Source organism: Meriones unguiculatus, chromosome 14 (genome assembly GCF_030254825.1).
Source record: "Meriones unguiculatus strain TT.TT164.6M chromosome 14, Bangor_MerUng_6.1, whole genome shotgun sequence".
Taxonomy (NCBI): domain Eukaryota; kingdom Metazoa; phylum Chordata; class Mammalia; order Rodentia; family Muridae; genus Meriones; species Meriones unguiculatus.
Window position 1 is genome coordinate 49,048,243 of NC_083361.1, and position 224,729 is coordinate 49,272,971.

General features: G+C 41.0%; 60 non-coding genes across 60 annotated transcripts; all 60 read right to left on the reverse strand.

Moving 5' to 3' along the window:
• Positions 1-1,157: 1,157 nt before the first annotated feature.
• LOC132647903 (small nucleolar RNA SNORD109A) lies at positions 1,158-1,222 on the reverse strand. Its single transcript, XR_009586244.1, has one exon. It is a non-coding gene; the product is annotated as a small nucleolar RNA SNORD109A (small nucleolar RNA).
• Positions 1,223-4,743: 3,521 nt separating this feature from the next.
• LOC132647904 (small nucleolar RNA SNORD109A) lies at positions 4,744-4,808 on the reverse strand. The gene has a single exon (XR_009586245.1). It is a non-coding gene; the product is annotated as a small nucleolar RNA SNORD109A (small nucleolar RNA).
• Positions 4,809-8,327: 3,519 nt separating this feature from the next.
• LOC132647905 (small nucleolar RNA SNORD109A) lies at positions 8,328-8,392 on the reverse strand. The gene has a single exon (XR_009586246.1). It is a non-coding gene; the product is annotated as a small nucleolar RNA SNORD109A (small nucleolar RNA).
• A 3,490-nt stretch (positions 8,393-11,882) lies between these two features.
• LOC132647757 (small nucleolar RNA SNORD109A) lies at positions 11,883-11,947 on the reverse strand. Its single transcript, XR_009586100.1, has one exon. It is a non-coding gene; the product is annotated as a small nucleolar RNA SNORD109A (small nucleolar RNA).
• Positions 11,948-15,466: 3,519 nt separating this feature from the next.
• On the reverse strand, positions 15,467-15,531 carry LOC132647906 (small nucleolar RNA SNORD109A). Its single transcript, XR_009586247.1, has one exon. It is a non-coding gene; the product is annotated as a small nucleolar RNA SNORD109A (small nucleolar RNA).
• Positions 15,532-20,825: 5,294 nt separating this feature from the next.
• Positions 20,826-20,890, reverse strand: LOC132647332 (small nucleolar RNA SNORD109A). The gene has a single exon (XR_009585700.1). It is a non-coding gene; the product is annotated as a small nucleolar RNA SNORD109A (small nucleolar RNA).
• Positions 20,891-24,416: 3,526 nt separating this feature from the next.
• On the reverse strand, positions 24,417-24,481 carry LOC132647591 (small nucleolar RNA SNORD109A). Its single transcript, XR_009585938.1, has one exon. It is a non-coding gene; the product is annotated as a small nucleolar RNA SNORD109A (small nucleolar RNA).
• Positions 24,482-28,011: 3,530 nt separating this feature from the next.
• Positions 28,012-28,076, reverse strand: LOC132647649 (small nucleolar RNA SNORD109A). The gene has a single exon (XR_009585995.1). It is a non-coding gene; the product is annotated as a small nucleolar RNA SNORD109A (small nucleolar RNA).
• Positions 28,077-31,621: 3,545 nt separating this feature from the next.
• On the reverse strand, positions 31,622-31,686 carry LOC132647650 (small nucleolar RNA SNORD109A). The gene has a single exon (XR_009585996.1). It is a non-coding gene; the product is annotated as a small nucleolar RNA SNORD109A (small nucleolar RNA).
• A 3,525-nt stretch (positions 31,687-35,211) lies between these two features.
• Positions 35,212-35,276, reverse strand: LOC132647344 (small nucleolar RNA SNORD109A). Its single transcript, XR_009585712.1, has one exon. It is a non-coding gene; the product is annotated as a small nucleolar RNA SNORD109A (small nucleolar RNA).
• Positions 35,277-38,805: 3,529 nt separating this feature from the next.
• LOC132647404 (small nucleolar RNA SNORD109A) lies at positions 38,806-38,870 on the reverse strand. Its single transcript, XR_009585772.1, has one exon. It is a non-coding gene; the product is annotated as a small nucleolar RNA SNORD109A (small nucleolar RNA).
• Positions 38,871-42,392: 3,522 nt separating this feature from the next.
• On the reverse strand, positions 42,393-42,457 carry LOC132647391 (small nucleolar RNA SNORD109A). Its single transcript, XR_009585759.1, has one exon. It is a non-coding gene; the product is annotated as a small nucleolar RNA SNORD109A (small nucleolar RNA).
• Positions 42,458-45,977: 3,520 nt separating this feature from the next.
• LOC132647907 (small nucleolar RNA SNORD109A) lies at positions 45,978-46,042 on the reverse strand. The gene has a single exon (XR_009586248.1). It is a non-coding gene; the product is annotated as a small nucleolar RNA SNORD109A (small nucleolar RNA).
• A 3,529-nt stretch (positions 46,043-49,571) lies between these two features.
• LOC132647908 (small nucleolar RNA SNORD109A) lies at positions 49,572-49,636 on the reverse strand. The gene has a single exon (XR_009586249.1). It is a non-coding gene; the product is annotated as a small nucleolar RNA SNORD109A (small nucleolar RNA).
• A 5,308-nt stretch (positions 49,637-54,944) lies between these two features.
• On the reverse strand, positions 54,945-55,009 carry LOC132647333 (small nucleolar RNA SNORD109A). The gene has a single exon (XR_009585701.1). It is a non-coding gene; the product is annotated as a small nucleolar RNA SNORD109A (small nucleolar RNA).
• Positions 55,010-58,547: 3,538 nt separating this feature from the next.
• Positions 58,548-58,612, reverse strand: LOC132647651 (small nucleolar RNA SNORD109A). The gene has a single exon (XR_009585997.1). It is a non-coding gene; the product is annotated as a small nucleolar RNA SNORD109A (small nucleolar RNA).
• Positions 58,613-62,148: 3,536 nt separating this feature from the next.
• LOC132647652 (small nucleolar RNA SNORD109A) lies at positions 62,149-62,213 on the reverse strand. The gene has a single exon (XR_009585998.1). It is a non-coding gene; the product is annotated as a small nucleolar RNA SNORD109A (small nucleolar RNA).
• Positions 62,214-65,757: 3,544 nt separating this feature from the next.
• LOC132647592 (small nucleolar RNA SNORD109A) lies at positions 65,758-65,822 on the reverse strand. Its single transcript, XR_009585939.1, has one exon. It is a non-coding gene; the product is annotated as a small nucleolar RNA SNORD109A (small nucleolar RNA).
• A 3,534-nt stretch (positions 65,823-69,356) lies between these two features.
• Positions 69,357-69,421, reverse strand: LOC132647593 (small nucleolar RNA SNORD109A). Its single transcript, XR_009585940.1, has one exon. It is a non-coding gene; the product is annotated as a small nucleolar RNA SNORD109A (small nucleolar RNA).
• A 3,522-nt stretch (positions 69,422-72,943) lies between these two features.
• Positions 72,944-73,008, reverse strand: LOC132647909 (small nucleolar RNA SNORD109A). Its single transcript, XR_009586250.1, has one exon. It is a non-coding gene; the product is annotated as a small nucleolar RNA SNORD109A (small nucleolar RNA).
• Positions 73,009-76,517: 3,509 nt separating this feature from the next.
• On the reverse strand, positions 76,518-76,582 carry LOC132647910 (small nucleolar RNA SNORD109A). Its single transcript, XR_009586251.1, has one exon. It is a non-coding gene; the product is annotated as a small nucleolar RNA SNORD109A (small nucleolar RNA).
• Positions 76,583-80,104: 3,522 nt separating this feature from the next.
• LOC132647911 (small nucleolar RNA SNORD109A) lies at positions 80,105-80,169 on the reverse strand. Its single transcript, XR_009586252.1, has one exon. It is a non-coding gene; the product is annotated as a small nucleolar RNA SNORD109A (small nucleolar RNA).
• Positions 80,170-83,691: 3,522 nt separating this feature from the next.
• Positions 83,692-83,756, reverse strand: LOC132647913 (small nucleolar RNA SNORD109A). Its single transcript, XR_009586254.1, has one exon. It is a non-coding gene; the product is annotated as a small nucleolar RNA SNORD109A (small nucleolar RNA).
• Positions 83,757-87,278: 3,522 nt separating this feature from the next.
• LOC132647914 (small nucleolar RNA SNORD109A) lies at positions 87,279-87,343 on the reverse strand. Its single transcript, XR_009586255.1, has one exon. It is a non-coding gene; the product is annotated as a small nucleolar RNA SNORD109A (small nucleolar RNA).
• Positions 87,344-90,868: 3,525 nt separating this feature from the next.
• LOC132647915 (small nucleolar RNA SNORD109A) lies at positions 90,869-90,933 on the reverse strand. Its single transcript, XR_009586256.1, has one exon. It is a non-coding gene; the product is annotated as a small nucleolar RNA SNORD109A (small nucleolar RNA).
• A 3,515-nt stretch (positions 90,934-94,448) lies between these two features.
• LOC132647916 (small nucleolar RNA SNORD109A) lies at positions 94,449-94,513 on the reverse strand. The gene has a single exon (XR_009586257.1). It is a non-coding gene; the product is annotated as a small nucleolar RNA SNORD109A (small nucleolar RNA).
• Positions 94,514-98,029: 3,516 nt separating this feature from the next.
• Positions 98,030-98,094, reverse strand: LOC132647917 (small nucleolar RNA SNORD109A). The gene has a single exon (XR_009586258.1). It is a non-coding gene; the product is annotated as a small nucleolar RNA SNORD109A (small nucleolar RNA).
• Positions 98,095-101,629: 3,535 nt separating this feature from the next.
• LOC132647399 (small nucleolar RNA SNORD109A) lies at positions 101,630-101,694 on the reverse strand. Its single transcript, XR_009585767.1, has one exon. It is a non-coding gene; the product is annotated as a small nucleolar RNA SNORD109A (small nucleolar RNA).
• A 5,299-nt stretch (positions 101,695-106,993) lies between these two features.
• LOC132647335 (small nucleolar RNA SNORD109A) lies at positions 106,994-107,058 on the reverse strand. Its single transcript, XR_009585703.1, has one exon. It is a non-coding gene; the product is annotated as a small nucleolar RNA SNORD109A (small nucleolar RNA).
• A 3,537-nt stretch (positions 107,059-110,595) lies between these two features.
• On the reverse strand, positions 110,596-110,660 carry LOC132647654 (small nucleolar RNA SNORD109A). Its single transcript, XR_009586000.1, has one exon. It is a non-coding gene; the product is annotated as a small nucleolar RNA SNORD109A (small nucleolar RNA).
• Positions 110,661-114,185: 3,525 nt separating this feature from the next.
• LOC132647717 (small nucleolar RNA SNORD109A) lies at positions 114,186-114,250 on the reverse strand. Its single transcript, XR_009586061.1, has one exon. It is a non-coding gene; the product is annotated as a small nucleolar RNA SNORD109A (small nucleolar RNA).
• A 3,548-nt stretch (positions 114,251-117,798) lies between these two features.
• LOC132647397 (small nucleolar RNA SNORD109A) lies at positions 117,799-117,863 on the reverse strand. Its single transcript, XR_009585765.1, has one exon. It is a non-coding gene; the product is annotated as a small nucleolar RNA SNORD109A (small nucleolar RNA).
• Positions 117,864-121,364: 3,501 nt separating this feature from the next.
• Positions 121,365-121,429, reverse strand: LOC132647918 (small nucleolar RNA SNORD109A). Its single transcript, XR_009586259.1, has one exon. It is a non-coding gene; the product is annotated as a small nucleolar RNA SNORD109A (small nucleolar RNA).
• Positions 121,430-124,950: 3,521 nt separating this feature from the next.
• Positions 124,951-125,015, reverse strand: LOC132647435 (small nucleolar RNA SNORD109A). Its single transcript, XR_009585803.1, has one exon. It is a non-coding gene; the product is annotated as a small nucleolar RNA SNORD109A (small nucleolar RNA).
• A 3,520-nt stretch (positions 125,016-128,535) lies between these two features.
• LOC132647919 (small nucleolar RNA SNORD109A) lies at positions 128,536-128,600 on the reverse strand. The gene has a single exon (XR_009586260.1). It is a non-coding gene; the product is annotated as a small nucleolar RNA SNORD109A (small nucleolar RNA).
• Positions 128,601-132,125: 3,525 nt separating this feature from the next.
• On the reverse strand, positions 132,126-132,190 carry LOC132647920 (small nucleolar RNA SNORD109A). Its single transcript, XR_009586261.1, has one exon. It is a non-coding gene; the product is annotated as a small nucleolar RNA SNORD109A (small nucleolar RNA).
• Positions 132,191-137,492: 5,302 nt separating this feature from the next.
• On the reverse strand, positions 137,493-137,557 carry LOC132647336 (small nucleolar RNA SNORD109A). The gene has a single exon (XR_009585704.1). It is a non-coding gene; the product is annotated as a small nucleolar RNA SNORD109A (small nucleolar RNA).
• A 3,527-nt stretch (positions 137,558-141,084) lies between these two features.
• On the reverse strand, positions 141,085-141,149 carry LOC132647655 (small nucleolar RNA SNORD109A). The gene has a single exon (XR_009586001.1). It is a non-coding gene; the product is annotated as a small nucleolar RNA SNORD109A (small nucleolar RNA).
• Positions 141,150-144,674: 3,525 nt separating this feature from the next.
• Positions 144,675-144,739, reverse strand: LOC132647718 (small nucleolar RNA SNORD109A). Its single transcript, XR_009586062.1, has one exon. It is a non-coding gene; the product is annotated as a small nucleolar RNA SNORD109A (small nucleolar RNA).
• A 3,538-nt stretch (positions 144,740-148,277) lies between these two features.
• LOC132647398 (small nucleolar RNA SNORD109A) lies at positions 148,278-148,342 on the reverse strand. Its single transcript, XR_009585766.1, has one exon. It is a non-coding gene; the product is annotated as a small nucleolar RNA SNORD109A (small nucleolar RNA).
• A 3,512-nt stretch (positions 148,343-151,854) lies between these two features.
• Positions 151,855-151,919, reverse strand: LOC132647409 (small nucleolar RNA SNORD109A). The gene has a single exon (XR_009585777.1). It is a non-coding gene; the product is annotated as a small nucleolar RNA SNORD109A (small nucleolar RNA).
• A 3,519-nt stretch (positions 151,920-155,438) lies between these two features.
• On the reverse strand, positions 155,439-155,503 carry LOC132647921 (small nucleolar RNA SNORD109A). The gene has a single exon (XR_009586262.1). It is a non-coding gene; the product is annotated as a small nucleolar RNA SNORD109A (small nucleolar RNA).
• Positions 155,504-159,043: 3,540 nt separating this feature from the next.
• LOC132647719 (small nucleolar RNA SNORD109A) lies at positions 159,044-159,108 on the reverse strand. Its single transcript, XR_009586063.1, has one exon. It is a non-coding gene; the product is annotated as a small nucleolar RNA SNORD109A (small nucleolar RNA).
• Positions 159,109-162,711: 3,603 nt separating this feature from the next.
• On the reverse strand, positions 162,712-162,776 carry LOC132647394 (small nucleolar RNA SNORD109A). The gene has a single exon (XR_009585762.1). It is a non-coding gene; the product is annotated as a small nucleolar RNA SNORD109A (small nucleolar RNA).
• Positions 162,777-166,284: 3,508 nt separating this feature from the next.
• LOC132647922 (small nucleolar RNA SNORD109A) lies at positions 166,285-166,349 on the reverse strand. Its single transcript, XR_009586263.1, has one exon. It is a non-coding gene; the product is annotated as a small nucleolar RNA SNORD109A (small nucleolar RNA).
• A 3,490-nt stretch (positions 166,350-169,839) lies between these two features.
• On the reverse strand, positions 169,840-169,904 carry LOC132647924 (small nucleolar RNA SNORD109A). The gene has a single exon (XR_009586265.1). It is a non-coding gene; the product is annotated as a small nucleolar RNA SNORD109A (small nucleolar RNA).
• A 3,494-nt stretch (positions 169,905-173,398) lies between these two features.
• LOC132647925 (small nucleolar RNA SNORD109A) lies at positions 173,399-173,463 on the reverse strand. Its single transcript, XR_009586266.1, has one exon. It is a non-coding gene; the product is annotated as a small nucleolar RNA SNORD109A (small nucleolar RNA).
• A 3,491-nt stretch (positions 173,464-176,954) lies between these two features.
• Positions 176,955-177,019, reverse strand: LOC132647926 (small nucleolar RNA SNORD109A). The gene has a single exon (XR_009586267.1). It is a non-coding gene; the product is annotated as a small nucleolar RNA SNORD109A (small nucleolar RNA).
• A 3,516-nt stretch (positions 177,020-180,535) lies between these two features.
• LOC132647927 (small nucleolar RNA SNORD109A) lies at positions 180,536-180,600 on the reverse strand. Its single transcript, XR_009586268.1, has one exon. It is a non-coding gene; the product is annotated as a small nucleolar RNA SNORD109A (small nucleolar RNA).
• Positions 180,601-184,117: 3,517 nt separating this feature from the next.
• On the reverse strand, positions 184,118-184,182 carry LOC132647929 (small nucleolar RNA SNORD109A). The gene has a single exon (XR_009586269.1). It is a non-coding gene; the product is annotated as a small nucleolar RNA SNORD109A (small nucleolar RNA).
• Positions 184,183-187,698: 3,516 nt separating this feature from the next.
• On the reverse strand, positions 187,699-187,763 carry LOC132647930 (small nucleolar RNA SNORD109A). Its single transcript, XR_009586270.1, has one exon. It is a non-coding gene; the product is annotated as a small nucleolar RNA SNORD109A (small nucleolar RNA).
• A 3,526-nt stretch (positions 187,764-191,289) lies between these two features.
• LOC132647931 (small nucleolar RNA SNORD109A) lies at positions 191,290-191,354 on the reverse strand. Its single transcript, XR_009586271.1, has one exon. It is a non-coding gene; the product is annotated as a small nucleolar RNA SNORD109A (small nucleolar RNA).
• Positions 191,355-194,841: 3,487 nt separating this feature from the next.
• On the reverse strand, positions 194,842-194,906 carry LOC132647783 (small nucleolar RNA SNORD109A). Its single transcript, XR_009586126.1, has one exon. It is a non-coding gene; the product is annotated as a small nucleolar RNA SNORD109A (small nucleolar RNA).
• Positions 194,907-200,229: 5,323 nt separating this feature from the next.
• LOC132647656 (small nucleolar RNA SNORD109A) lies at positions 200,230-200,294 on the reverse strand. Its single transcript, XR_009586002.1, has one exon. It is a non-coding gene; the product is annotated as a small nucleolar RNA SNORD109A (small nucleolar RNA).
• A 3,528-nt stretch (positions 200,295-203,822) lies between these two features.
• LOC132647729 (small nucleolar RNA SNORD109A) lies at positions 203,823-203,887 on the reverse strand. The gene has a single exon (XR_009586072.1). It is a non-coding gene; the product is annotated as a small nucleolar RNA SNORD109A (small nucleolar RNA).
• Positions 203,888-207,430: 3,543 nt separating this feature from the next.
• On the reverse strand, positions 207,431-207,495 carry LOC132647657 (small nucleolar RNA SNORD109A). Its single transcript, XR_009586003.1, has one exon. It is a non-coding gene; the product is annotated as a small nucleolar RNA SNORD109A (small nucleolar RNA).
• A 3,543-nt stretch (positions 207,496-211,038) lies between these two features.
• LOC132647345 (small nucleolar RNA SNORD109A) lies at positions 211,039-211,103 on the reverse strand. Its single transcript, XR_009585713.1, has one exon. It is a non-coding gene; the product is annotated as a small nucleolar RNA SNORD109A (small nucleolar RNA).
• Positions 211,104-214,631: 3,528 nt separating this feature from the next.
• On the reverse strand, positions 214,632-214,696 carry LOC132647689 (small nucleolar RNA SNORD109A). Its single transcript, XR_009586035.1, has one exon. It is a non-coding gene; the product is annotated as a small nucleolar RNA SNORD109A (small nucleolar RNA).
• Positions 214,697-218,182: 3,486 nt separating this feature from the next.
• On the reverse strand, positions 218,183-218,247 carry LOC132647932 (small nucleolar RNA SNORD109A). Its single transcript, XR_009586272.1, has one exon. It is a non-coding gene; the product is annotated as a small nucleolar RNA SNORD109A (small nucleolar RNA).
• A 5,289-nt stretch (positions 218,248-223,536) lies between these two features.
• Positions 223,537-223,601, reverse strand: LOC132647337 (small nucleolar RNA SNORD109A). The gene has a single exon (XR_009585705.1). It is a non-coding gene; the product is annotated as a small nucleolar RNA SNORD109A (small nucleolar RNA).
• Positions 223,602-224,729: the final 1,128 nt, after the last annotated feature.

Here is a 224,729-nt window from a genome sequence, read left to right on the forward strand (position 1 = left end):
CTTTAGAAATTGTGTATCCAGCAAGTGTTACCAAGAGTCCTATGCTACAGCTTCGTAAAAGTCTGTTAGTAGTAAGATATATATATATATATATATATATATATATATATATATATATACACATATATGTGTGTGTCAGTTCTGAATTAATTGTGTTCATCATGAGGATGTTAAGAAGATTCAGTGTGTGGTTCTTTCTTGTTTCATTGAAGAGTTAGCGCATCTGATCCATTATCAGGATTGTGGGTCTACCAGCTAGCAACATGTTCTTTAGAAATATTTTCCTTGTTTCATAAAGGAATAGTTGTTTTCATAGATCTTGGGTAACACGCAAATTTTGTTAGAATAGATGATTTGCATCTGTGTGAGAGCGGCAATAAGAGGATGAATGTACCCAGGAGGAAAAGAAAAACAACAACAACAAGTAACAGAAAGCAAAGCCCAATTGTCATTTCTCATGATGGATCAACTGAGATGGTTTCCATGCGAGAAAGAGATAGGTAAACACAACATGCTCTGGAAGATTTTGGCAGCTAAGACATAAATGATGAACACCAATAAAACTAGGGAATGTCTCAAACAGGTGCCCTGGTTTCTCACCTAGCCATTATTATCTAGAATTTACCCAGCCTCCAACAGGAAAGACCATTTCAATTTTCCCTCTATATAAATTGAATGATCCTTTAATTATTAGTTATACGTCAGCCTTTACACAACTTTGGGAAAAGTGCGAGGGCAGTCCTTGTCCTCCAATATTCTTGGGACTACTGGCATGAGCCCTAACCTCCCAGCCTGACACTTTACCACATATGTGCAAGGGTACATCGCCGGAGACTAGGAATGAGCAGCACGTTCTAATTCATCAGTTCTTACATATTTTTTGAGTACGTCATTTGCACCTACAGTCATCTCTACCTGATATATGTGCCTACTCCTATAGTAAAGGTTGTCTCCCTATCACTTGGAATCATTTCTATCTCTTTGAAAATAGAAAGCAATGAAGATTGTATCAAACCAAGTATGGGTATTGTTATGAGGCTTTTTTCGAAAAATCTCAGAATCTGATGCCATACTGCACAGTTCTCATCCTCTCTGAAGAGGGAAGAGTGCAAGGCAGGCTCTGAACTCCTCATGGGTCTCACGAGGACCTCATATCTGGACCTCAGATCGCATCTGTTCAAGTCAGTCAACGTCCTCAGAGACCTGTTGTCATCATAGATCCAGAAAGGCCTTCGCTCAACACATGAGTTTTCACCTACCAAGTGAAATCCCAGAGAGTTAGACTCCTGGGCCTTGACAAGGAAGTTCAAAACTGTGCAGGAGGCATGTAGCTCATTCTGTCAAAGGTTTTGGGGAAACACAGAGGACAGGATTAAAGAGCCTTTCCCCTTTGACACCATATGAGAAAAATAGAGGTCAACACATTGCCTTTGGTGGGTGTCACTGGCCCCAAATCGGGTACCTGTGAATGTTCCTTGAATTTATGTATTTAATCTTTACAACAAAGATTTGGTAAGAATAGAGAAAACATTCAAGAAAGCAAAATGACTTTTTTCCTATCTAGATAAGATTTTTCAACATCCTAATTTGCGGTTTTGATTCAATGCTCGTCATGTTAGTTGCCTTTACACTTCCTCCTCAGGTTCCCTGTCTTCCATGTATGTTCCTCTCCATCTTACAGTGCACAGTATTGAGCCTTCCAGTTGTCCTGCAATTGTCAATGCTCTGGAGGATTTTGTGATGTATGTCCCATGACCACCAGCTCCTTCCATATTTCCTTGGACAACAAAAAGCAACACACAGGCCAAGCTATATTTTGGTCCATATACATCACCAGGTATCCCACAGGACATTGACAGGGACAGGAGTTGGGTTCTGTGTGCCTGATTCCTGAACCTTCTCTTCTTATCACCTCTCATGTCATGTTTCTTCAAATGAACTCAACACCACCCAGGTTCTAAGATGAAGGAAGGCATTGCATTTAATACCAAAAATATTCTTAGTTTTGTTTTTTTTTGTTCCGACAATGGACAACTAGATTTCTGGCTCAACATAATCCATAATCATTTATAAAAAGAATAAATATGGTTCATTGTCAGCTCTGTTTGGGTTTTTGAAAACTTTATGGCAATTCACCTGAATTTTAGAGGGCAAGATTGCATGTTTCCATGCTACTTACAAGGAAGTGAAAACGCATGGGTTGCTCTCTTAGTATCCACGCCAGAGGATCAAGGATAGATGAAATTTGTGAGGGTTATTGTTCTGTGCTCTAGGGGTCTAGACTCCTAACACCCTATCATCTTCCTTTGGGTTCCACACCTGTCAGGGCAGAAATAAAAGTTTAATTCTTTGAGCATGAATGTCGATAAGGGAAGGAGCTGGGAGAAGGCTTTTCTTAGTACTTCTGGATATATTATTTAGAATTGGAAGCTTCAATGGTAGCTTCAAAAGAAAGTCAAATATGCCAATAACTTCACCCAACTGTTGGTTTTCCAAATGCACCTCAAAATACTAATGGTATTAGTTAGTATCCTTGTCACTTGCTTGGGTTTGGTCTACCTAGCTAAGTCCCCTACAATGCCAGGGCCATAGCAAGTGTTCCACCATCAATAGGCAAGATGAAGCCTAGGTTGTTTAGCCATGAGAGGGATGTTAAATAAATCTCATCTCTTGTGGTACACACTAGGTAAATATTTCGTCAGGCGAGAATGCAGCCTGTCTACAAACAAAAGACACAATGGGAAGCAGCGTCACTTACCTGTCCTGCCAGAAGGGAAGCACCTCTCCAAGTTTTAGCCTGCAACATAATAAGTATGAAGGTTATCAGAAAATGAAATGCGTCTAGGCAACCTTGACGTTCTAAAGTGTCCCGACCTTCAAGTCTGCCAGCACTTCAGTCTTTCCCAGAACCAACTATTGAATTCATTTCCTCCCTTCCAATCCCCTCAGATTTTAGCCACTGTGGCAAGGATTTCTCTTCTTCTGATGACTTCCTCAGAAGCTGTCTGTGAGAGCATCTTTGCCAGTTCCAGCAGGCACAGTGTGGACGCCTCTCAGTGGGCAGCGAGGAAGTTGGACAAAGCAAAGAAGAAGCAGTGAGTATAGCATTGCAGTATGGTCATTCTTAACTCCTCCTTTCTCAAAGTCAAAACGACCAAGTTGCACAGAGGTGAAAGTCAGTAAGGCCAATGGTATCTTTGAGATTTCAGGGTGTGATTGAAATTTGTCCTCTGTGCATGGAATTCTCTCCTTGTTTATCCAACAGAGTGTTCCATAATTGACTTTAGATTTCTTCCCTGCCATGCAACCTCATCTTGGAAGAGAGGGGAATCCAAAGGTACCTTTTTGTCTACATGTATGTTACCATGTCTCGATTCATAAAAACTCAAGTCTTCCACTTGGAAGAGCGTTGGAATCATCTACCATGCTTCAGGTTAAATCTGATGAAAAGAAGATGTTTTCTACGCACTAACTGACTAGCCCGTGGTCAAATACACATGGGTTGCTTTTTATCGAGTATGTTGTACTACACATCTGAGATTACATGATGTCCTTGATTGGATATTCAAGCTTCAAACATGGCTTTAGAAATTGTGTATCCAGCAAGTGTTACCAAGAGTCCTATGCTACAGCTTCGTAAAAGTCTGTTAGTAGTAAGATATATATATATATATATATATATATATATATATATATATATATATACACATATATGTGTGTGTCAGTTCTGAATTAATTGTGTTCATCATGAGGATGTTAAGAAGATTCAGTGTGTGGTTCTTTCTTGTTTCATTGAAGAGTTAGCGCATCTGATCCATTATCAGGATTGTGGGTCTACCAGCTAGCAACATGTTCTTTAGAAATATTTTCCTTGTTTCATAAAGGAATAGTTGTTTTCATAGATCTTGGGTAACACGCAAATTTTGTTAGAATAGATGATTTGCATCTGTGTGAGAGCGGCAATAAGAGGATGAATGTACCCAGGAGGAAAAGAAAAACAACAACAACAAGTAACAGAAAGCAAAGCCCAATTGTCATTTCTCATGATGGATCAACTGAGATGGTTTCCATGCGAGAAAGAGATAGGTAAACACAACATGCTCTGGAAGATTTTGGCAGCTAAGACATAAATGATGAACACCAATAAAACTAGGGAATGTCTCAAACAGGTGCCCTGGTTTCTCACCTAGCCATTATTATCTAGAATTTACCCAGCCTCCAACAGGAAAGACCATTTCAATTTTCCCTCTATATAAATTGAATGATCCTTTAATTATTAGTTATACGTCAGCCTTTACACAACTTTGGGAAAAGTGCGAGGGCAGTCCTTGTCCTCCAATATTCTTGGGACTACTGGCATGAGCCCTAACCTCCCAGCCTGACACTTTACCACATATGTGCAAGGGTACATCGCCAGAGACTAGGAATGAGCAGCACGTTCTAATTCATCAGTTCTTACATATTTTTTGAGTACGTCATTTGCACCTACAGTCATCTCTACCTGATATATGGGCCTACTCCTATAGTAAAGGTTGTCTCCCTATCACTTGGAATCATTTCTATCTCTTTGAAAATAGAAAGCAATGAAGATTGTATCAAACCAAGTATGGGTATTGTTATGAGGCTTTTTTCGAAAAATCTCAGAATCTGATGCCATACTGCACAGTTCTCATCCTCTCTGAAGAGGGAAGAGTGCAAGGCAGGCTCTGAACTCCTCATGGGTCTCACGAGGACCTCATATCTGGACCTCAGATCGCATCTGTTCAAGTCAGTCAACGTCCTCAGAGACCTGTTGTCATCATAGATCCAGAAAGGCCTTCGCTCAACACATGAGTTTTCACCTACCAAGTGAAATCCCAGAGAGTTAGACTCCTGGGCCTTGACAAGGAAGTTCAAAACTGTGCAGGAGGCATGTAGCTCATTCTGTCAAAGGTTTTGGGGAAACACAGAGGACAGGATTAAAGAGCCTTTCCCCTTTGACACCATATGAGAAAAATAGAGGTCAACACATTGCCTTTGGTGGGTGTCACTGGCCCCAAATCGGGTACCTGTGAATGTTCCTTGAATTTATGTATTTAATCTTTACAACAAAGATTTGGTAAGAATAGAGAAAACATTCAAGAAAGCAAAATGACTTTTTTCCTATCTAGATAAGATTTTTCAACATCCTAATTTGCGGTTTTGATTCAATGCTCGTCATGTTAGTTGCCTTTACACTTCCTCCTCAGGTTCCCTGTCTTCCATGTATGTTCCTCTCCATCTTACAGTGCACAGTATTGAGCCTTCCAGTTGTCCTGCAATTGTCAATGCTCTGGAGGATTTTGTGATGTATGTCCCATGACCACCAGCTCCTTCCATATTTCCTTGGACAACAAAAAGCAACACACAGGCCAAGCTATATTTTGGTCCATATACATCACCAGGTATCCCACAGGACATTGACAGGGACAGGAGTTGGGTTCTGTGTGCCTGATTCCTGAACCTTCTCTTCTTATCACCTCTCATGTCATGTTTCTTCAAATGAACTCAACACCACCCAGGTTCTAAGATGAAGGAAGGCATTGCATTTAATACCAAAAATATTCTTAGTTTTGTTTTTTTTTGTTCCGACAATGGACAACTAGATTTCTGGCTCAACATAATCCATAATCATTTATAAAAAGAATAAATATGGTTCATTGTCAGCTCTGTTTGGGTTTTTGAAAACTTTATGGCAATTCACCTGAATTTTAGAGGGCAAGATTGCATGTTTCCATGCTACTTACAAGGAAGTGAAAACGCATGGGTTGCTCTCTTAGTATCCACGCCAGAGGATCAATGATAGATGAAATTTGTGAGGGTTATTGTTCTGTGCTCTAGGGGTCTAGACTCCTAACACCCTATCATCTTCCTTTGGGTTCCACACCTGTCAGGGCAGAAATAAAAGTTTAATTCTTTGAGCTTGAATGTCGATAAGGGAAGGAGCTGGGAGAAGGCTTTTCTTAGTACTTCTGGATATATTATTTAGAATTGGAAGCTTCAATGGTAGCTTCAAAAGAAAGTCAAATATGCCAATAACTTCACCCAACTGTTGGTTTTCCAAATGCACCTCAAAATACTAATGGTATTAGTTAGTATCCTTGTCACTTGCTTGGGTTTGGTCTACCTAGCTAAGTCCCCTACAATGCCAGGGCCATAGCAAGTGTTCCACCATCAATAGGCAAGATGAAGCCTAGGTTGTTTAGCCATGAGAGGGACGTTAAATAAATCTCATCTCTTGTGGTACACAGTAGGTAAATATTTCGTCAGGCGAGAATGCAGCCTGTCTACAAACAAAAGACACAATGGGAAGCAGCGTCACTTACCTGTCCTGCCAGAAGGGAAGCACCTCTCTAAGTTTTAGCCTGCAACATAATAAGTATGAAGGTTATCAGAAAATGAAATGCGTCTAGGCAACCTTGACTTTCTAAAGTGTCCCGACCCTCAAGTCTGCCAGCAGTTCAGTCTTTCCCAGAACCAACTATTGAATTAATTTCCTCCCTTCAAATCCCCTCAGATTTTAGCCACTGTGGCAAGGATTTCTCTTCTTCTGATGACTTCCTCAGAAGCTGTCTGTGAGAGCATCTTTGCCAGTGCCAGCAGGCACAGTATGGACGCCTCTCAGTGGGCAGCGAGGAAGTTGGACAAAGCAAAGAAGAAGCAGTGAGTATAGCATTGCAGTATGGTCATTCTTAACTCCTCCTTTCTCAAAGTCAAAACGACCAAGTTGCACAGAGGTGAAAGTCAGTAAGCCCAATGGTATCTTTGAGATTTCAGGGTGTCATTGAAATTTGTCCTCTGTGCATGGAATTCTCTCCTTGTTTATCCAACAGAGTGTTCCATAATTGACTTTAGATTTCTTCCCTGCCATGCAACCTCATCTTGGAAGAGAGGGGAATCCAAAGGTACCTTTTTGTCTACATGTATGTTACCATGTCTTGATTCATAAAAACTCAAGTCTTCCACTTGGAAGAGCGTTGGAATCATCTACCATGCTTCAGGTTAAATCTGATTAAAAGAAGATGTTTTCTACGCACTAACTGACTAGCCCGTGGTCAAATACACATGGGTTGCTTTTTATCGAGTATGTTGTACTACACATCTGAGATTACATGATGTCCTTGATTGGATATTCAAGCTTCAAACATGGCTTTAGATATTGTGTATCCAGCAAGTTTTACCAAGAGTCCTATGCTACAGCTTCCTAAAAGTCTGTTAGTAGTAAGATATATATATATATATATATATATATATATATATATATATATATATACATATATGTGTGTGTCAGTTCTGAATTAATTGTGTTCATCATGAGGAAGTTAAGAAGATTCAGTGTGTGGTTCTTTCTTGTTTCATTGAAGAGTTAGCGCATCTGATCCATTATCAGGATTGTGGGTCTACCAGCTAGCAACATGTTCTTTAGAAATATTTTCCTTGTTTCATAAAGGAATAGTTGTTTTCATAGATCTTGGGTAACACGCAAATTTTGTTAGAATAGATGATTTGCATCTGTGTGAGAGCGGCAATAAGAGGATGAATGTACCCAGGAGGAAAAGAAAAACAACAACAACAAGTAACAGAAAGCAAAGCCCAATTGTCATTTCTCATGATGGATCAACTGAGATGGTTTCCATGCGAGAAAGAGATAGGTAAACACAACATGCTCTGGAAGATTTTGGCAGCTAAGACATAAATGATGAACACCAATAAAACTAGGGAATGTCTCAAACAGGTGCCCTGGTTTCTCACCTAGCCATTATTATCTAGAATTTACCCAGCCTCCAACAGGAAAGACCATTTCAATTTTCCCTCTATATAAATTGAATGATCCTTTAATTATTAGTTATACGTCAGCCTTTACACAACTTTGGGAAAAGTGCGAGGGCAGTCATTGTCCTCCAATATTCTTGGGACTACTGGCATGAGCCCTAACCTCCCAGCCTGACACTTTACCACATATGTGCAAGGGTACATCGCCGGAGACTAGGAATGAGCAGCACGTTCTAATTCATCAGTTCTTACATATTTTTTGAGTACGTCATTTGCACCTACAGTCATCTCTACCTGATATATGTGCCTACTCCTATAGTAAAGGTTGTCTTCCTATCACTTGGAATCATTTCTATCTCTTTGAAAATAGAAAGCAATGAAGATTGTATCAAACCAAGTATGGGTATTGTTATGAGGCCTTTTTCGAAAAATCTCAGAATCTGATGCCATACTGCACAGTTCTCATCTTCTCTGAAGAGGGAAGAGTGCAAGGCAGGCTCTGAACTCCTCATGGGTCTCTCGAGGACCTCATATCTGGACCTCAGATCGCATCTGTTCAAGTCAGTCAACGTCCTCAGAGACCTGTTGTCATCATAGATCCAGAAAGGCCTTCGCTCAACACATGAGTTTTCACCTACCAAGTGAAATCCCAGAGAGCTAGACTCCTGGGCCTTGACAAGGAAGTTCAAAACTGTGCAGGAGGCATGTAGCTCATTCTGTCAAAGGTTCTGGGGAAACACAGAGGACAGGATTAAAGAGCCTTTCCCCTTTGACACCATATGAGAAAAATAGAGGTCAACACATTGCCTTTGGTGGGTGTCACTGGCCCCAAATCGGGTACCTGTGAATGTTCCTTGAATTTATGTATTTAATCTTTACAACAAAGATTTGGTAAGAATAGAGAAAACATTCAAGAAAGCAAAATGACTTTTTTTCCTATCTAGATAAGATTTTTCAACATCCTAATTTGCGGTTTTGATTCTATGCTCGTCATGTTAACCCGCCTTTACACTTCCTCCTCAGGTTCCCTGTCTTCCATGTATGTTCCTCTCCATCTTACAGTGCACAGTATTGAGCCTTCCAGTTGTCCTGCAATTGTCAATGCTCTGGAGGATTTTGTGATGTATGTCCCATGACCACCAGCTCCTTCCATATTTCCTTGGACAACAAAAAGCAACACACAGGCCAAGCTATATTTTGGTCCATATACATCACCAGGTATCCAACAGGACATTGACAGGGACAGGAGTTGGGTTCTGTGTGCCTGATTCCTGAACCTTCTCTTCTTATCACCTCTGATGTCATGTTTCTTCAAATGAACTCAACACCACCCAGGTTCCAAGATGAAGGAAGGCATTGCATTTAATACCAAAAATATTCTTAGTTTTGTTTTGTTTTGTTCTGACAATGGACAACTAGATTTCTGGCTCAACATAATCCATAATCATTTATAAAAAGAATAAATATGGTTCATTGTCAGCTCTGTTTGGGTTTTTGAAAACTTTATGGCAATTCACCTGAATTTTAGAGGGCAAGATTGCATGTTTCCATGCTACTTACAAGGAAGTGAAAACGCATGGGTTGCTCTCTTAGTATCCACGCCAGAGGATCAATGATAGATGAAATTTGTGAGGGTTATTGTTCTGTGCTCTAGGGGTCTAGACTCCTAACACCCTATCATCTTCCTTTGGGTTCCACACCTGTCAGGGCAGAAATAAAAGTTTAATTCTTTGAGCTTGAACGTCGATAAGGGAAGGAGCTGGGAGAAGGCTTTTCTTAGTACTTCTGGATATATTATTTAGAATTGGAAGCTTCAATGGTAGCTTCAAAAGGAAGTCAAATATGCCAATAACTTCACCCAACTGTTGGTTTTCCAAATGCACCTCAAAATACTAATGGTATTAGTTAGTATCCTTGTCACTTGCTTGGGTTTGGTCTACCTAGCTAAGTCCCCTACAATGCCAGGGCCATAGCAAGTGTTCCACCATCAATAGGCAAGATGAAGCCTAGGTTGTTTAGCCATGAGAGGGATGTTAAATAAATCTCATCTCTTGTGGTACACAGTAGGTAAATATTTAGTCAGGCGAGAATGCAGCCTGTCTACAAACAAAAGACACAATGGGAAGCAGCGTCACTTACCTGTCCTGCCAGAAGGGAAGCACCTCTCCAAGTTTTAGCCTGCAACATAATAAGTATGAAGGTTATCAGAAAATGAAATGCGTCTAGGCAACCTTGACTTTCTAAAGTGACCCGACCTTCAAGTCTGCCAGAACTTCAGTGTTTCCCAGAACCAACTATTGAATTCATTTCCTCCCTTCCAATCCCCTCAGATTTTAGCCACTGTGGCAAGGATTTCTCTTCTTCTGATGACTTCCTCAGAAGCTGTCTGTGAGAGCATCTTTGCCAGTGCCAGCAGGCACAGTGTGGACGCCTCTCAGTGGGCAGCGAGGAAGTTGGACAAAGCAAAGAAGAAGCAGTGAGTATAGCATTGCAGTATGGTCATTCTTAACTCCTCCTTTCTCAAAGTCAAAACGACCAAGTTGCACAGAGGTGAAAGTCAGTAAGCCCAATGGTATCTTCGAGATTTCAGGGTGTCATTGAAATTTGTCCTCTGTGCATGGAATTCTCTCCTTGTTTATTCAACAGAGTGTTCCATAATTGACTTTAGATTTCTTCCCTGCCATGCAACCTCATCTTGGAAGAGAGGGGAATCCAAAGGTACCTTTTTGTCTACATGTATGTTACCATGTCTCTATTCATAGAACTCAAGTCTTCCACTTGGAAGAGCGTTGGAATCATCTACCATGCTTCATGTTAAATCTGATGAAAAGAAGATGTTTTCTACGCACTAACTGACTCGCCCGTGGTTAAATACACTGGGTTGCTTTTTATCGAGTATGTTGTACTACACATCTGAGATTACATGATGTCCTTGATTGGATATTCAAGCTTCAACCATGGCTTTAGAAATTGTGTATCCAGCAAGTGTTACCAAGAGTCCTATGCTACAGCTTCGTAAAAGTCTGTTAGTAGTAAGATATATATATATATATACATATATGTGTGTGTCAGTTCTGAATTAATTGTGTTCATCATGAGGATGTTAAGAAGATTCAGTGTGTGGTTCTTTCTTGTTTCATTGAAGAGTTAGCGCATCTGATTCATTATCAGGATTGTAGGTCTACCAGCTAGCAACATGTTCTTTAGAAATATCTTTCCTTGTTTCATAAAGGAATAGTTGTTTTCATAGATCTTGGGTAACACGCAAATTTTGTTAGAATAGATGATTTGCATCTGTGTGAGAACGGCAATAAGAGGATGAATGTACCCAGCAGGAAAACAGAAACAACAACAACAAATAACAGAATGCAAAGCCCAATTGTCATTTCTCATGATGGATCAACTGAGATGGTTTCCATGCGAGAGAGAGAAAGGTAAACACAACATGCTCTGGAAGATTTTGGGAGCTAAGACATAAATGATGAACACCAATAAAACTAGGGAATGTCTCCAACAGGTGCCCTGGCTTCTCACCTAGCCATTATTATCTAGAATTTACCCAGCCTCCAACAGGAAAGACCATTTCAATTTTCACTCTATATAAATTGAATGATCCTTTAATTATTAGTTATACGTCAGCCTTTACACAACTTTGGGTAAAGTGCGATGGCAGTCCTTGTCCTCCAATATTCTTGGGACTACTGGCATGAGCCCTAACCTCCCCTCCTGACACTTTACCAAATATGTGCAAGGGTACATCGCCGGAGACTAGGAATGAGCAGCACGTTCGAATTCATCTGTTCTTACATATTTTTTGAGTACGTCATTTGCACCAACAGTCATCTCTACCTGATATATGTGCCTACTCCTATAGTAAAGGTTGTCTCCCTATCACTTGGAATCATTTCTATCTCTTTGAAAATAGAAAGCAAGTAAGATTGTATCAAACAAAGTATGGGTACTGTTATGAGGCCTTTTTCGAAAAATCTCACAATGTGATGCCATACTGCACAGTTCTCATCCTCTCTGAAGAGGGAAGAGTGCAAGGCAGGCTCTGAAATCCTCATGGGTCTCACGAGGACCTCATATCTGGACCTCAGATCGCATCTGTTCAAGTCAGTCAACGTCCTCAGATACCTGTTGTCATCATAGATCCAGAAAGGCCTTCGCTCAACACATGAGTTTTCACCTACCAAGTGAAACCCCAGAGAGCTAGACTTCTGGGCCTTGACAAGGAAGTTCAAAACTGTGCAGGAGGCATGTCGCTAATTCTGTCAAACGTTCTGTGGAAACACAGAGGACAGGATTAAAGAGCCTTTCCCCTTTGACACCATATGAGAAAAATAGAGGTCAACACATTGCCTTTGGTGGGTGTCACTGGCCCCAAATCGGGTACCTGTGAATGTTCCCTGAACTTATGTATTTAATCTTTACAACAAAGATTTGGTAAGAATAGAGAAAACATTCAAGAAAGCAAAATGACTTTTTTTCCTATCTAGATAAGATTTTTCAACATCCTAATTTGCGGTTTTGATTCTATGCTCTTCATGTTAACCCGCCTTTACACTTCCTCCTCCTGTTCCCTGTCTTCCATGTATGTTCCTCTCCATCTTACAGTGCCCAGTACTGAGCCTTCCAGTTGTCCTGGAATTGTCAATGCTCTGGAGGATTTTGTGATATATGTCGCATGACCACCAGCTCCTTCCATATTTCCTTGGACAACAAAAAGCAACACACAGGCCAAGCTACATTTTGGTCCATATACATCTCCAGGTATCCCACAGGACATTGACAGGGACAGGAGTTGGGTTCTGTGTGCCTGATTCCTGAATCTCCTCTTCGTATCACCTCTCATGTCATGTTTCTTCAAATGAACTCAACACCACCCAGTTTCCAAGATGAAGGAATGCATTGCATTTAATACCAGAAATATTCTTAGTTTTGTTTAGTTTTGTTCTGACAATGGACAACTAGATTTCTGGCTCAACATAATCCATAATCATTTATAAAAAGAATAAATACGGTTCATTGTCAGCTCTGTTTGGGTTTTCGAAAACTTTATGGCAATTCACCTGAATTTTAGAGGGCAAGATTGCATGTTTCCATGCTACTTACAAGGAAGTGAAAACGCATGGGTGGCTCTCTTAGTATCCACGCCAGAGCATCAAGGATAGATGAAATTTGTGAGGGTTATTGTTCTGTGCTCTACGGGTCTAGACTCCTAAAACCCAATCATCTTCCTTTGGGTTCCACACATGTCAAGGCAGAAAGAAGAGTTTAATTCTTTGAGCTTGAATGTCCATAAGGGAAGGAGCTGGGAGAAGGCTTTTCTTAGTACTTCTGGATATATTATTTAGAATTGGAAGCTTCAATGGTAGCTTCAAATGATAGTCAAATATGCCAATAACTTCACCCAACTGTTGGTTTTCCAAATGCACCTCAAAATACTAATGGTATTAGTTAGTATCCTTGTCACTTGCTTGGGTTGGGACTACCTAGCTAAGTCCCCTACAATGCCAGGGCCATAGCAAGTGTTCCACCATCAAGAGGAAAGACGAAGCCTAGGTTGTTTAGTCATGAGAGGGACGTTAAATAAATCTCATCTCTTGTGGTACACAGTAGGTAAATATTTAGTCAGGCGAGAATGCAGCCTGTCTACAAACAAAAGACACAATGGGAAGCAGCGTCACTTACCTGTCCTGCCAGAAGGGAAGCACCTCTCCAAGTTTTAGCCTGCAACATAATAAGTATGAAGGTTATCAGAAAAGGAAATGCGTCTAGGCAACCTTGACTTTCTAAAGTGTCCCGACCTTCAAGTCTGCCAGCAGTTGAGTCTTTCCCAGAACCCACTATTGAATTCATTTCCTCCCTTCCAATCCCCTCAGATTTTAGCCACTGTGGCAAGGATTTCTCTTCTTCTGATGACTTCCTCAGAAGCTGTCTGTGAGAGCATCTTTGCCAGTGCCTGCAGGCACAGTGTGGACGCCTCTCAGTGGGCAGCGAGGAAGTTGGACAAAGCAAAGAAGAAGCAGTGAGTATAGCATTGCAGTATGGTCATTCTTAACTCCTCCTTTCTCAAAGTCAAAACGACCAAGTTGCACAGAGGTGAAAGTCAGTAAGCCCAATTGTATCTTTGAGATTTCAGGGTGTGATTGAAATTTGTCCTCTGAGCATGGAATTCTCTCCTTGTTTATTCAACAGAGTGTTCCATAATTGACTTTAGATTTCTTCCCTGCCATGCAACCTCATCTTGGAAGAGGGGGGAAACCAAAGGTACCTTTTTGTCTACCTGTATGTTACCATGTCTCGATTCATGGAACTCAAGTCTTCCACTTGGAAGAGCGTTGGAATCATCTACCATGCTTCATGTTAAATCTGATGAAAAGAAGATGTTTTCTACGCACTAACTGACTAGCCCGTGGTCAAATACAATGGGTTGCTTTTTATCGAGTATGTTGTACTACACATCTGAGATTACATGATGTCCTTCATTGGATATTCAAGCTTCAACCATGGCTTTAGAAATTGTGTATCCAGCAAGTGTTACCAAGAGTCCTATACTCCAGCTTCGTAAAAGTCTCTTAGTAGCAAGATATATATATATATATATATATATATATATATATATATACATATATGTGTGTGTCAGTTCTGAATTAATTGTGTTCATCATGAGGATGTTAAGAATATTCAGGGTGTGGTTCTTTCTTGTTTCATTGGAGAGTTAGCACGTCTGATCCATTATCAGGATTGTGGGTCTACCAGCTAGCAACATGTTCTTTAGAAATATCTTTCCTTATTTCATAAAGGATTAGTTGTTTTCATAGATCTTGGGTAACACGCAAATTTTGTTAGAATAGATGATTTGCATCTGTGTGAGAGTGGCAATAAGAGGATGAATGTACCCAGGAGGAAAACAGAAACAACAACAACAAATAACAGAAAGCAAAGCCCAATTTTCATTTCTCATGATGGATCAACTGAGATGGTTTCCATGCGAGAGAGAGATAGGTAAACACAACATGCTCTGGAAGATTTTGGCAGCTAAGACATAAATGATGAACACCAATAAAACTAGGGAATGTCTCCAACAGGTGCCCTGGCTTCTCACCTAGCCATTATTATCTAGAATTTACCCAGCCTCCAACAGGAAAGACCATTTCAATTTTCCCTCTATATAAATTGAATGATCCTTTAATTATTAGTTATACGTCAGCCTTTACACAACTTTGGGTAAAGTTCGAGGGCAGTCATTGTCCTCCAATATTCTTGGGACTACTGGCATGAGCCCTAACCTCCCCTCCTGACATTTTACCACATATGTGCAAGGGTACATCGCCGGAGACTAGGAATGAGCAGCACGTTCTTACATATAATTCATCAGTTCTTACATATTTTTTGAGTACGTCATTTGCACCTACAGTCATCTCTACCTGATATATGTGCCTACTCCTATAGTAAAGGTTTTCTCCCTATCACTTGGAATCATTGCTATGTCTTTGAAAATAGAAAGCAATGAAGATTGTATCAAACCAAGTATGGGTACTGTTATGAGGCCTTTTTCGAAAAATCTCAGAATCTGATGCCATACTGCACAGTTCTCATCCTCTCTGAAGAGGGAAGAGTGCAAGGCAGGCTCTGAAATCCTCATGGGTATCACGAGGACCTCATATCTGGACCTCAGATCGCATCTGTTCAAGTCAGTCAACGTCCTCAGAGACCTGTTGTCATCATAGATCCAGAAAGGCCTTCGCTCAACACATGAGTTTTCACCTACCAAGTGAAACCCCAGAGAGCTAGACTCCCGGGCCTTGACAAGGGAGTTCAAAACTGTACAGGAGGCATGTAGCTCATTCTGTCAAAGGTTCTGGGGAAACACAGAGGACAGGATTAAAGAGCCTTTCCCCTTTGACACCATATGAGAAAAATAGAGGTCAACACATTGCCTTTGGTGGGTGTCACTGGCCCCAAATCGGGTACCTGTGAATGTTCCCTGAACTTATGTATTTAATCTTTACAACAAAGATTTGGTAAGAATAGAGAAAACATTCAAGAAAGCAAAATGACTTTTTTTCCTATCTAGATAAGATTTTTTCAACATCCTTATTTGCGATTTTGATTCTATGCTCTTCATGTTAACCCGCTTTTACACTTCCTACTCCTGTTCCCTGTCTTCCATGTATGTTCCTCTCCATCTTACAGTGCCCAGTATTGAGCCTTCCAGTTGTCCTGCAATTGTCAATGCTCTGGAGGATTTTGTGATGTATGTCGCATGACCACCAGCTCCTTCCATATTTCCTTGGACAACAAAAAGCAACACACAGGCCAAGCTACATTTTGGTCCATATACATCACCAGGTATCCCACAGGACATTGACAGGGACAGGAGTTGGGTTCTGTGTGCCTGATTCCTGAACCTTCTCTTCGTATCACCTCTCATGTCATGTTTCTTCAAATGAACTCAACCCCACCCAGTTTCCAAGATGAAGGAAGGCATTGCATTTAATACCAAAAATATTCTTAGTTTTGTTTTGTTTTGTTCTGACAATGGACAGAACTAGATTTCTGGCTCAACATAATCCATAATCATTTATAAAAAGAATAAATATGGTTCATTGTCAGCTCTGTTTGGGTTTTCGAAAACTTTATGGCAATTCACCTGAATTTTAGAGGGCAAGATTGCATGTTTCCATGCTACTTAAAAGGAAGTGAAAACGCATGGGTGGCTCTCTTAGTATCCACGCCAGAGGATCAAGGATAGATGAAATTTGTGAGGGTTATTGTTCTGTGCTCTAGGGGTCTAGACTCCTAACACCCTATCATCTTCCTTTGGGTTCCACACCTGTCAGGGCAGAAATAAGAGTTTAATTCTTTGAGCTTGAATGTCGATAAGGGAAGGAGCTGGGAGAAAGCTTTTCTTAGTCCTTCTGGATATATTTTTTAGAATTGGAAGCTTCAATGGTAGCTTCAAAAGAAAGTCAAATATGCCAATAACTTTACCCAACTGTTGGTTTTCCAAATGCACCTCAAAATACTAATGGTATTAGGTAATATCCTTGTCACTTGCTTGGGGTGGGACTACCTAGCTAAGTCCCCTACAATGCCAGGGCCATAGCAAGTGTTCCACCATCAAGAGGCAAGACGAAGCCTAGGTTGTTTAGCCATGAGAGGGACGTTAAATAATTCTCATCTCTTGTGGTACACAGTAGGTAAATATTTCGTCAGGCGAGAATGCAGCCTGCCTACAAACAAAAGACACAATGGGAAGCAGCGTCACTTACCTGTCCTGCCAGAAGGGAAGCACCTCTCCAAGTTTTAGCCTGCAACATAATAAGTATGAAGGTTATCAGAAAAGGAAATGCGTCTAGGCAACCTTGACTTTCTAAAGTGTCCCGACCTTCAAGTCTGCCAGCACTTCAGTCTTTCCCAGAACCAACTATTGAATTCATTTCCTCCCTTCCAATCCCCTCAGATTTTAGCCACTGTGGCAAAAATTTTCTTCTTCTGATGGCTTCCTCAAAAGCTGTCTGTGAGAGCATCTTTGCCAGTGCCAGCAGACACAGTGTGGACGCCTCTCAGTGGGCAGCAGGGAAGTTGGACAAAGCATAGAAGAGGCACTGCCTATAGCATTGCAGTATGGTCATTCTTTTTTTTTTTTTTTCAATGCTGTTTATTCAGGAACATTGAAGAATCCTCGGGCCCTGGGGAAAGTCAGCCCACAGCTTAAATAGCCTCTGGGTAGCCAACCCAGGCGTGCCACGGGGGCAATGCAGATAGGTCCACATACATGGAAGCAAGCCAGATCCTCGGCCTTAGCCAAATGTGGAGTTGTTCGTGACAGAGAGCACTCACCATCAGGAAGGTGAAAGGCGGAAACCAGCTCCATCTTTAAGGCATAGCATTCCGCAGCTCTCTACAGTTCCCCCTTTTTGTTTTAGACGCATCAGGCAAGAGTAGAGGTCTGATCTCTGATATTAGAAATAAATTGGGACTTTGTACAGATGTTCATTTAGGTGTCATCCACCCAAAGAGCATCAGACCCGTCCGATACCTTTTTCTCAGAGGCGGGACCTGGGGCATCAACCTGCATCCAATCAGACATGGTCTTCTCTGGGTCCAAAGCGGCTGACCCTGAGTGCAGTGCTTAGCCTCGCATCCTGAGCTTATCATTTTAGCTTTTTCTGGTATCCAACCATGCTTGGGGGAATGTCCTGCTTCATGGCTGTAAAGACCTGAATGATCATGGCTGCATCACACTGTTGTGATTCTCTAATCTTGCATATATACCACAGGCAAACCAAGGAGACCAACACCAGAAGGCCTGCTAACACTCCCATGCCCGCCCATTCCTTCAGATGGTTCATTGCTGCAGCAATCCATGTTGATAATCCTGTGGCTAGTCCTGCGTCCACTCTGGTAGAATTTACTGTGACAATGGCCACTCTCAGCTGCTCCATCGTAGTATCGAATTCTCCAGTCCAATTATCTAAAATATAGCTCGACAATTGTTTAGACAGATTTGCAGCACAGGAAAAATTCTCATGTTGTATGCTAGTGACACAAAGTCCAGCATACTTTCATTGACAGCCAGGTTGAGCGATTTGCCATAGGGTATCTATTTGCTCCTACAAGAGGTCAATCCTCTGATTGAACACCATCAAGCTTCCTTTTAGTTGAGCATTAATTCCTTTATGTACAACAAAGGCATGAGCTACATTGGCTTAATGATTATTCAGGGTCTGAACTGACAGACTACAATAAGAAAGGAGAGGAGATCCTCCCCTATTAGTGGACTTGGGGAGTGGCATGCAAGCAGAGGGAGGAGGGAGGGTGGGATTGGGAGGAGAGGAGGGAGGGGCTAATGGGGGGATGCAGAATGAATAAAGTGTAATTGATGAAAAATTTAAGAAAAAAGGAAAAAAAATAATTTAATAACCTTAAATGAATTTCAAAATTGGAGGAAAACATGGAGTTAGTCAATTGGCATGGAGCACGTCTCGCCCCTGGGGGCAATGGTCTCCTGAACTTACTCAGACCTCGGACACCACCACTGCTAGTTCTAGAACTGACGCAGGATGTTCCAACGAGGGGTTAAGGCTTCTCATAATATTTCCTATAAGCCCACACCTGTTTGTCTATATCCCTTATTTTTATTCATTATTAGCCAGATAGAGTCAAGTAATTGTGGTAATGATACTTGCTTTTTTGCCCAATGCTGGAATGCTAGTAAATTTAGGTATGCCCTGGTTACTCGCATGCCTCGCTGGGTGCCTGTGCCCATTGATGCCCCTCACGCTATGACTCTCTTCAGACAGAAAAGGGATCTTGGAACTACAGCCACCATTGTTACTACCATCTCATTGACAGCTGTTGGAGCTACCACCAGGGCATTAGCCATGAGTCATACTGTACAGTATGGTCATTCTTATCTCCTGGTTTCTCAAAGTCAAAATGAACAAGTTGCACAGAGGTGAAAGTCAGTAAGCCCTATGGTATCTTTGAGATTTCAGGGTGTCATTGAAATTTGTCCTCTGTGCATGGAATTCTCTCATGTTTATCCAACAGAGTGTTCCATAATTGACTTTAGATTTCTTCCCTGCCATGCAACCTCATTTTGGAAGAGAGGGGATTCCAAAGGTGCCTTTTTGTCTATATGTATGTTACCATGTATCGATTCATGGAACTCAAGTATTCCACTTGGAAGAGAGTTGGAATCATCTACCATGCTTCAGGTTAAATCTGATGAAAAGAAGATGTTTTCTACTCACTAACTGACTAGCCCGTGGTCAAATACTCATGGGTTGCTTTTTATCGAGTATGTTGTACTACAAATCTGAGATTACATGATGTCCTTGATTGGATATTCAAGCGTCAACCATGGCTTTAGAAATTGTGTATCCAGCAAGTGTTACCAAAAGTCCTATGCTCCTGCTTCCTAAAAGTCTGTTAGTAGTAAGATATATATATGTATATATATATATATTTATATATATGTGTGTGTGTGTGTGTGTCAGTTCTGAATTAATTGTGTTCATCATGAGGATATTAAGAAGATTCAGTGTGTGGTTCTTTCTTGTTTCATTGGAGAGTTAGTGTGTCTGCTCCATTATCAGGACTGTGGGTCTACCAGCTAGCAACATGTTCTATAGACGTATCTTTCCTTTGTTTTTTAAAGGAATAGTTGTTTTCATAGATATTGGGTAACACGCAAATTTTGTTAAAAGAGATGATTTGCATCTGTGTGAGTGCAGCAATAAGAGGATGAATGTACCAAGGAGGAAAATAGAAACAAAAACAACGAATAACAGAAAGCAAAGCCCAATTGTCATTTCTCATGATGGATCAACTGAGAGGGTTTCCATGCGAGAGAGAGATAGGTAAACACAACATGCTCTGGAATATTTTGGCAGCTAAGACATACTTGATGAACACCAATAAAACTAGGGAATGTCTCAAACAGGTGCCCTGGCTTATCACCTAGCCATTATTATCTAGAATTTACCCAGGCTCCAACAGGAAAGATCATTTCAAATTTCCCTCTATATAAATTGAATGGTCCTGGAATTATTTGTTATACGTCAGCCTTTACACAACTTTGGGTAAATGGCGAGGGCAGTTATTGTCCTCCAATATTCTTGGGACTACTGGCATGATCCATAACATCCCCTCCTGACACTTTACTACATATGTGCAAGGGTACATCGACCGAGACTAGGAATGAGCAGCACGTTCGAATTCATCAGTTCCTAGATAGTTTTTGAGTACGTCATTTGCACCTACAGTCATCTCTACCTGATATTTGTGCCTATTCCTATAGTAAAGGCTCTCTCCCTATCACTTGAAATCATTTCAATCTCTTGGAAAATAGAACGCAATGAAGAATGTATCAAACCATGTATGGGTACTGTTATGAGGCCTTTTTCGAAAAATCTCAGAATCTGATGCCAAACTGCACAGTTCTCATCCTCTCTGAAGAGGGAAGAGTGCCAGGCAGACTCTGAAATCCTCATGGGTCTCACACGGACCTCATATCTGGACCTCATATCGCATCTGTTCTAGTCAGTCAACGTCCTCAGATACCTGTTGTCATCATAGATCCAGAAAGGCCTTTGATAAACACATGAGTTTTCACCTACCAAATGAAACCCCAGAGAGCTAGACTCCTGGGCCTTGACAAGGAAGTTCAAAACTGAGCAGGAGGCATGTAGCTCATTCTATCAAAGGTGGTGGGGAAACACAGAGGACAGGATTAAAGAGCCTTTCCCCTTTGACCCCATATGAGAAAAATAGAGGTCAAAACATTGCATTCGGTGGGTGTCACTGCCCCCAAATCGGGTGCCTCTCAATGTTCCCTGAACTTCTGTACTTAACCTTTACAACAGAGATTTTGGCAAGAATAGAGAAAACATTCAAGTAAGCAAAATGACTTTGTTCCTATCTAGATAAGATTTTTTCAACATCCTAATTTGCGGTTTTGATTCTATGCTCTTCCTCTTTACCCTCCTTTAGGATTCTTCCTCCTGTTCCCTGTCTTCCATGTATGTTCCTCTCTATCTTTCAGTGCCCAGTATTGAGCCTTCCAGTTGTCCTGCAATTGTCAATGCTCTGGAGGATTTTGTGATGTATGTCACATGACCACCAGCTCGTTCCATATTTCCTTGGACACAAACTGGAACAGAGAAACCAAGCTACATTTTGATCCATATATATCACCAGGTATCCCAAAGGACATTGACAGGGACAGGAGTTGGATTCTGTGTGCCTGATTCCTGAACCTGCTCTTCTTATCACCTCTCATGTCATGTTTCTTCAAATGAACTCAAAACCACCCAGTTTCCAAGATGAAGGGAGGCATTGCATTTAATACCAAAAATATTCTTAGTTTTGTTTTGTTTTGTTTTTTCTGACAATGGAAAACTAGATTTCTGGCTCAACATAATCCATAATCATTTATAAAAAGAATAATTATGGTTCATTATCAGCTCTGTTTGGGGCTACGAAAACTTTACGGCAATTCACCTGAATTTTGGAGGGCAGATTGCAAGTTTCCATGCTACTTACAAGGACTTGAAAATACATTGGTCGCTCTCTTAGTATCCACGCCAGAGGAACAAGGATAGATGAAATTTGTGAGGGTTATTGTTCTGTGCTCTAGGGGTCTAGACTCCTAACACCCTATCATCTTCCTTTGAGTTCCAACCTGCCAGGGCAGAAATAAGAGTTTAATTCTTTGAGCTTGAATGTCGATAAGGGAAGGAGCTGGGAAAAGACTTTTCTTAGTATTTCTGGATATATTATTTAGAATTGGAAGCTTCAATGGTAGCTTCAAAAGAAAGTCAAATATGCCAATAACTTCACCCAACTGTTGGTTTTCCAAATGCACCTCAACATGCTAATGGTAATAGGTAGTATCCTTGCTTGGGTTGGGACTACCTAGCTAAGTCCCCTACAATGCAAAGGCCATAACAAGTGTTCCACCAGCAAGAGGCAAGATGAAGCCTAGGTTGTTTAGCCATAAGAGGGAAGTCAAATGATTCTCATCTCTAGAGGTACACAGTAGGTAAATATTTAGTCAGCCGAGACTGCAGCCTGCCTACAAACAAAAGACACCATGGGAAGCAGCGTCACTGCTTACCTGTCCTGCCAAAAGGGAAGCACCTCTCCAAGTTTTAACCTGCAACATAATAAGTATGAAGGTTATCAGAAAAGAAAATGCGTCTAGGCAACCTTGACTTTCTAAAGTTTCCCGACCTTCAAGTCTGCCAGCCGTTCAGTATTTCCCAGAACCAACTATTGAATTCATTTCCTCCCTTCCAATCCCCTCAGATTTTAGCCACTGTGGCAAAAATTTCTCTTCTTCTGATGGCTTCCTCAAAAGCTGTCTGTGAGAGCATCTTTGCGAGTGCCAGCAGACACAGTATGGATGCCTCTCAGTGGGCAGCAAGGAAGTTCAACAAAGCAAAGAAGAGGCACTGCCTATAGCATTGCAGTATGGTCATTCTTAACTCCTCCTCGTTTCTCAAAGTCAAAACGAACAAGTTGCACAGAGGTGAAAGTCAGTAAGCCCTATGGTATCTTTGAGATTTCAGGGTGTCATTGAAATTTATCCTCTGTGCATGGAATTCTTTCATTGTTTATCCAACAGAGTATTCCATAATTAACTTTAGATTTCTTCCATGCCATGCAACCTCATCTTGGATGAGAGGGGAATCCAAAGGTGCCTTTTTGTCTACATGTATGTTACCATGTCTCGATTCACGGAACTCAAGTCTTCCACTTGGAAGAGCGTTGGAATCATCTACCATGCTTCAGGTTAAATCTGATGAAAAGAAGATGTTTTGTATGCACTAACTGACTAGCCTGTGGTCAAATACTCATGGGTTGCTTTTTAATAAAATATGTTGTACTACACATCTGAGATTACATGATGTCCTTGATTGGATATTCAAGTTTCAACCATGGTTGTAGAAATTGTGTATCCAGCAAGAGTTACCGAGAGTCCTATCCTCCTGCTTCCTAAAAGTCTGTTAGTAGTAAGATATATATATATATATATATATATATATATATATATATATATATATATATCTGTGTGTGTGTGTCAGTTCTGAATTAATTATGTTCATCATGAGGATATTAAGAAGATTCAGTGTGTAGTTCGTTCTTGTTTCATTGGAGAGTTAGCGTGTCTGCTCCATTATCAGGACTGTGGGTCTACCAGCTAGCAACATGTTCTTTAGAAATATCTTTCCTTGTTTTTTAAAGGAATAGTTGTTTTCATAGATCTTGGGTAACACGCAAATTTTGTTAGAAGAGATGATGTGCATCTGTGTGAGAGCTGCAATAAGAGGAAGAATGTACACAGGTGGAAAACAGAAACAACAACAAGAAATAACAGAAAGCAAAGCCGAATTGTCATTTCCATGATGGATCAACTGAGATGGTTTCCATGCGAGAGAGAGAGATAGGTAAACACAACATGCTCTGGAAGATTTTGGCAGCTAAGACAGAATTGAAGAACAACAATAAAACTATTGAATGTCTCAAACAGGTGCCCTGGCTTATCACCTAGCCATTATTATCTAGAATTTACCCAGCCTCCAACAGGAAAGACCATTTCAATTTTCCCTCTATCTAAATTGAATGATCCTGGAATTATTTGTTATACGTCAGCCTTTACACAACTTTGGGTAAAGGGCGAGGGCAGTCATTGTCCTCCAATATTCTTGGGACTACTGGCATGAGCCATAAAATCCGCTCCTGACACTTTACCACATATGTGCAAGGGTACATCGACCGAGACTAGGAATGAGCAGCACGTTCGAATTCATCAGTTCTTAGATATTTTTTGAGTATATCATTTGCACCTACAGTCATCTCTACCTGATATATGTGCCTACTCCTATAGTAAAGGCTGTCTCCCTATCACTTGGAATCATTTCAATCTCTTTGAAAATAGAAAGCAATGAAGAAAGTATCAAACCAAGTATGGGTACTGTTATGAGGCCTTTTTCGAAAAATCTCAGAATCTGATGCCAAACTGCACAGTTCTCATCCTCTCTGAAGAGGGAAGAGTGCCAGGCAGGCTCTGAAATCCTCATGGGTCTCACGAGGTCCTCATATCTGGACCTCAGATTACATCTGCTCAAGTCAGTCAACATCCTCAGATACCTGTTGTCATCATAGATCCAGAAAGGCCTTCGCTCAACACATGAGTTTTCACCTACCAAGTGAAACCCCAGAGAGCTAGACTCCTGGGCCTTGACAAGAAAGTTCAAAACTGTGCAGGAGGCATGTAGCTCATTCTGTCAAAGGTGGTGGGGAAACACAGTGACAGGATTGAAGAGCCTTTCCCCTCTGACACCTTATGAGAAAAATAGAGGTCAAAACATTGCATTTGGTCGGTGTCACTGGCCCCAAGTCGGGTAGCTGTGAATGTTCCCTGAAATTATGTACTTAATCTTTACAACAGAGATTTTGGTAAGAATAGAGAAAACATTCAAGTAAGCAAAATGACTTTGTTCCTATCTAGATAAGATTTTGTCAACATCCTAATTTGCGGTTTTGATTCTATGCTCTTCCTCTTAACCCTACTTTAGGATTCCTCCTCCTGTTCCTTTCTTCCATGTATGTTCCTCTCCATCTTACAGTGCCCAGTATTGAGCCTTCCAGTTGTCCTGCAATTGTCAATGCTCTGGAGGATTTTGTGATGTATGTCACATGACCACAAGCTCGTTCCATATTTCCTTGGACAACAAATTGGAACACACAAGCCAAGCTACATTTTGGTCCATATACATTTCCAGGTATCCCACAGGACATTGACAGGGACAGGAGTTGGGTTCTGTGTTCCTGATTCCTGAACCTTCTCTTCTTATCACCTCTCATGTCATGTTTCTTCAAATGAACTCAACACCACCCAGGTTCCAAGATGAAGGAAGGCATTGCATTTAATACCAAAAATATTCTTAGTTTTGTTTTGTTTTGTTCTGACAATGGACAACTAGATTTCTGGCTCAACATAATCCATAATCATTTATAAAAAGAATAAATATGGTTCATTGTCAGCTCTGTTTGGGTTTTTGAAAACTTTATGGCAATTCACCTGAATTTTAGAGGGCAAGATTGCATGTTTCCATGCTACTTACAAGGAAGTGAAAACGCATGGGTTGCTCTCTTAGTATCCACGCCAGAGGATCAATGATAGATGAAATTTGTGAGGGTTATTGTTCTGTGCTCTAGGGGTCTAGACTCCTAACACCCTATCATCTTCCTTTGGGTTCCACACCTGTCAGGGCAGAAAGAAGAGTTTAATTCTTTGAGCTTGAATGTCCATAAGGGAAGGAGCTGGGAGAAGGCTTTTCTTAGTACTTCTGGATATATTATTTAGAATTGGAAGCTTCAAGGGTAGCTACAAAAGAAAGTCACATAGTCCAATAACTTCACCCAACTAATGGTTTTCCAAATGCACCTCAACATACTTATGGTATTAGGTAGTATCCTTGTCACTTGCTTGGGTTGGGACTACCTAGCTAAGTCCCCTACAATGCCAGGGCCATAACAAGTGTTCCACCAGCAAGAGGCAAGATGAAGCCTAGGTTGTTTAGCCATAAGAGGGACGTCAAATGATTCTCATCTCTAGAGGTACACAGTAGGTAAATATTTAGTCAGCCGAGACTGCAGCCTGCCTACAAACAAAAGACACCATGGGAAGCAGCGTCACTGCTTACCTGTCCTGCCAGAAGGGAAGCACCTCTCCAAGTTTTAGCCTGCAACATAATAAGTATGAAGGTTATCAGAAAAGGAAATGCGTCTAGGCAACCTTGACTTTCTAAAGTGTCCCGACCTTCAAGTCTGCCAGCTGTTCAGTATTTCCCAGAACCAACTATTGAATTCATTTCCTCCCTTCCAATCCCCTCAGATTTTAGCCACTGGGGCAAAAATTTTCTTCTTCTGATGGCTTCCTCAAAAGCTGTCTGTGAGAGCATCTTTGCCAGTGCCAGCAGACACAGTGTGGACGCCTCTCAGTGGGCAGCAAGGAAGTTCAACAAAGCAAAGAAGAGGCACTGCCTATAGCATTGCAGTATGGTCATTCTTAACTCCTCCTCGTTTCTCAAAGTAAAAACGAACAAGTAGCACAGAGGTGAAAGTCAGTAAGCCCTATGGTATCTTTGAGATTTCAGGGTGTCATTGAAATTTATGCTCTGTGCATGGAATTCTTTCCTTGTTTATCCAACAGAGTATTCCATAATTAACTTTAGATTTCTTCCATGCCATGCAACCTCATCTTGGAAGAGAGGGGAATCCAAAGGTGCCTTTTTGTCTACATGTATGTTACCATGTCTCGATTCTTGGAACTCAAGTCTTCCACTTGGAAGAGCGTTGGAATCATCTACCATGCTTCAGGTTAAATCTGATGAAAAGAAGATGTTTTGTACGCACTAACTGACTAGCCTGTTGTCAAATACTCATGGGTTGCTTTTTAATAGAGTATGTTGTACTACACATCTGAGATTACATGATGTCCTTGATTGGATATTCAAGTTTCAACCATGGTTGTAGAAATTGTGTATCCAGCAAGAGTTACCAAGAGTCCTATCCTCCTGCTTCCTAAATGTCTGTTAGTAGTAAGATATATATATATATATATATATATATATATATATATATATATATATCTGTGTGTGTATGTGTGTGTCAGTTCTGAATTAATTATGTTCATCATGAGGATATTAAGAAGATTCAGTGTGTGGTTCGTTCTTGTTTCATTGGAGAGTTAGCGTGTCTGCTCCATTATCAGGACTGTGGGTCTACCAGCTAGCAACATGTTCTTTAGAAATATCTTTCCTTGTTTTTTAAAGGAATAGTTGTTTTCATACATCTTGGGTAACACGCAAATTTTGTTAGAAGAGATGATGTGCATCTGTGTGAGAGCTGCACTAAGAGGAAGAATGTACGCAGGTGGAAAACAGAAACAACAACAAGAAATAACAGAAAGCAAAGCCCAATTGTCATTTCCATGATGGATCACCTGAGATGGTTTCCATGCGAGAGAGAGAGATAGGTAAACACAACATGCTCTGGAAGATTTTGGCAGCTAAGACAGAATTGAAGAACACCAATAAAACTAGGGAATGTCTCAAACAGGTGCCCTGGCTTATCACCTAGCCATTATTATCTAGAATTTACCCAGCCTCCAACAGGAAAGACCATTTCAATTTTCCCTCTATCTAAATTGAATGATCCTGGAATTATTTGTTATACGTCAGCCTTTACACAACTTTGGGTAAAGGGCGAGGGCAGTCATTGTCCTCCAATATTCTTGGGACTACTGGCATGAGCCATAAAATCCGCTCCTGACACTTTACCACATATGTGCAAGGGTACATCGACCGAGACTAGGAATGAGCACCACGTTCGAATTCATCAGTTCTTAGATATTTTTTGAGTATATCATTTGCACCTACAGTCATCTCTACCTGATATATGTGCCTACTCCTATAGTAAAGGCTGTCTCCCTATCACTTGGAATCATTTCAATCTCTTTGAAAATAGAAAGCAATGAAGAAAGTATCAAACCAAGTATGGGTACTGTTATGAGGCCTTTTTCGAAAAATCTCAGAATCTGATGCCAAACTGCACAGTTCTCATCCTCTTTGAAGAGGAAGAGTGCCAGGCAGGCTCTGAAATCCTCATGGGTCTCACGAGGTCCTCATATCTGGACCTCAGATTACATCTGCTCAAGTCAGTCAACGTCCTCAGATACCTGTTGTCATCATAGATCCAGAAAGGCCTTCGCTCAACACATGAGTTTTCACCTACCAAGTGAAACCCCAGAGAGCTAGACTCCTGGGCCTTGACAAGGAAGTTCAAAACTGTGCAGGAGGCATGTAGCTCATTCTGTCAAAGGTGGTGGGGAAACACAGTGACAGGATTGAAGAGCCTTTCCCCTCTGACACCATATGAGAAAAATAGAGGTCAAAACATTGCATTTGGTCGGTGTCACTGGCCCCAAGTCAGGTAGCTGTGAATGTTCCCTGAAATTATGTACTTAATCTTTACAACAGAGATTTTGGTAAGAATAGAGAAAACATTCAAGTAAGCAAAATGACTTTGTTCCTATCTAGATAAGATTTTTTCAACATCCTAATTTGCGGTTTTGATTCTATGCTCTTCCTCTTAACCCTACTTTAGGATTCCTCCTCCTGTTCCTTTCTTCCATGTATGTTCCTCTCCATCTTACAGTGCCCAGTATTGAGCCTTCCAGTTGTCCTGCAATTGTCAATGCTCTGGAGGATTTTGTGATGTATGTCACATGACCACCAGCTCGTTCCATATTTCCTTGGACAACAAATTGGAACACACAAGCCAAGCTACATTTTGGTCCATATACATTTCCAGGTATCCCACAGGACATTGACAGGGACAGGAGTTGGGTTCTGTGTTCCTGGTTCCTGAACCTTCTCTTCTTATCACCTCTCATGTCATGTTTCTTCAAATGAACTCAAATCCACCCAGTTTCCAAGATGAAGGAAGGCATTGCATTTAATACCAAAAATGTTCTTCGTTTTGTTTTGTTTTGTTTTGATTTGATTTTTTTCCGACAATGGACAACTAGATTTCTGGCTCAACATAATCCATAATCATTTATAAAAAGAATAATTATGGTTCATTGTCAGCTCTGTTTGGGGCTGCGAAAACTTTATGGCAATTCACCTGAATTTTAGAGGGCAAGATTGCAAGTTTCCATGCTACTTACAAGGACGTGAAAACGCATGGGTTGCTCTCTTAGTATCCACGCCAGAGGATCAAGGATAGATGAAATTTGTGAGGATTATTGTTCTGTGCTCTAGGGGTCTAGACTCCTAACACCCTATCATCTTCCTTTGGGTTCCACACCTGTCAGGGCAGAAAGAAGAGTTTAATTCTTTGAGCTTGAATGTCCATAAGGGAAGGAGCTGGGAGAAGGCTTTTCTTAATACTTCTGGATATATTATTTAGAATTGGAAGCTTCAAGGGTAGCTACAAAAGAAAGTCACATAGTCCAATAACTTCACCCAACTAATGGTTTTCCAAATGCACATCAACATACTAATGGTATTAGGTAGTATCCTTGTCACTTGCTTGGGTTGGGACTACCTAGCTAAGTCCCCTACAATGCCAGGGCCATAACAAGTGTTCCACCAGCAAGAGGCAAGATGAAGCCTAGGTTGTTTAGCCATAAGAGGGACGTCAAATGATTCTCATCTCTAGAGGTACACAGTAGGTAAATATTTAGTCAGCCGAGACTGCAGCCTGCCTACAAACAAAAGACACCATGGGAAGCAGCGTCACTGCTTACCTGTCCTGCCAGAAGGGAAGCACCTCTCCAAGTTTTAGCCTGCAACATAATAAGTATGAAGGTTATCAGAAAAGGAAATGCGTCTAGGCAACCTTGACTTTCTAAAGTGTCCCGACCTTCAAGTCTACCAGCCGTTCAGTATTTCCCAGAACCAACTATTGAATTCATTTCCTCCCTTCCAATCCCCTCAGATTTTAGCCACTGTGGCAAAAATTTTCTTCTTCTGATGGCTTCCTCAAAAGCTGTCTGTGAGAGCATCTTTGCCAGTGCCAGCAGACACAGTGTGGACGCCTCTCAGTGGGCAGCAAGGAAGTTCAACAAAGCAAAGAAGAGGCACTGCCTATAGCATTGCAGTATGGTCATTCTTAACTCCTCTTCGTTTCTCAAAGTAAAAACGAACAAGTAGCAAAGAGGTGAAAGTCAGTAAGCCCTATGGTATCTTTGAGATTTCAGGGTGTCATTGAAATTTATGCTCTGTGCATGGAATTCTTTCCTTGTTTATCCAAAAGAGTATTCCATAATTGACTTTAGATTTCTTCCATGCCATGCAACCTCATCTTGGAAGAGAGGGGAATCCAAAGGTGCCTTTTTGTCTACATGTATGTTACCATGTCTCGATTCATGGAACTCAAGTCTTCCACTTGGAAGAGCATTGGAATCATCTACCATGCTTCAGGTTAAATCTCATGAAAAGAAGATGTTTTGTACGCACTAACTGACTAGCCTGTTGTCAAATACTCATGGGTTGCTTTTTAATAGAGTATGTTGTACTACACATCTGAGATTACATGATGTCCTTGATTGGATATTCAAGTTTCAACCATGGTTGTAGAAATTGTGTATCCAGCAAGAGTTACCAAGAGTCCTATCCTCCTGCTTCCTAAATGTCTGTTAGTAGTAAGATATATATATATATGTGTGTGTGTGTGTGTGTGTGTGTGTGTGTGTGTGTGTGTGTGTGTGTGTCAGTTCTGAATTAGTTATGTTCATCATGAGGATATTAAGAAGATTCAGTGTGTGGTTCGTTCTTGTTTCATTGGAGAGTTAGCGTGTCTGCTCCATTATCAGGACTGTGGGTCTACCAGCTAGCAACATGTTCTTTAGAAATATCTTTCCTTGTTTTTTAAAGGAATAGTTGTTTTCATAGATCTTGGGTAACACGAAAATTTTGTTAGAAGAGATGATGTGCATCTGTGTGAGAGCTGCAATAAGAGGAAGAATGTACGCAGGTGGAAAACAGAAACAACAGCAAGAAATAACAGAAAGCAAAGCCCAATTGTCATTTCCATGATGGATCAACTGAGATGGTTTCCATGCGAGAGAGAGAGATAGGTAAACACAACATGCTCTGGAAGATTTTGGCAGCTATGGCATAATTGAAGAACACCAATAAACCTAGGGAATGTCTCAAACAGGTGCCCTGGCTTATCACCTAGCCATTATTATCTAGAATTTACCCAGCCTCCAACAGGAAAGACCATTTCAATTTTCCCTCTATATAAATTGAATGATCCTGGAATTATTTGTTTTACGTCAGCCTTTACACAACATTGGGTAAAGGGCGAGGGCAGTCATTGTCCTCCAATATTCTTGGTACTCCTGGCATGAGCCATAAAATCCGCTCCTGACACTTTACCACATATGTGCAAGGGTACATCGACCGAGACTAGGAATGAGCACCACGTTCGAATTCATCAGTTCTTAGATATTTTTTGAGTATATCATTTGCACCTTCAGTCATCTCTACCTGATATATGTGCCTACTCCTATAGTAAAGGCTGTCTCCCTATCACTTGGAATCATTTCAATCTCTTTGAAAATAGAAAGCAATGAAGAATGTATCAAACCAAGTATGGGTACTGCTATGAGGCCTTTTTCGAAAAATCTCAGAATCTGATGCCAAACTGCACAGTTCTCATCCTCTCTGAAGAGGGAAGAGTGCCAGGCAGGCTCTGAACTCCTCATGGGTCTCATAAGGACCTCATATCTGGACCTCAGATTACATCTGCTCAAGTCAGTCAACGTCCTCAGATACCTGTTGTCATCATAGATCCAGAAAGGCCTTCGCTCAACACATGAGTTTTCACCTACCAAGTGAAACCCCAGAGAGCTAGACTCCTGGGCCTTGACAAGAAAGTTCAAAACTGTGCAGGAGGCATGTAGCACATTCTGTCAAAGGTGGTGGGGAAACACAGTGACAGGATTGAAGAGCCTTTCCCCTCTGACACCATATGAGAAAAATAGAGGTCAAAACATTGCATTTGGTGGGTATCACTGGCCCCAAATCGGGTAGCTGTGAATGTTCCCTGAACTTATGTACTTAATCTTTACAACAGAGATTTTGGTAAGAATAGAGAAAACATTCAAGTAAGCAAAATGACTTTGTTCCTATCTAGATAAGATTTTTTCAACATCCTAATTTGCGGTTTTGATTCTATGCTCTTCCTCTTAACCCTACTTTAGGATTCCTCCTCCTGTTCCTTTCTTCCATGTATGTTCCTCTCCATCTTACAGTGGCCAGTATTGAGCCTTCCAGTTGTCCTGCAATTGTCAATGCTCTGGAGGATTTTGTGATGTATGTCACATGACCACCAGCTCGTTTCATATTTCCTTGGACAACAAATTGGAACACACAAGCCAAGCTACATTTTGGTCCATATACATTTCCAGGTATCCCACAGGACATTGACAGGGACAGGAGTTGGGTTCTGTGTTCCTGATTCCTGAACCTTCTCTTCTTATCACCTCTCATGTCATGTTTCTTCAAATGAACTCAAATCCACCCAGTTTCCAAGATGAAAGAAGGCATTGCATTTAATACCAAAAATATTCTTCGTTTTGTTTTGTTTTGTTTTGATTTTTCCAACAATGGACAACTAGATTTCTGGCTCAACATAATCCATAATCATTTATAAAAAGAATAATTATGGTTCATTGTCAGCTCTGTTTGGGGCTGCGAAAACTTTATGGCAATTCACCTGAATTTTAGAGGGCAAGATTGCAAGTTTCCATGCTACTTACAAGGACGTGAAAACGCATGGGTTGCTCTCTTAGTATCCACGCCAGAGGATCAAGGATAGATGAAATTTGTGAGGGTTATTGTTCTGTGCTCTAGGGGTCTAGACTCCTAACACCCTATCATCTTCCTTTGGGTTCCACACCTGTCAGGGCAGAAAGAAGAGTTTAATTCTTTGAGCTTGAATGTCCATAAGGGAAGGACCTGGGAGAAGGCTTTTCTTAGTACTTCTGGATATATTATTTAGAATTGGAAGCTTCAAGGGTAGCTACAAAAGAAAGTCACATAGTCCAATAACTTCACCCAACTGTTGGTTTTCCAAATGCACCTCAACATACTAATGGTATTAGGTAGTATCCTTGTCACTTGCTTGGGTTGGGACTACCTAGCTAAGTCCCCTACAATGCCAGGGCCATAACAAGTGTTCCACCAGCAAGAGGCAAGATGAAGCCTAGGTTGTGTAGCCATCAGAGGGACGTCAAATGATTCTCATCTGTAGAGGTACACAGTAGGTAAATATTTAGTCAGCCGAGACTGCAGCCTGCCTACAAACAAAAGACACCATGGGAAGCAGCGTCACTGCTTACCTGTCCTGCCAGAAGGGAAGCACCTCTCCAAGTTTTAGCCTGCAACATAATAAGTATGAAGGTTATCAGAAAAGGAAATGCGTCTAGGCAACCTTGACTTTCTAAAGTGTCCCGACCTTCAAGTCTGCCAGCCGTTCAATATTTCCCAGAACCAACTATTGAATTCTTTTCCTCCCTTCCAATCCCCTCAGATTTTAGCCACTGTGGGAAAAATTTCTCTTCTTCTGATGGCTTCCTCAAAAGCTGTCTGTGAGAGCATCTTTGCCAGTGCCAGCAGACACAGTGTGGACGCCTCTCAGTGGGCAGCAAGGAAGTTCAACAAAGCAAAGAAGAGGCACTGCCTATAGCATTGCAGTATGGTCATTCTTAACTCCTCCTCGTTTCTCAAAGTCAAAACGAACAAGTTGCACAGAGGTGAAAGTCAGTAAGCCCTATGGTATCTTTGAGATTTCAGGGTGTCATTGAAATTTATCTTCTGTGCATGGAATTCTTTCCTTGTTTATCCAACAGAGTATTCCATAATTGACTTTAGATTTCTTCCATGCCATGCAACCTGATCTTGGAAGAAAGGGGAATCCAAAGGTGCCTTTTTGTCTACATGTATGTTACCATGTCTCGATTCATGGAACTCAAGTCTTCCACTTGGAAGAGCGTTGGAATCATCTACCATGCTTTAGGTTAAATCTGATGAAAAGAAGATGTTTTATACGCACTAACTGACTAGCCTGTGGGCAAATACTCATGGGTTGCTTTTTAATAGAGTATGTTGTACTACATATCTGAGATTACAAGATGTCCTTGATTGGATATTCAAGTTTCAACCATGGTTGTAGAAATTGTGTATCCAGCAAGAGTTACCAAGAGTCCTATCCTCCTGCTTCCTAAAAGTCTGTTAGTAGTAAGATATATATATATATATATATATATATATATATATATATCTGTGTGTGTGTGTGTGTAAGTTCTGAATTAATTATGTTCATCATGAGGATATTAAGAAGATTCAGTGTGTGGTTCGTTCTTGTTTCATTGGAGAGTTAGCGTGTCTGCTCCATTATCAGGACTGTGGGTCTACCAGCTAGCAACATGTTCTTTAGAAATATCTTTCCTTGTTTTTTAAAGGAATAGTTGTTTTCATAGATCTTGGGTAACACGCAAATTTTGTTAGAAGAGATGATGTGCATCTGTATGAGAGCGGCAATAAGAGGATGAATGTACCCAGGAGGAAAAGAAAAACAACAACAACAAGTAACAGAAAGCAAAGCCCAATTGTCATTTCTCATGATGGATCAACTGGTTTCCATGCGAGAAAGAGATAGGTAAACACAACATGCTCTGGAAGATTTTGGCAGCTAAGACATATTTGAAGAACACCAATAAAACTAGGGAATGTCTCAAACAGGTGCCCTGGCTTATCACCTAGCCATTGTTATCTAGAATTTACCCAGCCTCCAACAGGAAAGACCATTTCAATTTTCCCTCTATATAAATTGAATGATCCTGGAATTATTTGTTATACGTCAGCCTTTACACAACTTTGGGTAAAGGGCGAGGGCAGTCATTGTCCTCCAATATTCTTGGGACTACTGGCATGAGCCATAAAATCCGCTCCTGACACTTTACCACATATGTGCAAGGGTACATCGACCGAGACTAGGATTGAGTACCACGTTCGAATTCATCAGTTCTTAGATATTTTTTGAGTATATCATTTGCACCTACAGTTATCTCTACCTGATATATGTGCCTACTCCTATAGTAAAGGCTGTCTCCCTATCACTTGGAATCATTTCAATCTCTTTGAAAATAGAAAGCAATGAAGAATGTATCAAACCAAGTATGGGTACTGTTATGAGTCCTTTTTCAAAAAATCTCACAATCTGATGCCAAACTGCACAGTTCTCATCCTCTCTGAAGAGGGAAGAGTGCCAGGCAGGCTCTGAAATCCTCATGGGTCTCACAAGGACCTCATATCTGGACCTCAGATCACATCTGCTCAAGTCAGTCAATGTCCTCAGATACCTGTTGTCATCATAGATCCAGAAAGGCCTTCGCTCAACACATGAGTTTTCACCTACCAAGTGAAACCCCAGAGAGCTAGACTCCTGGGACTTGACAAGGAAGTTCAAAACTGTGCAGCAGGAATGTAGCTCATTCTGTCAAAGGTTGTGGGGGAACACAGAGGACAGGATTTAAGAGCCTTTCCCCTTTGACACCATATGAGAAAACTAGAGGTCAAAACATTGCATTTGGTGGGTGTCACTGGCCCCAAATCGGGTAGCTGTGAATGTTCCCTGAACTTATGTACTTAATCTTTACAACAGAGATTTTGGTAAGAATAGAGAAAACATTCAAGTAAGCAAAATGACTTTGTTCCTATCTAGATAAGATTTTTTCAACATCCTAATTTGCGGTTTTGATTCTATGCTCTTCCTCTTAACCCTTCTTTAGGATTCCTCCTCCTGTTCCTTTCTTCCATGTATGTTCCTCTCCATCTTACAGTGCCCAGTATTGAGCCTTCCAGTTGCCCTGCAATTGTCAATGCTCTGGAGGATTTTGTGATGTATGTCACATGACCACCAGCTCGTTCCATATTTCCTTGGACAACAAATTGGAACACACAAGCCAAGCTAAATTTTGGTCCATATACATTTCCAGGTATCCCACAGGACATTGACAGGGACAGGAGCTGGGTTCTGTGTTCCTGATTCCTGAACCTGCTCTTCTTATCACCTCTCATGTCATGTTTCTTCAAATGAACTCAAATCCACCCAGTTTCCAAGATGAAAGAAGGCATTGCATTTAATACCAAAAATATTCTTCGTTTTGTTTTGTTTTGTTTTGATTTTTCCGACAATGGACAACTAGATTTCTGGCTCAACATAATCCATAATCATTTATAAAAAGAATAATTATGGTTCATTGTCAGCTCTGTTTTGGGCTGCGAAAACTTTATGGCCATTCACCTGAATTTTAGAGGGCAAGATTGCAAGTTTCCATGCTACTTACAAGGACGTGAAAACGCATGGGTGGCTCTCTTAGTATCCACGCCAGAGGATCAAGGATAGATGAAATTTGTGAGGGTTATTGTTCTGTGCTCTAGGGGTCTAGTCTCCTAACACCCTATCATATTCCTTTGGGTTCCACACCTGTTAGGGCAGAAAGAAGAGTTTAATTCTTTGAGCTTGAATGTCCATAAGGGAAGGAGCTGGGAGAAGGCTTTTCTTAGTACTTCTGGATATATTATTTAGAATTGGAAGCTTCAAGGGTAGCTACAAAAGAAAGTCACATAGTCCAATAACTTCACCCAACTAATGGTTTTCCAAATGCACATCAACATACTAATGGTATTAGGTAGTATCCTTGTCACTTGCTTGGGTTGGGACTACCTAGCTAAGTCCCCTACAATGCCAGGGCCATAACAAGTGTTCCACCAGCAAGAGGCTAGATGAAGCCTAGGTTGTTTAGCCATAAGAGGGACGTCAAATGATTCTCATCTCTAGAGGTACACAGTAGGTAAATATTTAGTCAGCGGAGACTGCAGCCTGCCTACAAACAAAAGACACCATGGGAAGCAGCGTCACTGCTTACCTGTCCTGCCAGAAGGGAAGCACCTCTCCAAGTTTTAGCCTGCAACATAATAAGTATGAAGGTTATCAGAAAAGGAAATGCGTCTAGGCAACCTTGACTTTCTAAAGTGTCCCGACCTTCAAGTCTGCCAGCAGTTCAGTCTTTCCCAGAACCAACTATTGAATTCATTTCCTCCCTTCCAATCCCCTCAGATTTTAGCCACTGTGGCAAGGATTTCTCTTCTTCTGATGACTTCCTCAGAAGCTGTCTGTGAGAGCATCTTTGCCAGTGCCAGCAGGCACAGTGTGGACGCCTCTCAGTGGGCAGCGAGGAAGTTGGACAAAGCAAAGAAGAAGCAGTGAGTATAGCATTGCAGTATGGTTATTCTTAACTCCTCCTTTCTCAAAGTCAAAACGACCAAGTTGCACAGAGGTGAAAGTCAGTAAGCCCAATGGTATCTTTGAGATTTCAGGGTGTCATTGAAATTTGTCCTCTGTGCATGGAATTCTCTCCTTGTTTATCCAACAGAGCGTTCCATAATTGACTTTAGATTTCGTCCCTGCCATGCAACCTCATCCTGGAAGAGAGGGGAATCCAAAGGTACCTTTTTGTCTACATGTATGTTACCATGTCTCGATTCATAAAAACTCAAGTCTTCCACTTGGAAGAGCGTTGGAATAATCTGCCATGCTTCAGGTTAAATCTGATGAAAAGAAGATGTTTTCTACGCACTAACTGACTAGCCCGTGGTCAAATACACATGGGTTGCTTTTTATCGAGTATGTTGTACTACACATCTGAGATTACATGATGTCCTTGATTGGATATTCAAGCTTCAAACATGGCTTTAGGAATTGTGTATCCAGCAAGTGTTACCAAGTGTCCTATGCTACAGCTTCGTAAAAGTCTGTTAGTAGTAAGATATATATATATATATATATATGTATATATATATATATACACACATATATGTGTGTGTCAGTTCTGAATTAATTGTGTTCATCATGAGGAAGTTAAGAAGATTCAGTGTGTGGTTCTTTCTTGTTTCATTGAAGAGTTAGCGCATCTGATCCATTATCAGGATTGTGGGTCTACCAGCTAGCAACATGTTCTTTAGAAATATTTTCCTTGTTTCATAAAGGAATAGTTGTTTTCATAGATCTTGGGTAACACGCAAATTTTGTTAGAATAGATGATTTGCATCTGTGTGAGAGCGGCAATAAGAGGATGAATGTACCCAGGAGGAAAAGAAAAACAACAACAACAAGTAACAGAAAGCAAAGCCCAATTGTCATTTCTCATGATGAATCAACTGAGATGGTTTCCATGCGAGAAAGAGATAGGTAAACACAACATGCTCTGGAAGATTTTGGCAGCTAAGACATAAATGATGAACACCAATAAAACTAGGGAATGTCTCAAACAGGTGCCCTGGTTTCTCACCTAGCCATTATTATCTAGAATTTACCCAGCCTCCAACAGGAAAGACCATTTCAATTTTCCCTCTATATAAATTGAATGATCCTTTAATTATTAGTTATACGTCAGCCTTTACACAACTTTGGGAAAAGTGCGAGGGCAGTCCTTGTCCTCCAATATTCTTGGGACTACTGGCATGAGCCCTAACCTCCCAGCCTGACACTTTACCACATATGTGCAAGGGTACATCGCCGGAGACTAGGAATGAGCAGCACGTTCTAATTCATCAGTTCTTACATATTTTTTGAGTACGTCATTTGCACCTACAGTCATCTCTACCTGATATATGTGCCTACTCCTATAGTAAAGGTTGTCTCCCTATCACTTGGAATCATTTCTATCTCTTTGAAAATAGAAAGCAATGAAGATTGTATCAAACCAAGTATGGGTATTGTTATGAGGCTTTTTTAGAAAAATCTCAGAATCTGATGCCATACTGCACAGTTCTCATCCTCTCTGAAGAGGGAAGAGTGCAAGGCAGGCTCTGAACTCCTCATGGGTCTCACGAGGACCTCATATCTGGACCTCAGACAGCATCTGTTCCAGTCAGTCAACGTCCTCAGAGACCTGTTGTCATCATAGATCCAGAAAGGCCTTCGCTCAACACATGAGTTTTCACCTACCAAGTGAAATCCCAGAGAGTTAGACTCCTGGGCCTTGACAAGGAAGTTCAAAACTGTGCAGGAGGCATGTAGCTCATTCTGTCAAAGGTTTTGGGGAAACACAGAGGACAGGATTAAAGAGCCTTTCCCCTTTGACACCATATGAGAAAAATAGAGGTCAACACATTGCCTTTGGTGGGTGTCACTGGCCCCAAATCGGGTACCTGTGAATGTTCCTTGAATTTATGTATTTAATCTTTACAACAAAGATTTGGTAAGAATAGAGAAAACATTCAAGAAAGCAAAATGACTTTTTTCCTATCTAGATAAGATTTTTCAACATCCTAATTTGCGGTTTTGATTCAATGCTCGTCTTGTTAGTTGCCTTTACACTTCCTCCTCAGGTTCCCTGTCTTCCATGTATGTTCCTCTCCATCTTACAGTGCACAGTATTGAGCCTTCCAGTTGTCCTGCAATTGTCAATGCTCTGGAGGATTTTGTGATGTATGTCCCATGACCACCAGCTCCTTCCATATTTCCTTGGACAACAAAAAGCAACACACAGGCCAAGCTATATTTTGGTCCATATACATCACCAGGTATCCCACAGGACATTGACAGGGACAGGAGTTGGGTTCTGTGTGCCTGATTCCTGAACCTTCTCTTCTTATCACCTCTCATGTCATGTTTCTTCAAATGAACTCAACACCACCCAGGTTCCAAGATGAAGGAAGGCATTGCATTTAATACCAAAAATATTCTTAGTTTTGTTTTGTTTTGTTCTGACAATGGACAACTAGATTTCTGGCTCAACATAATCCATAATCATTTATAAAAAGAATAAATATGGTTCATTGTCAGCTCTGTTTGGGTTTTTGAAAACTTTATGGCAATTCACCTGAATTTTAGAGGGCAAGATTGCATGTTTCCATGCTACTTACAAGGAAGTGAAAACGCATGGGTTGCTCTCTTAGTATCCACGCCAGAGGATCAATGATAGATGAAATTTGTGAGGGTTATTGTTCTGTGCTCTAGGGGTCTAGACTCCTAACACCCTATCATCTTCCTTTGGGTTCCACACCTGTCAGGGCAGAAATAAAAGTTTAATTCTTTGAGCTTGAATGTCGATAAGGGAAGGAGCTGGGAGAAGGCTTTTCTTAATACTTCTGGATATATTATTTAGAATTGGAAGCTTCAATGGTAGCTTCAAAAGAAAGTCAAATATGCCAATAACTTCACCCAACTGTTGGTTTTCCAAATGCACCTCAAAATACTAATGGTATTAGTTAGTATCCTTGTCACTTGCTTGGGTTTGGTCTACCTAGCTAAGTCCCCTACAATGCCAGGGCCATAGCAAGTGTTCCACCATCAATAGGCAAGATGAAGCCTAGGTTGTTTAGCCATGAGAGGGACGTTAAATAAATCTCATCTCTTGTGGTACGCAGTAGGTAAATATTTAGTCAGGCGAGAATGCAGCCTGTCTACAAACAAAAGACACAATGGGAAGCAGCGTCACTTACCTGTCCTGCCAGAAGGGAAGCTCCTCTCCAAGTTTTAGCCTGCAACATAATAAGTATGAAGGTTATCAGAAAAGGAAATGCGTCTAGGCAACCTTGACTTTCTAAAGTGTCCCGACCTTCAAGTCTGCCAGCAGTTCAGTCTTTCCCAGAACCAACTATTGAATTCATTTCCTCCCTTCCAATCCCCTCAGATTTTAGCCACTGTGGCAAGGATTTCTCTTCTTCTGATGACTTCCTCAGAAGCTGTCTGTGAGAGCATCTTTGCCAGTGCCAGCAGGCACAGTATGGACGCCTCTCAGTGGGCAGCGAGGAAGTTGGACAAAGCAAAGAAGAAGCAGTGAGTATAGGATTGCAGTATGGTCATTCTTAACTCCTCCTTTCTCAAAGTCAAAACGACCAAGTTGCACAGAGGTGAAAGTCAGTAAGCCCAATGGTATCTTTGAGATTTCAGGGTGTCATTGAAATTTGTCCTCTGTGCATGGAATTCTCTCCTTGTTTATCCAACAGAGTGTTCCATAATTGACTTTAGATTTCTTCCCTGCCATGCAACCTCATCTTGGAAGAGAGGGGAATCCAAAGGTACCTTTTTGTCTACATGTATGTTACCATGTCTCGATTCATAAAAACTCAAGTCTTTCACTTGGAAGAGCGTTGGAATCATCTACCATGCTTCAGGTTAAATCTGATGAAAAGAAGATGTTTTCTACGCACTAACTGACTAGCCCGTGGTCAAATACTCATGGGTTGCTTTTTATCGAGTATGTTGTACTACACATCTGAGATTACATGATGTCCTTGATTGGATATTCAAGCTTCAAACATGGCTTTAGATATTGTGTATCCAGCAAGTGTTACCAAGAGTCCTATGCTACAGCTTCCTAAAAGTCTGTTAGTAGTAAGATATATATATATATATATATATATATATATATATATATATATATATATACATATATGTGTGTGTCAGTTCTGAATTAATTGTGTTCATCATGAGGAAGTTAAGAAGATTCAGTGTGTGGTTCTTTCTTGTTTCATTGAAGAGTTAGCGCATCTGATCCATTATCAGGATTGTGGGTCTACCAGCTAGCAACATGTTCTTTAGAAATATCTTTCCTTGTTTCATAAAGGAATAGTTGTTTTCATAGATCTTGGGTAACACCCAAATTTTGTTAGAATAGATGATTTGCATCTGTGTGAGAGCGGCAATAAGAGGATGAATGTACCCAGGAGGAAAAGAAAAACAACAACAACAAGTAACAGAAAGCAAAGCCCAATTGTCATTTCTCATGATGGATCAACTGAGATGGTTTCCATGCGAGAAAGAGATAGGTAAACACAACATGCTCTGGAAGATTTTGGCAGCTAAGACATAAATGATGAACACCAATAAAACTAGGGAATGTCTCAAACAGGTGCCCTGGTTTCTCACCTAGCCATTATTATCTAGAATTTACCCAGCCTCCAACAGGAAAGACCATTTCAATTTTCCCTCTATATAAATTGAATGATCCTTTAATTATTAGTTATACGTCAGCCTTTACACAATTTTGGGAAAAGTGCGAGGGCAGTCCTTGTCCTCCAATATTCTTGGGACTACTGGCATGAGCCCTAACCTCCCAGCCTGACACTTTACCACATATGTGCAAGGGTACATCGCCGGAGACTAGGAATGAGCAGCACGTTCTAATTCATCAGTTCTTACATATTTTTTGAGTACGTCATTTGCACCTACAGTCATCTCTACCTGATATATGTGCCTACTCCTATAGTAAAGGTTGTCTCCCTATCACTTGGAATCATTTCTATCTCTTTGAAAATAGAAAGCAATGAAGATTGTATCAAACCAAGTATGGGTATTGTTATGAGGCTTTTTTCGAAAAATCTCAGAATCTGATGCCATACTGCACAGTTCTCATCCTCTCTGAAGAGGGAAGAGTGCAAGGCAGGCTCTGAACTCCTCATGGGTCTCACGAGGACCTCATATCTGGACCTCAGACAGCATCTGTTCAAGTCAGTCAACGTCCTCAGAGACCTGTTGTCATCATAGATCCAGAAAGGCCTTCGCTCAACACATGAGTTTTCACCTACCAAGTGAAATCCCAGAGAGTTAGACTCCTGGGCCTTGACAAGGAAGTTCAAAACTGTGCAGGAGGCATGTAGCTCATTCTGTCAAAGGTTTTGGGGAAACACAGAGGACAGGATTAAAGAGCCTTTCCCCTTTGACACCATATGAGAAAAATAGAGGTCAACACATTGCCTTTGGTGGGTGTCACTGGCCCCAAATCGGGTACCTGTGAATGTTCCTTGAATTTATGTATTTAATCTTTACAACAAAGATTTGGTAAGAATAGAGAAAACATTCAAGAAAGCAAAATGACTTTTTTCCTATCTAGATAAGATTTTTCAACATCCTAATTTGCGGTTTTGATTCAATGCTCGTCTTGTTAGTTGCCTTTACACTTCCTCCTCAGGTTCCCTGTCTTCCATGTATGTTCCTCTCCATCTTACAGTGCACAGTATTGAGCCTTCCAGTTGTCCTGCAATTGTCAATGCTCTGGAGGATTTTGTGATGTATGTCCCATGACCACCAGCTCCTTCCATATTTCCTTGGACAACAAAAAGCAACACACAGGCCAAGCTATATTTTGGTCCATATACATCACCAGGTATCCCACAGGACATTGACAGGGACAGGAGTTGGGTTCTGTGTGCCTGATTCCTGAACCTTCTCTTCTTATCACCTCTCATGTCATGTTTCTTCAAATGAACTCAACACCACCCAGGTTCCAAGATGAAGGAAGGCATTGCATTTAATACCAAAAATATTCTTAGTTTTGTTTTGTTTTGTTCTGACAATGGACAACTAGATTTCTGGCTCAACATAATCCATAATCATTTATAAAAAGAATAAATATGGTTCATTGTCAGCTCTGTTTGAGTTTTCGAAAAATTTATGGCAATTCACTTGAATTTTAGAGGGCAAGATTGCATGTTTCCATGCTACTTACAAGGAAGTGAAAACGCATGGGTGGCTCTCTTAGTATCCACGCCAGAGGATCAAGGATAGATGAAATTTTTGAGGGTTATTGTTCTGTGCTCTAGGGGTCTAGACTCCTAACACCCTATCATCTTCCTTTGGGTTCCACACCTGTCAGGGCAGAAATAAAAGTTTAATTCTTTGAGCTTGAATGTCGATAAGGGAAGGAGCTGGGAGAAGGCTTTTCTTAATACTTCTGGATATATTATTTAGAATTGGAAGCTTCAATGGTAGCTTCAAAAGAAAGTCAAATATGCCAATAACTTCACCCAACTGTTGGTTTTCCAAATGCACCTCAAAATACTAATGGTATTAGTTAGTATCCTTGTCACTTGCTTGGGTTTGGTCTACCTAGCTAAGTCCCCTACAATGCCAGGGCCATAGCAAGTGTTCCAACATCAATAGGCAAGATGAAGCCTAGGTTGTTTAGCCATGAGAGGGACGTTAAATAAATCTCATCTCTTGTGGTACACAGTAGGTAAATATTTCGTCAGGCGAGAATGCAGCCTGTCTACAAACAAAAGACACAATGGGAAGCAGCGTCACTTACCTGTCCTGCCAGAAGGGAAGCACCTCTCTAAGTTTTAGCCTGCAACATAATAAGTATGAAGGTTATCAGAAAATGAAATGCGTCTAGGCAACCTTGACTTTCTAAAGTGTCCCGACCCTCAAGTCTGCCAGCAGTTCAGTCTTTCCCAGAACCAACTATTGAATTAATTTCCTCCCTTCAAATCCCCTCAGATTTTAGCCACTGTGGCAAGGATTTCTCTTCTTCTGATGACTTCCTCAGAAGCTGTCTGTGAGAGCATCTTTGCCAGTGCCAGCAGGCACAGTATGGACGCCTCTCAGTGGGCAGCGAGGAAGTTGGACAAAGCAAAGAAGAAGCAGTGAGTATAGCATTGCAGTATGGTCATTCTTAACTCCTCCTTTCTCAAAGTCAAAACGACCAAGTTGCACAGAGGTGAAAGTCAGTAAGCCCAATGGTATCTTTGAGATTTCAGGGTGTCATTGAAATTTGTCCTCTGTGCATGGAATTCTCTCCTTGTTTATCCAACAGAATGTTCCATAATTGACTTTAGATTTCTTCCCTGCCATGCAACCTCATCTTGGAAGAGAGGGGAATCCAAAGGTACCTTTTTGTCTACATGTATGTTACCATGTCTCGATTCATAAAAACTCAAGTCTTTCACTTGGAAGAGCGTTGGAATCATCTACCATGCTTCAGGTTAAATCTGATGAAAAGAAGATGTTTTCTACGCACTAACTGACTAGCCCGTGGTCAAATACTCATGGGTTGCTTTTTATCGAGTATGTTGTACTACACATCTGAGATTACATGATGTCCTTGATTGGATATTCAAGCTTCAAACATGGCTTTAGATATTGTGTATCCAGCAAGTGTTACCAAGAGTCCTATGCTACAGCTTCCTAAAAGTCTGTTAGTAGTAAGATATATATATATATATATATATATATATATATATATATATATATATACATATATGTGTGTGTCAGTTCTGAATTAATTGTGTTCATCATGAGGAAGTTAAGAAGATTCAGTGTGTGGTTCTTTCTTGTTTCATTGAAGAGTTAGCGCATCTGATCCATTATCAGGATTGTGGGTCTACCAGCTAGCAACATGTTCTTTAGAAATATCTTTCCTTGTTTCATAAAGGAATAGTTGTTTTCATAGATCTTGGGTAACACCCAAATTTTGTTAGAATAGATGATTTGCATCTGTGTGAGAGCGGCAATAAGAGGATGAATGTACCCAGGAGGAAAAGAAAAACAACAACAACAAGTAACAGAAAGCAAAGCCCAATTGTCATTTCTCATGATGGATCAACTGAGATGGTTTCCATGCGAGAAAGAGATAGGTAAACACAACATGCTCTGGAAGATTTTGGCAGCTAAGACATAAATGATGAACACCAATAAAACTAGGGAATGTCTCAAACAGGTGCCCTGGTTTCTCACCTAGCCATTATTATCTAGAATTTACCCAGCCTCCAACAGGAAAGACCATTTCAATTTTCCCTCTATATAAATTGAATGATCCTTTAATTATTAGTTATACGTCAGCCTTTACACAACTTTGGGAAAAGTGCGAGGGCAGTCATTGTCCTCCAATATTCTTGGGACTACTGGCATGAGCCCTAACCTCCCAGCCTGACACTTTACCACATATGTGCAAGGGTACATCGCCGGAGACTAGGAATGAGCAGCACGTTCTAATTCATCAGTTCTTACATATTTTTTGAGTACGTCATTTGCACCTACAGTCATCTCTACCTGATATATGTGCCTACTCCTATAGTAAAGGTTGTCTCCCTATCACTTGGAATCATTTCTATCTCTTTGAAAATAGAAAGCAATGAAGATTGTATCAAACCAAGTATGGGTATTGTTATGAGGCCTTTTTCGAAAAATCTCAGAATCTGATGCCATACTGCACAGTTCTCATCCTCTCTGAAGAGGGAAGAGTGCAAGGCAGGCTCTGAACTCCTCATGGGTCTCACGAGGACCTCATATCTGGACCTCAGATCGCATCTGTTCAAGTCAGTCAACGTCCTCAGAGACCTGTTGTCATCATAGATCCAGAAAGGCCTTCGCTCAACACATGAGTTTTCACCTACCAAGTGAAATCCCAGAGAGCTAGACTCCTGGGCCTTGACAAGGAAGTTCAAAACTGTGCAGGAGGCATGTAGCTCATTCTGTCAAAGGTTCTGGGGAAACACAGAGGACAGGATTAAAGAGCCTTTCCCCTTTGACACCATATGAGAAAAATAGAGGTCAACACATTGCCTTTGGTGGGTGTCACTGGCCCCAAATCGGGTACCTGTGAATGTTCCTTGAATTTATGTATTTAATCTTTACAACAAAGATTTGGTAAGAATAGAGAAAACATTCAAGAAAGCAAAATGACTTTTTTTCCTATCTAGATAAGATTTTTCAACATCCTAATTTGCGGTTTTGATTCTATGCTCGTCATGTTAACCCGCCTTTACACTTCCTCCTCAGGTTCCCTGTCTTCCATGTATGTTCCTCTCCATCTTACAGTGCACAGTATTGAGCCTTCCAGTTGTCCTGCAATTGTCAATGCTCTGGAGGATTTTGTGATGTATGTCCCATGACCACCAGCTCCTTCCATATTTCCTTGGACAACAAAAAGCAACACACAGGCCAAGCTATATTTTGGTCCATATACATCACCAGGTATCCCACAGGACATTGACAGGGACAGGAGTTGGGTTCTGTGTGCCTGATTCCTGAACCTTCTCTTCTTATCACCTCTCATGTCATGTTTCTTCAAATGAACTCAACACCACCCAGGTTCCAAGATGAAGGAAGGCATTGCATTTAATACCAAAAATATTCTTAGTTTTGTTTTGTTTTGTTCTGACAATGGACAACTAGATTTCTGGCTCAACATAATCCATAATCATTTATAAAAAGAATAATTATGGTTCATTGTCAGCTCTGTTTGGGTTTTTGAAAACTTTATGGCAATTCACCTGAATTTTAGAGGGCAAGATTGCATGTTTCCATGCTACTTACAAGGAAGTGAAAACGCATGGGTTGCTCTCTTAGTATCCACGCCAGAGGATCAATGATAGATGAAATTTGTGAGGGTTATTGTTCTGTGCTCTAGGGGTCTAGACTCCTAACACCCTATCATCTTCCTTTGGGTTCCACACCTGTCAGGGCAGAAATAAAAGTTTAATTCTTTGAGCTTGAACGTCGATAAGGGAAGGAGCTGGGAGAAGGCTTTTCTTAGTACTTCTGGATATATTATTTAGAATTGGAAGCTTCAATGGTAGCTTCAAAAGAAAGTCAAATATGCCAATAACTTCACCCAACTGTTGGTTTTCCAAATGCACCTCAAAATACTAATGGTATTAGTTTGTATCCTTGTCACTTGCTTGGGTTGGGACTACCTAGCTAAGTCCCCTACAATGCCAGGGCCATAGCAAGTGTTCCACCATCAAGAGGCAAGACGAAGCCTAGGTTGTTTAGCCATGAGAGGGACGTTAAATAAATCTCATCTCTTGTGGTACACAGTAGGTAAATATTTAGTCAGGCGAGAATGCAGCCTGTCTACAAACAAAAGACACAATGGGAAGCAGCGTCACTTACCTGTCCTGCCAGAAGGGAAGCACCTCTCCAAGTTTTAGCCTGCAACATAATAAGTATGAAGGTTATCAGAAAAGGAAATGCGTCTAGGCAACCTTGACTTTCTAAAGTGTCCCGACCTTCAAGTCTGCCAGCAGTTGAGTCTTTCCCAGAACCCACTATTGAATTCATTTCCTCCCTTCCAATCCCCTCAGATTTTAGCCACTGTGGCAAGGATTTCTCTTCTTCTGATGACTTCCTCAGAAGCTGTCTGTGAGAGCATCTTTGCCAGTGCCAGCAGGCACAGTGTGGACGCCTCTCAGTGGGCAGCGAGGAAGTTGGACAAAGCAAAGAAGAAGCAGTGAGTATAGCATTGCAGTATGGTCATTCTTAACTCCTCCTTTCTCAAAGTCAAAACGACCAAGTTGCACAGAGGTGAAAGTCAGTAAGCCCAATGGTATCTTTGAGATTTCAGGGTGTGATTGAAATTTGTCCTCTGTGCATGGAATTCTCTCCTTGTTTATTCAACAGAGTGTTCCATAATTGACTTTAGATTTCTTCCCTGCCATGCAACCTCATCTTGGAAGAGAGGGGAAACCAAAGGTACCTTTTTGTCTACCTGTATGTTACCATGTCTCGATTCATGGAACTCAAGTCTTCCACTTGGAAGAGCGTTGGAATCATCTACCATGCTTCATGTTAAATCTGATGAAAAGAAGATGTTTTCTACGCACTAACTGACTAGCCCGTGGTCAAATACAATGGGTTGCTTTTTATCGAGTATGTTGTACTACACATCTGAGATTACATGATGTCCTTCATTGGATATTCAAGCTTCAACCATGGCTTTAGAAATTGTGTATCCAGCAATTGTTACCAAGTGTCCTATACTCCAGCTTCGTAAAAGTCTCTTAGTAGCAAGATATATATATATATATATATATATATATATATATATATATATATATATACATATATGTGTGTGTCAGTTCTGAATTAATTGTGTTCATCATGAGGATGTTAAGAATATTCAGGGTGTGGTTCTTTCTTGTTTCATTGGAGAGTTAGCGCGTCTGATCCATTATCAGGATTGTGGGTCTACCAGCTAGCAACATGTTCTTTAGAAATATCTTTCCTTATTTCATAAAGGATTAGTTGTTTTCATAGATCTTGGGTAACACGCAAATTTTGTTAGAATAGATGATTTGCATCTGTGTGAGAGTGGCAATAAGAGGATGAATGTACCCAGGAGGAAACCAGAAACAACAACAACAAATAACAGAAAGCAAAGCCCAATTTTCATTTCTCATGATGGATCAACTGAGATGGTTTCCATGCGAGAGAGAGATAGGTAAACACAACATGCTCTGGAAGATTTTGGCAGCTAAGACATAAATGATGAACACCAATAAAACTAGGGAATGTCTCCAACAGGTGCCCTGGCTTCTCACCTAGCCATTATTATCTAGAATTTACCCAGCCTCCAACAGGAAAGACCATTTCAATTTTCCCTCTATATAAATTGAATGATCCTTTAATTATTAGTTATACGTCAGCCTTTACACAACTTTGGGTAAAGTTCGAGGGCAGTCATTGTCCTCCAATATTCTTGGGACTACTGGCATGAGCCCTAACCTCCCCTCCTGACACTTTACCACATATGTGCAAGGGTACATCGCCGGAGACTAGGAATGAGCAGCACGTTCTTACATATAATTCATCAGTTCTTACATATTTTTTGAGTACGTCATTTGCACCTACAGTCATCTCTACCTGATATATGTGCCTACTCCTATAGTAAAGGTTGTCTCCCTATCACTTGGAATCATTTCTATCTCTTTGAAAATAGAAAGCAATGAAGATTGTATCAAACCAAGTATGGGTACTGTTATGAGGCCTTTTTCGAAAAATCTCAGAATCTGATGCCATACTGCACAGTTCTCATCCTCTCTGAAGAGGGAAGAGTGCAAGGCAGGCTCTGAAATCCTCATGGGTATCACGAGGACCTCATATCTGGACCTCAGATCGCATCTGTTCAAGTCAGTCAACGTCCTCAGAGACCTGTTGTCATCATAGATCCAGAAAGTCCTTCGCTCAACACATGAGTTTTCACCTACCAAGTGAAACCCCAGAGAGCTAGACTCCCGGGCCTTGACAAGGAAGTTCAAAACTGTACAGGAGGCATGTAGCTCATTCTGTCAAAGGTTCTGGGGAAACACAGAGGACAGGATTAAAGAGCCTTTCCCCTTTGACACCATATGAGAAAAATAGAGGTCAACACATTGCCTTTGGTGGGTGTCACTGGCCCCAAATCAGGTACCTGTGAATGTTCCCTGAACTTATGTATTTAATCTTTACAACAAAGATTTGGTAAGAATAGAGAAAACATTCAAGAAAGCAAAATGACTTTTTTTCCTATCTAGATAAGATTTTTTCAACATCCTTATTTGCGGTTTTGATTCTATGCTCTTCATGTTAACCCGCCTTTACACTTCCTACTCCTGTTCCCTGTCTTCCATGTATGTTCCTCTCCATCTTACAGTGCCCAGTATTGAGCCTTCCAGTTGTCCTGCAATTGTCAATGCTTGGAGGATTTTGTGATGTATGTCGCATGACCACCAGCTCCTTCCATATTTCCTTGGACAACAAAAAGCAACACACAGGCCAAGCTACATTTTGGTCCATATACATCACCAGGTATCCCACAGGACATTGACAGGGACAGGAGTTGGGTTCTGTGTGCCTGATTCCTTAACCTTCTCTTCGTATCACCTCTCATGTCATGTTTCTTCAAATGAACTCAACCCCACCCAGTTTCCAAGATGAAGGAAGGCATTGCATTTAATACCAAAAATATTCTTAGTTTTGTTTTGTTTTGTTCTGACAATGGACAGAACTAGATTTCTGGCTCAACATAATCCATAATCATTTATAAAAAGAATAAATATGGTTCATTGTCAGCTCTGTTTGGGTTTTCGAAAACTTTATGGCAATTCACCTGAATTTTAGAGGGCAAGATTGCAAGTTTCCATGCTACTTAAAAGGAAGTGAAAACGCATGGGTGGCTCTCTTAGTATCCACGCCAGAGGATCAAGGATAGATGAAATTTGTGAGGGTTATTGTTCTGTGCTCTAGGGGTCTAGACTCCTAACACCCTATCATCTTCCTTTGGGTTCCACACCTGTCAGGGCAGAAATAAGAGTTTAATTCTTTGAGCTTGAATGTCGATAAGGGAAGGAGCTGGGAGAAAGCTTTTCTTAGTCCTTCTGGATATATTTTTTAGAATTGGAAGCTTCAATGGTAGCTTCAAAAGAAAGTCAAATATGCCAATAACTTTACCCAACTGTTGGTTTTCCAAATGCACCTCAAAATACTAATGGTATTAGGTAATATCCTTGTCACTTGCTTGGGTTGGGACTACCTAGCTAAGTCCCCTACAATGCCAGGGCCATAGCAAGTGTTCCACCATCAAGAGGCAAGACGAAGCCTAGGTTGTTTAGCCATGAGAGGGACGTTAAATAATTCTCATCTCTTGTGGTACACAGTAGGTAAATATTTCGTCAGGCGAGAATGCAGCCTGCCTACAAACAAAAGACACAATGGGAAGCAGCGTCACTTACCTGTCCTGCCAGAAGGGAAGCACCTCTCCAAGTTTTAGCCTGCAACATAATAAGTATGAAGGTTATCAGAAAAGGAAATGCGTCTAGGCAACCTTGACTTTCTAAAGTGTCCCGACCTTCAAGTCTGCCAGCAGTTCAGTCTTTCCCTGAACCAACTATTGAATTCATTTCCTCCCTTCCAATCCCCTCAGATTTTAGCCACTGTGGCAAGGATTTCTCTTCTTCTGATGACTTCCTCAGAAGCTGTCTGTGAGAGCATCTTTGCCAGTGCCAGCAGACACAGTGTGGACGCCTCTCAGTGGGCAGCAGGGAAGTTGGACAAAGCAAAGAAGAGGCACTGCCTATAGCATTGCAGTATGGTCATTCTTTTTTTTTTTTTTTTTTTTCAATGCTGTTTATTCAGGAACATTGAAGAATCCTCGGGCCCTGGGGAAAGTCAGCCCACAGCTTAAATAGCCTCTGGGTAGCCAACCCAGGCGTGCCACGGGGGCAATGCAGATAGGTCCACATACATGGAAGCAAGCCAGATCCTCGGCCTTAGCCAAATGTGGAGTTGTTCGTGACAGAGAGCACTCACCATCAGGAAGGTGAAAGGCGGAAACCAGCTCCATCTTTAAGGCATAGCATTCCGCAGCTCTCTACAGTTCCCCGTTTTTGTTTTAGACGCATCAGGCAAGAGTAGAGGTCTGATCTCTGATATTAGAAATAAATTGGGACTTTGTACAGATGTTCATTTAGGTGTCATCCACCCAAAGAGCATCAGACCCGTCCGATACATTTTTCTCAGAGGCGGGACCTGGGGCATCAACCTGCATCCAATCAGACATGGTCTTCTCTGGGTCCAAAGCGGCTGACCCTGAGTGCAGTGCTTAGCCTCGCATCCTGAGCTTATCATTTTAGCTTTTTCTGGTATCCAACCATGCTTGGGGGAATGTCCTGCTTCATGGCTGTAAAGGCCTGAATGATCATGGCTGCATCACACTGTTGTGAGACTCTAATCTTGCATATATACCACAGGCAAACCAAGGAGACCAAAACCAGAAGGCCTGCTAACACTCCCATGCCCGCCCATTCCTTCAGATGGTTCATTGCTGCAGCAATCCATGTTGATAATCCTGTGGCTAGTCCTGCGTCCACTCTGGTAGAATTTACTGTGACAATGGCCACTCTCAGCTGCTCCATCGTAGTATCGAATTCTCCAGTCCAATTATCTAAAATATAGCTCGACAATTGTTTAGACAGATTTGCAGCACAGGAAAAATTCTCATGTTGTATGCTAGTGACACAAAGTCCAGCATACTTTCATTGACAGCCAGGTTGAGCGATTTGCCATAGGGTATCTATTTGCTCCTACAAGAGGTCAATCCTCTGATTGAACACCATCAAGCTTCCTTTTAGTTGAGCATTAATTCCTTTATGTACAACAAAGGCATGAGCTACATTGGCTTAATGATTATTCAGGGTCTGAACTGACAGACTACAATAAGAAAGGAGAGGAGATCCTCCCCTATTAGTGGACTTGGGGAGTGGCATGCAAGCAGAGGGAGGAGGGAGGGTGGGATTGGGAGGAGAGGAGGGAGGGGCTAATGGGGGGATGCAGAATGAATAAAGTGTAATTGATGATAAATTTAAGAAAAAAGGAAAAAAATAATTTAATAACCTTAAATGAATTTCAAAATTGGAGGAAAACGTGCTCAATTGGCATGGAGCACGTCTCGCCCCTGGGGGCAATGGTCTCCTGAACTTACTCAGACCTCGGACACCACCACTGCTAGTTCTAGAACTGACGCAGGATGTTCCAACGAGGGGTTAAGGCTTCTCATAATATTTCCTATAAGCCCACACCTGTTTGTCTATATCCCCCATTTTTATTCATTATTAGCCAGATAGAGTCAAGTAATTGTGGTAATGATACTTGCTTTTTTGCCCAATGCTGGAATGCTAGTAAATTTAGGTATGCCCTGGTTACTCGCATGCCTCGCTGGGTACCTGTGCCCATTGATGCCCCTCACGCTATGACTCTCTTCAGACAGAAAAGGGATCTTGGAACTACAGCCACCATTGTTACTACCATCTCATTGACAGCTGTTGGAGCTACCACCAGGGCATTAGCCATGAGTCATACTGTACAGTATGGTCATTCTTAACTCCTGGTTTCTCAAAGTCAAAATGAACAAGTTGCACAGAGGTGAAAGTCAGTAAGCCCTATGGTATCTTTGAGATTTCAGGGTGTCATTGAAATTTGTCCTCTGTGCATGGAATTCTCTCATGTTTATCCAACAGAGTGTTCCATAATTGACTTTAGATTTCTTCCCTGCCATGCAACCTCATCTTGGAAGAGAGGGGATTCCAAAGGTGCCTTTTTGTCTATATGTAAGTTACCATGTATCGATTCATGGAACTCAAGTATTCCACTTGGAAGAGAGTTGGAATCATCTACCATGCTTCAGGTTAAATCTGATGAAAAGAAGATGTTTTCTACTCACTAACTGACTAGCCCGTGGTCAAATACTCATGGGTTGCTTTTTATCGAGTATGTTGTACTACAAATCTGAGATTACATGATGTCCTTGATTGGATATTCAAGCGTCAACCATGGCTTTAGAAATTGTGTATCCAGCAAGTGTTACCAAAAGTCCTATGCTCCTGCTTCCTAAAAGTCTGTTAGTAGTAAGATATATATATGTATATATATATATATATATATATATATATTTATATATATATGTGTGTGTGTGTGTGTGTCAGTTCTGAATTAATTGTGTTCATCATGAGGATATTAAGAAGATTCAGTGTGTGGTTCCTTCTTGTTTCATTGGAGAGTTAGTGTGTCTGCTCCATTATCAGGACTGTGGGTCTACCAGCTAGCAACATGTTCTATAGACGTATCTTTCCTTTGTTTTTTAAAGGAATAGTTGTTTTCATAGATATTGGGTAACACGCAAATTTTGTTAAAAGAGATGATTTGCATCTGTGTGAGTGCAGCAATAAGAGGATGAATGTACCAAGGAGGAAAATAGAAACAAAAACAACGAATAACAGAAAGCAAAGCCCAATTGTCATTTCTCATGATGGATCAACTGAGAGGGTTTCCATGCGAGAGAGAGATAGGTAAACACAACATGCTCTGGAATATTTTGGCAGCTAAGACATACTTGATGAACACCAATAAAACTAGGGAATGTCTCAAACAGGTGCCCTGGCTTATCACCTAGCCATTATTATCTAGAATTTACCCAGGCTCCAACAGGAAAGATCATTTCAAATTTCCCTCTATATAAATTGAATGGTCCTGGAATTATTTGTTATACGTCAGCCTTTACACAACTTTGGGTAAATGGCGAGGGCAGTTATTGTCCTCCAATATTCTTGGGACTACTGGCATGATCCATAACATCCCCTCCTGACACTTTACTACATATGTGCAAGGGTACATCGACCGAGACTAGGAATGAGCAGCACGTTCGAATTCATCAGTTCCTAGATAGTTTTTGAGTACGTAATTTGCACCTACAGTCATCTCTACCTGATATATGTGCCTACTCCTATAGTAAAGGCTCTCTCCCTATCACTTGAAATCATTTCAATCTCTTGGAAAATAGAACGCAATGAAGAATGTATCAAACCATGTATGGGTACTGTTATGAGGCCTTTTTCGAAAAATCTCAGAATCTGATGCCAAACTGCACAGTTCTCATCCTCTCTGAAGAGGGAAGAGTGCCAGGCAGACTCTGAAATCCTCATGGGTCTCACACGGACCTCATATCTGGACCTCATATCGCATCTGTTCTAGTCAGTCAACGTCCTCAGATACCTGTTGTCATCATAGATCCAGAAAGGCCTTTGATAAACACATGAGTTTTCACCTACCAAATGAAACCCCAGAGAGCTAGACTCCTGGGCCTTGACAAGGAAGTTTAAAACTGAGCAGGAGGCATGTAGCTCATTCTATCAAAGGTGGTGGGGAAACACAGAGGACAGGATTAAAGAGCCTTTCCCCTTTGACCCCATATGAGAAAAATAGAGGTCAAAACATTGCATTCGGTGGGTGTCACTGCCCCCAAATCGGGTGCCTCTCAATGTTCCCTGAACTTCTGTACTTAACCTTTACAACAGAGATTTTGGCAAGAATAGAGAAAACATTCAAGTAAGCAAAATGACTTTGTTCCTATCTAGATAAGATTTTTTCAACATCCTAATTTGTGGTTTTGATTCTATGCTCTTCCTCTTTACCCTCCTTTAGGATTCTTCCTCCTGTTCCCTGTCTTCCATGTATGTTCCTCTCTATCTTTCAGTGCCCAGTATTGAGCCTTCCAGTTGTCCTGCAATTGTCAATGCTCTGGAGGATTTTGTGATGTATGTCACATGACCACCAGCTCGTTCCATATTTCCTTGGACACAAACTGGAACAGAGAAACCAAGCTACATTTTGATCCATATATATCACCAGGTATCCCAAAGGACATTGACAGGGACAGGAGTTGGATTCTGTGTGCCTGATTCCTGAACCTGCTCTTCTTATCACCTCTCATGTCATGTTTCTTCAAATGAACTCAAAACCACCCAGTTTCCAAGATGAAGGAAGGCATTGCATTTAATACCAAAAATATTCTTAGTTTTGTTTTGTTTTGTTTTTTCTGACAATGGAAAACTAGATTTCTGGCTCAACATAATCCATAATCATTTATAAAAAGAATAATTATGGTTCATTATCAGCTCTGTTTGGGGCTACGAAAACTTTACGGCAATTCACCTGAATTTTGGAGGGCAGATTGCAAGTTTCCATGCTACTTACAAGGACTTGAAAATACATTGGTCGCTCTCTTAGTATCCACGCCAGAGGAACAAGGATAGATGAAATTTGTGAGGGTTATTGTTCTGTGCTCTAGGGTTCTAGACTCCTAACACCCTATCATCTTCCTTTGAGTTCCAACCTGCCAGGGCAGAAATAAGAGTTTAATTCTTTGAGCTTGAATGTCGATAAGGGAAGGAGCTGGGAAAAGACTTTTCTTAGTATTTCTGGATATATTATTTAGAATTGGAAGCTTCAATGGTAGCTTCAAAAGAAAGTCAAATATGCCAATAACTTCACCCAACTGTTGGTTTTCCAAATGCACCTCAACATGCTAATGGTAATAGGTAGTATCCTTGCTTGGGTTGGGACTACCTAGCTAAGTCCCCTACAATGCAAAGGCCATAACAAGTGTTCCACCAGCAAGAGGCAAGATGAAGCCTAGGTTGTTTAGCCATAAGAGGGAAGTCAAATGATTCTCATCTCTAGAGGTACACAGTAGGTAAATATTTAGTCAGCCGAGACTGCAGCCTGCCTACAAACAAAAGACACCATGGGAAGCAGCGTCACTGCTTACCTGTCCTGCCAGAAGGGAAGCACCTCTCCAAGTTTTAACCTGCAACATAATAAGTATGAAGGTTATCAGAAAAGGAAATGCGTCTAGGCAACCTTGACTTTCTAAAGTTTCCCGACCTTCAAGTCTGCCAGCCGTTCAGTATTTCCCAGAACCAACTATTGAATTCATTTCCTCCCTTCCAATCCCCTCAGATTTTAGCCACTGTGGCAAAAATTTCTCTTCTTCTGATGGCTTCCTCAAAAGCTGTCTGTGAGAGCATCTTTGCGAGTGCCAGCAGACACAGTATGGATGCCTCTCAGTGGGCAGCAAGGAAGTTCAACAAAGCAAAGAAGAGGCACTGCCTATAGCATTGCAGTATGGTCATTCTTAACTCCTCCTCGTTTCTCAAAGTCAAAACGAACAAGTTGCACAGAGGTGAAAGTCAGTAAGCCCTATGGTATCTTTGAGATTTCAGGGTGTCATTGAAATTTATCCTCTGTGCATGGAATTCTTTCATTGTTTATCCAACAGAGTATTCCATAATTTACTATAGATTTCTTCCATGCCATGCAACCTCATCTTGGATGAGAGGGGAATCCAAAGGTGCCTTTTTGTCTACATGTATGTTACCATGTCTCGATTCACGGAACTCAAGTCTTCCACTTGGAAGAGCGTTGGAATCATCTACCATGCTTCAGGTTAAATCTGATGAAAAGAAGATGTTTTGTATGCACTAACTGACTAGCCTGTGGTCAAATACTCATGGGTTGCTTTTTAATAGAATATGTTGTACTACACATCTGAGATTACATGATTTCCTTGATTGGATATTCAAGTTTCAACCATGGTTGTAGAAATTGTGTATCCAGCAAGAGTTACCAAGAGTCCTATCCTCCTGCTTCCTAAAAGTCTGTTAGTAGTAATATATATATATATATATATATATATATATATATATATATATATATATATATATATATATCTGTGTGTGTGTGTGTGTCAGTTCTGAATTAATTATGTTCATCATGAGGATATTAAGAAGATTCAGTGTGTAGTTCGTTCTTGTTTCATTGGAGAGTTAGCGTGTCTGCTCCATTATCAGGACTGTGGGTCTACCAGCTAGCAACATGTTCTTTAGAAATATCTTTCCTTGTTTTTTAAAGGAATAGTTGTTTTCATAGATCTTGGGTAACACGCAAATTTTGTTAGAAGAGATGATGTGCATCTGTGTGAGAGCTGCAATAAGAGGAAGAATGTACACAGGTGGAAAACAGAAACAACAACAAGAAATAACAGAAAGCAAAGCCCAATTGTCATTTCCATGATGGATCAACTGAGATGGTTTCCATGCGAGAGAGAGAGATAGGTAAACACAACATGCTCTGGAAGATTTTGGCAGCTAAGACAGAATTGAAGAACAACAATAAAACTATTGAATGTCTCAAACAGGTGCCCTGGCTTATCACCTAGCCATTATTATCTAGAATTTACCCAGCCTCCAACAGGAAAGACCATTTCAATTTTCCCTCTATCTAAATTGAATGATCCTGGAATTATTTGTAATACGTCAGCCTTTACACAACTTTGGGTAAAGGGCGAGGGCAGTCATTGTCCTCCAATATTCTTGGGACTACTGGCATGAGCCATAAAATCCGCTCCTGACACTTTACCACATATGTGCAAGGGTACATCGACCGAGACTAGGAATGAGCACCACGTTCGAATTCATCAGTTCTTAGATATTTTTTGAGTATATCATTTGCACCTACAGTCATCTCTACCTGATATATGTGCCTACTCCTATAGTAAAGGCTGTCTCCCTATCACTTGGAATCATTTCAATCTCTTTGAAAATAGAAAGCAATGAAGAAAGTATCAAACCAAGTATGGGTACTGTTATGAGGCCTTTTTCGAAAAATCTCAGAATCTGATGCCAAACTGCACAGTTCTCATCCTCTCTGAAGAGGGAAGAGTGCCAGGCAGGCTCTGAAATCCTCATGGGTCTCACGAGGTCCTCATATCTGGACCTCAGATTACATCTGCTCAAGTCAGTCAACGTCCTCAGATACCTGTTGTCATCATAGATCCAGAAAGGCCTTCGCTCAACACATGAGTTTTCACCTACCAAGTGAAACCCCAGAGAGCTAGACTCCTGGGCCTTGACAAGAAAGTTCAAAACTGTGCAGGAGGCATGTAGGTCATTCTGTCAAAGGTGGTGGGGAAACACAGTGACAGGATTGAAGAGCCTTTCCCCTCTGACACCTTATGAGAAAAATAGAGGTCAAAACATTGCATTTGGTCGGTGTCACTGGCCCCAAGTCGGGTAGCTGTGAATGTTCCCTGAAATTATGTACTTAATCTTTACAACAGAGATTTTGGTAAGAATAGAGAAAACATTCAAGTAAGCAAAATGACTTTGTTCCTATCTAGATAAGATTTTGTCAACATCCTAATTTGCGGTTTTGATTCTATGCTCTTCCTCTTAACCCTACTTTAGGATTCCTCCTCCTGTTCCTTTCTTCCATGTATGTTCCTCTCCATCTTACAGTGCCCAGTATTGAGCCTTCCAGTTGTCCTGCAATTGTCAATGCTCTGGAGGATTTTGTGATGTATGTCACATGACCACCAGCTCGTTCCATATTTCCTTGGACAACAAATTGGAACACACAAGCCAAGCTACATTTTGGTCCATATACATTTCCAGGTATCCCACAGGACATTGACAGGGACAGGAGTTGGTTTCTGTGTTCCTGATTCCTGAACCTTCTCTTCTTATCACCTCTCATGTCATGTTTCTTCAAATGAACTCAAATCCACCCAGTTTCCAAGATGAAGGAAGGCATTGCATTTAATACCAAAAATATTCTTCGTTTTGTTTTGTTTTGTTTTGATTTTTCCAACAATGGACAACTAGATTTCTGGCTCAACATAATCCATAATCATTTATAAAAAGAATAATTATGGTTCATTGTCAGCTCTGTTTGGGGCTGCGAAAACTTTATGGCAATTCACCTGAATTTTAGAAGGCAAGATTGCAAGTTTCCATGCTACTTACAAGGACGTGAAAACGCATGGGTTGCTCTCTTAGTATCCACGCCAGAGGATCAAGGATAGATGAAATTTGTGAGGATTATTGTTCTGTGCTCTAGGGGTCTAGACTCCTAACACCCTATCATCTTCCTTTGGGTTCCACACCTGTCAGGGCAGAAAGAAGAGTTTAATTCTTTGAGCTTGAATGTCCATAAGGGAAGGAGCTGGGAGAAGGCTTTTCTTAGTACTTCTGGATATATTATTTAGAATTGGAAGCTTCAAGGGTAGCTACAAAAGAAAGTCACATAGTCCAATAACTTCACCCAACTAATGGTTTTCCAAATGCACATCAACATACTAATGGTATTAGGTAGTATCCTTGTCACTTGCTTGGGTTGGGACTACCTAGCTAAGTCCCCTACAATGCCAGGGCCATAACAAGTGTTCCACCAGCAAGAGGCAAGATGAAGCCTAGGTTGTTTAGCCATAAGAGGGACGTCAAATGATTCTCATCTCTAGAGGTACACAGTAGGTAAATATTTAGTCAGCCGAGACTGCAGCCTGCCTACAAACAAAAGACACCATGGGAAGCAGCGTCACTGCTTACCTGTCCTGCCAGAAGGGAAGCACCTCTCCAAGTTTTAGCCTGCAACATAATAAGTATGAAGGTTATCAGAAAAGGAAATGCGTCTAGGCAACCTTGACTTTCTAAAGTGTCCCGACCTTCAAGTCTGCCAGCCGTTCAGTATTTCCCAGAACCAACTATTGAATTCATTTCCTCCCTTCCAATCCCCTCAGATTTTAGCCACTGTGGCAAAAATTTTCTTCTTCTGATGGCTTCCTCAAAAGCTGTCTGTGAGAGCATCTTTGCCAGTGCCAGCAGACACAGTGTGGACGCCTCTCAGTGGGCAGCAAGGAAGTTCAACAAAGCAAAGAAGAGGCACTGCCTATAGCATTGCAGTATGGTCATTCTTAACTCCTCCTCGTTTCTCAAAGTAAAAACGAACAAGTAGCACAGAGGTGAAAGTCAATAAGCCCTATGGTATCTTTGAGATTTCAGGGTGTCATTGAAATTTATACTCTGTGCATGGAATTCTTTCCTTGTTTATCCAACAGAGTATTCCATAATTAACTTTAGATTTCTTCCATGCCATGCAACCTCATCTTGGAAGAGAGGGGAATCCAAAGGTGCCTTTTTGTCTACATGTATGTTACCATGTCTCGATTCTTGGAACTCAAGTCTTCCACTTGGAAGAGCGTTGGAATCATCTACCATGCTTCAGGTTAAATCTGATGAAAAGAAGATGTTTTGTACGCACTAACTGACTAGCCTGTTGTCAAATACTCATGGGTTGCTTTTTAATAGAGTATGTTGTACAACACATCTGAGATTACATGATGTCCTTGATTGGATATTCAAGTTTCAACCATGGTTGTAGAAATTGTGTATCCAGCAAGAGTTACCAAGAGTCCTATCCTCCTGCTTCCTAAATGTCTGTTAGTAGTAAGATATATATATATATATATATATATATATATATATATATATATCTGTGTGTGTATGTGTGTGTAAGTTCTGAATTAATTATGTTCATCATGAGGATATTAAGAAGATTCAGTGTGTGGTTCGTTCTTGTTTCATTGGAGAGTTAGCGTGTCTGCTCCATTATCAGGACTGTGGGTCTACCAGCTAGCAACATGTTCTTTAGAAATATCTTTCCTTGTTTTTTAAAGGAATAGTTGTTTTCATAGATCTTGGGTAACACGCAAATTTTGTTAGAAGAGATGATGTGCATCTGTGTGAGAGCTGCACTAAGAGGAAGAATGTACGCAGGTGGAAAACAGAAACAACAACAAGAAATAACAGAAAGCAAAGCCCAATTGTCATTTCCATGATGGATCAACTGAGATGGTTTCCATGCGAGAGAGAGAGATAGGTAAACACAACATGCTCTGGAAGATTTTGGCAGCTAAGACATAATTGAAGAACACCAATAAAACTAGGGAATGTCTCAAACAGGTGCCCTGGCTTATCACCTAGGCATTATTATCTAGAATTTACCCAGCCTCCAACAGGAAAGACCATTTCAATTTTCCCTCTATCTAAATTGAATGATCCTGGAATTATTTGTTATACGTCAGCCTTTACACAACGTTGGGTAAAGGGCGAGGGCAGTCATTGTCCTCCAATATTCTTGGGACTACTGGCATGAGCCATAAAATCCGCTCCTGACACTTTACCACATATGTGCAAGGGTACATCGACCGAGACTAGGAATGAGCACCACGTTCGAATTCATCAGTTCTTAGATATTTTTTGAGTATATCATTTGCACCTACAGTCATCTCTACCTGATATATGTGCCTACTCCTATAGTAAAGGCTGTCTCCCTATCACTTGGAATCATTTCAATCTCTTTGAAAATAGAAAGCAATGAAGAAAGTATCAAACCAAGTATGGGTACTGTTATGAGGCCTTTTTCGAAAAATCTCAGAATCTGATGCCAAACTGCACAGTTCTCATCCTCTCTGAAGAGGGAAGAGTGCCAGGCAGGCTCTGAAATCCTCATGGGTCTCACGAGGTCCTCATATCTGGACCTCAGATTACATCTGCTCAAGTCAGTCAACGTCCTCAGATACCTGTTGTCATCATAGATCCAGAAAGGCCTTCGCTCAACACATGAGTTTTCACCTACCAAGTGAAACCCCAGAGAGCTAGACTCCTGGGCCTTGACAAGAAAGTTCAAAACTGTGCAGGAGGCATGTAGGTCATTCTGTCAAAGGTGGTGGGGAAACACAGTGACAGGATTGAAGAGCCTTTCCCCTCTGACACCTTATGAGAAAAATAGAGGTCAAAACATTGCATTTGGTCGGTGTCACTGGCCCCAAGTCGGGTAGCTGTGAATGTTCCCTGAAATTATGTACTTAATCTTTACAACAGAGATTTTGGTAAGAATAGAGAAAACATTCAAGTAAGCAAAATGACTTTGTTCCTATCTAGATAAGATTTTGTCAACATCCTAATTTGCGGTTTTGATTCTATGCTCTTCCTCTTAACCCTACTTTAGGATTCCTCCTCCTGTTCCTTTCTTCCATGTATGTTCCTCTCCATCTTACAGTGCCCAGTATTGAGCCTTCCAGTTGTCCTGCAATTGTCAATGCTCTGGAGGATTTTGTGATGTATGTCACATGACCACCAGCTCGTTCCATATTTCCTTGGACAACAAATTGGAACACACAAGCCAAGCTACATTTTGGTCCATATACATTTCCAGGTATCCCACAGGACATTGACAGGGACAGGAGTTGGTTTCTGTGTTCCTGATTCCTGAACCTTCTCTTCTTATCACCTCTCATGTCATGTTTCTTCAAATGAACTCAAATCCACCCAGTTTCCAAGATGAAGGAAGGCATTGCATTTAATACCAAAAATATTCTTCGTTTTGTTTTGTTTTGTTTTGATTTTTCCAACAATGGACAACTAGATTTCTGGCTCAACATAATCCATAATCATTTATAAAAAGAATAATTATGGTTCATTGTCAGCTCTGTTTGGGGCTGCGAAAACTTTATGGCAATTCACCTGAATTTTAGAAGGCAAGATTGCAAGTTTCCATGCTACTTACAAGGACGTGAAAACGCATGGGTTGCTCTCTTAGTATCCACGCCAGAGGATCAAGGATAGATGAAATTTGTGAGGATTATTGTTCTGTGCTCTAGGGGTCTAGACTCCTAACACCCTATCATCTTCCTTTGGGTTCCACACCTGTCAGGGCAGAAAGAAGAGTTTAATTCTTTGAGCTTGAATGTCCATAAGGGAAGGAGCTGGGAGAAGGCTTTTCTTAGTACTTCTGGATATATTATTTAGAATTGGAAGCTTCAAGGGTAGCTACAAAAGAAAGTCACATAGTCCAATAACTTCACCCAACTAATGGTTTTCCAAATGCACATCAACATACTAATGGTATTAGGTAGTATCCTTGTCACTTGCTTGGGTTGGGACTACCTAGCTAAGTCCCCTACAATGCCAGGGCCATAACAAGTGTTCCACCAGCAAGAGGCAAGATGAAGCCTAGGTTGTTTAGCCATAAGAGGGACGTCAAATGATTCTCATCTCTAGAGGTACACAGTAGGTAAATATTTAGTCAGCCGAGACTGCAGCCTGCCTACAAACAAAAGACACCATGGGAAGCAGCGTCACTGCTTACCTGTCCTGCCAGAAGGGAAGCACCTCTCCAAGTTTTAGCCTGCAACATAATAAGTATGAAGGTTATCAGAAAAGGAAATGCGTCTAGGCAACCTTGACTTTCTAAAGTGTCCCGACCTTCAAGTCTGCCAGCCGTTCAGTATTTCCCAGAACCAACTATTGAATTCATTTCCTCCCTTCCAATCCCCTCAGATTTTAGCCACTGTGGCAAAAATTTTCTTCTTCTGATGGCTTCCTAAAAAGCTGTCTGTGAGAGCATCTTTGCCAGTGCCAGCAGACAGAGTGTGGACGCCTCTCAGTGGGCAGCAAGGAAGTTCAACAAAGCAAAGAAGAGGCACTGCCTATAGCATTGCAGTATGGTCATTCTTAACTCCTCCTCGTTTCTCAAAGTAAAAACGAACAAGTAGCACAGAGGTGAAAGTCAATAAGCCCTATGGTATCTTTGAGATTTCAGGGTGTCATTGAAATTTATACTCTGTGCATGGAATTCTTTCCTTGTTTATCCAACAGAGTATTCCATAATTAACTTTAGATTTCTTCCATGCCATGCAACCTCATCTTGGAAGAGAGGGGAATCCAAAGGTGCCTTTTTGTCTACATGTATGTTACCATGTCTCGATTCTTGGAACTCAAGTCTTCCACTTGGAAGAGCGTTGGAATCATCTACCATGCTTCAGGTTAAATCTGATGAAAAGAAGATGTTTTGTACGCACTAACTGACTAGCCTGTTGTCAAATACTCATGGGTTGCTTTTTAATAGAGTATGTTGTACTACACATCTGAGATTACATGATGTCCTTGATTGGATATTCAAGTTTCAACCATGGTTGTAGAAATTGTGTATCCAGCAAGAGTTACCAAGAGTCCTATCCTCCTGCTTCCTAAATGTCTGTTAGTAGTAAGATATATATATATATATATATATATATATATATATATATATATATATATATCTGTGTGTGTATGTGTGTGTAAGTTCTGAATTAATTATGTTCATCATGAGGATATTAAGAAGATTCAGTGTGTGGTTCGTTCTTGTTTCATTGGAGAGTTAGCATGTCTGCTCCATTATCAGGACTGTGGGTCTACCAGCTAGCAACATGTTCTTTAGAAATATCTTTCCTCTTTTTTTAAAGGAATAGTTGTTTTCATAGATCTTGGGTAACACGCAAATTTTGTTAGAAGAGATGATGTGCATCTGTGTGAGAGCTGCAATAAGAGGAAGAATGTACGCAGGTGGAAAACAGAAACAACAACAAGAAATAACAGAAAGCAAAGCCCAATTGTCATTTCCATGATGGATCAACTGAGATGGTTTCCATGCGAGAGAGAGAGATAGGTAAACACAACATGCTCTGGAAGATTTTGGCAGCTAAGACATAATTGAAGAACACCAATAAGACTAGGGAATGTCTCAAACAGGTGCCCTGGCTTATCACCTAGCCATTATTATCTAGAATTTACCCAGCCTCCAACAGGAAAGACCTTTTCAATTTTCCCTCTATCTAAATTGAATGATCCTGGATTTATTTGTTATACGTCAGCCTTTACACAACTTTGGGTAAAGGGCGAGGGCAGTCATTGTCCTCCAATATTCTTGGGACTACTGGCATGAGCCATAAAATCCGCTCCTGACACTTTACCACATATGTGCAAGGGTACATCGACCGAGACTAGGAATGAGCACCACGTTCGAATTCATCAGTTCTTAGATATTTTTTGAGTATATCATTTGCACCTACAGTCATCTCTACCTGATATATGTGCCTACTCCTATAGTAAAGGCTGTCTCCCTATCACTTGGAATCATTTCAATCTCTTTGAAAATAGAAAGCAATGAAGAATGCATCAAACCAAGTATGGGTACTTTTATGAGGCCTTTTTCGAAAAATCTCAGAATCTGATGCCAAACTGCACAGTTCTCATCCTCTCTGAAGAGGGAAGAGTGCCAGGCAGGCTCTGAAATCCTCATGGGTCTCACAAGGTCCTCATATCTGGACCTCAGATTACATCTGCTCAAGTCAGTCAACGTCCTCAGATACCTATTGTCATCATAGATCCAGAAAGACCTTCGCTCAACACATGAGTTTTCACCTACCAAGTGAAACCCCAGAGAGCTAGACTCCTGGGCCTTGACAAGGAAGTTCACAACTGTGCAGGAGGCATGTAGCTCATTCTGTCAAAGGTGGTGGGGAAACACAGTGACAGGATTGAAGAGCCTTTCCCCTCTGACACCATATGAGAAAAATAGAGGTCAAAACATTGCATTTGGTGGGTGTCACTGGCCCCAAGTCGGGTAGCTGTGAATGTTCCCTGAAATTATGTACTTAATCTTTACAACAGAGATTTTGGTAAGAATAGAGAAAACATTCAAGTAAGCAAAATGACTTTGTTCCTATCTAGATAAGATTTTGTCAACATCCTAATTTGCGGTTTTGATTCTATGCTCTTCCTCTTAACCCTACTTTAGGATTCCTCCTCCTGTTCCTTTCTTCCATGTATGTTCCTCTCCATCTTACAGTGCCCAGTATTGAGCCTTCCAGTTGTCCTGCAATTGTCAATGCTCTGGAGGATTTTGTGATGTATGTCACATGACCACAAGCTCGTTCCATATTTCCTTGGACAACAAATTGGAACACACAAGCCAAGCTACATTTTGGTCCATATACATTTCCAGGTATCCCACAGGACATTGACAGGGACAGGAGTTGGGTTCTGTGTTCCTGATTCCTGAACCTTCTCTTCTTATCACCTCTCATGTCATGTTTCTTCAAATGAACTCAAATCCACCCAGTTTCCAAGATGAAGGAAGGCATTGCATTTAATACCAAAAATATTCTTCGTTTTGTTTTGTTTTGTTTTGATTTTTCCGACAATGGACAACTAGATTTCTGGCTCAACATAATCCATAATCATTTATAAAAAGAATAATTATGGTTCATTGTCAGCTCTGTTTGGGGCTGCGAAAACTTTATGGCAATTCACCTGAATTTTAGAGGGCAAGATTGCAAGTTTCCATGCTACTTACAAGGAAGTGAAAACGCATGGGTTGCTCTCTTAGTATCCACGCCAGAGGATCAAGGATAGATGAAATTTGTGAGGATTATTGTTCTGTGCTCTAGGGGTCTAGACTCCTAACACCCTATCATCTTCCTTTGGGTTCCACACCTGTCAGGGCAGAAAGAAGAGTTTAATTCTTTGAGCTTGAATGTCCATAAGGGAAGGAGCTGGGAGAAGGCTTTTCTTAGTACTTCTGGATATATTATTTAGAATTGGAAGCTTCAAGGGTAGCTACAAAAGAAAGTCACATAGTCCAATAACTTCACCCAACTAATGGTTTTCCAAATGCACATCAACATACTAATGGTATTAGGTAGTATCCTTGTCACTTGCTTGGGTTGGGACTACCTAGCTAAGTCCCCTACAATGCCAGGGCCATAACAAGTGTTCCACCAGCAAGAGGCTAGATGAAGCCTAGGTTGTTTAGCCATAAGAGGGACGTCAAATGATTCTCATCTCTAGAGGTACACAGTAGGTAAATATTTAGTCAGCCGAGACTGCAGCCTGCCTACAAACAAAAGACACCATGGGAAGCAGCGTCACTGCTTACCTGTCCTGCCAGAAGGGAAGCACCTCTCCAAGTTTTAGCCTGCAACATAATAAGTATGAAGGTTATCAGAAAAGGAAATGCGTCTAGGCAACCTTGACTTTCTAAAGTGTCCCGACCTTCAAGTCTGCCAGCCGTTCAGTATTTCCCAGAACCAACTATTGAATTCATTTCCTCCCTTCCAATCCCCTCAGATTTTAGCCACTGGGGCAAAAATTTCTCTTCTTCTGATGGCTTCCTCAAAAGCTGTCTGTGAGAGCATCTTTGCCAGTGCCAGCAGACACAGTGTGGACGCCTCTCAGTGGGCAGCAAGGAAGTTCAACAAAGCAAAGAAGAGGCACTGCCTATAGCATTGCAGTATGGTCATTCTTAACTCCTCCTCGTTTCTCAAAGTCAAACGAACAAGTTGCACAGAGGTGAAAGTCAGTAAGCCCTATGGTATCTTTGAGATTTCAGGGTGTCATTGAAATTTATCTTCTGTGCATGGAATTCTTTCCTTGTTTATCCAACAGAGTATTCCATAATTGACTTTAGATTTCTTCCATGCCATGCAACCTGATCTTGGAAGAAAGGGGAATCCAAAGGTGCCTTTTTGTCTACATGTATGTTACCATGTCTCGATTCATGGAACTCAAGTCTTCCACTTGGAAGAGCGTTGGAATCATCTACCATGCTTTAGGTTAAATCTGATGAAAAGAAGATGTTTTATACGCACTAACTGACTAGCCTGTGGGCAAATACTCATGGGTTGCTTTTTAATAGAGTATGTTGTACTACATATCTGAGATTACAAGATGTCCTTGATTGGATATTCAAGTTTCAACCATGGTTGTAGAAATTGTGTATCCAGCAAGAGTTACCAAGAGTCCTATCCTCCTGCTTCCTAAAAGTCTGTTAGTAGTAAGATATATATATATATATATATATATATATATATATATATATATATCTGTGTGTGTGTGTGTCAGTTCTGAATTAATTATGTTCATCATGAGGATATTAAGAAGATTCAGTGTGTGGTTCGTTCTTGTTTCATTGGAGAGTTAGCGTGTCTGCTCCATTTTCAGGACTGTGGGTCTACCAGCTAGCAACATGTTCTTTAGAAATAACTTTCCTTGTTTTTTAAAGGAATAGTTGTTTTCATAGATCTTGGGTAACACGCAAATTTTGTTAGAAGAGATGATGTGCATCTGTGTGAGAGCTGCAATAAGAGGAAGAATGTACGCAGGTGGAAAACAGAAACAACAACAAGAAATAACAGAAAGCAAAGCCCAATTGTCATTTCCATGATGGATCAACTGAGATGGTTTCCATGCGAGAGAGAGAGATAGGTAAACACAACATGCTCTGGAAGATTTTGGCAGCTAAGACATAATTGAAGAACACCAATAAGACTAGGGAATGTCTCAAACAGGTGCCCTGGCTTATCACCTAGCCATTATTATCTAGAATTTACCCAGCCTCCAACAGGAAAGACCTTTTCAATTTTCCCTCTATCTAAATTGAATGATCCTGGATTTATTTGTTATACGTCAGCCTTTACACAACTTTGGGTAAAGGGCGAGGGCAGTCATTGTCCTCCAATATTCTTGGGACTACTGGCATGAGCCATAAAATCCGCTCCTGACACTTTACCACATATGTGCAAGGGTACATCGACCGAGACTAGGAATGAGCACCACGTTCGAATTCATCAGTTCTTAGATATTTTTTGAGTATATCATTTGCACCTACAGTCATCTCTACCTGATATATGTGCCTACTCCTATAGTAAAGGCTGTCTCCCTATCACTTGGAATCATTTCAATCTCTTTGAAAATAGAAAGCAATGAAGAATGCATCAAACCAAGTATGGGTACTTTTATGAGGCCTTTTTCGAAAAATCTCAGAATCTGATGCCAAACTGCACAGTTCTCATCCTCTCTGAAGAGGGAAGAGTGCCAGGCAGGCTCTGAAATCCTCATGGGTCTCACAAGGTCCTCATATCTGGACCTCAGATTACATCTGCTCAAGTCAGTCAACGTCCTCAGATACCTATTGTCATCATAGATCCAGAAAGACCTTCGCTCAACACATGAGTTTTCACCTACCAAGTGAAACCCCAGAGAGCTAGACTCCTGGGCCTTGACAAGGAAGTTCACAACTGTGCAGGAGGCATGTAGCTCATTCTGTCAAAGGTGGTGGGGAAACACAGTGACAGGATTGAAGAGCCTTTCCCCTCTGACACCATATGAGAAAAATAGAGGTCAAAACATTGCATTTGGTGGGTGTCACTGGCCCCAAATCGGGTAGCTGTGAATGTTCCCTGAAATTATGTACTTAATCTTTACAACAGAGATTTTGGTAAGAATAGAGAAAACATTCAAGTAAGCAAAATGACTTTATTCCTATCTAGATAAGATTTTTTCAACATCCTAATTTGCGGTTTTGATTCTATGCTCTTCCTCTTAACCCTACTTTAGGATTCCTCCTCCTGTTCCTTTCTTCCATGTATGTTCCTCTCCATCTTACAGTGCCCAGTATTGAGCCTTCCAGTTGTCCTGCAATTGTCAATGCTCTGGAGGATTTTGTGATGTATGTCACATGACCACCAGCTCGTTCCATATTTCCTTGGACAACAAATTGGAACACACAAGCCAAGCTACATTTAGGTCCATATACATTTCCAGGTATCCCACAGGACATTGACAGGGACAGGAGTCGGGTTCTGTGTTCCTGATTCCTGAACCTTCTCTTCTTATCACCTCTCATGTCATGTTTCTTCAAATGAACTCAAATCCACCCAGTTTCCAAGATGAAGGAAGGCATTGCATTTAATACCAAAAATATTCTTCGTTTTGTTTTGTTTTGTTTTGATTTTTCCGACAATGGACAACTAGATTTCTGGCTCAACATAATCCATAATCATTTATAAAAAGAATAATTATGGTTCATTGTCAGCTCTGTTTGGGGCTGCGAAAACTTTATGGAAATTCACCTGAATTTTAGAGGGCAAGATTGCAAGTTTCCATGCTACTTACAAGGAAGTGAAAACGCATGGGTTGCTCTCTTAGGATCCACGCCAGAGGATCAAGGATAGATGAAATTTGTGAGGGTTATTGTTCTGTGCTCTAGGGGTCTAGACTCCTAACACCCTATCATCTTCCTTTGGGTTCCACACCTGTCAGGGCAGAAAGAAGAGTTTAATTCTTTGAGCTTGAATGTCCATAAGGGAAGGACCTGGGAGAAGGCTTTTCTTAGTACTTCTGGATATATTATTTAGAATTGGAAGCTTCAAGGGTAGCTACAAAAGAAAGTCACATAGTCCAATAACTTCACCCAACTAATGGTTTTCCAAATGCACATCAACATACTAATGGTATTAGGTAGTATCCTTGTCACTTGCTTGGGTTGGGACTACCTAGCTAAGTCCCCTACAATGCCAGGGCCATAACAAGTGTTCCACCAGCAAGAGGCAAGATGAAGCCTAGGTTGTTTAGCCATGAGAGGGACGTTAAATAAATCTCATCTCTTGTGGTACACAGTAGGTAAATATTTAGTCAGGCGAGAATGCGGCCTGTCTACAAACAAAAGACACAATGGGAAGCAGCGTCACTTACCTGTCCTGCCAGAAGGGAAGCACCTCTCCAAGTTTTAGCCTGCAACATAATAAGTATGAAGGTTATCAGAAAATGAAATGCGTCTAGGCAACCTTGACTTTCTAAAGTGTCCCGACCTTCAAGTCTGCCAGCACTTCAGTCTTTCCCAGAACCAACTATTGAATTCATTTCCTCCCTTCCAATCCCCTCAGATTTTAGCCACTGTGGCAAGGATTTCTCTTCTTCTGATGACTTCCTCAGAAGCTGTCTGTGAGAGCATCTTTGCCAGTGCCAGCAGGCACAGTGTGGACGCCTCTCCGTGGGCAGCGAGGAAGTTGGACAAAGCAAAGAAGAAGCAGTGAGTATAGCATTGCAGTATGGTCATTCTTAACTCCTCCTTTCTCAAAGTCAAAACGACCAAGTTGCACAGAGGTGAAAGTCAGTAAGCCCAATGGTATCTTTGAGATTTCAGGGTTTCATTGAAATTTGTCCTCTGTGCATGGAATTCTCTCCTTGTTTATCCAACAGAGTGTTCCATAATTGACTTTAGATTTCTTCCCTGCCATGCAACCTCATCTTGGAAGAGAGGGGAATCCAAAGGTACCTTTTTGTCTACATGTATGTTACCATGTCTCGATTCATAAAAACTCAAGTCTTCCACTTGGAAGAGCGTTGGAATCATCTACCATGCTTCAGGTTAAATCTGATGAAAAGAAGATGTTTTCTACGCACTAACTGACTAGCCCGTGGTCAAATACACATGGGTTCCTTTTTATCGAGTATGCTGTACTACACATCTGAGATTACATGATGTCCTTGATTGGATATTCAAGCTTCAAACATGGCTTTAGAAATTGTGTATCCAGCAAGTGTTACCAAGAGTCCTATGCTACAGCTTCGTAAAAGTCTGTTAGTAGTAAGATATATATATATATATATATATATATATATATATATATACATATATGTGTGTGTCAGTCCTGAATTAATTGTGTTCATCATGAGGATGTTAAGAAGATTCAGTGTGTGGTTCTTTCTTGTTTCATTGAAGAGTTAGCGCATCTGATCCATTATCAGGATTGTGGGTCTACCAGCAAGCAACATGTTCTTTAGAAATATCTTTCCTTGTTTCATAAAGGAATAGTTGTTTTCATAGATCTTGGGTAACACGCAAATTTTGTTAGAATAGATGATTTGCATCTGTGTGAGAGCGGCAATGAGAGGATGAATGTACCCAGGAGGAAAAGAAAAACAACAACAACAAGTAACAGAAAGCAAAGCCCAATTGTCATTTCTCATGATGGATCAACTGAGATGGTTTCCATGCGAGAAAGAGATAGGTAAACACAACATGCTCTGGAAGATTTTGGCAGCTAAGACATAAATGATGAACACCAATAAAACTAGGGAATGTCTCAAACAGGTGCCCTGGCTTCTCACCTAGCCATTATTATCTAGAATTTACCCAGCCTCCAACAGGAAAGACCATTTCAATTTTCCCTCTATATAAATTGAATGATCCTTTAATTATTAGTTATACGTCAGCCTTTACACAACTTTGGGAAAAGTGTGAGGGCAGTCATTGTCCTCCAATATTCTTGGGACTACTGGCATGAGCCCTAACCTCCCAGCCTGACACTTTACCACATATGTGCAAGGGTACATCGCCGGAGACTAGGAATGAGCAGCACGTTCTAATTCATCAGTTCTTACATATTTTTTGAGTACGTCATTTGCACCTACAGTCATCTCTACCTGATATATGTGCCTACTCCTATAGTAAAGGTTGTCTCCCTATCACTTGGAATCATTTCTATCTCTTTGAAAATAGAAAGCAATGAAGATTGTATCAAACCAAGTATGGGTATTGTTATGAGGCCTTTTTCGAAAATTCTCAGAATCTGATGCCATACTGCACAGTTCTCATCCTCTCTGAAGAGGGAAGAGTGCAAGGCAGGCTCTGAACTCCTCATGGGTCTCACGAGGACCTCATATCTGGACCTCAGATCGCATCTGTTCAAGTCAGTCAACGTCCTCAGAGACCTGTTGTCATCATAGATCCAGAAAGGCCTTCGCTCAACACATGAGTTTTCACCTACCAAGTGAAATCCCAGAGAGCTAGACTCCTGGGCCTTGACAAGGAAGTTCAAAACTGTGCAGGAGGCATGTACCTCATTCTGTCAAAGGTTCTGGGGAAACACAGAGGACAGGATTAAAGAGCCTTTCCCCTTTGACACCATATGAGAAAAATAGAGGTCAACACATTGCCTTTGGTGGGTGTCACTGGCCCCAAATCGGGTACCTGTGAATGTTCCTTGAATTTATGTATTTAATCTTTACAACAAAGATTTGGTAAGAATAGAGAAAACATTCAAGAAAGCAAAATGACTTTTTTCCTATCTAGATAAGATTTTTTCAACATCCTAATTTGCGGTTTTGATTCTATGCTCATCATGTTAACCCGCCTTTACACTTCCTCCTCAGGTTCCCTGTCTTCCATGTATGTTCCTCTCCATCTTACAGTGCACAGTATTGAGCCTTCCAGTTGTCCTGCAATTGTCAATGCTCTGGAGGATTTTGTGATGTATGTCGCATGACCACCAGCTCCTTCCATATTTCCTTGGACAACAAAAAGCAACACACAGGCCAAGCTATATTTTGGTCCATATACATCACCAGGTATCCCACAGGACATTGACAGGGACAGGAGTTGGGTTCTGTGTGCCTGATTCCTGAATCTTCTCTTCTTATCACCTCTCATGTCATGTTTCTTCAAATGAACTCAACACCACCCAGGTTCCAAGATGAAGGAAGGCATTGCATTTAATACCAAAAATATTCTTAGTTTTGTTTTGTTTTGTTCTGACAATGGACAACTAGATTTCTGGCTCAACATAATCCATAATCATTTATAAAAAGAATAAATATGGTTCATTGTCAGCTCTCTTTGGGTTTTTGAAAACTTTATGGCAATTCACCTGAATTTTAGAGGGCAAGATTGCATGTTTCCATGCTACTTACAAGGAAGTGAAAACGCATGGGTTGCTCTCTTAGTATCCACGCCAGAGGATCAATGATAGATGAAATTTGTGAGGGTTATTGTTCTGTGCTCTAGGGGTCTAGACTCCTAACACCCTATCATCTTCCTTTGGGTTCCACACCTGTCAGGGCAGAAATAAAAGTTTAATTCTTTGAGCTTGAATGTCGATAAGGGAAGGAGCTGGGAGAAGGCTTTTCTTAGTACTTCTGGATATATTATTTAGAATTGGAAGCTTCAATGGTAGCTTCAAAAGAAAGTCAAATATGCGAATAACTTCACCCAACTGTTGGTTTTCCAAATGCACCTCAAAATACTAATGGTATTAGTTAGTATCCTTGTCACTTGCTTGGGTTTGGTCTACCTAGCTAAGTCCCCTACAATGCCAGGGCCATAGCAAGTGTTCCACCATCAATAGGCAAGATGAAGCCTAGGTTGTTTAGCCATGAGAGGGATGTTAAATAAATCTCATCTCTTGTGGTACACAGTAGGTAAATATTTCGTCAGGCGAGAATGCAGCCTGTCTACAAACAAAAGACACAATGGGAAGCAGCGTCACTTACCTGTCCTGCCAGAAGGGAAGCACCTCTCCAAGTTTTAGCCTGCAACATAATAAGTATGAAGGTTATCAGAAAAGGAAATGCGTCTAGGCAACCTTGACATTCTAAAGTGTCCCGACCTTCAAGTCTGCCAGCAGTTCAGTCTCTCCCAGAACCAACTATTGAATTCATTTCCTCCCTTCCAATCCCCTCAGATTTTAGCCACTGTGGCAAGGATTTCTCTTCTTCTGATGACTTCCTCAGAAGCTGTCTGTGAGAGCATCTTTGCCAGTGCCAGCAGGCACAGTGTGGACGCCTCTCCGTGGGCAGCGAGGAAGTTGGACAAAGCAAAGAAGAAGCAGTGAGTATAGCATTGCAGTATGGTCATTCTTAACTCCTCCCTTCTCAAAGTCAAAACGACCAAGTTGCACAGAGGTGAAAGTCAGTAAGCCCAATGGTATCTTTGAGATTTCAGGGTGTCATTGAAATTTAACCTCTGTGCATGGAATTCTCTCCTTGTTTATCCAACAGAGTGTTCCATAATTGACTTTAGATTTCTTCCCTGCCATGCAACCTCATCTTGGAAGAGAGGGGAATCGAAAGGTACCTTTTTGTCTACATGTATGTTACCATGTCTCGATTCATAAAAACTCAAGTCTTCCACTTGGAAGAGCGTTGGAATCATCTACCATGCTTCAGGTTAAATCTGATGAAAAGAAGATGTTTTCTACGCACTAACTGACTAGCCCGTGGTCAAATACACATGGGTTGCTTTTTATCGAGTATGTTGTACTACACATCTGAGATTACATGATGTCCTTGATTGGATATTCAAGCTTCAAACATGGCTTTAGAAATTGTGTATCCAGCAAGTGTTACCAAGAGTCCTATGCTACAGCTTCCTAAAAGTCTGTTAGTAGTAAGATATATATATATATATATATATATATATATATATATACATATATGTGTTTGTCAGTTCTGAATTAATTGTGTTCATCATGAGGATGTTAAGAAGATTCAGTGTGTGGCTCTTTCTTGTTTCATTGAAGAGTTAGCGCATCTGATCCATTATCAGGATTGTGGGTCTACCAGCTAGCAACATGTTCTTTAGAAATATCTTTCCTTGTTTCATAAAGGAATAGTTGTTTTCATAGATCTTGGGTAACACGCAAATTTTGTTAGAATAGATGATTTGCATCTGTGTGAGAGCGGCAATAAGAGGATGAATGTACCCAGGAGGAAAAGAAAAACAACAACAAGTAACAGAAAGCAAAGCCCAATTGTCATTTCTCATGATGGATCAACTGAGATGGTTTCCATGCGAGAAAGAGATAGGTAAACACAACATGCTCTGGAAGATTTTGGCAGCTAAGACATAAATGATGAACACCAATAAAACTAGGGAATGTCTCAAACAGGTGCCCTGGTTTCTCACCTAGCCATTATTATCTAGAATTTACCCAGCCTCCAACAGGAAAGACCATTTCAATTTTCCCTCTATATAAATTGAATGATCCTTTAATTATTAGTTATACGTCAGCCTTTACACAACTTTGGGAAAAGTGCGAGGGCAGTCATTGTCCTCCAATATTCTTGGGACTACTGGCATGAGCCCTAACCTCCCAGCCTGACACTTTACCACATATGTGCAAGGGTACATCGCCGGAGACTAGGAATGAGCAGCACGTTCTAATTCATCAGTTCTTACATATTTTTTGAGTACGTCATTTGCACCTACAGTCATCTCTACCTGATATATGTGCCTACTCCTATAGTAAAGGTTGTCTCCCTATCACTTGGAATCATTTCTATCTCTGTGAAAATAGAAAGCAATGAAGATTGTATCAAACCAAGTATGGGTATTGTTATGAGGCCTTTTTCGAAAAATCTCAGAATCTGATGCCATAATGCACAGTTCTCATCCTCTCTGAAGAGGGAAGAATGCAAGCCAGGCTCTGAAATCCACATGGGTCTCACGAGGACCTCATATCTGGACCTCAGATCGCATCTGTTCAAGTCAGTCAACGTCCTCAGAGACCTGTTGTCATCATAGATCCAGAAAGGCCTTCGCTCAACACATGAGTTTTCACCTACCAAGTGAAATCCCAGAGAGCTAGACTCCTGGGCCTTGACAAGGAAGTTCAAAACTGTGCAGGAGGCATGTAGCTCATTCTGTCAAAGGTTCTGGGGAAACACAGAGGACAGGATTAAAGAGCCTTTCCCCTTTGACACCATATGAGAAAAATAGAGGTCAACACATTGCCTTTGGTGGGTGTCACTGGCCCCAAATCGGGTACCTGTGAATGTTCCTTGAATTTATGTATTTAATCTTTACAACAAAGATTTGGTAAGAATAGAGAAAACATTCAAGAAAGCAAAATGACTTTTTTTCCTATCTAGATAAGATTTTTCAACATCCTAATTTGCGGTTTTGATTCTATGCTCGTCATGTTAACCCGCCTTTACACTTCCTCCTCAGGTTCCCTGTCTTCCATATATGTTCCTCTCCATCTTACAGTGCACAGTATTGAGCCTTCCAGTTGTCCTGCAATTGTCAATGCTCTGGAGGATTTTGTGATGTATGTCCTATGACCACCAGCTCCTTCCATATTTCCTTGGACAACAAAAAGCAACACACAGGCCAAGCTATATTTTGGTCCATATACATCACCAGGTATCCCACAGGACATTGACAGGGACAGGAGTTGGGTTCTGTGTGCCTGATTCCTGAACCTTCTCTTCTTATCACCTCTGATGTCATGTTTCTTCAAATGAACTCAACACCACCCAAGTTCCAAGATGAAGGAAGGCATTGCATTTAATACCAAAAATATTCTTAGTTTTGTTTTGTTTTGTTCTGACAATGGACAACTAGATTTCTGGCTCAACATAATCCATAATCATTTATAAAAAGAATAAATATGGTTCATTGTCAGCTCTGTTTGGGTTTTTGAAAACTTTATGGCAATTCACCTGAATTTTAGAGGGCAAGATTGCATGTTTCCATGCTACTTACAAGGAAGTGAAAACGCATGGGTTGCTCTCTTAGTATCCACGCCAGAGGATCAATGATAGATGAAATTTGTGAGGGTTATTGTTCTGTGCTCTAGGGGTCTAGACTCCTAACACCCTATCATCTTCCTTTGGGTTCCACACCTGTCAGGGCAGAAATAAAAGTTTAATTCTTTGAGCTTGAATGTCGATAAGGGAAGGAGCTGGGAGAAGGCTTTTCTTAGTACTTCTGGATATATTATTTAGAATTGGAAGCTTCAATGGTAGCTTCAAAAGAAAGTCAAATATGCCAATAACTTCACCCAACTGTTGGTTTTCCAAATGCACCTCAAAATACTAATGGTATTAGTTAGTATCCTTGTCACTTGCTTGGGTTTGGTCTACCTAGCTAAGTCCCCTACAATGCCAGGGCCATAGCAAGTGTTCCACCATCAATAGGCAAGATGAAGCCTAGGTTGTTTAGCCATGAGAGGGACGTTAAATAAATCTCATCTCTTGTGGTACACAGTAGGTAAATATTTCGTCAGGCGAGAATGCAGCCTGTCTACAAACAAAAGACACAATGGGAAGCAGCGTCACTTACCTGTCCTGCCAGAAGGGAAGCACCTCTCTAAGTTTTAGCCTGCAACATAATAAGTATGAAGGTTATCAGAAAATGAAATGCGTCTAGGCAACCTTGACTTTCTAAAGTGTCCCGACCCTCAAGTCTGCCAGCAGTTCAGTCTTTCCCAGAACCAACTATTGAATTAATTTCCTCCCTTCAAATCCCCTCAGATTTTAGCCACTGTGGCAAGGATTTCTCTTCTTCTGATGACTTCCTCAGAAGCTGTCTGTGAGAGCATCTTTGCCAGTGCCAGCAGGCACAGTGTGGACGCCTCTCAGTGGGCAGCGAGGAAGTTGGACAAAGCAAAGAAGAAGCAGTGAGTATAGCATTGCAGTATGGTCATTCTTAACTCCTCCTTTCTCAAAGTCAAAACGACCAAGTTGCACAGAGGTGAAAGTCAGTAAGCCCAATGGTATCTTTGAGATTTCAGGGTGTCATTGAAATTTGTCCTCTGTGCATGGAATTCTCTCCTTGTTTATCCAACAGAGTGTTCCATAATTGACTTTAGATTTCTTCCCTGCCATGCAACCTCATCTTGGAAGAGAGGGGAATCCAAAGGTACCTTTTGGTCTACATGTATGTTACCATGTCTCGATTCATAAAAACTCAAGTCTTCCACTTGGAAGAGCGTTGGAATCATCTACCATGCTTCAGGTTAAATCTGATGAAAAGAAGATGTTTTCTACGCACTAACTGACTAGCCCGTGGTCAAATACACATGGGTTGCTTTTTATTGAGTATGTTGTACTACACATCTGAGATTACATGATGTCCTTGATTGGATATTCAAGCTTCAAACATGGATTTAGATATTGTGTATCCAGCAAGTGTTACCAAGAGTCCTATGCTACAGCTTCCTAAAAGTCTGTTAGTAGTAAGATATATATATATATATATATATATATATATATATATATATATATATACATATATGTGTGTGTCAGTTCTGAATTAATTGTGTTCATCAAGAGGAAGTTAAGAAGATTCAGTGTGTGGTTCTTTCTTGTTTCATTGAAGAGTTAGCGCATCTGATCCATTATCAGGATTGTGGGTCTACCAGCTAGCAACATGTTCTTTAGAAATATCTTTCCTTGTTTCATAAAGGAATAGTTGTTTTCATAGATCTTGGGTAACACGCAAATTTTGTTAGAATAGATGATTTGCATCTGTGTGAGAGTGGCAATAAGAGGATGAATGTACCCAGGAGGAAAAGAAAAACAACAACAACAAGTAACAGAAAGCAAAGCCCAATTGTCATTTCTCATGATGGATCAACTGAGATGGTTTCCATGCGAGAAAGAGATAGGTAAACACAACATGCTCTGGAAGATTTTGGCAGCTAAGACATAAATGATGAACACCAATAAAACTAGGGAATGTCTCAAACAGGTGCCCTGGTTTCTCACCTAGCCATTATTATCTAGAATTTACCCAGCCTCCAACAGGAAAGACCATTTCAATTTTCCCTCTATATAAATTGAATGATCCTTTAATTATTAGTTATACGTCAGCCTTTTCACAACTTTGGGAAAAGTGCGAGGGCAGTCATTGTCCTCCAATATTCTTGGGACTACTGGCATGAGCCCTAACCTCCCAGCCTGACACTTTACCACATATGTGCAAGGGTACATCGCCGGAGACTAGGAATGAGCAGCACGTTCTAATTCATCAGTTCTTACATATTTTTTGAGTACGTCATTTGCACCTACAGTCATCTCTACCTGATATATGTGCCTACTCCTATAGTAAAGGTTGTCTCCCTATCACTTGGAATCATTTCTATCTCTTTGAAAATAGAAAGCAATGAAGATTGTATCAAACCAAGTATGGGTATTGTTATGAGGCCTTTTTCGAAAAATCTCAGAATCTGATGCCATACTGCACAGTTCTCATCCTCTCTGAAGAGGGAAGAGTGCAAGGCAGGCTCTGAACTCCTCATGGGTCTCACGAGGACCTCATATCTGGACCTCAGATCGCATCTGTTCAAGTCAGTCAACGTCCTCAGAGACCTGTTGTCATCATAGATCCAGAAAGGCCTTCGCTCAACACATGAGTTTTCACCTACCAAGTGAAATCCCAGAGAGTTAGACTCCTGGGCCTTGACAAGGAAGTTCAAAACTGTGCAGGAGGCATGTAGCTCATTCTGTCAAAGGTGGTGGGGAAACACAGTGACAGGATTGAAGAGCCTTTCCCCTCTGACACCATATGAGAAAAATAGAGGTCAACACATTGCATTTGGTCGGTGTCACTGGCCCCAAGTCGGGTAGCTGTGAATGTTCCCTGAAATTATGTATTTAATCTTTACAACAAAGATTTGGTAAGAATAGAGAAAACATTCAAGAAAGCAAAATGACTTTTTTCCTATCTAGATAAGATTTTTCAACATCCTAATTTGCGGTTTTGATTCAATGCTCGTCATGTTAACCTGCCTTTACACATCCTCCTCAGGTTCCCTGTCTTCCATGTATGTTCCTCTCCATCTTACAGTGCACAGTATTGAGCCTTCCAGTTGTCCTGCAATTGTCAATGCTCTGGAGGATTTTGTGATGTATGTCCCATGACCACCAGCTCCTTCCATATTTCCTTGGACAACAAAAAGCAACACACAGGCCAAGCTATATTTTGGTCCATATACATCACCAGGTATCCCACAGGACATTGACAGGGACAGGAGTTGGGTTCTGTGTGCCTGATTCCTGAACCTTCTCTTCTTATCACCTCTCATGTCATGTTTCTTCAAATGAACTCAATACCACCCAAGTTCCAAGATGAAGGGAGGCATTGCATTTAATACCACAAATATTCTTAGTTTTGTTTTGTTTTGTTCTGACAATGGACAACTAGATTTCTGGCTCAACATAATCCATAATCATTTATAAAAAGAATAAATATGGTTCATTGTCAGCTCTGTTTGGGTTTTTGAAAACTTTATGGCAATTCACCTGAATTTTAGAGGGCAAGATTGCATGTTTCCATGCTACTTACAAGGAAGTGAAAACGCATGGGTTGCTCTCTTAGTATCCACGCCAGAGGATCAATGATAGATGAAATTTGTGAGGGTTATTGTTCTGTGCTCTAGGGGTCTAGACTCCTAACACCCTATCATCTTCCTTTGGGTTCCACACCTGTCAGGGCAGAAATAAAAGTTTAATTCTTTGAGCTTGAATGTCGATAAGGGAAGGAGCTGGGAGAAGGCTTTTCTTACTACTTCTGGATATATTATTTAGAATTGGAAGCTTCAATGGTAGCTTCAAAAGAAAGTCAAATATGCCAATAACTTCACCCAACTGTTGGTTTTCCAAATGCACCTCAAAATACTAATGGTATTAGTTAGTATCCTTGTCACTTGCTTGGGTTTGGTCTACCTAGCTAAGTCCCCTACAATGCCAGGGCCATAGCAAGTGTTCCACCATCAATAGGCAAGATGAAGCCTAGGTTGTTTAGCCATGAGAGGGACGTTAAATAAATCTCATCTCTTGTGGTACACAGTAGGTAAATATTTCGTCAGGCGAGAATGCAGCCTGTCTACAAACAAAAGACACAATGGGAAGCAGCGTCACTTACCTGTCCTGCCAGAAGGGAAGCACCTCTCTAAGTTTTAGCCTGCAACATAATAAGTATGAAGGTTATCAGAAAATGAAATGCGTCTAGGCAACCTTGACATTCTAAAGTGTCCCGACCCTCAAGTCTGCCAGCAGTTCAGTCTTTCCCAGAACCAACTATTGAATTAATTTCCTCCCTTCAAATCCCCTCAGATTTTAGCCACTGTGGCAAGGATTTCTCTTCTTCTGATGACTTCCTCAGAAGCTGTCTGTTAGAGCATCTTTGCCAGTGCCAGCAGGCACAGTGTGGACGCCTCTCAGTGGGCAGCGAGGAAGTTGGACAAAGCAAAGAAGAAGCAGTGAGTATAGCATTGCAGTATGGTCATTCTTAACTCCTCCTTTCTCAAAGTCAAAACGACCAAGTTGCACAGAGGTGAAAGTCAGTAAGCCCAATGGTATCTTTGAGATTTCAGGGTGTCATTGAAATTTGTCCTCTGTGCATGGAATTCTCTCCTTGTTTATCCAACAGAGTGTTCCATAATTGACTTTAGATTTCTTCCCTGCCATGCAACCTCATCTTGGAAGAGAGGGGAATCCAAAGGTACCTTTTTGTCTACATGTATGTTACCATGTCTCGATTCATAAAAACTCAAGTCTTCCACTTGGAAGAGCGTGGGAATCATCTACCATGCTTCAGGTTAAATCTGATGAAAAGAAGATGTTTTCTACGCACTAACTGACTAGCCCGTGGTCAAATACACATGGGTTGCTTTTTATCGAGAATGTTGTACTACACATCTGAGATTACATGATGTCCTTGATTGGATATTCAAGCTTCAAACATGGCTTTAGAAATTGTGTATCCAGCAAGTGTTACCAAGAGTCCTATGCTACAGCTTCGTAAAAGTCTGTTAGTAGTAAGATATATATATATATATATATATATATATATATATATATATATATATATACATATATGTGTTTGTCAGTTCTGAATTAATTGTGTTCATCATGAGGATGTTAAGAAGATTCAGTGTGTGGCTCTTTCTTGTTTCATTGAAGAGTTAGCGTATCTGATCCATTATCAGGATTGTGGGTCTACCAGCTAGCAACATGTTCTTTAGAAATATCTTTCCTTGTTTCATAAAGGAATAGTTGTTTTCATAGATCTTGGGTAACACGCAAATTTTGTTAGAATAGATGATTTGCATCTGTGTGAGAGCGACAATAAGAGGATGAATGTACCCAGGAGGAAAAGAAAAACAACAACAACAAGTAACATAAAGCAAAGCCCAATTGTCATTTCTCATGATGGATCAACTGAGATGGTTTCCATGCGAGAAAGAGATAGGTAAACACAACATGCTCTGGAAGATTTTGGCAGCTAAGACATAAATGATGAACACCAATAAAACTAGGGAATGTCTCAAACAGGTGCCCTGGTTTCTCACCTAGCCATTATTATCTAGAATTTACCCAGCCTCCAACAGGAAAGACCATTTCAATTTTCCCTCTATATAAATTGAATGATCCTTTAATTATTAGTTATACGTCAGCCTTTACACAACTTTGGGAAAAGTGCGAGGGCAGTCATTGTCCTCCAATATTCTTGGGACTACTGGCATGAGCCCTAACCTCCCAGCCTGACACTTTACCACATATGTGCAAGGGTACATCGCCGGAGACTAGGAATGAGCAGCACGTTCTAATTCATCAGTTCTTACATATTTTTTGAGTACGTCATTTGCACCTACAGTCATCTCTACCTGATATATGTGCCTACTCCTATAGTAAAGGTTGTCTCCCTATCACTTGGAATCATTTCTATCTCTGTGAAAATAGAAAGCAATGAAGATTGTATCAAACCAAGTATGGGTATTGTTATGAGGCCTTTTTCGAAAAATCTCAGAATCTGATGCCATAATGCACAGTTCTCATCCTCTCTGAAGAGGGAAGAATGCAAGCCAGGCTCTGAAATCCACATGGGTCTCACGAGGACCTCATATCTGGACCTCAGATCGCATCTGTTCAAGTCAGTCAACGTCCTCAGAGACCTGTTGTCATCATAGATCCAGAAAGGCCTTCGCTCAACACATGAGTTTTCACCTACCAAGTGAAATCCCAGAGAGCTAGACTCCTGGGCCTTGACAAGGAAGTTCAAAACTGTGCAGGAGGCATGTAGCTCATTCTGTCAAAGGTTCTGGGGAAACACAGAGGACAGGATTAAAGAGCCTTTCCCCTTTGACACCATATGAGAAAAATAGAGGTCAACACATTGCCTTTGGTGGGTGTCACTGGCCCCAAATCGGGTACCTGTGAATGTTCCTTGAATTTATGTATTTAATCTTTACAACAAAGATTTGGTAAGAATAGAGAAAACATTCAAGAAAGCAAAATGACTTTTTTTCCTATCTAGATAAGATTTTTCAACATCCTAATTTGCGGTTTTGATTCTATGCTCGTCATGTTAACCCGCCTTTACACTTCCTCCTCAGGTTCCCTGTCTTCCATATATGTTCCTCTCCATCTTACAGTGCACAGTATTGAGCCTTCCAGTTGTCCTGCAATTGTCAATGCTCTGGAGGATTTTGTGATGTATGTCCTATGACCACCAGCTCCTTCCATATTTCCTTGGACAACAAAAAGCAACACACAGGCCAAGCTATATTTTGGTCCATATACATCACCAGGTATCCCACAGGACATTGACAGGGACAGGAGTTGGGTTCTGTGTGCCTGATTCCTGAACCTTCTCTTCTTATCACCTCTGATGTCATGTTTCTTCAAATGAACTCAACACCACCCAAGTTCCAAGATGAAGGAAGGCATTGCATTTAATACCAAAAATATTCTTAGTTTTGTTTTGTTTTGTTCTGACAATGGACAACTAGATTTCTGGCTCAACATAATCCATAATCATTTATAAAAAGAATAAATATGGTTCATTGTCAGCTCTGTTTGGGTTTTTGAAAACTTTATGGCAATTCACCTGAATTTTAGAGGGCAAGATTGCATGTTTCCATGCTACTTACAAGGAAGTGAAAACGCATGGGTTGCTCTCTTAGTATCCACGCCAGAGGATCAATGATAGATGAAATTTGTGAGGGTTATTGTTCTGTGCTCTAGGGGTCTAGACTCCTAACACCCTATCATCTTCCTTTGGGTTCCACACCTGTCAGGGCAGAAATAAAAGTTTAATTCTTTGAGCTTGAATGTCGATAAGGGAAGGAGCTGGGAGAAGGCTTTTCTTAGTACTTCTGGATATATTATTTAGAATTGGAAGCTTCAATGGTAGCTTCAAAAGAAAGTCAAATATGCCAATAACTTCACCCAACTGTTGGTTTTCCAAATGCACCTCAAAATACTAATGGTATTAGTTAGTATCCTTGTCACTTGCTTGGGTTTGGTCTACCTAGCTAAGTCCCCTACAATGCCAGGGCCATAGCAAGTGTTCCACCATCAATAGGCAAGATGAAGCCTAGGTTGTTTAGCCATGAGAGGGACGTTAAATAAATCTCATCTCTTGTGGTACACAGTAGGTAAATATTTCGTCAGGCGAGAATGCAGCCTGTCTACAAACAAAAGACACAATGGGAAGCAGCGTCACTTACCTGTCCTGCCAGAAGGGAAGCACCTCTCTAAGTTTTAGCCTGCAACATAATAAGTATGAAGGTTATCAGAAAATGAAATGCGTCTAGGCAACCTTGACTTTCTAAAGTGTCCCGACCCTCAAGTCTGCCAGCAGTTCAGTCTTTCCCAGAACCAACTATTGAATTAATTTCCTCCCTTCAAATCCCCTCAGATTTTAGCCACTGTGGCAAGGATTTCTCTTCTTCTGATGACTTCCTCAGAAGCTGTCTGTGAGAGCATCTTTGCCAGTGCCAGCAGGCACAGTGTGGACGCCTCTCAGTGGGCAGCGAGGAAGTTGGACAAAGCAAAGAAGAAGCAGTGAGTATAGCATTGCAGTATGGTCATTCTTAACTCCTCCTTTCTCAAAGTCAAAACGACCAAGTTGCACAGAGGTGAAAGTCAGTAAGCCCAATGGTATCTTTGAGATTTCAGGGTGTCATTGAAATTTGTCCTCTGTGCATGGAATTCTCTCCTTGTTTATCCAACAGAGTGTTCCATAATTGACTTTAGATTTCTTCCCTGCCATGCAACCTCATCTTGGAAGAGAGGGGAATCCAAAGGTACCTTTTGGTCTACATGTATGTTACCATGTCTCGATTCATAAAAACTCAAGTCTTCCACTTGGAAGAGCGTTGGAATCATCTACCATGCTTCAGGTTAAATCTGATGAAAAGAAGATGTTTTCTAGGCACTAACTGACTAGCCCGTGGTCAAATACACATGGGTTGCTTTTTATTGAGTATGTTGTACTACACATCTGAGATTACATGATGTCCTTGATTGGATATTCAAGCTTCAAACATGGATTTAGATATTGTGTATCCAGCAAGTGTTACCAAGAGTCCTATGCTACAGCTTCCTAAAAGTCTGTTAGTAGTAAGATATATATATATATATATATATATATATATATATATATATATATATACATATATGTGTGTGTCAGTTCTGAATTAATTGTGTTCATCATGAGGAAGTTAAGAAGATTCAGTGTGTGGTTCTTTCTTGTTTCATTGAAGAGTTAGCGCATCTGATCCATTATCAGGATTGTGGGTCTACCAGCTAGCAACATGTTCTTTAGAAATATCTTTCCTTGTTTCATAAAGGAATAGTTGTTTTCATAGATCTTGGGTAACACGCAAATTTTGTTAGAATAGATGATTTGCATCTGTGTGAGAGCGGCAATAAGAGGATGAATGTACCCAGGAGGAAAAGAAAAACAACAACAACAAGTAACAGAAAGCAAAGCCCAATTGTCATTTCTCATGATGGATCAACTGAGATGGTTTCCATGCGAGAAAGAGATAGGTAAACACAACATGCTCTGGAAGATTTTGGCAGCTAAGACATAAATGATGAACACCAATAAAACTAGGGAATGTCTCAAACAGGTGCCCTGGTTTCTCACCTAGCCATTATTATCTAGAATTTACCCAGCCTCCAACAGGAAAGACCATTTCAATTTTCCCTCTATATAAATTGAATGATCCTTTAATTATTAGTTATACATCAGCCTTTTCACAACTTTGGGAAAAGTGCGAGGGCAGTCATTGTCCTCCAATATTCTTGGGACTACTGGCATGAGCCCTAACCTCCCAGCCTGACACTTTACCACATATGTGCAAGGGTACATCGCCGGAGACTAGGAATGAGCAGCACGTTCTAATTCATCAGTTCTTACATATTTTTTGAGTACGTCATTTGCACCTACAGTCATCTCTACCTGATATATGTGCCTACTCCTATAGTAAAGGTTGTCTCCCTATCACTTGGAATCATTTCTATCTCTTTGAAAATAGAAAGCAATGAAGATTGTATCAAACCAAGTATGGGTATTGTTATGAGGCCTTTTTCGAAAAATCTCAGAATCTGATGCCATACTGCACAGTTCTCATCCTCTCTGAAGAGGGAAGAGTGCAAGGCAGGCTCTGAACTCCTCATGGGTCTCACGAGGACCTCATATCTGGACCTCAGATCGCATCTGTTCAAGTCAGTCAACGTCCTCAGAGACCTGTTGTCATCATAGATCCAGAAAGGCCTTCGCTCAACACATGAGTTTTCACCTACCAAGTGAAATCCCAGAGAGTTAGACTCCTGGGCCTTGACAAGGAAGTTCAAAACTGTGCAGGAGGCATGTAGCTCATTCTGTCAAAGGTTTTGGGGAAACACAGAGGACAGGATTAAAGAGCCTTTCCCCTTTGACACCATATGAGAAAAATAGAGGTCAACACATTGCCTTTGGTGGGTGTCACTGGCCCCAAATCGGGTACCTGTGAATGTTCCTTGAATTTATGTATTTAATCTTTACAACAAAGATTTGGTAAGAATAGAGAAAACATTCAAGAAAGCAAAATGACTTTTTTCCTATCTAGATAAGATTTTTCAACATCCTAATTTGCGGTTTTGATTCAATGCTCGTCATGTTAACCCGCCTTTACACATCCTCCTCAGGTTCCCTGTCTTCCATGTATGTTCCTCTCCATCTTACAGTGCACAGTATTGAGCCTTCCAGTTGTCCTGCAATTGTCAATGCTCTGGAGGATTTTGTGATGTATGTCCCATGACCACCAGCTCCTTCCATATTTCCTTGGACAACAAAAAGCAACACACAGGCCAAGCTATATTTTGGTCCATATACATCACCAGGTATCCCACAGGACATTGACAGGGACAGGAGTTGGGTTCTGTGTGCCTGATTCCTGAACCTTCTCTTCTTATCACCTCTCATGTCATGTTTCTTCAAATGAACTCAACACCACCCAAGTTCCAAGATGAAGGAAGGCATTGCATTTAATACCAAAAATATTCTTAGTTTTGTTTTGTTTTGTTCTGACAATGGACAACTAGATTTCTGGCTCAACATAATCCATAATCATTTATAAAAAGAATAAATATGGTTCATTGTCAGCTCTGTTTGGGTTTTTGAAAACTTTATGGCAATTCACCTGAATTTTAGAGGGCAAGATTGCATGTTTCCATGCTACTTACAAGGAAGTGAAAACGCATGGGTTGCTCTCTTAGTATCCACGCCAGAGGATCAATGATAGATGAAATTTGTGAGGGTTATTGTTCTGTGCTCTAGGGGTCTAGACTCCTAACACCCTATCATCTTCCTTTGGGTTCCACACCTGTCAGGGCAGAAATAAAAGTTTAATTCTTTGAGCTTGAATGTCGATAAGGGAAGGAGCTGGGAGAAGGCTTTTCTTAGTACTTCTGGATATATTATTTAGAATTGGAAGCTTCAATGGTAGCTTCAAAAGAAAGTCAAATATGCCAATAACTTCACCCAACTGTTGGTTTTCCAAATGCACCTCAAAATACTAATGGTATTAGTTAGTATCCTTGTCACTTGCTTGGGTTTGGTCTACCTAGCTAAGTCCCCTACAATGCCAGGGCCATAGCAAGTGTTCCACCATCAATAGGCAAGATGAAGCCTAGGTTGTTTAGCCATGAGAGGGACGTTAAATAAATCTCATCTCTTGTGGTACACAGTAGGTAAATATTTCGTCAGGCGAGAATGCAGCCTGTCTACAAACAAAAGACACAATGGGAAGCAGCGTCACTTACCTGTCCTGCCAGAAGGGAAGCACCTCTCTAAGTTTTAGCCTGCAACATAATAAGTATGAAGGTTATCAGAAAATGAAATGCGTCTAGGCAACCTTGACTTTCTAAAGTGTCCCGACCCTCAAGTCTGCCAGCAGTTCAGTCTTTCCCAGAACCAACTATTGAATTAATTTCCTCCCTTCAAATCCCCTCAGATTTTAGCCACTGTGGCAAGGATTTCTCTTCTTCTGATGACTTCCTCAGAAGCTGTCTGTGAGAGCATCTTTGCCAGTGCCAGCAGGCACAGTGTGGACGCCTCTCAGTGGGCAGCGAGGAAGTTGGACAAAGCAAAGAAGAAGCAGTGAGTATAGCATTGCAGTATGGTCATTCTTAACTCCTCCTTTCTCAAAGTCAAAACGACCAAGTTGCACAGAGGTGAAAGTCAGTAAGCCCAATGGTATCTTTGAGATTTCAGGGTGTCATTGAAATTTGTCCTCTGTGCATGGAATTCTCTCCTTGTTTATCCAACAGAGTGTTCCATAATTGACTTTAGATTTCTTCCCTGCCATGCAACCTCATCTTGGAAGAGAGGGGAATCCAAAGGTACCTTTTGGTCTACATGTATGTTACCATGTCTCGATTCATAAAAACTCAAGTCTTCCACTTGGAAGAGCGTTGGAATCATCTACCATGCTTCAGGTTAAATCTGATGAAAAGAAGATGTTTTCTAGGCACTAACTGACTAGCCCGTGGTCAAATACACATGGGTTGCTTTTTATTGAGTATGTTGTACTACACATCTGAGATTACATGATGTCCTTGATTGGATATTCAAGCTTCAAACATGGATTTAGATATTGTGTATCCAGCAAGTGTTACCAAGAGTCCTATGCTACAGCTTCCTAAAAGTCTGTTAGTAGTAAGATATATATATATATATATATATATATATATATATATATATATATATATATACATATATGTGTGTGTCAGTTCTGAATTAATTGTGTTCATCATGAGGAAGTTAAGAAGATTCAGTGTGTGGTTCTTTCTTGTTTCATTGAAGAGTTAGCGCATCTGATCCATTATCAGGATTGTGGGTCTACCAGCTAGCAACATGTTCTTTAGAAATATCTTTCCTTGTTTCATAAAGGAATAGTTGTTTTCATAGATCTTGGGTAACACGCAAATTTTGTTAGAATAGATGATTTGCATCTGTGTGAGAGCGGCAATAAGAGGATGAATGTACCCAGGAGGAAAAGAAAAACAACAACAACAAGTAACAGAAAGCAAAGCCCAATTGTCATTTCTCATGATGGATCAACTGAGATGGTTTCCATGCGAGAAAGAGATAGGTAAACACAACATGCTCTGGAAGATTTTGGCAGCTAAGACATAAATGATGAACACCAATAAAACTAGGGAATGTCTCAAACAGGTGCCCTGGTTTCTCACCTAGCCATTATTATCTAGAATTTACCCAGCCTCCAACAGGAAAGACCATTTCAATTTTCCCTCTATATAAATTGAATGATCCTTTAATTATTAGTTATACATCAGCCTTTTCACAACTTTGGGAAAAGTGCGAGGGCAGTCATTGTCCTCCAATATTCTTGGGACTACTGGCATGAGCCCTAACCTCCCAGCCTGACACTTTACCACATATGTGCAAGGGTACATCGCCGGAGACTAGGAATGAGCAGCACGTTCTAATTCATCAGTTCTTACATATTTTTTGAGTACGTCATTTGCACCTACAGTCATCTCTACCTGATATATGTGCCTACTCCTATAGTAAAGGTTGTCTCCCTATCACTTGGAATCATTTCTATCTCTTTGAAAATAGAAAGCAATGAAGATTGTATCAAACCAAGTATGGGTATTGTTATGAGGCCTTTTTCGAAAAATCTCAGAATCTGATGCCATACTGCACAGTTCTCATCCTCTCTGAAGAGGGAAGAGTGCAAGGCAGGCTCTGAACTCCTCATGGGTCTCACGAGGACCTCATATCTGGACCTCAGATCGCATCTGTTCAAGTCAGTCAACGTCCTCAGAGACCTGTTGTCATCATAGATCCAGAAAGGCCTTCGCTCAACACATGAGTTTTCACCTACCAAGTGAAATCCCAGAGAGTTAGACTCCTGGGCCTTGACAAGGAAGTTCAAAACTGTGCAGGAGGCATGTAGCTCATTCTGTCAAAGGTTTTGGGGAAACACAGAGGACAGGATTAAAGAGCCTTTCCCCTTTGACACCATATGAGAAAAATAGAGGTCAACACATTGCCTTTGGTGGGTGTCACTGGCCCCAAATCGGGTACCTGTGAATGTTCCTTGAATTTATGTATTTAATCTTTACAACAAAGATTTGGTAAGAATAGAGAAAACATTCAAGAAAGCAAAATGACTTTTTTCCTATCTAGATAAGATTTTTCAACATCCTAATTTGCGGTTTTGATTCAATGCTCGTCATGTTAACCCGCCTTTACACATCCTCCTCAGGTTCCCTGTCTTCCATGTATGTTCCTCTCCATCTTACAGTGCACAGTATTGAGCCTTCCAGTTGTCCTGCAATTGTCAATGCTCTGGAGGATTTTGTGATGTATGTCCCATGACCACCAGCTCCTTCCATATTTCCTTGGACAACAAAAAGCAACACACAGGCCAAGCTATATTTTGGTCCATATACATCACCAGGTATCCCACAGGACATTGACAGGGACAGGAGTTGGGTTCTGTGTGCCTGATTCCTGAACCTTCTCTTCTTATCACCTCTCATGTCATGTTTCTTCAAATGAACTCAACACCACCCAGGTTCCAAGATGAAGGAAGCCATTGCATTTAATACCAAAAATATTCTTAGTTTTGTTTTGTTTTGTTCTGACAATGGACAACTAGATTTCTGGCTCAACATAATCCATAATCATTTATAAAAAGAATAAATATGGTTCCTTGTCAGCTCTGTTTGGGTTTTTGAAAACTTTATGGCAATTCACCTGAATTTTAGAGGGCAAGATTGCATGTTTCCATGCTACTTACAAGGAAGTGAAAACGCATGGGTTGCTCTCTTAGTATCCACTCCAGAGGATCAATGATAGATGAAATTTGTGAGGGTTATCGTTCTGTGCTCTAGGGGTCTAGACTCCTAACACCCTATCATCTTCCTTTGGGTTCCACACCTGTCAGGGCAGAAATAAAAGTTTAATTCTTTGAGCTTGAATGTCGATAAGGGAAGGAGCTGGGAGAAGGCTTTTCTTACTACTTCTGGATATATTATTTAGAATTGGAAGCTTCAATGGTAGCTTCAAAAGAAAGTCAAATATGCCAATAACTTCACCCAACTGTTGGTTTTCCAAATGCACCTCAAAATACTAATGGTATTAGTTAGTATCCTTGTCACTTGCTTGGGTTTGGTCTACCTAGCTAAGTCCCCTACAATGCCAGGGCCATAGCAAGTGTTCCACCATCAATAGGCAAGATGAAGCCTAGGTTGTTTAGCCATGAGAGGGACGTTAAATAAATCTCATCTCTTGTGGTACACAGTAGGTAAATATTTCGTCAGGCGAGAATGCAGCCTGTCTACAAACAAAAGACACAATGGGAAGCAGCGTCACTTACCTGTCCTGCCAGAAGGGAAGCACCTCTCTAAGTTTTAGCCTGCAACATAATAAGTATGAAGGTTATCAGAAAATGAAATGCGTCTAGGCAACCTTGACTTTCTAAAGTGTCCCGACCCTCAAGTCTGCCAGCAGTTCAGTCTTTCCCAGAACCAACTATTGAAATAATTTCCTCCCTTCAAATCCCCTCAGATTTTAGCCACTGTGGCAAGGATTTCTCTTCTTCTGATGACTTCCTCAGAAGCTGTCTGTGAGAGCATCTTTGCCAGTGCCAGCAGGCACAGTGTGGACGCCTCTCAGTGGGCAGCGAGGAAGTTGGACAAAGCAAAGAAGAAGCAGTGAGTATAGCATTGCAGTATGGTCATTCTTAACTCCTCCTTTCTCAAAGTCAAAACGACCAAGTTGCACAGAGGTGAAAGTCAGTAAGCCCAATGGTATCTTTGAGATTTCAGGGTGTCATTGAAATTTGTCCTCTGTGCATGGAATTCTCTCCTTGTTTATCCAACAGAGTGTTCCATAATTGACTTTAGATTTCTTCCCTGCCATGCAACCTCATCTTGGAAGAGAGGGGAATCCAAAGGTACCTTTTGGTCTACATGTATGTTACCATGTCTCGATTCATAAAAACTCAAGTCTTCCACTTGGAAGAGCGTTGGAATCATCTACCATGCTTCAGGTTAAATCTGATGAAAAGAAGATGTTTTCTACGCACTAACTGACTAGCCCGTGGTCAAATACACATGGGTTGCTTTTTATTGAGTATGTTGTACTACACATCTGAGATTACATGATGTCCTTGATTGGATATTCAAGCTTCAAACATGGATTTAGATATTGTGTATCCAGCAAGTGTTACCAAGAGTCCTATGCTACAGCTTCCTAAAAGTCTGTTAGTAGTAAGATATATATATATATATATATATATATATATATATATATATACATATATGTGTGTGTCAGTTCTGAATTAATTGTGTTCATCATGAGGAAGTTAAGAAGATTCAGTGTGTGGTTCTTTCTTGTTTCATTGAAGAGTTAGCGCATCTGATCCATTATCAGGATTGTGGGTCTACCAGCTAGCAACATGTTCTTTAGAAATATCTTTCCTTGTTTCATAAAGGAATAGTTGTTTTCATAGATCTTGGGTAACACGCAAATTTTGTTAGAATAGATGATTTGCATCTGTGTGAGAGCGGCAATAAGAGGATGAATGTACCCAGGAGGAAAAGAAAAACAACAACAACAAGTAACAGAAAGCAAAGCCCAATTGTCATTTCTCATGATGGATCAACTGAGATGGTTTCCATGCGAGAAAGAGATAGGTAAACACAACATGCTCTGGAAGATTTTGGCAGCTAAGACATAAATGATGAACACCAATAAAACTAGGGAATGTCTCAAACAGGTGCCCTGGTTTCTCACCTAGCCATTATTATCTAGAATTTACCCAGCCTCCAACAGGAAAGACCATTTCAATTTTCCCTCTATATAAATTGAATGATCCTTTAATTATTAGTTATACATCAGCCTTTTCACAACTTTGGGAAAAGTGCGAGGGCAGTCATTGTCCTCCAATATTCTTGGGACTACTGGCATGAGCCCTAACCTCCCAGCCTGACACTTTACCACATATGTGCAAGGGTACATCGCCGGAGACTAGGAATGAGCAGCACGTTCTAATTCATCAGTTCTTACATATTTTTTGAGTACGTCATTTGCACCTACAGTCATCTCTACCTGATATATGTGCCTACTCCTATAGTAAAGGTTGTCTCCCTATCACTTGGAATCATTTCTATCTCTTTGAAAATAGAAAGCAATGAAGATTGTATCAAACCAAGTATGGGTATTGTTATGAGGCCTTTTTCGAAAAATCTCAGAATCTGATGCCATACTGCACAGTTCTCATCCTCTCTGAAGAGGGAAGAGTGCAAGGCAGGCTCTGAACTCCTCATGGGTCTCACGAGGACCTCATATCTGGACCTCAGATCGCATCTGTTCAAGTCAGTCAACGTCCTCAGAGACCTGTTGTCATCATAGATCCAGAAAGGCCTTCGCTCAACACATGAGTTTTCACCTACCAAGTGAAATCCCAGAGAGTTAGACTCCTGGGCCTTGACAAGGAAGTTCAAAACTGTGCAGGAGGCATGTAGCTCATTCTGTCAAAGGTTTTGGGGAAACACAGAGGACAGGATTAAAGAGCCTTTCCCCTTTGACACCATATGAGAAAAATAGAGGTCAACACATTGCCTTTGGTGGGTGTCACTGGCCCCAAATCGGGTACCTGTGAATGTTCCTTGAATTTATGTATTTAATCTTTACAACAAAGATTTGGTAAGAATAGAGAAAACATTCAAGAAAGCAAAATGACTTTTTTCCTATCTAGATAAGATTTTTCAACATCCTAATTTGCGGTTTTGATTCAATGCTCGTCATGTTAACCCGCCTTTACACATCCTCCTCAGGTTCCCTGTCTTCCATGTATGTTCCTCTCCATCTTACAGTGCACAGTATTGAGCCTTCCAGTTGTCCTGCAATTGTCAATGCTCTGGAGGATTTTGTGATGTATGTCCCATGACCACCAGCTCCTTCCATATTTCCTTGGACAACAAAAAGCAACACACAGGCCAAGCTATATTTTGGTCCATATACATCACCAGGTATCCCACAGGACATTGACAGGGACAGGAGTTGGGTTCTGTGTGCCTGATTCCTGAACCTTCTCTTCTTATCACCTCTCATGTCATGTTTCTTCAAATGAACTCAACACCACCCAAGTTCCAAGATGAAGGAAGGCATTGCATTTAATACCACAAATATTCTTAGTTTTGTTTTGTTTTGTTCTGACAATGGACAACTAGATTTCTGGCTCAACATAATCCATAATCATTTATAAAAAGAATAAATATGGTTCATTGTCAGCTCTGTTTGGGTTTTTGAAAACTTTATGGCAATTCACCTGAATTTTAGAGGGCAAGATTGCATGTTTCCATGCTACTTACAAGGAAGTGAAAACGCATGGGTTGCTCTCTTAGTATCCACTCCAGAGGATCAATGATAGATGAAATTTGTGAGGGTTATTGTTCTGTGCTCTAGGGGTCTAGACTCCTAACACCCTATCATCTTCCTTTGGGTTCCACACCTGTCAGGGCAGAAATAAAAGTTTAATTCTTTGAGCTTGAATGTCGATAAGGGAAGGAGCTGGGAGAAGGCTTTTCTTACTACTTCTGGATATATTATTTAGAATTGGAAGCTTCAATGGTAGCTTCAAAAAAAGTCAAATATGCCAATAACTTCACCCAACTGTTGGTTTTCCAAATGCACCTCAAAATACTAATGGTATTAGTTAGTATCCTTGTCACTTGCTTGGGTTTGGTCTACCTAGCTAAGTCCCCTACAATGCCAGGGCCATAGCAAGTGTTCCACCATCAATAGGCAAGATGAAGCCTAGGTTGTTTAGCCATGAGAGGGACGTTAAATAAATCTCATCTCTTGTGGTACACAGTAGGTAAATATTTCGTCAGGCGAGAATGCAGCCTGTCTACAAACAAAAGACACAATGGGAAGCAGCGTCACTTACCTGTCCTGCCAGAAGGGAAGCACCTCTCTAAGTTTTAGCCTGCAACATAATAAGTATGAAGGTTATCAGAAAATGAAATGCGTCTAGGCAACCTTGACTTTCTAAAGTGTCCCGACCCTCAAGTCTGCCAGCAGTTCAGTCTTTCCCAGAACCAACTATTGAATTAATTTCCTCCCTTCAAATCCCCTCAGATTTTAGCCACTGTGGCAAGGATTTCTCTTCTTCTGATGACTTCCTCAGAAGCTGTCTGTGAGAGCATCTTTGCCAGTGCCAGCAGGCACAGTGTGGACGCCTCTCAGTGGGCAGCGAGGAAGTTGGACAAAGCAAAGAAGAAGCAGTGAGTATAGCATTGCAGTATGGTCATTCTTAACTCCTCCTTTCTCAAAGTCAAAACGACCAAGTTGCAGAGAGGTGAAAGTCAGTAAGCCCAATGGTATCTTTGAGATTTCAGGGTGTCATTGAAATTTGTCCTCTGTGTATGGAATTCTCTCCTTGTTTATCCAACAGAGTGTTCCATAATTGACTTTAGATTTCTTCCCTGCCATGCAACCTCATCTTGGAAGAGAGGGGAATCGAAAGGTACCTTTTTGTCTACATGTATGTTACCATGTCTCGATTCATAAAAACTCAAGTCTTCCACTTGGAAGAGCGTGGGAATCATCTACCATGCTTCAGGTTAAATCTGATGAAAAGAAGATGTTTTCTACGCACTAACTGACTAGCCCGTGGTCAAATACACATGGGTTGCTTTTTATCGAGAATGTTGTACTACACATCTGAGATTACATGATGTCCTTGATTGGATATTCAAGCTTCAAACATGGCTTTAGAAATTGTGTATCCAGCAAGTGTTACCAAGAGTCCTATGCTACAGCTTCGTAAAAGTCTGTTAGTAGTAAGATATATATATATATATATATATATATATATATATATATACATACATATATGTGTGTGTCAGTTCTGAATTAATTGTGTTCATCATGAGGAAGTTAAGAAGATTCAGTGTGTGGTTCTTTCTTGTTTCATTGAAGAGTTAGCGCATCTGATCCATTATCAGGATTGTGGGTCTACCAGCTAGCAACATGTTCTTTAGAAATATCTTTCCTTGTTTCATAAAGGAATAGTTGTTTTCATAGATCTTGGGTAACACCCAAATTTTGTTAGAATAGATGATTTGCATCTGTGTGAGAGCGGCAATAAGAGGATGAATGTACCCAGGAGGAAAAGAAAAACAACAACAACAAGTAACAGAAAACAAAGCCCAATTGTCATTTCTCATGATGGATCAACTGAGATGGTTTCCATGCGAGAAAGAGATAGGTAAACACAACATGCTCTGGAAGATTTTGGCAGCTAAGACATAAATGATGAACACCAATAAAACTAGGGAATGTCTCAAACAGGTGCCCTGGTTTCTCACCTAGCCATTATTATCTAGAATTTACCCAGCCTCCAACAGGAAAGACCATTTCAATTTTCCCTCTATATAAATTGAATGATCCTTTAATTATTACTTATACGTCAGCCTTTACACAACTTTGGGAAAAGTGCGAGGGCAGTCATTGTCCTCCAATATTCTTGGGACTACTGGCATGAGCTCTAACCTCCCAGCCTGACACTTTACCACATATGTGCAAGGGTACATCGCCGGAGACTAGGAATGAGCAGCACGTTCTAATTCATCAGTTCTTACATATTTTTTGAGTACGTCATTTGCACCTACAGTCATCTCTACCTGATATATGTGCCTACTCCTATAGTAAAGGTTGTCTCCCTATCACTTGGAATCATTTCTATCTCTTTGAAAATAGAAAGCAATGAAGATTGTATCAAACCAAGTATGGGTATTGTTATGAGGCCTTTTTCGAAAAATCTCAGAATCTGATGCCATACTGCACAGTTCTCATCCTCTCTGAAGAGGGAAGAGTGCAAGGCAGGCTCTGAACTCCTCATCGGTCTTACGAGGACCTCATATCTGGACCTCAGATCGCATCTGTTCAAGTCAGTCAACGTCCTCAGAGACCTGTTGTCATCATAGATCCAGAAAGGCCTTCGCTCAACACATGAGTTTTCACCTACCAAGTGAAACCCCAGAGAGCTAGACTCCTGGGCCTTGACAAGGAAGTTCAAAACTGTGCAGGAGGCATGTAGCTCATTCTGTCAAAGGTTCTGGGGAAACACAGAGGACAGGATTAAAGAGCCTTTCCCCTTTGACACCATATGAGAAAAATAGAGGTCAACACATTGCCTTTGGTGGGTGTCACTGGCCCCAAATCGGGTACCTGTGAATGTTCCCTGAACTTATGTATTTAATCTTTACAACAAAGATTTGGTAAGAAGAGAGAAAACATTCAAGAAAGCAAAATGACTTTTTTTCCTATCTAGATAAGATTTTTCAACATCCTAATTTGCGGTTTTGATTCTATGCTCGTCATGTTAACCCGCCTTTACACTTCCTCCTCAGGTTCCCTGTCTTCCATGTATGTTCCTCTCCATCTTACAGTGCACAGTATTGAGCCTTCCAGTTGTCCTGCAATTGTCAATGCTCTGGAGGATTTTGTGATGTATGTCCCATGACCACCAGCTCCTTCCATATTTCCTTGGACAACAAAAAGCAACACACAGGCCAAGCTATATTTTGGTCCATATACATCACCAGGTATCCCACAGGACATTGACAGGGACAGGAGTTGGGTTCTGTGTGCCTGATTCCTGAACCTTCTCTTCTTATCACCTCTGATGTCATGTTTCTTCAAATGAACTCAACACCACACAGGTTCCAAGATGAAGGAAGGCATTGCATTTAATACCAAAAATATTCTTAGTTTTGTTTTGTTTTGTTCTGACAATGGACAACTAGATTTCTGGCTCAACATAATCCATAATCATTTATAAAAAGAATAAATACGGTTCATTGTCAGCTCTGTTTGGGTTTTCGAAAACTTTATGGCAATTCACCTGAATTTTAGAGGGCAAGATTGCATGTTTCCATGCTACTTACAAGGAAGTGAAAACGCATGGGTGGCTCTCTTAGTATCCACGCCAGAGGATCAAGGATAGATGAAATTTGTGAGGGTTATTGTTCTGTGCTCTACGGGTCTAGACTCCTAACACCCAATCATCTTCCTTTGGGTTCCACACCTGTCAAGGCAGAAAGAAGAGTTTAATTCTTTGAGCTTGAATGTCCATAAGGGAAGGAGCTGGGAGAAGGCTTTTCTTAGTACTTCTGGATATATTATTTAGAATTGGAAGCTTCAATGGTAGCTTCAAATGATAGTCAAATATGCCAATAACTTCACCCAACTGTTGGTTTTCCAAATGCACCTCAAAATACTAATGGTATTAGGTAGTATCCTTGTCACTTGCTTGGGTTGGGACTACCTAGCTAAGTCCCCTACAATGCCAGGGCCATAGCAAGTGTTCCACCATCAAGAGGCAAGACGAAGCCTAGGTTGTTTAGCCATGAGAGGGACGTTAAATAAATCTCATCTCTTGTGGTACACAGTAGGTAAATATTTAGTCAGGCGAGAATGCAGCCTGTCTACAAACAAAAGACACAATGGGAAGCAGCGTCACTTACCTGTCCTGCCAGAAGGGAAGCACCTCTCCAAGTTTTAGCCTGCAACATAATAAGTATGAAGGTTATCAGAAAAGGAAATGCGTCTAGGCAACCTTGACTTTCTAAAGTGTCCCGACCTTCAAGTCTGCCAGGAGTTGAGTCTTTCCCAGAACCCACTATTGAATTCATTTCCTCCCTTCCAATCCCCTCAGATTTTAGCCACTGTGGCAAGGATTTCTCTTCTTCTGATGACTTCCTCAGAAGCTGTCTGTGAGTGCATCTTTGCCAGTGCCAGCAGGCACAGTGTGGACGCCTCTCAGTGGGCAGCGAGGAAGTTGGACAAAGCAAAGAAGAAGCAGTGAGTATAGCATTGCAGTATGGTCATTCTTAACTCCTCCTTTCTAAAAGTCAAAACGACCAAGTTGCACAGAGGTGAAAGTCAGTAAGCCCAATGGTATCTTTGAGATTTCAGGGTGTCATTGAAATTTGTCCTCTGTGCATGGAATTCTCTCCTTGTTTATTCAACAGAGTGTTCCATAATTGACTTTAGATTTCTTCCCTGCCATGCAACCTCATCTTGGAAGAGAGGGGAATCCAAAGGTACCTTTTTGTCTACATGTATGTTACCATGTCTCGATTCATGGAACTGAAGTCTTCCACTTGGAAGAGCGTTGGAATCATCTACCATGCTTCAGGTTAAATCTTATGAAAAGAAGATGTTTTCCACGCACTAACTGACTACCCCGTGGTCAAATACAATGGGTTGCTTTTTATCGAGTATGTTGTACTACACATCTGATATTACATGATGTCCTTCATTGGATATTCAAGCTTCAACCATGGCTTTAGTAATTGTGTATCCAGCAAGTGTTACCAAGAGTCCTATACTCCAGCTTCGTAAAAGTCTCTTAGTAGCAAGATATATATATATATATATATATATATATATATATATATATATATATATATATATACATATATGTGTGTGTCAGTTCTGAATTAATTGTGTTCATCATGAGGATGTTAAGAATATTCAGGGTGTGGTTCTTTCTTGTTTCATTGGAGAGTTAGCACGTCTGATCCATTATCAGGATTGTGGATCTACCAGCTAGCAACATGTTCTTTAGAAATATCTTTCCTTATTTCATAAAGGATTAGTTGTTTTCATAGATCTTGGGTAACACGCAAATTTTGTTAGAATAGATGATTTGCATCTGTGTGAGAGTGGCAATAAGAGGATGAATGTACCCAGGAGGAAAACAGAAACAACAACAACAAATAACAGAAAGCAAAGCCCAATTTTCATTTCTCATGATGGATCAACTGAGATGGTTTCCATGCGAGAGAGAGATAGGTAAACACAACATGCTCTGGAAGATTTTGGCAGCTAAGACATAAATGATGAACACCAATAAAACTAGGGAATGTCTCCAACAGGTGCCCTGGCTTCTCACCTAGCCATTATTATCTAGAATTTACCCAGCCTCCAACAGGAAAGACCATTTCAATTTTCCCTCTATATAAATTGAATGATCCTTTAATTATTAGTTATACGTCAGCCTTTACACAACTTTGGGTAAAGTTCGAGGGCAGTCATTGTCCTCCAATATTCTTGGGACTACTGGCATGAGCCCTAACCTCCCCTCCTGACACTTTACCACATATGTGCAAGGGTACATCGCCGGAGACTAGGAATGAGCAGCACGTTCTTACATATAATTCATCAGTTCTTACATATTTTTTGAGTACGTCATTTGCACCTACAGTCATCTCTACCTGATATATGTGCCTACTCCTATAGTAAAGGTTGTCTCCCTATCACTTGGAATCATTGCTATCTCTTTGAAAATAGAAAGCAATGAAGATTGTATCAAACCAAGTATGGGTACTGTTATGAGGCCTTTTTCGAAAAATCTCAGAATCTGATGCCATACTGCACAGTTCTCATCCTCTCTGAAAAGGGAAGAGTGCAAGGCAGGCTCTGAAATCCTCATGGGTATCACGAGGACCTCATATCTGGACCTCAGATCGCATCTGTTCAAGTAAGTCAACGTCCTCAGAGACCTGTTGTCATCATAGATCCAGAAAGGCCTTCGCTCAACACATGAGTTTTCACCTACCAAGTGAAACCCCAGAGAGCTAGACTCCCGGGCCTTGACAAGGAAGTTCAAAACTGTACAGGAGGCATGTAGCTCATTCTGTCAAAGGTTCTGGGGAAACACAGAGGACAGGATTAAAGAGCCTTTCCCCTTTGACACCATATGAGAAAAATAGAGGTCAACACATTGCCTTTGGTGGGTGTCACTGGCCCCAAATCGGGTACCTGTGAATGTTCCCTGAACTTATGTATTTAATCTTTACAACAAAGATTTGGTAAGAATAGAGAAAACATTCAAGAAAGAAAAATGACTTTTTTTCCTATCTAGATAAGATTTTTTCAACATCCTAATTTGCGGTTTCGATTCTATGCTCCTCATGTTAACCCGCCTTTACACTTCCTCCTCCTGTTCCCTGTCTTCCATGTATGTTCCTCTCCATCTTTCAGTGCCCAGTATTGAGCCTTCCAGTTGTCCTGCAATTGTCAATGCTCTGGAGGATTTTGTGATGTATGTCGCATGACCACCAGCTCCTTCCATATTTCCTTGGACAACAAAAAGCAACACACAGGCCAAGCTACATTTTGGTCCATATACATCACCAGGTATCCCACAGGACATTGACAGGGACAGGAGTTGGGTTCTGTGTGCCTGATTCCTGAACCTTCTCTTCGTATCACCTCTCATGTCATGTTTCTTCAAATGAACTCAACCCCACCCAGTTTCCAAGATGAAGGAAGGCATTGCATTTAATACCAAAAATATTCTTAGTTTTGTTTTGTTCTGACAATGGACAGAACTAGATTTCTGGCTCAACATAATCCATAATCATTTATAAAAAGAATAAATATGGTTCATTGTCAGCTCTGTTTGGGTTTTCGAAAACTTTATGGCAATTCACCTGAATTTTAGAGGGCAAGATTGCATGTTTCCATGCTACTTACAAGGAAGTGAAAACGCATGGGTGGCTCTCTTAGTATCCACGCCAGAGGATCAAGGATAGATGAAATTTGTGAGGGTTATTGTTCTGTGCTCTAGGGGTCTAGACTCCTAACACCCTATCATCTTCCTTTGGGTTCCACACCTGTCAGGGCAGAAATAAGAGTTTAATTCTTTGAGCTTGAATGTCGATAAGGGAAGGAGCTGGGAGAAAGCTTTTCTTAGTCCTTCTGGATATATTTTTTAGAATTGGAAGCTTCAATGGTAGCTTCAAAAGAAAGTCAAATATGCCAATAACTTTACCCAACTGTTGGTTTTCCAAATGCACCTCAAAATACTAATGGTATTAGGTAATATCCTTGTCACTTGCTTGGGGTGGGACTACCTAGCTAAGTCCCCTACAATGCCAGGGCCATAGCAAGTGTTCCACCATCAAGAGGCAAGACGAAGCCTAGGTTGTTTAGCCATGAGAGGGACGTTAAATAATTCTCATCTCTTGTGGTACACAGTAGGTAAATATTTAGTCAGGTGAGAATGCAGCCTGCCTACAAACAAAAGACACAATGGGAAGCAGCGTCACTTACCTGTCCTGCCAGAAGGGAAGCACCTCTCCAAGTTTTAGCCTGCAACATAATAAGTATGAAGGTTATCAGAAAAGGAAATGCGTCTAGGCAACCTTGACTTTCTAAAGTGTCCCGACCTTCAAGTCTGCCAGCACTTCAGTCTTTCCCAGAACCCACTATTGAATTCATTTCCTCCCTTCCAATCCCCTCAGATTTTAGCCACTGTGGCAAGGATTTCTCTTCTTCTGATGACTTCCTCAGAAGCTGTCTGTGAGAGCATCTTTGCCAGTGCCAGCAGACACAGTGTGGACGCCTCTCAGTGGGCAGCAGGGAAGTTGGACAAAGCAAAGAAGAGGCACTGCCTATAGCATTGCAGTATGGTCATTCTTTTTTTTTTTTTTTTTTTCAATGCTGTTTATTCAGGAACATTGAAGAATCCTCGGGCCCTGGGGAAAGTCAGCCCACAGCTTAAATAGCCTCTGGGTAGCCAACCCAGGCGTGCCACGGGGGCAATGCAGATAGGTCCACATACATGGAAGCAAGCCAGATCCTCGGCCTTAGCCAAATGTGGAGTTGTTCGTGACAGAGAGCACTCACCATCAGGAAGGTGAAAGGCGGAAACCAGCTCCATCTTTAAGGCATAGCATTCCGCAGCTCTCTACAGTTCCCCCTTTTTGTTTTAGACGCATCAGGCAAGAGTAGAGGTCTGATCTCTGATATTAGAAATAAATTGGGACTTTGTACAGATGTTCATTTAGGTGTCATCCACCCAAAGAGCATCAGACCCGTCCGATACCTTTTTCTCAGAGGCGGGACCTGGGGCATCAACCTGCATCCAATCAGACATGGTCTTCTCTGGGTCCAAAGCGGCTGACCCTGAGTGCAGTGCTTAGCCTCGCATCCTGAGCTTATCATTTTAGCTTTTTCTGGTATCCAACCATGCTTGGGGGAATGTCCTGCTTCATGGCTGTAAAGGCCTGAATGATCATGGCTGCAACACACTGTTGTGAGACTCTAATCTTGCATATATACCACAGGCAAACCAAGGAGACCAACACCAGAAGGCCTGCTAACACTCCCATGCCCGCCCATTCCTTCAGATGGTTCATTGCTGCAGCAATCCATGTTGATAATCCTGTGGCTAGTCCTGCGTCCACTCTGGTAGAATTTACTGTGACAATGGCCACTCTCAGCTGCTCCATCGTAGTATCGAATTCTCCAGTCCAATTATCTAAAATATAGCTCGACAATTGTTTAGACAGATTTGCAGCACAGGAAAAATTCTCATGTTGTATGCTAGTGACACAAAGTCCAGCATACTTTCATTGACAGCCAGGTTGAGCGATTTGCCATAGGGTATCTATTTGCTCCTACAAGAGGTCAATCCTCTGATTGAACACCATCAAGCTTCCTTTTAGTTGAGCATTAATTCCTTTATGTACAACAAAGGCATGAGCTACATTGGCTTAATGATTATTCAGGGTCTGAACTGACAGACTACAATAAGAAAGGAGAGGAGATCCTCCCCTATTAGTGGACTTGGGGAGTGGCATGCAAGCAGAGGGAGGAGGGAGGGTAGGATTGGGAGGAGAGGAGGGAGGGGCTAATGGGGGGATGCAGAATGAATAAAGTGTAATTGATGAAAAATTTAAGAAAAAAGGAAAAAAATAATTTAATAACCTTAAATGAATTTCAAAATTGGAGGAAAACATGGAGTTAGTCAATTGGCATGGAGCACGTCTCGCCCCTGGGGGCAATGGTCTCCTGAACTTACTCAGACCTCGGACACCACCACTGCTAGTTCTAGAACTGACGCAGGATGTTCCAACGAGGGGTTAAGGCTTCTCATAATATTTCCTATAAGCCCACACCTGTTTGTCTATATCCCCCATTTTTATTCATTATTAGCCAGATAGAGTCAAGTAATTGTGGTAATGATACTTGCTTTTTTGCCCAATGCTGGAATGCTAGTAAATTTAGGTATGCCCTGGTTACTCGCATGCCTCGCTGGGTGCCTGTGCCCATTGATGCCCCTCACGCTATGACTCTCTTCAGACAGAAAAGGGATCTTGGAACTACAGCCACCATTGTTACTACCATCTCACTGACAGCTGTTGGAGCTACCACCAGGGCATTAGCCATGAGTCATACTGTACAGTATGGTCATTCTTAACTCCTGGTTTCTCAAAGTCAAAATGAACAAGTTGCACAGAGGTGAAAGTCAGTAAGCCCTATGGTATCTTTGAGATTTCAGGGTGTCATTGAAATTTGTCCTCTGTGCATGGAATTCTCTCATGTTTATCCAACAGAGTGTTCCATAATTGACTTTAGATTTCTTCCCTGCCATGCAACCTCATCTTGGAAGAGAGGGGATTCCAAAGGTGCCTTTTTGTCTATATGTATGTTACCATGTATCGATTCATGGAACTCAAGTATTCCACTTGGAAGAGAGTTGGAATCATCTACCATGCTTCAGGTTAAATCTGATGAAAAGAAGATGTTTTCTACTCACTAACTGACTAGCCCGTGGTCAAATACTCATGGGTTGCTTTTTATCGAGTATGTTGTACTACAAATCTGAGATTACATGATGTCCTTGATTGGATATTCAAGCGTCAACCATGGCTTTAGAAATTGTGTATCCAGCAAGTGTTACCAAAAGTCCTATGCTCCTGCTTCCTAAAAGTCTGTTAGTAGTAAGATATATATATGTATATATATATATATATATTTATATATATGTGTGTGTGTGTGTGTGTGTCAGTTCTGAATTAATTGTGTTCATCATGAGGATATTAAGAAGATTCAGTGTGTGGTTCTTTCTTGTTTCATTGGAGAGTTAGTGTGTCTGCTCCATTATCAGGACTGTGGGTCTACCAGCTAGCAACATGTTCTATAGACGTATCTTTCCTTTGTTTTTTAAAGGAGTAGTTGTTTTCATAGATATTGGGTAACACGCAAATTTTGTTAAAAGAGATGATTTGCATCTGTGTGAGTGCAGCAATAAGAGGATGAATGTACCAAGGAGGAAAATAGAAACAAAAACAACGAATAACAGAAAGCAAAGCCCAATTGTCATTTCTCATGATGGATCAACTGAGAGGGTTTCCATGCGAGAGAGAGATAGGTAAACACAACATGCTCTGGAATATTTTGGCAGCTAAGACATACTTGATGAACACCAATAAAACTAGGGAATGTCTCAAACAGGTGCCCTGGCTTATCACCTAGCCATTAGTATCTAGAATTTACCCAGGCTCCAACAGGAAAGATCATTTCAAATTTCCCTCTATATAAATTGAATGGTCCTGGAATTATTTGTTATACGTCAGCCTTTACACAACTTTGGGTAAAGGGCGAGGGCAGTTATTGTCCTCCAATATTCTTGGGACTACTGGCATGATCCATAACATCCCCTCCTGACACTTTACTACATATGTGCAAGGGTACATCGACCGAGACTAGGAATGAGCAGCACGTTCGAATTCATCAGTTCCTAGATAGTTTTTGAGTACGTCATTTGCACCTACAGTCATCTCTACCTGATATATGTGCCTACTCCTATAGTAAAGGCTCTCTCCCTATCACTTGAAATCATTTCAATCTCTTGGAAAATAGAACGCAATGAAGAATGTATCAAACCATGTATGGGTACTGTTATGAGGCCTTTTTCGAAAAATCTCAGAATCTGATGCCAAACTGCACAGTTCTCATCCTCTCTGAAGAGGGAAGAGTGCCAGGCAGACTCTGAAATCCTCATGGGTCTCACACGGACCTCATATCTGGACCTCATATCGCATCTGTTCTAGTCAGTCAACGTCCTCAGATACCTGTTGTCATCATAGATCCAGAAAGGCCTTTGATAAACACATGAGTTTTCACCTACCAAATGAAACCCCAGAGAGCTAGACTCCTGGGCCTTGACAAGGAAGTTCAAAACTGAGCAGGAGGCATGTAGCTCATTCTATCAAAGGTGGTGGGGAAACACAGAGGACAGGATTAAAGAGCCTTTCCCCTTTGACCCCATATGAGAAAAATAGAGGTCAAAACATTGCATTCGGTGGGAGTCACTGCCCCCAAATCGGGTGCCTCTCAATGTTCCCTGAACTTCTGTACTTGACCTTTACAACAGAGATTTTGGCAAGAATAGAGAAAACATTCAAGTAAGCAAAATGACTTTGTTCCTATCTAGATAAGATTTTTTCAACATCCTAATTTGCGGTTTTGATTCTATTCTCTTCCTCTTTACCCTCCTTTAGGATTCTTCCTCCTGTTCCCTGTCTTCCATGTATGTTCCTCTCTATCTTTCAGTGCCCAGTATTGAGCCTTCCAGTTGTCCTGCAATTGTCAATGCTCTGGAGGATTTTGTGATGTATGTCACATGACCACCAGCTCGTTCCATATTTCCTTGGACACAAACTGGAACAGAGAAACCAAGCTACATTTTGATCCATATATATCACCAGGTATCCCAAAGGACATTGACAGGGACAGGAGTTGGATTCTGTGTGCCTGATTCCTGAACCTGCTCTTCTTATCACCTCTCATGTCATGTTTCTTCAAATGAACTCAAAACCACCCAGTTTCCAAGATGAAGGAAGGCATTGCATTTAATACCAAAAATATTCTTAGTTTTGTTTTGTTTTGTTTTTTTCTGACAATGGAAAACTAGATTTCTGGCTCAACATAATCCATAATCATTTATAAAAAGAATAATTATGGTTCATTATCAGCTGTGTTTGGGGCTACGAAAACTTTACGGCAATTCACCTGAATTTTGGAGGGCAGATTGCAAGTTTCCATTCTACTTACAAGGACTTGAAAATACATTGGTCGCTCTCTTAGTATCCACGCCAGAGGTACAAGGATAGATGAAATTTGTGAGGGTTATTGTTCTGTGCTCTAGGGGGCTAGACTCCTAACACCCTATCATCTTCCTTTGAGTTCCAACCTGCCAGGGCAGAAATAAGAGTTTAATTCTTTGAGCTTGAATGTCGATAAGGGAAGGAGCTGGGAAAAGACTTATCTTAGTATTTCTGGATATATTATTTAGAATTGGAAGCTTCAATGGTAGCTTCAAAAGAAAGTCAAATATGCCAATAACTTCACCCAACTGTTGGTTTTCCAAATGCACCTCAACATGCTAATGGTAATAGGTAGTATCCTTGCTTGGGTTGGGACTACCTAGCTAAGTCCCCTACAATGCAAAGGCCATAACAAGTGTTCCACCAGCAAGAGGCAAGATGAAGCCTAGGTTGTTTAGCCATAAGCGGGAAGTCAAATGATTCTCATCTCTAGAGGTACACAGTAGGTAAATATTTAGTCAGCCGAGACTGCAGCCTGCCTACAAACAAAAGACACCATGGGAAGCAGCGTCACTGCTTACCTGTCCTGCCAGAAGGGAAGCACCTCTCCAAGTTTTAACCTGCAACATAATAAGTATGAAGGTTATCAGAAAAGGAAATGCGTCTAGGCAACCTTGACTTTCTAAAGTTTCCCGACCTTCAAGTCTGCCAGCCGTTCAGTATTTCCCAGAACCAACTATTGAATTCATTTCCTCCCTTCCAATCCCCTCAGATTTTAGCCACTGTGGCAAAAATTTCTCTTCTTCTGATGGCTTCCTCAAAAGCTGTCTGTGAGAGCATCTTTGCGAGTGCCAGCAGACACAGTATGGATGCCTCTCAGTGGGCAGCAAGGAAGTTCAACAAAGCAAAGAAGAGGCACTGCCTATAGCATTGCAGTATGGTCATTCTTAACTCCTCCTCGTTTCTCAAAGTCAAAACGAACAAGTTGCACAGAGGTGAAAGTCAGTAAGCCCTATGGTATCTTTGATATTTCAGGGTGTCATTGAAATTTATCCTCTGTGCATGGAATTCTTTCATTGTTTATCCAACAGAGTATTCCATAATTTACTATAGATTTCTTCCATGCCATGCAACCTCATCTTGGATGAGAGCGGAATCCAAAGGTGCCTTTTCGTCTACATGTATGTTACCATGTCTCAATTCACGGAACTCAAGTCTTCCACTTGGAAGAGCGTTGGAATCATCTACCATGCTTCAGGTTAAAACTGATGAAAAGAAGATGTTTTGTATGCACTAACTGACTAGCCTGTGGTCAAATACTCATGGGTTGCTTTTTAATAGAATATGTTGTACTACACATCTGAGATTACATGATTTCCTTGATTGGATATTCAAGTTTCAACCATGGTTGTAGAAATTGTGTATCCAGCAAGAGTTACCAAGAGTCCTATCCTCCTGCTTCCTAAAAGTCTGTTAGTAGTAAGATATATATATATATATATATATATATATATATATATATATATATATATATATCTGTGTGTGTGTGTGTGTGTGTCAGTTCTGAATTAATTATGTTCATCATGAGGATATTAAGAAGATTCAGTGTGTAGTTCTTTCTTGTTTCATTGGAGAGTTAGCGTGTCTGCTCCATTATCAGGACTGTGGGTCTACCAGCTAGCAACATGTTCTTTAGAAATATCTTTCCTTGTTTTTTAAAGGAATAGTTGTTTTCATAGATCTTGGGTAACACGCAAATTTTGTTAGAAGAGATGATGTGCATCTGTGTGAGAGCTGCAATAAGAGGAAGAATGTACACAGGTGGAAAACAGAAACAACAACAAGAAATAACAGAAAGCAAAGCCCAATTGTCATTTCCATGATGGATCCACTGAGATGGTTTCCATGCGAGAGAGAGAGATAGGTAAACACAACATGCTCTGGAAGATTTTGGCAGCTAAGACAGAATTGAAGAACAACAATAAAACTATTGAATGTCTCAAACAGGTGCCCTGGCTTATCACCTAGCCATTATTATCTAGAATTTACCCAGCCTCCAACAGGAAAGACCATTTCAATTTTCCCTCTATCTAAATTGAATGATCCTGGAATTATTTGTTATACGTCAGCCTTTACACAACTTTGGGTAAAGGGCGAGGGCAGTCATTGTCCTCCAATATTCTTGGGACTACTGGCATGAGCCATAAAATCCGCTCCTGACACTTTACCACATATGTGCAAGGGTACATCGACCGAAACTAGGAATGAGCACCACGTTCGAATTCATCAGTTCTTAGATATTTTTTGAGTATATCATTTGCACCTACAGTCATCTCTACCTGATATATGTGCCTACTCCTATAGTAAAGGCTGTCTCCCTATCACTTGGAATCATTTCAATCTCTTTGAAAATAGAAAGCAATGAAGAAAGTATCAAACCAAGTATGGGTACTGTTATGAGGCCTTTTTCGAAAAATCTCAGAATCTGATGCCAAACTGCACAGTTCTCATCCTCTCTGAAGAGGGAAGAGTGCCAGGCAGGCTCTGAAATCCTCATGGGTCTCACGAGGTCCTCATATCTGGACCTCAGATTACATCTGCTCAAGTCAGTCAACGTCCTCAGATACCTGTTGTCATCATAGATCCAGAAAGGCCTTCGCTCAACACATGAGTTTTCACCTACCAAGTGAAACCCCAGAGAGCTAGACTCCTGGGCCTTGACAAGAAAGTTCAAAACTATGCAGGAGGCATGTAGCTCATTCTGTCAAAGGTGGTGGGGAAACACAGTGACAGGATTGAAGAGCCTTTCCCCTCTGACACCTTATGAGAAAAATAGAGGTCAAAACATTGCATTTGGTCGGTGTCACTGGCCCCAAGTCGGGTAGCTGTGAATGTTCCCTGAAATTATGTACTTAATCTTTACAACAGAGATTTTGGTAAGAATAGAGAAAACATTCAAGTAAGCAAAATGACTTTGTTCCTATCTAGATAAGATTTTGTCAACATCCTAATTTGCGGTTTTGATTCTATGCTCTTCCTCTTAACCCTACTTTAGGATTCCTCCTCCTGTTCCTTTCTTCCATGTATGTTCCTCTCCATCTTACAGTGCCCAGTATTGAGCCTTCCAGTTGTCCTGCAATTGTCAATGCTCTGGAGGATTTTGTGATGTATGTCACATGACCACCAGCTCGTTCCATATTTCCTTGGACAACAAATTGGAACACACAAGCCAAGCTACATTTTGGTCCATTTACATTTCCAGGTATCCCACAGGACATTGACAGGGACAGGAGTTGGGTTCTGTGTTCCTGATTCCTGAACCTTCTCTTCTTATCACCTCTCATGTCATGTTTCTTCAAATGAACTCAAATCCACCCAGTTTCCAAGATGAAGGAAGGCATTGCATTTAATACCAAAAATATTCTTCGTTTTGTTTTGTTTTGTTCTGACAATGGACAACTAGATTTCTGGCTCAACATAATCCATAATCATTTATAAAAAGAATAATTATGGTTCATTGTCAGCTCTGTTTGGGGCTGCGAAAACTTTATGGCAATTCACCTGAATTTTAGAGGGCAAGATTGCAAGTTTCCATGCTACTTACAAGGACGTGAAAACGCATGGGTTGCTCTCTTAGTATCCACGCCAGAGGATCAAGGATAGATGAAATTTGTGAGGGTTATTGTTTTGTGCTCTAGGGGTCTAGACTCCTAACACCCTATCATCTTCCTTTGGGTTCCACACCTGTCAGGGCAGAAAGAAGAGTTTAATTCTTTGAGCTTGAATGTCCATAAGGGAAGGAGCTGGGAGAAGGCTTTTCTTAGTACTTCTGGATATATTATTTAGAATTGGAAGCTTCAAGGGTAGCTACAAAAGAAAGTCACATAGTCCAATAACTTCACCCAACTAATGGTTTTCCAAATGCACATCAACATACTAATGGTATTAGGTAGTATCCTTGTCACTTACTTGGGTTGGGACTACCTAGCTAAGTCCCCTACAATGCCAGGGCCATAACAAGTGTTCCACCAGCAAGAGGCAAGATGAAGCCTAGGTTGTTTAGCCATAAGAGGGACGTCAAATGATTCTCATCTCTAGAGGTACACAGTAGGTAAATATTTAGTCAGCCGAGACTGCAGCCTGCCTACAAACAAAAGACACCATGGGAAGCAGCGTCACTGCTTACCTGTCCTGCCAGAAGGGAAGCACCTCTCCAAGTTTTAGCCTGCAACATAATAAGTATGAAGGTTATCAGAAAAGGAAATGCGTCTAGGCAACCTTGACTTTCTAAAGTGTCCCGACCTTCAAGTCTACCAGCTGTTCAGTATTTCCCAGAACCAACTATTGAATTCATTTCCTCCCTTCCAATCCCCTCAGATTTTAGCCACTGTGGCAAAAATTTTCTTCTTCTGATGGCTTCCTCAAAAGCTGTCTGTGAGAGCATCTTTGCCAGTGCCAGCAGACACAGTGTGGACGCCTCTCAGTGGGCAGCAAGGAAGTTCAACAAAGCAAAGAAGAGGCACTGCCTATAGCATTGCAGTATGGTCATTCTTAACTCCTCCTCGTTTCTCAAAGTAAAAACGAACAAGTAGCAAAGAGGTGAAAGTCAGTAAGCCCTATGGTATCTTTGAGATTTCAGGGTGTCATTGAAATTTATGCTCTGTGCATGGAATTCTTTCCTTGTTTATCCAACAGAGTATTCCATAATTGACTTTAGATTTCTTCCATGCCATGCAACCTCATCTTGGAAGAGAGGGGAATCCAAAGGTGCCTTTTTGTCTACATGTATGTTACCATGTCTCGATTCATGGAACTCAAGTCTTCCACTTGGAAGAGCGTTGGAATCATCTACCATGCTTCAGGTTAAATCTCATGAAAAGAAGATGTTTTGTACGCACTAACTGACTAGCCTGTTGTCAAATACTCATGGGTTGCTTTTTAATAGAGTATGTTGTACTACACATCTTAGATTACATGATGTCCTTGATTGGATATTCAAGTTTCAACCATGGTTGTAGAAATTGTGTATCCAGCAAGAGTTACCAAGAGTCCTATCCTCCTGCTTCCTAAATGTCTGTTAGTAGTAAGATATATATATGTATATATATATATATATATTTATATATATGTGTGTGTGTGTGTGTGTCAGTTCTGAATTAATTATGTTCATCATGAGGATATTAAGAAGATTCAGTGTGTGGTTCGTTCTTGTTTCATTGGAGAGTTAGCGTGTCTGCTCCATTATCAGGACTGTGGGTCTACCAGCTAGCAACATGTTCTTTAGAAATATCTTTCCTCTTTTTTTAAAGGAATAGTTGTTTTCATAGATCTTGGGTAACACGCAAATTTTGTTAGAAGAGATGATGTGCATCTGTGTGAGAGCTGCAATAAGAGGAAGAATGTACGCAGGTGGAAAACAGAAACAACAACAAGAAATAACAGAAAGCAAAGCCCAGTTGTCATTTCCATGATGGATCAACTGAGATGGTTTCCATGCGAGAGAGAGAGAGATAGGTAAACACAACATGCTCTGGAAGATTTTGGCAGCTAAGACATAATTGAAGAACACCAATAAAACTAGGGAATGTCTCAAACAGGTGCCCTGGCTTATCACCTAGCCATTATTATCTAGAATTTACCCAGCCTCCAACAGGAAAGACCATTTCAATTTTCCCTCTATCTAAATTGAATAATCCTGGAATTATTTGTTATACGTCAGCCTTTACACAACTTTGGGTAAAGGGCGAGGGAAGTCATTGTCCTCCAATATTCTTGGGACTACTGGCATGAGCCATAAAAGCCGCTCCTGACACTTTACCACATATGTGCAAGGGTACATCGACCGAGACTAGGAATGAGCACCACGTTCGAATTCATCAGTTCTTAGATATTTTTTGAGTATATCATTTGCACCTACAGTCATCTCTACCTGATATATGTGCCTACTCCTATAGTAAAGGCTGTCTCCCTATCAATTGGAATCATTTCTATCTCTTTGAAAATAGAAAGCAATGAAGAAAGTATCAAACCAAGTATGGGTACTGTTATGAGGCCTTTTTCGAAAAATCTCAGAATCTGATGCCAAACTGCACAGTTCTCATCCTCTCTGAAGAGGGAAGAGTGCCAGGCAGGCTCTGAAATCCTCATGGGTCTCACGAGGTCCTCATATCTGGACCTCAGATCACATCTGCTCAAGTCAGTCAACGTCCTCAGATACCTGTTGTCATCATAGATCCAGAAAGGCCTTCGCTCAACACATGAGTTTTCACCTACCAAGTGAAACCCCAGAGAGCTAGACTCCTGGGCCTTGACAAGGAAGTTCAAAACTGTGCAGGAGGCATGTAGCTCATTCTGTCAAAGGTGGTGGGGAAACACAGTGACAGGATTGAAGAGCCTTTCCCCTCTGACACCATATGAGAAAAATAGAGGTCAAAACATTGCATTTGGTGGGTGTCACTGGCCCCAAATCGGGTAGCTGTGAATGTTCCCTGAAATTATGTACTTAATCTTTACAACAGAGATTTTGGTAAGAATAGAGAAAACATTCAAGTAAGCAAAATGACTTTATTCCTATCTAGATAAGATTTTTTCAACATCCTAATTTGCGGTTTTGATTCTATGCTCTTCCTCTTAACCCTACTTTAGGATTCCTCCTCCTGTTCCTTTCTTCCATGTATGTTCCTCTCCATCTTACAGTGCCCAGTATTGAGCCTTCCAGTTGTCCTGCAATTGTCAATGCTCTGGAGGATTTTGTGATGTATGTCACATGACCACCAGCTCGTTCCATATTTCCTTGGACAACAAATTGGAACACACAAGCCAAGCTAAATTTTGGTCCATATACATTTCCAGGTATCCCACAGGACATTGACAGGGACAGGAGCTGGGTTCTGTGTTCCTGATTCCTGAACCTGCTCTTCTTATCACCTCTCATGTCATGTTTCTTCAAATGAACTCAAATCCACCCAGTTTCCAAGATGAAGGAAGGCATTGCATTTAATACCAAAAATATTCTTCGTTTTGTTTTGTTTTGTTTTGATTTTTCCAACAATGGACAACTAGATTTCTGGCTCAACATAATCCATAATCATTTATAAAAAGAATAATTATGGTTCATTGTCAGCTCTGTTTGGGGCTGCGAAAACTTTATGGCCATTCACCTGAATTTTAGAGGGCAAGATTGCAAGTTTCCATGCTACTTACAAGGACGTGAAAACGCATGGGTGGCTCTCTTAGTATCCACGCCAGAGGATCAAGGATAGATGAAATTTGTGAGGGTTATTGTTCTGTGCTCTAGGGGTCTAGACTCCTAACACCCTATCATATTCCTTTGGGTTCCACACCTGTTAGGGCAGAAAGAAGAGTTTAATTCTTTGAGCTTGAATGTCCATAAGGGAAGGAGCTGGGAGAAGGCTTTTCTTAGTACTTCTGGATATATTATTTAGAATTGGAAGCTTCAAGGGTAGCTACAAAAGAAAGTCACATAGTCCAATAACTTCACCCAACTAATGGTTTTCCAAATGCACATCAACATACTAATGGTATTAGGTAGTATCCTTGTCACTTGCTTGGGTTGGGACTACCTAGCTAAGTCCCCTACAATGCCAGGGCCATAACAAGTGTTCCACCAGCAAGAGGCAAGATGAAGCCTAGGTTGTTTAGCCATAAGAGGGACGTCAAATGATTCTCATCTCTAGAGGTACACAGTAGGTAAATATTTAGTCAGCGGAGACTGCAGCCTGCCTACAAACAAAAGACACCATGGGAAGCAGCGTCACTGCTTACCTGTCCTGCCAGAAGGGAAGCACCTCTCCAAGTTTTAGCCTGCAACATAATAAGTATGAAGGTTATCAGAAAAGGAAATGCGTCTAGGCAACCTTGACTTTCTAAAGTGTCCCGAACTTCAAGTCTGCCAGCCGTTCAGTATTTCCCAGAACCAACTATTGAATTCATTTCCTCCCTTCAAATCCCCTCAGATTTTAGCCACTGTGGCAAAAATTTCTCTTCTTCTGATGGCTTCCTCAAAAGCTGTCTGTGAGAGCATCTTTGCCAGTGCCAGCAGACACAGTGTGGACGCCTCTCAGTGGGCAGCAAGGAAGTTCAACAAAGCAAAGAAGAGGCACTGCCTATAGCATTGCAGTATGGTCATTCTTAACTCCTCCTCGTTTCTCAAAGTCAAAACGAACAAGTTGCACAGAGGTTAAAATCAGTAAGCCCTATGGTATCTTTGAGATTTCAGGGTGTCATTGAAATTTATGCTCTGTGCATGGAATTCTTTCCTTGTTTATCCAACAGAGTATTCCATAATTGACTTTAGATTTCTTCCATGCCATGCAACCTCATCTTGGAAGAGAGGGGAATCCAAAGGTGCCTTTTTGTCTACATGTATGTTACCATGTCTCGATTCATGGAACTGAAGTCTTCCACTTGGAAGAGCGTTGGAATCATCTACCATGCTTCAGGTTAAATCTGATGAAAAGAAGATGTTTTGTACGCACTAACTGACTAGCCCGTGGTCAAATACACATGGGTTGCTTTTTTTCAAGTATGTTGTACTACACATCTGAGATTACATGATGTCCTTGAATGGATATTCAAGCTTCAACCATGGCTTTAGAAATTGTGTATCCAGCAAGTGTTACCAAGAGTCCTATGCTCCAGCTTCGTAAAAGTCTGTTAGTAATAAGATATATATATATATATATATATATATATATATATATATATATATATATATACATATACATATATGTGTGTGTCATTTCTAAATTAATTGTGTTCATCATGAGGATGTTAAGAAGATTCAGTGGTGTGTGGTTCTTTCTTGTTTCATTGGAGAGTTAGCACGTCTGATCCATTATCAGGATTGTGGGTCTACCAGCTAGCAACATGTTCTTTAGAAATATCTTTCTTTGTTTTCTAAAGGAATAGTTGTTTTCATAGATCTTGGGTAACACGCAAATTTTGTTAGAATAGATGATTTGCATCTGTGTGAGAGCGGCAATAAGAGGATGAATGTACCCAGGAGGAAAACAGAAACAACAACAACAAATAACAGAAAGCAAAGCCCAATTGTCATTTCTCAAGATGGATCAACTGAGATGGTTTCCATGCGAGAAAGAGATAGGTAAACACAACATGCTCTGGAAGATTTTGGCAGCTAAGGCATAAATGATGAACACCAATAAAACTAGGGAATGTCTCAAACAGGTGCCCTGGTTTCTCACCTAGCCATTATTATCTAGAATTTACCCAGCCTCCAACAGGAAAGACCATTTCAATTTTCTCTCTATAAAAATTGAATTATCCTTTAATTTTTTGTTATACGTCAGCCTTTACACAACTTTGGGAAAAGTGCGAGGGCAGTCATTGTCCTCCAATATTCTTGGGACTACTGGCATGAGCCCTAACCTCCCCTCCTGACACTTTACCACATATGTGCAAGGGTACATCGCCGGAGACTAGGAATGAGCAGCACGTTCTAATTCATCAGTTCTTACATATTTTTTGAGTACGTCATTTGCACCTACAGTCATCTCTACCTGATATATGTGCCTACTCCTATAGTAAAGGTTGTCGCCCTATCAATTGGAATCATTTCTATCTCTTTGAAAATAGAAAGCAATGAAGATTGTATCAAACCAAGTATGGGTACTGTTATGAGGCCTTTTTCGAAAAATCTCAGAATCTGATGCCATACTGCACAGTTCTCATCCTCTCTGAAGAGGGAAGAGTGCAAGGCAGGCTCTGAACTCCTCATGGGTCTCACGAGGACCTCATATCTGGACTTCAGATCGCATCTGTTTAAGTCAGTCAACGTCCTCAGAGACCTGTTGTCATCATAGATCCAGAAAGGCCTTCGCTCAACACATGAGTTTTCACCTACCAAGTGAAACCCCAGAGAGCTAGACTCCTGGGCCTTGACAAGGAAGTTCAAAACTGTGCAGGAGGCATGTAGCTCATTCTGTCAAAGGTTCTGGGGAAACACAGAGGACAGGATTAAAGAGCCTTTCCCCTTTGGCACCACATGAGAAAAATAGAGGTCAACACATTGCATTTGGTGGGTGTCACTGGCCCCAAATCAGGTACCTGTAAATGTTCCCTGAACTTATGTATTTAATCTTTACAACAAAGATTTGGTAAGAATAGAGAAAACATTCAAGAAAGCAAAATTACTTTTTTTCCTATCTAGATAAGATTTTTTCAACATCCTAATTTGCGGTTTTGATTCTATGCTCGTCATGTTAAGCCGCCTTTACACTTTCTCCTCCTGTTCCCTGTCTTCCATGTATGTTCCTCCACATCTTACAGTGCCCAGTATTGAGCCTTCCAGTTGTCCTGGAATTGTCAATGCTCTGGAAGATTTTGTGATGTATGTCGCATGACCACCAGCTCCTTCCATTTTTCCTTGGACAACAAAAAGCAACACACAGGCCAAGCTACATTTTGGTCCATATACATCACCAGGTATCCCACAGGACATTGACAGGGACAGGAGTTGGGTTCTGTGTGCCTGATTCCTGAACCTTCTCTTCTTATCACCTCTCATGTCATGTTTCTTCAAATGAACTCAACACCACCCAGGTTCCAAGATGAAGGAAGGCATTGCATTTAATACCAAAAATATTCTTAGTTTTGTTTTGTTTTGTTCTGACAATGGACAACTAGATTTCTGGCTCAACATAATCCATAATCATTTATAAAAAGAATAAATATGGTTCATTGTCAGCTCTGTTTGGGTTTTCAAAAACTTTATGGCAATTCACCTGAATTTTAGAGGGCAATATTGCATGTTTCCATGCTACTAACAAGGAAGTGAAAACGCATGGGTTGCTGTCTTAGTATCCACGCCAGAGGATCAAGGATAGATGAAATTTTTGAGGGTTATTGTTCTGTGCTCTAGGGGTCTAGACTCCTAACACCCTATCATCTTCCTTTGGGTTCCACATCTGTCAGGGCAGAAATAAGAGTTTAATTCTTTGAGCATGAATGTCGATAAGGGAAGGAGCTGGGAGAAGGCTCCTTATCACTTATTTAGAATTGGAAGCTTCAATGGTAGCTTCAAAAGAAAGTCAAATATGCCAATAACTTCACCCAACTGTTGGTTTTCCAAATGCACCTCAAAATACTAATGGTATTAGTTAGTATCCTTGTCACTTGCTTGGGTTTAGTCAACCTAGCTAAGTCCCTTACAATACCAGGGCCATAGCAAGTGTTCCACCATCAATAGGCAAGATGAAGCCTAGGTTGTTTAGCCATGAGAGGGATGTTAAATAAATCTCATCTCTTGTGGTACACAGTAGGTAAATATTTCGTCAGGCGAGAATGCAGCCTGTCTACAAACAAAAGACACAATGGGAAGCAGCATCACTTACCTGTCCTGCCAGAAGGGAAGCACCTCTCCAAGTTTTAGCCTGCAACATAATAAGTATGAAGGTTATCAGAAAATGAAATGCGTCTAGACAACCTTGACGTTCTAAAGTGTCCCGACCTTCAAGTCTGCCAGCAGTTCAGTCTTTCCCAGAACCAACTATTGAATTCATTTCCTCCCTTCCAATCCCCTCAGATTTTAGCCACTGTGGCAAGGATTTCTCTTCTTCTGATGACTTCCTCAGAAGCTGTCTGTGAGAGCATCTTTGCCAGTGCCAGCAGGCACAGTGTGGACGCCTCTCAGTGGGCAGCGAGGAAGTTGGACAAAGCAAAGAAGAAGCAGTGAGTATAGCATTGCAGTATGGTCATTCTTAACTCCTCCTTTCTCAAAGTCAAAACGACCAAGTTGCACAGAGGTGAAAGTCAGTAAGCCCAATGGTATCTTTGAGATTTCAGGGTGTGATTGAAATTTGTCCTCTGTGCATGGAATTCTCTCCTTGTTTATCCAACAGAGTGTTCCATAATTGACTTTAGATTTCTTCCCTGCCATGCAACCTCATCTTGGAAGAGAGGGGAATCCAAAGGTACCTTTTTGTCTACATGTATGTTACCATGTCTCGATTCATAAAAACTCAAGTCTTCCACTTGGAAGAGCGTTGGAATCATCTACCATGCTTCAGGTTAAATCTGATGAAAAGAAGATGTTTTCTACGCACTAACTGACTAGCCCGTGGTCAAATACACATGGGTTGCTTTTTATCGAGTATGTTGTACTACACATCTGAGATTACATGATGTCCTTGATTGGATATTCAAGCTTCAAACATGGCTTTAGAAATTGTGTATCCAGCAAGTGTTACCAAGAGTCCTATGCTACAGCTTCGTAAAAGTCTGTTAGTAGTAAGATATATATATATATATATATATATATATATATATATATACATATATGTGTGTGTCAGTTCTGAATTAATTGTGTTCATCATGAGGATGTTAAGAAGATTCAGTGTGTGGTTCTTTCTTGTTTCATTGAAGAGTTAGCGCATCTGATCCATTATCAGGATTGTGGGTCTACCAGCTAGCAACATGTTCTTTAGAAATATCTTTCCTTGTTTCATAAAGGAATAGTTGTTTTCATAGATCTTGTGTAACACGCAAATTTTGTTAGAATAGATGATTTGCATCTGTGTGAGAGCGGCAATAAGAGGATGAATGTACCCAGGAGGAAAAGAAAAACACCAACAACAAGTAACAGAAAGCAAAGCCCAATTGTCATTTCTCATGATGGATCAACTGAGATGGTTTCCATGCGAGAAAGAGATAGGTAAACACAACATGCTCTGGAAGATTTTGGCAGCTAAGACATAAATGATGAACACCAATAAAACTAGGGAATGTCTCAAACAGGTGCCCTGGTTTCTCACCTAGCCATTATTATCTAGAATTTACCCAGCCTCCAACAGGAAAGACCATTTCAATTTTCCCTCTATATAAATTGAATGATCCTTTAATTATTAGTTATACGTCAGCCTTTACACAACTTTGGGAAAAGTGCGAGGGCAGTCATTGTCCTCCAATGTTCTTGGGACTACTGGCATGAGCCCTAACCTCCCAGCCTGACACTTTACCACATATGTGCAAGGGTACATCGCCGGAGACTAGGAATGAGCAGCACGTTCGAATTCATCAATTCTTACATATTTTTTGAGTACGTCATTTGCACCTACAGTCATCTCTACCTGATATATGTGCCTACTCCTATAGTAAAGGTTGTCTCCCTATCACTTGGAATCATTTCTATCTCTTTGAAAATAGAAAGCAATGAAGATTGTATCAAACCAAGTATGGGTATTGTTATGAGGCCTTTTTCGAAAAATCTCAGAATCTGATGCCATACTGCACAGTCTCATCCTCTCTGAAGAGGGAAGAGTGCAAGGCAGGCTCTAAACTCCTCATGGGTCTCACGAGGACCTCATATCTGGACCTCAGATCGCATCTGTTCAAGTCAGTCAACGTCCTCAGAGACCTGTTGTCATCATAGATCCAGAAAGGACTTCACTCAACACATGAGTTTTCACCTACCAAGTGAAATCCCAGAGAGCTAGACTCCTGGGCCTTGACAAGGAAGTTCAAAACTGTGCAGGAGGCATGTAGCTCATTCTGTCAAAGGTTCTGGGGAAACACAGAGGACAGGATTAAAGAGCCTTTCCCCTTTGACACCATATGAGAAAAATAGAGGTCAACACATTGCCTTTGGTGGGTGTCACTGTCCCCAAATCGGGTACCTGTGAATGTTCCTTGAATTTATGTATTTAATCTTTACAACAAAGATTTGGTAAGAATAGAGAAAACATTCAAGAAAGCAAAATGCCTTTTTTCCTATCTAGATAAGATTTTTCAACATCCTAATTTGCGGTTTTGATTCTATGCTCGTCATGTTAACCCGCCTTTACACTTCCTCCTCAGGTTCCCTGTCTTCCATGTATGTTCCTCTCCATCTTACAGTGCACAGTATTGAGCCTTCCAGTTGTCCTGCAATTGTCAATGCTCTGGAGGATTTTGTGATGTATGTCCCATGACCACCAGCTCCTTCCATATTTCCTTGGACAACAAAAAGCAACACACAGGCCAAGCTATATTTTGGTCCATATACATCACCAGGTATCCCACAGGACATTGACAGGGACAGGAGTTGGGTTCTGTGTGCCTGATTCCTGAATCTTCTCTTCTTATCACCTCTCATGTCATGTTTCTTCAAATGAACTCAACACCACCCAGGTTCCAAGATGAAGGAAGGCATTGCATTTAATACCAAAAATATTCTTAGTTTTGTTTTGTTTTGTTCTGACAATGGACAACTAGATTTCTGGCTCAACATAATCCATAATCATTTATAAAAAGAATAAATATGGTTCATTGTCAGCTCTGTTTGGGTTTTTGAAAACTTTATGGCAATTCACCTGAATTTTAGAGGGCAAGATTGCATGTTTCCATGCTACTTACAAGGAAGTGAAAACGCATGGGTTGCTCTCTTAGTATCCACGCCAGAGGATCAATGATAGATGAAATTTGTGAGGGTTATTGTTCTGTGCTCTAGGGGTCTAGACTCCTAACACCCTATCATCTTCCTTTGGGTTCCACACCTGTCAGGGCAGAAATAAAAGTTTAATTCTTTGAGCTTGAATGTCGATAAGGGAAGGAGCTGGGAGAAGGCTTTTCTTAGTACTTCTGGATATATTATTTAGAATTGGAAGCTTCAATGGTAGCTTCAAAAGAAAGTCAAATATGCGAATAACTTCACCCAACTGTTGGTTTTCCAAATGCACCTCAAAATACTAATGGTATTAGTTAGTATCCTTGTCACTTGCTTGGGTTTGGTCTACCTAGCTAAGTCCCCTACAATGCCAGGGCCATAGCAAGTGTTCCACCATCAATAGGCAAGATGAAGCCTAGGTTGTTTAGCCATGAGAGGGATGTTAAATAAATCTCATCTCTTGTGGTACACAGTAGGTAAATATTTCGTCAGGCGAGAATGCAGCCTGTCTACAAACAAAAGACACAATGGGAAGCAGCGTCACTTACCTGTCCTGCCAGAAGGGAAGCACCTCTCCAAGTTTTAGCCTGCAACATAATAAGTATGAAGGTTATCAGAAAATGAAATGCGTCTAGGCAACCTTGACTTTCTAAAGTGTCCCGACCTTCAAGTCTGCCAGCAGTTCAGTCTTTCCCAGAACCAACTATTGAATTCATTTCCTCCCTTCCAATCCCCTCAGATTTTAGCCACTGTGGCAAGGATTTCTCTTCTTCTGATGACTTCCTCAGAAGCTGTCTGTGAGAGCATCTTTGCCAGTGCCAGCAGGCACAGTGTGGACGCCTCTCAGTGGGCAGCGAGGAAGTTGGACAAAGCAAAGAAGAAGCAGTGAGTATAGCATTGCAGTATGGTCATTCTTAACTCCTCCTTTCTCAAAGTCAAAACGACCAAGTTGCACAGAGGTGAAAGTCAGTAAGCCCAATGGTATCTTTGAGATTTCAGGGTGCCATTGAAATTTAACCTCTGTGCATGGAATTCTCTCCTTGTTTATCCAACAGAGTGTTCCATAATTGACTTTAGATTTCTTCCCTGCCATGCAACCTCATCTTGGAAGAGAGGGGAATCCAAAGGTACCTTTTTGTCTACATGTATGTTACCATGTCTCGATTCATAAAAACTCAAGTCTTCCACTTGGAAGAGCGTTGGAATCATCTGCCATGCTTCAGGTTAAATCTGATGAAAAGAAGATGTTTTCTACGCACTAACTGACTAGCCCGTGGTCAAATACACATGGGTTGCTTTTTATCGAGTATGTTGTACTACACATCTGAGATTACATGATGTCCTTGATTGGATATTCAAGCTTCAAACATGGCTTTAGAAATTGTGTATCCAGCAAGTGTTACCAAGAGTCCTATGCTACAGCTTTGTAAAAGTCTGTTAGTAGTAAGATATATATATATATATATATATATATATATATATATATATATATATACATATATGTGTGTGTCAGTTCTGATTTAATTGTGTTCATCATGAGGATGTTAAGAAGATTCAGTGTGTGGTTCTTTCTTGTTTCATTGAAGAGTTAGCGCATCTGATCCATTATCAGGATTGTGGGTCTACCAGCTAGCAACATGTTCTTTAGAAATATCTTTCCTTGTTTCATAAAGGAATAGTTGTTTTCATAGATCTTGGGTAACACGCAAATTTTGTTAGAATAGATGATTTGCATCTGTGTGAGAGCGGCAATAAGAGGATGAATGTACCCAGGAGGAAAAGAAAAACAACAACAACAAGTAACAGAAAGCAAAGCCCAATTGTCATTTCTCATGATGGATCAACTGAGATGGTTTCCATGCGAGAAAGAGATAGGTAAACACAACATGCTCTGGAAGATTTTGGCAGCTAAGACAAAAATGATGAACACCAATAAAACTAGGGAATGTCTCAAACAGGTGCCCTGGTTTCTCACCTAGCCATTATTATCTAGAATTTACCCAGCCTCCAACAGGAAAGACCATTTCAATTTTCCCTCTATATAAATTGAATGATCCTTTAATTATTAGTTATACGTCAGCCTTTACACAACTTTGGGAAAAGTGCGAGGGCAGTCCTTGTCCTCCAATATTCTTGGGACTACTGGCATGAGCCCTAACCTCCCAGCCTGACACTTTACCACATATGTGCAAGGGTACATCGCGGGAGACTAAGAATGAGCAGCACGTTCTAATTCATCAGTTCTTACATATTTTTTGAGTACGTCATTTGCACCTACAGTCATCTCTACCTGATATATGTGCCTACTCCTATAGTAAAGGTTGTCTCCCTATCACTTGGAATCATTTCTATCTCTTTGAAAATAGAAAGCAATGAAGATTGTATCAAACCAAGTATGGGTATTGTTATGAGGCTTTTTTCGAAAAATCTCAGAATCTGATGCCATACTGCACAGTTCTCATCCTCTCTGAAGAGGGAAGAGTGCAAGGCAGGCTCTGAACTCCTCATGGGTCTCACGAGGACCTCATATCTGTACCTCAGATCGCATCTGTTCAAGTCAGTCAACGTCCTCAGAGACCTGTTGTCATCATAGATCCAGAAAGGCCTTCGCTCAACACATGAGTTTTCACCTACCAAGTGAAATCCCAGAGAGTTAGACTCCTGGGCCTTGACAAGGAAGTTCAAAACTGTGCAGGAGGCATGTAGCTCATTCTGTCAAACGTTTTGGGGAAACACAGAGGACAGGATTAAAGAGCCTTTCCCCTTTGACACCATATGAGAAAAATAGAGGTCAACACATTGCCTTTGGTGGGTGTCACTGGCCCCAAATCGGGTACCTGTGAATGTTCCTTGAATTTATGTATTTAATCTTTACAACAAAGATTTGGTAAGAATAGAGAAAACATTCAAGAAAGCAAAATGACTATTTTCCTATCTAGATAAGATTTTTCAACATCCTAATTTGCGGTTTTGATTCAATGCTCGTCATGTTAGTTGCCTTTACACTTCCTCCTCAGGTTCCCTGTCTTCCATGTATGTTCCTCTCCATCTTACAGGGCACAGTATTGAGCCTTCCAGTTGTCCTGCAATTGTCAATGCTCTGGAGGATTTTGTGATGTATGTCCCATGACCACCAGCTCCTTCCATATTTCCTTGGACAACAAAAAGCAACACACAGGCCAAGCTATATTTTGGTCCATATATATCACCAGGTATCCCACAGGACATTGACAGGGACAGGAGTTGGGTTCTGTGTGCCTGATTCCTGAACCTTCTCTTCTTATCACCTCTCATGTCATGTTTCTTCAAATGAACTCAACACCACCCAGGTTCCAAGATGAAGGAAGGCATTGCATTTAATACCAAAAATATTCTTAGTTTTGTTTTGTTTTGTTCTGACAATGGACAACTAGATTTCTGGCTCAACATAATCCATAATCATTTATAAAAAGAATAAATATGGTTCATTGTCAGCTCTGTTTGGGTTTTTGAAAACTTTATGGCAATTCACCTGAATTTTAGAGGGCAAGATTGCATGTTTCCATGCTACTTACAAGGAAGTGAAAACGCATGGGTTGCTCTCTTAGTATCCACGCCAGAGGATCAATGATAGATGAAATTTGTGAGGGTTATTGTTCTGTGCTCTAGGGGTCTAGACTCCTAACACCCTATCATCTTCCTTTGGGTTCCACACCTGTCAGGGCAGAAATAAAAGTTTAATTCTTTGAGCTTGAATGTCGATAAGGGAAGGAGCTGGGAGAAGGCTTTTCTTAGTACTTCTGGATATATTATTTAGAATTGGAAGCTTCAATGGTAGCTTCAAAAGAAAGTCAAATATGCCAATAACTTCACCCAACTGTTGGTTTTCCAAATGCACCTCAAAATACTAATGGTATTAGTTAGTATCCTTGTCACTTGCTTGGGTATGGTCTACCTAGCTAAGTCCCCTACAATGCCAGGGCCATAGCAAGTGTTCCACCATCAATAGGCAAGATGAAGCCTAGGTTGTTTAGCCATGAGAGGGACGTTAAATAAATCTCATCTCTTGTGGTACACAGTAGGTAAATATTTCGTCAGGCGAGAATGCAGCCTGTCTACAAACAAAAGACACAATGGGAAGCAGCGTCACTTACCTGTCCTGCCAGAAGGGAAGCACCTCTCTAAGTTTTAGCCTGCAACATAATAAGTATGAAGGTTATCAGAAAATGAAATGCGTCTAGGCAACCTTGACTTTCTAAAGTGTCCCGACCCTCAAGTCTGCCAGCAGTTCAGTCTTTCCCAGAACCAACTATTGAATTAATTTCCTCCCTTCAAATCCCCTCAGATTTTAGCCACTGTGGCAAGGATTTCTCTTCTTCTGATGACTTCCTCAGAAGCTGTCTGTGAGAGCATCTTTGCCAGTGCCAGCAGGCACAGTGTGGACGCCTCTCAGTGGGCAGCGAGGAAGTTGGACAAAGCAAAGAAGAAGCAGTGAGTATAGCATTGCAGTATGGTCATTCTTAACTCCTCCTTTCTCAAAGTCAAAACGACCAAGTTGCACAGAGGTGAAAGTCAGTAAGCCCAATGGTATCTTTGAGATTTCAGGGTGTCATTGAAATTTGTCCTCTGTGTATGGAATTCTCTCCTTGTTTATCCAACAGAGTGTTCCATAATTGACTTTAGATTTCTTCCCTGCCATGCAACCTCATCTTGGAAGAGAGGGGAATCGAAAGGTACCTTTTTGTCTACATGTATGTTACCATGTCTCGATTCATAAAAACTCAAGTCTTCCACTTGGAAGAGCGTGGGAATCATCTACCATGCTTCAGGTTAAATCTGATGAAAAGAAGATGTTTTCTACGCACTAACTGACTAGCCCGTGGTCAAATACACATGGGTTGCTTTTTATCGAGAATGTTGTACTACACATCTGAGATTACATGATGTCCTTGATTGGATATTCAAGCTTCAAACATGGCTTTAGAAATTGTGTATCCAGCAAGTGTTACCAAGAGTCCTATGCTACAGCTTCGTAAAAGTCTGTTAGTAGTAAGATATATATATATATATATATATATATATATATATATATATATACATACATATATGTGTGTGTCAGTTCTGAATTAATTGTGTTCATCATGAGGAAGTTAAGAAGATTCAGTGTGTGGTTCTTTCTTGTTTCATTGAAGAGTTAGCGCATCTGATCCATTATCAGGATTGTGGGTCTACCAGCTAGCAACATGTTCTTTAGAAATATCTTTCCTTGTTTCATAAAGGAATAGTTGTTTTCATAGATCTTGGGTAACACCCAAATTTTGTTAGAATAGATGATTTGCATCTGTGTGAGAGCGGCAATAAGAGGATGAATGTACCCAGGAGGAAAAGAAAAACAACAACAACAAGTAACAGAAAACAAAGCCCAATTGTCATTTCTCATGATGGATCAACTGAGATGGTTTCCATGCGAGAAAGAGATAGGTAAACACAACATGCTCTGGAAGATTTTGGCAGCTAAGACATAAATGATGAACACCAATAAAACTAGGGAATGTCTCAAACAGGTGCCCTGGTTTCTCACCTAGCCATTATTATCTAGAATTTACCCAGCCTCCAACAGGAAAGACCATTTCAATTTTCCCTCTATATAAATTGAATGATCCTTTAATTATTACTTATACGTCAGCCTTTACACAACTTTGGGAAAAGTGCGAGGGCAGTCATTGTCCTCCAATATTCTTGGGACTACTGGCATGAGCTCTAACCTCCCAGCCTGACACTTTACCACATATGTGCAAGGGTACATCGCCGGAGACTAGGAATGAGCAGCACGTTCTAATTCATCAGTTCTTACATATTTTTTGAGTACGTCATTTGCACCTACAGTCATCTCTACCTGATATATGTGCCTACTCCTATAGTAAAGGTTGTCTCCCTATCACTTGGAATCATTTCTATCTCTTTGAAAATAGAAAGCAATGAAGATTGTATCAAACCAAGTATGGGTATTGTTATGAGGCCTTTTTCGAAAAATCTCAGAATCTGATGCCATACTGCACAGTTCTCATCCTCTCTGAAGAGGGAAGAGTGCAAGGCAGGCTCTGAACTCCTCATCGGTCTTACGAGGACCTCATATCTGGACCTCAGATCGCATCTGTTCAAGTCAGTCAACGTCCTCAGAGACCTGTTGTCATCATAGATCCAGAAAGGCCTTCGCTCAACACATGAGTTTTCACCTACCAAGTGAAACCCCAGAGAGCTAGACTCCTGGGCCTTGACAAGGAAGTTCAAAACTGTGCAGGAGGCATGTAGCTCATTCTGTCAAAGGTTCTGGGGAAACACAGAGGACAGGATTAAAGAGCCTTTCCCCTTTGACACCATATGAGAAAAATAGAGGTCAACACATTGCCTTTGGTGGGTGTCACTGGCCCCAAATCGGGTACCTGTGAATGTTCCCTGAACTTATGTATTTAATCTTTACAACAAAGATTTGGTAAGAAGAGAGAAAACATTCAAGAAAGCAAAATGACTTTTTTTCCTATCTAGATAAGATTTTTCAACATCCTAATTTGCGGTTTTGATTCTATGCTCGTCATGTTAACCCGCCTTTACACTTCCTCCTCAGGTTCCCTGTCTTCCATGTATGTTCCTCTCCATCTTACAGTGCACAGTATTGAGCCTTCCAGTTGTCCTGCAATTGTCAATGCTCTGGAGGATTTTGTGATGTATGTCCCATGACCACCAGCTCCTTCCATATTTCCTTGGACAACAAAAAGCAACACACAGGCCAAGCTATATTTTGGTCCATATACATCACCAGGTATCCCACAGGACATTGACAGGGACAGGAGTTGGGTTCTGTGTGCCTGATTCCTGAACCTTCTCTTCTTATCACCTCTGATGTCATGTTTCTTCAAATGAACTCAACACCACACAGGTTCCAAGATGAAGGAAGGCATTGCATTTAATACCAAAAATATTCTTAGTTTTGTTTTGTTTTGTTCTGACAATGGACAACTAGATTTCTGGCTCAACATAATCCATAATCATTTATAAAAAGAATAAATACGGTTCATTGTCAGCTCTGTTTGGGTTTTCGAAAACTTTATGGCAATTCACCTGAATTTTAGAGGGCAAGATTGCATGTTTCCATGCTACTTACAAGGAAGTGAAAACGCATGGGTGGCTCTCTTAGTATCCACGCCAGAGGATCAAGGATAGATGAAATTTGTGAGGGTTATTGTTCTGTGCTCTACGGGTCTAGACTCCTAACACCCAATCATCTTCCTTTGGGTTCCACACCTGTCAAGGCAGAAAGAAGAGTTTAATTCTTTGAGCTTGAATGTCCATAAGGGAAGGAGCTGGGAGAAGGCTTTTCTTAGTACTTCTGGATATATTATTTAGAATTGGAAGCTTCAATGGTAGCTTCAAATGATAGTCAAATATGCCAATAACTTCACCCAACTGTTGGTTTTCCAAATGCACCTCAAAATACTAATGGTATTAGGTAGTATCCTTGTCACTTGCTTGGGTTGGGACTACCTAGCTAAGTCCCCTACAATGCCAGGGCCATAGCAAGTGTTCCACCATCAAGAGGCAAGACGAAGCCTAGGTTGTTTAGCCATGAGAGGGACGTTAAATAAATCTCATCTCTTGTGGTACACAGTAGGTAAATATTTAGTCAGGCGAGAATGCAGCCTGTCTACAAACAAAAGACACAATGGGAAGCAGCGTCACTTACCTGTCCTGCCAGAAGGGAAGCACCTCTCCAAGTTTTAGCCTGCAACATAATAAGTATGAAGGTTATCAGAAAAGGAAATGCGTCTAGGCAACCTTGACTTTCTAAAGTGTCCCGACCTTCAAGTCTGCCAGGAGTTGAGTCTTTCCCAGAACCCACTATTGAATTCATTTCCTCCCTTCCAATCCCCTCAGATTTTAGCCACTGTGGCAAGGATTTCTCTTCTTCTGATGACTTCCTCAGAAGCTGTCTGTGAGTGCATCTTTGCCAGTGCCAGCAGGCACAGTGTGGACGCCTCTCAGTGGGCAGCGAGGAAGTTGGACAAAGCAAAGAAGAAGCAGTGAGTATAGCATTGCAGTATGGTCATTCTTAACTCCTCCTTTCTAAAAGTCAAAACGACCAAGTTGCACAGAGGTGAAAGTCAGTAAGCCCAATGGTATCTTTGAGATTTCAGGGTGTCATTGAAATTTGTCCTCTGTGCATGGAATTCTCTCCTTGTTTATTCAACAGAGTGTTCCATAATTGACTTTAGATTTCTTCCCTGCCATGCAACCTCATCTTGGAAGAGAGGGGAATCCAAAGGTACCTTTTTGTCTACATGTATGTTACCATGTCTCGATTCATGGAACTGAAGTCTTCCACTTGGAAGAGCGTTGGAATCATCTACCATGCTTCAGGTTAAATCTTATGAAAAGAAGATGTTTTCCACGCACTAACTGACTACCCCGTGGTCAAATACAATGGGTTGCTTTTTATCGAGTATGTTGTACTACACATCTGATATTACATGATGTCCTTCATTGGATATTCAAGCTTCAACCATGGCTTTAGTAATTGTGTATCCAGCAAGTGTTACCAAGAGTCTCATACTCCAGCTTCGTAAAAGTCTCTTAGTAGCAAGATATATATATATATATATATATATATATATATATATATATATATACATATATGTGTGTGTCAGTTCTGAATTAATTGTGTTCATCATGAGGATGTTAAGAATATTCAGGGTGTGGTTCTTTCTTGTTTCATTGGAGAGTTAGCACGTCTGATCCATTATCAGGATTGTGGATCTACCAGCTAGCAACATGTTCTTTAGAAATATCTTTCCTTATTTCATAAAGGATTAGTTGTTTTCATAGATCTTGGGTAACACGCAAATTTTGTTAGAATAGATGATTTGCATCTGTGTGAGAGTGGCAATAAGAGGATGAATGTACCCAGGAGGAAAACAGAAACAACAACAACAAATAACAGAAAGCAAAGCCCAATTTTCATTTCTCATGATGGATCAACTGAGATGGTTTCCATGCGAGAGAGAGATAGGTAAACACAACATGCTCTGGAAGATTTTGGCAGCTAAGACATAAATGATGAACACCAATAAAACTAGGGAATGTCTCCAACAGGTGCCCTGGCTTCTCACCTAGCCATTATTATCTAGAATTTACCCAGCCTCCAACAGGAAAGACCATTTCAATTTTCCCTCTATATAAATTGAATGATCCTTTAATTATTAGTTATACGTCAGCCTTTACACAACTTTGGGTAAAGTTCGAGGGCAGTCATTGTCCTCCAATATTCTTGGGACTACTGGCATGAGCCCTAACCTCCCCTCCTGACACTTTACCACATATGTGCAAGGGTACATCGCCGGAGACTAGGAATGAGCAGCACGTTCTTACATATAATTCATCAGTTCTTACATATTTTTTGAGTACGTCATTTGCACCTACAGTCATCTCTACCTGATATATGTGCCTACTCCTATAGTAAAGGTTGTCTCCCTATCACTTGGAATCATTGCTATCTCTTTGAAAATAGAAAGCAATGAAGATTGTATCAAACCAAGTATGGGTACTGTTATGAGGCCTTTTTCGAAAAATCTCAGAATCTGATGCCATACTGCACAGTTCTCATCCTCTCTGAAAAGGGAAGAGTGCAAGGCAGGCTCTGAAATCCTCATGGGTATCACGAGGACCTCATATCTGGACCTCAGATCGCATCTGTTCAAGTCAGTCAACGTCCTCAGAGACCTGTTGTCATCATAGATCCAGAAAGGCCTTCGCTCAACACATGAGTTTTCACCTACCAAGTGAAACCCCAGAGAGCTAGACTCCCGGGCCTTGACAAGGAAGTTCAAAACTGTACAGGAGGCATGTAGCTCATTCTGTCAAAGGTTCTGGGGAAACACAGAGGACAGGATTAAAGAGCCTTTCCCCTTTGACACCATATGAGAAAAATAGAGGTCAACACATTGCCTTTGGTGGGTGTCACTGGCCCCAAATCGGGTACCTGTGAATGTTCCCTGAACTTATGTATTTAATCTTTACAACAAAGATTTGGTAAGAATAGAGAAAACATTCAAGAAAGAAAAATGACTTTTTTTCCTATCTAGATAAGATTTTTTCAACATCCTAATTTGCGGTTTCGATTCTATGCTCCTCATGTTAACCCGCCTTTACACTTCCTCCTCCTGTTCCCTGTCTTCCATGTATGTTCCTCTCCATCTTTCAGTGCCCAGTATTGAGCCTTCCAGTTGTCCTGCAATTGTCAATGCTCTGGAGGATTTTGTGATGTATGTCGCATGACCACCAGCTCCTTCCATATTTCCTTGGACAACAAAAAGCAACACACAGGCCAAGCTACATTTTGGTCCATATACATCACCAGGTATCCCACAGGACATTGACAGGGACAGGAGTTGGGTTCTGTGTGCCTGATTCCTGAACCTTCTCTTCGTATCACCTCTCATGTCATGTTTCTTCAAATGAACTCAACCCCACCCAGTTTCCAAGATGAAGGAAGGCATTGCATTTAATACCAAAAATATTCTTAGTTTTGTTTTGTTCTGACAATGGACAGAACTAGATTTCTGGCTCAACATAATCCATAATCATTTATAAAAAGAATAAATATGGTTCATTGTCAGCTCTGTTTGGGTTTTCGAAAACTTTATGGCAATTCACCTGAATTTTAGAGGGCAAGATTGCATGTTTCCATGCTACTTACAAGGAAGTGAAAACGCATGGGTGGCTCTCTTAGTATCCACGCCAGAGGATCAAGGATAGATGAAATTTGTGAGGGTTATTGTTCTGTGCTCTAGGGGTCTAGACTCCTAACACCCTATCATCTTCCTTTGGGTTCCACACCTGTCAGGGCAGAAATAAGAGTTTAATTCTTTGAGCTTGAATGTCGATAAGGGAAGGAGCTGGGAGAAAGCTTTTCTTAGTCCTTCTGGATATATTTTTTAGAATTGGAAGCTTCAATGGTAGCTTCAAAAGAAAGTCAAATATGCCAATAACTTTACCCAACTGTTGGTTTTCCAAATGCACCTCAAAATACTAATGGTATTAGGTAATATCCTTGTCACTTGCTTGGGGTGGGACTACCTAGCTAAGTCCCCTACAATGCCAGGGCCATAGCAAGTGTTCCACCATCAAGAGGCAAGACGAAGCCTAGGTTGTTTAGCCATGAGAGGGACGTTAAATAATTCTCATCTCTTGTGGTACACAGTAGGTAAATATTTAGTCAGGTGAGAATGCAGCCTGCCTACAAACAAAAGACACAATGGGAAGCAGCGTCACTTACCTGTCCTGCCAGAAGGGAAGCACCTCTCCAAGTTTTAGCCTGCAACATAATAAGTATGAAGGTTATCAGAAAAGGAAATGCGTCTAGGCAACCTTGACTTTCTAAAGTGTCCCGACCTTCAAGTCTGCCAGCACTTCAGTCTTTCCCAGAACCCACTATTGAATTCATTTCCTCCCTTCCAATCCCCTCAGATTTTAGCCACTGTGGCAAGGATTTCTCTTCTTCTGATGACTTCCTCAGAAGCTGTCTGTGAGAGCATCTTTGCCAGTGCCAGCAGACACAGTGTGGACGCCTCTCAGTGGGCAGCAGGGAAGTTGGACAAAGCAAAGAAGAGGCACTGCCTATAGCATTGCAGTATGGTCATTCTTTTTTTTTTTTTTTTTTTTCAATGCTGTTTATTCAGGAACATTGAAGAATCCTCGGGCCCTGGGGAAAGTCAGCCCACAGCTTAAATAGCCTCTGGGTAGCCAACCCAGGCGTGCCACGGGGGCAATGCAGATAGGTCCACATACATGGAAGCAAGCCAGATCCTCGGCCTTAGCCAAATGTGGAGTTGTTCGTGACAGAGAGCACTCACCATCAGGAAGGTGAAAGGCGGAAACCAGCTCCATCTTTAAGGCATAGCATTCCGCAGCTCTCTACAGTTCCCCCTTTTTGTTTTAGACGCATCAGGCAAGAGTAGAGGTCTGATCTCTGATATTAGAAATAAATTGGGACTTTGTACAGATGTTCATTTAGGTGTCATCCACCCAAAGAGCATCAGACCCGTAAGATACCTTTTTCTCAGAGGCGGGACCTGGGGCATCAACCTGCATCCAATCAGACATGGTCTTCTCTGGGTCCAAAGCGGCTGACCCTGAGTGCAGTGCTTAGCCTCGCATCCTGAGCTTATCATTTTAGCTTTTTCTGGTATCCAACCATGCTTGGGGGAATGTCCTGCTTCATGGCTGTAAAGGCCTGAATGATCATGGCTGCAACACACTGTTGTGAGACTCTAATCTTGCATATATACCACAGGCAAACCAAGGAGACCAACACCAGAAGGCCTGCTAACACTCCCATGCCCGCCCATTCCTTCAGATGGTTCATTGCTGCAGCAATCCATGTTGATAATCCTGTGGCTAGTCCTGCGTCCACTCTGGTAGAATTTACTGTGACAATGGCCACTCTCAGCTGCTCCATCGTAGTATCGAATTCTCCAGTCCAATTATCTAAAATATAGCTCGACAATTGTTTAGACAGATTTGCAGCACAGGAAAAATTCTCATGTTGTATGCTAGTGACACAAAGTCCAGCATACTTTCATTGACAGCCAGGTTGAGCGATTTGCCATAGGGTATCTATTTGCTCCTACAAGAGGTCAATCCTCTGATTGAACACCATCAAGCTTCCTTTTAGTTGAGCATTAATTCCTTTATGTACAACAAAGGCATGAGCTACATTGGCTTAATGATTATTCAGGGTCTGAACTGACAGACTACAATAAGAAAGGAGAGGAGATCCTCCCCTATTAGTGGACTTGGGGAGTGGCATGCAAGCAGAGGGAGGAGGGAGGGTAGGATTGGGAGGAGAGGAGGGAGGGGCTAATGGGGGGATGCAGAATGAATAAAGTGTAATTGATGAAAAATTTAAGAAAAAAGGAAAAAAATAATTTAATAACCTTAAATGAATTTCAAAATTGGAGGAAAACATGGAGTTAGTCAATTGGCATGGAGCACGTCTCGCCCCTGGGGGCAATGGTCTCCTGAACTTACTCAGACCTCGGACACCACCACTGCTAGTTCTAGAACTGACGCAGGATGTTCCAACGAGGGGTTAAGGCTTCTCATAATATTTCCTATAAGCCCACACCTGTTTGTCTATATCCCCCATTTTTATTCATTATTAGCCAGATAGAGTCAAGTAATTGTGGTAATGATACTTGCTTTTTTGCCCAATGCTGGAATGCTAGTAAATTTAGGTATGCCCTGGTTACTCGCATGCCTCGCTGGGTGCCTGTGCCCATTGATGCCCCTCACGCTATGACTCTCTTCAGACAGAAAAGGGATCTTGGAACTACAGCCACCATTGTTACTACCATCTCACTGACAGCTGTTGGAGCTACCACCAGGGCATTAGCCATGAGTCATACTGTACAGTATGGTCATTCTTAACTCCTGGTTTCTCAAAGTCAAAATGAACAAGTTGCACAGAGGTGAAAGTCAGTAAGCCCTATGGTATCTTTGAGATTTCAGGGTGTCATTGAAATTTGTCCTCTGTGCATGGAATTCTCTCATGTTTATCCAACAGAGTGTTCCATAATTGACTTTAGATTTCTTCCCTGCCATGCAACCTCATCTTGGAAGAGAGGGGATTCCAAAGGTGCCTTTTTGTCTATATGTATGTTACCATGTATCGATTCATGGAACTCAAGTATTCCACTTGGAAGAGAGTTGGAATCATCTACCATGCTTCAGGTTAAATCTGATGAAAAGAAGATGTTTTCTACTCACTAACTGACTAGCCCGTGGTCAAATACTCATGGGTTGCTTTTTATCGAGTATGTTGTACTACAAATCTGAGATTACATGATGTCCTTGATTGGATATTCAAGCGTCAACCATGGCTTTAGAAATTGTGTATCCAGCAAGTGTTACCAAAAGTCCTATGCTCCTGCTTCCTAAAAGTCTGTTAGTAGTAAGATATATATATGTATATATATATATATATATATTTATATATATGTGTGTGTGTGTGTGTGTGTCAGTTCTGAATTAATTGTGTTCATCATGAGGATATTAAGAAGATTCAGTGTGTGGTTCTTTCTTGTTTCATTGGAGAGTTAGTGTGTCTGCTCCATTATCAGGACTGTGGGTCTACCAGCTAGCAACATGTTCTATAGACGTATATTTCCTTTGTTTTTTAAAGGAGTAGTTGTTTTCATAGATATTGGGTAACACGCAAATTTTGTTAAAAGAGATGATTTGCATCTGTGTGAGTGCAGCAATAAGAGGATGAATGTACCAAGGAGGAAAATAGAAACAAAAACAACGAATAACAGAAAGCAAAGCCCAATTGTCATTTCTCATGATGGATCAACTGAGAGGGTTTCCATGCGAGAGAGAGATAGGTAAACACAACATGCTCTGGAATATTTTGGCAGCTAAGACATACTTGATGAACACCAATAAAACTAGGGAATGTCTCAAACAGGTGCCCTGGCTTATCACCTAGCCATTATTATCTAGAATTTACCCAGGCTCCAACAGGAAAGATCATTTCAAATTTCCCTCTATATAAATTGAATGGTCCTGGAATTATTTGTTATACGTCAGCCTTTACACAACTTTGGGTAAATGGCGAGGGCAGTTATTGTCCTCCAATATTCTTGGGACTACTGGCATGATCCATAACATCCCCTCCTGACACTTTACTACATATGTGCAAGGGTACATCGACCGAGACTAGGAATGAGCAGCACGTTCGAATTCATCAGTTCCTAGATAGTTTTTGAGTACGTCATTTGCACCTACAGTCATCTCTACCTGATATATGTGCCTACTCCTATAGTAAAGGCTCTCTCCCTATCACTTGAAATCATTTCAATCTCTTGGAAAATAGAACGCAATGAAGAATGTATCAAACCATGTATGGGTACTGTTATGAGGCCTTTTTCGAAAAATCTCAGAATCTGATGCCAAACTGCACAGTTCTCATCCTCTCTGAAGAGGGAAGAGTGCCAGGCAGACTCTGAAATCCTCATGGGTCTCACACGGACCTCATATCTGGACCTCATATCGCATCTGTTCTAGTCAGTCAACGTCCTCAGATACCTGTTGTCATCATAGATCCAGAAAGGCCTTTGATAAACACATGAGTTTTCACCTACCAAATGAAACCCCAGAGAGCTAGACTCCTGGGCCTTGACAAGGAAGTTCAAAACTGAGCAGGAGGCATGTAGCTCATTCTATCAAAGGTGGTGGGGAAACACAGAGGACAGGATTAAAGAGCCTTTCCCCTTTGACCCCATATGAGAAAAATAGAGGTCAAAACATTGCATTCGGTGGGTGTCACTGCCCCCAAATCGGGTGCCTCTCAATGTTCCCTGAACTTCTGTACTTGACCTTTACAACAGAGATTTTGGCAAGAATAGAGAAAACATTCAAGTAAGCAAAATGACTTTGTTCCTATCTAGATAAGATTTTTTCAACATCCTAATTTGCGGTTTTGATTCTATTCTCTTCCTCTTTACCCTCCTTTAGGATTCTTCCTCCTGTTCCCTGTCTTCCATGTATGTTCCTCTCTATCTTTCAGTGCCCAGTATTGAGCCTTCCAGTTGTCCTGCAATTGTCAATGCTCTGGAGGATTTTGTGATGTATGTCACATGACCACCAGCTCGTTCCATATTTCCTTGGACACAAACTGGAACAGAGAAACCAAGCTACATTTTGATCCATATATATCACCAGGTATCCCAAAGGACATTGACAGGGACAGGAGTTGGATTCTGTGTGCCTGATTCCTGAACCTGCTCTTCTTATCACCTCTCATGTCATGTTTCTTCAAATGAACTCAAAACCACCCAGTTTCCAAGATGAAGGAAGGCATTGCATTTAATACCAAAAATATTCTTAGTTTTGTTTTGTTTTGTTTTTTTCTGACAATGGAAAACTAGATTTCTGGCTCAACATAATCCATAATCATTTATAAAAAGAATAATTATGGTTCATTATCAGCTGTGTTTGGGGCTACGAAAACTTTACGGCAATTCACCTGAATTTTGGAGGGCAGATTGCAAGTTTCCATTCTACTTACAAGGACTTGAAAATACATTGGTCGCTCTCTTAGTATCCACGCCAGAGGTACAAGGATAGATGAAATTTGTGAGGGTTATTGTTCTGTGCTCTAGGGGGCTAGACTCCTAACACCCTATCATCTTCCTTTGAGTTCCAACCTGCCAGGGCAGAAATAAGAGTTTAATTCTTTGAGCTTGAATGTCGATAAGGGAAGGAGCTGGGAAAAGACTTATCTTAGTATTTCTGGATATATTATTTAGAATTGGAAGCTTCAATGGTAGCTTCAAAAGAAAGTCAAATATGCCAATAACTTCACCCAACTGTTGGTTTTCCAAATGCACCTCAACATGCTAATGGTAATAGGTAGTATCCTTGCTTGGGTTGGGACTACCTAGCTAAGTCCCCTACAATGCAAAGGCCATAACAAGTGTTCCACCAGCAAGAGGCAAGATGAAGCCTAGGTTGTTTAGCCATAAGCGGGAAGTCAAATGATTCTCATCTCTAGAGGTACACAGTAGGTAAATATTTAGTCAGCCGAGACTGCAGCCTGCCTACAAACAAAAGACACCATGGGAAGCAGCGTCACTGCTTACCTGTCCTGCCAGAAGGGAAGCACCTCTCCAAGTTTTAACCTGCAACATAATAAGTATGAAGGTTATCAGAAAAGGAAATGCGTCTAGGCAACCTTGACTTTCTAAAGTTTCCCGACCTTCAAGTCTGCCAGCCGTTCAGTATTTCCCAGAACCAACTATTGAATTCATTTCCTCCCTTCCAATCCCCTCAGATTTTAGCCACTGTGGCAAAAATTTCTCTTCTTCTGATGGCTTCCTCAAAAGCTGTCTGTGAGAGCATCTTTGCGAGTGCCAGCAGACACAGTATGGATGCCTCTCAGTGGGCAGCAAGGAAGTTCAACAAAGCAAAGAAGAGGCACTGCCTATAGCATTGCAGTATGGTCATTCTTAACTCCTCCTCGTTTCTCAAAGTCAAAACGAACAAGTTGCACAGAGGTGAAAGTCAGTAAGTCCTATGGTATCTTTGATATTTCAGGGTGTCATTGAAATTTATCCTCTGTGCATGGAATTCTTTCATTGTTTATCCAACAGAGTATTCCATAATTTACTATAGATTTCTTCCATGCCATGCAACCTCATCTTGGATGAGAGCGGAATCCAAAGGTGCCTTTTCGTCTACATGTATGTTACCATGTCTCAATTCACGGAACTCAAGTCTTCCACTTGGAAGAGCGTTGGAATCATCTACCATGCTTCAGGTTAAAACTGATGAAAAGAAGATGTTTTGTATGCACTAACTGACTAGCCTGTGGTCAAATACTCATGGGTTGCTTTTTAATAGAATATGTTGTACTACACATCTGAGATTACATGATTTCCTTGATTGGATATTCAAGTTTCAACCATGGTTGTAGAAATTGTGTATCCAGCAAGAGTTACCAAGAGTCCTATCCTCCTGCTTCCTAAAAGTCTGTTAGTAGTAAGATATATATATATATATATATATATATATATATATATATATATCTGTGTGTGTGTGTGTGTGTGTCAGTTCTGAATTAATTATGTTCATCATGAGGATATTAAGAAGATTCAGTGTGTAGTTCTTTCTTGTTTCATTGGAGAGTTAGCGTGTCTGCTCCATTATCAGGACTGTGGGTCTACCAGCTAGCAACATGTTCTTTAGAAATATCTTTCCTTGTTTTTTAAAGGAATAGTTGTTTTCATAGATCTTGGGTAACACGCAAATTTTGTTAGAAGAGATGATGTGCATCTGTGTGAGAGCTGCAATAAGAGGAAGAATGTACACAGGTGGAAAACAGAAACAACAACAAGAAATAACAGAAAGCAAAGCCCAATTGTCATTTCCATGATGGATCAACTGAGATGGTTTCCATGCGAGAGAGAGAGATAGGTAAACACAACATGCTCTGGAAGATTTTGGCAGCTAAGACAGAATTGAAGAACAACAATAAAACTATTGAATGTCTCAAACAGGTGCCCTGGCTTATCACCTAGCCATTATTATCTAGAATTTACCCAGCCTCCAACAGGAAAGACCATTTCAATTTTCCCTCTATCTAAATTGAATGATCCTGGAATTATTTGTTATACGTCAGCCTTTACACAACTTTGGGTAAAGGGCGAGGGCAGTCATTGTCCTCCAATATTCTTGGGACTACTGGCATGAGCCATAAAATCCGCTCCTGACACTTTACCACATATGTGCAAGGGTACATCGACCGAAACTAGGAATGAGCACCACGTTCTAATTCATCAGTTCTTAGATATTTTTTGAGTATATCATTTGCACCTACAGTCATCTCTACCTGATATATGTGCCTACTCCTATAGTAAAGGCTGTCTCCCTATCACTTGGAATCATTTCAATCTTTTTGAAAATAGAAAGCAATGAAGAAAGTATCAAACCAAGTATGGGTACTGTTATGAGGCCTTTTTCGAAAAATCTCAGAATCTGATGCCAAACTGCACAGTTCTCATCCTCTCTGAAGAGGGAAGAGTGCCAGGCAGGCTCTGAAATCCTCATGGGTCTCACGAGGTCCTCATATCTGGACCTCAGATTACATCTGCTCAAGTCAGTCAACGTCCTCAGATACCTGTTGTCATCATAGATCCAGAAAGGCCTTCGCTCAACACATGAGTTTTCACCTACCAAGTGAAACCCCAGAGAGCTAGACTCCTGGGCCTTGACAAGAAAGTTCAAAACTATGCAGGAGGCATGTAGCTCATTCTGTCAAAGGTGGTGGGGAAACACAGTGACAGGATTGAAGAGCCTTTCCCCTCTGACACCTTATGAGAAAAATAGAGGTCAAAACATTGCATTTGGTCGGTGTCACTGGCCCCAAGTCGGGTAGCTGTGAATGTTCCCTGAAATTATGTACTTAATCTTTACAACAGAGATTTTGGTAAGAATAGAGAAAACATTCAAGTAAGCAAAATGACTTTGTTCCTATCTAGATAAGATTTTGTCAACATCCTAATTTGCGGTTTTGATTCTATGCTCTTCCTCTTAACCCTACTTTAGGATTCCTCCTCCTGTTCCTTTCTTCCATGTATGTTCCTCTCCATCTTACAGTGCCCAGTATTGAGCCTTCCAGTTGTCCTGCAATTGTCAATGCTCTGGAGGATTTTGTGATGTATGTCACATGACCACCAGCTCGTTCCATATTTCCTTGGACAACAAATTGGAACACACAAGCCAAGCTACATTTTGGTCCATTTACATTTCCAGGTATCCCACAGGACATTGACAGGGACAGGAGTTGGGTTCTGTGTTCCTGATTCCTGAACCTTCTCTTCTTATCACCTCTCATGTCATGTTTCTTCAAATGAACTCAAATCCACCCAGTTTCCAAGATGAAGGAAGGCATTGCATTTAATACCAAAAATATTCTTCGTTTTGTTTTGTTTTGTTCTGACAATGGACAACTAGATTTCTGGCTCAACATAATCCATAATCATTTATAAAAAGAATAATTATGGTTCATTGTCAGCTCTGTTTGGGGCTGCGAAAACTTTATGGCAATTCACCTGAATTTTAGAGGGCAAGATTGCAAGTTTCCATGCTACTTACAAGGACGTGAAAACGCATGGGTTGCTCTCTTAGTATCCACGCCAGAGGATCAAGGATAGATGAAATTTGTGAGGGTTATTGTTTTGTGCTCTAGGGGTCTAGACTCCTAACACCCTATCATCTTCCTTTGGGTTCCACACCTGTCAGGGCAGAAAGAAGAGTTTAATTCTTTGAGCTTGAATGTCCATAAGGGAAGGAGCTGGGAGAAGGCTTTTCTTAGTACTTCTGGATATATTATTTAGAATTGGAAGCTTCAAGGGTAGCTACAAAAGAAAGTCACATAGTCCAATAACTTCACCCAACTAATGGTTTTCCAAATGCACATCAACATACTAATGGTATTAGGTAGTATCCTTGTCACTTACTTGGGTTGGGACTACCTAGCTAAGTCCCCTACAATGCCAGGGCCATAACAAGTGTTCCACCAGCAAGAGGCAAGATGAAGCCTAGGTTGTTTAGCCATAAGAGGGACGTCAAATGATTCTCATCTCTAGAGGTACACAGTAGGTAAATATTTAGTCAGCCGAGACTGCAGCCTGCCTACAAACAAAAGACACCATGGGAAGCAGCGTCACTGCTTACCTGTCCCGCCAGAAGGGAAGCACCTCTCCAAGTTTTAGCCTGCAACATAATAAGTATGAAGGTTATCAGAAAAGGAAATGCGTCTAGGCAACCTTGACTTTCTAAAGTGTCCCGACCTTCAAGTCTACCAGCTGTTCAGTATTTCCCAGAACCAACTATTGAATTCATTTCCTCCCTTCCAATCCCCTCAGATTTTAGCCACTGTGGCAAAAATTTTCTTCTTCTGATGGCTTCCTCAAAAGCTGTCTGTGAGAGCATCTTTGCCAGTGCCAGCAGACACAGTGTGGACGCCTCTCAGTGGGCAGCAAGGAAGTTCAACAAAGCAAAGAAGAGGCACTGCCTATAGCATTGCAGTATGGTCATTCTTAACTCCTCCTCGTTTCTCAAAGTAAAAACGAACAAGTAGCAAAGAGGTGAAAGTCAGTAAGCCCTATGGTATCTTTGAGATTTCAGGGTGTCATTGAAATTTATGCTCTGTGCATGGAATTCTTTCCTTGTTTATCCAACAGAGTATTCCATAATTGACTTTAGATTTCTTCCATGCCATGCAACCTCATCTTGGAAGAGAGGGGAATCCAAAGGTGCCTTTTTGTCTACATGTATGTTACCATGTCTCGATTCATGGAACTCAAGTCTTCCACTTGGAAGAGCGTTGGAATCATCTACCATGCTTCAGGTTAAATCTCATGAAAAGAAGATGTTTTGTACGCACTAACTGACTAGCCTGTTGTCAAATACTCATGGGTTGCTTTTTAATAGAGTATGTTGTACTACACATCTTAGATTACATGATGTCCTTGATTGGATATTCAAGTTTCAACCATGGTTGTAGAAATTGTGTATCCAGCAAGAGTTACCAAGAGTCCTATCCTCCTGCTTCCTAAATGTCTGTTAGTAGTAAGATATATATATGTATATATATATATATATATTTATATATATGTGTGTGTGTGTGTGTGTCAGTTCTGAATTAATTATGTTCATCATGAGGATATTAAGAAGATTCAGTGTGTGGTTCGTTCTTGTTTCATTGGAGAGTTAGCGTGTCTGCTCCATTATCAGGACTGTGGGTCTACCAGCTAGCAACATGTTCTTTAGAAATATCTTTCCTCTTTTTTTAAAGGAATAGTTGTTTTCATAGATCTTGGGTAACACGCAAATTTTGTTAGAAGAGATGATGTGCATCTGTGTGAGAGCTGCAATAAGAGGAAGAATGTACGCAGGTGGAAAACAGAAACAACAACAAGAAATAACAGAAAGCAAAGCCCAGTTGTCATTTCCATGATGGATCAACTGAGATGGTTTCCATGCGAGAGAGAGAGAGATAGGTAAACACAACATGCTCTGGAAGATTTTGGCAGCTAAGACATAATTGAAGAACACCAATAAAACTAGGGAATGTCTCAAACAGGTGCCCTGGCTTATCACCTAGCCATTATTATCTAGAATTTACCCAGCCTCCAACAGGAAAGACCATTTCAATTTTCCCTCTATCTAAATTGAATAATCCTGGAATTATTTGTTATACGTCAGCCTTTACACAACTTTGGGTAAAGGGCGAGGGAAGTCATTGTCCTCCAATATTCTTGGGACTACTGGCATGAGCCATAAAAGCCGCTCCTGACACTTTACCACATATGTGCAAGGGTACATCGACCGAGACTAGGAATGAGCACCACGTTCGAATTCATCAGTTCTTAGATATTTTTTGAGTATATCATTTGCACCTACAGTCATCTCTACCTGATATATGTGCCTACTCCTATAGTAAAGGCTGTCTCCCTATCAATTGGAATCATTTCTATCTCTTTGAAAATAGAAAGCAATGAAGAAAGTATCAAACCAAGTATGGGTACTGTTATGAGGCCTTTTTCGAAAAATCTCAGAATCTGATGCCAAACTGCACAGTTCTCATCCTCTCTGAAGAGGGAAGAGTGCCAGGCAGGCTCTGAAATCCTCATGGGTCTCACGAGGTCCTCATATCTGGACCTCAGATCACATCTGCTCAAGTCAGTCAACGTCCTCAGATACCTGTTGTCATCATAGATCCAGAAAGGCCTTCGCTCAACACATGAGTTTTCACCTACCAAGTGAAACCCCAGAGAGCTAGACTCCTGGGCCTTGACAAGGAAGTTCAAAACTGTGCAGGAGGCATGTAGCTCATTCTGTCAAAGGTGGTGGGGAAACACAGTGACAGGATTGAAGAGCCTTTCCCCTCTGACACCATATGAGAAAAATAGAGGTCAAAACATTGCATTTGGTGGGTGTCACTGGCCCCAAATCGGGTAGCTGTGAATGTTCCCTGAAATTATGTACTTAATCTTTACAACAGAGATTTTGGTAAGAATAGAGAAAACATTCAAGTAAGCAAAATGACTTTATTCCTATCTAGATAAGATTTTTTCAACATCCTAATTTGCGGTTTTGATTCTATGCTCTTCCTCTTAACCCTACTTTAGGATTCCTCCTCCTGTTCCTTTCTTCCATGTATGTTCCTCTCCATCTTACAGTGCCCAGTATTGAGCCTTCCAGTTGTCCTGCAATTGTCAATGCTCTGGAGGATTTTGTGATGTATGTCACATGACCACCAGCTCGTTCCATATTTCCGTGGACAACAAATTGGAACACACAAGCCAAGCTAAATTTTGGTCCATATACATTTCCAGGTATCCCACAGGACATTGACAGGGACAGGAGCTGGGTTCTGTGTTCCTGATTCCTGAACCTGCTCTTCTTATCACCTCTCATGTCATGTTTCTTCAAATGAACTCAAATCCACCCAGTTTCCAAGATGAAGGAAGGCATTGCATTTAATACCAAAAATATTCTTCGTTTTGTTTTGTTTTGTTTTGATTTTTCCAACAATGGACAACTAGATTTCTGGCTCAACATAATCCATAATCATTTATAAAAAGAATAATTATGGTTCATTGTCAGCTCTGTTTGGGGCTGCGAAAACTTTATGGCAATTCACCTGAATTTTAGAGGGCAAGATTGCAAGTTTCCATGCTACTTACAAGGACGTGAAAACGCATGGGTGGCTCTCTTAGTATCCACGCCAGAGGATCAAGGATAGATGAAATTTGTGAGGGTTATTGTTCTGTGCTCTAGGGGTCTAGACTCCTAACACCCTATCATATTCCTTTGGGTTCCACACCTGTTAGGGCAGAAAGAAGAGTTTAATTCTTTGAGCTTGAATGTCCAAAAGGGAAGGAGCTGGGAGAAGGCTTTTCTTAGTACTTCTGGATATATTATTTAGAATTGGAAGCTTCAAGGGTAGCTACAAAAGAAAGTCACATAGTCCAATAACTTCACCCAACTAATGGTTTTCCAAATGCACATCAACATACTAATGGTATTAGGTAGTATCCTTGTCACTTGCTTGGGTTGGGACTACCTAGCTAAGTCCCCTACAATGCCAGGGCCATAACAAGTGTTCCACCAGCAAGAGGCAAGATGAAGCCTAGGTTGTTTAGCCATAAGAGGGACGTCAAATGATTCTCATCTCTAGAGGTACACAGTAGGTAAATATTTAGTCAGCGGAGACTGCAGCCTGCCTACAAACAAAAGACACCATGGGAAGCAGCGTCACTGCTTACCTGTCCTGCCAGAAGGGAAGCACCTCTCCAAGTTTTAGCCTGCAACATAATAAGTATGAAGGTTATCAGAAAAGGAAATGCGTCTAGGCAACCTTGACTTTCTAAAGTGTCCCGAACTTCAAGTCTGCCAGCCGTTCAGTATTTCCCAGAACCAACTATTGAATTCATTTCCTCCCTTCAAATCCCCTCAGATTTTAGCCACTGTGGCAAAAATTTCTCTTCTTCTGATGGCTTCCTCAAAAGCTGTCTGTGAGAGCATCTTTGCCAGTGCCAGCAGACACAGTGTGGACGCCTCTCAGTGGGCAGCAAGGAAGTTCAACAAAGCAAAGAAGAGGCACTGCCTATAGCATTGCAGTATGGTCATTCTTAACTCCTCCTCGTTTCTCAAAGTCAAAACGAACAAGTTGCACAGAGGTTAAAATCAGTAAGCCCTATGGTATCTTTGAGATTTCAGGGTGTCATTGAAATTTATGCTCTGTGCATGGAATTCTTTCCTTGTTTATCCAACAGAGTATTCCATAATTGACTTTAGATTTCTTCCATGCCATGCAACCTCATCTTGGAAGAGAGGGGAATCCAAAGGTGCCTTTTTGTCTACATGTATGTTACCATGTCTCGATTCATGGAACTGAAGTCTTCCACTTGGAAGAGCGTTGGAATCATCTACCATGCTTCAGGTTAAATCTGATGAAAAGAAGATGTTTTGTACGCACTAACTGACTAGCCCGTGGTCAAATACACATGGGTTGCTTTTTTTCAAGTATGTTGTACTACACATCTGAGATTACATGATGTCCTTGATTGGATATTCAAGCTTCAACCATGGCTTTAGAAATTGTGTATCCAGCAAGTGTTACCAAGAGTCCTATGCTCCAGCTTCGTAAAAGTCTGTTAGTAATAAGATATATATATATATATATATATATATATATATATATATATATATATACATATATGTGTGTGTCATTTCTAAATTAATTGTGTTCATCATGAGGATGTTAAGAAGATTCAGTGGTGTGTGGTTCTTTCTTGTTTCATTGGAGAGTTAGCACGTCTGATCCATTATCAGGATTGTGGGTCTACCAGCTAGCAACATGTTCTTTAGAAATATCTTTCCTTGTTTTCTAAAGGAATAGTTGTTTTCATAGATCTTGGGTAACACGCAAATTTTGTTAGAATAGATGATTTGCATCTGTGTGAGAGCGGCAATAAGAGGATGAATGTACCCAGGAGGAAAACAGAAACAACAACAACAAATAACAGAAAGCAAAGCCCAATTGTCATTTCTCAAGATGGATCAACTGAGATGGTTTCCATGCGAGAAAGAGATAGGTAAACACAACATGCTCTGGAAGATTTTGGCAGCTAAGGCATAAATGATGAACACCAATAAAACTAGGGAATGTCTCAAACAGGTGCCCTGGTTTCTCACCTAGCCATTATTATCTAGAATTTACCCAGCCTCCAACAGGAAAGACCATTTCAATTTTCTCTCTATAAAAATTGAATTATCCTTTAATTTTTTGTTATACGTCAGCCTTTACACAACTTTGGGAAAAGTGCAAGGGCAGTCATTGTCCTCCAATATTCTTGGGACTACTGGCATGAGCCCTAACCTCCCCTCCTGACACTTTACCACATATGTGCAAGGGTACATCGCCGGAGACTAGGAATGAGCAGCACGTTCTAATTCATCAGTTCTTACATATTTTTTGAGTACGTCATTTGCACCTACAGTCATCTCTACCTGATATATGTGCCTACTCCTATAGTAAAGGTTGTCGCCCTATCAATTGGAATCATTTCTATCTCTTTGAAAATAGAAAGCAATGAAGATTGTATCAAACCAAGTATGGGTACTGTTATGAGGCCTTTTTCGAAAAATCTCAGAATCTGATGCCATACTGCACAGTTCTCATCCTCTCTGAAGAGGGAAGAGTGCAAGGCAGGCTCTGAACTCCTCATGGGTCTCACGAGGACCTCATATCTGGACTTCAGATCGCATCTGTTTAAGTCAGTCAACGTCCTCAGAGACCTGTTGTCATCATAGATCCAGAAAGGCCTTCGCTCAACACATGAGTTTTCACCTACCAAGTGAAACCCTAGAGAGCTAGACTCCTGGGCCTTGACAAGGAAGTTCAAAACTGTGCAGGAGGCATGTAGCTCATTCTGTCAAAGGTTCTGGGGAAACACAGAGGACAGGATTAAAGAGCCTTTCCCCTTTGGCACCACATGAGAAAAATAGAGGTCAACACATTGCATTTGGTGGGTGTCACTGGCCCCAAATCAGGTACCTGTAAATGTTCCCTGAACTTATGTATTTAATCTTTACAACAAAGATTTGGTAAGAATAGAGAAAACATTCAAGAAAGCAAAATTACTTTTTTTCCTATCTAGATAAGATTTTTTCAACATCCTAATTTGCGGTTTTGATTCTATGCTCGTCATGTTAAGCCGCCTTTACACTTTCTCCTCCTGTTCCCTGTCTTCCATGTATGTTCCTCCACATCTTACAGTGCCCAGTATTGAGCCTTCCAGTTGTCCTGGAATTGTCAATGCTCTGGAAGATTTTGTGATGTATGTCGCATGACCACCAGCTCCTTCCATTTTTCCTTGGACAACAAAAAGCAACACACAGGCCAAGCTACATTTTGGTCCATATACATCACCAGGTATCCCACAGGACATTGACAGGGACAGGAGTTGGGTTCTGTGTGCCTGATTCCTGAACCTTCTCTTCTTATCACCTCTCATGTCATGTTTCTTCAAATGAACTCAACACCACCCAGGTTCCAAGATGAAGGAAGGCATTGCATTTAATACCAAAAATATTCTTAGTTTTGTTTTGTTTTGTTCTGACAATGGACAACTAGATTTCTGGCTCAACATAATCCATAATCATTTATAAAAAGAATAAATATGGTTCATTGTCAGCTCTGTTTGGGTTTTCAAAAACTTTATGGCAATTCACCTGAATTTTAGAGGGCAATATTGCATGTTTCCATGCTACTAACAAGGAAGTGAAAACGCATGGGTTGCTGTCTTAGTATCCACGCCAGAGGATCAAGGATAGATGAAATTTTTGAGGGTTATTGTTCTGTGCTCTAGGGGTCTAGACTCCTAACACCCTATCATCTTCCTTTGGGTTCCACATCTGTCAGGGCAGAAATAAGAGTTTAATTCTTTGAGCATGAATGTCGATAAGGGAAGGAGCTGGGAGAAGGCTCCTTATCACTTATTTAGAATTGGAAGCTTCAATGGTAGCTTCAAAAGAAAGTCAAATATGCCAATAACTTCACCCAACTGTTGGTTTTCCAAATGCACCTCAAAATACTAATGGTATTAGTTAGTATCCTTGTCACTTGCTTGGGTTTAGTCAACCTAGCTAAGTCCCTTACAATACCAGGGCCATAGCAAGTGTTCCACCATCAATAGGCAAGATGAAGCCTAGGTTGTTTAGCCATGAGAGGGATGTTAAATAAATCTCATCTCTTGTGGTACACAGTAGGTAAATATTTCGTCAGGCGAGAATGCAGCCTGTCTACAAACAAAAGACACAATGGGAAGCAGCATCACTTACCTGTCCTGCCAGAAGGGAAGCACCTCTCCAAGTTTTAGCCTGCAACATAATAAGTATGAAGGTTATCAGAAAATGAAATGCGTCTAGGCAACCTTGACGTTCTAAAGTGTCCCGACCTTCAAGTCTGCCAGCAGTTCAGTCTTTCCCAGAACCAACTATTGAATTCATTTCCTCCCTTCCAATCCCCTCAGATTTTAGCCACTGTGGCAAGGATTTCTCTTCTTCTGATGACTTCCTCAGAAGCTGTCTGTGAGAGCATCTTTGCCAGTGCCAGCAGGCACAGTGTGGACGCCTCTCAGTGGGCAGCGAGGAAGTTGGACAAAGCAAAGAAGAAGCAGTGAGTATAGCATTGCAGTATGGTCATTCTTAACTCCTCCTTTCTCAAAGTCAAAACGACCAAGTTGCACAGAGGTGAAAGTCAGTAAGCCCAATGGTATCTTTGAGATTTCAGGGTGTGATTGAAATTTGTCCTCTGTGCATGGAATTCTCTCCTTGTTTATCCAACAGAGTGTTCCATAATTGACTTTAGATTTCTTCCCTGCCATGCAACCTCATCTTGGAAGAGAGGGGAATCCAAAGGTACCTTTTTGTCTACATGTATGTTACCATGTCTCGATTCATAAAAACTCAAGTCTTCCACTTGGAAGAGCGTTGGAATCATCTACCATGCTTCAGGTTAAATCTGATGAAAAGAAGATGTTTTCTACGCACTAACTGACTAGCCCGTGGTCAAATACACATGGGTTGCTTTTTATCGAGTATGTTGTACTACACATCTGAGATTACATGATGTCCTTGATTGGATATTCAAGCTTCAAACATGGCTTTAGAAATTGTGTATCCAGCAAGTGTTACCAAGAGTCCTATGCTACAGCTTCGTAAAAGTCTGTTAGTAGTAAGATATATATATATATATATATATATATATATATATATATATATATATATATACATATATGTGTGTGTCAGTTCTGAATTAATTGTGTTCATCATGAGGATGTTAAGAAGATTCAGTGTGTGGTTCTTTCTTGTTTCATTGAAGAGTTAGCGCATCTGATCCATTATCAGGATTGTGGGTCTACCAGCTAGCAACATGTTCTTTAGAAATATCTTTCCTTGTTTCATAAAGGAATAGTTGTTTTCATAGATCTTGTGTAACACGCAAATTTTGTTAGAATAGATGATTTGCATCTGTGTGAGAGCGGCAATAAGAGGATGAATGTACCCAGGAGGAAAAGAAAAACACCAACAACAAGTAACAGAAAGCAAAGCCCAATTGTCATTTCTCATGATGGATCAACTGAGATGGTTTCCATGCGAGAAAGAGATAGGTAAACACAACATGCTCTGGAAGATTTTGGCAGCTAAGACATAAATGATGAACACCAATAAAACTAGGGAATGTCTCAAACAGGTGCCCTGGTTTCTCACCTAGCCATTATTATCTAGAATTTACCCAGCCTCCAACAGGAAAGACCATTTCAATTTTCCCTCTATATAAATTGAATGATCCTTTAATTATTAGTTATACGTCAGCCTTTACACAACTTTGGGAAAAGTGCGAGGGCAGTCATTGTCCTCCAATGTTCTTGGGACTACTGGCATGAGCCCTAACCTCCCAGCCTGACACTTTACCACATATGTGCAAGGGTACATCGCCGGAGACTAGGAATGAGCAGCACGTTCGAATTCATCAATTCTTACATATTTTTTGAGTACGTCATTTGCACCTACAGTCATCTCTACCTGATATATGTGCCTACTCCTATAGTAAAGGTTGTCTCCCTATCACTTGGAATCATTTCTATCTCTTGAAAATAGAAAGCAATGAAGATTGTATCAAACCAAGTATGGGTATTGTTATGAGGCCTTTTTCGAAAAATCTCAGAATCTGATGCCATACTGCACAGTCTCATCCTCTCTGAAGAGGGAAGAGTGCAAGGCAGGCTCTAAACTCCTCATGGGTCTCACGAGGACCTCATATCTGGACCTCAGATCGCATCTGTTCAAGTCAGTCAACGTCCTCAGAGACCTGTTGTCATCATAGATCAAGAAAGGACTTCACTCAACACATGAGTTTTCACCTACCAAGTGAAATCCCAGAGAGCTAGACTCCTGGGCCTTGACAAGGAAGTTCAAAACTGTGCAGGAGGCATGTAGCTCATTCTGTCAAAGGTTCTGGGGAAACACAGAGGACATGATTAAAGAGCCTTTCCCCTTTGACACCATATGAGAAAAATAGAGGTCAACACATTGCCTTTGGTGGGTGTCACTGTCCCCAAATCGGGTACCTGTGAATGTTCCTTGAATTTATGTATTTAATCTTTACAACAAAGATTTGGTAAGAATAGAGAAAACATTCAAGAAAGCAAAATGCCTTTTTTCCTATCTAGATAAGATTTTTCAACATCCTAATTTGCGGTTTTGATTCTATGCTCGTCATGTTAACCCGCCTTTACACTTCCTCCTCAGGTTCCCTGTCTTCCATGTATGTTCCTCTCCATCTTACAGTGCACAGTATTGAGCCTTCCAGTTGTCCTGCAATTGTCAATGCTCTGGAGGATTTTGTGATGTATGTCCCATGACCACCTGCTCCTTCCATATTTCCTTGGACAACAAAAAGCAACACACAGGCCAAGCTATATTTTGGTCCATATACATCACCAGGTATCCCACAGGACATTGACAGGGACAGGAGTTGGGTTCTGTGTGCCTGATTCCTGAATCTTCTCTTCTTATCACCTCTCATGTCATGTTTCTTCAAATGAACTCAACACCACCCAGGTTCCAAGATGAAGGAAGGCATTGCATTTAATACCAAAAATATTCTTAGTTTTGTTTTGTTTTGTTCTGACAATGGACAACTAGATTTCTGGCTCAACATAATCCATAATCATTTATAAAAAGAATAAATATGGTTCATTGTCAGCTCTGTTTGGGTTTTTGAAAACTTTATGGCAATTCACCTGAATTTTAGAGGGCAAGATTGCATGTTTCCATGCTACTTACAAGGAAGTGAAAACGCATGGGTTGCTCTCTTAGTATCCACGCCAGAGGATCAATGATAGATGAAATTTGTGAGGGTTATTGTTCTGTGCTCTAGGGGTCTAGACTCCTAACACCCTATCATCTTCCTTTGGGTTCCACACCTGTCAGGGCAGAAATAAAAGTTTAATTCTTTGAGCTTGAATGTCGATAAGGGAAGGAGCTGGGAGAAGGCTTTTCTTAGTACTTCTGGATATATTATTTAGAATTGGAAGCTTCAATGGTAGCTTCAAAAGAAAGTCAAATATGCGAATAACTTCACCCAACTGTTGGTTTTCCAAATGCACCTCAAAATACTAATGGTATTAGTTAGTATCCTTGTCACTTGCTTGGGTTTGGTCTACCTAGCTAAGTCCCCTACAATGCCAGGGCCATAGCAAGTGTTCCACCATCAATAGGCAAGATGAAGCCTAGGTTGTTTAGCCATGAGAGGGACGTTAAATAAATCTCATCTCTTGTGGTACACAGTAGGTAAATATTTCGTCAGGCGAGAATGCAGCCTGTCTACAAACAAAAGACACAATGGGAAGCAGCGTCACTTACCTGTCCTGCCAGAAGGGAAGCACCTCTCTAAGTTTTAGCCTGCAACATAATAAGTATGAAGGTTATCAGAAAATGAAATGCGTCTAGGCAACCTTGACTTTCTAAAGTGTCCCGACCCTCAAGTCTGCCAGCAGTTCAGTCTTTCCCAGAACCAACTATTGAATTAATTTCCTCCCTTCCAATCCCCTCAGATTTTAGCCACTGTGGCAAGGATTTCTCTTCTTCTGATGACTTCCTCAGAAGCTGTCTGTGAGAGCATCTTTGCCAGTGCCAGCAGGCACAGTATGGACGCCTCTCAGTGGGCAGCGAGGAAGTTGGACAAAGCAAAGAAGAAGCAGTGAGTATAGCATTGCAGTATGGTCATTCTTAACTCCTCCTTTCTCAAAGTCAAAACGACCAAGTTGCACAGAGGTGAAAGTCAGTAAGCCCAATGGTATCTTTGAGATTTCAGGGTGTCATAGAAATTTGTCCTCTGTGCATGGAATTCTCTCCTTGTTTATCCAACAGAGCGTTCCATAATTGACTTTAGATTTCTTCCCTGCCATGCAACCTCATCTTGGAAGAGAGGGGAATCCAAAGGTACCTTTTTGTCTACATGTATGTTACCATGTCTCGATTCATAAAAACTCAAGTCTTCCACTTGGAAGAGCGTTGGAATCATCTACCATGCTTCAGGTTAAATCTGATGAAAAGAAGATGTTTTCTACGCACTAACTGACTAGCCCGTGGTCAAATACACATGGGTTGCTTTTTATCGAGTATGTTGTACTACACATCTGAGATTACATGATGTCCTTGATTGGATATTCAAGCTTCAAACATGGCTTTAGAAATTGTGTATCCAGCAAGTGTTACCAAGAGTCCTATGCTACAGCTTCGTAAAAGTCTGTTAGTAGTAAGATATATATATATATATATATATATATATATATATATATATATATACATATATGTGTGTGTCAGTTCTGAATTAATTGTGTTCATCATGAGGAAGTTAAGAAGATTCAGTGTGTGGTTCTTTCTTGTTTCATTGAAGAGTTAGCGCATCTGATCCATTATCAGGATTGTGGGTCTACCAGCTAGCAACATGTTCTTTAGAAATATCTTTCCTTGTTTCATAAAGGAATAGTTGTTTTCATAGATCTTGGGTAACACCCAAATTTTGTTAGAATAGATGATTTGCATCTGTGTGAGAGCGGCAATAAGAGGATGAATGTACCCAGGAGGAAAAGAAAAACAACAACAACAAGTAACAGAAAGCAAAGCCCAATTGTCATTTCTCATGATGGATCAACTGAGATGGTTTCCATGCGAGAAAGAGATAGGTAAACACAACATGCTCTGGAAGATTTTGGCAGCTAAGACATAAATGATGAACACCAATAAAACTAGGGAATGTCTCAAACAGGTGCCCTGGTTTCTCACCTAGCCATTATTATCTAGAATTTACCCAGCCTCCAACAGGAAAGACCATTTCAATTTTCCCTCTATATAAATTGAATGATCCTTTAATTATTAGTTATACGTCAGCCTTTACACAACTTTGGGAAAAGTGTGAGGGCTGTCATTGTCCTCCAATATTCTTGGGACTACTGGCATGAGCTCTAACCTCCCAGCCTGACACTTTACCACATATGTGCAAGGGTACATCGCCGGAGACTAGGAATGAGCAGCACGTTCTAATTCATCAGTTCTTACATATTTTTTGAGTACGTCATTTGCACCTACAGTCATCTCTACCTGATATATGTGCCTACTCCTATAGTAAAGGTTGTCTCCCTATCACTTGGAATCATTTCTATCTCTTTGAAAATAGAAAGCAATGAAGATTGTATCAAACCAAGTATGGGTATTGTTATGAGGCCTTTTTCGAAAAATCTCAGAATCTGATGCCATACTGCACAGTTCTCATCCTCTCTGAAGAGGGAAGAGTGCAAGGCAGGCTCTGAACTCCTCATGGGTCTCACGAGGACCTCATATCTGGACCTCAGATCGCATCTGTTCAAGTCAGTCAACGTCCTCAGAGACCTGTTGTCATCATAGATCCAGAAAGGCCTTCGCTCAACACATGAGTTTTCACCTACCAAGTGAAACCCCAGAGAGCTAGACTCCTGGGCCTTGACAAGGAAGTTCAAAACTGTGCAGGAGGCATGTAGCTCATTCTGTCAAAGGTTCTGGGGAAACACAGAGGACAGGATTAAAGAGCCTTTCCCCGTTGACACCATATGAGAAAAATAGAGGTCAACACATTGCCTTTGGTGGGTGTCACTGGCCCCAAATCGGGTACCTGTGAATGTTCCCTGAACTTATGTATTTAATCTTTACAACAAAGATTTGGTAAGAAGAGAGAAAACATTCAAGAAAGCAAAATGACTTTTTTTCCTATCTAGATAACATTTTTCAACATCCTAATTTGCGGTTTTGATTTTATGCTCGTCATGTTAACCCGCCTTTACACTTCCTCCTCAGGTTCCCTGTTTTCCATGTATGTTCCTCTCCATCTTACAGTGCACAGTATTGAGCCTTCCAGTTGTCCTGCAATTGTCAATGCTCTGGAGGATTTTGTGATGTATGTCCCATGACCACCAGCTCCTTCCATATTTCCTTGGACAACAAAAAGCAACACACAGGCCAAGCTACATTTTGGTCCATATACATCACCAGGTATCCCACAGGACATTGACAGGGACAGGAGTTGGGTTCTGTGTGCCTGATTCCTGAACATTCTCTTCTTATTACCTCTGATGTCATGTTTCTTCAAATGAACTCAACACCACCCAGGTTCCAAGATGAAGGAAGGCATTGCATTTAATACCAAAAATATTCTTAGTTTTGTTTTGTTTTGTTCTGACAATGGACAACTAGATTTCTGGCTCAACATAATCCATAATCATTTATAAAAAGAATAAATATGGTTCATTGTCAGCTCTGTTTGGGTTTTTGAAAACTTTATGGCAATTCACCTGAATTTTAGAGGGCAAGATTGCATGTTTCCTTGCTACTTACAAGGAAGTGAAAACGCATGGGTTGCTCTCTTAGTATCCACGCCAGAGGATCAATGATAGATGAAATTTGTGAGGGTTATTGTTCTGTGCTCTAGGGGTCTAGACTCCTAACACCCTATCATCTTCCTTTGGGTTCCACACCTGTCAGGGCAGAAATAAAAGTTTAATTCTTTGAGCTTGAACGTCGATAAGGGAAGGAGCTGGGAGAAGGCTTTTCTTAGTACTTCTGGATATATTATTTAGAATTGGAAGCTTCAATGGTAGCTTCAAAAGAAAGTAAAATATTCCAATAACTTCACCCAACTGTTGGTTTTCCAAATGCACCTCATCATGCTAATGGTAATAGGTAGTATCCTTGCTTGGGTTGGGACTACCTAGCTAAGTCCCCTACAATGCAAAGGCCATAACAAGTGTTCCACCAGCAAGAGGCAAGATGAAGCCTAGGTTGTTTAGCCATAAGAGGGAAGCCAAATGATTCTCATCTCTAGAGGTACACAGTAGGTAAATATTTAGTCAGCCGAGACTGCAGCCTGCCTACAAACAAAAGACACCATGGGAAGCAGCGTCACTCCTTACCTGTCCTGCCAGAAGGGAAGCACCTCTCCAAGTTTTAACCTGCAACATAATAAGTATGAAGGTTATCAGAAAAGGAAATGCGTCTAGGCAACCTTGACTTTCTAAAGTTTCCCGACCTTCAAGTCTGCCAGCCGTTCAGTATTTCCCAGAACCAACTATTGAATTCATTTCCTCCCTTCCAATCCCCTCAGATTTTAGCCACTGTGGCAAAAATTTCTCTTCTTCTGATGGCTTCCTCAAAAGCTGTCTGTGAGAGCATCTTTGCGAGTGCCAGCAGACACAGTATGGATGCCTCTCAGTGGGCAGCAGGAAGTTCAACAAAGCAAAGAAGAGGCACTGCCTATAGCATTGCAGTATGGTCATTCTTAACTCCTCGTTTCTCAAAGTCAAAACGAACAAGTTGCACAGAGGTGAAAGTCAGTAAGCCCTATGGTATCTTTGAGATTTCAGGGTGTCATTGAAATTTATCCTCTGTGCATGGAATTCTTTCATTGTTTATCCAACAGAGTATTCCATAATTTACTATAGATTTCTTCCATGCCATGCAACCTCATCTTGGATGAGAGGGGAATCCAAAGGTGCCTTTTTGTCTACATGTATGTTACCATGTCTCGATTCACGGAACTCAAGTCTTCCACTTGGAAGAGCGTTGGAATCATCTACCATGCTTCAGGTTAAATCTGATGAAAAGAAGATGTTTTGTATGCACTAACTGACTAGCCTGTGGTCAAATACTCATGGGTTGCTTTTTAATAGAATATGTTGTACTACACATCTGAGATTACATGATTTCCTTGATTGGATATTCAAGTTTCAACCATGGTTGTAGAAATTGTGTATCCAGCAAGAGTTACCAAGAGTCCTATCCTCCTGCTTCCTAAAAGTCTGTTAGTAGTAAGATATATATATATATATATGTATATATATATATATATATATATATATATATATATATATATATCTGTGTGTGTGTGTGTGTGTCAGTTCTGAATTAATTATGTTCATCATGAGGATATTAAGAAGATTCAGTGTGTGGTTCGTTTTTGTTTCATTGGAGAGTTAGCGTGTCTGCTCCATTATCAGGACTGTGGGTCTACCAGCTAGCAACATGTTCTTTAGAAATATCTTTCCTCTTTTTTTAAAGGAATAGTTGTTTTCATAGATCTTGGGTAACACGCAAATTTTGTTAGAAGAGATGATTTGCATCTGTGTGAGAGCTGCAATAAGAGGAAGAATGTACGCAGGTGGAAAACAGAAACAACAACAAGAAATAACAGAAAGCAAAGCCCAATTGTCATTTCCATGATGGATCAACTGAGATGGTTTCCATGCGAGAGAGAGAGAGATAGGTAAACACAACATGCTCTGGAAGATTTTGGCAGCTAAGACATAATTGAAGAACACCAATAAAACTAGGGAATGTCTCAAACAGGTGCCCTGGCTTATCACCTAGCCATTATTATCTAGAATTTACCCAGCCTCCAACAGGAAAGACCATTTCAATTTTCCCTCTATCTAAATTGAATGATCCTGGAATTATTTGTTATACGTCAGCCTTTACACAACGTTGGGTAAAGGGCGAGGGCAGTCATTGTCCTCCAATATTCTTGGGACTACTGGCATGAGCCATAAAAGCCGCTCCTGACACTTTACCACATATGTGCAAGGGTACATCGACCGAGACTAGGAATGAGCACCACGTTCGAATTCATCAGTTCTTAGATATTTTTTGAGTATATCATTTGCACCTACAGTCATCTCTACCTGATATATGTGCCTACTCCTATAGTAAAGGCTGTCTCCCTATCAATTGGAATCATTTCTATCTCTTTGAAAATAGAAAGCAATGAAGAAAGTATCAAACCAAGTATGGGTACTGTTATGAGGCCTTTTTCGAAAAATCTCAGAATCTGATGCCAAACTGCACAGTTCTCATCCTCTCTGAAGAGGGAAGAGTGCCAGGCAGGCTCTGAAATCCTCATGGGTCTCACGAGGTCCTCATATCTGGACCTCAGATCACATCTGCTCAAGTCAGTCAACGTCCTCAGATACCTGTTGTCATCATAGATCCAGAAAGGCCTTCGCTCAACACATGAGTTTTCACCTACCAAGTGAAACCCCAGAGAGCTAGACTCCTGGGCCTTGACAAGGAAGTTCAAAACTGTGCAGGAGGCATGTAGCTCATTCTGTCAAAGGTGGTGGGGAAACACAGTGACAGGATTGAAGAGCCTTTCCCCTCTGACACCATATGAGAAAAATAGAGGTCAAAACATTGCATTTGGTCGGTGTCACTGGCCCCAAGTCGGGTAGCTGTGAATGTTCCCTGAAATTATGTACTTAATCTTTACAACAGAGATTTTGGTAAGAATAGAGAAAACATTCAAGTAAGCAAAATGACTTTGTTCCTATCTAGATAAGATTTTGTCAACATCCTAATTTGCGGTTTTGATTCTATGCTCTTCCTCTTAACCCTACTTTAGGATTCCTCCTCCTGTTCCTTTCTTCCATGTATGTTCCTCTCCATCTTACAGTGCCCAGTATTGAGCCTTCCTGTTGTCCTGCAATTGTCAATGCTCTGGAGGATTTTGTGATGTATGTCACATGACCACCAGCTCGTTCCATATTTCCTTGGACAACAAATTGGAACACACAAGCCAAGCTACATTTTGGTCCATATACATTTCCAGGTATCCCACAGGACATTGACAGGGACAGGAGTTGGGTTCTGTGTTCCTGATTCCTGAACCTTCTCTTCTTATCACCTCTCATGTCATGTTTCTTCAAATGAACTCAACACCACCCAGTTTCCAAGATGAAGGAAGGCATTGCATTTAATACCAAAAATATTCTTCGTTTTGTTTTGTTTTGTTTTGATTTTTCCGACAATGGACAACTAGATTTCTGGCTCAACATAATCCATAATCATTTATAAAAAGAATAATTATGGTTCATTGTCAGCTCTGTTTGGGGCTGCGAAAACTTTATGGCAATTCACCTGAATTTTAGAGGGCAAGATTGCAAGTTTCCATGCTACTTACAAGGACGTGAAAACGCATGGGTTGCTCTCTTAGTATCCACGCCAGAGGATCAAGGATAGATGAAATTTGTGAGGGTTATTGTTCTGTGCTCTAGGGGTCTAGACTCCTAACACCCTATCATCTTCCTTTGGTTTCCACACCTGTCAGGGCAGAAAGAAGAGTTTAATTCTTTGAGCTTGAATGTCCATAAGGGAAGGAGCTGGGAGAAGGCTTTTCTTAGTACTTCTGGATATATTATTTAGAATTGGAAGCTTCAAGGGTAGCTACAAAAGAAAGTCACATAGTCCAATAACTTCACCCAACTAATGGTTTTCCAAATGCACATCAACATACTAATGGTATTAGGTAGTATCCTTGTCACTTGCTTGGGTTGGGACTACCTAGCTAAGTCCCCTACAATGCCAGGGCCATAACAAGTGTTCCACCAGCAAGAGGCAAGATGAAGCCTAGGTTGTTTAGCCATAAGAGGGACGTCAAATGATTCTCATCTCTAGAGGTACACAGTAGGTAAATATTTAGTCAGCCGAGACTGCAGCCTGCCTACAAACAAAAGACACCATGGGAAGCAGCGTCACTGCTTACCTGTCCTGCCAGAAGGGAAGCACCTCTCCAAGTTTTAGCCTGCAACATAATAAGTATGAAGGTTATCAGAAAAGGAAAGGTGTCTAGGCAACCTTGACTTTCTAAAGTGTCCCGACCTTCAAGTCTGCCAGCCGTTCAGTATTTCCCAGAACCAACTATTGAATTCATTTCCTCCCTTCCAATCCCCTCAGATTTTAGCCACTGTGGCAAAAATTTCTCTTCTTCTGATGGCTTCCTCAAAAGCTGTCTGTGAGAGCATCTTTGCCAGTGCCAGCAGACACAGTGTGGACGCCTCTCAGTGGGCAGCAAGGAAGTTCAACAAAGCAAAGAAGAGGCACTGCCCATAGCATTGCAGTATGGTCATTCTTAACTCCTCCTCGTTTCTCAAAGTCAAAACGAACAAGTAGCACAGAGGTGAAAGTCAGTAAGCCCTATGGTATCTTTGAGATTTCAGGGTGTCATTGAAATTTATCCTCTGTGCATGGAATTCTTTCCTTGTTTATCCAACAGAGTATTCCATAATTGACTTTAGATTTCTTCCATGCCATGCAACCTCATCTTGGAAGAGAGGGGAATCCAAAGGTGCCTTTTTGTCTACATGTATGTTACCATGTCTCGAATCATGGAACTCAAGTCTTCCACTTGGAAGAGCGTTGGAATCATCTACCATGCTTCAGGTTAAATCTGATGAAAAGAAGATGTTTTGTACGCACTAACTGACCAGCCTGTGGTCAAATACTCATGGGTTGCTTTTTAATAGAGTATGTTGTACTACACATCTGAGATTACATGATGTCCTTGATTGGATATTCAAGTTTCAACCATGGTTGTAGAAATTGTGTATCCAGCAAGAGTTACCAAGAGTCCTATCCTCCTGCTTCCTAAAAGTCTGTTAGTAGTAAGATATATATATATATCTTATATATATATATATATATATATATATATATATATATATATATAGTAGTAAGATATATATATATATATATATATATATATATATATATATATATATCTGTGTGTGTGTGTGTCAGTTCTGAATTAATTATGTTCATCATGAGGATATTAAGAAGATTCATTGTGTGGTTCGTTCTTGTTTCATTGGAGAGTTAGCGTGTCTGCTCCATTATCAGGACTGTGGGTCTACCAGCTAGCAACATGTTCTTTAGAAATATCTTTCCTTGTTTTTTAAAGGAATAGTTGTTTTCATAGATCTTGTGTAATACGCAAATTTTGTTAGAAGAGATGATGTACATCTGTGTGAGCGCTGCAATAAGAGGAAGAATGTATGCAGGTGGAAAACAGAAACAACAACAAGAAATAACAGAAAGCAAAGCCCAATTGTCATTTCCATGATGGATCCACTGAGATGGTTTCCATGCGAGAGAGAGAGATAGGTAAACACAACATGCTCTGGAAGATTTTGGCAGCTAAGACATAATTGAATAACACCAATAAAACTAGGGAATGTCTCAAACAGGTGCCCTGGCTTATCACCTAGCCATTATTATCTAGAATTTACCCAGCCTCCAACAGGAAAGACCATTACAATTTTCCCTGTATATAAATTGAATGATCCTTTAATTATTAGTTATACGTCAGCCTTTACACAACTTTGGGAAAAGTGCGAGGGCAGTCATTGTCCTCCAATATTCTTGGGACTACTGGCATGAGCCCTAACCTCGCAGCCTGACACTTTACCACATATGTGCAAGGGTACATCGCCGGAGACTAGGAATGAGCAGCACGTTCGAATTCATCAGTTCTTACATATTTTTTGAGTACGTCATTTGCACCTACAGTCATCTCTACCTGATATATGTGCCTACTCCTATAGTAAAGGTTGTCTCCCTATCACTTGGAATCATTTATATCTCTTTGAAAATAGAAAGCAATGAAGATTGTATCAAACCAAGTATGGGTATTGTTATGAGGCCTTTTTCGAAAAATCTCAGAATCTGATGCCATACTGCACAGTTCTCATCCTCTCTGAAGAGGGAAGAGTGCCAGGCAGGCTCTGAAATCCTCATGGGTCTCACAAGGACCTCATATCTGGACCTCAGATCACATCTTCTCAAGTCAGTCAATGTCCTCAGATACCTGTTGTCATCATAGATCCAGAAAGGCCTTCGCTCAACACATGAGTTTTCACCTACCAAGTGAAACCCCAGAGAGCTAGACTCCTGGGACTTGACAAGGAAGTTCAAAACTGTGCAGGAGGCATGTCGCTCATTCTGTCAAAGGTTGTGGGGGAACACAGAGGACAGGATTTAAGAGCCTTTCCCCTTTGACACCATATGAGAAAACTAGAGGTCAAAACATTGCATTTGGTGGGTGTCACTGGCCCCAAATCGGGTAGCTGTGAATGTTCCCTGAACTTATGTACTTAATCTTTACAACAGAGATTTTGGTAAGAATAGAGAAAACATTCAAGTAAGCAAAATGACTTTGTTCCTATCTAGATAAGATTTTTTCAACATCCTAATTTGCGGTTTTGATTCTATGCTCTTCCTCTTAACCCTTCTTTAGGATTCCTCCTCCTGTTCCTTTCTTCCATGTATGTTCCTCTCCATCTTACAGTGCCCAGTATTGAGCCTTCCAGTTGTCCTGCAATTGTCAATGCTCTGGAGGATTTTGTGATGTATGTCACATGACCACCAGCTCGTTCCATATTTCCTTGGACAACAAATTGGAACACACAAGCCAAGCTACATTTTGGTCCATATACATTTCCAGGTATCCCACAGGACATTGACAGGGACAGGAGCTGGGTTCCGTGTTCCTGATTCCTGAACCTGCTCTTCTTATCACCTCTCATGTCATGTTTCTTCAAATGAACTCAAATCCACCCAGTTTCCAAGATGAAAGAAGGCATTGCATTTAATACCAAAAATATTCTTCGTTTTGTTTTGTTTTGTTTTGATTTTTCCAACAATGGACAACTAGATTTCTGGCTCAACATAATCCATAATCATTTATAAAAAGAATAATTATGGTTCATTGTCAGCTCTGTTTGGGGCTGCGAAAACTTTATGGCCATTCACCTGAATTTTAGAGGGCAAGATTGCAAGTTTCCATGCTACTTACAAGGACGTGAAAACGCATGGGTGGCTCTCTTAGTATCCACGCCAGAGGATCAAGGATAGATGAAATTTGTGAGGGTTATTGTTCTGTGCTCTAGGGGTCTAGACTCCTAACACCCTATCATATTCCTTTGGTTTCCACACCTGTCAGGGCAGAAATAAAAGTTTAATTCTTTGAGCTTGAATGTCGATAAGGGAAGGAGCTGGGAGAAGGCTTTTCTTAGTAATTCTGGATATTTTATTTAGAATTGGAAGCTTCAAGGGTAGCTACAAAAGAAAGTCACATAGTCCAATAACTTCACCCAACTAATGGTTTTCCAAATGCACATCAACATACTAATGGTATTAGGTAGTATCCTTGTCACTTGCTTGGGTTGGGACTACCTAGCTAAGTCCCCTACAATGCCAGGGCCATAACAAGTGTTCCACCAGCAAGAGGCAAGATGAAGCCTAGGTTGTTTAGCCATAAGAGGGACGTCAAATGATTCTCATCTCTAGAGGTACACAGTAGGTAAATATTTAGTCAGCCGAGACTGCAGCCTGCCTACAAACAAAAGACACCATGGGAAGCAGCGTCACTGCTTACCTGTCCTGCCAGAAGGGAAGCACCTCTCCAAGTTTTAGCCTGCAACATAATAAGTATGAAGGTTATCAGAAAAGGAAATGCGTCTAGGCAACCTTGACTTTCTAAAGTGTCCCGACCTTCAAGTCTGCCAGCCGTTCAGTATTTCCCAGAACCAACTATTGAATTCATTTCCTCCCTTCCAATCCCCTCAGATTTTAGCCACTGGGGCAAAAATTTCTCTTCTTCTGATGGCTTCCTCAAAAGCTGTCTGTGAGAGCATCTTTGCAAGTGCCAGCAGACACAGTGTGGACGCCTCTCAGTGGGCAGCAAGGAAGTTCAACAAAGCAAAGAAGAGGCACTGCCTATAGCATTGCAGTATGGTCATTCTTAACTCCTCCTCGTTTCTCAAAGTCAAAACGACCAAGTTGCACAGAGGTTAAAATCAGTAAGCCCTATGGTATCTTTGAGATTTCAGGGTGTCATTGAAATTTATGCTCTGTGCATGGAATTCTTTCCTTGTTTATCCAACAGAGTATTCCATAATTGACTTTAGATTTCTTCCATGCCATGCAACCTCATCTTGGAAGAGAGGGGAATCCAAAGGTGCCTTTTTGTCTACATGTATGTTACCACGTCTCGATTCATGGAACTGAAGTCTTCCACTTGGAAGAGCGTTGGAATCATCTACCATGCTACAGGTTAAATCTGATGAAAAGAAGATGTTTTGTACGCACTAACTGACTAGCCCGTGGTCAAATACACATGGGTTGCTTTTTTTCAACTATGTTGTACTACACATCTGAGATTACATGATGTCCTTGATTGGATATTCAAGCTTCAACCATGGCTTTAGAAATTGTGTATCCAGCAAGTGTTACCAAGAGTCCTATGCTCCAGCTTCGTAAAAGTCTGTTAGTAGTAAGATATATATATATACATATATGTGTGTGTCAGTTCTGAATTAATTATGTTCATCATGAGGATGTTAAGAAGATTCAGTGTGTGGTTCTTTCTTGTTTCATTGAAGAGTTAGCGCATCTGATCCATTATCAGGACTGTGGGTCTACCAGCTAGCAACATGTTCTTTAGAAATATCCTTCCTTGTTACATAAAGGAATAGTTGTTTTCATAGATCTTGGGTAACATGCAAATTTTGTTAGAATAGATGATTTGCATCTGTGTGAGAGCGGCAATCAGAGGATGAATGTACCCAGGAGGAAAACAGAAACAACAACAACAAATAACAGAAAGCAAACCCAATTGTCATTTCTCATGATGGATCAACTGAGATGGTTTCCATGCGAGAGAGAGATAGGTAAACACAACATGCTCTGGAAGATTTTGGCAGCTAAGACATAAATGATGAACACCAATAAAACTAGGGAATGTCTCCAACAGGTGCCCTGGCTTCTCACCTAGCCATTATTATCTAGAATTTACCCAGCCTCCAGCAGGAAAGACCATTTCAATTTTCCCTCTATATAAATTGAATGATCCTTTAATTATTAGTTATACGTCAGCCTTTACACAACTTTGGGTAAAGTGCAAGGGCAGTCCTTGTCCTCCAATATTCTTGGGACTACTGGCATGAGCCCTAACCTCCCCTCCTGACACTTTACCACATATGTGCAAGGGTACATCGCCGGAGACTAGGAATGAGCAGCACGTTCTTACATATAATTCATCAGTTCTTACATATTTTTTGAGTACGTCATTTGCACCTACAGTCATCTCTACCTGATATATGTGCCTACTCCTATAGTAAAGGTTGTCTCCCTATCACTTGGAATCATTTCTATCTCTTAGAAAATAGAAAGCAATGAAGATTGTATCAAACCAAGTATGGGTACTGTTATGAGGCCTTTTTCGAAAAATCTCAGAATCTGATGCCATACTGCACAGTTCTCATCCTCTCTGAAGAGGGAAGATTGCACGGCAGGCTCTGAAATCCTCATGGGTCTCACGAGGACCTCATATCTGGACCTCAGATCGCATCTGTTCAAGTCAGTCAACGTCCTCAGAGACCTGTTGTCATCATAGATCCAGAAAGGCCTTCGCTCAACACATGAGTTTTCACCTACCAAGTGAAAGCTCAGAGAGCTAGACTCCTGGCCCTTGACAAGGAAGTTCAAAACTGTGCAGGAGGCATGTAGCTCATTCTGTCAAAGGTTCTGGGGAAACACAGAGGACAGGATTAAAGAGCCTTTCCCCTTTGACACCATATGAGAAAAATAGAGGTCAACACATTGCCTTTGGTGGGTGTCACTGGCCCCAAATCGGGTACCTGTGAATGTTCCCTGAACTTATGTATTTAATCTTTACAACAAAGATTTGGTAAGAATAGAGAAAACATTCAAGAAAGCAAAATGACTTTTTTTCCTATCTAGATAAGATTTTTTCAACATCCTAATTTGCGGTATTGATTCTATGCTCTTCATGTTAACCCGCCTTTACACTTCCTCCTCCTGTTCCCTGTCTTCCATGTATGTTCCTCTCCATCTTACAGTGCCCAGTATTGAGCCTTCCAGTTGTCCTGCAATTGTCAATGCTCTGGAGGATTTTGTGATGTATGTCGCATGACCAACAGCTCCTTCCATATTTCCTTGGACAACAAAAAGCAACACACAGGCCAAGCTACATTTTGGTCCATATACATCACCAGGTATCCCACAGGACATTGACAGGGACAGGAGTTGGGTTCTGTGTGCCTGATTCCTGAACCTTCTCTTCGTATCACCTCTCATGTCATGTTTCTTCAAATGAACTCAACACCACCCAGTTTCCAAGATGAAGGAAGGCATTGCATTTAATACCAAAAATATTCTTAATTTTGTTTTGTTTTGTTCTGACAATGGACAACTAGATTTCTGGCTCAACATAATCCATAATCATTTATAAAAAGAATAAATATGGTTCATTGTCAGCTCTGTTTGTGTTTTCGAAAAATTTATGGCAATTCACTTGAATTTTAGAGGGCAAGATTGCATGTTTCCATGCTACTTACAAGGAAGTGAAAACGCATGGGTGGCTCTCTTAGTATCCACGCCAGAGGATCAAGGATAGATGAAATTTGTGAGGGTTATTGTTCTGTGCTCTAGGGGTCTAGACTCCTAACACCTTATCATTGTCCTTTGGGTTCCACACCTGTCAGGGCAGAAATAAGAGTTTAATTCTTTGAGCTTGAATGTCGATAAGGGAAGGAGCTGGGAGAAGGCTTTTCTTAGTACTTCTGGATATATTATTTAGAATTGGAAGCTTCAATGGTAGCTTCAAAAGAAAGTCAAATATGCCAATAACTTCACCCAACTGTTGGTTTTCCAAATCCACCTCAAAATACTAATGGTATTAGGTAGTATCCTTGTCACTTGCTTGGGTTGGGACTACCTAGCTAAGTCCCCTACAATGCCAGGGCCATAGCAAGTGTTCCACCATCAAGAGGCAAGACGAAGCCTAGGTTGTTTAGCCATGAGAGGGACGTTAAATAATTCTCATCTCTTGTGGTACACAGTAGGTAAATATTTAGTTAGGCGAGAATGCAGCCTGCCTACAAACAAAAGACACAATGGGAAGCAGCGTCACTTACCTGTCCTGCCAGAAGGGAAGCACCTCTCCAAGTTTTAGCCTGCAACATAATAAGTATGAAGGTTATCAGAAAAGGAAATGCGTCTAGGCAACCTTGACTTTCTAAAGTGTCCCGACCTTCAAGTCTGCCAGCAGTTCAGTCTTTCCCAGAACCAACTATTGAATTCATTTCCTCCCTTCCAATCCCCTCAGATTTTAGCCACTGTGGCAAGGATTTCTCCTCTTCTGATGACTTCCTCAGAAGCTATCTGTGAGAGCATCTTTGCCAGTGCCAACAGGCACATTGTGTACGCCTCTCAGTGGGCAGCGAGGAAGTTGGACAAAGCAAAGAAGAAGCAGTGCGTATAGCATTGCAGTATGGTCATTCTTAACTCCTCCTTTCTCAAAGTCAAAACGACCAAGTTGCACAGAGGTGAAAGTCAGTAAGCCCAATGGTATCTTTGAGATTTCAGGGTGTCATTGAAATTTGTCCTCTGTGCATGGAATTCTCTCCTTGTTTATCCAACAGAGTGTTCCATAATTGACTTTAGATTTCTTCCCTGCCATGCAACCTCATCTTGGAAGAGAGGGGAATCCAAAGGTAACTTTTTGTCTACATGTATGTTACCATGTCTCGATTCATGGATCTCAAGTCTTCCACTTGGAAGAGCATTGGAATCATCTACCATGCTTCAGGTTAAATCTGATGAAAAGAAGATGTTTTCTACGCACTAACTGACTAGCCTGTGGTCAAATACACTGGGTTGATTTTATCGAGTATGTTGTACTACACATCTGAGATTACATGATGTCCTTGATTGGATATTCAAGCTTCAACCATGGCTTTAGAAATTGTGTATCCAGCAAGTGTTACCAAGAGTCCTATGCTACAGCTTCGTAAAAGTCTGTTAGTAGTAAGATATATATATATATATACATATATGTGTGTGTAAGTTGTGAATTAATTGTGTTCATCATGAGGATGTTAAGAAGATTCAGTGTGTGGTTCTTTCTTGTTTCATTGAAGAGTTAGTGCATCTGATCCATTATCAGGATTGTGGGTCTACCAGCTAGCAACATGTTCTTTAGAAATATCTTTCCTTGTTTCATAAAGGAATAGTTGTTTTCATAGATCTTGGGTAACACGCAAATTTTGTTAGAATAGATGATTTGCATCTGTGTGAGAGCGGCAATAAGAGGATGAATGTACCCAAAAGGAAAAGAAAAACAACAACAACAAGTAACAGAAAGCAAAGCCCAATTGTCATTTCTCATGATGGATCAACTGAGATGGTTTCCATGCGAGAAAGAGATAGGTAAACACAACATGCTCTGGAAGATTTTGGCAGCTAAGACATAAATGATGAACACCCATAAAACTAGGGAATGTCTCCAACAGGTGCCCTGGCTTCTCACCTAGCCATTATTATCTAGAATTTACCCAGCCTCCAACAGGAAAGACCATTTCAATTTTCCCTCTATATAAATTGAATGATCCTTTAATTATTAGTTATACGTCAGCCTTTACACAACTTTGGGAAAAGTGCGAGGGCAGTCATTGTCCTCCAATATTCTTGGGACTACTGGCATGAGCCCTAACCTCGCAGCCTGACACTTTACCACATATGTGCAAGGGTACATCGCCGGAGACTAGGAATGAGCAGCACGTTCGAATTCATCAGTTCTTACATATTTTTTGAGTACGTCATTTGCACCTACAGTCATCTCTACCTGATATATGTGCCTACTCCTATAGTAAAGGTTGTCTCCCTATCACTTGGAATCATTTCTATCTCTTTGAAAATAGAAAGCAATGAAGATTGTATCAAACCAAGTATGGGTATTGTTATGAGGCCTTTTTCGAAAAATCTCAGAATCTGATGCCATACTGCACAGTTTTCATCCTCTCTGAAGAGGGAAGAGTGCAAGGCAGGCTCTGAACTCCTCATGGGTCTCACGTGGACCTCATATCTGGACCTCAGATCGCATCTGTTCAAGTCAGTCAACGTCCTCAGAGACCTGTTGTCATCATAGATCCAGAAAGGCCTTCGCTCAACACATGAGTTTTCACCTACCAAGTGAAATCCCAGAGAGCTAGACTCCTGGGCCTTGACAAGGAAGTTCAAAACTGTGCAGGAGGCATGTAGCTCATTCTGTCAAAGGTTCTGGGGAAACACAGAGGACAGGATTAAAGAGCCTTTCCCCTTTGACACCATATGAGAAAAATAGAGGTCAACACATTGCCTTTGGTGGGTGTCACTGGCCCCAAATCGGGTACCTGTGAATGTTCCTTGAATTTATGTATTTAATCTTTACAACAAAGATTTGGTAAGAATAGAGAAAACATTCAAGAAAGCAAAATGACTTTTTTTCCTATCTAGATAAGATTTTTTCAACATCCTAATTTGCGGTATTGATTCTATGCTCTTCATGTTAACCCGCCTTTACACTTCCTCCTCCTGTTCCCTGTCTTCCATGTATGTTCCTCTCCATCTTACAGTGCCCAGTATTGAGCCTTCCAGTTGTCCTGCAATTGTCAATGCTCTGGAGGATTTTGTGATGTATGTCGCATGACCAACAGCTCCTTCCATATTTCCTTGGACAACAAAAAGCAACACACAGGCCAAGCTACATTTTGGTCCATATACATCACCAGGTATCCCACAGGACATTGACAGGGACAGGAGTTGGGTTCTGTGTGCCTGATTCCTGAACCTTCTCTTCGTATCACCTCTCATGTCATGTTTCTTCAAATGAACTCAACACCACCCAGTTTCCAAGATGAAGGAAGGCATTGCATTTAATACCAAAAATATTCTTAATTTTGTTTTGTTTTGTTCTGACAATGGACAACTAGATTTCTGGCTCAACATAATCCATAATCATTTATAAAAAGAATAAATATGGTTCATTGTCAGCTCTGTTTGTGTTTTCGAAAAATTTATGGCAATTCACTTGAATTTTAGAGGGCAAGATTGCATGTTTCCATGCTACTTACAAGGAAGTGAAAACGCATGGGTGGCTCTCTTAGTATCCACGCCAGAGGATCAAGGATAGATGAAATTTGTGAGGGTTATTGTTCTGTGCTCTAGGGGTCTAGACTCCTAACACCTTAGCATTGTCCTTTGGGTTCCACACCTGTCAGGGCAGAAATAAGAGTTTAATTCTTTGAGCTTGAATGTCGATAAGGGAAGGAGCTGGGAGAAGGCTTTTCTTAGTACTTCTGGATATATTATTTAGAATTGGAAGCTTCAATGGTAGCTTCAAAAGAAAGTCAAATATGCCAATAACTTCACCCAACTGTTGGTTTTCCAAATCCACCTCAAAATACTAATGGTATTAGGTAGTATCCTTGTCACTTGCTTGGGTTGGGACTACCTAGCTAAGTCCCCTACAATGCCAGGGCCATAGCAAGTGTTCCACCATCAAGAGGCAAGACGAAGCCTAGGTTGTTTAGCCATGAGAGGGACGTTAAATAATTCTCATCTCTTGTGGTACACAGTAGGTAAATATTTAGTTAGGCGAGAATGCAGCCTGCCTACAAACAAAAGACACAATGGGAAGCAGCGTCACTTACCTGTCCTGCCAGAAGGGAAGCACCTCTCCAAGTTTTAGCCTGCAACATAATAAGTATGAAGGTTATCAGAAAAGGAAATGCGTCTAGGCAACCTTGACTTTCTAAAGTGTCCCGACCTTCAAGTCTGCCAGCAGTTCAGTCTTTCCCAGAACCAACTATTGAATTCATTTCCTCCCTTCCAATCCCCTCAGATTTTAGCCACTGTGGCAAGGATTTCTCCTCTTCTGATGACTTCCTCAGAAGCTATCTGTGAGAGCATCTTTGCCAGTGCCAACAGGCACATTGTGTACGCCTCTCAGTGGGCAGCGAGGAAGTTGGACAAAGCAAAGAAGAAGCAGTGCGTATAGCATTGCAGTATGGTCATTCTTAACTCCTCCTTTCTCAAAGTCAAAACGACCAAGTTGCACAGAGGTGAAAGTCAGTAAGCCCAATGGTATCTTTGAGATTTCAGGATGTCATTGAAATTTGTCCTCTGTGCATGGAATTCTCTCCTTGTTTATCCAACAGAGTGTTCCATAATTGACTTTAGATTTCTTCCCTGCCATGCAACCTCATCTTGGAAGAGAGGGGAATCCAAAGGTAACTTTTTGTCTACATGTATGTTACCATGTCTCGATTCATGGATCTCAAGTCTTCCACTTGGAAGAGCATTGGAATCATCTACCATGCTTCAGGTTAAATCTGATGAAAAGAAGATGTTTTCTACGCACTAACTGACTAGCCTGTGGTCAAATACACTGGGTTGATTTTATCGAGTATGTTGTACTACACATCTGAGATTACATGATGTCCTTGATTGGATATTCAAGCTTCAACCATGGCTTTAGAAATTGTGTATCCAGCAAGTGTTACCAAGAGTCCTATGCTACAGCTTCGTAAAAGTCTGTTAGTAGTAAGATATATATATATATATATATACATATATGTGTGTGTAAGTTGTGAATTAATTGTGTTCATCATGAGGATGTTAAGAAGATTCAGTGTGTGGTTCTTTCTTGTTTCATTGAAGAGTTAGTGCATCTGATCCATTATCAGGATTGTGGGTCTACCAGCTAGCAACATGTTCTTTAGAAATATCTTTCCTTGTTTCATAAAGGAATAGTTGTTTTCATAGATCTTGGGTAACACGCAAATTTTGTTAGAATAGATGATTTGCATCTGTGTGAGAGCGGCAATAAGAGGATGAATGTACCCAAAAGGAAAAGAAAAACAACAACAACAAGTAACAGAAAGCAAAGCCCAATTGTCATTTCTCATGATGGATCAACTGAGATGGTTTCCATGCGAGAAAGAGATAGGTAAACACAACATGCTCTGGAAGATTTTGGCAGCTAAGACATAAATGATGAACACCCATAAAACTAGGGAATGTCTCCAACAGGTGCCCTGGCTTCTCACCTAGCCATTATTATCTAGAATTTACCCAGCCTCCAACAGGAAAGACCATTTCAATTTTCCCTCTATATAAATTGAATGATCCTTTAATTATTAGTTATACGTCAGCCTTTACACAACTTTGGGAAAAGTGCGAGGGCAGTCATTGTCCTCCAATATTCTTGGGACTACTGGCATGAGCCCTAACCTCGCAGCCTGACACTTTACCACATATGTGCAAGGGTACATCGCCGGAGACTAGGAATGAGCAGCACTTTCGAATTCATCAGTTCTTACATATTTTTTGAGTACGTCATTTGCACCTACAGTCATCTCTACCTGATATATGTGCCTACTCCTATAGTAAAGGTTGTCTCCCTATCACTTGGAATCATTTCTATCTCTTTGAAAATAGAAAGCAATGAAGATTGTATCAAACCAAGTATGGGTATTGTTATGAGGCCTTTTTCGAAAAATCTCAGAATCTGATGCCATACTGCACAGTTCTCATCCTCTCTGAAGAGGGAAGAGTGCAAGGCAGGCTCTGAACTCCTCATGGGTCTCACGTGGACCTCATATCTGGACCTCAGATCGCATCTGTTCAAGTCAGTCAACGTCCTCAGAGACCTGTTGTCATCATAGATCCAGAAAGGCCTTCGCTCAACACATGAGTTTTCACCTACCAAGTGAAATCCCAGAGAGCTAGACTCCTGGGCCTTGACAAGGAAGTTCAAAACTGTGCAGGAGGCATGTAGCTCATTCTGTCAAAGGTTCTGGGGAAACACAGAGGACAGGATTAAAGAGCCTTTCCCCTTTGACACCATATGAGAAAAATAGAGGTCAACACATTGCCTTTGGTGGGTGTCACTGGCCCCAAATCGGGTACCTGTGAATGTTCCTTGAATTTATGTATTTAATCTTTACAACAAAGATTTGGTAAGAATAGAGAAAACATTCAAGAAAGCAAAATGACTTTTTTCCTATCTAGATAAGATTTTTTCAACATCCTAATTTGCGGTTTTGATTCTATGCTCATCATGTTAACCCGCCTTTACACTTCCTCCTCAGGTTCCCTGTCTTCCATGTATGTTCCTCTCCATCTTACAGTGCACAGTATTGAGCCTTCCAGTTGTCCTGCAATTGTCAATGCTCTGGAGGATTTTGTGATGTATGTCCCATGACCACCAGCTCCTTCCATATTTCCTTGGACAACAAAAAGCAACACACAGGCCAAGCTATATTTTGGTCCATATACATCACCAGGTATCCCACAGGACATTGACAGGGACAGGAGTTGGGTTCTGTGTGCCTGATTCCTGAACCTTCTCTTCTTATCACCTCTCATGTCATGTTTCTTCAAATGAACTCAACACCACCCAGGTTCCAAGATGAAGGAAGGCATTGCATTTAATACCAAAAATATTCTTAGTTTTGTTTTGTTTTGTTCTGAAAATGGACAACTAGATTTCTGGCTCAACATAATCCATAATCATTTATAAAAAGAATAAATATGGTTCCTTGTCAGCTCTGTTTGGGTTTTTGAAAACTTTATGGCAATTCACCTGAATTTTAGAGGGCAAGATTGCATGTTTCCATGCTACTTACAAGGAAGTGAAAACGCATGGGTTGCTCTCTTAGTATCCACGCCAGAGGATCAATGATAGATGAAATTTGTGAGGGTTATTGTTCTGTGCTCTAGGGGTCTAGACTCCTAACACCCTATCATCTTCCTTTGGGTTCCACACCTGTCAGGGCAGAAATAAAAGTTTAATTCTTTGAGCTTGAATGTCGATAAGGGAAGGAGCTGGGAGAAGGCTTTTCTTAGTACTTCTGGATATATTATTTAGAATTGGAAGCTTCAATGGTAGCTTCAAAAGAAAGTCAAATATGCCAATAACTTCACCTAACTGTTGGTTTTCCAAATGCACCTCAAAATACTAATGGTATTAGTTAGTATCCTTGTCACTTGCTTGGGTTTGGTCTACCTAGCTAAGTCCCCTACAATGCCAGGGCCATAGCAAGTGTTCCACCATCAATAGGCAAGATGAAGCCTAGGTTGTTTAGCCATGAGAGGGACGTTAAATAAATCTCATCTCTTGTGGTACACAGTAGGTAAATATTTAGTCAGGCGAGAATGCAGCCTGTCTACAAACAAAAGACACAATGGGAAGCAGCGTCACTTACCTGTCCTGCCAGAAGGGAAGCACCTCTCCAAGTTTTAGCCTGCAACATAATAAGTATGAAGGTTATCAGAAAATGAAATGCGTCTAGGCAACCTTGACTTTCTAAAGTGTCCCGACCTTCAAGTCTGCCAGCACTTCAGTCTTTCCCAGAACCAACTATTGAATTCATTTCCTCCCTTCCAATCCCCTCAGATTTTAGCCACTGTGGCAAGGATTTCTCCTCTTCTGATGACTTCCTCAGAAGCTATCTGTGAGAGCATCTTTGCCAGTGCCAACAGGCACATTGTGTACGCCTCTCAGTGGGCAGCGAGGAAGTTGGACAAAGCAAAGAAGAAGCAGTGCGTATAGCATTGCAGGATGGTCATTCTTAACTCCTCCTTTCTCAAAGTCAAAACGACCAAGTTGCACAGAGGTGAAAGTCAGTAAGCCCAATGGTATCTTTGAGATTTCAGGATGTCATTGAAATTTGTCCTCTGTGCATGGAATTCTCTCCTTGTTTATCCAACAGAGTGTTCCATAATTGACTTTAGATTTCTTCCCTGCCATGCAACCTCATCTTGGAAGAGAGGGGAATCCAAAGGTAACTTTTTGTCTACATGTATGTTACCATGTCTCGATTCATGGAACTCAAGTCTTCCACTTGGAAGAGCATTGGAATCATCTACCATGCTTCAGGTTAAATCTGATGAAAAGAAGATGTTTTCTACGCACTAACTGACTAGCCTGTGGTCAAATACACTGGGTTGATTTTATCGAGTATGTTGTACTACACATCTGAGATTACATGATGTCCTTGATTGGATATTCAAGCTTCAACCATGGCTTTAGAAATTGTGTATCCAGCAAGTGTTACCAAGAGTCCTATGCTACAGCTTCGTAAAAGTCTGTTAGTAGTAAGATATATATATATATATATACATATATGTGTGTGTAAGTTGTGAATTAATTGTGTTCATCATGAGGATGTTAAGAAGATTCAGTGTTTGGTTCTTTCTTGTTTCATTGAAGAGTTAGTGCATCTGATTCATTATCAGGATTGTGGGTCTACCAGCTAGCAACATGTTCTTTAGAAATATCTTTCCTTGTTTCATAAAGGAATAGTTGTTTTCATAGATCTTGGGTAACACGCAAATTTTGTTAGAATAGATGATTTGCATCTGTGTGAGAGCGGCAATAAGAGGATGAATGTACCCAGGAGGAAAAGAAAAACAACAACAACAAGTAACAGAAAGCAAAGCCCAATTGTCATTTCTCATGATGGATCAACTGAGATGGTTTCCATGCGAGAAAGAGATAGGTAAACACAACATGCTCTGGAAGATTTTGGCAGCTAAGACATAAATGATGAACACCAATAAAACTAGGGAATGTCTCCAACAGGTGCCCAGGCTTCTCACCTAGCCATTATTATCTAGAATTTACCCAGCCTCCAACAGGAAAGACCATTTCAATTTTCCCTCTATATAAATTGAATGATCCTTTAATTATTAGTTATACGTCAGCCTTTACACAACTTTGGGAAAAGTGCGAGGGCAGTCATTGTCCTCCAATATTCTTGGGACTACTGGCATGAGCCCTAACCTCGCAGCCTGACACTTTACCACATATGTGCAAGGGTACATCGCCGGAGACTAGGAATGAGCAGCACGTTCGAATTCATCAGTTCTTACATATTTTTTGAGTACGTCATTTGCACCTACAGTCATCTCTACCTGATATATGTGCCTACTCCTATAGTAAAGGTTGTCTCCCTATCACTTGGAATCATTTATATCTCTTTGAAAATAGAAAGCAATGAAGATTGTATCAAACCAAGTATGGGTATTGTTATGAGGCCTTTTTCGAAAAATCTCAGAATCTGATGCCATACTGCACAGTTCTCATCCTCTCTGAAGAGGGAAGAGTGCAAGGCAGGCTCTGAACTCCTCATGGGTCTCACGAGGACCTCATATCTGGACCTCAGATCGCATCTGTTCAAGTCAGTCAACGTCCTCAGAGACCTGTTGTCATCATAGATCCAGAAAGGCCTTCGCTCAACACATGAGTTTTCACCTACCAAGTGAAATCCCAGAGAGCTAGACTCCTGGGCCTTGACAAGAAAGTTCAAAACTGTGCAGGAGGCATGTAGCTCATTCTGTCAAAGGTTCTGGGGAAACACAGAGGACAGGATTAAAGAGCCTTTCCCCTTTGACACCATATGAGAAAAATAGAGGTCAACACATTGCCTTTGGTGGGTGTCACTGGCCCCAAATCGGGTACCTGTGAATGTTCCTTGAATTTATGTATTTAATCTTTACAACAAAGATTTGGTAAGAATAGAGAAAACATTCAAGAAAGCAAAATGACTTTTTTCCTATCTAGATAAGATTTTTTCAACATCCTAATTTGCGGTTTTGATTCTATGCTCATCATGTTAACCCGCCTTTACACTTCCTCCTCAGGTTCCCTGTCTTCCATGTATGTTCCTCTCCATCTTACAGTGCACAGTATTGAGCCTTCCAGTTGTCCTGCAATTGTCAATGCTCTGGAGGATTTTGTGATGTATGTCCCATGACCACCAGCTCCTTCCATATTTCCTTGGACAACAAAAAGCAACACACAGGCCAAGCTATATTTTGGTCCATATACATCACCAGGTATCCCACAGGACATTGACAGGGACAGGAGTTGGGTTCTGTGTGCCTGATTCCTGAACCTTCTCTTCTTATCACCTCTCATGTCATGTTTCTTCAAATGAACTCAACACCACCCAGGTTCCAAGATGAAGGAAGGCATTGCATTTAATACCAAAAATATTCTTAGTTTTGTTTTGTTTTGTTCTGAAAATGGACAACTAGATTTCTGGCTCAACATAATCCATAATCATTTATAAAAAGAATAAATATGGTTCCTTGTCAGCTCTGTTTGGGTTTTTGAAAACTTTATGGCAATTCACCTGAATTTTAGAGGGCAAGATTGCATGTTTCCATGCTACTTACAAGGAAGTGAAAACGCATGGGTTGCTCTCTTAGTATCCACGCCAGAGGATCAATGATAGATGAAATTTGTGAGGGTTATTGTTCTGTGCTCTAGGGGTCTAGACTCCTAACACCCTATCATCTTCCTTTGGGTTCCACACCTGTCAGGGCAGAAATAAAAGTTTAATTCTTTGAGCTTGAATGTCGATAAGGGAAGGAGCTGGGAGAAGGCTTTTCTTAGTCCTTCTGGATATATTATTTAGAATTGGAAGCTTCAATGGTAGCTTCAAAAGAATGTCAAATATGCCAATAACTTCACCTAACTGTTGGTTTTCCAAATGCACCTCAAAATACTAATGGTATTAGTTAGTATCCTTGTCACTTGCTTGGGTTTGGTCTACCTAGCTAAGTCCCCTACAATGCCAGGGCCATAGCAAGTGTTCCACCATCAATAGGCAAGATGAAGCCTAGGTTGTTTAGCCATGAGAGGGACGTTAAATAAATCTCATCTCTTGTGGTACACAGTAGGTAAATATTTCGTCAGGCGAGAATGCAGCCTGTCTACAAACAAAAGACACAATGGGAAGCAGCGTCACTTACCTGTCCTGCCAGAAGGGAAGCACCTCTCCAAGTTTTAGCCTGCAACATAATAAGTATGAAGGTTATCAGAAAATGAAATGCGTCTAGGCAACCTTGACTTTCTAAAGTGTCCCGACCTTCAAGTCTGCCAGCACTTCAGTCTTTCCCAGAACCAACTATTGAATTCATTTCCTCCCTTCCAATCCCCTCAGATTTTAGCCACTGTGGCAAGGATTTCTCTTCTTCTGATGACTTCCTCAGAAGCTGTTTGTGAGAGCATCTTTGCCAGTGCCAGCAGGCACAGTGTGGACGCCTCTCAGTGGGCAGCGAGGAAGTTGGACAAAGCAAAGAAGAAGCAGTGAGTATAGCATTGCAGTATTGTCATTCTTAACTCCTCCTTTCTCAAAGTCAAAACGACCAAGTTGCACAGAGGTGAAAGTCAGTAAGCCCAATGGTATCTTTGAGATTTCAGGGTGTCATTGAAATTTGTCCTCTGTGCATGGAATTCTCTCCTTGTTTATCCAACAGAGTGTTCCATAATTGACTTTAGATTTCTTCCCTGCCATGCAACCTCATCTTGGAAGAGAGGGGAATCCAAAGGTACCTTTTTATCTACATGTATGTTACCATGTCTCGATTCATAAAAACTCAAGTCTTCCACTTGGAAGAGCGTTGGAATCATCTACCATGCTTCAGGTTAAATCTGATGAAAAGAAGATGTTTTCTACGCACTAACTGACTAGCCCGTGGTCAAATACACATGGGTTCCTTTTTATCGAGTATGCTGTACTACACATCTGAGATTACATGATGTCCTTGATTGGATATTCAAGCTTCAAACATGGCTTTAGAAATTGTGTATCCAGCAAGTGTTACCAAGAGTCCTATGCTACAGCTTCGTTAAAGTCTGTTAGTAGTAAGATATATATATATATATATATATATATATATATATATATATACATATATGTGTGTGTCAGTCCTGAATTAATTGTGTTCATCATGAGGATGTTAAGAAGATTCAGTGTGTGGTTCTTTCTTGTTTCATTGAAGAGTTAGCGCATCTGATCCATTATCAGGATTGTGGGTCTACCAGCTAGCAACATGTTCTTTAGAAATATCTTTCCTTGTTTCATAAAGGAATAGTTGTTTTCATAGATCTTGGGTAACACGCAAATTTTGTTAGAATAGATGATTTGCATCTGTGTGAGAGCGGCAATAAGAGGATGAATGTACCCAGGAGGAAAAGAAAAACAACAACAACAAGTAACAGAAAGCAAAGCCCAATTGTCATTTCTCATGATGGATCAACTGAGATGGTTTCCATGCGAGAAAGAGATAGGTAAACACAACATGCTCTGGAAGATTTTGGCAGCTAAGACATAAATGATGAACACCAATAAAACTAGGGAATGTCTCAAACAGGTGCCCTGGTTTCTCACCTAGCCATTATTATCTAGAATTTACCCAGCCTCCAACAGGAAAGACCATTTCAATTTTCCCTCTATATAAATTGAATGATCCTTTAATTATTAGTTATACGTCAGCCTTTACACAACTTTGGGAAAAGTGCGAGGGCAGTCCTTGTCCTCCAATATTCTTGGGACTACTGGCATGAGCCCTAACCTCCTAGCCTGACACTTTACCACATATGTGCAAGGGTACATCGCCGCAGACTACGAATGAGCAGCACGTTCGAATTCATCAGTTCTTACATATTTTTTGAGTACGTCATTTGCACCTACAGTCATCTCTACCTGATATATGTGCCTACTCCTATAGTAAAGGTTGTCTCCCTATCACTTGGAATCATTTCTATCTCTTTGAAAATAGAAAGCAATGAAGATTGTATCAAACCAAGTATGGGTATTGTTATGAGGCCTTTTTCGAAAAATCTCAGAATCTGATGCCATACTGCACAGTTCTCATCCTCTCTGAAGAGGGAAGAGTGCAAGGCAGGCTCTGAACTCCTCATGGGTCTCACGAGGACCTCATATCTGGACCTCAGATCGCATCTGTTCAAGTCAGTCAACGTCCTCAGAGACCTGTTGTCATCATAGATCCAGAAAGGCCTTCGCTCAACACATGAGTTTTCACCTACCAAGTGAAATCCCAGAGAGCTAGACTCCTGGGCCTTGACAAGGAAGTTCAAAACTGTGCAGGAGGCATGTAGCTCATTCTGTCAAAGGTTCTGGGGAAACACAGAGGACAGGATTAAAGAGCCTTTCCCCTTTGACACCATATGAGAAAAATAGAGGTCAACACATTGCCTTTGGTGGGTGTCACTGGCCCCAAATCGGGTACCTGTGAATGTTCCTTGAATTTATGTATTTAATCTTTACAACAAAGATTTGGTAAGAATAGAGAAAACATTCAAGAAAGCAAAATGACTTTTTTCCTATCTAGATAAGATTTTTCAACATCCTAATTTGCGGTTTTGATTCAATGCTCGTCATGTTAGTTGCCTTTACACTTCCTCCTCAGGTTCCCTGTCTTCCATGTATGTTCCTCTCCATCTTACAGTGCCCAGTATTGAGCCTTCCAGTTGTCCTGCAATTGTCAATGCTCTGGAGGATTTTGTGATGTATGTCGCATGACCACCAGCTCCTTCCCTATTTCCTTGGACAACAAAAAGCAACACACAGGCCAAGCTATATTTTGGTCCATATACATCACCAGGTATCCCACAGGACATTGACAGGGACCCGAGTTGGGTTCTGTGTGCCTGATTCCTGAACCTTCTCTTCTTATCACCTCTCATGTCATGTTTCTTCAAATGAACTCAACACCACCCAGGTTCCAAGATGAAGGAAGGCATTGCATTTAATACCAAAAATATTCTTCGTTTTGTTTTGTTTTGTTCTGACAATGGACAACTAGATTTCTGGCTCAACATAATCCATAATCATTTATAAAAAGAATAAATATGGTTCATTGTCAGCTCTGTTTGGGTTTTTGAAAACTTTATGGCAATTCACCTGAATTTTAGAGGGCAAGATTGCATGTTTCCATGCTACTTACAAGGAAGTGAAAACGCATGGGTTGCTCTCTTAGTATCCACGCCAGAGGATCAATGATAGATGAAATTTGTGAGGGTTATTGTTCTGTGCTCTAGGGGTCTAGACTCCTAACACCCTATCATCTTCCTTTGGGTTCCACACCTGTCAGGGCAGAAATAAAAGTTTAATTCTTTGAGCTTGAATGTCGATAAGGGAAGGAGCTGGGAGAAGGCTTTTCTTAGTACTTCTGGATATATTATTTAGAATTGGAAGCTTCAATGGTAGCTTCAAAAGAAAGTCAAATATGCCAATAACTTCCCCCAACTGTTGGTTTTCCAAATGCACCTCAAAATACTAATGGTATTAGTTAGTATCCTTGTCACTTGCTTGGGTTTGGTCTACCTAGCTAAGTCCCCTACAATGCCAGGGCCATAGCAAGTGTTCCACCATCAATAGGCAAGATGAAGCCTAGGTTGTTTAGCCATGAGAGGGACGTTAAATAAATCTCATCTCTTGTGGTACACAGTAGGTAAATATTTCGTCAGGCGAGAATGCAGCCTGTCTACAAACAAAAGAAACAATGGGAAGCAGCATCACTTACCTGTCCTGCCAGAAGGGAAGCACCTCTCTAAGTTTTAGCCTGCAACATAATAAGTATGAAGGTTATCAGAAAATGAAATGCGTCTAGGCAACCTTGACTTTCTAAAGTGTCCCGACCCTCAAGTCTGCCAGCAGTTCAGTCTTTCCCAGAACCAACTATTGAATTAATTTCCTCCCTTCAAATCGCCTCAGATTTTAGCCACTGTGGCAAGGATTTCTCTTCTTCTGATGACTTCCTCAGAAGCTGTCTGTGAGAGCATCTTTGCCAGTGCCAGCAGGCACAGTATGGACGCCTCTCAGTGGGCAGCGAGGAAGTTGGACAAAGCAAAGAAGAAGCAGTGAGTATAGCATTGCAGTATGGTCATTCTTAACTCCTCCTTTCTCAAGTCAAAACGACCAAGTTGCACAGAGGTGAAAGTCAGTAAGCCCAATGGTATCTTTGAGATTTCAGGGTGTCATTGAAATTTGTCCTCTGTGCATGGAATTCTCCCCTTGTTTATCCAACAGAGTGTTCCATAATTGACTTTAGATTTCTTCCCTGCCATGCAACCTCATCTTGGAAGAGAGGGGAATCCAAAGGTACCTTTTTGTCTACATGTATGTTACCATGTCTCGATTCATAAAAACTCAAGTCTTCCACTTGGAAGAGCGTTGGAATCATCTACCATGCTTCAGGTTAAATCTGATGAAAAGAAGATGTTTTCTACGCACTAACTGACTAGCCCGTGGTCAAATACACATGGGTTGCTTTTTATCGAGTATGTTGTACTACACATCTGAGATTACATGATGTCCTTGATTGGATATTCAAGCTTCAAACATGGCTTTAGATATTGTGTATCCAGCAAGTGTTACCAAGAGTCCTATGCTACAGCTTCCTAAAAGTCTGTTAGTAGTAAGATATATATATATATATATATATATATATATATATATATATATATACATATATGTGTGTGTCAGTTCTGAATTAATTGTGTTCATCATGAGGATGTTAAGAAGATTCAGTGTGTGGTTCTTTCTTGTTTCATTGAAGAGTTAGCGCATCTGATCCATTATCAGGATTGTGGGTCTACCAGCTAGCAACATGTTCTTTAGAAATATCTTTCCTTGTTTCATAAAGGAATAGTTGTTTTCATAGATCTTGGGTAACACGCAAATTTTGTTAGAATAGATGATTTGCATCTGTGTGAGAGCGGCAATAAGAGGATGAATGTACCCAGGAGGAAAAGAAAAACAACAACAACAAGTAACAGAAAGCAAAGCCCAATTGTCTTTTCTCATGATGGATCAACTGAGATGGTTTCCATGCGAGAAAGAGATAGGTAAACACAACATGCTCTGGAAGATTTTGGCAGCTAAGACATAAATGATGAACACCAATAAAACTAGGGAATGTCTCAAACAGGTGCCCTGGTTTCTCACCTAGCCATTATTATCTAGAATTTACCCAGCCTCCAACAGGAAAGACCATTTCAATTTTCCCTCTATATAAATTGAATGATCCTTTAATTATTAGTTATACGTCAGCCTTTACACAACTTTGGGAAAAGTGCGAGGGCAGTCCTTGTCCTCCAATATTCTTGGGACTACTGGCATGAGCCCTAACCTCCCAGCCTGACACTTTACCACATATGTGCAAGGGTACATCGCCGCAGACTACGAATGAGCAGCACGTTCGAATTCATCAGTTCTTACATATTTTTTGAGTACGTCATTTGCACCTACAGTCATCTCTACCTGATATATGTGCCTACTCCTATAGTAAAGGTTGTCTCCCTATCACTTGGAATCATTTCTATCTCTTTGAAAATAGAAAGCAATGAAGATTGTATCAAACCAAGTATGGGTATTGTTATGAGGCCTTTTTCGAAAAATCTCAGAATCTGATGCCATACTGCACAGTTCTCATCCTCTCTGAAGAGGGAAGAGTGCAAGGCAGGCTCTGAACTCCTCATGGGTCTCACGAGGACCTCATATCTGGACCTCAGATCGCATCTGTTCAAGTCAGTCAACGTCCTCAGAGACCTGTTGTCATCATAGATCCAGAAAGGCCTTCGCTCAACACATGAGTTTTCACCTACCAAGTGAAATCCCAGAGAGCTAGACTCCTGGGCCTTGACAAGGAAGTTCAAAACTGTGCAGGAGGCATGTAGCTCATTCTGTCAAAGGTTCTGGGGAAACACAGAGGACAGGATTAAAGAGCCTTTCCCCTTTGACACCATATGAGAAAAATAGAGGTCAACACATTGCCTTTGGTGGGTGTCACTGGCCCCAAATCGGGTACCTGTGAATGTTCCTTGAATTTATGTATTTAATCTTTACAACAAAGATTTGGTAAGAATAGAGAAAACATTCAAGAAAGCAAAATGACTTTTTTCCTATCTAGATAAGTTTTTTCAACATCCTAATTCGCGGTTTTGATTCTATGCTCGTCATGTTAACCCGCCTTTACACTTCCTCCTCAGGTTCCCTGTCTTCCATGTATGTTCCTCTCCATCTTACAGTGCACAGTATTGAGCCTTCCAGTTGTCCTGCAATTGTCAATGCTCTGGAGGATTTTGTGATGTATGTCCCATGACCACCAGCTCCTTCCATATTTCCTTGGACAACAAAAAGCAACACACAGGCCAAGCTATATTTTGGTCCATATACATCACCAGGTATCCCACAGGACATTGACAGGGACAGGAGTTGGGTTCTGTGTGCCTGATTCCTGAACCTTCTCTTCTTATCACCTCTCATGTCATGTTTCTTCAAATGAACTCAACACCACCCAGGTTCCAAGATGAAGGAAGGCATTGCATTTAATACCAAAAATATTCTTTGTTTTGTTTTGTTTTGTTCTGACAATGGACAACTAGATTTCTGGCTCAACATAATCCATAATCATTTATAAAAAGAATAAATATGGTTCTTTGTCAGCTCTGTTTGGGTTTTTGAAAACTTTATGGCAATTCACCTGAATTTTAGAGGGCAAGATTGCATGTTTCCATGCTACTTACAAGGAAGTGAAAACGCATGGGTTGCTCTCTTAGTATCCACGCCAGAGGATCAAGGATAGATGAAATTTGTGAGGGTTATTGTTCTGTGCTCTAGGGGTCTAGACTCCTAACACCCTATCATCTTCCTTTGGGTTCCACACCTGTCAGGGCAGAAATAAAAGTTTAATTCTTTGAGCATGAATGTCGATAAGGGAAGGAGCTGGGAGAAGGCTTTTCTTAGTACTTCTGGATATATTATTTAGAATTGGAAGCTTCAATGGTAGCTTCAAAAGAAAGTCAATTATGCCAATAACTTCACCCAACTGTTGGTTTTCCAAATGCACCTCAAAATACTAATGGTATTAGTTAGTATTGTCACTTGCTTGGGTTTGGTCTACCTAGCTAAGTCCCCTACAATGCCAGGGCCATAGCAAGTGTTCCACCATCAATAGGCAAGATGAAGCCTAGGTTGTTTAGCCATGAGAGGGATGTTAAATAAATCTCATCTCTTGTGGTACACAGTAGGTAAATATTTCGTCAGGCGAGAATGCAGCCTGTCTACAAACAAAAGACACAATGGGAAGCAGCGTCACTTACCTGTCCTGCCAGAAGGGAAGCACCTCTCCAAGTTTTAGCCTGCAACATAATAAGTATGAAGGTTATCAGAAAATGAAATGCGTCTAGGCAACCTTGACGTTCTAAAGTGTCCCTACCTTCAAGTCTGCCAGCACTTCAGTCTTTCCCAGAACCAACTATTGAATTCATTTCCTCCCTTCCAATCCCCTCAGATTTTAGCCACTGTGGCAAGGATTTCTCTTCTTCTGATGACTTCCTCAGAAGCTGTCTGTGAGAGCATCTTTGCCAGTGCCAGCAGGCACAGTGTGGACGCCTCTCAGTGGGCAGCGAGGAAGTTGGACAAAGCAAAGAAGAAGCAGTGAGTATAGCATTGCAGTATGGTCATTCTTAACTCCTCCTTTCTCAAAGTCAAAACGACCAAGTTGCACAGAGGTGAAAGTCAGTAAGCCCAATGGTATCTTTGAGATTTCAGGGTGTGATTGAAATTTGTCCTCTGTGCATGGAATTCTCCCCTTGTTTATCCAACAGAGTGTTCCATAATTGACTTTAGATTTCTTCCCTGCCATGCAACCTCATCTTGGAAGAGAGGGGAATCCAAAGGTACCTTTTTGTCTACATGTATGTTACCATGTCTCGATTCATAAAAACTCAAGTCTTCCACTTGGAAGAGCGTTGGAATCATCTACCATGCTTCAGGTTAAATCTGATGAAAAGAAGATGTTTTCTACGCACTAACTGACTAGCCCGTGGTCAAATACAAATGGGTTGCTTTTTATCGAGTATGTTGTACTACACATCTGAGATTACATGATGTCCTTGATTGGATATTCAAGCTTCAAACATGGCTTTAGAAATTGTGTATCCAGCAAGTGTTACCAAGAGTCCTATGCTACAGATTCGTAAAAGTCTGTTAGTAGTAAGATATATATATATATATATATATATATATATATATATATATATATATATATATGTGTTTGTCAGTTCTGAATTAATTGTGTTCATCATGAGGATGTTAAGAAGATTCAGTGTGTGGCTCTTTCTTGTTTCATTGAAGAGTTAGCGCATCTGATCCATTATCAGGATTGTGGGTCTACCAGCTAGCAACATGTTCTTTAGAAATATCTTTCCTTGTTTCATAAAGGAATAGTTGTTTTCATAGATCTTGGGTAACACGCAAATTTTGTTAGAATAGATGATTTGCATCTGTGTGAGAGCGGCAATAAGAGGATGAATGTACCCAGGAGGAAAAGAAAAACAACAACAACAAGTAACAGAAAGCAAAGCCCAATTGTCATTTCTCATGATGGATCAACTGAGATGGTTTCCATGCGAGAAAGAGATAGGTAAACACAACATGCTCTGGAAGATTTTGGCAGCTAAGACATAAATGATGAACACCAATAAAACTAGGGAATGTCTCAAACAGGTGCCCTGGTTTCTCACCTAGCCATTATTATCTAGAATTTACCCAGCCTCCAACAGGAAAGACCATTTCAATTTTCCCTCTATATAAATTGAATGATCCTTTAATTATTAGTTATACGTCAGCCTTTACACAACTTTGGGAAAAGTGCGAGGGCAGTCCTTGTCCTCCAATATTCTTGGGACTACTGGCATGAGCCCTAACCTCCCAGCCTGACACTTTACCACATATGTGCAAGAGTACATCGCCGGAGACTAGGAATGAGCAGCACGTTCTAATTCATCAGTTCTTACATATTTTTTGAGTACGTCATTTGCACCTACAGTCATCTCTACCTGATATATGTGCCTACTCCTATAGTAAAGGTTGTCTCCCTATCACTTGGAATCATTTCTATCTCTTTGAAAATAGAAAGCAATGAAGATTGTATCAAACCAAGTATGGGTATTGTTATGAGGCTTTTTTCGAAAAATCTCAGAATCTGATGCCATACTGCACAGTTCTCATCCTCTCTGAAGAGGGAAGAGTGCAAGGCAGGCTCTGAACTCCTCATGGGTCTCACGAGGACCTCATATCTGGACCTCAGATCGCATCTGTTCAAGTCAGTCAACGTCCTCAGAGACCTGTTGTCATCATAGATCCAGAAAGGCCTTCGCTCAACACATGAGTTTTCACCTACCAAGTGAAATCCCAGAGAGTTAGACTCCTGGGCCTTGACAAGGAAGTTCAAAACTGTGCAGGAGGCATGTAGCTCATTCTGTCAAAGGTTTTGGGGAAACACAGAGGACAGGATTAAAGAGCCTTTCCCCTTTGACACCATATGAGAAAAATAGAGGTCAACACATTGCCTTTGGTGGGTGTCACTGGCCCCAAATCGGGTACCTGTGAATGTTCCTTGAATTTATGTATTTAATCTTTACAACAAAGATTTGGTAAGAATAGAGAAAACATTCAAGAAAGCAAAATGACTTTTTTCCTATCTAGATAAGATTTTTCAACATCCTAATTTGCGGTTTTGATTCAATGCTCGTCATGTTAGTTGCCTTTACACTTCCTCCTCAGGTTCCCTGTCTTCCATGTATGTTCCTCTCCATCTTACAGTGCACAGTATTGAGCCTTCCAGTTGTCCTGCAATTGTCAATGCTCTGGAGGATTTTGTGATGTATGTCCCATGACCACCAGCTCCTTCCATATTTCCTTGGACAACAAAAAGCAACACACAGGCCAAGCTATATTTTGGTCCATATACATCACCAGGTATCCCACAGGACATTGACAGGGACAGGAGTTGGGTTCTGTGTGCCTGATTCCTGAACCTTCTCTTCTTATCACCTCTCATGTCATGTTTCTTCAAATGAACTCAACACCACCCAGGTTCCAAGATGAAGGAAGGCATTGCATTTAATACCAAAAATATTCTTACTTTTGTTTTGTTTTGTTCTGACAATGGACAACTAGATTTCTGGCTCAACATAATCCATAATCATTTATAAAAAGAATAAATATGGTTCATTGTCAGCTCTGTTTGGGTTTTTGAAAACTTTATGGCAATTCACCTGAATTTTAGAGGGCAAGATTGCATGTTTCCATGCTACTTACAAGGAAGTGAAAACGCATGGGTTGCTCTCTTAGTATCCACGCCAGAGGATCAATGATAGATGAAATTTGTGAGGGTTATTGTTCTGTGCTCTAGGGGTCTAGACTCCTAACACCCTATCATCTTCCTTTGGGTTCCACACCTGTCAGGGCAGAAATAAAAGTTTAATTCTTTGAGCTTGAATGTCGATAAGGGAAGGAGCTGGGAGAAGGCTTTTCTTAGTACTTCTGGATATATTATTTAGAATTGGAAGCTTCAATGGTAGCTTCAAAAGAAAGTCAAATATGCCAATAACTTCACCCAACTGTTGGTTTTCCAAATGCACCTCAAAATACTAATGGTATTAGTTAGTATCCTTGTCACTTGCTTGGGTTTGGTCTACCTAGCTAAGTCCCCTACAATGCCAGGGCCATAGCAAGTGTTCCACCATCAATAGGCAAGATGAAGCCTAGGTTGTTTAGCCATGAGAGGGATGTTAAATAAATCTCATCTCTTGTGGTACACAGTAGGTAAATATTTCGTCAGGCGAGAATGCAGCCTGTCTACAAACAAAAGACACAATGGGAAGCAGCGTCACTTACCTGTCCTGCCAGAAGGGAAGCACCTCTCTAAGTTTTAGCCTGCAACATAATAAGTATGAAGGTTATCAGAAAATGAAATGCGTCTAGGCAACCTTGACTTTCTAAAGTGTCCCGACCCTCAAGTCTGCCAGCAGTTCAGTCTTTCCCAGAACCAACTATTGAATTAATTTCCTCCCTTCAAATCCCCTCAGATTTTAGCCACTGTGGCAAGGATTTCTCTTCTTCTGATGACTTCCTCAGAAGCTGTCTGTGAGAGCAACTTTGCCAGTGCCAGCAGGCACAGTGTGGACGCCTCTCAGTGGGCAGCGAGGAAGTTGGACAAAGCAAAGAAGAAGCAGTGAGTATAGCATTGCAGTATGGTCATTCTTAACTCCTCCTTTCTCAAAGTCAAAACGACCAAGTTGCACAGAGGTGAAAGTCAGTAAGCCCAATGGTATCTTTGAGATTTCAGGGTGTCATTGAAATTTGTCCTCTGAGCATGGAATTCTCTCCTTGTTTATCCAACAGAGTGTTCCATAATTGACTTTAGATTTCTTCCCTGCCATGCAACCTCATCTTGGAAGAGAGGGGAATCCAAAGGTACCTTTTTGTCTACATGTATGTTACCATGTCTCGATTCATAAAAACTCAAGTCTTCCACTTGGAAGAGCGTGGGAATCATCTACCATGCTTCAGGTTAAATCTGATGAAAAGAAGATGTTTTCTACGCACTAACTGACTAGCCCGTGGTCAAATACACATGGGTTGCTTTTTATCGAGTATGTTGTACTACACATCTGAGATTACATGATGTACTTGATTGGATATTCAAGCTTCAAACATGGCTTTAGAAATTGTGTATCCAGCAAGTGTTACCAAGAGTCCTATGCTACAGCTTCCTAAAAGTCTGTTAGTAGTAAGATATATATATATATATATATATATATATATATATATATATGTATGTATATATACATATATGTGTGTGTCAGTTCTGAATTAATTGTGTTCATCATGAGGATGTTAAGAAGATTCAGTGTGTGGTTCTTTCTTGTTTCATTGAAGAGTTAGCGCATCTGATCCATTATCAGGATTGTGGGTCTACCAGCTAGCAACATGTTCTTTAGAAATATCTTTCCTTGTTTCATAAAGGAATAGTTGTTTTCATAGATCTTGGGTAACACGCAAATTTTGTTAGAATAGATGATTTGCATCTGTGTGAGAGCGGCAATAAGAGGATGAATGTACCCAGGAGGAAAAGAAAAACAACAACAACAAGTAACAGAAAGCAAAGCCCAATTGTCATTTCTCATGATGGATTAACTGAGATGGTTTCCATGCAAGAAAGAGATAGGTAAACACAACATGCTCTGGAAGATTTTGGCAGCTAAGACATAAATGATGAACACCAATAAAACTAGGGAATGTCTCAAACAGGTGCCCTGGTTTCTCACCTAGCCATTATTATCTAGAATTTACCCAGCCTCCAACAGGAAAGACCATTTCAATTTTCCCTCTATATAAATTGAATGATCCTTTAATTATTAGTTATACGTCAGCCTTTTCACAACTTTGGGAAAAGTGGGAGGGCAGTCATTGTCCTCCAATATTCTTGGGACTACTGGCATGAGCCCTAACCTCCCAGCCTGACACTTTACCACATATGTGCAAGGGTACATCGCCGGAGACTAGGAATGAGCAGCACGTTCTAATTCATCAGTTCTTACATATTTTTTGAGTACGTCATTTGCACCTACAGTCATCTCTACCTGATATATGTGCCTACTCCTATAGTAAAGGTTGTCTCCCTATCACTTGGAATCATTTCTATCTCTTTGAAAATAGAAAGCAATGAAGATTGTATCAAACCAAGTATGGGTATTGTTATGAGGCCTTTTTCGAAAAATCTCAGAATCTGATGCCATACTGCACAGTTCTCATCCTCTCTGAAGAGGGAAGAGTGCAAGGCAGGCACTGAACTCCTCATGGGTCTCACGAGGACCTCATATCTGGACCTCAGATCGCATCTGTTCAAGTCAGTCAACGTCCTCAGAGACCTGTTGTCATCATAGATCCAGAAAGGCCTTCGCTCAACACATGAGTTTTCACCTACCAAGTGAAATCCCAGAGAGCTAGACTCCTGGGCCTTGACAAGGAAGTTCAAAACTGTGCAGGAGGCATGTAGCTCATTCTGTCAAAGGTTCTGGGGAAACACAGAGGACAGGATTAAAGAGCCTTTCCCCTTTGACACCATATGAGAAAAATAGAGGTCAACACATTGCCTTTGGTGGGTGTCACTGGCCCCAAATCGGGTACCTGTGAATGTTCCTTGAATTTATGTATTTAATCTTTACAACAAAGATTTGGTAAGAATAGAGAAAACATTCAAGAAAGCAAAATGACTTTTTTCCTATCTAGATAAGATTTTTCAACATCCTAATTTGCGGTTTTGATTCTATGCTCTTCATGTTAACCCGCCTTTACACTTCCTCCTCAGGTTCCCTGTCTTCCATGTATGTTCCTCTCCATCTTACAGTGAACAGTATTGAGCCTTCCAGTTGTCCTGCAATTGTCAATGCTCTGGAGGATTTTGTGATGTATGTCCCATGACCACCAGCTCCTTCCATATTTCCTTGGACAACAAAAAGCAACACACAGGCCAAGCTATATTTTGGTCCATATACATCACCAGGTATCCCACAGGACATTGACAGGGACAGGAGTTGGTTTCTGTGTGCCTGATTCCTGAACCTTCTCTTCTTATCACCTCTCATGTCATGTTTCTTCAAATGAACTCAACACCACCCAGGTTCCAAGATGAAGGAAGGCATTGCATTTAATACCAAAAATATTCTTAGTTTTGTTTTGTTTTGTTCTGACAATGGACAACTAGATTTCTGGCTCAACATAATCCATAATCATTTATAAAAAGAATAAATATGGTTCATTGTCAGCTCTGTTTGGGTTTTTGAAAACTTTATGGCAATTCACCTGAATTTTAGAGGGCAAGATTGCATGTTTCCATGCTACTTACAAGGAAGTGAAAACGCATGGGTTGCTCTCTTAGTATCCACGCCAGAGGATCAAGGATAGATGAAATTTGTGAGGGTTATTGTTCTGTGCTCTAGGGGTCTAGACTCCTAACACCCTATCATCTTCCTTTGGGTTCCACACCTGTCAGGGCAGAAATAAAAGTTTAATTCTTTGAGCATGAATGTCGATAAGGGAAGGAGCTGGGAGAAGGCTTTTCTTAGTACTTCTGGATATATTATTTAGAATTGGAAGCTTCAATGGTAGCTTCAAAAGAAAGTCAAATATGCCAATAACTTCACCCAACTGTTGGTTTTCCAAATGCACCTCAAAATACTAATGGTATTAGTTAGTATCCTTGTCACTTGCTTGGGTTTGGTCTACCTAGCTAAGTCCCCTACAATGCCAGGGCCATAGCAAGTGTTCCACCATCAATAGGCAAGACGAAGCCTAGGTTGTTTAGCCATGAGAGGGACGTTAAATAAATCTCATCTCTTGGGGTACACAGTAGGTAAATATTTAGTCAGGCGAGAATGCAGCCTGTCTACAAACAAAAGACACAATGGGAAGCAGCGTCACTTACCTGTCCTGCCAGAAGGGAAGCACCTCTCCAAGTTTTAGCCTGCAACATAATAAGTATGAAGGTTATCAGAAAAGGAAATGCGTCTAGGCAACCTTGACTTTCTAAAGTGTCCCGACCTTCAAGTCTGCCAGCACTTCAGTCTTTCCCAGAACCAACTATTGAATTCATTTCCTCCCTTCCAATCCCCTCAGACTTTAGCCACTGTGGCAAGGATTTCTCTTCTTCTGATGACTTCCTCAGAAGCTGTCTGTGAGAGCATCTTTGCCAGTGCCAGCAGGCACAGTGTGGACGCCTCTCAGTGGGCAGCGAGGAAGTTGGACAAAGCAAAGAAGAAGCAGTGAGTATAGCATTGCAGTATGGTCATTCTTAACTCCTACTTTCTCAAAGTCAAAACGACCAAGTTGCACAGAGGTGAAAGTCAGTAAGCCCAATGGTATCTTTGAGATTTCAGGGTGTCATAGAAATTTGTCCTCTGTGCATGGAATTCTCTCCTTGTTTATCCAACAGAGCGTTCCATAATTGACTTTAGATTTCTTCCCTGCCATGCAACCTCATCTTGGAAGAGAGGGGAATCCAAAGGTACCTTTTTGTCTACATGTATGTTACCATGTCTCGATTCATAAAAACTCAAGTCTTCCACTTGGAAGAGCGTGGGAATCATCTACCATGCTTCAGGTTAAATCTGATGAAAAGAAGATGTTTTCTACGCACTAACTGACTAGCCCGTGGTCAAATACACATGGGTTGCTTTTTATCGAGTATGTTGTACTACACATCTGAGATTACATGATGTCCTTGATTGGATATTCAAGCTTCAAACATGGCTTTAGAAATTGTGTATCCAGCAAGTGTTACCAAGAGTCCTATGCTACAGCTTCGTAAAAGTCTGTTAGTAGTAAGATATATATATATACATATATGTGTGTGTCAGTTCTGAATTAATTGTGTTCATCATGAGGATGTTAAGAAGATTCAGTGTGTGGTTCTTTCTTGTTTCATTGAAGAGTTAGCGCATCTGATCCATTATCAGGATTGTGGGTCTACCAGCTAGCAACATGTTCTTTAGAAATATCATTCCTTGTTTCATAAAGGAATAGTTGTTTTCATAGATCTTGGGTAACACGCAAATTTTGTTAGAATAGATGATTTGCATCTGTGTGAGAGCGGCAATAAGAGGATGAATGTACCCAGGAGGAAAAGAAAAACAACAACAACAAGTAACAGAAAGCAAAGCCCAATTGTCATTTCTCATGATGGATCAACTGAGATGGTTTCCATGCAAGAAAGAGATAGGTAAACACAACATGCTCTGGAAGATTTTGGCAGCTAAGACATAAATGATGAACACCAATAAAACTAGGGAATGTCTCAAACAGGTGCCCTGGTTTCTCACCTAGCCATTATTATCTAGAATTTACCCAGCCTCCAACAGGAAAGACCATTTCAATTTTCCCTCTATATAAATTGAATGATCCTTTAATTATTAGTTATACGTCAGCCTTTTCACAACTTTGGGAAAAGTGCGAGGGCAGTCATTGTCCTCCAATATTCTTGGGACTACTGGCATGAGCCCTAACCTCCCAGCCTGACACTTTACCACATATGTGCAAGGGTACATCGCCGGAGACTAGGAATGAGCAGCACGTTCGAATTCATCAGTTCTTACATATTTTTTGAGTACGTCATTTGCACCTACAGTCATCTCTACCTGATATATGTGCCTACTCCTATAGTAAAGGTTGTCTCCCTATCACTTGGAATCATTTCTATCTCTTTGAAAATAGAAAGCAATGAAGATTGTATCAAACCAAGTATGGGTATTGTTATGAGGCCTTTTTCGAAAAATCTCAGAATCTGATGCCATACTGCACAGTTCTCATCCTCTCTGAAGAGGGAAGAGTGCAAGGCAGGCACTGAACTCCTCATGGGTCTCACGAGGACCTCATATCTGGACCTCAGATCGCATCTGTTCAAGTCAGTCAACGTCCTCAGAAACCTGTTGTCATCATAGATCCAGAAAGGCCTTCGCTCAACACATGAGTTTTCACCTACCAAGTGAAATCCCAGAGAGCTAGACTCCTGGGCCTTGACAAGGAAGTTCAAAACTGTGCAGGAGGCATGTAGCTCATTCTGTCAAAGGTTCTGGGGAAACACAGAGGACAGGATTAAAGAGCCTTTCCCCTTTGACACCATATGAGAAAAATAGAGGTCAACACATTGCCTTTGGTGGGTGTCACTGGCCCCAAATCGGGTACCTGTGAATGTTCCTTGAATTTATGTATTTAATCTTTACAACAAAGATTTGGTAAGAATAGAGAAAACATTCAAGAAAGCAAAATGAGTTTTTTCCTATCTAGATAAGATTTTTCAACATCCTAATTTGCGGTTTTGATTCTATGCTCTTCATGTTAACCCGCCTTTACACTTCCTCCTCAGGTTCCCTGTCTTCCATGTATGTTCCTCTCCATCTTACAGTGCACAGTATTGAGCCTTCCAGTTGTCCTGCAATTGTCAATGCTCTGGAGGATTTTGTGATGTATGTCCCATGACCACCAGCTCCTTCCATATTTCCTTGGACAACAAAAAGCAACACACAGGCCAAGCTATATTTTGGTCCATATACATCACCAGGTATCCCACAGGACATTGACAGGGACAGGAGTTGGGTTCTGTGTGCCTGATTCCTGAACCTTCTCTTCTTATCACCTCTCATGTCATGTTTCTTCAAATGAACTCAACACCACCCAGGTTCCAAGATGAAGGAAGGCATTGCATTTAATACCAAAAATATTCTTAGTTTTGTTTTGTTTTGTTCTGACAATGGACAACTAGATTTCTGGCTCAACATAATCCATAATCATTTATAAAAAGAATAAATATGGTTCATTGTCAGCTCTGTTTGGGTTTTTGAAAACTTTATGGCAATTCACCTGAATTTTAGAGGGCAAGATTGCATGTTTCCATGCTACTTACAAGGAAGTGAAAACGCATGGGTTGCTCTCTTAGTATCCACGCCAGAGGATCAATGATAGATGAAATTTGTGAGGGTTATTGTTCTGTGCTCTAGGGGTCTAGACTCCTAACACCCTATCATCTTCCTTTGGGTTCCACACCTGTCAGGGCAGAAATAAAAGTTTAATTCTTTGAGCATGAATGTCGATAAGGGAAGGAGCTGGGAGAAGGCTTTTCTTAGTACTTCTGGATATATTATTTAGAATTGGAAGCTTCAATGGTAGCTTCAAAAGAAAGTCAAATATGCCAATAACTTCACCCAACTGTTGGTTTTCCAAATGCACCTCAAAATACTAATGGTATTAGTTAGTATCCTTGTCACTTGCTTGGGTTTGGTCTACCTAGCTAAGTCCCCTACAATGCCAGGGCCATAGCAAGTGTTCCACCATCAAGAGGCAAGACGAAGCCTAGGTTGTTTAGCCATGAGAGGGACGTTAAATAATTCTCATCTCTTGTGGTACACAGTAGGTAAATATTTCGTCAGGCGAGAATGCAGCCTGTCTACAAACAAAAGACACAATGGGAAGCAGCGTCACTTACCTGTCCTGACAGAAGGGAAGCACCTCTCCAAGTTTTAGCCTGCAACATAATAAGTATGAAGGTTATCAGAAAAGGAAATGCGTCTAGGCAACCTTGACTTTCTAAAGTGTCCCGACCTTCAAGTCTGCCAGCAGTTCAGTCTTTCCCAGAACCAACTATTGAATTCATTTCCTCCCTTCCAATCCCCTCAGATTTTAGCCACTGTGGCAAGGATTTCTCTTCTTCTGATGACTTCCTCAGAAGCTGTCTGTGAGAGCATCTTTGCTAGTGCCAGCAAACACAGTGTGGACGCCTCTCAGTGGGCAGCAGGGAAGTTGGACAAAGCAAAGAAGAGGCACTGCCTATAGCATTGCAGTATGGTCATTCTTTTTTTTTTTTTTTTTTCAATGCTGTTTATTCAGGAACATTGAAGAATCCTCGGGCCCTGGGGAAAGTCAGCCCACAGCTTAAATAGCCTCTGGGTAGCCAACCCAGGCGTGCCACGGGGGCAATGCAGATAGGTCCACATACATGGAAGCAAGCCAGATCCTCGGCCTTAGCCAAATGTGGAGTTGTTCGTGACAGAGAGCACTCACCATCAGGAAGGTGAAAGGCGGAAACCAGCTCCATCTTTAAGGCATAGCATTCCGCAGCTCTCTACAGTTCCCCCTTTTTGTTTTAGACGCATCAGGCAAGAGTAGAGGTCTGATCTCTGATATTAGAAATAAATTGGGACTTTGTACAGATGTTCATTTAGGTGTCATCCACCCAAAGAGCATCAGACCCGTACGATACCTTTTTCTCAGAGGCAGGACCTGGGGCATCAACCTGCATCCAATCAGACATGGTCTTCTCTGGGTCCAAAGCGGCTGACCCTGAGTGCAGTGCTTAGCCTCGCATCCTGAGCTTATCATTTTAGCTTTTTCTGGTATCCAACCATGCTTGGGGGAATGTCCTGCTTCATGGCTGTAAAGGCCTGAATGATCATGGCTGCATCACACTGTTGTGAGACTCTAATCTTGCATATATACCACAGGCAAACCAAGGAGACCAAAACCAGAAGGCCTGCTAACACTCCCATGCCCGCCCATTCCTTCAGATGGTTCATTGCTGCAGCAATCCATGTTGATAATCCTGTGGCTAGTCCTGCGTCCACTCTGGTAGAATTTACTGTGACAATGGCCACTCTCAGCTGCTCCATCGTAGTATCGAATTCTCCAGTCCAATTATCTAAAATATAGCTCGACAATTGTTTAGACAGATTTGCAGCACAGGAAAAATTCTCATGTTGTATGCTAGTGACACAAAGTCCAGCATACTTTCATTGACAGCCAGGTTGAGCGATTTGCCATAGGGTATCTATTTGCTCCTACAAGAGGTCAATCCTCTGATTGAACACCATCAAGCTTCCTTTTAGTTGAGCATTAATTCCTTTATGTACAACAAAGGCATGAGCTACATTGGCTTAATGATTATTCAGGGTCTGAACTGACAGACTACAATAAGAAAGGAGAGGAGATCCTCCCCTATTAGTGGACTTGGGGAGTGGCATGCAAGCAGAGGGAGGAGGGAGGGTGGGATTGGGAGGAGAGGAGGGAGGGGCTAATGGGGGGATGCAGAATGAATAAAGTGTAATTGATGAAAAATTTAAGAAAAAAGGAAAAAAAATAATTTAATAACCTTAAATGAATTTCAAAATTGGAGGAAAACATGGAGTTAGTCAATTGGCATGGAGCACGTCTCGCCCCTGGGGGCAATGGTCTCCTGAACTTACTCAGACCTCGGACACCACCACTGCTAGTTCTAGAACTGACGCAGGATGTTCCAACGAGGGGTTAAGGCTTCTCATAATATTTCCTATAAGCCCACACCTGTTTGTCTATATCCCCCATTTTTATTCATTATTAGCCAGATAGAGTCAAGTAATTGTGGTAATGATACTTGCTTTTTTGCCCAATGCTGGAATGCTAGTAAATTTAGGTATGCCCTGGTTACTCGCATGCCTCGCTGGGTGCCTGTGCCCATTGATGCCCCTCACGCTATGACTCTCTTCAGACAGAAAAGGGATCTTGGAACTACAGCCACCATTGTTACTACCATCTCATTGACAGCTGTTGGAGCTACCACCAGGGCATTAGCCATGAGTCATACTGTACAGTATGGTCATTCTTAACTCCTGGTTTCTCAAAGTCAAAATGAACAAGTTGCACAGAGGTGAAAGTCAATAAGCCCTATGGTATCTTTGAGATTTCAGGGTGTCATTGAAATTTGTCCTCTGTGCATGGAATTCTCTCATGTTTATCCAACAGAGTGTTCCATAATTGACTTTAGATTTCTTCCCTGCCATGCAACCTCATCTTGGAAGAGAGGGGAATCCAAAGGTGCCTTTTTGTCTATATGTATGTTACCATGTATCGATTCATGGAACTCAAGTATTCCACTTGGAAGAGCGTTGGAATCATCTACCATGCTTCAGGTTAAATCTGATGAAAAGAAGATGTTTTCTACTCACTAACTCACTAGCCCGTGGTCAAATACTCATGGGTTGCTTTTTATCGAGTATGTTGTACTACAAATCTGAGATTACATGATGTCCTTGATTGGATATTCAAGCGTCAACCATAGCTTTAGAAATTGTGTATCCAGCAAGTGTTACCAAAAGTCCTATGCTCCTGCTTCCTAAAAGTCTGTTAGTAGTAAGATATATATATATATATATATATATATATATATATATATATATATATATATGTATATATATATATATCTGTGTGTGTGTGTGTGTCAGTTCTGAATTAATTATGTTCATCATGAGGATATTAAGAAGATTCAGTGTGTAGTTCGTTCTTGTTTCATTGGAGAGTTAGCGTGTCTGCTCCATTATCAGGACTGTGGGTCTACCAGCTAGCAACATGTTCTTTAGAAATATCTTTCCTTGTTTTTTAAAGGAATAGTTGTTTTCATAGATCTTGGGTAACATGCAAATTTTGTTAGAAGAGATGATGTGCATCTGTGTGAGAGCTGCAATAAGAGGAAGAATGTACACAGGTGGAAAACAGAAACAACAACAAGAAATAACAGAAAGCAAAGCCCAAATGTCATTTCCATGATGGATCAACTGAGATGGTTTCCATGCGAGAGAGAGAGATAGGTAAACACAACATGCTCTGGAAGATTTTGGCAGCTAAGACATAATTGAATAACACCAATAAAACTAGGGAATGTCTCAAACATGTGCCCTGGCTTATCACCTAGCCATTATTATCTAGAATTTACCCAGCCTCCAACAGGAAAGACCATTTCAATTTTCCCTCTATCTAAATTGAATGATCCTGGAATTATTTGTTATACGTCAGCCTTTACACAACTTTGGGTAAAGGGCGAGGGCAGTCATTGTCCTCCAATATTCTTGGGACTACTGGCATGAGCCATAAAAGCCGCTCCTGACACTTTACCACATATGTGCAAGGGTACATCGACCGAGACTAGGAATGAGCACCACGTTCGAATTCATCAGTTCTTAGATATTTTTTGAGTATATCATTTGCACCTACAGTCATCTCTACCTGATATATGTGCCTACTCCTATAGTAAAGGCTGTCTGCCTATCACTTGGAATCATTTCAATCTCTTTGAAAATAGAAAGCAATGAAGAAAGTATCAAACCAAGTATGGGTACTGTTATGAGGCCTTTTTCGAAAAATCTCAGAATCTGATGCCAAACTGCACAGTTCTCATCCTCTTTGAAGATGAAGAGTGCCAGGCAGGCTCTGAAATCCTCATGGGTCTCACGAGGTCCTCATATCTGGACCTCAGATTACATCTGCTCAAGTCAGTCAACGTCCTCAGATACCTGTTGTCATCATAGATCCAGAAAGGCCTTCGCTCAACACATGAGTTTTCACCTACCAAGTGAAACCCCAGAGAGCTAGACTCCTGGGCCTTGACAAGGAAGTTCAAAACTGTGCAGGAGGCATGTAGCTCATTCTGTCAAAGGTGGTGGGGAAACACAGTGACAGGATTGAAGAGCCTTTCCCCTCTGACACCATATGAGAAAAATAGAGGTCAAAACATTGCATTTGGTCGTGTCACTGGCCCCAAGTCGGGTAGCTGTGAATGTTCCCTGAAATTATGTACTTAATCTTTACAACAGAGATTTTGGTAAGAATAGAGAAAACATTCAAGTAAGCAAAATGACTTTGTTCCTATCTAGATAAGATTTTTTCAACATCCTAATTTGCGGTTTTGATTCTATGCTCTTCCTCTTAACCCTACTTTAGGATTCCTCCTCCTGTTCCTTTCTTCCATGTATGTTCCTCTCCATCTTACAGTGCCCATTATTGAGCCTTACAGTTGTCCTGCAATTGTCAATGCTCTGGAGGATTTTGTGATGTATGTCACATGACCACCAGCTCGTTCCATATTTCCTTGGACAACAAATTGGAACACGCAAGCCAAGCTACATTTTGGTCCATATACATTTCCAGGTATCCCACAGGACATTGACAGGGACAGGAGTTGGGTTCTGTGTTCCTGGTTCCTGAACCTTCTCTTCTTATCACCTCTCATATCATGTTTCTTCAAATGAACTCAAATCCACCCAGTTTCCAAGATGAAGGAAGGCATTGCATTTAATACCAAAAATATTCTTCGTTTTGTTTTGTTTTGTTTTGATTTTTCCGACAATGGACAACTAGATTTCTGGCTCAACATAATCCATAATCATTTATAAAAAGAATAATTATGGTTCATTGTCAGCTCTGTTTGGGGCTGCGAAAACTTTATGGCAATTCACCTGAATTTTAGAGGGCAAGATTGCAAGTTTCCATGCTACTTACAAGGACGTGAAAACGCATGGGTTGCTCTCTTAGTATCCACGCCAGAGGATCAAGGATAGATGAAATTTGTGAGGGTTATTGTTCTGTGCTCTAGGGGTCTAGACTACTAACACCCTATCATCTTCCTTTGGGTTCCACACCTGTCAGGGCAGAAAGAAGAGTTTAATTCTTTGAGCTTGAATGTCCATAAGGGAAGGACCTGGGAGAAGGCTATTCTTAGTACTTCTGGATATATTATTTAGAATTGGAAGCTTCAAGGGTAGCTACAAAAGAAAGTCACATAGTCCAATAACTTCACCCAACTAATGGTTTTCCAAATGCACATCAACATACTAATGGTATTAGGTAGTATCCTTGTCACTTGCTTGGGTTGGGACTACCTAGCTAAGTCCCCTACAATGCCAGGGCCATAACAAGTGTTCCACCAGCAAGAGGCAAGATGAAGCCTAGGTTGTTTAGCCATAAGAGGGACGTCAAATGATTCTCATCTCTAGAGGTACACAGTAGGTAAATATTTAGTCAGCCGAGACTGCAGCCTGCCTACAAACAAAAGACACCATGGGAAGCAGCGTCACTGCTTACCTGTCCTGCCAGAAGGGAAGCACATCTCCAAGTTTTAGCCTGCAACATAATAAGTATGAAGGTTATCAGAAAAGGAAATGCGTCTAGGCAACCTTGACTTTCTAAAGTGTCCCGACCTTCAAGTCTACCAGCCGTTCAGTATTTCCCAAAACCAACTATTGAATTCATTTCCTCCCTTCCAATCCCCTCAGATTTTAGCCACTGTGGCAAAAATTTTCTTCTTCTGATGGCTTCCTCAAAAGCTGTCTGTGAGAGCATCTTTGCCAGTGCCAGCAGACACAGTGTGGACGCCTCTCAGTGGGCAGCAAGGAAGTTCAACAAAGCAAAGAAGAGGCACTGCCTATAGCATTGCAGTATGGTCATTCTTAACTCCTCCTCGTTTCTCAAAGTAAAAACGAACAAGTAGCAAAGAGGTGAAAGTCAGTAAGCCCTATGGTATCTTTGAGATTTCAGGGTGTCATTGAAATTTATGCTCTGTGCATGGAATTCTTTCCTTGTTTATCCAACAGAGTATTCCATAATTGACTTTAGATTTCTTCCATGCCATGCAACCTCATCTTGGAAGAGAGGGGAATCCAAAGGTGCCTTTTTGTCTACATGTATGTTACCATGTCTCGATTCATGGAACTCAAGTCTTCCACTTGGAAGAGCGTTGGAATCATCTACCATGCTTCAGGTTAAATCTCATGAAAAGAAGATGTTTTGTACGCACTAACTGACTAGCCTGTTGTCAAATACTCATGGGTTGCTTTTTAATAGAGTATGTTGTACTACACATCTTAGATTACATGATGTCCTTGATTGGATATTCAAGTTTCAACCATGGTTGTAGAAATTGTGTATCCAGCAAGAGTTACCAAGAGTCCTATCCTCCTGCTTCCTAAAAGTCTGTTAGTAGTATATATATATATATATATATATATATATATATATATATATCTGTGTGTGTGTGTGTGTAAGTTCTGAATTAATTATGTTCATCATGAGGATATTAAGAAGATTCAGTGTGTGGTTCGTTCTTGTTTCATTGGAGAGTTAGCGTGTCTGCTCCATTATCAGGACTGTGGGTCTACCAGCTAGCAACATGTTCTTTAGAAATATCTTTCCTTGTTTTTTAAAGGAATAGTTGTTTTCATAGATCTTGGGTAACACGCAAATTTTGTTAGAAGAGATGATGTGCATCTGTGTGAGAGCTGCAATAAGATGAAGAATGTACGCAGGTGGAAAACAGAAACAACAACAAGAAATAAAAGAAAGCAAAGCCCAATTGTCATTTCCATGATGGATCAACTGAGATGGTTTCCATGCGAGAGAGAGAGATAGGTAAACACAACATGCTCTGGAAGATTTTGGCAGCTAAGACATAAATGAAGAACACCAATAAAACTAGGGAATGTCTCAAACAGGTGCCCTGGCTTATCACCTAGCCATTATTATCTAGAATTTACCCAGCCTCCAACAGGAAAGACCATTTCAATTTTCCCTCTATCTAAATTGAATGATCCTGGAATAATTTGTTATACGTCAGCCTTTACACAACTTTGGGTAAAGGGCGAGGGCAGTCATTGTCCTCCAATATTCTTGGGACTACTGGCATGAGCCATAAAATCCGCTCCTGACACTTTACCACATATGTGCAAGGGTACATCGACCGAGACTAGGAATGAGCACAACGTTCGAATTCATCAGTTCTTAGATATTTTTTGAGTATATCATTTGCACCTTCAGTCATCTCTACCTGATATATGTGCCTACTCCAATAGTAAAGGCTGTCTCCCTATCACTTGGAATCATTTCAATCTCTTTGAAAATAGAAAGCAATGAAGAATGCATCAAACCAAGTATGGGAACTTTTATGAGGCCTTTTTCGAAAAATTTCATAATCTGATGCCAAACTGCACAGTTCTCATCCTCTCTGAAGAGGGAAGAGTGCCAGGCAGGCTCTGAAATCCTCATGGGTCTCACAAGGTCCTCATATCTGGACCTCAGATTACATCTGCTCAATTCAGTCAACGTCCTCAGATACCTGTTGTCATCATAGATCCAGAAAGACCTTCGCTCAACACATGAGTTTTCACCTACCAAGTGAAACCCCAGAGAGCTAGACTCCTGGGCCTTGACAAGGAAGTTCACAACTGTGCAGGAGGCATGTAGCTCATTCTGTCAAAGGCGGTGGGGAAACACAGTGACAGGATTGAATAGCCTTTCCCCTCTGACACCATATGAGAAAAATAGAGGTCAAAACATTGCATTTGGTGGGTGTCACTGGCCCCAAATCAGGTACCTGTGAATGTTCCCTGAACTTATGTACTTAATCTTTACAACAGAGATTTTGGTAAGAATAGAGAAAACATTCAAGTAAGCAAAATGACTTTTTTCCTATCTAGATAAGATTTTTTCAACATCCTAATTTGCGGTTTTGATTCTATGCTCTTCCTCTTAACCCTACTTTAGGATTCCTCCTCCTGTTCCTTTCTTCCATGTATGTTCCTCTCCATCTTACAGTGCCCAGTATTGAGCCTTCCAGTTGTCCTGCAATTGTCAATGCTCTGGAGGATTTTGTGATGTATGTCACATGACCACCAGCTCGTTCCATATTTCCTTGGACAACAAATTGGAACACACAAGCCAAGCTACATTTAGGTCCATATATATTTCCAGGTATCCCACAGGACATTGACAGGGACAGGAGTCGGGTTCAGGGTTCCTGATTCCTGAACCTTCTCTTCTTATCACCTCTCATGTCATGTTTCTTCAAATGAACTCAAATCCACCCAGTTTCCAAGATGAAGGAAGGCATTGCATTTAATACCAAAAATATTCTTCGTTTTGTTTTGTTTTGTTTTGATTTTTCTGACAATGGACAACTAGATTTCTGGCTCAACATAATCCATAATCATTTATAAAAAGAATAATTATGGTTCATTGTCAGCTCTGTTTGGGGCTGCGAAAAATTTATGGCAATTCACCTGAATTTTAGAGGGCAAGATTGCAAGTTTCCATGCTACTTACAAGGACGTGAAAACGCATGGGTTGCTCTCTTAGTATCCACGCCAGAGGATCAAGGATAGATGAAATTTGTGAGGGTTATTGTTCTGTGCTCTAGGGGTCTAGACTCCTAACACCCTATCATCTTCCTTTGGGTTCCACACCTGTCAGGGCAGAAAGAAGAGTTTAATTCTTTGAGCTTGAATGTCGATAAGGGAAGGAGCTGGGAGAAGGCTTTTCTTAGTACTTCTGGATATATTATTTAGAATTGGAAGCTTCAAGGGTAGCTACAAAAGAAAGTCACATAGTCCAATAACTTCACCCAACTAATGGTTTTCCAAATGCACATCAACATACTAATGGTATTAGGTAGTATCCTTGTCACTTGCTTGGGTTGGGACTACCTAGCTAAGTCCCCTACAATGCCAGGGCCATAACAAGTGTTCCACCAGCAAGAGGCTAGATGAAGCCTAGGTTGTTTAGCCATAAGAGGGACGTCAAATGATTCTCATCTCTAGAGGTACACAGTAGGTAAATATTTAGTCAGCCGAGACTGCAGCCTGCCTACAAACAAAAGACACCATGGGAAGCAGCGTCACTGCTTACCTGTCCTGCCAGAAGGGAAGCACCTCTCCAAGTTTTAGCCTGCAACATAATAAGTATGAAGGTTATCAGAAAAGGAAATGCGTCTAGGCAACCTTGACTTTCTAAAGTGTCCCGACCTTCAAGTCTGCCAGCCGTTCAGTCTTTCCCAGAACCAACTATTGAATTCATTTCCTCCCTTCCAATCCCCACAGATTTTAGCCACTGTGGCAAAAATTTCTCTACTCTGATGGCTTCCTCAAAAGCTGTCTGTGAGTGCATCTTTGCCAGTGCCAGCAGACACAGTGTGGACGCCTCTCAATGGGCAGCAAGGAAGTTCAACAAAGCAAAGAAGAGGCACTGCCTATAGCATTGCAGTATGGTCATTCTTAACTCCTCCTCGTTTCTCAAAGTCAAAACGAACAAGTTGCACAGTGGTGAAAGTCAGTAAGCCCTATGGTATCTTTGAGATTTCAGGGTGTCATTGAAATTTATGCTCTGTGCATGGAATTCTTTCCTTGTTTATCCAAGAGTATTCCATAATTGACTTTAGATTTCTTCCCTGCCATGCAACCTCATCTTGGAAGAGAGGGGAATCCAAAGGTGCCTTTTTGTCTACATGTATGTTACCATGTCTCGATTCATGGAACTCAAGTCTTCCACTTGGAAGTGCGTTGGAATCATGTACCATGCTTCAGGTTAAATCTGATGAAAAGAAGATGTTTTGTACGCACTAACTGACTAGCCTGTTGTCAAATACTCATGGGTTGCTTTTTAATAGATTATGTTGTACTACACATCTGAGATTACATGATGTCCTTGATTGGATATTCAAGTTTCAACCATGGTTGTAGAAATTGTGTATCCAGCAAGAGTTACCAAGAGTCCTATCCTCCTGCTTCCTAAAAGTCTGTTAGTAGTATATATATATATATATATATATATATATATATATATATATATATATATATATATATCTGTGTGTGTGTGTGTGTAAGTTCTGAATTAATTATGTTCATCATGAGGATATTAAGAAGATTCAGTGTGTGGTTCGTTCTCGTTTCATTGGAGAGTTAGCGTGTCTGCTCCATTATCAGGACTGTGGGTCTACCAGCTAGCAACATGTTCTTTAGAAATATCTTTCCTTGTTTTTTAAAGGAATAGTTGTTTTCATAGATCTTGGGTAACACGCAAATTTTGTTAGAAGAGATGATGTGCATCTGTGTGAGAGCTGCAATAAGATGAAGAATGTACGCAGGTGGAAAACAGAAACAACAACAAGAAATAACAGAAAGCAAAGCCCAATTGTCATTTCCATGATGGATCAACTGAGATGGTTTCCATGCGAGAGAGAGAGATAGGTAAACACAACATGCTCTGGAAGATTTTGGCAGCTAAGACATAAATGAAGAACACCAATAAAACTAGGGAATGTCTCAAACAGGTGCCCTGGCTTATCACCTAGCCATTATTATCTAGAATTTACCCAGCCTCCAACAGGAAAGACCATTTCAATTTTCCCTCTATCTAAATTGGATGATCCTGGAATAATTTGTTATACGTCAGCCTTTACACAACTTTGGGTAAAGGGCGAGGGCAGTCATTGTCCTCCAATATTCTTGGGACTACTGGCATGAGCCATAAAATCCGCTCCTGACACTTTACCACATATGTGCAAGGGTACATCGACCGAGACTAGGAATGAGCACAACGTTCGAATTCATCAGTTCTTAGATATTTTTTGAGTATATCATTTGCACCTTCAGTCATCTCTACCTGATATATGTGCCTACTCCAATAGTAAAGGCTGTCTCCCTATCACTTGGAATCATTTCAATCTCTTTGAAAATAGAAAGCAATGAAGAATGCATCAAACCAAGTATGGGTACTTTTATGAGGCCTTTTTCGAAAAATTTCATAATCTGATGCCAAACTGCACAGTTCTCATCCTCTCTGAAGAGGGAAGAGTGCCAGGCAGGCTCTGAAATCCTCATGGGTCTCACAAGGTCCTCATATCTGGACCTCAGATTACATCTGCTCAAGTCAGTCAACGTCCTCAGATACCTGTTGTCATCATAGATCCAGAAAGACCTTCGCTCAACACATGAGTTTTCACCTACCAAGTGAAACCCCAGAGAGCTAGACTCCTGGGCCTTGACAAGGAAGTTCACAACTGTGCAGGAGGCATGTAGCTCATTCTGTCAAAGGCGGTGGGGAAACACAGTGACAGGATTGAATAGCCTTTCCCCTCTGACACCATATGAGAAAAATAGAGGTCAAAACATTGCATTTGGTGGGTGTCACTGGCCCCAAATCAGGTACCTGTGAATGTTCCCTGAACTTATGTACTTAATCTTTACAACAGAGATTTTGGTAAGAATAGAGAAAACATTCAAGTAAGCAAAATGACTTTTTTCCTATCTAGATAAGATTTTTTCAACATCCTAATTTGCGGTTTTGATTCTATGCTCTTCCTCTTAACCCTACTTTAGGATTCCTCCTCCTGTTCCTTTCTTCCATGTATGTTCCTCTCCATCTTACAGTGCCCAGTATTGAGCCTTCCAGTTGTCCTGCAATTGTCAATGCTCTGGAGGATTTTGTGATGTATGTCACATGACCACCAGCTCGTTCCATATTTCCTTGGACAACAAATTGGAACACACAAGCCAAGCTACATTTAGGTCCATATATATTTCCAGGTATCCCACAGGACATTGACAGGGACAGGAGTCGGGTTCTGGGTTCCTGATTCCTGAACCTTCTCTTCTTATCACCTCTCATGTCATGTTTCTTCAAATGAACTCAAATCCACCCAGTTTCCAAGATGAAGGAAGGCATTGCATTTAATACCAAAAATATTCTTCGTTTTGTTTTGTTTTGTTTTGATTTTTCTGACAATGGACAACTAGATTTCTGGCTCAACATAATCCATAATCATTTATAAAAAGAATAATTATGGTTCATTGTCAGCTCTGTTTGGGGCTGCGAAAAATTTATGGCAATTCACCTGAATTTTAGAGGGCAAGATTGCAAGTTTCCATGCTACTTACAAGGACGTGAAAACGCATGGGTTGCTCTCTTAGTATCCACGCCAGAGGATCAAGGATAGATGAAATTTGTGAGGGTTATTGTTCTGTGCTCTAGGGGTCTAGACTCCTAACACCCTATCATCTTCCTTTGGGTTCCACACCTGTCAGGGCAGAAAGAAGAGTTTAATTCTTTGAGCTTGAATGTCGATAAGGGAAGGAGCTGGGAGAAGGCTTTTCTTAGTACTTCTGGATATATTATTTAGAATTGGAAGCTTCAAGGGTAGCTACAAAAGAAAGTCACATAGTCCAATAACTTCACCCAACTAATGGTTTTCCAAATGCACATCAACATACTAATGGTATTAGGTAGTATCCTTGTCACTTGCTTGGGTTGGGACTACCTAGCTAAGTCCCCTACAATGCCAGGGCCATAACAAGTGTTCCACCAGCAAGAGGCTAGATGAAGCCTAGGTTGTTTAGCCATAAGAGGGATGTCAAATGATTCTCATCTCTAGAGGTACACAGTAGGTAAATATTTAGTCAGCCGAGACTGCAGCCTGCCTACAAACAAAAGACACCATGGGAAGCAGCGTCACTGCTTACCTGTCCTGCCAGAAGGGAAGCACCTCTCCAAGTTTTAGCCTGCAACATAATAAGTATGAAGGTTATCAGAAAAGGAAATGCGTCTAGGCAACCTTGACTTTCTAAAGTGTCCCGACCTTCAAGTCTGCCAGCCGTTCAGTATTTCCCAGAACCAACTATTGAATTCATTTCCTCCCTTCCAATCCCCACAGATTTTAGCCACTGTGGCAAAAATTTCTCTTCTTCTGATGGCTTCCTCAAAAGCTGTCTGTGAGTGCATCTTTGCCAGTGCCAGCAGACACAGTGTGGACGCCTCTCAGTGGGCAGCAAGGAAGTTCAACAAAGCAAAGAAGAGGCACTGCCTATAGCATTGCAGTATGGTCATTCTTAACTCCTCCTCCTTTCTCAAAGTCAAAACGAACAAGTTGCACAGTGGTGAAAGTCAGTAAGCCCTATGGTATCTTTGAGATTTCAGGGTGTCATTGAAATTTATGCTCTGTGCATGGAATTCTTTCCTTGTTTATCCAAGAGTATTCCATAATTGAGTTTAGATTTCTTCCCTGCCATGCAACCTCATCTTGGAAGAGAGGGGAATCCAAAGGTGCCTTTTTGTCTACATGTATGTTACCATGTCTCGATTCATGGAACTCAAGTCTTCCACTTGGAAGTGCGTTGGAATCATGTACCATGCTTCAGGTTAAATCTGATGAAAAGAAGATGTTTTGTACGCACTAACTGACTAGCCTGTGGTCAAATACTCATGGGTTGCTTTTTAATAGAGTATGCTGTACTGCACATCTGAGATTACATGATGTCCTTGATTGGATATTCAAGTTTCAACCATGTTTGTAGAAATTGTGTATCCAGCAAGAGTTACCAAGAGTCCTATCCTCCTGCTTCCTAAAAGTCTGTTAGTAGTAAGATATATATATATATATATATATATATATATATATATATATATATATATATATCTGTGTGTGTGTGTGTGTAAGTTCTGAATTAATTATGTTCATCATGAGGATATTAAGAAGATTCAGTGTGTGGTTCGTTCTTGTTTCATTGGAGAGTTAGCGTGTCTGCTCCATTATCAGGACTGTGGGTCTACCAGCTAGCAACATGTTCTTTAGAAATATCTTTCCTTGTTTTTTAAAGGAATAGTTGTTTTTATAGATCTTGGGTAACACGCAAATTTTGTTAGAAGAGATGATGTGCATCTGTGTGAGAGCTGCAATAAGAGGAAGAATGTATGAAGGTGGAAAACAGAAACAACAACAAGAAATAACAGAAAGCAAAGCCCAATTGTCATTTCCATGATGGATCAACTGAGATGGTTTCCATGCGAGAGAGAGAGTTAGGTAAACACAACATGCTCTGGAAGATTTTGGCAGCTAAGACATATTTGAAGAACACCAATAAAACTAGGGAATGTCTCAAACAGGTGCCCTGGCTTATCACCTAGCCTTTGTTATCTAGAATTTACCCAGCCTCCAACAGGAAAGACCATTTCAATTTTCCCTCTATCTAAATTGAATGATCCTGGAATTATTTGTTATACGTCAGCCTTTACACAACTTTGGGTAAAGGGCGAGGGCAGTCATTGTCCTCCAATATTCTTGGGACTACTGGCATGAGCCATAAAATCCGCTCCTGACACTTTACCACATATGTGCAAGGGTACATCGACCGAGACTAGGAATGAGTACCACGTTCGAATTCATCAGTTCTTAGATATTTTTTGAGTATATCATTTGCACCTACAGTTATCTCTACCTGATATATGTGCCTACTCCTATAGTAAAGCCTGTCTCCCTATCACTTGGAATCATTTCAATCTCTTTGAAAATAGAAAGCAATGAAGAATGTATCAAACCAAGTATGGGTACTGTTATGAGTCCTTTTTCAAAAAATCTCAGAATCTGATGCCAAACTGCACAGTTCTCATCCTCTCTGAAGAGGGAAGAGTGCCAGGCAGGTTCTGAAATCCTCATGGGTCTCACAAGGACCTCATATCTGGACCTCAGATCACATCTGCTCAAGTCAGTCAATGTCCTCAGATACCTGTTGTCATCATAGATCCAGAAAGGCCTTCGCTCAACACATGAGTTTTCACCTACCAAGTGAAACCCCAGAGAGCTAGACTCCTGGGACTTGACAAGGAAGTTCAAAACTGTGCAGGAGGCATGTAGCTAATTCTGTCAAAGGTTGTGGGGGAACACAGAGGACAGGATTTAAGAGCCTTTCCCCTTTGACACCATATGAGAAAACTAGAGGTCAAAACATTGCATTTGGTGGGTGTCACTGGCCCCAAATCGGGTAGCTGTGAATGTTCCCTGAACTTATGTACTTAATCTTTACAACAGAGATTTTGGTAAGAATAGAGAAAACATTCAAGTAAGCAAAATGACTTTGTTCCTATCTAGATAAGATTTTTTCAACATCCTAATTTGCGGTTTTGATTCTATGCTCTTCCTCTTAACCCTTCTTTAGGATTCCTCCTCCTGTTCCTTTCTTCCATGTATGTTCCTCTCCATCTTACAGTGCCCAGTATTGAGCCTTCCAGTTGTCCTGCAATTGTCAATGCTCTGGAGGATTTTGTGATGTATGTCACATGACCACCAGCTCGTTCCATATTTCCTTGGACAACAAATTGGAACACACAAGCCAAGCTACATTTTGGTCCATATACATTTCCAGGTATCCCACAGGACATTGACAGGGACAGGAGCTGGGTTCTGTGTTCCTGATTCCTGAACCTGCTCTTCTTATCACCTCTCATGTCATGTTTCTTCAAATGAACTCAAATCCACCCAGTTTCCAAGATGAAAGAAGGCATTGCATTTAATACCAAAAATATTCTTCGTTTTGTTTTGTTTTGTTTTGATTTTTCCAACAATGGACAACTAGATTTCTGGCTCAACATAATCCATAATCATTTATAAAAAGAATAATTATGGTTCATTGTCAGCTCTGTTTGGGGCTGCGAAAACTTTATGGCCATTCACCTGAATTTTAGAGGGCAAGATTGCAAGTTTCCATGCTACTTACAAGGACGTGAAAACGCATGGGTGGCTCTCTTAGTATCCACGCCAGAGGATCAAGGATAGATGAAATTTGTGAGGGTTATTGTTCTGTGCTCTAGGGGTCTAGACTCCTAACACCCTATCATATTCCTTTGGGTTCCACACCTGTTAGGGCAGAAAGAAGAGTTTAATTCTTTGAGCTTGAATGTCCATAAGGGAAGGACCTGGGAGAAGGCTTTTCTTAGTACTTCTGGATATATTATTTAGAATTGGAAGCTTCAAGGGTAGCTACAAAAGAAAGTCACATAGTCCAATAACTTCACCCAACTAATGGTTTTCCAAATGCACATCAACATACTAATGGTATTAGGTAGTATCCTTGTCACTTGCTTGGGTTGGGACTACCTAGCTAAGTCCCCTACAATGCCAGGGCCATAACAAGTGTTCCACCAGCAAGAGGCAAGATGAAGCCTAGGTTGTTTAGCCATAAGAGTGACGTCAAATGATTCTCATCTCTAGAGGTACACAGTAGGTAAATATTTAGTCAGCGGAGACTGCAGCCTGCCTACAAACAAAAGACACCATGGGAAGCAGCGTCACTGCTTACCTGTCCTGCCAGAAGGGAAACACCTCTCCAAGTTTTAGCCTGCAACATAATAAGTATGAAGGTTATCAGAAAAGGAAATGCGTCTAGGCAACCTTGACTTTCTAAAGTGTCCCGACCTTCAAGTCTGCCAGCCGTTCAGTATTTCCCAGAACCAACTATTGAATTCATTTCCTCCCTTCCAATCCCCTCAGATTTTAGCCACTGTGGCAAAAATTTCTCTTCTTCTGATGGCTTCCTCAAAAGCTGTCTGTGAGAGCATCTTTGCCAGTGCCAGCAGACACAGTGTGGACGCCTCTCAGTGGGCAGCAAGGAAGTTCAACAAAGCAAAGAAGAGGCACTGCCTATAGCATTGCAGTATGGTCATTCTTAACTCCTCCTCGTTTCTCAAAGTCAAAACGAACAAGTTGCACAGAGGTTAAAATCAGTAAGCCCTATGGTATCTTTGAGATTTCAGGGTGTCATTGAAATTTATGCTCTGTGCATGGAATTCTTTCCTTGTTTATCCAACAGAGTATTCCATAATTGACTTTAGATTTCTTCCATGCCATGCAACCTCATCTTGGAAGAGAGGGGAATCCAAAGGTGCCTTTTTGTCTACATGTATGTTACCATGTCTCGATTCATGGAACTGAAGTCTTCCACTTGGAAGAGCGTTGGAATCATCTACCATGCTTCAGGTTAAATCAGATGAAAAGAAGATGTTTTGTACGCACTAACTGACTAGCCCGTGGTCAAATACACATGGGTTGCTTTTTTTCAAGTATGTTGTACTACACATCTGAGATTACATGATGTCCTTGATTGGATATTCAAACTTCAACCATGGCTTTAGAAATTGTGTATCCAGCAAGTGTTACCAAGAGTCCTATGCTCCAGCTTCGTAAAAGTCTGTTAGTAGTAAGATATATATATATATATATATATATATATATATATATATACATGTATGTGTGTGTCAGTTCTGAATTAATTGTGTTCATCATGAGGATGTTAAGAAGATTCAGTGTGTGGTTCTTTCTTGTTTCATTGGAGAGTTAGCGCCTCTGATCCATTATCAGGATTGTAGATCTACCAGCTAGCAACATGTTCTTTAGAAATATCTTTCCTTGTTTCATGAAGGAATAGTTGTTTTCATAGATCTTGGGTAACACGCAAATTTAGTTAGAATAGATGATTTGCATCTGTGTGAGAGCGGCAATCAGAGGATGAATGTACCCAGGAGGAAAACAGAAACAACAACAACAAATAACAGAAAGCAAAGCCCAATTGTCATTTCTCATGATGGATCAACTGAGATGGTTTCCATGCGAGAGAGAGATAGGTAAACACAACATGCTCTGGAAGATTTTGGCAGCTAAGACATAAATGATGAACACCAATAAAACTAGGGAATGTCTCCAACAGGTGCCCTGGCTTCTCACCTAGCCATTATTATCTAGAATTTACCCAGCCTCCAACAGGAAAGACCATTTCAATTTTCCCTCTATATAAATTGAATGATCCTTTAATTATTAGTTATACGTCAGCCTTTACACAACTTTGGGTAAAGTGCGAGGGCAGTCCTTGTCCTCCAATATTCTTGGGACTACTGGCATGAGCCCTAACCTCCCCTCCTGACACTTTACCACATATGTGCAAGGGTACATCGCCAGAGACTCGGAATGAGCAGCACGTTCGAATTCATCAGTTCTTACATATTTTTTGAGTACGTCATTTGCACCTACAGTCATCTCTACCTGATATATGTCCCTACTCCTATAGTGAAGGTTGTCTCCCAATCACTTGGAATCATTTCTATCTCTTTGAAAATAGAAAGCAATGAAGATTGTATCAAACCAAGTATGGGTATTGTTATGAGGCCTTTTTCGAAAAATCTCAGAATCTGATGCCATACTGCACAGTTCTCATCCTCTCTGAAGAGGGAAGAGTGCATGGCAGGCTCTGAAATCCTCATGGGTCTCACGAGGACCTCATATCTGGACCTCAGATTGCATCTGTTCAAGTCAGTCAACTTCCTCAGAGACCTGTTGTCATCATAGATCCAGAAAGGCCTTCGCTCAACACATGAGTTTTCACCTACCAAGTGAAACCCAGAGAGCTAGACTCCTGGGCCTTGACAAGTAAGTTCAAAACTGTGCAGGAGGCATGTAGATCATTCTGTCAAAGGTTCTGGGGAAACACAGAGGACAGGATTAAAGAGCCTTTCCCCTTTGACAACATAGGAGAAAAATAGAGGTCAACACATTGCCTTTGGTGGGTGTCACTGGCCCCAAATCGGGTACCTGTGAATGTTCCCTGAACTTATGTATTTAATCGTTACAACAAAGATTTGGTAAGAATAGAGAAAACATTCAAGAAAGCAAAATGACTTTTTTTCCTATCTAGATAAGATTTTTTCAACATCCTAATTTGCGGTTTTGATTCTATGCTCTTCATGTTAACCTGCCTTTACACTTCCTCCTCCTGTTCCCTGTCTTCCATGTATGTTCCTCTCCATCTTACAGTGCCCAGTATTGAGCCTTCCAGTTGTCCTGCAATTGTCAATGCTCTGGAGGATTTTGTGATGTATGTCGCATGACCACCAGCTCCTTCCATATTTCCTTGGACAACAAAAAGCAACACACAGGCCAAGCTACATTTTGGTCCATATACATCACCAGGTATCCCACAGGACATTGACAGGGACAGGAGTTGGGTTCTGTGTGCCTGATTCCTGAACCTTCTCTTCGTATCACCTCTCATGTCATGTTTCTTCAAATGAACTCAACATCACCCAGTTTCCAAGATGAAGGAAGGCATTGCATTTAATACCAAAAATATTCTTAGTTTTGTTTTGTTTTGTTCTGACAATGGACAACTAGATTTCTGGCTCAACATAATCAATAATCATTTATAAAAAGAATAAATATGGTTCATTTTCAGCTCTGTTTGAGTTTTCGAAAACTTTATGGCAATACACCTGAATTTTAGAGGGCAAGATTGCATGTTTCCATGCTACTTACAAGGAAGTGAAAACGCATGGGTGGCTCTCTTAGTATCCACGCCAGAGGATCAAGGATAGATGAAATTTGTGAGGGTTATTGTTCTGTGCTCTAGGGGTCTAGACTCCTAACACCCTATCATCGTCCTTTGGGTTCCACACCTGTCAGGGCAGAAATAAGAGTTTAATTCTTTGAGCTTTAATGTCGATAAGGGAAGGAGCTGGGAGAAGGATTTTCTTAGTACTTCTGGATATATTATTTAGAATTGGAAGCTTCAATGGTAGCTTCAAAAGAAAGTCAAATATGCCAATAACTTCACCCAACTGTTGGTTTTCCAAATGCACCTCAAAATACTAATGGTATTAGGTAGTATCCTTGTTACTTGCTTGGGTTGGGACTACCTAGCTAAGTCCCCTACAATGCCAGGGGCATAGCAAGTGTTCCACCATCAAGAGGCAAGACGAAGCCTAGGTTGTTTAGCCATGAGAGGGACGTTAAATAATTCTCATCTCTTGTGGTACACAGTAGGTAAATATTTCGTCAGGCGAGAATGCAGCCTGCCGACAAACAAAAGACACAATGGGAAGCAGCGTCACTTACCTGTCCTGCCAGAAGGGAAGCACCTCTCAAAGTTTTAGCCTGCAACATAATAAGTATGAAGGTTATCAGAAAAGGAAATGCGTCTAGGCAACCTTGACTTTCTAAAGTGTCCCGACCTTCAAGTCAGCCAGCAGTTCAGTCTTTCCCAGAACCAACTATTGAATTCATTTCCTCCCTTCCAATCCCCTCAGATTTTAGCCACTGTGGCAAGGATTTCTCTTCTTCTGATGACTTCCTCAGAAGCTGTCTGTGAGAGCATCTTTGCCAGTGCCAGCAGGCACATTGTGTATGCCTCTCAGTGGGCAACGAGGAAGTTGGACAAAGCAAAGAAGAAGCAGTGAGTATAGCATTGCAGTATGGTCATTCTTAACTCCTCCTTTCTCAAAGTCAAAACGACCAAGTTGCACAGAGGTGAAAGTCAGTAAGCCCAATGGTATCTTTGAGATTTCAGGGTGTCATTGAAATTTGTCCTCTGTGCATGGAATTCTCTCCTTGTTTATCCAACAGAGTGTTCCATAATTGACTTTAGATTTCTTCCCTGCCATGCTACCTCATCTTGGAAGAGAGAGGAATCCAAAGGTACCTTTTTGTCTACATGTATGTTACTATGTCTCGATTCATGGAACTCAAGTCTTCCACTTGGAAGAGCGTTGGAATCATCTACCATGCTTCAGGTTATATCTGATGAAAAGAAGATGTTTTCTACGCACTAACTGACTAGCCCGTGGTCAAATACACTGGGTTGCTTTTTATCGAGTATGTTGTACTACACATCTGAGATTACATGATGTCCTTGATTGGATATTCAAGCTTCAACCATGGCTTTAGAAATTGTGTATCCAGCAAGTGTTACCAAGAGTCCTATGCTACAGCTTCGTAAAAGTCTGTTAGTCGTAAGATATATATATATACATATATGTGTGTGTCATTTCTGAATTAATTGTGTTCATCATGAGGATGTTAAGAAGATTCAGTGTGTGGTTCTTTCTTGTTTCTTTGAAGAGTTAGCGCATCTGATCCATTATCAGGACTGTGGGTCTACCAGCTAGCAACATGTTCTTTAGAAATATCTTTCCTTGTTTCATAAAGGAATGGTTGTTTTCATAGATCTTGGGTAACAGGCAAATTTTGTTAGAATAGATGATTTGCATCTGTGTGAGAGCGGCAATCAGAGGATGAATGTACCCAGGAGGAAAACAGAAACAACAACAACAAATAACAGAAAGCAAAGCCCAATTGTCATTTCTCATGATGGATCAACTGAGATGGTTTCCATGCGAGAGAGAGATAGGTAAACACAACATGCTCTGGAAGATTTTGGCAGCTAAGACATAAATGATGAACACCAATAAAACTAGGGAATGTCTCCAACAGGTGCCCTGGCTTCTCACCTAGCATTTATTATCTAGAATTTACCCAGCCTCCAGCAGGAAAGACCATTTCAATTTTCCCTCTATATAAATTGAATGATCCTTTAATTATTAGTTATACGTCAGCCTTTACACAACTTTGGGTAAAGTGCGAGGGCAGTCCTTGTCCTCCAATATTCTTGGGACTACTGGCATGAGCCCTAACCTCCCCTCCTGACACTTTACCACATATGTGCAAGGGTACATCGCCGGAGACTAGGAATGAGCAGCACGTTCGAATTCATCAGTTCTTACATATTTTTTGAGTACGTCATTTGCACCTACAGTCATCTCTACCTGATATATGTGCCTACTCCTATAGTAAAGGTTGTCTCCCTATCACTTGGAATCATTTCTATCTCTTTGAAAATAGAAAGCAATGAAGATTGTATCAAACCAAGTATGGGTACTGTTATGAGGCCTTTTTCGAAAAATCTCAGAATCTGATGCCATACTGCACAGTTCTCATCCTCTCTGAAGAGGGAAGAGTGCAAGGCAGGCTCTGAAATCCTCATGGTTCTCACGAGGACCTCATATCTGGACCTCAGATCGCATCTGTTCAAGTCAGTCAACGTCCTCAGAGACCTGTTGTCATCATAGATCCAGAAAGGCCTTCGCTCAACACATGAGTTTTCACCTACCAAGTGAAACCCAGAGAGCTAGACTCCTGGGCCTTGACAAGGAAGTTCAAAACTGTGCAGGAGGCATGTAGCTCATTCTGTCAAAGGTTCTGGGGAAACACAGAGGACAGGATTAAAGAGCCTTTCCCCTTTGACACCATATGAGAAAAATAGAGGTCAACACATTGCCTTTGGTGGGTGTCACTGGCCCCAAATCGGGTACCTGTGAATGTTCCCTGAACTTATGTATTTAATCTTTACAACAAAGATTTGGTAAGAATAGAGAAAACATTCAAGAAAGCAAAATGACTTTTTTTCCTATCTAGATAAGATTTTTTCAACATCCTAATTTGCGGTTTCGATTCTATGCTCCTCATGTTAACCCGCCTTTACACTTCCTCCTCCTGTTCCCTGTCTTCCATGTATGTTCCTCTCCATCTTTCAGTGCCCAGTATTGAGCCTTCCAGTTGTCCTGCAATTGTCAATGCTCTGGAGGATTTTGTGATGTATGTCGCATGACCACCAGCTCCTTCCATATTTCCTTGGACAACAAAAAGCAACACACAGGCCAAGCTACATTTTGGTCCATAAACATCACCAGGTATCCCACAGGACATTGATAGGGACAGGAGTTGGGTTCTGTGTGCCTGATTCCTGAACCTTCTCTTCGTATCACCTCTCATGTCATGTTTCTTCAAAGGAACTCAACACCACCCAGTTTCCAAGATGAAGGAAGGCATTGCATTTAATACCAAAAATATTCTTAGTTTTGTTTTGTTTTGTTCTGACAATGGACAACAAGATTTCTGGCTCAACATAATCCATAATCATTTATAAAAAGAATAAATATGGTTCATTGTCAGCTCTGTTTGGGTTTTTGAAAACTTTATGGCAATTCACCTGAATTTTAGAGGGCAAGATTGCATGTTTCCATGCTACTTACAAGGAAGTGAAAACGCATGGGTTGCTCTCTTAGTATCCACGCCAGAGGATCAATGATAGATGAAATTTGTGAGGGTTATTGTTCTGTGCTCTAGGGGTCTAGACTCCTAACACCCTATCATCTTCCTTTGGGTTCCACACCTGTCAGGGCAGAAATAAAAGTTTAATTCTTTGAGCTTGAACGTCGATAAGGGAAGGAGCTGGGAGAAGACTTTTCTTACTACTTCTGGATATATTATTTAGAATTGGAAGCTTCAATGGTAGCTTCAAAAGAAAGTCAAATATTCCAATAACTTCACCCAACTGTTGGTTTTCCAAATGCACCTCAAAATACTAATGGTATTAGTTAGTATCCTTGTCACTTGCTTGGGTTTGGTCTACCTAGCTAAGTCCCCTACAATGCCAGGGCCATAGCAAGTGTTCCACCATCAATAGGCAAGACGAAGCCTAGGTTGTTTAGCCATGAGAGGGACGTTAAATAATTCTCATCTCTTGTGGTACACAGTAGGTAAATATTTAGTCAGGCGAGAATGCAGCCTGCCTACAAACAAAAGACACAATGGGAAGCAGCGTCACTTACCTGTCCTGCCAGAAGGGAAGCACCTCTCCAAGTTTTAGCCTGCAACATAATAAGTATGAAGGTTATCAGAAAAGGAAATGCGTCTAGGCAACCTTGACTTTCTAAAGTGTCCCGACCTTCAAGTCTGCCAGCACTTCAGTCTTTCCCAGAACCAACTATTGAATTCATTTCCTCCCTTCAAATCCCCTCAGATTTTAGCCACTGTGGCAAGGATTTCTCTTCTTCTGATGACTTCCTCAGAAGCTGTCTGTGAGAGCATCTTTGCCAGTGCCAGCAGACACAGTGTGGACGCCTCTCAGTGGGCAGCAGGGAAGTTGGACAAAGCAAAGAAGAGGCACTGCCTATAGCATTGCAGTATGGTCATTCTTTTTTTTTTTTTTTTTTTCAATGCTGTTTATTCAGGAACATTGAAGAATCCTCGGGCCCTGGGGAAAGTCAGCCCACAGCTTAAATAGCCTCTGGGTAGCCAACCCAGGCGTGCCACGGGGGCAATGCAGATAGGTCCACATACATGGAAGCAAGCCAGATCCTCGGCCTTAGCCAAATGTGGAGTTGTTCGTGACAGAGAGCACTCACCATCAGGAAGGTGAAAGGCGGAAACCAGCTCCATCTTTAAGGCATAGCATTCCGCAGCTCTCTACAGTTCCCCCTTTTTGTTTTAGACGCATCAGGCAAGAGTAGAGGTCTGATCTCTGATATTAGAAATAAATTGGGACTTTGTACAGATGTTCATTTAGGTGTCATCCACCCAAAGAGCATCAGACCCGTCCGATACCTTTTTCTCAGAGGCGGGACCTGGGGCATCAACCTGCATCCAATCAGACATGGTCTTCTCTGGGTCCAAAGCGGCTGACCCTGAGTGCAGTGCTTAGCCTCGCATCCTGAGCTTATCATTTTAGCTTTTTCTGGTATCCAACCATGCTTGGGGGAATGTCCTGCTTCATGGCTGTAAAGGCCTGAATGATCATGGCTGCAACACACTGTTGTGAGACTCTAATCTTGCATATATACCACAGGCAAACCAAGGAGACCAACACCAGAAGGCCTGCTAACACTCCCATGCCCGCCCATTCCTTCAGATGGTTCATTGCTGCAGCAATCCATGTTGATAATCCTGTGGCTAGTCCTGCGTCCACTCTGGTAGAATTTACTGTGACAATGGCCACTCTCAGCTGCTCCATCGTAGTATCGAATTCTCCAGTCCAATTATCTAAAATATAGCTCGACAATTGTTTAGACAGATTTGCAGCACAGGAAAAATTCTCATGTTGTATGCTAGTGACACAAAGTCCAGCATACTTTCATTGACAGCCAGGTTGAGCGATTTGCCATAGGGTATCTATTTGCTCCTACAAGAGGTCAATCCTCTGATTGAACACCATCAAGTTTCCTTTTAGTTGAGCATTAATTCCTTTATGTACAACAAAGGCATGAGCTACATTGGCTTAATGATTATTCAGGGTCTGAACTGACAGACTACAATAAGAAAGGAGAGGAGATCCTCCCCTATTAGTGGACTTGGGGAGTGGCATGCAAGCAGAGGGAGGAGGGAGGGTGGGATTGGGAGGAGAGGAGGGAGGGGCTAATGGGGGGATGCAGAATGAATAAAGTGTAATTGATGAAAAATTTAAGAAAAAAGGAAAAAAATAATTTAATAACCTTAAATGAATTTCAAAATTGGAGGAAAACATGGAGTTAGTCAATTGGCATGGAGCACGTCTCGCCCCTGGGGGCAATGGTCTCCTGAACTTACTCAGACCTCGGACACCACCACTGCTAGTTCTAGAACTGACGCAGGATGTTCCAACGAGGGGTTAAGGCTTCTCATAATATTTCCTATAAGCCCACACCTGTTTGTCTATATCCCCCATTTTTATTCATTATTAGCCAGATAGAGTCAAGTAATTGTGCTAATGATACTTGCTTTTTTGCCCAATGCTGGAATGCTAGTAAATTTAGGTATGCCCTGGTTACTCGCATGCCTCGCTGGGTGCCTGTGCCCATTGATGCCCCTCACGCTATGACTCTCTTCAGACAGAAAAGGGATCTTGGAACTACAGCCACCATTGTTACTACCATCTCATTGACAGCTGTTGGAGCTACCACCAGGGCATTAGCCATGAGTCATACTGTACAGTATGGTCATTCTTAACTCCTGGTTTCTCAAAGTCAAAATGAACAAGTTGCACAGAGGTGAAAGTCAGTAAGCCCTATGGTATCTTTGAGATTTCAGGGTGTCATTGAAATTTGTCCTCTGTGCATGGAATTCTCTCATGTTTATCCAACAGAGTGTTCCATAATTGACTTTAGATTTCTTCCCTGCCATGCAACCTCATCTTGGAAGAGAGGGGATTCCAAAGGTGCCTTTTTGTCTATATGTATGTTACCATGTATCGATTCATGGAACTCAAGTATTCCACTTGGAAGAGAGTTGGAATCATCTACCATGCTTCAGGTTAAATCTGATGAAAAGAAGATGTTTTCTACTCACTAACTGACTAGCCCGTGGTCAAATACTCATGGGTTGCTTTTTATCGAGTATGTTGTACTACAAATCTGAGATTACATGATGTCCTTGATTGGATATTCAAGCGTCAACCATGGCTTTAGAAATTGTGTATCCAGCAAGTGTTACCAAAAGTCCTATGCTCCTGCTTCCTAAAAGTCTGTTAGTAGTAAGATATATATATGTATATATATATATATTTATATATATGTGTGTGTGTGTCAGTTCTGAATTAATTGTGTTCATCATGAGGATATTAAGAAGATTCAGTGTGTGGTTCTTTCTTGTTTCATTGGAGAGTTAGTGTGTCGGCTCCATTATCAGGACTGTGGGTCTACCAGCTAGCAACATGTTCTATAGACGTATCTTTCCTTTGTTTTTTAAAGGAATAGTTGTTTTCATAGATATTGGGTAACACGCAAATTTTGTTAAAAGAGATGATTTGCATCTGTGTGAGTGCAGCAATAAGAGGATGAATGTACCAAGGAGGAAAATAGAAACAAAAACAACGAATAACAGAAAGCAAAGCCCAATTGTCATTTCTCATGATGGATCAACTGAGAGGGTTTCCATGCGAGAGAGAGATAGGTAAACACAACATGCTCTGGAATATTTTGGCAGCTAAGACATACTTGATGAACACCAATAAAACTAGGGAATGTCTCAAACAGGTGCCCTGGCTTATCACCTAGCCATTATTATCTAGAATTTACCCAGGCTCCAACAGGAAAGATCATTTCAAATTTCCCTCTATATAAATTGAATGGTCCTGGAATTATTTGTTATACGTCAGCCTTTACACAACTTTGGGTAAATGGCGAGGGCAGTTATTGTCCTCCAATATTCTTGGGACTACTGGCATGATCCATAACATCCCCTCCTGACATTTTACTACATATGTGCAAGGGTACATCGACCGAGACTAGGAATGAGCAGCACGTTCGAATTCATCAGTTCCTAGATAGTTTTTGAGTACGTCATTTGCACCTACAATCATCTCTACCTGATATATGTACCTACTCCTATAGTAAAGGCTCTCTCCCTATCACTTGAAATCATTTCAATCTCTTGGAAAATAGAACGCAATGAAGAATGTATCAAACCATGTATGGGTACTGTTATGAGGCCTTTTTCGAAAAATCTCAGAATCTGATGCCAAACTGCACAGTTCTCATCCTCTCTGAAGAGGGAAGAGTGCCAGGCAGACTCTGAAATCCTCATGGGTCTCACACGGACCTCATATCTGGACCTCATATCGCATCTGTTCTAGTCAGTCAACGTCCTCAGATACCTGTTGTCATCATAGATCCAGAAAGGCCTTTGATAAACACATGAGTTTTCACCTACCAAATGAAACCCCAGAGAGCTAGACTCCTGGGCCTTGACAAGGAAGTTCAAAACTGAGCAGGAGGCATGTAGCTCATTCTATCAAAGGTGGTGGGGAAACACAGAGGACAGGATTAAAGAGCCTTTCCCCTTTGACCCCATATGAGAAAAATAGAGGTCAAAACATTGCATTCGGTGGGTGTCACTGCCCCCAAATCGGGTGCCTCTCAATGTTCCCTGAACTTCTGTACTTAACCTTTACAACAGAGATTTTGGCAAGAATAGAGAAAACATTCAAGTAAGCAAAATGACTTTGTTCCTATCTAGATAAGATTTTTTCAACATCCTAATTTGCGGTTTTGATTCTATTCTCTTCCTCTTTACCCTCCTTTAGGATTCTTCCTCCTGTTCCCTGTCTTCCATGTATGTTCCTCTCTATCTTTCAGTGCCCAGTATTGAGCCTTCCAGTTGTCCTGCAATTGTCAATGCTCTGGAGGATTTTGTGATGTATGTCACATGACCACCAGCTCGTTCCATATTTCCTTGGACACAAACTGGAACAGAGAAACCAAGCTACATTTTGATCCATATATATCACCAGGTATCCCAAAGGACATTGACAGGGACAGGAGTTGGATTCTGTGTGCCTGATTCCTGAACCTGCTCTTCTTATCACCTCTCATGTCATGTTTCTTCAAATGAACTCAAAACCACCCAGTTTCCAAGATGAAGGAAGGCATTGCCTTTAATACCAAAAATATTCTTAGTTTTGTTTTGTTTTGTTTTTTTCTGACAATGGAAAACTTGATTTCTGGCTCAACATAATCCATAATCATTTATAAAAAGAATAATTATGGTTCATTATCAGCTCTGTTTGGGGCTACGAAAACTTTACGGCAATTCACCTGAATTTTGGAGGGCAGATTGCAAGTTTCCATGCTACTTACAAGGACTTGAAAATACATTGGTCGCTCTCTTAGTATCCACGCCAGAGGAACAAGGATAGATGAAATTTGTGAGGGTTATTGTTCTGTGCTCTAGGGGGCTAGACTCCTAACACCCTATCATCTTCCTTTGAGTTCCAACCTGCCAGGGCAGAAATAAGAGTTTAA